Source organism: Azolla caroliniana, unplaced genomic scaffold, assembly GCF_043228905.1.
Source record: "Azolla caroliniana isolate FFs.n. ecotype wild unplaced genomic scaffold, voAzoCaro1.0.p SCAF_2, whole genome shotgun sequence".
Lineage (NCBI taxonomy): Eukaryota > Viridiplantae > Streptophyta > Polypodiopsida > Salviniales > Salviniaceae > Azolla > Azolla caroliniana.
Window position 1 is genome coordinate 1,857,202 of NW_028230437.1, and position 207,065 is coordinate 2,064,266.

At 39.5% G+C, this 207,065-nt stretch overlaps 15 protein-coding genes, 1 long non-coding RNA gene and 2 pseudogenes across 25 annotated transcripts; 10 read left to right on the forward strand and 8 right to left on the reverse strand.

The window, feature by feature from the left end:
- Nucleotides 1–347: 347 nt before the first annotated feature.
- On the reverse strand, nt 348–101,655 carry LOC147867030 (uncharacterized). 2 transcript variants are annotated; one of them, XM_087314721.1, is made up of 5 exons: nt 101,627–101,655; nt 2,803–2,892; nt 2,624–2,707; nt 1,278–1,400; nt 348–685 (listed from the first exon to the last, which is right to left on the reverse strand). In XM_087314721.1, exons 2-5 carry the CDS (start codon nt 2,866–2,868, stop codon nt 548–550), a joined length of 411 nt encoding a protein of 136 aa, XP_087170847.1. In that variant the 5' UTR covers nt 2,869–2,892; nt 101,627–101,655; the 3' UTR covers nt 348–547. The 2 variants fall into 2 exon arrangements, with proteins under 2 accessions (XP_087170847.1, XP_087170846.1); XM_087314720.1 differs by lacking the exon at nt 101,627–101,655 and having other exon boundaries at nt 2,803–2,948.
- Nucleotides 6,611–13,295, reverse strand: LOC147867031 (inorganic pyrophosphatase TTM1-like). The gene is made up of 12 exons (XM_087339849.1): nt 12,635–13,295; nt 12,279–12,393; nt 11,081–11,276; nt 10,757–10,870; nt 10,081–10,254; nt 9,384–9,578; nt 9,119–9,241; nt 8,799–8,920; nt 8,680–8,712; nt 8,441–8,555; nt 7,854–8,108; nt 6,611–7,245 (listed from the first exon to the last, which is right to left on the reverse strand). The coding sequence occupies exons 1-12, from the start codon at nt 13,002–13,004 to the stop codon at nt 6,997–6,999; spliced, it is 2,061 nt and encodes a 686-aa protein (XP_087195975.1). The 5' UTR covers nt 13,005–13,295; the 3' UTR covers nt 6,611–6,996.
- On the forward strand, nt 26,126–27,236 carry LOC147867032 (uncharacterized). Its single transcript, XR_015529413.1, has 3 exons — nt 26,126–26,493; nt 26,524–26,781; nt 26,877–27,236. It is a non-coding gene; the product is annotated as an uncharacterized LOC147867032 (long non-coding RNA).
- LOC147867033 (calreticulin-3-like) lies at nt 31,896–36,782 on the reverse strand. Its single transcript, XM_087339852.1, has 14 exons — nt 36,599–36,782; nt 36,138–36,245; nt 34,842–35,034; nt 34,237–34,495; nt 34,101–34,157; nt 33,935–33,982; nt 33,756–33,842; nt 33,598–33,655; nt 33,423–33,490; nt 33,232–33,327; nt 33,068–33,124; nt 32,866–32,988; nt 32,697–32,732; nt 31,896–32,202 (listed from the first exon to the last, which is right to left on the reverse strand). The coding sequence occupies exons 1-14, from the start codon at nt 36,708–36,710 to the stop codon at nt 32,191–32,193; spliced, it is 1,314 nt and encodes a 437-aa protein (XP_087195978.1). The 5' UTR covers nt 36,711–36,782; the 3' UTR covers nt 31,896–32,190.
- On the forward strand, nt 42,651–45,412 carry LOC147867034 (triacylglycerol lipase OBL1-like). Its single transcript, XM_087339850.1, has 5 exons — nt 42,651–43,152; nt 43,279–43,508; nt 43,672–43,705; nt 43,937–44,655; nt 44,780–45,412. Exons 1-5 carry the CDS (start codon nt 42,687–42,689, stop codon nt 45,038–45,040), a joined length of 1,710 nt encoding a protein of 569 aa, XP_087195976.1. The 5' UTR covers nt 42,651–42,686; the 3' UTR covers nt 45,041–45,412.
- LOC147867035 (subtilisin-like protease SBT1.7) lies at nt 49,065–79,017 on the forward strand (annotated as a pseudogene).
- LOC147867036 (B3 domain-containing protein REM16-like) lies at nt 79,522–80,555 on the reverse strand. Its single transcript, XM_087339628.1, has 2 exons — nt 80,037–80,555; nt 79,522–79,881 (listed from the first exon to the last, which is right to left on the reverse strand). Exons 1-2 carry the CDS (start codon nt 80,553–80,555, stop codon nt 79,522–79,524), a joined length of 879 nt encoding a protein of 292 aa, XP_087195754.1.
- On the forward strand, nt 82,999–88,516 carry LOC147867037 (seven transmembrane domain protein). The gene is made up of 7 exons (XM_087339853.1): nt 82,999–83,143; nt 85,096–85,165; nt 85,249–85,308; nt 86,105–86,219; nt 86,310–86,425; nt 86,512–86,636; nt 88,239–88,516. The coding sequence occupies exons 1-7, from the start codon at nt 83,067–83,069 to the stop codon at nt 88,363–88,365; spliced, it is 690 nt and encodes a 229-aa protein (XP_087195979.1). The 5' UTR covers nt 82,999–83,066; the 3' UTR covers nt 88,366–88,516.
- On the reverse strand, nt 90,364–91,875 carry LOC147867038 (non-specific lipid transfer protein GPI-anchored 14-like). The gene is made up of 3 exons (XM_087339854.1): nt 91,501–91,875; nt 91,275–91,334; nt 90,364–90,642 (listed from the first exon to the last, which is right to left on the reverse strand). The coding sequence occupies exons 1-3, from the start codon at nt 91,814–91,816 to the stop codon at nt 90,476–90,478; spliced, it is 543 nt and encodes a 180-aa protein (XP_087195980.1). The 5' UTR covers nt 91,817–91,875; the 3' UTR covers nt 90,364–90,475.
- LOC147867039 (MLO-like protein 10) lies at nt 93,538–101,611 on the reverse strand. Of its 3 annotated transcripts, none has more exons than XM_087314718.1 (16): nt 101,367–101,611; nt 100,301–100,358; nt 99,897–100,084; nt 99,674–99,790; nt 99,544–99,595; nt 98,087–98,172; nt 97,921–97,995; nt 97,127–97,212; nt 95,728–95,777; nt 95,608–95,648; nt 95,356–95,529; nt 95,231–95,266; nt 95,027–95,094; nt 94,892–94,952; nt 94,207–94,374; nt 93,538–94,066 (listed from the first exon to the last, which is right to left on the reverse strand). In XM_087314718.1, exons 1-16 carry the CDS (start codon nt 101,481–101,483, stop codon nt 93,854–93,856), a joined length of 1,590 nt encoding a protein of 529 aa, XP_087170844.1. In that variant the 5' UTR covers nt 101,484–101,611; the 3' UTR covers nt 93,538–93,853. The 3 variants fall into 3 exon arrangements, with proteins under 3 accessions (XP_087170844.1, XP_087170843.1, XP_087170845.1); XM_087314717.1 differs by having other exon boundaries at nt 93,538–94,075; nt 101,367–101,608; XM_087314719.1 differs by having other exon boundaries at nt 93,872–94,034.
- A 4,837-nt stretch (nt 101,656–106,492) lies between the features above and the next one.
- Nucleotides 106,493–110,807, forward strand: LOC147867040 (pentatricopeptide repeat-containing protein At1g07590, mitochondrial-like). Of its 2 annotated transcripts, XM_087314723.1 has the most exons (3): nt 106,493–106,868; nt 106,986–107,194; nt 109,457–110,807. In XM_087314723.1, exons 1-3 carry the CDS (start codon nt 106,709–106,711, stop codon nt 110,696–110,698), a joined length of 1,611 nt encoding a protein of 536 aa, XP_087170849.1. In that variant the 5' UTR covers nt 106,493–106,708; the 3' UTR covers nt 110,699–110,807. The 2 variants fall into 2 exon arrangements, with proteins under 2 accessions (XP_087170849.1, XP_087170848.1); XM_087314722.1 differs by having other exon boundaries at nt 106,495–107,194.
- A 1,658-nt stretch (nt 110,808–112,465) lies between these two features.
- Nucleotides 112,466–126,894, forward strand: LOC147867041 (uncharacterized). Of its 4 annotated transcripts, XM_087314725.1 has the most exons (19): nt 112,466–112,692; nt 113,089–113,153; nt 113,547–113,634; nt 113,740–113,822; nt 114,652–114,790; nt 116,793–116,887; nt 117,757–117,859; nt 117,973–118,035; nt 118,376–118,483; nt 118,604–118,662; nt 120,121–120,184; nt 121,549–121,690; nt 121,896–122,148; nt 122,252–122,321; nt 123,348–123,566; nt 123,639–123,884; nt 124,057–124,221; nt 124,353–124,396; nt 126,505–126,894. In XM_087314725.1, exons 1-18 carry the CDS (start codon nt 112,534–112,536, stop codon nt 124,383–124,385), a joined length of 2,154 nt encoding a protein of 717 aa, XP_087170851.1. In that variant the 5' UTR covers nt 112,466–112,533; the 3' UTR covers nt 124,386–124,396; nt 126,505–126,894. The 4 variants fall into 4 exon arrangements, with proteins under 4 accessions (XP_087170851.1, XP_087170850.1, XP_087170853.1 ...); XM_087314724.1 differs by lacking the exon at nt 126,505–126,894 and having other exon boundaries at nt 124,353–124,594; XM_087314728.1 differs by lacking the exon at nt 126,505–126,894 and having other exon boundaries at nt 112,553–112,692; nt 113,539–113,634; nt 124,353–124,594.
- Nucleotides 126,895–129,068: 2,174 nt separating this feature from the next.
- Nucleotides 129,069–130,623, forward strand: LOC147867042 (citrate synthase, mitochondrial-like). Its single transcript, XM_087314729.1, has one exon. The coding sequence runs from the start codon at nt 129,083–129,085 to the stop codon at nt 130,592–130,594; it is 1,512 nt and encodes a 503-aa protein (XP_087170855.1). The 5' UTR covers nt 129,069–129,082; the 3' UTR covers nt 130,595–130,623.
- Nucleotides 130,624–134,733: 4,110 nt separating this feature from the next.
- LOC147867043 (RNA exonuclease 4-like) lies at nt 134,734–138,433 on the forward strand. The gene is made up of 7 exons (XM_087314730.1): nt 134,734–134,882; nt 135,041–135,186; nt 135,998–136,137; nt 136,295–136,521; nt 136,709–136,906; nt 137,015–137,095; nt 137,544–138,433. Exons 1-7 carry the CDS (start codon nt 134,800–134,802, stop codon nt 137,776–137,778), a joined length of 1,110 nt encoding a protein of 369 aa, XP_087170856.1. The 5' UTR covers nt 134,734–134,799; the 3' UTR covers nt 137,779–138,433.
- Nucleotides 138,434–139,157: 724 nt separating this feature from the next.
- On the reverse strand, nt 139,158–146,991 carry LOC147867044 (uncharacterized). The gene is made up of 8 exons (XM_087314731.1): nt 146,507–146,991; nt 144,654–146,127; nt 142,973–144,476; nt 142,303–142,582; nt 142,109–142,216; nt 141,616–141,894; nt 140,203–140,346; nt 139,158–139,669 (listed from the first exon to the last, which is right to left on the reverse strand). Exons 2-8 carry the CDS (start codon nt 145,936–145,938, stop codon nt 139,481–139,483), a joined length of 3,789 nt encoding a protein of 1,262 aa, XP_087170857.1. The 5' UTR covers nt 145,939–146,127; nt 146,507–146,991; the 3' UTR covers nt 139,158–139,480.
- Nucleotides 146,992–187,993: 41,002 nt separating this feature from the next.
- LOC147867045 (uncharacterized) lies at nt 187,994–198,224 on the forward strand. The gene is made up of 8 exons (XM_087314732.1): nt 187,994–188,594; nt 189,682–189,758; nt 196,201–196,366; nt 196,448–196,536; nt 196,787–196,951; nt 197,035–197,112; nt 197,312–197,415; nt 197,504–198,224. Exons 1-8 carry the CDS (start codon nt 188,063–188,065, stop codon nt 197,607–197,609), a joined length of 1,317 nt encoding a protein of 438 aa, XP_087170858.1. The 5' UTR covers nt 187,994–188,062; the 3' UTR covers nt 197,610–198,224.
- A 1,193-nt stretch (nt 198,225–199,417) lies between these two features.
- On the forward strand, nt 199,418–201,166 carry LOC147867046 (BTB/POZ domain-containing protein POB1-like; annotated as a pseudogene). Its single transcript, XR_015529414.1, has 2 exons — nt 199,418–200,110; nt 200,377–201,166. The product of XR_015529414.1 is annotated as a BTB/POZ domain-containing protein POB1-like (transcript).
- Nucleotides 201,167–204,101: 2,935 nt separating this feature from the next.
- Nucleotides 204,102–206,221, reverse strand: LOC147867047 (agamous-like MADS-box protein AGL8 homolog). Of its 2 annotated transcripts, none has more exons than XM_087315993.1 (6): nt 206,140–206,221; nt 205,743–205,804; nt 205,510–205,612; nt 205,385–205,426; nt 204,529–204,570; nt 204,102–204,445 (listed from the first exon to the last, which is right to left on the reverse strand). In XM_087315993.1, the coding sequence occupies exons 1-6, from the start codon at nt 206,212–206,214 to the stop codon at nt 204,344–204,346; spliced, it is 426 nt and encodes a 141-aa protein (XP_087172119.1). In that variant the 5' UTR covers nt 206,215–206,221; the 3' UTR covers nt 204,102–204,343. The 2 variants fall into 2 exon arrangements, with proteins under 2 accessions (XP_087172119.1, XP_087172118.1); XM_087315992.1 differs by having other exon boundaries at nt 204,102–204,451.
- Nucleotides 206,222–207,065: the final 844 nt, after the last annotated feature.

The window sequence follows — 207,065 nt, forward strand, 5'->3', positions numbered from 1 at the left end:
TACTAATGTGAAAAAATCACTGAAATTCCACCATACTGCGTGTAGGGGGGGGCGTAGGATTCATTGGGTTCGATTCAAGTAAAGAGAGATTTTGAGCACATTAAGATAAGGAGCTTCACTACCCGCTGTATAATTTCTTAGAATAACATGTAATGATTAAAAACGCAAAGAGATTTAGAGTGAAGGTGGGAACACAGACTAAATTGAATTTACATGATGGCAATTCTAAATTCTAAGTTTAGAATCAGACAGCTAATTATAGTTTTAAAAAACAATATAGAATGAACTCAGGAGTACCAAAACCCAATTGGGCTTAATAGGCTGTTTCTTGCTTATGTGGAAAAATCAGACAGCTAATAATAGTTTTAAAAAACAATATTAAATGAACTCAGGAGAACCAAAACCCAATTGGGCTTAATAGGCTGTTTCTTGCTTATAATTATGATATAAATTGAATCAGGAAGACCAAATGACGATCTAACCCGCCTTTATCGCCTATTTCTTATTTCGATCTATTCAATATTTCTTGCTTTTGGATTTTAGATCTTCAGGCAGCCTTCTTTTCTATATCGGATTTTGCTCTCTCTATAAGGTTGCAAGCATCCTGAACAGTGACAATGGATTCTGCACCACTCTCATCAACACTAATCTTGAACTCCTCTTCTAAGGCCATCACAATCTCCACCTGTTAAAATATATGCTCTCTTATTATGTTTTCTTTGACAAATTTTCTTTGACAAACCAGTGAACATATCTGATCCACGAGTACATGTCAAAAACAAATTATCAAGTTTTCATAAAGCCAAAGAAATGAATGTTAAACATAAAGCAATTCTTTGTTCTCAGGCTGATAAAATTTATAAGTCTGTATACAGAGAAAGTGATCATAGCTGAGCGTGAATCTTTTTAATTCTTTGTTCTCAGGCTCATAAAATTTATAAGTCTGTATACAGAGAACGTGATCATAGCTAGTGTAAATCTTTTTATGTTTTACAATGCAAAATGCAAAGCTTTTCATAAAGAAAGAGAAATTATGTTGCAAATCAATCCAATGAAAATTGTGATGAGTGTGAATCTTTTTATGTTTTACAAGGCAAAATGCAGTGCTTTTCAATGTTGCAAATCAATCCAAGGAAAATTGCGAAATTTTCATCTTTTGAAGATGAAACTAATATTTTTTGTAGTTTGACGCATTGAGGCAAAATCCATTGCAAAGCAACAGAATTCACTCGTTAAAAAAAAGCGAAATTTTTCATGTTCTAATAAATATTGTTTACCTGATCCAATGAATCTGCTCCCAGATCCTGGAATTTTGAATGTGGATGAACAGAGCCTTTCTCTGATGCCAGTTGTCTGGTTACAATATCAATCACTTTATCAACAGTTTCCTGTTTAGCTACCTGAATCAGTGTAAGCAAAAAAACAATAAGGTTCAGAAATAAAGATAACTGGAAAAAAGTCTGTACAAGAGTGAAAAAAAATTGTTTCTGCTACACTCGTAGATAATGAGCAAGAATACATTAAATAACTTAGTGCATTATCTAATTAAGGTAGATGATAGATCTACATTAATTTAAAGGGCATAAAGTTTTGTTCGGTGAACATTAATGTAGAGTGCTTTTATGGTTACCATTACGTCAGATCTACACTCACGTAGAGTGCATTTGTCTTATGTAAACTTGTACTATGCCAACCCCTGTACACTAAATTTATCTTAGGCAGATTATCATCAATATTCCATTAAATGCATACTTGAATTTGCTTTGCTGTATATGAATAACACAATTCCATCAAATCAGCATCAGAATATTCATATAATTATTTTTATTTTCACATAATATAGGTGATGTACAAAGATCTTATTAAAGTGGTCTACTAAAAAGACAAAACTGTTAAAGATAATATGCATCCAAAATCCATAGTAATAACGGACAGCAATTCACTTACCTTATCTAAATCGAAGCACTCAATAAGATACAGATGAAATTTTTATGACCTTTTGACACATAAATTGCCTCAGGTTTATATATGTGCTCTATGAGAATATATAAATAAACCTATGGTAAGCATAGTAGTAACATCCGAAAATATTGAAGGATAATCCTCTGTGACTTACTAGATACAGTAGAAAATATCAGACAGAATAATGAGCAAAATTACTTCAAAACCTGTGCTCTTATCAAAGTGTGTTACAAGAACACACTGATGAAACTGCAAACATAGCTGTAACATCCGACAATATTGAAGAATAGTGCTCATTTTTCTCTGACTTTTTATCAAATGTGACTTTACTAGATACAGTAGAAAAACATATTTCATAAAATCAGAAACAATTTCAAGAAAAAGTTACTTATTTACCGGTTCTATCAAGTACATTGCTATATACGATATGAAACTGCTAGTAATTAAACATAATGGATTAATATAAGTCAAAATTCCGATCAAATTGTTCATTAAGCTGACCTCTATCACGGTATGTTACTAAAGAAAAACTGTTTTACTATATCCAAACAGAAATCATCGTTATCTGAGAAATACCAAAGAAAATATCTGCTAAATATGTGGTTTATTAAGTGTTACCAAATATACATTAAATTAGACTACTAATAAAACTAAATCTTACACTGCACGAAACCCTCAGACGTCTGGTTGGAAATTTTCCTGATCTGAAGCTCACATTAAAACCCGCAAATCTACTAGAAGCAATCTGCAATAAAAAGAAAGAACGAAAGAAGAAGAGAAATTCAAATAAACTGCTGGAAAAACGGAAAAAGATTTAAAGGGAACAATAGATTTGTTTACCTTCGAAGAAGAAGAAGGCGAAGGGAACAAGGAAACCGAAGAATGCATGGAAGTGGAAGAGGCCATGGCTAACTCTGTCTGTGTGTGTGTGTGTGTGTGTGTGTGTGTGTGTGTGTGTGTGTGTGTGTGTGTGAGAGAGAGAGAGAGAGAGAGAGGTTGTACTGTGTCTCATTCTATTCTGTAATATATACGAGAACTATTCACATTATGTATGCGTCCACACTTGCATTGCATTATGGCCCCCACATTTTGTGTTGCAACTTGCATGCGTTATTTACTACCTAGTACCACCCACCACACACACACAAACACTTTTGGATTGGAAGCCCAAAACCGTTATATATATACATATATGTATGTATGTATGTATGTATTCTCGGTGTGCTCTCTCATTCGGCGAGCTGAAAACATCGCGTCAAAAATGGGTCGAACCGAAAACAATACAGTCTCGGTCGGCCTTCCACCACACCCCCCTGTGTGTGAGCCTTGGCGCTTGGAGAGCCTTAACACTTTCCAAACTCGCAAACTCGCTCACACAAGTTACGTGTTTAGGTAGCATCATGGTACCATCAATTTTGAAGATACCATATGCAAGGCCATGCATGGAAACCTAGTAGAGAGTGAATATTGCTTACTTCTTGCATGCTCGACATATATGGTATTTCACGAGATGCATCATAGTTGTTACAAAACACATGTTTTATGTTTAGAATACTTTTTCTTTTGTTCCTAAACACATTTTTTAATACTTTGGAAAGTATTATTCACACATAAGGATAATACAACAAGCTTAATGGTTGTTATTCATATGATCCCATTAATAAATATATGTCTTAATTTGACCATCCTGATGAATGTTAATGTGTGGCAAAACAATGTCAATGTATAGCTATCCTCTCTCTCAAGTACAAACATGCATCAAATATGTAACCCCTAAACTTTTAAACTCCATCCCACAATAATGCATGTCACTTCTAGTCTCAATAATGGTTCACATGCATATAATCTCATCTTCCATGGGATGATATCCCCTTGCACCAAACTTGCATAATGCCCTTGGCGTCACTGTATCGATAATAATGTTTTTGCATGGTCACCCATAAATCAATCTACAAACATCTTAGTACGACACCTATGTTGGTTTATTTCATTTATTCACGTTAATATTATGTATGATGCATGAACAATAATTTTCCACATGAAATGTATATTTTTAACAAGGTACTCTTCCAAAGCATTATTGATTTCTCGAACAAAACATAAACATGGTTTTTCCATTGAGAGATAGCATTAGCATCCATCCCATTTATATTTTTTGTTGTATCAACTTATGGAAAATGAATTTGTAAAGCTACTTTGCTTTGGAGGTAAAACCATTGAAGCAACCTTAACTTCTACCCTATTTACATTTGCAAGGGTTAAAATTATAGCAAATGCAGAGTGAAAATGCAAATTATAGAAATGTCTAAGATGAACAACACAAAAAAGAACTTTCTCTAAAGCTTTACTCCAACACACTATGGGGTCACTCATTATAAGGTTGCATGTTTGTCCTAGGCACAATATTCTTGCTCCTCCTAATATTGTCCAACAAAAACTTTATTATGGTGATGGATTGTGTATAGGTGTTTTCTATTAATCTTTCCTCTCTAAACTATTGTAGCTAGCACTTGTGCTAATAGGTCATCCTCACTAGGAAGTTTTGTTTCCAGGGCATGAAGCTTGATGCTTTGTATTCCACTGGTGTCAAGTAGTTACCTTTGTAGATGGGGAACCTACAGGCTCAAGACACTCTAATGTATCGAATGCTTTGATTGTTGAACGATGTCTTTGATCCCAATTCCAATGATTGTGTTTTGCTTCAATCATATTGGGGATGCTAATTATTTTCTCTTGGTCGACTCTACTAATCTATTGGCATAATACAATGTAGATTGCTCTTTTGTGGATGATTATATGTTCTTAGCAATGTGGTTAGCGAATAAAAAAAAAGTGTGTCTTGATTATTAACCTCTATCAAAGAGCCCAACCCATTCATAATTAGTTTATAGAGGAACATAGCTACTTAGGTTCAATATTGCCTTCATACGTGCATTTGTCTTCCACCCATTTGGTGCAATGACACTAAGGGGTTGGTTGAGTATGTAATGTTATTCATTGGAATCTCCAACCTTTGCCAAATGTTACATGTTGGCTTTCTGGATAAGCAACTTCAACCGAAGAGATAATTCTATGTCACATTTTCTTCCTACAGTTAAATATTTCGTGTGTTGTCACGATCACAATCTTGAATTCGAGGATCCACATGAGTATCTCAAAACCAATGAACCAACGTTACCATATGTATGTACATTACCAATACTATTGATCTATGATTTGTCCAAAATGACATTATGAGAACAAGGTGAAACCCAACTTCTTATGGAACAAAAAATATAATAGAGAAAAGAGAAATGGTTAATGATGATAAAAAAAAGTATAATTGAGGCATTATTAGCCAAACCCAATCCTTTTCCTTGGCCAAATGCCATATACAAGGGCATTTTTTTGGTGCAAGTTTCCATGACCACATAATGCACCAACATTTTGATATGTCCATAGGTGAATGGCTTGTTGAAACAATGATGAATGAAAACACCATCAATGCAAGCCCAACTTCTTATGGGATAATAAATATAATAGGAATGTCTATAGAATCATAGAAACATCTCAACCACCCTAACAAGGCTGTTCAATAGCCACATACATAGTGGTGGGAAGACAGGCATCAACAAAGAAAACATCCAATCAATCAAGGAGGGAAGGGGAATAAATAGGCAATAACATTAGGGAGCAAGAGTGTAAAGTGAAGAAGAAAAAGAAAAAGAAAAAGATAGTGGTAAAAAATAGAACAAGATGGAGAAAAGCAATATAAGAGTGGTTAACCGAACACAATTATTTTTCTTGGCCAAATACCATAAGCAAAGGCATCATTTTAGTAAGTTTCCACCACCACATATATGTGCCAACATTTCACTTGTGAGAAGAATAGCTTGTTGAAACGATGATGAATGAAAACATCATAAATGGTCCTTATACATGGATCATCAACTAAAAGAGAGAATACAATTGCAATTGTGTAAAAGATGAAGTAATGTGAAACAAATTAGAGTTTTCAGATTCACACTCCACTAGCCCAAACGAGAAGGTCTTCATGTTCCCAATGGTATTAATAGACAACTTCTACAATAGAGTACCAATAAGATTCCGTCTTGACCCTAGTATGCTACATTAATGCTCATGCAGCACCAAGTTTTGTTAACACACCATTAGCTAAATGTTCACAACACTACCCTAATACATCATCATTTTAGCTTATGCCCCAATTATCCAATCATCAATGTTTCCAAGCTATGCACTATACATTAATGAGCATGCATTGTTGGAAGATAGATCCAAGGGCCAAGCGATAAACCACACGATACATTTGTTTTATCACCTTTGGATATTACAAAAATAGGTTAATTCATTAGCAACATATATACAGAAATGTAAACTAGCAAAACTTAATTAAGGTGCATACATCCTCATGAATCTATCATAGGTGGGAGAGGAACTTCCTCTATTTGTAAGGTTCAAACTGAGTCTAGAATTGCTAGTTTTGATGGTAATAGAAATTAAATCCACTAATCAATTTTTTTGCATGATGTAAAACGCTTAAGAAGTCACAAAGAGAGCATTAACCACTAATTTATATTGTACGATGCTAATAGTAATTTACAGCTGTTAATATATTTTAAATTGTGACGTGCCTTATTTGACTAGAATTAAATTAAAAATAAAAGTACTTAAAAAAAGTTACAATATACCTTTTAATGAATGAATGATTTTAGATATTTTCATTACAAACCTGGGGCCGAAAATTGGGTTGAGCATCAAAGCTCTATAAGTATTGCATCCTCAAATCCTATATATATAGGTCCCGATTCTCACTTCTGAGACATTTGAAGCCAAAACATTCCGAAATCACAATTCAAATAAATAAATGCACCGCACTCGATTAGATTCGAGTGAGAAAGCGATGCAAATTTGGTAAAAATAATAATAATTGATCTCCCTAAAGAAGACATTCAACAGGTATGTATATATATAAACTCAGTGGAAAACTCTCGATCAACACATTCCCTAGGATGGAAAACTAAAATTAAACTAACTTCAAGCAGAACCTGAAGATGATCTCATTTTCATGATGCCACAAACACTTCCGAGGCCCAAGATTGTGATGCAAACAACAGTGATCAACCCTAGATCCGTCGTCTTGTTCTCTCTCATGAATGTATCCAACCATCCTCTCCGTTCATTGCCCAAATGCCTCCTCCCCTGAGAATTGCTTTGCCGCAAAATGTTACTTAAGAGATCGAGTTGCGTGGTAAGATGACGTTGACCCCGCGCCAAAGACCGCAACTATGATAATGTATAATATGGCATTTTTTTATTTTTTGACAAAGAATGTCTACTTGTTAAGTTTTAAGTATTATTCAGCATAAAGAGAATATCTAATCTTTCAGGTTTATTCTTCTGGCTCTAGAGCTCTGCTCAATTTTCTATAAATTTGGATTCTCATTTATATTTAAATAAGGATATTACAAGAAGAGAATTCAACTAATAAAAAGTCAATGATTTATCCATCTTTCTCCAGGCGGAATTTTAAGAAATCAAGAAACTCCTCGCTTCTCTGTCTCCGGATTTTAGGAAATCAAGAAATTATTCTGCCTTCTACATTGAGATTTTAAGAGCTATTTAACCTAATTAAAATTTTCTTTTCCTTTTTCTAAGATTTGTCTCCTATCTTCTGTTCAATCAAATCTCTTCTTGTGTATCCTAATTTTTTTGCAGTATTGGAAGACCAGACTTTTTCCAACAGATTTAGTAATTCATCGTACTAGGTCCTTATTAATGCATTTCATGATTTAAACTCTTTAAATAAATTCAATTTGATTATTTGCTCTCTTTCGAGTCTGATTTTAGGACCTGTGAAAATATATCATTTAACACATGTTAAAAACATTTACCTCTTCAATGACAGGAATGTCAACAGTGGAAGAAGAAAATGAGATCTGTCCAGGAGGTGAATAACCATTCCCTCCACACATGCCGATGTTACCATTCCCAAAAGAGCCCACCACCTCCACAACTGAACCTTGTGGCTTGCTTTGCACAATGCCAAGACAACTCGATATCTTTGTTTCCACCTCTCCTAGGCGTGAAAGTAGCTCATCTATCCTTTCATTTAGACCCGTCATCTGTTCTGATATGTGAGCATATCCCTACCAGACCATTTTTTGGACATTATATGTGTTATTGGATAAGTTTTATATATGTGCCTCTGTGCTGTTTACTAAACATGCAAGAATGTGACAATGTTGTTTACTAAAATATGCAAGAACATTAGCTAATAAATAATTAGATACATAGTTTACAAAACATACAAGAATTTGACATATCATTTATTAAAACATATGAAAACAACAATGTTGTTAAAACAAGCTGACAACACACACACAAGAATTCAATGGTCTTTCTACGAATTGAAAATTTTCGAATGTATATCATTACAAAATAAAAAAACAGAAGCATTTTGATAGGGATTCTCTCTTACCTCCCTCTGCAGTGATGATGGCGAATCAAGGCATACATCGTCAGCTTTCTTATCATTTTGTTGCCATCTTGATTGCTGCTTTCTCATCTTCATAGGAATATGATCAGCTGTCAAGCTGAATAAAAAACAACAATTGCCCAGGTAAGTAAAAAGTAAGCCTAGAAGTTAATGAATCAAGAAAGAAAATAAAAACGACACTGGCCTCTGTTTTTAATTAAATTGACAATTGGAACTCTTACCCTAAACCATTATTGTCGTTCGTTTTCGTCCAACTGAAACACAACAAAACAGATGGATTCGTTATTGACATCTCTAAATTTGTCTGTTGTGTGAATCGGTAGTATGCAAAGTTGTGCACCTTTGGCTATAGAGATTTCTTACTCCAGGCTTAGCTTCAGCTATCCAAGAAAAAGATCGCATTGGGCTTTGAGACGGTGTCTCACTGATGCTTAACTTGGTCTTTAAATCCTCAGGGATGGCCTACAGAAAAAACTGTGATCAAATTTCAACTCAAGAAGATTACAAATATTCATTCGTGAGCGATATAAATCATTCAAATCAAATATTTTTACTGTTATTCAATGAATGATTGGTAATATGCCAAATACATCAACTTGACTTCATTCATTGTAGCAATAAAGAAGGTTTTACATGATAAAGAAGATTTGAATCACACACCATGACTTCAGATGTAAGCTTCTCTAATTGGATCTGCTCGATATACGGATGGGGCATATACGAACCATCCAAACCTAGCTTCCTCGCTGCCTCTCCAACCAGTAATCTATCCTTACCTTGTACCTGCAATGTATAAATTTGATAAAGCAAGATCCTTCAATCAAACATTATGTAGTAATCAGTTCCCGCTTAGTGAAAAAAGATATGTTATATGAAGATTGATCAGGGATGTAAAAGCATGAATAGAACTGAGATTTATATTAACCTGGATGAATTTCTGTTGTAGCAGTTCGAGCTTGTCAATCTTGATGCAGAGAACATCATCTGAGAACACTTTGCTAACTCGTTTCAGAATTGTCGCTATTGTATAGCCAAGAGCCATTAGGCCTCCAAGAAGCCGCACACTTACTTCGAAGGTAATACGAGGTGAAATGATAAATGGGTGATCAATCAAACACTCCTACACAAAGAAGTAGCTTGTCAATATATATGCATCATCGTAATAGAAACACACATTCATACAACAACCATATATACACACATGCATACACACTCATTCTTACTCGATCCTATACAAACATACCTTCATACAAATATGTATACATTCATATAATCACACACATACACTTATTCGATTATACATTCAATAATTTTTACACATTCATACATACATTTACCCAATTGAACCCACACATACATTCAAACATTTATATACATTCATACACACTTGTTCAATCCTACACATACACATAAAAATTCTAACTTGTATATATTCAGACAATCTTATGCACTGCATGCAGTTATTCCATCATACAGACATTCATATGAATTCATAAACAATAAATAGAAAAACTGCATTTTAATCGCAGAAGAATAGTCACATAAGTTATCTAACCTCTCACACAGTTAATACAAATGGCATGCATATGTTAAAATAAAATATGCAACAAAATAAATTATACCTCAAACATGAGACTGTATTTTCCATCTCGGTTTCGCATTCTTAGATAAGATTGGCATGTGTCCGGATCTTCACCAGGTGGAAGAAGATAGATGTCATACGTGTCTTCTGTCACTTCAGTGCAGTTTGGAGAAAGGACGCTTCTGATTTGGTCTTCTTCCACAATAAGTGCAGACTGCCAGAGAAGTACTCATCAATGATACATTATAAAAGCAATGCAACTATGACAACTTCACATATGTTTAGCAAATGATTGGCTTATGATGTGCAAGAAACTGCACGGCACACAATGCTTGGAATATGATGTGGGATATTACACTACAATATGGCATGGTTAAACTGTGCCTAGTTATGTGGCCAATCATTGCCTAGAGACATGGTGCATATCAAAGTCAACCAACAACCATTGCCTAGTGATGTGACACCTAGCATTGCCGCCCACTCACCTTGCATAAAAGTACACACCAATCATCGCCTTGCATTAATTTGGCCTATTATGCTAAGACAGGAATTATGCCAGAGAAGATGTCCATGATGAGTAATGTAGTTTAATAAACATCAGCGCCTTAGGAATAAAGGCTGAACTTTACAGCCCATATGAAAGACTCAACTTGTTCACTATTGCAATGTGTGCAAGATTGACAATAAGCCTGATTACAAATTAATCATATAGTTACCTTAAGAATATAAGCCGGACTTTGTAGCCCAGAAAATGGGTTGAATTTGTTCACTATCTTTATGTGTGCAGTCTCTAAATCTGGCTCAATGAACACTTTGTACATTGGATAAACCTGCAGAATAATCACACAAGAACTAAAACATCACAATAGAGTCAACCCTAAGTAATTAATCAAATAAATGTAAATTGAGTTGCCAGGTTGTCCTAGCTGTTCCATGACTTTGCTTTATAAAGCATGGCTCAAGAGCTCAAAAAACATTAAGACATGTGATTCCCACCATCAAAACAGAATAAATAGAAGTAACGAGAGTACAAAACTCACAGTCTCAGAAACTTGTTGGATGATATCTTCAGGAGCTTGACCCGACCGGTTGATATCACGAAGCACCCTTTTCACGAGATCAAAATGAACGCCCCCAGTCACCGAGACACGTAGGTCGAGAAATGGCCGAATCTTCTCACTCAAAGCATAGATACCCTCGAGGATCACGATCCGGGAGGAAGGAACCTCAACCTTCCTGTCAATGATGATAAACAAACACAAACTATTAAACCTACTGGGTTTATATATATAACTCCTGTCACCATCACATCCACATTCACAACCCCATATGCACTCAAGTTGATAAAAAGCCAAGAAAGTGTGTAATCTTCTGACAACCATTTTTCTGTCTAGTGGGCTTATATATATAGCTCCTGTCAGCATCACATCCACATTCACAACCCCATATTCCCTCAAGTTGACAGAAAGCCAAGAAAGTGTGTAATCTTCTGACATACATTTTTCCATTTTAAGAAAACCTACTCACTCAATTTTACTATATATATAACCAAGGAAACCACCAAATTTTGTGGCTTACATTTCTCCTCTTTCAACACATGCATATATAATACCATAGACATTCAATTTCTGAAAGCTATAACAAATCCAAAAGGATATCAACTTCAACACACCCATTCCTTTGTACACATCACCTGATGATATAACCCAAAAACTATCAAAATTTACTATTTATATTTCTCCATTTTCAGTACACCCATGCCTCCATACACTAAACTTTGAGTGAGTATAAACAAACCTAAAAGACTATAAATTATTCCAAGACTTCTATACTCGTGCAACCAAACAATATCAGGCCAAAAAGCTATAATAACTTACCACTTCCTCTTCCATCACAATTCACTCATACACACTCAAATGAAGAATGCAAAAGAGAACTACATTTCTACTCATGATTCACCCATATCATGAGACAATTACATTTCTACTCTTTCAACATACGCATATGCCCACCCCCATACAAACTTAAATCAACAACTAGAATCCAAGTCAATAATGAAGCTTGTGACTTATATTTCACCTCTTTCAGCGCCGTATACACCCAGATAGGCTATATAGTGGCAACTCGAAAACTTTCAAATCATGTGATTAAAATTGCACACACAAAATGAAGGATGGGAGGGAGATGGGAAGTTGGCAGATAGATACACCATTCTGAGATTAAGGTTGCAAGACCAACCTGTAACCAGTCCGGCAACTCAGCTTAAAATCATAGATAGGCACATCAACAGCCTTTCCAGCTTTAAGGTCACTAATGTTTTGAAGAAGTAGGTCATAATCTGTGAGCCTTGGATCTGCACAAATGTACATATATTAAAATACATTGCTTAGATATGAACATAACCCATATCAAGTGCTCCATTTCTTCAAATCAAAAGAGAAAAATATATCTCAAAACATAAATGTATAGCTCCTAACATAAACCATGTAAACTGTTCTGTTCGTTTAATTTAAACGATAATAAAATGTAAATCTGAATGCATCCCATATGTGATCTATTTCTTATATTCAATAACAAGAGAGGTATCCTTGTACCATCATAGTTATCATCGACGACACGGCTACCATCATTGTAATTATCCATGGAAATTACAGTAATCCCAGGCTTGAATTTGCTCACTTTCTCCGAGAAGACAGTCTTCCCAGCACCAGAGGGGCCTGCAAGCCCAACCAGGATGACTCCAGGGATACTCTGTGAGAGCAGCTGGCAGGCCCTCATGAAAAGGAAGATGCCTTTCTCAAATGAGAGAGCATCAGGGACACGTTCGATCTCATAGCTGCCGCCTCTCCGTTTCACCAACCGTAGCTGGTCTTTCAGAAGCCCCTGCCTTTTTTGGTGCTGAGTAGACCATGAGGATGAGGACGATGACCTCACCTGCGTTGCAGGGCGAGCATCCATGGTCATTCCCACCCCTCACGTCTGATCAAAACCCTAAACTACTAATCTCTCTTCACCTCAAACCGCAATTTCTCCTCCCTCAAAATCCTAAACCATAAACTCCCTTTTCTCAAAACCCTAATTTATCTCTATCTCCCCTCCTCTAAACCCTAATCCCCCGCGATCCCTAACCCTTGATCTCTTTCAAAATCTCATCTTTCTCAGAAAAATTACAAAGCAAAGGGTGATGACGACGATGGATATGGCTTCATATACCGTATCATATAACTATTTTTCATATACCTACATAGATATGTGTAGGGAGAGAGAGAGAGAGAATCAGAGGGTTGAACGATGAGGATTCGAACTCGGGTTCTTCGAAGGAATCAGAGGGTAGGCATGAGAGAGAGAGAGAGAGAATCAGGACGATGAATCCGAGAAACGAACAACGACGATGTATATGATTCTCTCTCTCTCTCTCTCTCTCTCTCTCTCTGTTTGCTTGAGTTCTCTTTTTTTGCTCTGCCCCAAAACATGACTTATATGCTATTCTCGTTCTACATTTGCTTTTTATATTTCTTTTTATTTTATCTATTTTTTTTATTTTTTATTTCTGTTTTATATATTTGTATCTATTTATATATGGGGTTTTATTTTTGGGAAAAGGGGGGGGGGGGGTATGAAATACATCCCATCTCCAAAAAAACAATAGAACTCTCGCATTATTGCCCTTCTTCTTTTTTCTGGCCCTGGCCCTGTTATTACTCTATTGTTGGTCCTGGGATCACTCTTTCTCCTGCATGCTCACCCTAGAGTCCAATCAATCGCAACGAGGAGGCATGCATGAACAATGCAACTACCAACTCGATTCATGTGACCCGAGTGGCATCGTCACCATTTCCTAGTCATCCATGATCGGGTCATGGCAAGCATCTCCTAAGATGTGAGTCGTATATGCTTGGCATACCTTGATTCATCACCTATATTATCACATGAGTCCTTTCGAGCTACAAACTTACAAGGATGTGCATGCATGGACTCGCTATCAATGATCTCATCTGTGAGCTTTTTCCAACCACAGGCTTGTATAACATATATGCATGTGTCGATTCAAATTAGTTTACTTTTATTATGATTTCTTTCATTCATAAGGAGGCCCTCGGTGTAAGTAAGGCACACCAAAAAGAAATGTTGGTTGGGCTAGGCTTGTGTAAACCATCCAAGCTCCAATTGTAAGTATGGGAAACTCGAGGCTCAAGAGGGTGGGAAGTCTCCACCTTTGGTTTACATCAAAGAGTTAGCTCAAGGGTATATGCACATCCTATGGGAGATGGAGTTTTGGAGTTCCTTTTTTTTTACCATAAAACATATGCTCCATTGGTATTAATAAAAAGCCCGGAGGCAGTATACAAATAGTACATAATATTGTTTCATCTCCACCAGTATATCTGAACTGATTCTAGCATTTGTAAAAATTGTTGAGTTTTGGAGTTCCTACATCAATTTGGGCAAATGTAGATGGAACATATGCATGAAATGTGTAGGGCTAGAAGCATTTTGTAAAATTTCAGTCGAACGTTGGCCCTTGGTGGGAAACAAATGTACGTAGGACACACAAGTGAAGAAGGCCAACATGGTCAACCGAGAGTGAACACTCCATGATTCAAGTATGAGTATAAAAGGCTTAGGTCTTTTGTTTTATCATCATTGTTTTTGTTTATTATGTAGTTGTTGTATAAGATGTTTAGCTCTCGAGGAATTAGGTAAACTTATGAGTTACTCTATATCCAACAAGTATTAGGTTTATATGCATAGATTGACATATTCACAATAGTTGTGAGTGGGTGACGATGATATATCTACAATCCTTGATCCACGTTTTATCACCTTACCGTTAGTTTGTTCTTTCCACTCATAGGGTTGTCAAGTTGTATTTCATTAGAGCTAGAGGCACTAAGCTTAAATAGTAAAAAATGTTGAGGTTGTGATGGACATGAAATGTATTATGAAATGAGAAGAATTGCCAAAGAGTATGAATTTCATTTTCTTCAACGTTATGTTTAGAGTCCAGACCCATCCAAACTTAGTAGTTAAATTTGGAAGCTTCTTTCACATTCACATCCAAAAGCATTGTGATAGGCATTATAATGATATATTGTCTCTTGTGTGGCAAGTGTTCCCAAAACGGGGACCAATTGTATGCAATCCTGAAATTTCCTCGATGAAAAAAAGACATTAGTGGCAAACTCTTTCCGAAAACTAAGTTCAATCGTATGTCATATGCTAATTTAGCCAATGAAAAAGATACATTTCAATTGGAACGCCTTGTTGGTTTTTCAGTAAAATCTTGACCAAGATTACACTTTTATTTTATTATGAAGGCAAAAAAAAAACAGTCCAAGTATTGCTTGCGCCTTATAGTAACTCAAGTTTGATTGTAAATGTGATAGTGGTGTCGTAACAATTGTGCTTCATATTTTGAAGTTTATGTGTCTAAGTCTATGGGATCAAGTTTATTGGTATGTTCAATGCAAAGATTCTATGCATTATTTGTTTGAGAACATGCACATGAACTGTTTGCCCCTAAAAGCATGGCTTTGAGAATCACTTTCCTCAAGAAAGGTTAAAAAAATATTATTGCCTTAAAAGCAAAGCAATGATAACCATTCAAGCTGAAAATGCATTTAGTAACTCTGAACATTGTGTGGAGAATTCCAACAATGTCCAAATATGTTGTCTTTATTCAAAGTGTCATATGATATCATTGATATAATCACCCTCATGACACATTCATAGCTATAAGCAATTTTTCAAATGTCCTCTAATCATTTATCGGTCATTTTGTCAACTTTATATATTATGGCTGAGTATGCATAACATCCTTGGATTTATTAACATGTACAATCATTGATCAACAGTTGTAACTTGTTTTGTTTCTGTCTTCAAGTAAAACTGAAATCGATGTTAAGGAATATAGTGGTTATAATGACTTCCACCATTGCTATCTATTGTTATTAATATACATATAGGGTGTGAAAGCAAGAGATTCTATTCAAACCACATACCTCCTCACATGTATCAATGTTCGTGCCTTGTATACAAGAAGTTTCTCATATTTATAGAAATTAATTCATTTTAGGGATCCCTTGAGTCTATAACTTGAAGTTTGAACTTCACTCTTGATTAAATAGAATCACCTGTTTTTTAGCTAAAAAATCATTATATATTGGTCATTTATTGAACAATTTTAAGAGAAAGTCCAAGAGCTTTAATGGTTTAAAGACATATTTTAATATGAACAATTCATGTCTCTCAACTCTATGCTAAATGGATATGCATTAATTTTGTTTGCTCTGCCTCCAACTAACTTGAGCAACATTCTTAAGTCTATAATTGTGCTTCAATAAATAAGCAACTTGAGTGGAAACTTGCTTCTTTGGCACTACCACCAAGACAACATTTTGCTCTTGTAACTTGTTATTGACTTAGAGAAACAATAAAAAGGTTTTTACTTGACTAATTATACATATTCCAATCCTACGTCTCCTTAATTATACATGTTCCAATCCTACATCTCTTTAATATATCCAATTCAAAGATCACTGCCCATTGAATCGTAGTCACATCCATAAATACAATGTACGTCATTTTATCTATAAGAGCTGACTTCATTTCAGTTGGATTATATGCCTTGTCATGCAAGCAAATCAACTATAATGTGATTAAGCCGTATTGTACACAAAACCGTCCATTGAGTCCTATCAATGAATTTTTATTTCGATAGCCATGTTCTTTTCAATGGGGGCATATAATTTGTCTCAGTCAATTCTTTTGTTGAGCAAGTGGAAAGTGAATTTCTTAATTGGGAATCAACTGTTTTCCGTAAGATTTTGAAAGCATGTTGCACTTATCTGGTACCCATGGATGGCCCATTTAAAGATTCAAAGTCAACCTTTTAACAACAATATACATAAACACTTTATACTTAATAAGTCAACATTTGAAATGTAGTACCAAAATCATGTATGGTCCCGAGTCAATCTTCATATTAACTAACTCGTCTAGGTTACATGATATAAACCATCATACTTAACAATTGACATTTGAAATACAATGGTAAGGCATATCACGACTTTCAAGCAAATCTTCATGTCATTTGAACTTATTAGAATTACACGTACACTTGCTATATTAATACTAACCACAATATGAATTATCATAGAAATATGGTTAATCATTTTAATTATGGTGCACACCACTACCCGCATCATTACACATTTCTTTCCTTTCGTTTGATTAGGTTATCTTGTAATTGACTTGAAATAATTAAATACTTATTAATAAGTCCACGATTAAATTTGCACTTCCCTAATTACATTGCTCCTAATGATTGACATATTTCTATTTCTATAAGAAACACTATATTAACTTTGTTTTCTTTAACAATAATAAAAAATCAATTAATCCAAAGCTTATTTTTTACAATTGACTCAACAAAGAAAGAAACTAACATTGCCCCTAATTTTTGTTATTTCCCCAAATACCCTTAGTTTAGTAAATTGTGCACATTAGATTTGGTAAAACCTACAAAACACTTCGCAAGCCCTACCTTTAGTTAATCATCAAAACAGAACAAAAGGGTATCGTAGAGCAAATCATTGTTAAAATGTTGGAGACGTGGATAACTAAGGGCATTTGTGGAAATAACAAAAAACTTAGGGACAATGTGAGTTTTTTCTTCATTGAGTTGATCGTCAAAAATAAGTTTTGAAATTTGGATGCATTGAGTTTTTTGTCACTATTCAAAAAAAGAAATTGATTTGAACCCCGCAAACACTAAGTTGTGAAACATTTATTTTTTCTAATAATTAAACTAAAGGGATGAATACAGTTTGCCTCAATTATGGTTGTGTCATGGATGTGGGATCTCTCATGCATGCACCATGGTTTTGAAAGCTTGCAAACTTGGGATAAACTCACATCTTGAATTAAGAATTTCACCTTGCCACTTGCGCAACATATGAATCCACCCGACCAACGGAAGTTTCTTTCATTACAAAAAAGCATTTCATAATTTTAATTAGCAAAAGGATACCATCACGTTACTAGATTTTACATTTTAGAATTTCAAAAAGGTAGCGTACCTACCGAATCTGTAATTTTTGAGGATGTCCAAAGTCACCACCTACATGATGTATAATGGGAATGCTTCCAATTATTCAATTATTTCTATGACTTCTCTTTTGGCACTTTATTGTTTGTCAATTATTGTGCATAAAAGTGTGCTAAGATTGAATCCAATGAGAGACTTTGATATCTATTTCAAAAGTCATGTTGCTTTATTCCTAGCCTTACAAAATGTTATGACGTTCTTCCTAAAAGTAATTGTCAAATTGGCACTCTATTGGAGTTTCCATCACAAAGGGAAGAGATTTCATGTATGTGTTGTAGAGGCCGTGAACTTTTCGTAGAGGTGAATTTCAAGGGTACTTGGGAAACCATGAATCACGATTACTAAAATTGAACTTAAAGATTTCATAAGAGAAAGGTTCGTGTAAAGAATTGGAACTCTAAAATGGGTATGAAATGTGACTAAACATTATTGTATTACATGGAATGGTATAAGTGCCACATTTATATAGTGATTCTATAAAAACTTCGCCATGAACCTCATACAACACAAGATATGCAAACATAACTCTTCATACGAAGAGTTGTCTCTTTGTAAAATGTCCTTGTCTATTTTAGGTAAATTAAGAGTCACATATTTTCTTATTTAATCAGTTAGACATTCACACTTAATAATGTTCAAAAGCTATCTCATATGATGATAATTGTGGGTTAACTCGATGACTCCATGTGCCTTTTTCTTCGTCTCTTCAAATTAAGGTCATATCCTACATACATACATATGTACATACGTACGTACATACATACATAATACACGTTTGTGTGCTTATGTATGTTGGTGAGACCTATTGCTTTCAATTTATTCTAACGAATAAGTCTACCACTAAGGTAAGATTTGGAAAGGTGGGACACCATCTTTAAAAGTCCTATTGAACACATCCTACCTTGATCTACTCGTTCTCCATAGCACATATACTTTATGTTTCCAAATTTAATTTTTTTTCATGAAATTGCCCCTCAACCATTATGTACATCCTTAACTTATATTATATAGAAGGGTATGAAATATTTTATTGATAAAATATGTTTAGTTTGAACATATATTGTGATATACATAAGACGGAAGTGGGACATCTTCTCCCTTTTTGGTGGCTAGACGCGCCACTTATATAGAGTCCCAAATGGGCTACATGCATGGCGCCTCACATGGGAGTGGTTGAGACTGAACTTGGCCGGCCCCACTCCACAATATGGATGTTGTGATCAACGCCTGATTTAGAATCTTGTTAATCATTAGGCTATTTGACTATATTGTTTGAATGTTATGATCAATATAAAGTTTTTTTGTTATCATTCTTGGATTATTGCTCGCGATTGTATGTGTTGGATTATTAAAATATTCTCATTGTACTTGAGTTGTGGCTCATTATTATACTTGGATCATCATATGCTATTATTTCAAATTCAAAGTCTATAAGGTTTCTTGCTCTACAATCTTTACTCTTTAATTGTAGTCGGAATATTGCATATACTATTTGAAGTCATTGGACTTCGTGATTTCTTGACCTATCATATTTCAAACCCATAAGGTTTCTTGCTCTATAATCTTTGCTCATTATTATACTTGTACAACAAGATATATTAATTTAATTTGGTTGAACTTTGTGGTTTCTTGACCAATAACTTATTGGTTTATATTATATTGACAAAGAATCTTTATAACTTAGAAACGTTCTTCTTACAACAAGAGGTTGGTTTATGTGTAGCCTAATACTAAAATCATTGTAAAATCATATCATGTTTTCGTATTCCGATGTGATGGAAAATAGGTGTGTGATTAATATATTCCTCTCAATCTTGTACACTAGAATCCTAAAAATGCACCTATCCTAAACCTAATGATGCTTAAATAAGTTGTAACTAAAGAAAGTATCATGAGATCTCTAAATAATGTCATCCAAACTACTTGTGTTCATTCTATTACCATTAAATCACCTAGAAATAATTTAGAATGGACATGATGAAAAAACCATTGTAAGACTCATGGAGATATAGTAATATCAAATGGAATGGGGGTTGACGAGGCAATAGAAAAGGGAGGCAAGTGCAATTGAATCACTTGCTTACCGACCACTTAATCGAGTCACCTCCTCATTTGTGTGTGAATTAAGGAGTGACTCAATCGAGTCAGAAGTGTTTGGACTGAGTAAGGAGTTAATTAAGTACGAGTGACTTAATCAAGTCAAACTTGACTCACTTGAGCTAGTTACATAGTACATACACTCACCTTGAGACAAATCGTACTTCATAAACCTTAGTATGGAATATGACTTCCATCGCTTGTAAATATTGGTCCCGTTTCCTCCTCCCCAAGAGCACACCAACAAGAAATATGGTAACCCAACCTATAACATCTACGCTAAACCTATCAAACTCCAAGACACAAATGTTAGTAAGGTGCACAAAAATAGAAAAGGCTTGACTCGTGTCATGAGTCCAAGGTTGGTCCCCACATGACCTCATCTAAATGTAAAAATCCTTAGTAGGTGATTGTGAGGACCATGATTTAGAGCTTAGAGCAATTGAATGAAAATTATGTTAGTGTTCTAATGGTAGTAATGTGCACAAAAATAGGCAAGACTCGACTCATTGTCATGAGTCCAAGGTTGGTCCCTACACGACCTCTTCTAAATGTAAAAATCCTCGAAGGTGATTGTGAGGACCTTGATTTAGAGCTTAGAGCAATTGAATGAGAAATGTGTCAGTGTCCTAGAAATCACTAGAGAAGGTGCACTAGCCGAAAAAAGAGTAGGAGGGCAAAACATGAATGATGGATAGGTTAAATCTTATTTCATGGAATGTACGGGGCTTAGGAGGTAGACATTGTTGTAAGGTAAGGAGTGTTTTCCGTTGTCAGCTAAGAAAATCTTTGATCGGTAGGATTGATGTTTTGCTTATTCAAGAGCATCATTTAAATGAACAAAGAATTCAAAAATATGGAAAATTGTTGCCAGGCCAGTGGAAACAATTCTGGGTGCTTGCGACTGGGGATAATAGTTTGAAAGCAGGTCTTTTTATAGCAATAAGCGATATTTGGTGGTTTGCTTTCACGCATTATGGAATTTTGGATTGTGGTAGAGGAAAATATATAATTCTTCCAATCGGTTCAAAGAAGTGGGGTTTGTTGAATATTTATGTACCGAATCATGCAAGAGATAGGATGGCATTATGGAAGAGCATAATGCCACAATTACCAGCTGTTGAACATTGGGCAATTGCGGGTGACTTTAATATGTTAGAGGATGCGTGTGATAGATTAGGAGGCACATTTCAACCATTATTTGGTTTAGAATTATATGAATGGGAACGATTGATCTTTTCTTTAGGTTTAATGGACTTGTGGCATGTGTCTTCCTTTGAACGCATGCAAGATTCCTTAGCTTATTCACGTTCGGATAGAAAACAATCAAATACCAATTTGTCTAGGTTACCAATTGGAATTTTACCTTCATTTTCCTTTTCTGATCATGCACCACTTCGGTTAGTTATAGTCTTGCAGGAGCAACATAGAAATTCTAGGTTTAAAATTCCGAATCATGTGTTTCTTAGACAAGATTGTGCTCCTAGTGTGCATAATATTTGGAACAAATACGACTATTCATATGATTATGCATTATCTAGTGTTCAAAACGCTATTAGCGAAACACAACAATTTTTCCATTGTAAAGCTAAACAAGTATTTTATGAGTCTTGTACTAAAATAGGAAGACTTCATAGGGGGTTGAAATCTTTGCAACATCTACAAGAGAGAAGACCATATTCGAGGTATATAAATTCTCGTGTGATACAAGTAGGGAACCAGATATTGGAATTACAAAAGATTTCAGCGGATTTTAATTATCATAATATATCGTCTTCATGGGCAAAATCTGGAGATAAAGTAAATAAACTGTTTTTTGCAGTCCATAATCATCATAAGACATTTGTTAGGATTTCGAGGTTAAAATGTCAGGACGGTTCTTATACCACGGATTCTAGTCAGATGAGGCAAATAGCCTCAGATTATTATGAGACTTTGTTGAAAGCTAGGTCATTTTCGGAGAATGATTTGATTAAAAGGACATCATATGGTCAAAGATTCAGAATAGGGTATCTGTAAAACTGATAGATTGTCTTTTACAATCATTAAATTCTCTTGAGGTTTTTAAGGCTACTAAAGCCCTGGCTAAAGATGTTTGTCCTAGCTTGGATGGGTTGGGAGTCCAGTGGTATATCCAATATTGGGATTTGATAGGTGATGGATTGACCAAAGCCTACCAAAAGATATTAGAGTCGGGAAATATGCCACAAGAATGGAAGGAGGGTTTAATTTATATGATACCTAAATCAAGTGGACAATTAGAAGAACTTCAACATTGGAGACCAATTACCTTGTTGAATGTTATTTATAAAATATTAGCAAAAACATTAGCTAGAAGGCGACAACCTTATCTGTCGGAGCTGATCCATGATTCTCAAACTGGTTTCATACAAGAGAGAAGTATTTTTTATAACATTATTCTCTTTTGGGAAATGATTGCCTTTGCGGAATTGCGTAAGCAAGACTTAGTAGTATTATTTCTTGACTTTGAAAAGGCTTCTGACAGAGTGGACTGGGATTTTATGGAGGGAACATTGGTTAGGATGGGTTTCCCAAACACATGGATAAGAGGAGTATCAACATTATATCGTGATGCGTATAACTCTCTTTTATTTGTAGGGGATGTTGGTAGGAGATTCCCGATCTCAAGATCAGTAAGACAAGGATGTCCACTTGCTCCTTTCCTGTTTTTATTAGTATCTGAAGCATTTTTTGTACATCTTAATTCTCAAGATGTAAATATCAAAGGGTTAGCATTACCAATGTCGTATGCTGCTGTGGATAGTGAGTTTGCTGATGACACAACTTTATATGTTTAGGCTTCACGATTAAATTTAGCATAGGTGCAAAAGGGTGTGGATGTTTTTTCAGATGCAATGGGTGCATTGATAAATTGGAATAAGTCATCAGGCTTTTGGGTTGCTCCGGGAGAGCCGCCAGTTAATGTGCCTTCCTCAGGATTCACATGGATACCTAAAGGTCAATCCATTAGGTATTTAGGCTGTAGAGTGGGCTTGGAATTAAAGGCAGAGGATATGGTTGCACCCTTGTTATTAAGATTAAGGAATAAGTTAATTTACTGGAATAAGGAAAAGTTATCTTTAGTAGGTCGGATAGTTGTAGCTAATTCGGTCCTTTTGTCCTTGATTTGGTATATAGCATCTACATGGCTATTTTCGAGGAAAATAATGCTTAAAGTTCAACGCCTAATACATACTTTTATTTGGGGGAACAATGCGTCTAACAATTCGGTAGCAAAGGTAGCTTGGACAGTTCTTATACAACCTAAGCGGAAAGGAGGTTTAGGTTTGATTGATCCTTTTATGCAAAGTAAAGCCTTACTTTCTAAACATGTTGTTAGGAGTTTATTGGCAGGAGAGGAGTTATGGAAAAAGCTATGGATTCGGCATTTACATAACGTTAAGCCATCAACATGTGGTCAATGGAAAGATAGTCTTAGATGGTTTTTTAATGCATATTTTCCATTGCCGAAGTCTAATGTTGGATCCTTACGTTTTTTAATGGAATATTTTGAGCATGGGAAAGTATTCGCCAAGCACTCGTTTTCTTGCCTCCGAAAACTTATACTCAATTCATGCATCAACCTTTGATATGGAACCCTTTATTTACGAATGAAGCCGCATGTGTGTTGGGTCTAAGGCCTAGGTTATCTTGGGTTGCAATGGATAATGGTTCAACCCGTACAATTGCGGATTGGATAAACTTCTTGCAAACAACAGCTCAGGACCGAAAGAATAGGTTGTATAGGTTAATAGGGGCAAATATAATGGTAGATCAATTGTCCATGGTGTATCAGGTCACAATACCAACTTTGCAACTCGATCAATTTCAAAGGTGGTACAGTATGTTTTCGACACTTAATATACTTATAGGTGCTTGTTTATATCATCAAAATGGTAGTATTTACTTCTATGAAGTATTGGATAATGGTAGGTTGGTATTAGTAGATGTCGAGTCTCCAATCATGTCTGCTGTGAAGCAATTACCAGTGTGAGTAATTGCTAGATTGAATAAAAAATTGGTTATTGACCCTAGTCCCTTAATTGCTAACTATGCATCTCATATTTGGGTTGTACATGCTAGACCACTTGTGGATCTGCAGTGGAATCTTGCAGATTATGGTTGGAAATTGTCCATGCCTAATAATTCCACTAAGGTCCTACCATTCTTCACATATTCGGTGGTGTTTGGGAGAAACTTTATGTTGAGTCAGACTGAGTCAATACTTGCGGGAAAAAAGTATTGGGACGAAGGTAATGTATCATCTTCTCAGATGATGATGTTTTGGAAACACTTTTGGTCAATTAAATGTATGACCAAGATATTACACTTTCGTTGGTTGATGATTCATTATGCGTTGCCAGTAGGTGATTTGATGAGGGGATCTGTAACGGATCGGTCATGTGTTATGTGTGGTTATGCAAGTGAGTCATTGCATCATGTATTTTGGGAATGTGTTGTCGCAAAAAAGTTTTGGTTTAGAATTCTTAGGCTACTAGGTCGTAAGTATAGGTCAAGGATTTTTACGTGGGGTGCAGTCTTATGGGGAAGGTTAGATCATCAAATGACTTTCTATCATCATCATTATTCTTCTTTGTCATTACGTGTCACAAGTTTGCAAGTAGACTATACTTCAACCTCATTGCAAGGAATCAAGTTTTTCTCCCAGAGTCACGTCTGGCAAATTGTCTCCTCTTTGGCTTTATGGATTCTTTGGAAAGCTAGGTACTCCAAGCTATACAATGATGAAAACACTCACATCGTGGATCAGGTTAAGTCCTTTTGGAACTTATTGGTACATACAGTTAAAGGTGAATATGATAGTTATAAGGGTTCTGGACACACAACTAATAAGAAAAGAATGAGAATTCGTAAAGTTTGGTCGTCTATACCTATTATGTTGAATGAAGCCGTAGATGTCAAGTGGAACTATGTACCGCCTCGGTGGTTATTCCCACCACCGGCACCATCTTTAGTAGAAATAACATGATATAATATAGATGACCGTTGATCTTTTTGTCAGGATAATTGATGTTGGTGAAAATCAAGGACATGGCAAGCCAAAATTGGGTGCCGATTAGCGATAAGGCAAGATGGTTGTTGTGGATGATGCTTGATGGAAGGAAATCAAGGACATGGCAAACCAAAATTTGGTGCCGATTAGCGAGAAGGCGAGATGGTTGTTGTGGATGTAAGAAGCAATTTCTTCTGAGCGATAAGGATGAGTGTAGATGGTGTGGGGGTTGAAGAAACAATTATCATGAGTTGGTGAGGGAATTTTTGTATATTAATTTGTTTGCGGTTTATATGGCAGGATGCTTGATGGAATTTGGTGTCATGGGATGGAGTGAAGAAGATTTTAGGTTTCATCTTAGGGAGTGCAACAAACAAGATAGTCTTCTAGTTGTTGTCATGTAGTTATTGTCTTTATAGAGCTTATTAATGACGAGCGGATGAGTGAAGAGGGTGTGGGGGTTGAAGCAAATATATGAGCGGTTGAGGAAACATTTTATAATCTTTTTGTTATTATACAAGAATTTGGCGGTAATCGGCGAGATGGTTGATGTGGACGTAAGAAGAATTTTTTGAGGGATAAGGATGAGCGAAGACAGTGTGGGGGGTGAAGCAGAATATTATGAGTAGGTATAGGAAATTGTTGAAAACGAGTAGTGATTGCCAAGATGGATGTTGTGGAAAAGGAAGCTGTTTATTTTTTGAAAGGATGAGCGAGAATGTTGTCAAGGTCATGAGTGGATTGGGACAACTAATTTTTTTCTTGGTTGTCTATGTAGGAATTTCAAGGAAAATGGAGAGATGGCTGATGTGGAAATATTTGAAGCACATTTTTCGTTTATAGTTTATATAACGATGAGCGAAGATGGTGGTGGAGGCAGAAACAAAGTTTAGTGAGGGTCTGAGGAGAGTGGATTTTAGTAGAGAACTAGTATTTTCATATGCTTGAGGAAATTAAGATTCTTGCTCACATGAATCATGAGAATGTTCTTGCAGTGAGAGAATTTATACCAATTGCTCCGAGGATTAAAATACATTCATTTGGCAAATGTACTTCACCGAGATTTGAAGCCAGACAATTTGTTAGTGAATGAAGACTGTGATTTAAAGATTGCTGATTTCGGCTTAATTCGAATATGTGGTAATAAGATGTTACAGATAATCAGAATTGCTTCTGAATGCGAGAGCTTACAGTGCAACTGTGGACATTTGGTTGACTGCATCCCCTTTTTCTTGCCAAAGATTGTGTACATCAGTTCAGCTCAATCACAGAGTTGATGGGTACTCCAACAGATGTTGAATTATCATAGTTTTTCTGCAGGCATTTTGAAAGCTTGTGGGTGCATTAGATCCACAAACAAGGGCGAGGAGATACATTTCAATTCTAAGAGGAAAGAGCTTTTCTGAAAAAGCCAACTTGTTGGAAATGCACTAGTAGATATGATGTGAAATGTGGCATGAGCTAAAGGCAGTGCTTGACATGGAATACATTGTTTACAGGTTATGTGCACTAGGAGCTTGAAGAGCAGACTCTTAATGCTTTTGAGTGGATACAAAAGAAGAGAATCTCTCTCCTAATTTTGTCACATTTGCAGGGTATGGCCAGATGAGAAGAAATGGAGTTTTAGCAAATCCGGTTGGAAATGCTTGTAGTCATACAACCATGGTAGGTAAAGGTCAAATATATTGTGAAGCCATGGTGATGAACGTTTATTTGTATGCTGATTAGCATGCGAGAATGGAAGAAGATGGAGGAACATTGGGTCTTAGCCAATGATCACATGAGATGGGAAGAAGAGTCATGTATGTGTGTCCACCGTTCTTTGTAGTCTTCTACTTTGAGTCTTTGAGTTTTTTATTGGCCTATCATGGCCACAGCTTTTACGATGTTGTCAGACTAATCATTTTCTCATGTATGAAGAATTTATACTAATGAAGAATATTGTTTTGGAAAAAAAAAATCATTACGTTGAAAACAAACTTGTAAGAAATTTGTAATGCGCTCACAAAGAAAACTATAGAGCAAATGACATTCCTAGTCACATTCGATGCCATAGAGATACTACTCACAATAACGAGAGAGTGTAAGTCTTAGGAGTCTAGATACTAGAAGGGAAACCTCATATCTTAGTGTTAGCATATTGGGCTCCTTGAACACACCCCCATTCAAGTTAGAAGATGAAGATACCTCATGGCGATAAACACACAAAGTTCGAAATTGAAGTCCTTCCATTGCATCGCAACCAACTTTTTGTAGGTCCAAATTTTAGATGAAAAGGATTCCAAAGAAAAAAAACATGGGCATTTGAAAGTTAATTGACATGGTAAGAGTTAACCACCTAAAAGATAAGGTCAAGGGTTTGATCTCTACTAAGTAAGGGCAATGAATGGAAAAAGTGATCTATAACTCAAAAGTGACGACGATGAAGTGGATGCAGAACATTTTGGTTTTCTCCAAGTGCCCTAGCTAAGATATGATGCATACATACTAAAAGAAAACGCAGTAAGACACATTAAAAGAGGCACCACTCATTTAATTCGGGAGAGGAGCTCCAAACTGCCATAAAATGAGCAAAGAGCTCGTTGTTGGAGATTGACAATTTGAAAAGGAATTTTGGGCTTTGTTGAGAGATGATCTAGAATGGGATAACAAATAAGAAGGGCACATAAGAGGCCTATCTTACGATGCGACGACTATTGTAGAAAAACAACTTGCATCTCAATTTCAGGTTATCTGCAGTTAATGTGATCTCTTTGAAGATATTGCAATTCATGATCAAACAAGGATCACTAAAGAATTTTCGGCTTAATAATCTTAATAGCGAGCAAAATATTACACACAATATTATCTTAATCTTGTGAGGGTTTTAGACTCCTCACATTGAGGTATTTGACATGCAAATGCCTGGAGAATTCTGTAAGGTTCACGAATAAATTTCAAGCCAACAATGGAAGTTCTTGAGAAGAAGTCACGAGCAAAAGAAAAGTTGTGAATGACGGGAGTCAAACCCACGACACCAAGTTTCGTCATCCAACCAACTAGGCATCATTTGCACGTGCATGAAGTTGAGAGGACCTGAACACACAAATCACATGAAGGGGGGCTAAAGAAGTGGAAGAACACGCACTCATGTGAAATGTAAACACACGATTTTTTGTTTTTACTTTTTGTCTTGATTTATGTTAGTAGATCACAATTACTAAACCATAGGGTTCAAATTTGTTAACCATTAATATTTTTTCTTGTCAATTATTCATAAGTTGTTCCTAATCATTTTCATAGCCCCTTTTTTTGTTATTAAGTCTATCTAGAACTATAGACAACCACACAAACTCATCGTTCACTCTTCTTATGTTAAACCATTATGGTGACCTTGGTTCATAATTGCTCACTAGTTTTCGTAGTGTGGACAATTGTTTTTGTTGCGTAGTCAACTAATGCAAATGTGTAGATGATCACAACAATTAACAAGAACCATCACAACCTTTTCTCATAACCACACATTTGCTTTAAGTTGTAGACAAATGCAACCATAATGTGGAGTCTTTAAACAAGGCCAATCATGAGTAAAACCAACAATAATGATCAATGTGAGGTGCACATTTCACCAACAACTATAATATTGAGGGTTGAAAGCCTCACTAAAAACCATTAGGTGGAGCTACATCATGGGGAGCCTTTAACAACTCCCTTTATATGCACAACCAAAAAAATCCCACAACATGGATCTCATAAAATAAAAACAACCATCATGTCAAGGGTTTAAAATTTTAACATTAACTATTGTGTAGAGCTCATTCGCAACTATCATGTTGACTTGGGAAAACTCAAACTTAAACTATCATGTAAAGGTCACCTTCAACCATTGCATTAAGGGAATCTCAATATTACGAACACCAAACATAGGTAAGGGTATGGCTATTGATATTAGAAAGGGACTAATATGATTGGATAAAGGGAATTATAGTTGCATGCACTATCATGATCTTGATAACCAATGGATGGGAGTCTTTTAAAAAGGTACACCTATTCAAGGGGCTTGAGAAGATGTACAAATATGAGGCCTAGCTACCCTCATATACAAGTACATCAAAAGGCTGAAGTCGTGAGCCACCAATGGTATGGGCTAGGCTTATGGCATGCCAATCTTGTGACCTCCTCAAAGGTATCAGTCATTCTACCATCCATCACTATGGGACATCTGCGATATGTTGGTTATGTCTCTAATCATGCCGACTCCCTCTCCTTTCTTCTACCTGTCTTCGATTTGGGTGCGCTCAAATCGAGCGTGGTGTTCCTCTTCGCCTACCTCTACCTGCCGATGATCGACCATTCCGCACTCCTTGTTCCAACTGTAAGGTCCATAACCCTACAATAGCTATTTCTTCTATGGAGGCCCATGTATCGGGGATAGGCACCCACATCGAGCGAGCATCGTCGTCGACCACCGAGCCCTCGATCGTGATGAGTGCCCCTCCCTGTCATCCCTCGCATACAACCCTCTTTTGTAACACACGAGACTACATATTGTAGCCGTGAAATCTTTACTTAAGCTTTAATATTTTGTTTTTCGATAGGACATGCTCAGGACTACTTTTTTTAGTAGCTAGCATTTTTGTACTTTTCAAAACTCTACCTCTACTCCCCCCCCCCCCCATTTTCCTAAACTACCCTCCCCCTCATTTCCCCCTAATTACCACCGTACCCCTCTCTCTACTTTTCAAAATTAGTACCCTACCCTTCCCCTCACTTTTCCCTAATGACTACCCTACCATTCCCTTGACTTTTCAAAATTACCACCGTACCCCTCTCTCTACTTTTCAAAATTACTAGCCTACCCTTCCCCTCACTTTTCCCTAATCACCACCCTACCCTTCCCTCGACTTTTCAAAATTACCACCGTACCCCTCTCTACTTTTCAAAATTACTACCTTACCCTTCCCCTCACTTTTCCCTAATCACCACCCTACCCTTCCCTCGACTTTTCAAAATTACCACCCTACCCTTCCCCTAAAATTTCCCTAATTTCCACCTTACCCCTCCCATTACCCTTTAGTTTAATACCCTCCTACCCACCCTACCCCTACCCTCACTTTTGAAAATACCCTCCCCTACTTTTTATATTTTCACCTTTAGCCCTCCCCTCATCTAAACCCATACTTTATCCCTATCCCTACCCCTCATCTCTCTTAAAACTCTACCTTCCCCTTCTCTCTTCCTTTTTAACCCATACCTTCCCCTCTCTCTTACTTTTTAACCCCACACGTGTGCCCACATCACCATTCCCTTTTCCCTAGCTTATAACAACTTTACCCCTCCTTCACATGCACATCCCTTCCCCCTCTCTCTCACTTCTCCCTACACTCTTTCCCATACCCTCTCACTCCTTCCCTCTTACCATTCCCTTTTCCCTATCCTTAAAAAACCTTAAAACCTACATCCCACTATCTTTTTCTCCCTTAAATGTGCACATATGCACATAGCACACCCCTGCCCCCCACTCCCAACTTTGATCCCACACCCTCACTGATGAGCCCGTGATGGCCGAAACTAGTTTGCCATAAGACCATACCTCAAACCCCATGTAATTTTTCATTTATAATGTTAATTACATGTTTTTAATTATGTTTCTCTACCTCGCCCTCTCTTTTAATCGTGTTTTAATTATGAATCAATAAGAGGAATCCAACTCCTATTATCCTTCCAATAGACAAAAGATTAAGAGCAAAGAAGTTTTGGAAAGAACCAACAATGAAATGTGATGAAATGAAATGTAATCCAAAGTCTTGTAGAAGTCCAAATATTGAGACCTAGTAGAAACAATAAACTAATCAAAAGATAGAAAAAATGTCATTTGCACCAAAAATGGAGAGTTTAACCCATGAAATTGCGCAACCCTCAGTCATCATGCACCACATATTGCTTTCTACCCAAGCTACCATGATATCTTCAGCACACAAGTATAACAAATATTAGGACCCAAGATGTAACATGTTAACACTGTCTAACAGTATTAAGCTCCAATCTCCAACCCCCATCAAAGAGAAGACTTGAAAACAGTATGTAAAAGCTTGATACAAATGCTAGGGGATTTAAGGCTTAATTCAAAGATTTGGTTAGACACGTAATTAAGCCATGCTTGAGCTTTAGTCACACTAAGGTAGGGCCATGGAATGGAAAAGGTAGATTGTTGAAGTTCTTATATTTCCTGTCAGAGATTTAATGTCAAGAAATGTTTCAACATTAATGTAGTCGAATGAACTTTCTTGAAGTTGAAATATGTATTTACCCCACAACAATGATGTATCTTGCTCTAGCTAGTTGCATATACCAACGTTGAACAACCATATTTACCTATCCAAACTATGCTAGGAGGTCACAATTTCCTTTCTTAAGTAATGATAAGAAGAAAATACTCTGATAATCTAAAGCTGCAGGTAATGATAAGAAGGAAATACTTTGATAATCTAAGGCTCCAGGTCTGTGACCTTGGAAATTTCTATTTATTATGTAAATCATAGGTACAGAATTGGCCTCTAGAGTCATTACCTATGAAACCCTTTCTACTGCAAACTCAACAAAGCATTTCAAAGAACCATGTCAACTTTGCATACCTCACAGACAAATGTTATCCATTTCAATCACCATTAAGAAAAACAAATAGGATTGACATGTTCCATCTCAGGTCAAATGCACTTGGGTAACTTGGGACAATGCTGAACATTCCAAAATCAGTGTGAGGAACGCCTTATCTAAATTCTCTGCCACTTCTGGAGTTCCAAAGAGGACTGAATATTAATTGCATTTCTATCAACGTATTGCTATATGGGTTATGAATCACCATCACCATCGTCATGATGCATAATCGCAACACATCCAAGCGCTTTCAACTAGAATATCACCGCCAGCTATAGCTCATCCTGCATGGAAATGGGCACAATTCTCTCTCTCTCTCTCTCTCTCTCTCACACACACACACACACACACACACACACACACAGTCCTTTGACATAGCTATCAATTCTAGGTGCTGGGTTTAAATTCTGACTTCCACCTCTCTGTACACCATATATCACTTTTCCCAAGACCGCATGCCACATCAATGTATCAAACTCATGACCTCATATTCTCCAAACAGTTGACACAGCTATCTCAACTATGGCCAGACTGGCTCTCTCTCAATTATGACTTTTCAGTAGTGAAATTTTTGAACATTGAGAGTCACTTTGTCTAAATCTTTCATTTTGGTTCCATATATCATATTTACCTTGGAACGATAATATAATCCATCTATGCAACATATTGTTAGATAGTACGTTGAATCTCAAGTTCATATCATAATCCTCCTTCAAGGATAATAAATCATCAATGGGTCAACAATTAACAATTTTTTTCTTGCAATTTTTCTACTTACATGATAATCATCGTCATCGTCATCAATGGGTCGTCTCTGCAGTAGCATTATTATTATGGTTAGTAATCTAGAGTTTAGAGAGCATTTTAGAAAGTAACGAAAGCATATTTAGACTGTATATTTGAAAATGAAGTTCTTTATTTTCTAATCATTAGAAGATTGAAATAACCTTGGACCGGTATTTATTTCTCATCTTTTCACGCATTCTGTCCCTATCACGAGAACGCCTATCGTACTCCCTATCTCTTTCCTTCCTCCTTTTCTCTCCTTCTCTTCTTGCCCGCTCAGCCTCCTGACATTTTTTTTTTACTGTGACAAGTGAACATTTTAAAATTTAAAGAACCAAACTTTAGAGAGAAATAAAAGATTACCGCCTCTTCTTGTTTGAGTCTTCTTTTCTCAGCCTCATCAAAGGATTCTTTTTCAGCCTGCTCATATTTCATACAAATTTACCCATACAAAAAAAAGTGTTTCCGCAATGAGCTTACCTTGTAGGTTCTTGGAATCTCAGTTAAACAACACTCATCCATATTACCTCTTTGTTGTTAGCAAACCACTCCCTTACTACTTGCTTAGCATATTCAGGATCATCACAAACCAAGATATTGTCAAAAACTGAACCCCCCTTAACCTGAACAAAGGCAAAGAATTATGTTGTCAGATGACCCTTAACTGCATAAAACCACATTAAAAGATCATTAAGCAGAAATGAGAAATGAGGATTACCTGCCAAACCTCGATGCCAATATACTTCAAAGGTTTGAAAACATAGATGTCTGGATCATCTTCAAACTCTATAGTGTTGCAACGCAAAGAGATACAGTAAAGTGGATATTAGAAAATACGAAAACGCTTATAGGCATTGTTTCAGACGATGTAAGATTTCTATGTGTCTTCCTACCTGGGTTATCAATCCATGGAACCTTCCATTTCCCCTTATAGTTAGGATTCTTGATTTTCTGCTTGTTAAAACATGGATCTTGCTAAGTTTAATGGACAATACAAAAGGGCTTGCAGGTCTCATTATTGAGCTTTTAGAAAACAACATTTAATCTATACCTGGCCTTTCCAAGGACCTCTGTAATCTGGGTTGGGAATGAGAGGAGGGGACCACTCTCCACTTTTTTCATCATCCCAATCCTCAGGCTATAGCCAAAAGAAAAGCACCACTGCTTAGAAATAAAACAAAAGAGCATGTACAAAGTTCATAGCTCATGATGACAAAGAGACAAACAGACCTTTTCTTCAGAAAGGTCCGGAATTTCACGAGGAATCAAATCATACCCCTATAGAGTAAACAATCACAGGTAAGTTTGAAACTACATATGCATATGTAATTCAAGTACACAAAAGACCATTGCTGATTAGTCACAGGTGTTTAACAAAGAGATTTAGATTTGAAACCTCAGGTTTTCCTGCATCAGGATCAAATATATATTCCTTGTCGTCCCAATCATCAGGCTGCAAGTGTGCAAATTCAGTCAGCCATTTTAATTTTGGGGCCATTTATGTTCATTAAAAGGATATCATCACGAATAACCTTCTTAGCATTTGGTTGCTTGATTTTACGTGGAGGAAGAATATCCCAATCAGTGTATAAGCTTCCTGATTCTCTTTCCCGATTGTCCACAAGAATGCTGTATGATGCATCAGGACGAATTATAAAAGTGTAAAAGTGTGTGAGTTGATCAGTCTCACACTCCAACTCCTTCCTGATGGGATAATTCTGGCCTTTGTAAGCAATAATTGCATGAATCTTCTTTGTGTTTGTACCACATATGTCAGGTCCAAACATAATGCTACGAAAACCACATCACCAAATGCATCATTAATACCATGCATTTTTATTAACATCCATTTTATGTAAAGCTTAATTTCATTCTCATTTACATATTACATACAACAAAATTTTGCATTTTGCTAGATCTTTTCTAATCCCCGAAATTGTCCTTCATACAAGAGATTTCTTATTTATAATAACTGAACAATTTTCTATTCACCTCTTCTTGATCTCTCAAATAGATCATTCATACAACCCATTTCTACTTAATCATTTCATGTCAAATGAAGCCTTAACATAAGTTTATAGGTGGAACCATTTCATCAATGGTTCTATTTAAGCACGTAAAACAATTTGGTACATACCTGTAAGGTGTGTCTCTGCTAAACTTCTTCTGGTTGACAAAACCACTTAAAAGCTTTATGTATGCACCTCCACATTCAATTTTTTGCTCAATTTTGACAGAGTACTGGATCACCAAGTTCGTTCCTTTGTTACTGAATTCAGGAAGCATGGCAGAAATGCCATAAAAACGAGAGTCTGGATATGTCTGGATGCCTATCGAAACAAGGTGGACACGGTTTCAGTCTCATTAAAAAAACCTATTAGAGCTTATTGAACATCTGCTCTTCCACAAGACCTCGTCAGAAGAACAAGCATTCTTACTTCTAAAAATGGGCTATCAAAGATAAGCCTATTGCACATAAGCACATGTTCTAGTTCTCAAATCCACTTATCTAAGATAAACATTTTCCACTTAGACTTATTGAAAGAAGTAAAACCTTTTGGTAATAGCCCTAGAAAGCGCTTCTAAAACCCCCCTGAAACAGGATAGAGTTTTTCAATATAAGCTCATTGAAAGTACAGTCATTTTCAACTTTAAAAGGCACTTACCTAAGATTAACCTTTGTCTACATAAGCTCAATGACAATACAGAAATGTGGTTTTAACTTCTCAGTGAAATGAGTAGTACAAGAATTTGTTTGCAGTTCTAAAAGCAACTCAGCTAAGATTAACCTTTGTCATAAGCTCAAAGAAAACTACATGAATTTGGGTTTGGCATCTCATCTAAGAAAAATATTTTCCAGAAAATATCGTTGAAATGAGAATTAGTCCAATCAGCAGTTGCTTTTAGCACTAGAGACACCTTAAACCTGATAAACCTTTTCCACATACCCTATCCTGTAGACCAAAGAATAAATACAATTATCACTGCTTATCTAAATTAAAAATATTCCATATAACCTTTTAATCCAAAGTAGAAGTAGAATGACCTGGTATCAGCTCTAAAAATATTGCTAATCTAAGATAACATATTGTGTAACATAAGCTAAAAATTGGGCGAGAATAATGACTAGCACTTGGTTTTAGCTCTAAAACTCCCTATCTGACAGTATTTTTCTTTTTGAGAGTAAAGCTCTTATCCAAAAAAGACGTTGATTTACTTGGTATCAGCTCTAAAAAATATCAATAAACTAATATATTGTGCAACATAAGCTAATTATTGGATGGGAAGAATGAATAGCACTTGATTTTAGCTCTAAAAATTGCTTATCCAAAAGACTTGATTTTCTTGACAATAAAACTGTTATCAAGCATTTCTCTTCCAACGAGCTTACAATGAAATGGAAGGAGAAAAAGAGTAGAAGAAAACAAATCACCTTTATCATCTGGATCAGCATACCATTTCCCTGCTGTGTGAAGCCAATTCCCTACAAGACCTTCACTTTTCTTGTACTCTGATTTGATCCATCTTCTCTCCCATCCATCTAACTCCAAAGAAAATGCTCAGTTTTAGCAAGAGATCCGAAGCTTGGAAAACGCATCTAAAAATGAACTAATGTACGAAGAAAGAAAAGTAACAGAATTTTAGCTGGATCTCAAGCTTGAAAAGCATGAGAAAGCATGAGAAAGCATGAGAAAGCTACATAGAAAAGACTATTGAAGAAAGCAAGAAATGCTGAGAGCTATCAGTATTTGAAGAATGAGTACCATGAAAAAAGTTAAGAAATATATTGAAGAAAGAAAGAAATGCCCAGATTTAGCAATCTCTGAAGCTTGAAAAGCATTTAAAAATTATAAACTTGATCGACGAAAGAAAGAAGAAGGCGAACGAGTTTACCTTCAAAACGCTCCTCGAAGACGATCTCTGCTTTGGCATAGATCGCACAGAAAAACGAAAAGATGCAAAGAATAGAGAGGAGAAGAAGAAGAAGAAGAATAGAATGGAACATGGTCAAACCCTGACAGTGAGGAAGAAGACGGAAAAGGCCATAGCTTATCTAAGATTTAAGAAGAAGGGCGAAGGACTTCTAGAACTTTCTATGGGGATGGTCCTTTTTGGGCAAGACTCTTCCATTGACTTCAAAGAGGACTTTTATTGACTTGACTGAGTTCTTCTTCTCTCACTAGTGTTCCCAAGGAGATCGGATCCTCTCTATGCTAAGTCTTACGACTCGCCTATCACATTGTAGTATTGGAATGAATTTCATTGACTTGACCAAGTTCTTCTTCTCTCACTGGCGTTCCCATGGAAATATGATCCTCTCTATGCTAACTCTTATGACTCCATTGTGACATTATATAACATTTGAATGACTTCATTGACTTGACCAAGTTTTTCTCTTAACTAGTGTTCCCAAGGAAATCAAATCCTCTATATCCTGAGTTTTATGACTCAATTGTGACATTATATAGCATTTGAATGACTTCATTATCTTGACCAAGTTCTTCTCTCACTAATGTTCCCAAGGAAATCAAATCCTCTCTATGCTAAGTCTTATGACTCAATTGTGACATTATAAATTTATATGTATAGCATTTGAATGACTTCATTATCTTATCCAAGTTCTTCTCTCACTAGTGTTCCCAAGGAAATCAAATCCTCTCTATGCTGAGTTTGATGACTCAATTGTGACATTATATAGCATTTGAATGACTTTATTATCTTGACCAAGTTCTTCTCTCACTAGTGTTCCCAAGGAAATCAAATCCTCTCTATGCTAAGTCCTATGACTCAATTGTGACATTACATTTGAATGACTTCATTATCTTATCCAAGTTCTTCTCTTGGGAACAATCCCGAGGTAATCAGATCCTCTTTGGGCTAATTCCTATTGGCTAGATTGAAACATTGTAGTATTCAAATGACTTCCATTGAGTTTACCAAGTTCTTGTTCTCCCGTAGTGTTCCCAAGGGAATTAGGTCCTCTTTATGCTAACTCTTATGACTCAAGCGTAACGTTGTTGCATTCAGACAACGTTCATTATAATATTAGAACAATCGTTGTAACATGTGCTTGGATGTCACCACACCCTCTTGTCGGTTAGGATAAATTTGGGCTATGAATATTGGCCCCTCTTTTGATGTTATTCAAGTTACAATACTCTAACAAACATTAACGCTTTGTAGGATTGCATTCTCATTGATCGCATTGAAAAACAATAGTTTGGTATGTGAACATTGGGAAAATTAATTTCACAAATATTACATAATAGCATGGAATTTGTTGTTATGAACTCTGAAGCACATTGGTAGAGCCCCATTTCTCTCCCTAGAACATAACAACCCATGAATGATTGCATATATTCCTAATGGCTAAGTTTTGAAGAGTTGATAACAACAATTGCAACATGTTGGCAAACTCAAAATGGTAGGAAGGCATCGATTTTGATTCATAATCCCAACAAGAATAGGGCACTAGCCAAAAACAAGTAATTTTTTATGTTTATGGTCCAATTATCACCTTCATTGCATCTATTTGCTTACATTCTATATGTCCTTGCATTTGTGATCAATCTAGAATTATGATGGGAGAGTCAATGAGATATTTGAAATATCCACTTAATTCACATACAAAGGTACTACCGTGCATATAACGCAAGAAAGGTATCTTTGAGCTTGATATCTCAACATGACCCTTCAAACTCAACTACGTCGTACACCCTCATGGGTTGATTAGTGTGGATGTCCTGGTATTATCAAGTGCATACAAGTTGAATGCCGTTGAAATTGACACAATCTTGTTCTAACTTGAGCATCTTGGTTTCGTGAATATATTCGTTAGTGTCGTGATGGAAAGTCAAGATGGTGTCTAAGGTTCCATTATTATAGATAGCTAGCGTCTCCTCGTGTCAAGGCTTTGATGGGATGTAGGAAGGAGTGTCTTTTCTTTGCGGTAGAGGGAACCTTGGCCATGTTGGATACAATAAGGAACCATTTGCACCAAAACTTTCCCACCATCCATGCATAAACAATGTACCAACTTTGGATCAAGCACAACAAATTTGTTCCATGAGGGGCCTCAAGAAAGTGTGTTGGTAAGAGACATATGCAGTAGAACTTCATTTGCTTTGAGCCCCAATCAAGAACCCAAGATCCAACAAGAAAAAGAATGTTTTTTATCTAGAGATGAGGAGAGAAATATTGAACAAGCCTATAATGAGTGGGTCATTGGATAGGATGGTTTCGTGTCCAATTCGGAACAAGAAGCCATTGATCACATGTAAGCTGCTCAAACAATTGCTCCCATTTCACATGCTACCGACCAATTGAGTAATGCCAAGTTCTTGCACTGCATCATCATGTCATGACTTCTCAAGCTGCACTCTCAAGAGGTCAACGCAATTTTGACCTTCCAATGTCTATATGCATCAATGTAAGACATCACCCCACAAGCATGCCATAGTGTTGGTTGTCCAACGAGTCCGAGGAAAGCCATAATTATAAATTAGTAAGAAAACAATAAACATTTAATTAGTCTTTATATGACTACAATTAGTTTGGAATGGGCCTCTAATTACACAATCCAACAATATTAATCATTAGACCTAAATAGTGGATAAAGACCCATCATGTAAACCAAATTAAGATGTTGATAGTGCAGTTGCGATAATCAGACTTCTGATAGAAGAATCATTGTGTATACTAATCTAAAATTGCTCCTATTTTCTATTGATTCTCCGTTTATCAATTGTTGATGTTAATCTATATTCATTTATGATGCCAATTGCACTATTATTGCCTTCTTTCTCACTCTCTTGTAATCGTTGGTCTTTGCAGAGCATGTACGAGAAAGTTCGTAGGTAAGGATGTAGCGTAGAAGTATTTGAGGTGAAACAATGCTTGAAGTGCCTTGCCCTTCTCCTAGGAAAGACGTTACTAGTAGGAAATGATTGTAGGGATGCCTTTGAGTACTATGAGGTAATGCACTCTAACATGTCATGCCTTCAAGTGTGTTTGTGCAAATTATGGAGTTTGAATAGTCACAAATGTGCATATCAACATAAACAACGGAAAACCTCGACGATACATAAAAAGATGTTCCCAAACAAATGGAAATATGTTAACAACAATAAAGTCATTGATTGAATAGAATAAGTGTTAGAATAAATTTTAAGCTTCGGCGACTTGTTACTACATCAATATCCTACATGTGAACAAAGTATGTCTCAAGGGTGCTAAATCATGCCCTAGTTTCTTGCATGGATTGATCAACACGAAGGCCTTCTAATCGAGAGTTTCATAGATGGAAATTGTTCTCAAAATAATCCATCAGAATCGTAGTTTGTCTAGAGATATCAATAGTTTTCTAAGGCAAATGTCCCTAGAATTCGTATATTATTAAATTATGGATATGTTGTTGTAAATCATCAATATTGACATTGTTACTTCATAAGAACTACAAACAATTTTAACACTTGTGGGAGTGAAGGTAAATGTCCCTTGATTGGAAAATTAACATTTCAATGTTTTGTGTTAAACAAACTATGTTAGACTTTGATATAATGTCAAATAATAAGGGTAAAAATGTGTGTCTGTAGTGCAATGTGCATAAGTCGTCAAGATTATTGCCTCCCAAAATATGGAAGTTGTTTTTCAACTCTGTTACATTACCAATATATTTGGACTTTTTTTTTAATTACTACTAATACTACTTAAAAACAAACCATTGTGTTTATTTCTCCAATGTTTCGAGAAACCAAATAGTTACTACTAGTAGTGTATATTTATTAGTGAAACATATTTGGCAATCCAATGCATTCTTTGATTCTCTTTTTAATCCAAAAATGCACTCTCTAATTCTTGGATGAAAATTATTTTATATATGTCAATCATTATTCGTATATTCCCATTAATTTATAAATTATCACTATGATCCCATGTCTACTTGAAGATTTGTATATTCATGCATGTATATGAGCAAGTGGAAGTATAGTATTAACAAAAGGAAACATCTATCATTTATATACTGCCAAAGTATTTGTTGATAATGAACTTGGGGTATCCTGAAGTTTCAATTATTTGGAAGAGTTAGAGTATGACCAAAACATGGCCTTATGGTGGGTGTCATTAACCCTCTCTATTTCAAAAGACATTTTTCAATCCAACCTATCTTAACAATTCATTATTTAAATGTATTATATATGGATTTCTTGTTAATAAAATTGTCAATGAATATACAACCAACTATCCCATGCATAGATAGAGATCAAATGACATAAAAATAAACCAACCATCATTATTATTATTTTCAAAAAAATCAACAAACCATTATTAAGCCAAACTAATATGTTGTAGAATTGATATGATTTTATAGGTTTGAGCTAATATGTATACAAGACGTTTGAATGTCCAAAAGTAAATAGAACATCATGCCCATACGAGGATGGATTTTGATCATTTTCAAAAAGGAAGAGTGCGTAGTCTTTACAAAGTTAATAAAAGGTCTTCTAAGTGACTATATAAATTGGTTAGGTGTGCAAGTAAGATAAAGTTTGTATATGAAGCAAATGGTCATCTTTTTTTATTTTAATTCTTAGATAATGAACCAGGACATGTGTGAACATGTGACGTAAACCTGTGAGCATAGATTGACACATGCGTGATATTCTCCATGCGTGACATTCTCAATATTCGAGAATACAAAATGGCCCTAAGAATATTTAAAAACCATTCGTTTTGTAAAATAAATATAAAATTAATTAATTTAAAAATAAATAAATTTAATTCACTAAAAAAAAGAACAATTATTCATTAATAAATTATAAAAATATGATTAGTATAAACTCTCCTTTCTAGTGTTAAATAAAAAAAGAGGAGAGTCTATGAACCTTTATTTTATTTAAATAATTGATTTTTTTATTTAAAAAAAACGAATATTTTTATATTTACTATGAAAACATGATTAATGTGAAGTCTCAATATTAATGTCAGGTAAAAATATCCATAAATTTTGGGAAAAGAAAAGGTGAAGAATTAATGAACCTTTATTTTATTTTATTTATTTATTAAAAATAAAACGAAAATTTATTTAATTTAATTTATTTATTTAGTAAAGAATCAAGATCTCCAATGAAAATTTATTACTGTCAAGTCTCTCTCAACTCTCTATTTTATTATCCCCTTTTTATTGTCAAGTCCCCCTTTTTTTCCTAAGAAACTAAAAGGAGGGAGTTCATCTCCTTTTTTTTTTTTAAACGAATACTTGACCACACGAATGTATGCGTATTCGTTTGCATTCGAATGGAAAATCCCACGAATGCGAATATGTCAATCTATGCCTGCGAGCATCAAACGACAACGACCCACAATTATATATATATATATATATATATATCTATATAGAGGGAGAGACCTTAGGGTCCATTAAATTTGTATGCATTAAACACACAATAGAAATGAAGCATATTTTTCATTCATTATATTTTGCAATTCATTGACAGCTAAGTTGTGATTGTGCCAAACCGAATTGAGGTGGTCGTGGGTGTATGAACAACAATTTAATGTTATGGTCAAGTTACTAGATTCAATCATAGTTCTCAATTATGAGAGATCAAGCCTTGCTCACAAAAGACATGTTCTCTATTGGAGAAAGGGCGAGGGGAAAAAATAATCTAAAACCCTTTCTTGCATGTTGTTGGTGTGCAAATTTCAATTATAATCACTCTTGCCATGATTTCTTTGAGTTGGGGGCTTGCTATGAAATCGACTTTTGTCATAACATTTTTACTCTTGGAGGCAGGGGGAAACCATTCCAAATGTAAACTTTTTGAGGAGGAAATTAATATGAAAAATGATATACAAACGTGGGAAGATATTGATGATCACGTCAACTTCATGACACTTAGGCAGAAGTTGATAAACCATATATAGCTTACCAATTTATATACAATTCATGATATCTTGATCTCTTCTTCTGCTTGTATCCATGGATCATCTTGAAAGTATGGCTTACTCTTCTTCTTCTTTGGCTACTTGTACTAATGACCAAGAAACTCCTAATAGTGTTCAAGCCAATGACCATCCACTAGAAAATAACTTAATGCCTCCATATCTCAACATCTTACCAAAGAAAATGCCTGCTCTATGGGCAGGACTAAATAACATATTGTCTACCACTGTGTGGCATGGCCAGAGACAACCTTTACATGACTGGATTAAGTGTCATAATCTCAACTATGAATATGGATATAATCATGGGTCAACCAATGATCATACCAAGAGGAAAGTTAAGATCAGATCATGGCAATTCACAATCTCCCTCATTATCATACAGTTTCTGGAGGCATTCCGAGGGCCTCTTGGCACCATGGGCCGGTTCATCGAATGGTTTCTTAATTTCATGGCATTCAATGGTGGCCGCCTCGTCCTTGACATATTGCTTCTACGATTTGGTAACATAAGCTTTATATAACATTTTCGAACTAGATGTAATGCCTCTCATACCACTTAGATTGATAGAGTTTCAACACAAAAATGTTTTTTACAATGTCAATGAATGTTGGAGTTGTGATTTGTAGATAGAATCATATGGTCTCCCTCTAAGGACTCTCCTAGATATTACTCCTTCATTGGTTGGTTGGACCCACGGCAGGAGCTTCTGGATGATCTGGCTGGCCACCAATCAACCACATTTGCGGACCAATATCACACGAATACCCGAAGCTTTGTGGACCTTGCCGTGATGGCCTCGAAGCTTGCATATGAGTCCGAACACGTCCAGAAAGATGTGGTGAACAATGTGTGGAAGGTAGCTCTTCATTCAAGTTCCAACACCTTTAATATGTATATGGACAAATCCTATCCATTAGTTTAACATTTTAATTACTCGTACTCAATATTCATCATGGTAAACTAATAATCATGAAGGGTTTAAGCATCTATCTGATGTGTTGTATTGAATTTTGATTCAGATGAATTTCAATAAGTTCTACACCTTCTGGAATGGTAAGTATGGGTCATGAATAGTTGTAAGAAATTACAACTAAGTTTCCATGTACTTTGTTGTACATACCTTATTTTATGTCGCCTTGGGCCAATGATTATTCATGATCGTTGTGATACTCATATATAGCACCATTGGCCCCCAGGTGATCGTTATTTAGTATTGTTATTTTGTTTATCGGACAAGCTCCTCGCTATAACCCATTGGTTATTGAATTGTTTTTGACTTAATAGATCGTGTCCATGAGAATACCACCCATGCATTTGCTTTCACCGACAAAATTACCGACGCTAATATCATATTTCTCGCCTTCCGTGGAACCGAGCCCTTCAATGCCGTTAATTGGGCAATCAACTTCGATTTCTCTTTTGTACAACTCGATGCAGGGCATGTCCACGTCGGCTTTCTCGAGGCCCTCAGTTTAGTTAATCGAGAACATCCTGACACGTTTGCATGCTTCAAGCAAAATTGTGAGGACATGAACTCTAATGCTAGTTGGGGTTCATCCGAAGAGCCCAATGGCACATGCATTACCGGCTTAAGGAAAACAGATGCAAATGAGACCAAGGAATTGGCATTTGACGTTCTTACCAAGGAGCTATGGGGATTATTACATGAGAACCCGAATGCAAAGCTTTTCGTGTCAGGTCATAGTCTAGGAGGTGCATTGGCACTTCTATTTGTGGGTATATTGATGTACAAACAACGAAACGAGAAAGAGAAAGAGATCTTGAAGAGGTTAGCTTCAGTACACACATTTGGGCAACCACGAATTTGTGATGGTTTGTTCTCTGATTTCATGGCAAAAAACTTTGAGAAATGGAATATAGACTTTTACAGGATTGTCTATAACAATGATATCGTGAGTCGAGTTCCCTTCGATGACCATATTTTTAATTTTAAGCATGTTGGGCATTCGTGCTACTACTACAACAGTTGTTTCCGTGAGAAGGTATCTATGATTACAATCAGGATTAGAATGAAATGACAATATGTTCTAGACTTGAAGAGCCAACATTAATTTAATATTTGACGTTCTAATTTTGGTATTTAAATGCATTGTGCTTTATTGCTAGAATCTCGCCTCCGAGCCGAACAAGAACTTCTTTTCGTGGTGGTATGTGGTGCCAATGTGGCTAAATGCGATATGGGAGTTACTTCAAGGCTTGTTTCTAGGAAAGTGGTTGTATGGGAAAGAATATACACAAGGGATCCTTACAATCATAATACGAGTGGTAGGATTGATGTTGCCCGGGGTTTCATCACATCTTCCAGTAAATTATGTGGATGCTATTCGTTTAGGTCCTGCCATCTTAGTGAAGAATAATTTGGATTAACATATAATAAATGAACCCAAGTTATAAATGTTGGATTCCTAATATAAGTCACAAACTTACAAAACTACAACTTAGACCATCGCAGGCATGGTTTACATCAACCTAGGTACAATTGGTAGTTATGAACACTTATCATGGATTTAAATGTATTATACCAAGAGCATGAATGAGATGCCAAAATGCATTGTAGGTGTTGCTAAAACCCATTTACATATTACTATTACTTAATATGTAACTATCCCCATTGACTATTTATATGAGGATTGCTAATAATGGTTGTTCAAATTGGTGGTATTGAACAACACAAGCATAACATATGTTGTAAATATGACATCTCTACTTGAACATCAATAGACTAATAAAATTCTTGTACTTGTAATTGGGTAACAACCAAGAAGATGGTACAAAAGGAGTGTTTGTTACCATTTTGCTTGTTTACCGAAATGTTATTGAATTTGTCATGTAAACAATGCTTGATTTGTCTTTGAAAGGTTTATTTATATGAATACCTATAACTTATGCGCTTGGTGGAATATTCCCAACAAACAAGAGGTTCGAGGAGAGTTATTCTAGTGATATATTGTATTTCAAACTCAATGGCTTTCTAAAACTATAAAACATACCTAACATGGTACCTTCCAAATGAGTAGTTCATTGCACCTATAGCATGCATTACACACCATAATCATAATGGTTTGTCAATTTATATTTCTTAATATAATCATTGGAATTTTGAATATACTAACGACATTCAAAGTGGTCATGTACTTGAAACCTACTTTCTTTAAATAAAATAAAATTAGAGAAGGGGATAATGAAAACAATGATGGTGAAAATGACATTGAGTTTGGATCCTTGAGGCCGTGAGATTTTGAGCACATTCGTCATACTTTCCCAATTAGTGTTAGCATGAACCTTTGAGGAACCTTAATGTTTGCACATCCTCAGCTAGTGTTATCGTGGACCTTCAAAACCTTTAAAAACATTTTCCAAATATTTGAGGTAGGCTTGCCCCCTCAAGTGTTTGTGACGCTCCTCACTAACCTCCCTAAGTGACCGTAATTCTAATCCTAATTGTCAATGTGGATTACTTTATTATACAATGTACGAATTTAATTATCCCATTGGTAGGTCATCATCTCCTCCAAGTTCTCATGTGCACACAAACTTTGCGTCAAGGCCCCTAGAGTATAAAATGCCAACCATTTCAAAGAAGTTCATTAGGATCCATTTATTAAAATATCAATTGCAACATACATTTTGGTAGTTGTTTATTAAATACCTTGTTTCAAAGGTCCTCATTATCTCAAATTTGAGTTTTACAAAGGACTCTCTATGCCAATCACTTCCAATTACAATCTAGTTTATTATGCCTTTCTAATCCAAGGTTATATTCCTTTACCATATTATACGTGTCCATATTGAGTTTCACAAGATAGAAGAAATCCATTGAATGAAAGTCATGATCATACTATTTTTCAATTATTGAGCAAACTAGAATAAAATTTTAAGTTGACATTTCACTTCGTATACTATGTACACGTTGGTGGCATGTATGACAAGGATGCCATATGTGTATGAATCTCGGTATTATTATTAAAAACAATGGAAACATGGACGTAGGTGTGTTGAAACTATGCTTATTTTGGAAAATTATTGATTCAATAATAGAAGAAAGCTTTGTTATATCAATATTATTTCCATTGCATTTTGAGTGAAGTACATATTTAATCCTTTCCCCCCCAAAAAAACTCCTTCCATTAGTTATAAAATTTTATAGATGAGAATGTTATATTCAAATCCTAGTACGGGTGTGATAGTTCCATCTTATGTGGAGGTCCACTAACTCAAGAAAGGAAGAGGACGACCAATGTTGGATGAAGGCTAATCATTGTTTTTCGACTCCATCGGATCTACCCGCAAGGCCATCGTATTGGCTCTTTAGAGTGGCTACATTTTCATTCCATATGTCCCGCAATAACATTGCGTGATCCACGGTTTGATTGGAAAAGACCCGTCTACACCATGTTGAGAATCTAAAGTGTTATTGGGTTGACTAATTCCAACACAACTTGAGCTAAATGACATTAATAGGAATTGAGTGGAATCTATTGTCGGTGTTGGAAAACAAGATCTCTTGTGCCTTTATCACCAACGTCATCCCCTCTCCCTAATGTTCATACTTGTCAATTGGGCCTGCCATGATAACCAACATACATTCCCCCACTTGATTGTGCCTCAAAATTTAACCTATAGGCATCAATATAAATCACATCATAATTTATCGTGTTAGAGTAGGGATGCAAGAAATGCATTGTCAAAGCAATGTAAGCTATTGTTTAGTAGGCATTTAAGTCATTTAAGTGCTTTCCATATGCATTATATCGTGCAATATTAACTTGATGATGATATTTGCATCTCATTTTCTTCACATAAAAGTAGTGTATACATATATAAAAACAATGTAACCATACAAAAAACCCCTTGGTGCCCATGTTACATCATCATGAATGATAATCTTATGGCAATGTAAATCATATAAGGGATTCCAATATTATTAGATATATAATGGCAACTCTTTTGAAGACAAGGTGGTGTCCACAAAGTTTAGTGTGAAATTGATCAAATCAATTTTACTTTCAACTTATGTACCTATTGGGGTATTTCATGGAGACCATCAAACATCTCACATGCCGAGTGTACGATAGACACCAATACTTAAGTTAGCCAAACACTACACCATATGATGGGGAGGGGGTTGGGGTAAAGCTTTGGCTCATTGAGCAAAAACCTATTGAAGGGTGACGAAATATTTCCAACTAACAAGGCCCAAAGTTCCAAATGGCTTTTGCAATTGGGTATATAAAGAGTGTGTGCTTGGAAGATGAAATTGTGATCATGAATCATTCAACACTTTAGGCCACTGTCAAGTACATCACATAATATGTAATGTCAGTGATGCATTCAATACTAAACAAGCTCTATCTTCAATTAACTTATGAATAATGCCATAGTTGTGCATGAGTACCTTTGCTTCTCACTTTTTTTTTTGAAAGAAAGATACACCTTAGTATATTACTTGAGAAATGTACATATAGAAAACAGAAGGAGACATTTCATCTCACCTCTATTGTAATACAAAGGCTAATACCAACATATGATCAAACAGATGATATTATATAAGAAACAAGTGGAGCACAAACTACAAGCTATGCAATAAAAAAGAGGGTATGGCATAATTCCACCTCATACCAAAAATTGTATATGAAAATAAGTGAAGTCATCGCCACCGTTTCTTAAAGTCCACTTGATGTTGCCTTAGAGCATCAACTGAACCCTACAGATCATCATATTGCCCATGTAGGGCATGGACAAATAACATCCCACCTTTGCCTCTCACTTAGTCACTCACATTTTGATTTTTCTCTAAGATAAACTTTAACCACCTCTTATGCATGACCAACAACCACCGTATGCAATAGTGTGGTTCTACATTCATTTGAATATGACAAGCTTGTTGCATTATCGGTTAACTAGTTCACGACATTAATAGGATGACCTTTGAGTCGAACAAATTAGGTTTCTAATTTTTCAACATGGACGAAATTGTGGAGTGCCAAATAGTGTGCATAATGACATATTATGAAAATGCATCTAAATGCCAATTAAATATTAATACATCATAAACTATGTGTGGTTACATGTGAAACTTGAGAAGAAAGCAAAGACATTAAAAGAACCTTGTGATGATCATACAAACATCATTCCTATATGGTCAACATTTGTTATGGGATGGCACTATTGCATGCTTCTGAACAAGGGGTCCATGCCTTTATTGAGTGGCATTAAAGAGAAGCTTAGGAGAAGATGAGAAATGTAATCAAGGCTATTCTTTATATTTGTTTATATTTTGATAGTAATTACATATGAGTAATGGAAAGCTATTATGGTATAACATTAATAAAACCCAATCAAAACCAGAGAGATGAACCGCTCCATCGCACCTGCCTCTGCGTCAGCGCCCATGACCAAGGATGTCGCCGCTCTTGCGGCTGCCTCTGCAGGCATACACGTAGGTCTGCCTCACGCCTCAGCTCTTCAAGCTGCCTCTCATCATGCTTCCTTACCTTCCTCTTCTCACGCTCCCGTACTTTCCTCACCCCACAAATCCTTACCTTCATCTGTTGCGGCTACTGGAACAGCCGCCACATGTATGGCTGATCTGACAACATGCGGACAAGGGAATAAGACAATGGTGTTGCCTGCATATTCGGCTATTACTCTAGCACCAAGTGGACATGCAATTCCAGCCGCTAAGGTTGTTGCATCAAGGTCGCTGGAGGGATCATCTACTGAAGGAAAGTCTAGGATTGGAAGAGACAACAAACAATCAGAAGTGGCAAAAACTTTTCTTAATAGGGCTGTAGGTGTTGGTTCGATGAACATTGATGCAGGTTCAAGACAGGAACAATCACCACAAGGTTGCGATCAGCTTTATCGGGACTCCTGTGTAGCTAACCCAGATGCAACTCCTATTTCGTACAATGTGGTTGACCTCCTGTTATTAGAACAAGATAGGATTCATATCTTGCGAGAGATTGAAGTGTGCTGATCCGCGTGTATTGCTGCAAGCTACTTTAAAACAGGATGTTGACAATATTGTGGATGTGCAAATGTTAGGAAGGAACTACTATCAACTCGAGTTTGAATCAGATCGAATGGTGCCATTTATGTTAGAAAGGAAAGCTATTGCACTCAAGGGAGGATGAGTTTCTTTTCACAAATGGATCCACAATTTCTCGGCAAACCAAGTACACCATGAACTTGATTCTCTTTATACATGTATGGTGGTTCTCCCGAACTTGCGTAAAGAATGGATAAATTCTATCACTTTAATTGGTGCTATGATTGGTATGATATTAGAGGTATATGACAAGCCACGAAAAGGAGACAAAATGTTAGGTGTGATGCCGGCTAAGATTATGGTTTCTATGGCTAAGGTATTTCTGTCTCACATTTTGTTGCCCAATTTTTTGGACTCAACGCAGTCTCTGTATTCTTTGAAAATCATGTATCGAGGTCTACCCAATCAATGTTTTCGGTGTTTCGGGTTTGGCCACTTGGCCAAACATTGTCCTAAGTTTCATAATGTCTCTCATATAGTGGAGTCCTCTATGGAAATTATTATACAAGGCCTCATTTGACGGATGGACTATAGTAGGGAATAGGAAAACATCTCGACCAAGTAAAACTCAACAAGTACAAGTACAACCTAATAACCTTCAAGAATTTCCTCCCCTTCAAAATAAATATATAACACTTTAGGTAGATGATGAGGATCGTCAAGTGCCACTTGCTACAGGTTCATTGATCTCGTCGGAGACTGATACATGTCCCCCAATGACAATGCCTTCTAAGTCATCTCCTCGGTTGATAGAGGGTCAACCACCTATCAAAATTTTAAAGGGATCTCAGTTGAGATTTCCTATTAAAACAATCTCACCAGATAAATTGAAACAGAAGGAAGATGACATGGAGATTGAAATAGCTCAGCGAGGAAAGCTAGAGCTACAAGTGCACGAGAAGATGGTGGTTGTCACTATCCAACGATTGGAGGAAGCTGCACCTATACCAACAATTGATAATAACAAAGAAAAAACTCTTCATGAGAAAAAGGAAACAATGGAAGTAGAATTTTTATTGACAAAGAAAGAGGCAAATGGTTTCAAGTTTGGATCCTCGAAGGATATGGCAACAGGCCAGGTGTTGGATAAGGCTGTCAAAGAGCATAGGCTTCATAAGTATGTAGGGAAGGTTCTAGAGGGTTCTAGAATATTCTCCCAAATATTCTAATGCATGTACTTCGACTCACAGTATAAATACTTGTAACTTCCTTGGTCCCTTTCCAGGGATTCAACACTAGTCATTGACATATCAATGTAGTATTCTTGTTTCATGTCATATTGTCTCCTTCTTTATCTATGTCTTCATGCTCTCCATAGCTTCCTAAGTTCATGTTCTCATCATGCACAACTTCTAGAGTTCTTAACCTTATCACTTCCTATTCCACATTCGTAACCTTATCGATTATAGCCTTGTCATCCGTGCTCTGTGGTAGTCCGCGGTTGGTGTGTCTGTGACAATTTGAATCCCTTCGTTTTCTATCTTCCTCGTCATCTCTATCTCCTAGTTTCTTCTCATCATCATCTCTATCTCTACGCTTCTTATCATCTTTCGCATCCCTATCTTTGCATTTTTTGTCATTGTCATCCTTCTCGTTGTGTTTCCTACTGTTTCATCTCTATCTATGTGTTTCTTATTATCCACATCACCTTCATCCATGTCTTTGTGTTTCTTCAGAACCTCAATGTTTTGATCTCTATGTTTCTTATCCTCTTCATCTCTTTCTCCACTTCCATCATTACCATAGTCAAAGTCGTTGCTTCCAAAGTCGCTTCGTCAACATCATTACCCTCATTGCTTCATCTTCAACATCATCATCTTCAACCCTCTTCTTGTCGTCATCAATACTACTTTGCCTAGCCTTCATCATCGTCAAGTGTTCTAGATTTGGTGAGGACTGTGTGTTGGGAATATGTCCCTCCAGTGGGAGGATGATCCAATTGTTTGGAAAGCCAATAGTCGAAGAGTCGGAAAATAGGAGCTGAGTTGGTGAGGAACTTGGTCGAGATTGATAGGGCGAGGCCGAAACCGGAATCGTGTAAATAGCCAACTTAGGAGACTATACTTGTAAATACTCTAAGTGTGCGCCCCATGAGGGCTACGTATGTAAATAACCAGAAAGTTGCGTAAGTATATATGCAACTAGGGCTAACTTTTGTGTAAGAACTGAGAATGTACAGAAGTTGTAAAACGTGAGAGAGCGTGAGAGAGAGAGAGTAGCGTGAGCCACGCCATAACTGTGTGAGTAACAACAGACGCGAAGAGCCCTGTGTGGCTGATACACTCGACAAAATGTTGTAATCATCTCTGGTGTATATCCACTATTTGTATAGTGAAGTTTTGTTCCCATGGTTTTCCCCGTTTTAGGGTTTCCACGTAAATCTCTGTGTACATTTGTTTATCTTGTCTTTCTGGTGTATTCTTGTGATTCGTATTTCAGCGTGTAGTTCGTTTATTGTGATTTAAATTCCGCAACGATTTCTCAACACTGTGCAGGGTCGCTCACATCTGTTGGTGTTCGTGTCTTCGATGAGGACCGTACATGGTCGCTCACGCCCGTTGGTGTTCGCGTCTCCGGTGAGGACTGTACATGGTCTCTCACGCCCGTTGGTGTTCCAGTTCCCGGTGAGGACCGTACATGGTCGCTCACACCCGTTGGTGTTCCAGTTCCCGGTGAGGACCGCACATGGTCGCTCACGTCCGTTGGTGTTCCAATCTCCGGTGAGGACCAGACATTGTCACTCACGTAGGTGTTCCGATCTCCGGTGAGGATCGTACATGGTTGATCATGCTTGTTGGTGTTCCAGTTCCCGTTGAGGACCAAACATGGTCACTCACGCCTCACGTTTGTGTTCAAGTCTCCGGTGAGGATCGAACATGGTTGCTCACACTCACGTTGGTGTTCTAGTCTTCGGTGAGGACTGTACATGGTCGCTCACGCCCATTGGTGTTCCAGTCTCCGGTGAGGACCACACATGGTCACTTCGTTCACCCGTGCTCCTATTTCTAGTGAAGACTTCTCATGGTCACTCACTCCTCAATTTCTTCAGCAACCCATACAGCGGCTCCGCGACGTGGGCATAATGCGGGATCCAGATATGGTAGAACGCGCATGCTCCCAAGAATCTCTGAACCTCCGTAACCGAATTGCAGTCATGCTTCATCGCGGAGATGGCTTCCACCTTGGCCGGAGACGGTTTCCGACCGTATGCTCCGCATAGGTGCCCGACGACCATGATCTCTGATTCCCCGAAGGCCGATTTTTCCCCAGAGAAGGTGAGCCTCGTGCCTTCTAGTCTTTGCAACACCTTCTCGCAGTCATCGATGTGAGTCGCCACAAAATTCCGACATCCGTCCGGTCCGATTGTCTCGTCCCTTCCCTCCACCGGGCATCCCCTGATCGGGATGTCGTCTAAGAATGGCATGGTGATGTCCGGGATACAATCCCTGAGCACTTTGTTCATTGCGTTCACCATGTGAGCCACTGAGTTCGACCCTCCTTGTGGTAGGGTACACATCCGCACTAGGCCAAGAGGAGTCCACATCGTCGTAATGTCTCTGCTCTACACGACTAGTTGGAACTGGTCGTACCCCGAGTACAAGTCACCGACCGAATAGATCGACCTTCCAGCAAAGGCCTCCGCGAACTCGTCTATGGTCGGTCCAATTCCTGCATTACGGATGGTCACCCTGTTGACCAGTTGCAGGTCCTGAATGAAGCGTAGCGTGCCGTTCTTCTTTGGCACCGTAAACCACTGATTCGAATACGGGGCACTCGATGGTTCGAGGATGCCCATCTCCACCTTTTGCTTCAGAAGCTCCATCAACTTCGGGATGTGAGCTCTCGGCACCAGAATCGGTTTGAGATTCCACGGTACATGCGGTACCGTGAAGATCACCATCGGTTCAACGATTGTCGGGTCCACACACCCGATCTCCCCCGACGAGAACGCGAAAGCTTTCCCATGCCTTCCGAGCATTCTCCGAAACCTGTTCTCCTCCGCCGGCAATAGAAAGCCACCCCCACTGACCTTGAGCTCCCGTAGCGTTATGTCGGTGAACTGGTGCCCTATGCCAGCCGGATCTCGCAAACTCGGGTCCGACGCACCCCCCTTTACTCGTAACTCGCTGCCCTCCGGCAAGGGTGCCGCTACTAGCCTCACCTTCCGGTCCAGAGTCTTGTACTTTGTGTCTACCCGGGCCGTTTGATCCGACTCGAGCCCGTTACAGAAGTCAACGATGACTTCGTACATCCCTTCCGAACATACCGGAATCGTCCGGTCCTCTTTAAGGCCGCATCCGACCACCTCTCGTAATTGTCCCAAGGTCTCATCGAAAGAGACCGCCTCCACGGCTCCGTTGATTTCCTCTCCAAGGCTGAGGACTCCGCATGCCCAAAGTCGCTCCTCCGCCCTCTTCTTCTCCCGGCCAACGACGTCGACAATCGTACAACCCCCGCTATCAGAGAACCAAAGTTTTCTACCTACGGTATAGGTCTTCTTCCCTACTGTACATTTGTGAGGTTTTTCCCGGGTGTTCGGACTATTGCGGCCCCACGCCTTGATAGCCCTCTCTAAAAAGCCCCTCTAGTTTCGCCACCAAGGGTCTCGCGGTTACGCTCATGGTTTGGTCGCATCGTTAGGAACTGGACCGAGTGACGCCCATCCTGGCTCTTGACTCTTGCATAGGCCGAACCGTTGTCCAACACCTTGGTCTCCATCCGTGCCGCCGTGATGTATGGTTCTCCTAGTATAACCGGATGTGAGGACGTCTCCTGCACGAAGAAGTGCTGGTCGATCTCGACATCGCCGATTTTCACCCGTATGTTCGGGCCCACGCCTTGATAGCCCTCTCGTCCGACATTCAGGTCCAGGGCCCTTTGGGTCTCGCTAGCGTGCACCCGACCATTCCATAGGTACACCACTTTGGCTCTCATTGCCTCGGTGAAGTCCCCGCAGTCCTTCCAGATGTGGCCGACTACATCGCACCACAAACACCGGTTTCCAGCCAGAGACCTTCGGTCATGGGCCTGTTCGCCGCCGTCCCTCCGTGCTTGTGCAATCTGGAGGTCCTTTACCATCCTAGTCAGCTCCTCTAGAGCTGCTCCTCCGGACGAGCCTTGGACCATGCCGGTCGAAGTCGATCCGGTCTCGAGCCAGTCTCGGGTCTCTTCCCTTCGCACTGGCGAGGTTGGCTCGAGTTTCCTTGCTGCTACAGAGCCCACCCCTGTTGATCCTTTATTGACCCACTCTCGCCGTTTGTCGAAATGGCCATAGATTCTCTTCACCACGGCCAAGTCGGCCGTCAGCCCGTCATCAGTCTCCAACAGGAGACCCACTTGCTCCCGGTCCCTCGCATCCACCGACTTAACGAACAGCAGGACGCAACTTGTGTCTAGTACGGTCCGGTCGAGTGCCGAAAGACGCGCGAAGCGTTCTTCAAACTCCCGAAGGAGCACCGACGCGTTTCTCCCCTTTTCGGGGGTCTCTACCCATTCCCAGGTCCGGCTCTCAGCCCGTACCTCGAGCACCTCCGCATGGATGCCTGGCATCGGCACCCGAGGGAATCCGGTTAGTCGCCTTTCGTCCGGAATGTCTCTCATTACCATCTCGGCCCGGTAGGCCTCCAAATAGCTCGTGGCGTCCTTCCCACTAAACCGGGGTATCGTGCCAACAACCGCTTCAATAGACCTATCGAGGGCGCCTGCACCTTCGTGCGCACTCACTATCCGATCCACAGCCGAAGCCATGGCTTCCGCGAGATCCGACCCCCTCATCTTTCTATTCCTCTACCGCCCGTTTCACGTCGGGTTCACCAAATATGTCGCGTTGTTACGCGCGTGCGTGGAGAACGAGGCGGGATCACCGGGACCAGGGTCTTGGACCGAGAAATAGCTGAGAAGGAGGAGAACGGAAAGGCAACAGACGCACTTGCACACACACAAGCACGGGAGCACACAGGAATCACAGTCCAACAACACAGCAAAACGAGACGACTAGAAGTCCGAGTATATGAACACGTTGTCACGTTATTACGCGCGTGCGTGGAGAAAGGCGGGACCACGGGGGTCTTGGACTAGGGAGTGATGGAGCGTGGGAGGTCGTGCTTCACCATTTTCGGGGCATCCCAGAAGCACCCTTGAAGCAACCGAAGGGAGAGAGAGAGAGAGAGAGAGAGAGAGAGAGAGAGAGAGCTTAACACCGACTCACGCACACACACACACACACACATGCCGACCCGACTCACGCCCTCATGTACAGGAAACGCAGGAAAGGGGGAGCACCCGACACCAACGGAGACGCGAATATACACAGACAGGCGCAACGCATATATATATATATATATGTTAAGAATACATTCCCGGCTTCGAGCCGTACCAAGGTAGGTTACAGTAGTCGTCAGCTGCCAAGCTGCCGTCAGGGAGCTCACGGGCTCGTCGCGCCGAGCTGGGTCTTGCGCAGGAGATGAGCTGAAGCAAACCCTAAGCGAACACGAAGGAGAAGACGAAGAAGAAGAAGAAGAACTAACTCTAAACCTAACGGTATACCCTCTAATGCAAAATGGGCAACCCTTTCACAAAGGGCGTTCCCTTCCTTTTATAGAACAAGGACAGGGATGCGTTACAATGTGGGATAAACCCCGACTTACATGGGATTGTTTGTCCCGACTTGACTACTCTTCGGCGCCATAAAGGCGCCCTCGATATTCACACTAAATGTACATGGGTGCGTACACACGCTGCACACCGCCGATGTAGCCAGTGTTTCCCGGTTTCCGCCTCTGGCCGAAATTCTTCACGACAACGTATGTATATAAATATAAATATATATCGAGACAGTTACAACTAACACGCCGGCAAGGCGAACACCGACGCCTGTTCGCTCGCACACAGAAGAGCGAGATGGAGACTCTGTCGGAAGCACACGGGTGTTCCACGGAGCAAAGTCAGCCTCTTGAAAACCTGCACAAATGTGGCTATGTAGAGTGGCAGAGGAGAAGGGCTCGGTCCCAGTCCGGCAGCACTTCGTCCTCTCTAACGCGCGATACCTTTTTCATTCCTCTCCCTCTCTTTTATAGCCCAAGGAGGGAGGCCGTTATCATCCGTTACATCACATTAATTCTCTGTCCTTTCGGACAGAGATACACCTCGATTCTCTCCCTATTGGATGCGTGCTACTTAGGATTTCACCTCAGCTGACTTGTACCTACCTACTTACCATACAACGAAAGGTGTGCTCGCGTGTAAGGGCCGGTTTACACACGCTAAACTCGGTTTCCGCCTAGGGTTGGTTTTCTTCACGACAACGTATCATGTGAAATGTAATATTTTTGGTCTCATAGGTCATATTTGACCTCCGAAGACAATAATATAATCTATCTATCTATCTATCTCTTCTTTTGTTTCGTAAATAATGGCTTTCATTACAAAAGAAAAAACATACCACCATGACTAACTTACAACAAAGTATAGAACCCTACTATGACTACAAACTCAATCCCACCCTACACACCGATTCAAATGTTGAATATGATGATATATGACCTTGCAAAGTTCTCTCTCTTCATGATTAAGATTTCATGACGTCTCTAACACCCCAACGTGTGAAGTAAAATGAAGGCATTCCTCATATTCCAATTGAACCATAGCCCCAAATACCAGAAGAACTCAAAAATAATTTCAATTCACTCTTCTTCATATGTGCCATGAAGGAAAATAGTCTTACTCCAATTAAAGATATTCACACTAAATTGATACACCTCCAATCATTCTAACCATCGAGCATGAAAGAAATTGATTCTTACCATGTTCCAATTCCACCGAACAAAAGAAACACATTCCTCAAGCAATGTTTCTATTGTTTAATGCATCCCCCAACAATGAAGCTCCAACCATAACTCTCCAAATGAATATCTTAGCTTGCAACATCAATTGAGAACAACAACCTAGCTTGATTACATAAAACCACGAAGTAATAGGCTTATGAAAACCGCATATCTTTATACCCTTTCTTCTATCCACTTATGTCAATCAACTCGTGATAAACATCGTTTGTGGATATCATAGTTAATCTCCTATTTCCAATAAATATCCAATCCAGTCTTGAGATCCCCCCATCTAAAGTAGGAATTGACTCATACAATGATAATAATCCTTGCAACTTATCCCAAATTAAAGTATAACCTCTTGGAAAGGCCATTAATCTTCTTTGTGACACTAACATAGCATCCTTGGCTGTTACCAAACCCAATCTAGCCATCCGATTAAATTCAACATTAACCTTCCCATGTCAACAACCTTGATGTTGCGAAAACCTCCATTTGTAATAATTTGGCACATCCCCTTTCTTGTGGAGTATGCCTTGCATAAAATCCAACATACATTGCCAAGATTTCAACAAATGATTAACTATCAAAGACCTTACACATTTGACATCCCTTTCAGAATTAATGACATTCAACCAATTAGCTTGAACTGTCATGCTTTTAAGTTGAATTCATGCCTTATTTATAAAGGATGCCACCATTTGCGTTCAAGGTTGTACACTCTCAAACATAAATCGAAGGAAAGTAAATTGACGAGCCACCATATGCTCATATAAATTCAATATGGATGCCCCACCAAGACGCTTGGAAGTACAACATGATCCCATGCCAACCACGACATGACACTTTCCCTTTTCTCTTCCATAACAACATCCACATTGAGTGTGTCACCATTTCAAGAGCATTCTTCCACCACTGTAGCAAAGGAAGATAATAAGATACCATAGAGACCATAATGAATTGGATCATCTTAAGTTGTACATGAGAATGCCAAAATTCAAACCTCCAATACATAAACTTATCCTCCAATCTTTTGGATACCCACTTGATAAGTTTCACATGAGAAACCTCCACCCCAATTGGATATCCACAATGACAACAAATCATACCACGATTTACTATCCTTCTTGACCACCCCAACCCTAACACATCTTGTTTTTTACATGAAATGAGGGAAATTTTATGCATATTAATTCACAACCTTGAGGCATTTGAAAAACATTCCCACGCATATCTTGTCTTATTAATATTTTCGCGATTAGGTGCTCAAAACATGATGTGGTCATCTGCAAGAGCTTGAACAATGCATGGCTTCCCTTATGGCACTTGTAGTCAAGCAATTCTTCCTCCATAGTCATATTGTGTAATTTAACAAGAATAAGATATATCACAATAGTAATTATATATACATATACATATGGTAAATAATGTCTTTCATTACAAAAGAAATCTAGGGATCTAAATACCACTAATTCATGATATTCCTCATTTCTCTGGTTTTCACTTGACTCCCTTTGCTAGTACGAAAGGATTATACCCGGTCTACATAATGAAGAATGAACACTTCATTTTGATTGGAAACCCTACAATCATTAAAATTATCTCTAATGTTTGCAAATTACAAGGTAGCTCCCATATTCTCTCCCCTCGCTTTCTCATAACTTATATTATTCAATGAGGACGCTATTGTGAGTTGATTAAAATGGCAAATGAGTCAAATTAGGCTACCATTGATGTCAACGTGACATTGTAAAAGGCATGAGATTAATGGTCCATGGATGATTGAAGAACATAAGAAAGACTAACTTATTGAGGATGAACATGAGGTGATGAATGGTGAGAAAGGAGGTACATAAAGAAAAAGAGAAGGGATGTTGACACAATGGCTTCTAAATATGTATCTAATTTATCACACTTTCTCTTTAAAAATTGAGAATGGGGCCAAAAGAGGAAAAATCAAGGTTCCCATGTAACTAAATTGATAGCTAAATATGTTTAGGAATCATCTAATGTGGCATGACTAGATGAAGAATTCCCTTATGAATAAGATTCCAGGTACAATTTGTGAAAAAACTTAGCAATTAAGCTATTGTTCCTACTCAATTTTCATTTAATATCCTTGAAGCTTGACATCTTGTAAAATTGTTTCCTTTGAATCAAATGGTAGGAGATCAATTGATATTATTAGCATGAAACATGATCAACTATTGATAATTTTCTTGATTTCCTTGTGTGTTGACTCTTGGCATCTTGGCTTGTGCCAACCAAGTAACCAAGTAGTGAGATGTTCCTCAACTCTATGTGACATGTTAGAGGGTTACCATGGGATGGCATTTATAAGAGAGGTCCAAAGGAGTGTCCATCGTCAAGATTGGAGGTACACTTTTTTTGTGGGGAAGGATGTGCTTGGAGTTTTTAAATTATTCAAATATAACATAATGTTTAGTTGCCATCAACATCATCCCTTGATGAGAATTTTCTCTCCCATATGTAAGGTATGGCTAAAGACCGAGATTTTATTAGAATGATGTTTAGATGTTGTACAAAAGTCATACACTCCTTCTATAACTAACTACAATGTAAATGAATCTTTAGATGATTTTACTAAGTTATAAATGCAAGGGACTGATAACTCATGAGGTATTAAAAAATATACTATGTGCCAAAGCACGATGTGCAAGCATTGCCTTCTATAAATTACTTTCAAGTTTATAGGTTCGCTTAACCATCTTATTGCACATTCTAAAAACTTGAAAATTAAACATGATGATGTGGTATGTAAATCATGTGCTTGTGATTATGGACTTGACGACTCTCACATTATGTGTTTGATGTTGCAGTGGCTATAAAAACAAAACATTTCATAATTTTAGATTGAGAGAAATTCATGATCGAATAGTTTCACCAAACATATAATGTTGGTAGAGGTCATAGAATATGCCATGTCACGATAAAAAAGAAACACATGCCAAGGATGTTTGGTTGGAGTCATATAAAAGGGGCAATGTGGAGGATCTCTTTGAATGGTACAAGAAAGAAAATACTTGGCCTATTTGACCTGTTTGGTTAAATAAAAACAAAGGTTACCTTTTTGTGGATGCGCCATGATGGATCGCTCTATTGGTACCGGTTTGTGAAGAGGGTACACCAAAGTAGTTGAAACTCAAATAAAAGACCAAATTAAAACAAACTGTTGACTTGACAAGACAACTTGGGCACCTAGCAATGAACTACTTGTGAACACAAAGCTCACATCAAGGATGAGTATTTTTTTTACCCATAAAAATATCCTCCATTGGTATTAACACAAAGTAACCAAAGGCAATATACAAAACGGTGTCGCGTTGTTACGTGCATACGTGCAGAAAGGGGCGGGACCACGGGGGTCTTGGACCGAGGAGTGAGAGAGAGAGAGAGACAGAGAGAGAGATTCACCGACACGTAGAAGCGAGAAAAAGAGATTTAGAACGTAACGCTTAATTATAATGACAGAGATTACAAACTCCGACAGTTACAACCGACAAAGCGGCGACGGACCCGACACAGGGTCCCTACTCACGCACACCAACGACAGTCACACGACACAGAGAAACAAAAGGGGGAAAGGGAGCGACTCTGCTGGAAGCCCATGGGCTGTCCACGAAGCAGAGGCAGCGACCTCCCGACACCCGCAAAGAGCGACGATTCGCGTCCAAGAGAGAGAGCTCCGCCTTCCGTTCTGCAGCAACGCTCCTGCTCCTCCTTGCGTGCGATACCTGTTTCCCCTTGTCCTCTTCCCTCTTATTCCCTGTCCCCTCTGCCCGAGATACGCACAATCCCCCTTTAATAAATACGTGCGGCTTTGTATTCACATCCACCGGTTCGTGTACGAAATATCAAGTCACGCGTCCATCCGTGTAAGGGCCGGTTTACGCGCTTTCTCTCCGATTCCGCCTGTGGCCGGTTTTCTTCACGACATCCACCCCCACCAAACCGCGCATCCACCGGTATGCGCCAGAGACGGGTAGATATCGAAGAAACCCGGCCTCACTCGTTGCCCTCCGATTCTCCGCCGGACCCGAACTGACCGTCGTTGTCGCTCCCGCTCGCAGGCTCCGGCTCGTCTTCGTACCGCTTTTTGAAAGCTTTGATCCGCTTTCCGGCAACCGGCACCGCTAACCGTGTCCCGTCGAGTTCCGCGAGGTGATACGTGTCGTTGCCGTTCGCGCTTGTCACCATGTAGGGCCCGAACCATCTCCTAGCAAACTTTCGCACCGCCTTGTGGTAATTGTCGAGGCTGCTGTCGTATACCAAGACCCAGTCGCCTTCCTCGATCTTCTTTGGTCGCCACCGGTGCGTCCGGTTGAACCGGGTCTTGTTCCGCTCCCTTGCCGCTCGCAGCTTTTCCTTCGCATGTATCACGTCCTCCAGCCTCCGCTCGAGTTGCCAAATCCGCGCCGCCAGCAACTCCTCCCGGCTCATTTCGTCCTTCCAATCTACCGCCACCCATGAAGAAACCGTCTGTTCCACCGGCATGATTGGCTTTTGTCCGTACATTAGCTCCGCCGACATAAATCCTGTTGAAGACAAAGTCGTCTGGGCGGAAGATCAAGAAGCATTCGATTGTGTTCTGAATACCTGCGTATGACAGTTTGGAGGTCGTTGCACAGAGAGAGAGAGAGAGAGAGAGAGAGAGAGAGAGAGAGGCACAAAAATACTTCTTATTCCATATAGCAATAATACAACACCCAACCTTACAAAAAGGTTACAAGGTCACTATATATAGTGACCGACTTAGGGCAACTACCCTTTATGCTAATTACATAAATGGCCAAAACGGGATAGTGTGAATACGTCCATTATACACATGTATTCGACACTCCCCCGTAATGGGCGTATACATGGGTTATCTAAGATTACAGGTATAGACTTAGGTTCTCGGACATATCAGCTTTGTTCGAGTCGGCAGGGTCCGAAGGCAGAAGACCGAACTGGTCGGGTCGGAACAGTTGAAGCCGATCATTAAGGAACTGATGTCGGTTGTCGGAAACCATCCTGCGCTGTGTCCGGCTCTAACCGGACTGGTTTGTCGTTACGCCCATCTGATGCCGAAGAGACCGAAAGCGGTCTGCCGAGAGACACTTGGTCATTCCATCTGCGACATTGTCGGTTGTGGATATTTTCTCTAGACCGATTTTCCCTGAGATGACGCAGTCCCGAACGAAGTGATATCGAACGTCGATATGTTTGGAGGCGTTGTGGTGAACCGGATTTTTTGACAAGGCAACAGCACCTTGACTGTCGCTGTAGACAACTGGGGCCGAGTCATGGTCGACTTGTCGAAACGTGTGCGCCAGCCGACCGAGCCACAAAGCTTCTTTTGCTGCGTCGGACGCAGCTACATATTCTGCTTCGGTCGTTGAGGTCGCTGTGCACTCCTGAAGTTTCGACTTCCACGAGATTGCTCCATTGCCGAATTTGAAGCAGTATCCGGTTGTTGATTTCCGACTGTCTATACAGCCGGCGAAATCCGAGTCGGTGTAACCGACTACGCCTGAGGTTCGGTTCGGACCGAAAAGAATGCCGTGGTCTTTTGTGCCAGCCAGATATCTGAACACATGCTTGACTGCGTTCCAATGCGATCGGCCAGGATTGTGCATATATCTGCTAACGACTCCTACGGCATGAGAGATATCAGGCCGTGTCGCGACCATCAGGTACATAAGGGAGCCGACTGCCGGTGCATACGGTACCGACTTCATATCTTCCCCCTCCGGACCGGATGTCGGGCAGTCTCGCTGAGAGAGCCGAAGATTCATGGGGAGCGGGGTTGAAGCAGATTTGGCTGATTGCATGTTGAAGCGTTCCAAGACACGTCCGATATAGTCGGTCTGAGACAAAAAAAGATGTCGTTTATCGCGATGCCGACTAATCTTCATGCCAAGGATGTGTCGTGCCGGACCGAGGTCCTTCATGGCAAACTTCAACCGCAGTTGCCGAATGAGATCGGCAAGTTCGCCCGCGTGGCGTCCAGAAATTAGCATGTCGTCCACGTAAATGATGAGGAAGATGGGTGATCCATCTTGAGCTGTGTTGGTAAAGAGACAATGGTCCTCATCGCTTTTTGAGAAGCCGATCGATTGGATGAAGTCGTCGAACTTCTTGTACCATTGTCGCGGTGCCTGTTTGAGGCCGTATAGACTCTTCCTGAGGCGGCAGACTAGATGTTCTTGGCCAGTTGCCACGAAGCCTTTTGGCTGCTCCATATAAATTTCCTCCTCGAGATCACCATGGAGGAAGGCTGTTTTGACATCTAGCTGAATCAGCTCCAAGTTGTCGGCTGCCACTACGCCGAGTAGAAAACGAAGGGTTGTCATTTTCACCACTGGTGAAAAAATCTCGTCGAAGTCGACGCCATATTCTTGTCGGAAGCCCTTCGCAACTAATCTGGCCTTGTACTTTGGGGTGGTCGAATCAGACGTCTCTTTTAGTCGATAAACCCACTTGCAAGGAAGAGCACGTCGGTTCCTAGGTAATTCGACCAGATCCCAAGTCTTGTTTGCCCGAATGGAGTGCATTTCCGACTCCATCGCCAGATGCCAGGTGGCGGAATCGACAGATGTCGATGCTTCTTCGTAAGACGTCGGTTCGCCGGCGTCGGTGAAGAAAATTCCAAGAGAATACCTCTCCGGAGGTTGCGACAGTCTCTCGGATCGGCGAGGTAAGATTGGACTGGTCGCATCGGGTATCAAGGCCGGATGGTCCGAAAGCGGATTGTTCTGCTGTGCCGAGTCGGGGTTGTCCGAGTCGGTAGTGTAAGGTTCAGCTACCCGTGAAGTTGACCGTGTGTTGAGAGCAGGGCCTTCTTGAAGGGTCGGCACATCGGAAAATGTTACCCTTCGGACTTCGATCGGTTTTTCGACTGATGGATTCATAGCCGACTCGTTGAACACAACGTCCGAACTTCGAACGATTTGTCTGCGTTCGGGGTCCCAGAGTCGGTATCCCATTTCGCCGTCGGATCCATATCCGAGGAAAATGCATTTCCTGGACCGAGGTGCAAGTTTTCGGCGATCATCTTTCGGAATGAGGGCGTACGCCTCGCATCCGAAGATCCTCAGCTTGTCGTAATTCGGCTTACTGCCGATCCATAGTTCCTGAGGAATTTGAAGTCCTAGAGGTCTACTTGGCGACATATTGATTATGTGTACTGCCGTGAGTAGAGCCTCTGCCCAGAAGCCATCCGACAGTCCGGAGTGTTGGAGCATGGAAACTGTCCGTTCTTGGATTGTCCGATTCATTCGTTCTGCAATCCCGTTTTGCTCCGGACTGTGTGGTGCCGTAAGTTCACGTCGGATGCCGCGTTGTCGGCAGAATTTGACGAATTCTTCGGATTTAAACTCTCCCCCATTGTCTGTCCGAAAGCATTTCAGCTTTCGGTCGGTTTGATTTTCCACCATAGCGAGCCAATCGGTGAAGATCGAGAAGACACGATCTTTAGTGCGAATTGGATAAGCCCACACCTTTCGAGTCGAATCGTCAATAAAACTGACGAAGTAAGAGGCACCGCCAAGAGACTGATGCGGCATTGGGCCACAGACGTCCGAGTGGACCAAATCGAGAGGTCTCCTTTCTCTTGGTGCTGATGTCGGGTGTGATGCGGCTGCTTGTTTGCCATACTGACAATGCTCGCAGAATTGATGGTCGAAGAAGGAGAGTTTAGGGATGTATCCGGCTCTAGATAGGTGCGTGATGCCGGCCTTGCTGAGGTGTCCTAATCTTCTGTGCCATAGTGATGACACAGGAATATCCACCAAAAACAGGTTACCCTCTCTGAGCGTAACATGTAACGAATACAATGAGTGTATCTTGGGTCCTCTAGCAAGCAGGAGGTTCCCCCTGTGGAGTGTCCACCCTCCCGAAGAAAAACCGGCACGAATGCCGTCTTCATCTAGTTGTCCGACTGAGATCAATGGCCTTGAGAGCTCGGGTACATGTCGGACATTGTGAAGTACAAGTGTAGAGCCACCTGCAAGGTTGAGCTCGACTGTGCCGATTCCAATGATGTCACAGTGTTGCGAGTTGCCGACCCGAACTGAGTCGGAGTGACGGATCGTATATTGCCGAAATTGGGATCGATGAGGAGTCACGTGAAATGACACGCCCGAATCTAAGAGCCATGTGCTCGATTCTTCAGTCGTGAGCAGAACTTCTGATCCGACTGGATTTTCGATTGATAGTATATTCGGGTCGTCTGGTAGCACATCAGCTGAGAAGCTGACGTAATTGATCTCCTCATGCCGGCCACTCTTCTTGTTGTTCTTGTTCTTGAGTGCGCGGCAGTCGGCTTTGATGTGTCCGGGTTTCTTGCAATAGTTGCAGATTCGGTTATCCCGTGACTGGCTCCGTCTTCGCTGATTGTTCGGCGGCCGTGAGGAATCTCTTCCTCGTATGTTCGATCGGTCTGTCGAACCTTGTACTACATAAGCGTCGTCTGTTGAGTCTTTGGCGAAAGACTTTCTCCGAGCTGCTTCGGTCAGGATTGCGCTCGTGACTTCGGAGTATTTAACAGCCGTGGTTGACGCGTTGCACACGGTTGTGACGAAAGTTTCCCATGATGAGGGAAGGCTGCTCATGAGTATCATTGCTCTGAGTTCATCCTCGATTGCCGTCCCCTGTGACGAGATTTGGGAGCTTATGCTTTCGTACTCATTGAGGTGTGCTTAAACCGAATCGGATTCTTTCATCCGCAAGTTGTAGAGGCGCCGGATCAGAAACATCTTCGTTGCGGCGACCTTCTTTTCGTAAGTGTCCGACAGTGTTTTCCACAGTTCGAATGCTGTCGTACACGATTGCACCGTAAAGTATACCGATTCCGATAGGTGCATCCGAATCGTGGCGCGGACAATTCTGTCCAGCTTCTGCCACTCAATTGGTTTGTATCCTTCTGGAGGTTCTTCATTTTCGATGGGATCGATTTGCCCCTTGACTATGAGATAGTCCTGCATTTGCTCCTTCCAGAAGTTGAAGTTCGATCCATCGAACTTTCGTAGACTCATTTCTGACGAGCCGGATGTTGATGCCATCAAATTCGGTTTCGGTTGACGAAGCTCGGTTCGGAGTTGACTACGAACCTTGTTGGAGTGCAGCCAGTTGGCTCACCCGATATCGTTCTAGTCGGATTTGAACCCGAGTCGGTTCGGCTTCGGAACTTGCTCGAATTGACTCCGGTAACTTGAGGGACAGAACCGACTGGTCTTCCCGAATGTTGCCGAGTCGGAGTGAGCCCGGTTCGCTTCGGATATATATGCCGAATACCGATTATTGAAACCGATTATCTGGACCGATTCTGCTTCGGGTGGCTGCAGCGACGAGAGAGACAGATCCAACTGATCCTCCCGAATGTCGATCAGCCGGATGAAGCGCGAATTGGGGTTGTTGTCTTGAGACCGATCTGCACCGAGTGGTTACAACGAGCGGCGTTTGTTGACCTCTTCGGATGCCGTTTAACCGAGTGGAGCACGATCGTGTCAATGTTGCACAAGGGGATTTCACCTCGAGCGTTGCGATCACAGGGAACGGAGTACAACCGGCTGGCTTACCCCAAGCGAAGAGGATCTAACGCGAAGAGATGCAAGCCTCGTTTTTCTTCTTCTTCTCTCTTCTTCGAATGACGCAGGAAACCGAATGCTGAGACGACGGCCGACAGCGGATTGAAGGACCGACTACTGTGCAGGCTCTGATACCAGATGTTGAAGACAAAGTCGTCTGGGCGGAAGATCAAGAAGCATTCGATTGTGTTCTGAATACCTGCGTATGACAGTTTGGAGGTCGTTGCACAGAGAGAGAGAGAGAGAGAGAGAGAGAGAGGCACAAAAATACTTCTTATTCCATATAGCAATAATACAACACCCAACCTTACAAAAAGGTTACAAGGTCACTATATATAGTGACCGACTTAGGGCAACTACCCTTTATGCTAATTACATAAATGGCCAAAACGGGATAGTGTGAATACGTCCATTATACACATGTATTCGACAAATCCTGTCACCGAACTGTGCGTAGTTCGGTCCGCCCATAGCGCGTAAGGAAGGAGTCACAGCCAATTCCCGACCTGCCCGCCGCATGCACGCACCATCGCCTTTACAATCGGTCCGTGCCCACGTTCCACCTTTCCGTTCGCCTCCGGATTGTACGCCGTGGTGAGGGAGAGTTTGACGCCTAGTCGGTCGAACAGCTCCTCGGCCTCCTGCGCATCCAGCTCTCCCCGGTCGGCCACGATCCTCCCGACGCACCTGTACCGACACACTACTTCCATCAGGAACCGGCATACCGTCGCGGTTGTCTTGCTTTGCAGTGCATGGCCTTCCACCTGGTTCGTTAAGTCTTCCCGTGCAAGCACCAGGTATCGCATCTGTCTTACCCCCATCGGCATCGTCACCAAGTCCACCATCCACTTGAAATGGACCGTAGGCGGGTAGGTCGGGTGTAGCTCGTCCCGGTGTCGGACTATGGAGTGCACCTGACAGCTTTCGCAAGTCGTTACGAACCGATGCACGTCCTAGTATAGCCCCGGCCACCAGTACTTCTCCTTCAGCTTCTCGAACGTGGCCCACGTTCCGCGGTGTTCGGCCCATGGGCTCTCGTGGAATGCCGCCAGTAGTTTCCCCTGCTCTTCTTTCTTTGCCACTACTCGGAGTGGGATGCCGCTTCTCTTCTTTGGGTGTTTCCATATGCACCCGTCCCGCAGGAAGAATCGATACGCCTTCCTCCGTATCCGGCTCGCCTCCTCTCTCGCCCATGTTGCGTCCGGCGTCATCGTTCGTAGGAACCTCCCGATTTGGAGCCACTCCCCGTCGTACCTGCTTTCGTCAAATTCGTTAAGCGCCGGAGTGTTCCCTTTCCTTCTTGTCGTTACGTTAGCCAACCCGAAGAAGTCCTCGTCGACTTCTTCGTCTTCCGAAACCATGCCATCTTCGTCGTTGAACCTTGCCCTCGAAAGCATGTCGGCCATGGCGTTGTGCTTTCCGGAGATGTGCCGTATCTCTGGGTTCAGGGACTTAATGTACGCTATCCACCGGAGCATTGCTAGGTCCGGCGTCGCGCATCCGAAAACCATGCCGAGTATCGGCAGGCAGTCCGTCTCGATAATCACCTCTGTCCCGATCAGATAATCCTTGTCGCCCTTGACCGCCAAAACGACACCCCAAAGTTCGCGCTTAACTTGGGCGTACCCTCGCTTCCACTCGCTCAATACCTTCGCCCCGAACCGGATCGGGAATCGTACGCCGCCCTTGTCCTCCTGACTGATTACCCACCCGATCCCGGTCAGGCTGGTGTCCACCGTTACGCAGATGGGAACATTCTTGCCGTAAACCTCTTTACGGAGAGTTGGCGCTGCCGTAAGCGCCTCCTTTAGTCTCCGGACCAACTCCGTGTGCTTCGTCCTCCACTCAAAGCTACGCCCCTTTTTCAATAGTCCGTAGAGGGGTTCCGCGACATGTGCGTAGTGCGGGATCCAAATGTGGTAGAACGCGCATGCCCCCAAGAATCTGCAAACCTTCGTGACCGACCCGCAAACGTTCCTCATCGCGGAGATGGCCTCTACCTTTGCCGGAGATGGTTTTCTACCGTAAGGCCCGCACAGGTGTCCGACCACCAAGATCTCCGACTGTCTGAAGACCGACTTTTCCCCGGAGAAGGTGAGCCTCGCGCGCTCTAGTCTCTACAGCACCTTCTCGCAGTCATCGATGTGGGACGCCACGAAATTCCGACATCCGTCCGGCCCGATTGCCTCGTCCCTTTTCTCCACCGGGCATCCCTTGATCGGGATGTCGTCTAAGAACGGCATGGTGATGTCCGGGATACAATCCCTGAGCACTTTGTTCATCGCGTTCACCATGTGAGCCACTGAGTTCATCCCTCCTTGTGGCAGGGTACACATCCGCACTAGGCCGAGAGGAGTCTGCATCGTCGTAATGTCTCTGCTCTCCACGGCTAGTTGGAACTGATCGTAACCCGAGTACAAATCACCGACAGAATAGATCGACCTTCCAGCGAAGGCCTCCGCGAACTCGTCTATGGTCGGTCCGATCCCTGCATTACGGATAGTCACCTTGTTGACCGATTGTAGGTCCTGGATGAAGCGCAGCGTGCCGTTCTTCTTCGGCACCGTAAACCACCGATTCGAATATGGGGCACTCGATGGTTCGAGGATGCCCATCTCCACCTTTTGCTTTAGGAGCTCCATCAACTTCGGGATGTGAGCTCTTGGCACCGGAATCGGCTTGAGATTCCACGGTACATGTGGTACCGTGAAGATCACCATCGGTTCGACAACTTTCGGGTCTACGCACCCGATCTCCTCCGGTGAGAATGCTAAAGCCTTCCCATGCCTCCCGAGCATTCTCCGAAACCGGTCCTCCTCCGCCGGCAGTAGGAAGCCGCCCCCACTGACCTTGAGCTCCCGTAGTGTTATGTCGGTGAACCGGTGCCCTATGCCAACCGGATTTCGTAAACTCGGGTCTGACGCGACCCCTTTTATCCGCTCCTCGCTGCCCTCCGACAAGGGTGCCGCAATTGGCCTCACCTTCCGGTCCACAGTCTTGTAATTTGTATCCATGTGGGCCGTCCGATCCGACCCGATCCTTTCCCCGAAGTCTGTGATGACTTCGTACATTCCCATCGACCCTACCGGAACGGTCTAGTCTTCCCTAAGGTCTTCACCGATCACCTTTCGTTGTTCGCCCAAGGTGTCGTCAAAAGAGACCGCCTCCACGGCGCCGCTGATGTCCTCATCGGGGAAGAGGACTCCGCATCCCCTGAGCCGCTCCTCCGCTCGCTTCCTCTCCCTGCCGCTAACGTTGGTTATAGTACAACCTCCGCTGTCGGAGAACCAAATTTTCCTACCTATGGTACAGGTCTTCTTCTGTACTGTACATTTCTGGAGTTCTTCCTGGGTGTCCGGAATATCACGGCCCCACGCCTTGGCAGCCCTCTCTAAAAATCCCCTCGGGTTTCGCTGCCGAGGGCCTCGCGGTTACGCTTGTGGTTCGGTCTCACCGTTAGGAACTGGACCGAGTGACACCCGTCCTGGCTCTTGACTCTTGCATAGGCTGAACCGTTGTCCAGCACCTTGGTCTCCATCCGTGCCGCCGTGATATATGGCTCTCCTAGTATAACCGGATGCGAGGACGTCTCCTGCACGAAGAAGTGTTGGTCGATCTCGACATCGTCGATTTTCACCCGTATGTTCGGACAAGCCCCATGTAGTTCTTCCGTGGCGCACGTCGCTGCCCGTATCTTCCAACCATGCTTGGTGTTGATCGGCCATTTACCCTTCTTGTAGAAATCCATGGACATCAGGTTGATTTCGGATCCATGGTCCACCAACGCCACCACTGGTTCCAGAACGTTGCCGATCCGTACAGGGGTTTCCGTAGTCGCCCTGGCCCAATGCGGCTTCGTGTAGTGGCTTCCCGCTAGCTCATCTTCCAAGGCTCCGTCTTCCAGGTGCGTGGTCCGCACTTCCACCGGCTTCTCCGGTTCCGGCTCCGTCGAGAGCCTCTTACGCTTCACCAAGTCTACGATAGAGTCGTGGAACTCCCTCTTGGCAAATCCCAGCACCTCCCGCAATGACAGCTCCACTTTGCTGTCGAGGATACGTTCCTCCAGGACCTTTCGTAGGTCTATGGTCCTTTCGATCTCGGTGCTCAACCGAAACCCCGCCTGCTTCTTTCCGTCCGGTGTGCCCGGGTTGCCGGCACCAGTCGATTTTGGTCCGAACCGGGTCTCATACCTCGGGGCCCCGACCCCTCCGGCCTTTCTTGCCCGTTTGTCCTCCACCAGAACCTCGTAGTTCTGGCAAGTGGCTTCTACGAAGCCCGTTTTCTCTTCCACCGGATCGTCCCAACTGGTGACCCCTTGGACCCGTTGTTCCGCGCAGTCCGCCTCTTCCTTCCTCAGCCGAACTCCAGAGAGGCCTTCTAGCACTAGCGGCCAGAATCCGGAGTCCTTCGCCTTCCGGGTCTCATCACCCCCGACCCGAATTCCCGCCGACACAGAGTAGTTAACAACTTCGACGTGTCGTGCCGCGGCCTCTTCCATCAACCTCTACATTCCGTCGCGCCCCGTATTCAGTTCCAGGGCTCTCCGGGTCTCGCTCGCGTGCACCGGCCCATTCCAGAGGTACACCACGTTGGTCCTGAGCGCGTCGGCGAAATCCGGCAATCCTTCCGAATGTGACCGATCGCGTCACACCACATGCACCGCTGCCCAGCCGACGGCCTCTGGTCGCGAGGTTGTTCACCGCTGTCTCTTCGGGCCTGCGCGATCTGCAGGTCGCGCACCATCTGTGTTAGCTCCTCCAGAGCCGCTCCTCCGGATGGGCCTCTGACCACGTCGTTCGATGCCGACCCCGACTCCGGCCAGATTCGGGTCTCTTCCTTCCTCCTAGCCGGCACCGAAACCGGCTCCTCGAGCCTCCTCCCCGGGACCAGCCCCGACCCCGACGTGCTTCCGTCGCTCCAATCTCGTCGTTTGTCGAAACGGCTGCAGACCCGTTTTACCACGGCCCAGTCCGTCGTGAGCCCTTCGTCCGTTTCCAATAGGGGTCCCACCTTTTCCCTGTCGAGCGCATCCACCGACTTGACAAACATCAGTACTCAACTTATTTCGAGCACCGTCCGGTCCAGCGTCGACAGTCGCGTGAACCGTGTTTCGAATTCCTGGAGGAGCACCGTCGTGTTCCCCCTTTTCCGGGGCTTTCCACCCACGCCATGAAGTCCCGCCTCGACAACCGGAGCGAGTCGTCAAACCCGTACTTCTCGAGGAGTTGCAGCTCAAACTCCTCCCAAGTCTGGCATCCGGCCAGCACCTCGAGCACCTCCGCATGGATGCCCGGCGTCACCACCCGAGGGAATCCGGATAGCCGCCTGTCCACCGGGATATCCCTCATGATCATTTCGGCCTGGTATGCCTCCAAATAACTTGTGGCGTCTTTCCCTCCGAAACGGCCTATAGAGCCGACGATCGATTCAATGGCTCTGTCGAGGGTACCCGTTCCCTCAGGAACGCTCACCAGCCGGTCAACGGCCACCGCCATTGCCTCTACTAGCTCTGATCCCCTCATCTTTCGACTCCTTTGCCGCCCTTTCACGTCGGGTTCACCAAAGATGTCGCGTTGTTACGCGCGTACGTGTAGAAAGGGGCGGGACCACGGGGGTCTTGGACCAAGGAGCGAGAGAGAGAGAGAGAGATAGAGAGAGAGATTCACTGACACGTAGAAGCGAGAAAGAGAGATTTAGAACGTAACGCTTAATTATAATGACAGAGATTACAAACTCCAACAGTTACAACCGACAAAGCGGCAACGGACCCGACACGGGGTCCCTACTCACACACACCGACGACAGTCACATGACACAGAGAAACAAAAGGGGGAAAGGGAGCGACTCTGCTGGAAGCCCACGGGCTGTCCACGAAGCAGAGGCAACGAACTCCCGACACCCGCAGAGAGCGACGATTCGCGTCCAAGAGAGAGAGGTCCGCCTTCCGTTCTGCAGCAACGCTCCTGCTCCTCCTCGCGCGCGATACCTGTTTTCCCTTGTCCTCTTCCCTCTTATTCCCTGTCCCCTCTGCCCGGGATACACACAATCCCCCTTTAATAAATACGTGCGGCTTTGTATTCACATCCACCGGTTCGTGTACGAAATATCAAGTCACGCGTCCATCCGTGTAAGGGCCGGTTTACGCGCTTTCTCTCCGATTCCGCCTGTGGCCAGTTTTCTTCACGACAACGGTCCACTATTACAAAGAATATTGCAACATATTTAACTAGAACACTATTACAAAGGATGAGTGTTCGTAAAAAAGATAAAAGTTAAGCAATGTATGGTTTAGCTCGCCAAAAATACGAAAAGTGACTAAGTTTTAAAGCTTTACCAAAGCTCAAAACCATTTCACCAATAAGCAAATGAATGAATGTTGTTAATATGTTTCAAAATATTGGGAAGAAAATAAAGTGGAGATATGCCCCACCAAAATGGCTTTTTCTGCCCCCTGTCTTGGAAGGACCCTACATGAGGGCTTTTGTTACTCAACATGTTGGTTGATGTGGGAATAAGGGTTATATTTTAATGTATAAGTTCTTTTTCTTTTCTAGAAAAAAACTCCTTCCATTAGTTATAAAATTTTACAAATGAGACGATTATATACAAATCCCTGTAGGGACGGGATAGTTCCATCTTATGTGGATGCCCACTAACTCAAGAAAGGGAGAGGATGACCATTGTTGGATGAAGGCTATTCGTTGTCTTTCAAATCCATCGGAGCCGCCCTTGAGGCCATCATATTGGCTCTTTAGAATGGCTACAATTTCACTCCATATCTCTTGCAATAACCTTGTTGGATGCGCGCTTTGGTTGGAGAAGACTCGTCTACACTATGGTTCCCATACAATCCAAAGAGTTATTGGGCTGACCAATTCCAACACAGCTTGAGATTTGTCATTAAGAGGAGTTGAGTGGACGTTGCTGCTGGTGGAGAAAAAAACCTCTTGTGCTTTTATCACCAAAGTCATCCCCTCCTCCTGATGCTCGTATCTGTCAACTAGGGTCTGCCATGATAGCCAACATATATTTCCCCACTTAATGGAGCCTTGCACCTGGCATAATTGCAACAAGTGGCCAACCCCCCACCATATTCGATGGGACGTTGGGCAGTCCCACAGAGCGTGTCGTATTGATTCTACTACATTTGGGCACTCTGCACAATTAGGAGAGATAAGGTTCCCACTTTGCCATGCTCCCACCGGTAGGGACTTATGTATTAATAGCCATTGGAACGTGGTAATTCGTCTCGCATGTTGTTGTTTCCATATTTTCTGCCAAAACTTGGTGATAATTGTGGGAGGAACTTGAGATGTGTGCCAGACCTTCGCAACAGCTGGCTCTCGGGCGGTTTGAGCAGCTAGAATGTGGCGACCCAATCTCGTTGTGAATTGGAAGAAAGGGATGGGTTTGCTTCCTTGCCCCGCATAAGGATCCCGCCATGTCCATTACAAAGGGTCCCAACTGACCTTACGTAGCCATGTGTTTTCATGAGTACATATGTGCCAATCGGGTTGTACTTTTAGCGGATCGGGATCTACAATCCATTTATGACCAGTATATGTGAGTACTCGAATTGCGTTATTTTGTGTTGGAGTCTCAGTGTCTCGCAATTCAAAGCCTTCGATCCTGTCTAGTGTTCCCCTACCTCTTGGGATCAGAGATCCCTCCTCCTCGTGTCCTATCCCTTTCTCCATTGTCGTCCTTTGAGTAGCAGTTCCCCTAATCAGTAGTGCGTTAATGATTTCCGATCTCATAGTCCATCTGCCCCTGATTCCATGGAGTATGTTGGCTTGATCTTGTAGTGGCAGTGACATAAACCGTCGCCAACATTCTATACTTTTTCATGGACCTTCTGCAATGTATCCCCATGACAACCCCTTACATGATCCCAATAGTTGATTAGATTCATCCTTGATACATGGGTTCCATAGGATACGTTGACTGAGCCAGGCAAGTTCAGAACTCGGTTGATCGCACTTGAGCCCTTGTCTAATGTCACACCATGCCTTCCACATGGATGCACTGAATCTATCCTCCAATTGGCGGGAGAAACTAGGTTTGAGATCCATGTTTAGAATCCATCTCGTTTGGGGGGCCCAATTGACCCCTTTTCTTGGCCTAAAGTAAGCGAGATGTAACCGCAATAGCATTTTCCAACAGTCATTTCCAGGTTGGAGTCCTCGCACCACAAATTTGGCAAGTAAGGCTTTTGATTGTGAAAGGGGATCAATAAGACCCAATCCCCCTCTCGACTTAGGCATTGTGAGTATAGGCCACGCCACCTTGGCGCGAGTTACATGGTCTTCCTTACCAGACCAAATGTAGTTGCAGACCAGTCGTTGAATCTAATGTATACTTTCCTTGGAGATTTTCCAGCAAGATAGACTGTACCATGTTGTTGCGAGTAGTACCTGGTTTGCCACTATGATGTGACTCGCTAACGACAGTTTTTTCGAACTCCAATGTATCAGCTTTTGCCGAATGGAATGGATAACGGGTGCAATCATAGTCTCTGGCGGTATGTTGAAACCAATTTGGAAGCCCAAATATTTGGTTATTGCTCCTTGATTGATCCATTTGGAAGCGAGATGTGGGTGCCACGCCGAATGTGTTTCATGAGAAAGCCATATTGCGCAGGATTTGTGCCAATTAATCATGGCATTGGATCTCTTGCAAAATACGACTAACCCACTTTCTAGCTTTTGGAGGTTTTCCAAGTCCCCTTGCAGGTAGACCGTTGTGTCATCTGCAAATTCTATATCCAGGATGCTTTGGTGAGAATGAGGTACGGTTAACGTATGAGTTCTTTGTGGCTTGTGGACATCTTTCCATTAATGCCAAGGTGAATCTTTATTTTTATTTTAAAAAAACAAAAACATGTTTCAAAATCATGGCCCATGTTTAGAACCAAGGAACATATACCCGTATCAAGAAGTGACATTGACATGTTTCCAAGGCTCGACCCATGTTAAGAACCAATTAACATTCACCTGGATCAAGGACCAAGTTATGGTGACATGTTAGGAGTTGTTGAATGTGTTCCTAGATGTTTCATGATGAAATGTGCTCTCTTTTCTCATAGAAACCTTTCATGTAGTGTGGGTTCTGTCTCTCAATTACACTCACATCTCTAACATTACCATCAACATGCAAGTTGACGTTATGGGCCACACCGATTTCCTCTATACATTCTCTCTAGTGTTCATATCAATCCAAACATATACTACCATAGCTAGCGCTTCACAATCATCTACCTATATTGTTAACACGGCTGCCCATTCTAGCTTGTTTTCTCCTATTTACGCCATAGCATTGGCCAAAGGTGTCCACCCCAATGAGCCAGACATTGACCAAAATGGACCACTGTATTCTTACTCTATTGTTCTCAATGGCTTCGTAGCTAAGCTCACCCAACAAGAAGCTCAAGCAATGACGAGAATTGAGGGTGTTCTAAACGTAGTAGAAGACATGGTTGTGGCCAATCTTCACACGACCCACACCCCCGAGTTCTTGGACCTTAATCCTTCCTTGGGCATATGGCCGGTTTCACACTTCGGGAAGGACGTGATCATTGGTGTCATAGATTCCGGCATATGGCCCGAAAGCAAGAGCTTTGATTTTGATGATCCTTTCCTTGGCCCCATCCTGCGCCGATGGCATGGGATTTGTGAGTCTACCCCCGACTTCTCCTTGTCTCTCCATTGTAACAAGAAGATAATCGGGACAGGAGCCGTCTACCGAGGGTACGAGGCAGCACGAGGTGCAATCGACGAGACATTGGAGTATAAGTCCCCTAGGGACGATCAGGGCTACGGGACACATACCGCATCTACAGCAGCCGGAGGGTATGTTCCTATTGCCAGTCTTTTCAGGTTGGCCAGCAGAGCCGCCCGTGGAATGGCCACGCGTGCCCGATTGGCCATCTATAAGGTGTTGGTCGTGTGGGTGCTTCAACTCCGATCTTCTTGCCGCCTTCGATCAAGCTGTCTCAGACGGAGTAGATATCATCTCACTTTCGGGTGGGGCAGGAGTGGGAGTAGATGTTCCCCCGTACTATCTAGATCCCATTGCAATCGGCAGCCTTGCGGCCATGGAGAATGGTATTCTTGTGTCGGCATCAGCCGGCAATTCGGGCCCAGTCCCTGGGTCAGTTGCGAATGTCGCCCCTTGGCTCCTTACCGTCGGTGCGAGCACTTTCGACCGTGATTTCCCCGCCTTCATGACACTCACCAATGACGAGTCTTATCGAGGAATCTCTCTCCACATTGGCAATGAACTCAGTGTCCAGGTATGGGGTGTACCATTAGATTCATGTGGGTGGGGTCATATAACCATATACTTAAATCTAGAGCATTCAAAACGTTAATCTCTAACGATGAGCCCATTAGTAGCATTACTCTCATCTGTTTGTGTGTCTAGAGGAACGTGTACCAAAACACTGTATGTTTTTGTAGATGCCACTAATCTACGGGGGCGATGCGGGCTTACCGGGTTATGGTGCGAATGCGAGTCTATGTATGCAGAGCACATCAGATCCACAACAAGTGAAGGGAAAGTTCGTAGTATGCGACCGAGGTGTGAACGCATGCGTGGCAAAAGGAATGGTGGTACTAACTGCAGGCGGGATCGGGATGATCCTTGCCAATGCTGAGATAAATGGCGAGGACCTCATAGGAGATGGCCATGTCTTGCCAGCAGTCCTTGTTGGTTTCCAAGCCGGGGCCGGCATTAAAAGCTACATCCTACGGTCCGAGGATCCAATGGCCACCATTTACTTTGCGTGTACAGTCATTGGCACAAAACTGGCCCCTATGATGGGGGCATTCTCGTCCCGCGGTCCCAACCCGACCAATCCTGAGATCCTTAAGCCAGACATTAGCGCACCAGGGGTAAACATTTTGGCGGCATGGACAAGTAAAGTAGGTCCCACCGAGCTTCCTCAAGATCTGCACATTGTAGATTTCAACATAATGTCTGGCAGTTCTATGGCATGCCCACACGTCGCCGGCATTGCAGCTCTTATAAGAGAAGTGCACCCTAATTGGAGCCCCACTGCAATAAAGCTGGCCCTAATGGCAACCGCCTATACTAGAGATAACCTTGGGAATGCCCTATTAGATGGGTTTGACACCACCACCATGTCCACCCCTTTCGTCCATGGTGCTGGACATGTCCAGCCAATGAATGCGATCGACCCGGTCTCGTTTACGACCTTAGTGCCCAAGATTATGTAGACTTCTTGTGTGGTGGTAACTACTCGGAGACCATGTTGAGTAGCTTTACAAAAGGGAAGTATAACTGCTCTTCTTCCATACTTCCTCCTGGCAACCTCAACCATCCTTCACTTACCTTCATTTACAACCAAGGTGCAAATGCAAATTCCTTATCAAATTATAGCTACACCCTCACTAGGGTCTTGACCAATGTGGGTCCTTCTCCGGAAGGGGTGTATACTCTTAGGGATGAGGCTCCTCAGGGAGTGATAATGATGGTTGAGCCCACTTTGCTTGCATTTAGTAGACTTTATGAAAGAAAGAGCTATCTAGTAACTTGTCAAGCAAGCTATCAAGAGGCACTTCGACCCAGAGAAAGCTCCTCTACATTTGGCAGCATCACTTGGCAGGATACAATGCATGATGTTTTTAGCCATGTTTCCTTTACTTGGCAAAACTAGACTGACATACCACATCCAAGCTTTCTACAGTATTCATACATGGGGCTTTGTTCCTTTTTTTTACCAACATTCTCCCTCATATAAATTAATATTTTAAAATAAATAATATGTTTCACTTTACGTACAGAATAGAGGTATTTTGTATTTTGATTTATGATGACAATATACAAGTTTTAGGCCCTACAGACATTATTGATCCATAGGAATTACATCAATATCAATTGAAAGCATTTCACGGATTATATCTAATGTCTCTTTTTTCCCATCACAGTCACTATTTTATATCTCCATCATGCGAGATTTCAAGTTACTTATCTTGTATGTCACAGGTGCGTTGTTCATACGAGACACCAAAGTTCCAATGTAATTTACAAGTACAATGTTATCATATATTTACATAAGATGTTGGGTTCCAATGTTTCAGAGTTACTCCGATCTAAAACGAGTTTTTGATATGAAGATTGTAAAGCATAGAACAAAAAACATGACCAACCAAATGATTTGGATGACCCATAAAGATAAAAATCATTCCTTTGAGCCACATAACATATGTGATGGAAATTTCGGCTAATTCATTGTGAAATTGCGCATGATGCTCCCTCATCACCACACATGATTAAATGATTTGCAATATCACGTTGGGTGCTAAGCATCATGTGTGGTTTCATTGTGAATTTTTTAATAAGCAACAAATCATCACACATTCACTATACATCTTGTTCAATCTCTAACTCATTGGACACCTTACCTGAGTCTCTTTCTAAAACCTTTGAAAACTTCGTTGGGATGGTGTCTCGAATTGCCACCACATCGGAAGGAGAAACTTTGAATATATGAATTCTAAATACGATTATATTCTCCTCCATTGGAAGTAGCTCAAATATGCATATGTCACCGCATCTAAGGTTCTGATCAATAACAAAGTACTTCCATCCACCACTTAGTGAGCATTCTGAACTTTCACTACCCAACCACGTAATTGTCCATGCTTTGTTGTCCTTGTCCAAAAGGGTGACTTCTTCTGCATATTTGCTTAGATATTGCGATGCAAATCGCCTTGGGAAACCCTACTCGCAAAACAAAACGATGCATGGATTTAGTAATATTCTCTACAAAAACAAATCGTTCATTGATGAATTAATACTACAATGAGTACAATGAGAAGAGATGCATAATTTTAAACACGAGGAGATTTGAAACTCGAAGAGAGAGTGACTATTACCAATTTGAATCCATGACAAACATTTGAATGGCACATCAATATGATGGTGAAGGGATTGGTGCTAATGAAAGCTATTGCATCTTTGAACGCCTTTTGAGTTTCAGTATGGAAATGTATCCATACTTTCCAAAAATCATCCAAGGTAAGTAAGCTCTTATTGAATTTGAATTCATTATGAATACTTGGAATTATAGGTAAATTTTGGTCCATTCTATCACCATTAATGTCTCCCTTTAGTTTCTTTGCGGGATGACAATTATTGGTAATGCTAGATGATGCACTTAATCCATCATCGAAAGCATTTAATTTAGGCATCTGTGTTGAGTTTATGCATGATCCATTCAATCTAGCATCTTTATATGGATCTATTTCCTTCTCATTTGATGTGCCCTTAATTGCCGACATGCTTTTGGAGTAAATATCTTTCTCGCATGAATCCTCCCCTTCATAGATGTAGACTTTGAAGTGGCATTTTGAAACTAAGTCGAAAATGATGAGGTCTCCACTCCGAATCTCCATGTAGTAAGCAAACTCCTTCCATCCAGTGGTGATTGTTAGTGATGATTCGTGGTCAGAATATCCAATTTTACATTGTTTGGCCTCGAGACACGCATTCCAAATACGACCACATGGTGATTCGAGCTTAATATTGTTGGTACTCAAATATGCTTTGAATCTCTTGACAAAGGTCTTGGGGATGGTCTGTAATACATTCATAAGGAATGAGAGAGACTCTTACACGTGTATGTATATACAAAATGTGGACAACAATATTACAATATATACATATACAAGTTTGTTACACATCATATTACTAGTGAGAAGTGAGCATTCAAATATATGCGTGAATACACACATCTACATAACCACATGCATGCATGCATGCACGCACATAAAATACTCACACATTGAGAGAGAGAGAGAGAGAGAGAGAGATACATACTCACGTGTCCATACATAAATACATACACACACATACACACATATTGATAGAGTAATATGCATATGTGTATATATACACACATGAAAGAGATACGTGTGGATGAATACATCCCTATATACACACACACATATATAAACATATTATACACATGAAAGAGATATTTGTGGATATGACATCCATACATACAAACACACACACATATATATATATGTATACGAGAGAGAGATACATACATACATACACATGAGGTATGTGTGGATACATGCATACATATGTATATATGTATTACGAGAGAGAGAGAGAGAGGACTTACCAATGATGGCTCCTCGTTTGTGAAGTCCATGGATGGGTCAGCCACCTCAAAGAAGCTCGCATAGCATGGCACCTCATGAATATGTTTATAAGCTTCATGATTATCATCACCACAATTACGAATTCTCGTAACTATTGGAGGAGGAGGAGGAGGAGGAGTGGAGGTGTTGATCTTGCTAGTGCGCCTGCAATGTCCCATCCTCATGCGTGCATGCTTATTTTAGCTCTTCTTTGCTCATACACACACATGTATTGTAAAGTTAAAACTAAATCTTAATATATATATATATATATATATATATATATATTATAGTGACAAGTTCCTCTCTCTCTCTCTCTCTCTCTCTCTCTCTGTCTCTCTCTCTTACCATTCACTCACCTATTAGGTCTTTTGTGTTTTTGCCTCCCTCTTAGGAAACAAACATGGCCAATATTCACGATACATAATCTTTGTACCCCAAGGTTCTCCAGAACCGTCCATGTAGTTGAATCATAAAGGAAATGTGTAAGCTTTCAAATTTACAAAAGTAGCCAATATTACCTAAAACATGAATGAATGGCACATTAAAAAACACATATCCTCGAAAGAGCCTAAGTCACACAGTTTTGGAAATGTCCATTTGTAAGAAGACACGAGTGTAGCTACTTATACAAAAGTCTTAATGGGATTTGAATCCCTCCTAGTCATTAGTCCTAGCTCCTCACTAAGTCTGTAAGGGGATATGCTTTTCCTCGTTAAAAAGTATGCGACCATGGTCCTTTGCCAATCTTGCATCCAATATGTATCATCCATTTTCTAATATAATATCTTGTTCTCCATGCTCATACGTACACAAACATATAATGAGCATATACACAAATATATAATGCTATTATTGACCAGGACAAACATATATAAACCTTTGGTTGTTGCATTTGATATACTCTTTGTTGGGTGTTACACAAGATGTATAGAGAAAACTCTTGGCAATAGATATAAACAACAATTAGTATGTGTGTAGGGCAAACATCCAATGTAGAACCATGAAATTGTAGTATTCACAAAATGAAAAAAAAGGTTGCTCTATAGGCCATCCCTGACATAATCTCAATGTCCTCATAATCAATCATGACTGGGGAACTAGGATGCACCACACTTTCTCTTGTACTCCATTGCCCATTGGTCAAGTGTAATGTGAAATGAGGACTAGCAATAAAAGGGATAGATCAACATGTGATGTAGTGTGTATATGTAGCTACCTCGTCAATCATCTTTTTGTATGAATACTTAGTAAACGGATTCTATGGATTGTTTAGAGTGGTCTTAACTACGGGTCTTCAAAGGCTCAAATCCACCACCACTTCTTTGCTCAAAATTTGGTTTGGAGGGGGTTAAGTACTTATGGCGAATTGTGTCCAAATCCTAGTGTTCAATGCAAGGGTCATTTGGTTCGGTGAACACCTATGTTCTTTTGACTTATGAGGAGGACATACATACATATACACACGCATATACATTGAAGGCAAGTTTGGGATATATACATATATATATATATGTATGTATGTATGTATGTATGTATGTATATGTATGTATATGTATATACTGTATATTACAATTTACATATATATGTATGTATATCGTATATGTATGTCTACATATATACATAATAATATACATTATATAATATTACTGTATGTATATATATGCATACAATTCTTTCTCTCTCTGAAGTCTAATCGGAGCAGCAGCAGAAGAAGAAGAAGAAGAAGAAGAAGCAACAGTGGTTTCCATTACCATGACTCTCTTCCATTTCTTCAACTGCGCAGCTCTCACCTTCGGTCCTCACGTCGTCTACTACACTGCTACTCCCCTGTAAGTCTGCGATTCTTTCGATTTGAGACAGATGTGTGTGTGTGTGAGAGAGAGAGAAAGAGGTTCTATGCGTTTATCTACATACACCGTTTGCTGCTATAACTCATCTGTTTAGTATTAGATTTGGAATGTGTACCAAGTCTCAAGCAAAAAAAGCAGCAGATGTAACAAGCATGGCTGCGTACATATCATCTTGGATTTGTTCAAATTTCACATAATCTCTCCAGTTCTAGATTTGGATTTTGCACCAAGTCAAAAGGCAAATTGCAGCAGATTTGACATTCTTTTGAACTTGTCATTTCAAGATTTAACGTCAGTGTAGCTGTATCAAGAATGTTTTATGTGCATCACAATATTTGTCTTTGATTTTTGGCTGCCAATCCTTGAGAGAAAATGCAGCAATGGAGAAAAAAACCTCGGATTTGTTCAAGTTTTAGCATGATCTTTTGACATTTAGATTCAGCTTCCTACCAAGTTCACATTTTTCTAAACTTATCTTCTACCTACCCACCTGGAGAATTCAAAATTTAATGTCATATGTTTAGCTGAAGGATTTCCCATTTGACAGTAATTCTCAAGAAAAAGAATGCAGCATATCATTTTGGATACCTGATTTTGGTTGTATATATCGATGTAATAAACGAAAAATGCAGTAGACTTAACTTCATTAATGTGTAGATCTGATACCAGGAATTTTCACACAATTGTTCTATATAGAGTTTAATAGCAAATTAGTATTTTTTATCATTTACCCTGCCTGTCTCAAGGGAAAATGTGCCAAATGTCTCAAGTAAAAACCACAGCAGATTTTATGTTATTTTGTATCTATCATATCTGATTTATTTCAAGATTTAACATGATTCTGTTCAATCACGGTTTTCTGATTCTGTATCTAGTATTTAGAAAAGATTCCAAAGTATGAAGATCTAAAGAAAGTGCATTATTCTATGTTTCTCTCTTTCCCACATGCCATGTTTATGAATCAGGAGCTTAATTTTTCACAGAAAAAATGAAGATAACTAATAATCCATGCATAGTAGGATGCCAGCTTTGTATTATTTCGGCAGCGACTTCCACCTTTCCTTGATAATTGTAGAATATTCTTGTCTTTTAATAACTTGATGAGTGATGAGATAAAGGAGGTCAATCTAAAAGTAAAGTAGTCATCCATTTAGGTTGTGATCTAACTACCTCTAATTTTGGTAGGTTCTATGCACCTTTGCTTATTCCTCATTGAATTGTGAAGTGTCTTCTAATTATAGCTTGGAGTGATGAAAGATTTGAGGCCAAGCTAAAAACATTTGAGAAATAATTTTCTTTTTGATACTTTGGTCAGAATAGACCGATGTTAACCCACATCATCAATTTATTTTTAGACTCGGATTTTATACCAATTCTAAAGGAAAAATGCAGCTCATTTACGTGTTAACTTTCAGCTTGAATTTCTTACCAGGAACATGAGATCCAATCGAAGTGCCATGAAATTTTGATTAGTCTATATTATCTTTTCTCCACACCCCAGGTTTTAATCTTTTGTGTATGCTTTAATGGGAGCTAGTGATTTAGGTTCTTGATCACAATGCTAGCTGCCTCTCCTTCCAGTTTGGCTGATGCATATTTTCCAATCATACAATTTTTGAGCATATTCTTCTATAACTTGGCGAGTGATGAGAGAAAAGCGAGAAAATGTTGTAAAATCATTAGTGAATCTTATGTATTAACCTACTCCTGAATGGTTTGTTATGAATCTCCACCTATAACTAGGTGAAAGTGGTTGAAAAGGGAGGTCAAGATAAAGTTGGTCAAATTACTGCAAAATTAGATGAAGTTCTTGTCACATTCTGATTGTGACTCTTACATCTACATTAGGCTATCGGATTAAGTGCATATTGATTGCAAGAGCCTTCTGAATTAACACATTAAATTTTAACATTTGTCGAAATCAAATACAGGTCTGAGTATGACACATTAAGGACCTGTTGGAAAGCAGCCCTAGTGTATTTAGGGACTATGCTCGTAAAGGTTGGTTCTACTCTTTCTTGCGTAATGAGAATTTTTTCTAATTTTTAGCAGGCTAACGTGCCTTTTTATTCTTTTTATCTCAGCTTGTTTGCCTAGCCACATTCCTTCAGGTTTCAGAGAATGACAGCTTTGATGTCTCTCAGGTGCAATTAAATCTCTACGAGTTGTTTGAAATCAAATATTCAACTTGGTTGTTTAGGTCATTATCTGGACATGGGGGCTTTAAGATTGTTCAATAAATAAATAGCTTGAGGTTGTTTCTGTTGCCTTTATTATGCTGCGGCAGTTTCCTTAGCGGGTGGATGCTGATATGAAGTGATAATTTTCTATCTTGCTGACGATAGATATGCTAGTGAATTAAGTTGAGTGAGGATGTATAGCTCCGTTGTCACCAAGTCAATTAGTTGTGTGAGGATGTATATTTCTGTTGCCACCAAGTCAATTAGTTGTGTGAGGATGTATATCTCTATTGTCACCAAGTCAATTAGTTGTGAGTACTCTGGTTCCTGGTTCTGTATCATGTATGTGCACTATGGACACGGTGTATGCAGTTTATCATATCTAATGTACTAGGGTAGGGTGTAAGCCTATCTGCATTGCTATCTTACCATGTGAGTACAATTGTTTTGAATTGTGGTGTTCTTGCTACAATTGTGATGAGATTTGTGATACTGTTGGGGTATCCAAGTAGGAAGCATGATGCAATGCCTATGCTGTCAAGACCTTGTTTAAGTCATTTAAACTGTTAGGAAATAATTTGGCTTCCAGAGTAATAGAGCCATTCTAATTGTTTATAGAACTACATGCGTACAGCTGATGTTTATGTAGTACATTAGTGTCCCTTATCCACACGCTCTGTTGTATTTTTGAATAATCTATGGAACTTGTTAGCATACTGCATCTTAGTTTTCTATGGTAACATGTGATGCATTTTATCAGGAATCTCTCAAGGCTTTAATTGGGTTTTTGGACGTCATTGGGCTATACATTGCCCTCACACAATTGACATACCGCAACATTTCGCAGAATCATAAGTTTCAAGCTGTTGGACTTTGTAAGATTTTTAAGCTACATGAAGTATCTTTATATAACTATAAAGCACTGTAATGACCTTATCTGGTTTAATATATGAGATTGTGTTCAGGTTGGGCATTTGCAGACTCCCTTCTTCATAGTTTAGCCCCATTATGGGTGGGGGCTAGAGGTTTAGAGTTCACATGGGACTATCTTCTACAGGGTGTTGAAGCTAATGCTAACCTGGTACTGTGATCAGAACTTAATTTCAAATTTGTTCTAGAAGACTTGTAAAATATCCTTCGCTCATTGAAGCTCTTGATTTGCTTCAGGTCTTAACAATCTCACTTGCGGCCATAGGATCATTGTTGTGGCTTAGAAAAAACAAGCCTAAGGTTATTGTACCACTTATATACTTCACGGCGGGTGTGCTGGCTACAATGCCTTCTATAATCAGGTTAGTCCTGGCTACAATGCCTTCTATAATCTGGTTAGTCCAATGATTCTAATTTCTGATTGTTAGGTAGGATGCAAGAATATGTATATATACATATAAAGCAGTTAAGAAAGTCTCTATAATAATGGTTAATGTTATGCTTGATTTTAATCTTTCAGTAACTATGGGCTGGTTCGGAAACCAAACTGAACCGAACTGAACCATTTATAGAAAACAAAAACCAAACCAAACTGTTTATGAATTCCAGAGCCACTTAAACCAAACCATTTAAGAAAAAGGTAAACCAAACTGCTTAAGGAAATGTTGAAAACAAACCAAACCATTTAATCACAAATTTAAGCTAACCATTTGAGTCAAATTAATTAAAAAATTAAATAAATAAAAATACGTTAAATTAAATTAGTAGTTAAGTTTAATTAATCAAATCAATAATAAAAAACATCAACTAAACCATTAAGGGAAAAAAAAAGTTAACGAAAACCAATAAACCAAACCACTTAAACTTATAAACTGATAAACCCGAATTTTAGAACCAAACTGAACTAAAACCAAACCGTTTTATTATATTGGAACTGATAAACCGATAAACCATAGCTTATTAGTTTGGTTCGGTTTGAGTCGAAACTGGGCCTACAGCTACCTTTACGCCTTTTTAAGCGCTAGGAAATTCTATTTGTGCTATGTAATGGTGAAAGTGTTGCTTTCTTTTTCACAAAGAAGGTTTGCATTCATAAAAATCCTTGCAAATGTCTCCCTCAAAAATTTATGTTTATGGATGTCACCTTTAATCTCCCATTGTCCCCATGTAGACCACACAAAGAAGAAATAATATTACTATTTCTCTAGGAACAAAACCTCATGTCTCCGAGCTAGATGTATCTTCACCCACCAACTCACTTTGCCAATGCTTTTTGCCCAATCACCATGATAGCTTTCTATTGTTTGCACTCTTTACATTATCCTTTAAATCAGTAATCAGCTCAAGATAGCTAGCTGAAAACTGAAAAATCTAAAATTTAGGAATATCCCATCCTGGAAATATGTTTCATTAAAAACATCATGTCCTGAAATTATGCTTAACTTAGAGCTCTATAATTTAAGAACGTGCCTTCCTGAAAATATCTTATCTCTCCCTTTTCCCAGAAGAATAAGTCCAAGGTTAGATTTATCTTCACCCACCAACTCACTTCGCCAATGCTTTTTGCCCAATCACCGTGATACCTTTCTATTGTTTGCACTCATTACATTATCCTTTATATCAGTAATCAGCTCAAAATAGCTAGCTGAAAACCTAAAAATCTAAAATTTAAGAACATCCCAAAACATCCTGTCCTGAAATTATGCCAAACTTAGAGCTCTATAATTTAAGAACTTGCTTTCCTGAAAATATCTTATCTCTCCCTTTTCCCAGAAGAATAAGTCCAGGGGCCCTCAGGCTTCAGCCCTAACCAAGAGTTAGTCTAAGTACATTGTATGGCTAATGCGATTTATATACAGATTTATTATTGTAACAGCGATTGTGTGAGAGAGATTAAGATGATGATAATGATTTTTAATGTCCTCAAGAGACTACAAACTAACAACAGTTCCTTTTAAATGCAGCTATCTTCGTCAAGGATTAGGATGGGATTTTTCTAAAGTAGTTGCTTTCAAGGTGTTAGCTTCGACGGGTCTCGGTCTGCTTACATGGCAACTCTTTAATGCCTGTCAAAGACCAGTTGTGCAATGAATAGAGTTAATCTATTTCACGTATGCATTCGTTTTTTTTATTCAATCAAAATTGTGGTATTAATTACCTCTGTAGTCTGAAACTAGTGCACATTTCAATGTTGTGCAAGAAAATCTGAAATCCAAAAGTATTTAGCCAAATTTGTAGTTAATTATTTGTCTATTGTCATCATCGATTTCAGAATTGTGAAGAACATATTTTATGGAGAGTTGTAATTGGGTTTGCGATGCAATGAATATACTAGTTAATCCCTTGATCAATTTCAGTGTATTTAAATAGTACGAATTGGGTAAACAATTGTTATTACCTTGATTATTTGATATCAGTTTTGTTGATGGTTTGATTTAGCATTTTTGCTTTGGCTTAGGTTTGGAACGTTCACATGTTTTTTTTATCTTATCTATTAATATTGGAGAAAAGAGATAAGTTTATAGGGGGATGAAGATGTCAAGAACATACATGGACCAAAATTATTAAATGTGATAAGTTTATTCCAATTTTCCAGAGCTTTTTGGGGATTTGTAAGATATCATGTGAAAGGTTGATCAAAATATCAAGTTTCTTCTTATATATGTAGTTATAGATAAAATGATACGAGCATGCATGGATTCATTTAACCCAAAACTTGCCTTCCAGAAATAGATGACTTTGAACAGCTTAGGGCCTTTCTGGACACTCACATCACTCTTTGAAAATTATTAAACACCGCCCAGTATGCTAATCATCATCATTATCCCACTGTTATCATTGTTAGAACTGGGTGAATAGTTTATGTAACTTGGTTATAATGCATATTCTATTTGTTTTTCTTGAATGGAGCTGTGAATCAATATATTCTTGTATGTCCTATGCATATGGAAGATGAAATTTCAGAATATATATATATAATATGGTTCTTGCAAATACATTTAGAAGATGCACAAAAGCTTATATGTCTTGGATAGTTTTCCATGCATTGTGGGTGGTGTCATTAGCTCTAAAGAAAAGGTTAGACTTGCTCAGTCTCTCAATCAGATAAAACATGCATTGTGCACAATATTATTGTGCTTGAAAAAGGTAAAACGCTTGAAAAATGTTTGCTTGCACTTCCCTCCATAGTATGCACTTTGACACTTGAACTTAATTTTCAAAAGACCATGTAGTGTTGAGCTGCAATACACAAATGTACATTATCCCTCTCATTACCTATATAAAGGGGAGAGGTGACTCCTCATCAATTAGTGAATTAATTCCTTACATTGTTTGTTTGACATGCTTTCTCTCCCTTTCTATCTTCCCACACTTTGCATTTTACTCCCACACCCACCCGATTAGTCTCAAACTTCACTTCCAAAAGACCACATCCTCCTAATAGTTGACTTTGACCATTTTGAATCATCCATGTTCATCTCTTTGAATAATTATAGGCTTTGGCCTATCCATCACTATAAAATTATGTCCTTTACGTCCAACATAGCATAAAAAAGAAGACCTTGACTAAGCATGCCCATTATGTCTTATTGGTCATAGAAAAATAATTCTCCATATATCATACATATTAGGACACCAAACTCCATTACATTCAAAGTAACCATCTTCATTACTCACTAGTCAGGCCTCTTGTTGGTTAGAACACATTCCTACTGTGTACGTATGTTTACTATATTCCCATTGCAGACACTATGTCCAATTTATTTATTATTGAAAAGTTTAGTTCTCCACATCATACATTTTAGATGGATAATTAACTTCATGTATATTCTAAGCAACAATATTAATTACTCATTCGTTAGGCCTCTTGTTTGCTTGAACACATTCCCATCGTGTAAGTAACATATCATAGATTTTATTGACAATAAACTCTCCTTACATTCGAAACAACAATCTTCATTACTAACTAGTTAGGCTTATTGTTAGCTTGTGCATGTTATCATTGTGTAAGCATAATCAAGGAATTGATAAAATTTAAACTTCACAGTTAAAAACAGGTAACTATAAAAGAAGGCTGATATATATATATATATATCGTCAAATGAACATTGTCATGCAAAGCCAATTTCTCTACAATTGTTGGATATGGTGACATTGATCATAATGGGTAGTTAAAGTCCTCTGTGGTCATGCATTGTCATTAATGTGACACAAGGAGGACTAAGGGCAAGACAAAGAGGAGATATAAGGATGGACCAATTGTCAAGCAACTATTGTTGTCAATTGGAGTTGAGCTACTTATTGTACTCAATGTAGTGGAGCTTGGTGTCGAGCTAATTATGGGAAAAGTGTTGCTTGTCGAAGTTGCTGCATTCAATCACATCACCTTTTATCAGTCACAGAAGAGTAATGTTACTTTAGAAAAGACCTAATGTTACTTAAGAAGGGACCTGGTTAATGTATTGTCTATTAAGGAAACTAAGATACTATTACACATGTCTATTAAACAATTGAAGCATGTGCTCCAATATTTGGCCTTAATGGAAATTCTTTGCGAAATTCATACTCAAACAATCCCAAGTAGACTTAAAGGTGATTAAAATTTTCCTACTCTAAGCTTAGAACTTATATCCTTAGCTTTACAATTGCTTGTTGGTGTCTAATTCTATTATCTTCACGCATTAGACAAATGTGTCACATGCCTCTAAACAAAATTAATATATGTGCATGCCCATCATTTGAACATACATCATAATTTATGGTTTCCTCTCATTAGAATAATTGGAAGTTGAGATACCTAACACGAAAGTTACAAGATTGATTGTTGATCTTACTTTTGACAATTAAGATTTCATGCCAAGAAACTAGTTGCTTAGATTAGCACAAGCTTACGAATTATCATATGAAAACGAAGTAAATCTTTTATGAATGCAAATGTACATCATGCATATATAATGCATTTAGCTATTGATTAGAAAGGCCTTATATAATGAAAATACCATTCTTAGAAGCCTCAAATTCTTTGGCTTTGGAAGAGGATGTAGGTATGCCAAGTAAACCTGCCAAAAATACACATAAGAAAAGCAAGAACACTTATTCAAAAAACGTTAATATTTGAAAATATATACAAGGGACTATTATCACAAACATTAGCAAGCATATCAATGCTCCTTAAAAGTAATAATTGCAAAAAATAAACAGAATATTGTGAATCATTTTATATACCTGGGCATTGTGATGGATCAGCTGGGACACCACAAGCGGAGGGCAAAGTAAGGGCAAGGGATGGGTTGAAGGGGGGGAGGCCAGTGATACCACCATCAAAGCTCACAGCAATGAGCTCACAAAGGCATTTCTTTTGGGTTTGGAAGACTTTATTCACATTAGTACAACAACTAGTTGACGGGAGTAGATCCTTGCCTTGGGCATAAGCCAAGCAATCTAATAATGAATCAATGGGCTTTACACATGTTTCTTGTTCTGCACGAATTACTTCAACCATCACTATGATCATGAGCACCACCCTTACAAGCCATTCCATCTCTCTTTGTATCTCCCTCACAGATGTAGATAACTAATCCTTTCACTATGTACAGGCATACACACACAAACACAAACACATATGCATATATATATATATATATATATATATATATATATATATATATATATACATATGTTACTTCTCATGCTCATTCAATTCAGAGTTTCAACTTTTTCATTATCTTTGAATTAGAATTACACACTCCTTTTCAAAATTTACCAACGCATCTAAACCATAAAGTTTGAATGCATTAAGAGGGCTAGCTTTTAAGGCATACTTGTATCCCACTATCCATACATAAAACGTTTGCCTCTTGAATCCATATTTTCTTTTCCTTACACCTTACTATACTCTTATTCCTCGCTTATACTTTGCTATCACTCTCTTCTAACACCAAAACTAAGCCTATGCCATCCAAGTTATACTGAAATAAATCAACCTTGAATGTCATGGTTTGTTAAATGGCTTGAGTACATACTTCAAACGAAATCATTAAATGTTGATTGTCTAACCACATGGTTAAAACTCCAACATTTTACTTAAAATTGTTGAGTTACAATTGTTTCTTAACTGAGGCTTGCCGAGATACATGTACGATTATATTTATTTGCTCTAAATAAAATGGTCTTTCTCCAACATATAATGGGGGCAATTCTCACATCGTATCTTTGTACATTGAATATAATATAGATCTACCTAGGATCTATAATGTAACATTGTCAATATTATATTTACAATTGAGTAACATTATGAAAAGGTTCCATGATAGTGATTGATAATATTTCTCAACACACATAGATTCGAGTTTGCAGCTTCAAGATTGATTGATGTTATTTCATAGTTACATAATTTTGTTAACTATTATTGTTTTCCATTGAGACAAAATGTGGACATTTCCATTGACCATCCTAAATTATTTATAAACGACCATAGAGGACCTCTTGGATGTGAAGGTTCCGAAGAAGTACAACCACATGAATTGTGACAATCAGACATCACATTACAGCCATAAATGCTAGACTTCTGTCTAGTTTGGAAATGTCTTGTCTCTATGTTTAACTTCATTTTATAATTGAAAAACAAATGAAATGAAATAAATGCTCCCTTTGCAAAATCATTACCTTTTACATTATGTCACATTTTCCCGTCATGGACATAGGACATAGCTAGTTCCAATCTAAGCTCAAGTTGTGTGATCTACTTAGGTGTCATTATGTTTTATCCTTAGGTGTTGTTATCTCTTGTTTGGTCTTATAGGCCATTTTGGCCTCTTAAAAGACGTTAATATATCTTTCTTACTTACTTTTAATTGTAAAACTACTGTGACAGTTTTTAGAACATAGAAAAACTTCAAAGGAATTTGGACCAGAATTCTTTTATTTTGGTTTAGGAAAAAGACTTTTCAAGTAGGCCTCTTATATAGCACGTATAAGAAAAAGGTGATTAAATGTGAAAGCTGCATTACACGTACACATTCTCCACGTAAATGCTAGTGAATGTTTCTATATATTGTAGGTTGAATGTGTCTTTAAATAGAAACATCTACCCTCAACTACCCTATAAGTTCAAAGTAGAGTATATCATATTTAATAACATTTAATATATGTATGTACTAAAGCTTACATACATAGATTCAAAGTTTTTACAAGAGTCTGTCAAATATTTCATAGGTGTTGTTGCAAAGGACCTCAAACATGTTTTCTCAGCATTCTGAACAGTTTAAAAAACAAACGGGTAGGTATCAAATTAAAGAAGTTACAATGTCTGGATCTTAATCAATCGGGTGTCCGTTCACAGTTAAGCATTGTTCATTTTCTGGAATGGAAAAGCAATTGATTTAGATCCTAGTGTCACACAAATTGACCATGTCATAAACATGGACAATGGAACATGGAAAGGACAAACTACAATGTGCATTGGCCACATATGTATATATGTACATGGTGGTTCGATGTATATATGTATATTACACAAATATACACCAAACCACCATACAATAAAAACGACATATATTCCCATATTCTTTCTCGCTCATCATAAACTGTAATAATCACCTCCATGCACACCTTTTCCCAGTCTGAAACTCATCTTTTTGTGAAGGTGTGTGTCATATCTATGTTCTTCGCCATCTTCTATGGCAGCAGCCAAATCCACCGCATCAACCAAAACATCATCATTTGAACATGGTTCACATTCTGCATTGAGAGATTGTACCCTGTTTTGGGGATATTTTTCATCGCTAGTCAACTGAATTTCCTTTCATGCATAAAGTAGTAAATACAATATAATGAGGAAATTCTCTTTAATATTATTCTTAACTGGAAAATTTAAGAATTTGATGACGTTGAAGTGTATTAGGGAAACGTTTTATCAAACATTCATTGCACCTGATGTTGGCCGAACTCTTCTGACATTGCTATCAAAGAAATAGGTGCACTTTCTTCATTCGATGATATCACTAATCCACTCGGAGAACAGATATTGTCTCCAGAATTTGTCCCGTTTTGCATCATAATACTATCGTTGACAACCTTACGCCTCATTTCTGAGCCCATCTGCAAGTCAAGCTTCAATTCAGTAAAAGATAATATGCCCCTTCCAATTCCTTCAACATTAAAAAGACCACTAAAACCCTGAACATAACTAGATTCACAGTTTGATTCTGATGATTAAAACCACTAAAAACTCATCAATTACTATACAAAATCCCAAATTCTAAAGCCTATACCCTGAACATAACTAGAGTCACAGTTTGATTGTGATGATTTCTATAGCTCATCACATAGACTACATTTACTGGATCGAATATAACAGGGTCATGGTTTGATTTATTTCTATAGCTCATCACCCAACTACAATATCCTCTCTGTGCAAGTATATAGTTTAGATTTTAAATCATCGACAAGGAGAAATTTAATAGGGGAAATTTAGAGACACATGCACAATAACGAAAAGAAAAGAAATGCTTGGCATATATAACGAATAATTCATTGATTGACGAAAGGAAAAGCTTGGCATTTTCTCCTCAGACAGGAAATATTCTAATTGGAGTTCTGAAACAAGATGTCTAACCTGAGAAACAATGGCATAAATTGGTAGCATCACATAACCCAATGTTACTTGTGCAAGAATCCTGCAAAAGAGGAAATCTTGAATATTTTCAATATCTGGAGTGACTAAAACAACAATAAGCTTAAATGGACTTACCCAAGAAAAAGGCGTAGTAAAAGTACATAGGGGTGCCGAGAGAGACAATTATCACCAGTAAAAGTAAACTGTGAATACACATATATATTACCAAAAGGAAACGAAATGAAGAGTGTGCTGTAAATAAATGAAAACATCATATATGAAGTTCTAAGGAACAAATAGATTTTCGTTTGTAGCAATGAAGAAGACAAGTCTCCTCACCGTGCTCCACAGATGAAGTGAAACTTGGTATGCATCCTGCAATTACAAGAACCACATCATTAGTTTTTATTCATTGTTTGAAAGAGCCACATTCAATTAAAACTCAACCATAATCCAATGGCAACCTGAAACAGTATAAAATGGACGAGGTAGAGGATAATGTGTGGCCGTCCAAACCAGAAAAGTTCATCAGTTGGTTTGACATTGGCTATACCTTCTACCACAGCATGTTTCTCATAATATTGGACTGCCATCTTAGTAATGATGTATCGTAATTTCATACCAACTACAAGAACCATCTGCTTCACCAAAATAGCGCTATGCTATATATGAAAGCAAACACACCAAAAATAACGATGGGCAATCAATTAACTTACAGCCAGAGGCAGTATGGGAGCAATTAAGTTGACCTTCCATCCTGTAACAGTGAATATAGTGTTAATGCTGAACAATAAAGTTGGCCATCCATTCTATATAATAACAAATGCCATGCTTACCATCGACATTTAAGAGTATCAAGAGAATTGTACATCCCCAAAGGTAAGGACTGCAATATGAATACAAAATCGTAATATGCACAAAAAATGTAAACCACACCTTAGGTTTGTACTTAAAATGTTAATGCAGCAGGTAGATTAAGATTGCTCTGGTAGGTAGATTAAGATTGCTCTGGTAACAATAGATCAAGTGGGGTTCACAGTAGCCTTGTTTCAAAAGTAAGTGTGTGCACCCCAATGTCACCAAAAAAAACATTTCATTATTTTGGAGTTCCATTTTGTTTAAGTTTCTTAAATAGTGTGAACACATAATGCACTGAATTCATTTCCATAATAGTTGCAGCAGTGAACAACTAAAGATAATTATTTTGTAAATTTAATTCAGTAACCAATTTCAGAAATTAGTATATGAGATGTCAGATATTGATGTTTAATTTTTTCAGAAAACAATTTCTGCGATTTCAGAGATCAAAGAAGGAAGAGATGATGAATTGATCTTGATCTTGTAGCCAATTTCAGAAATCCATTGTGACGTGCCAATCAATCATGTATGGATGTGATTGATTCATGTGAAATTGATCAAATTGGATTGTGGGGAGGTCTGCCCAAGTGACAGTAACTTGTGTGATGCAAAAGCATGGAAGAATACGAATGCTGGAGTATAAATATAACATTAGTCTTATTAAAAGAAAAAATGAGTTATATTTCACATTTTTATTAAGATTTAAAATGCTCACCAAGCAATTGATCATGTTATTGTGACTTTCCATACTTTAACCAATTGAAGGTGTTTCTCAACATATCAAGATTAGAAATGGTGGATTCACGTGGGCATGAGGCATTAAGATGGGTAAGGTGAGCTGTCTAGGGGTAAACTCAAGGGAGAGTAACTTGCATGATGCAAAGACATGGAAGAATGGTAAAGCTGGATCAAAAAGTAACGTTGGTTTTATCAAAGAAAACATTTTTTTACAAACACAGGTTTTGTTTAAAACATTTTGAATTTCATTGGAACTAGTTTCAGTTTACTGGAAACGTGGTGTTTTTTTAGTTACTCCTTCAAACTCCACTAGTTCTTATCTATGTTATTCATATTAGAACTTTTTTATTTAAAATCCTCTCCAATGGCATAATTCAAACTATACAAGTTCTTTCCTGTATTATTCATATTAGAACTTACTTGAACTATGTACACTTGTTTTATATTTATTTAAAACCCTTTCCAATGGCATTGGGTTATCATGCTGCATTAAGTTGATTTATTCATCGAGACTGTATGTCCTACATAATTGAGCTTCAGAGTGCGTGTGCACAAAGACTGGAGAACACATAATAAATTTTCCACATTCACATAAATTTAAGGCACTAAGTTTTAGCTAGGAAATGGCATTGTACTAACCTTACACCCACCACATCCTTGAAGTCTTCCTCTAGTGACCGTAAAATATACGTGTGGAAATTATAATTGCTTCCTAGATTATGTTTCTGCAGTCACAAGTTCGACTTAGAACATAATACCTCAAAAAGAAGTGGATTAAGAATGGATATTCAATTTATTCACTACTCATAAGAGCTGAATACAAGTTGTATTATTTCACACAGTTGGCTTTCTTTCCTAAATCATGTTTCTGCAGTCACAAATTCGACTTTCACCATAATATCTCAAAAAAGCGGATTAAAAATGTATATTTAATTTGTTTGTTAGTCACAACTGCTGATTATATGTTCTACTATTTCATACAGTTGGCTTTCTTGCCACAATGCTTTATCCTATGGCGCGGTTCTCATAAACAAAGCCTGAAGAATCCTCATTGTCCATTTTTTAATGTAGAGCTATGAGAGTGGGACTCGGGAGTATGATGGAGAATATAATCTATTACTAGCTCAATTAGTATCCTGGATACAAGAACTTTTCTAGAGCAAGTTTTACGAGCAGAAAGTTCACGAAAATGAAAAAAGGAAGCACAGAACCGTGTAGTTTTGTTTTATTTCTTCATTTATAATTATTTCAGTTCGTCCTCCATGATGAGACAACATTTCAAATGAAATCTCTCATAAGTCATTTTGGCCCCATAAGTTAATATACAAATACAGAATTGAGTGGGCAGCCAATGGTTTATTGATAACCACTTAAACCAGTCAAATAATGTTTTTAAATTTGATAACAAAATAAGGTGCAAATGAGATGCCTACCACAATGAATCCATGCCGAAGTGTAAGATAGTCTGTTTCACTGACTGACATAAAAAATTGTTGAAAGAAGGCAGCCTATAGATCATCCATGTGTCAAAAATAAGGAGCTAAAAATCAACAAAATAATATAAAATAATGTTTACTGAATAGTGGCATCCAAACCTACAAGATAAGCCAAAAAATTATTTTTGCTCCATCGGTTTGCTGCATGCCTTCTGATAAACGTGACATCTCTTGTTAAGCGTACCTCCCCTTTCACAAAAAGAAAAATAATATATTTAAGTCACTTAGCATATTTGTGCAGCTTGAAAAGAGACCCAAATTTTATATAAGAGTTACTCTGGTTTGAGAAATGACTCAAGTTATCAAAAGTGTAAGACCATATCATCATCCTAAGTTTTATAAGGTGATGTCTTGTAACCAGAACCTGACATTGAAGTTGTTTTCCTTGAGAAAATATGCACCAAAGACAATGCATGCATCTCTCTCCTCAACCGCAGCAAAAAAATGTTGGCATCAACACAAACAATGCCCAATTCATGATGGCAAGGCTCACAGATCTCAATCACATGTCAAATGGGTCTCTCACTCACATTATTACCGAAATGGTCATAACTTTCACAAATTTAAATTGCACAATATGTTAGCATACAATAGGATGCAAACCCTAATAAAATCAAATATGCAGTTACTTTTCATAGTTTTGCACTCACATACTAAGTTTCCAGTATCCTTCTCGTTGGTTTTCATGTGTTATAAAATTTCACAGTTAAATAATAAAAAGCAATTTCTTGCTGTGGGTATGAATGCATCTTAGGCATAGGCTAGGCAAGTTCATGCATTTTTATCCTTTTTATGATGGCATCTGCCCAAAACATAATCTGATGTCTATGCCATCAATCATCAAATTTAATATTGCAAGTTGTGTTCAAATCTAGGAATTGGCAATGGTTCAGTTTGAGCTGAACTAACTGAACTATGAAAATTCAGTTTGTTTTGGCTCAGTTCAGATTCAAATATTTGTAAATGGTTCAGTTTGGTTTCAATTTGGCTTGGAGGTGGAAGGGTTCGGGTTGGTTGGGTTCAAGCCTCCATTGGCTTAACGGTTTGCAGTTTATCCACCTTCACACTCCGGTTTAAACAGCTTAATGGTTATGGGGACATATTTGATATATTTACTAAATAAATGAAGTAGCATTATAAATTATGTAATATGTATTATGAAATTTTAACTTTGAACCCTAATAATTCTTTGAAATTTCAGTTTTGTTTTGATTTTTCAAAAACTAACCCTTTGAACAATTCAATTCCAGCCAAAACAAAACCACAGAACTGCAGTTTAATAGCTTAACAATTTGTAGGTCTCTTGAACCATTTGGTTTGAGTTTAAAAACCCTTCGAACAGTTTCGGTTTGCAATTCAATTCAGATCAGTTTAAGTTTCGAAATTTTGAAACTATATGAGTTTGATATTCCCAAAAGAATTGAACCCTTGCAATTACTATTCAAACCCTAGAATCCTGACCTCCAAATTCAATGCACATTAAAATAAAACAACTCATGATTTTTCAATTTTCATCATTCATTGCAAAAGGAAAAAAGAGAAAGGGTATGCCATGTGCACCTAAAGACTCTGCCATGCAAGACCTTTCTTCCCAAGCCTTCCATTGAGAAACCTGCACAATTACATCACATAAGTCCATGTAAAAAAGTAGTGTAAAGATAAAAGAGCAAGAAATGATATTCATGCTTACTTTCCACATTCCAAGAGCCATTATCATGACACTATATATCACATGGACAATCACCAAAACAAACAAGAGAATATGGAGTTGATGCATGCCCTCAAGTTGCATAAAAGGTATGTTGCCCTGTATACAAAAATGCAACAACAAATACATACGTTCACTCATATATCGATCACATACATATTCAAGTTTTAATGCGGAATAAGAAAGATATCAGAATATATATTACCTCGCTACAATATGATTGTGTTTCCTCTTCCCCCAAAACCCGACTGAAAGCTTCCCGTTTAATTTCTTCCGCTTCATCTTTCTTGCATTGCAACATATGTGTGGACCACTTAGATGGAATACACAACTTAACAATGCCATCCTGTCCAACTGTCAGTGCGAGTGAAATGAAGCCCACAAGCATAAGCTCTGCAATTATATATCCACATCAAATCATATTTACCATGCTTCCTTTTTGTAGTTACTTGAACTCATAAACGTATTCAAACTTCAGTTATTACACAAGACTGAGGTCGATGTTCTCTCAATGAAAAAACTCATCTCTTTTGAACATGTGAGGCATCTGATAGTGCTTAATTTAAAGCGATATGTATCCCTATAGTGATAAAACCCATCTTCTCTAACCTTCTTTGATTTTCTCCAAAGCCTGGAGAAGAGCCTTTTGATTCTTTTTCCTGAAGACCTGGAGGGCATGAATTGATAAAAAGAATGAGAAAAAGAAGGTAGCATGCTTTCAGGGAAACATGTTTTAAGAGATGGCAATGTACCTGGAAGGCATGAATTGATAAAAAGAATGAGAAAAAGAGGAGAGCACACTTTCAGAGAAACATGTTTTAAGAGATGGCAATGTACAAGAACGTATTAACACATCGTATACATTAGTAATCAATATCCAAATTCGTTGGTACAATTGTAATATCTGTGCAAATTAAACAGATAGCACGATCCCCACAAATGTCTCTAGTGTCTTTCTTCCAAAAACATATCAGCAGATTGAATCTAAGCCATTTCTTACATCTCTTAACATCCAACCCATACATGACAGACAGTGTATTGCAGTTTTAGGATTTCGTTTTACAATGCATGTGTATCTCTAAAATATGAAATTTTCTTCCAAGTAAAAAACTTCATAAATTTGTCAGATATTTCCACTTTACATTTTGAAATTGAATAGTGATACCTCTAAACCATGATATGTTAAGACAAAAATATTAAAATTAAAGCATGTGTTTATGAGGTGTTTAAGACTGAAAAACTTCAATTAATAAGTATGGAACATTTTAGGAGTACAAAAATCGAAATAGTAGATATTTCATCTTCAAATTGCAGAATTTAGTGTATATATATGGTTCTAAATTGGATTACAGGGTTTTCTCGTAGCAAAAACTCTCAAACCTCTGAGAAGTGAATGTTCTAAAAGCATGGGATGCTTTAGAGTGAGAAAACCTTCAAATACTGCACACGATATGCTCAGTCACCAATATTTTGAGCAATGCTAGAGGATGGTTTATTATCTTTTAGCAAAGGTTAGTCTTTTCAGCAATTTAATTTCAGAGTGACCAGTATAAAGAGACAAACAAACATGCATACATATACATTTGCATACACACCCATACTACATACACAAACAAATATGGTTTGATGTGATTGATTCTTGCAATGAAGATGACAAGAGGTGAAAAGATTTTACATGGCCGATGAGGAAGATGACGCGTTCCACGAAGAGACAGGAGACCACAAACACTGCGCATACTGTAGCAACAGTCCAAGTCGGCATGTAGAGCAACTCTGAAGTGGAAGCATCCATGGCTTCTTCCCCAGTCACTGCCACAGTTCAACAATTGGAAGAATAAATGCAAAAGAACTATGCAGAGCTGAAGAACAAGAGGGAGAAGACGTATTGCCAAAGCTCAAGAACAAAGTAGTCTGCAGAAGCGGAAGAAGGAGAAGAAACACTGTGTGTGTGTGTGTGTGTGTGTGTGTGTTATGGTATAACCAGTAGAATGTGCCTTTAGAGGAAGAAGAAAACTATGAAAGCTTCCTTCTTTCTTCTTCTCCTTCTTGCGCGCCGTTTATCACATTTGAAGGAACGCCATGAAAGCTTCGACCATTTTGTATAAATCTTTCTATTTGTATTTTTTACTTTTTCTTTTTTCTTTTTTCCTTTTTCTTTTTTCTTTTTTCTTTTTTCTTTTTCTTTTTTCTTTTTCTTTTTCTTTTTTCTTTTTTCTTTTTTCTTTTTTTTTTTTTCTTTTTTCTTTTTTCTTTTTTCTTTTTTCTTTTTGCTTTTTGCTTTTTGCTTTTTGCTTTTCCTTTTTCTTTTTCCTTTTTCTTTTTCTTTTTCTTTTTTCTTTTCTTTTTCTTTTTCTTTTTCCTTTTTCTTTTTCGTTTGCTTTTTCCTTCTCCTTTTCCTTTTCCTTTTCTTTTTCTTTTTCTTTTTCTTTTTCTTTTTCTTTTTTTTTCTTTTTTTCTTTTTCTTTTTTTTCTTTTTCTTTTCTTTTTACTTTTACTTATCATGTATGTAATTCAAACATTAAAGCAAAATGAGAATAATTCACGAAAGAAGTGTGAGGATGAATAGTCCGGAGTTTATTTGTCAAGCATTATCGCCAATGATAGGTGTAATTATGACCGACGCGAAGAGACAAAACTGTGTTGATCAAGTTTGTAGTAAGACTTAGTGAACAACCATGGGACCATTTGATACGTAGACCAAGTTAATTGCAAGACCTCGAGCCCTATAAACAAATGTCAAATTTTAGGAATAAAGCAACAATTGGACTAGATTTGAGATGTATGGCCAATGCTCCGTTGAATTTTTGTGTAAAAAATGTATAGAGACTTTAGTGAAGAGGATGTTGTTGAGGTGGCACTAAATATGAAGGGTGTCATGGTTTTTACAAGTAAAATATCATCACAATATTAGATTAAACTATGGTTGCATGAAATCTTGCAAGATGCTTGTTTTCAAGATTGTAAGTTTGCTTTTGACAAATCATCGAAGTTGATTCGCTAAAATGTTTTTGTTTTAGAAGGTTTATGAAGTTGGCTTCATTGTTTTTCTTAAGGTTTGCCTAAGTTTACTTTTGATGCATCGTCTCTAAGTTGACTCGTCAAAGTGTTTTTTTAGTAATGTTTGTTTAATTCTACTTTCAATGAATTTTCAAGGTCTTTAAGTTTAGATGAAAATTGTTTAGGTTTTCTAAGTTTACTTATGACGAATCATCGAAGTTTGTGGAGACTTGCATGATAGTATTTCAAAAAAACTAGAATTATTCATGATAGAGTTTGCAAGACAATGTCAGAGTGTACTTCAAAATATAAAAGAAGACTCGAGGTATGCAATGTCATGTACATGCATACACGCATGTCAAATTAGAAGACATTTGGAAATACGTGTCCTCTATGCATGATAATCAATTGATTAGCAAATTGTGTTGAACCAAACATATGTTATAGTTAGAAGTGTTATTGAAGGATCTACTCCTACTTGCATCACTTCCATTTGTAAGATTTATGCTTGGCAACAACAAATAAGTGTTGGAAGCATAGGATCCTTGAGATATTTGCCTCAAGTCTAAAGTAGGTATTCAAACCTACCTTCAACTTATCTACCTTGAACCATTCATCGTTGGTTCCTCATGAAGACGAGATAAGGTTAGTCACAAATCCATGAACTCTCATTCATAACCCACATAATCCATGGACGTTTGACAGGCATAGAGAAAAGAGCTTTTCCCTCACATTTGTAGCATTTTGCACCAATTGTTGATTGACTATTAATGAAACATACTACTCCATAACCCTAGAACATTGTAACTTGCTAGTAGTGAGAGCTTTCTACATGATGATGCACCCAATTGAGACTATGTGATGCTCAAATGCCACCAACAATGCCCCTCCAACTTGAACTTTATCCCCTAAAAGTTCATTGCTAATATGTGACTTCTCACCGCTCATGTATAATGTTAGGATGAGTCAACCCTCCTAGAGCAGAAAAAAATCAAAGGATTCAAATGGCAAGATAGAACTCTTCAATCTTGGGCAAAAAGCATGATCTAGAACAATATGATTCAAGACATCTTGTGCGATTTCATTTGCAACAGGATCACAGTGAATGGAACCAATATTAGTTGAAATATGTGGGCACCTTTAATACAATCGTTTCCATTAACAACAAATGATGATAACTCAAGTGAACTTTATTTGGATGGTAAAAGGAGGTTCCCATGGGTGGAGTGTTATATAAGGACATCGATGTCGAGATAGAGCATATGTGTATCATTGTTATCTTGAGTGATATATGATTACAAAATTGAAATGTGTAAGAAATTGTACCCAATGAGCTCCTCATGAACTAATGACTCAAGATTTCTAGAAAAATGTCAAGTTCTTATGAACATTGTTGACATATATCTAGTTATGGACCAAAGAACCTTACAGGATGTAGCAACAAATATTGCTTATAAAAATCCACGAAGGCCAAGAGCTCCTTTTCATGAATTTTGTACATAAATGATGCTCACCATTTTTAATTCTCGATAATGAAAAGTGACAAGATTCGCTACTCATTGTCTTTGTTTTGTGACAAGACACTTCAAATTGCAAAATCTGATGCATCAAGTTCCAATATAAAGGGTTTGGATTGGTTCGCATGGGTCTGAAATGGGGCATATGTATAAAATGCACGCTCTAAGATTTCAAATGACTTGGATATGCTTGAAGGCCATGAAAATTGTAAATCGTGTGAGGGCATAAACATCTTTGAGTAAATCCTAATGCATTTGTAGTAAAAAAAATCACAAAACCCATGAAACATTTGAAGATCATGCATGGATTGTGTTGTTTGCTAGTTTATAAATTTTCGCACATTTGTCGATTCCATAGAATTATTATGCATCCTAGAAATTCCACTTGATTGGGACCAACTTTACAATGCTTCTCACGTATAGTGTGGAGACCATAATCTCATAATCGTTGTAAAACTTTGATGAACATGCACATCAAGTTACTCCCAAGTATTAGAAACTTTAGGATGTCATCGAGATAAACAATGGTATATCCAAGAAGTCCTAAAAAATATAATTGGTCATATGTTGAAAATTTGTTCTTCTATTTGTGAAACCAAATGGCTTAACTATATACCTAGTGCAAAATGTGTTCTTCCACTCATCACCTAGTATTGTGCAAACATGCGTGTGTATGCAACTTGAGCGGGATTGTGGGGGTCTTGGACAAGGGAGTATGCTAAGGTTAGGAGGACTTGAAAGGATGGGGCTGAAAACGTCTAAAAGTCGAAAGACTTAATATCAAAAATGTGTCGAAGAAAGGTGTAAGTCGAAGACATGACTAGTTGAAGAAACTGGCTAATCAAAGAAAGCCCTTTTTGCGACGAAAACCTCTATTCGAAGAAATGAATCCAAGTTGGGTAAGTGGAAGGTTAGACGAATGAAAAGAAGCAAATGTATGCGGAACACGAAATCACGGGGTTTGGCCGATGCAACTACATCCTCTTGGGTGCTTACACAAGATAGATTATTCACGTGATTAAGGTGATGAGTACGAGTTTATGACTAAATGGCCTTGTATCAAGAAGTAGACGCTAGATTAAATCAAGATGGCCCTTTATAAAATAGGGTTTACAAAATACAAAGGGGAAGGCGTTACAATGGTGGCAACCTCGAGTTAACCACAAGCTCGAGCAACAATTAGAAAATGGGGGGAGCAAACCTTCCAATGTAGAATCGCAATTTTGGAATGTTATTATACACATTAACCCAACATGGTGGCAAACTTGCAAACAAACGATAAGACACACATAACCTTGTGTTTCCAACCTCATGCCACAGACAACTTGAATCACAATTGGTCATTGCAATCATGATCTCTCATTCCATGTATGGTGGCGTGCTTTTAAACAACAACAAATCATATATATGGCCTTCCAAGAAAGTTAAAATATCATTCTCTCTCGCATGTGTTTTAAAAATATTTATTTAACATGTGTCACGATGACTCACATGATCTAGATTCTCTGAATCGTTGATATCTACGTGTGATTAGTAAATTAGTTAATTAATCAGTAATCGCTTGATCTAATTCAAGAAAATTGTTACATGCATAACTTTACAAACCAATTTGAGTGATAAATTTTGTGGGTTAAGGGCTGGATAGTTCGGTAGGATAGTTGGGGACAAGCCCATAAGAACGTATGACACGTGGGCACACTATGGTTTAGGAGCCTTTGGTGTTGGGCTATATAAAGAGGACTAGTTTACCCCATTAATCATGGCATATTGAGACACTGATAAGTATCCTATCGGTGAGGTTAAGAACTCTTCTTTGGGTCCACTATTTAACAACCAAGGTTACACATGTAATATTTAGTGATATGGGACATTGGTAGTCTTTTGCGTTTGTCTCATGTCCTTTGCTTGGGGTTGATTGATGTGGTCAATCATCCCTAATACATTATTAATCTTACTATCTTATTATTTCTTCCTTTTTCTCATCTTTAGTTCGACATGTAATATAACTCTATCTATTTCATTCATCCACACTTATGTGTACTCTAATTGTTTAGGTTGACATGATTATAATTGATAGTAGAGCATTAACCAAACATTCAATAACAGATAATCATTTCGTGAGTTAATCGATTCTTAGGGGTTAATTGTGCATTTACAAGAAAACCTGTCGATGGCGATGGATAGGTTCAGATATATGTACATATTATGAATCGAATAGCGAGAATTCTAGGGTTTGCCGGAAGGGTAGTTTTAGCACCACGAAAGATCAATCTGCAGGGTGTAGGGTTTTTACTGTAATAAATTTCCATGGGTTTTAAGCAGAAGAAAAGGCATCCCTGTCAGTCTTTCTTCGATTCGAGCCAGATTAGTTCTTGATTCTATGAGAAAAGACAGAGCGACGTATATCCGAGGCAGGGCAGGTTTAGGGTAGGCGAGGAGCATCAAGGAGAAGAAAAGTCAGTCTGCGCTCTTAATCTGTCTCTTCTTTCCTCATATTCTTGATATGCTGTGGAAATGGGTAACTCTAACCCTGATTATCAGAAGAAGCTTGAAAACCATGCCTACGTTCTACAGAGAAAACAGGGTGAAGGAGGATTACATCCACCATTTCCACTTCACACGTCTCTCATCCTACACAATATGGAAGCAGAATTACACGTCAGGTAAGCTTCTAGAAGATGATGCGAGAGATGGAAAAGAAGGAGAAGGAGAAGAAGAAGGTGACGATGGAACAGATCAAGAAGGGATTTCTTGTAGTAATGAAGGAAGATTTGCTATAGGTCAGAGATCAGTATGCGAGGACGAGAAGAAATGCAACGAAATGAAAGCGGGTGTTTTGAGTAAGCATTTGATGAAGCTTCCTCGAGACGCATCTGCGGTTCCTTATTTGGAACAGTGGTTTGCAGAGAAGAATGGCTTTCCGAAGAATGTAATTATTGTGGCTCTCACCAACCTCAAGCGGGACCGAAGGTACAAACAGGCCTTGGAGGTAAGGGGTGGGAAATGTCTTGACCCATTAAGGTTCTGTTGATGAAATGACATTATTGATATTGCTGGAAACAACACACGGCTACAATATGAAGGAATGATGATATTTATAGACGTAAATGACGGCGAAATATGAGAGAAAGATGAAATTGGGATGAAAAGAATGAGTCCACATAATGAGATAGTGATATTAATAGATGAAAAGTGATGTAATGTGGCTAGGCTATTGGAGAATGATGATATTTAGATGAAAAAGATGATATGAATCTACACTATGAGAGGATAGTGATATTGCCATGAAAATGATGGAATGAGGATTTATTAAAGGGGATGAAAATATTTTAAATAGAAGAGATGTAATGAGGCTGCATCATAAGAGAATAGATGTAATGTTGTAAATGTGTATGATATTTAGGTTAGAAATATTGTGAATAGACTAGATAGGCATATAAAGTTACATCACAGAGATGTATATGTGAAAACAAACTTTCTATTACATATGAGAGTAGCTCACAATGGTAGTCCTCGCATGCATTCACACCTTAGAGCTTAGATGGGACATGGATTAGTCAAGCACAAAGTTAGCGGCAACAGAAATAGTCACAATCACTATGTAAGAGAAAGAGAGTGGATATTTATATTCTCTGTTTGATCTCAATGTCACATTAAATGTACAAGTAAGTTATGTGCAAGTTAGTTGATAGTAGTGGGGATATATTCCTTTGTTAATTGACTTGTCATTTAATATGACCCAGCTCCCTAGATACAAGCTAGTGCTAGATAGTACTTAACTTAAAGTCAATGGCATATACTTCAAGACCAAGTACATCTTAACTTGCCTACAGAGAATATTCTTCTAGTTGACTTGTCTAGTCGATCCTGTTACCCTACTTCCCTCTTTGCTAAATACATTCTGTCCTACTCATCTACAATTTCCTACATTGACACCTCACAACAAGAAACCCTAAAAGGAAGCGAGAAAGAAAAATCAACTGCAGCAATTCGTTATAACTAATCTTGGAAATATTCGTAACTGCTCATGGGTAATATATCACATGGAAGGAAATATATATCCACATGTGTGAATGATGGAATGCATAAGATTCAAACATATCTTTGTTCAATCAAAGAAATTTTGGTGTCCAAATTTATGACTCAACACTATTTTTGAGTATTTTAATTTTGTAATCTGAATGCTCAGATTATTTTGTTCAATTTTAGATATTCACTGCACTTTCATAGTCCCATAAAATGGGGGATGTAACTGGTCCTCTAGGATAAGGAATAAGTGCTGCAAGATATATAGTCCCAAAGCCCTTAAAAACATGTAAAAATCTGAGAAAAATGGGTTCTTTAGGTTCATCTGGATCGGTTCACTTAAAGTACAAAATCCATTGAGATTTACTAGAACAAGGTGAGTCTCATAATCTTCCATTGCTTGCATATCCATTTAATGATCAGCTTGTTTAATTGAAGTTACAACCCACCTTTTTTGGGCGTTAAGCATTTTGATGAACTACTTTAGATCTCTGTTACTAGTGGTTAATCTGTACCAAATTTACCAATTTGTCAGCTGGTTCTTTAACACTCGGAAACATAGATTGCGAATGAGATGAAGCATGGAAGTTTACTACCTACCTTTCAGACAACCTACCCCACCCTTTAATAGGCCTCTTTGGCTAATTACGTGATTACTACCTCCCATTATTGGGTTGGACATGGTTGAAAAAGTTGTATTTTTGTTTTCGTGGATTCAACTGAATCCAGCAAGTGATGAAACATAACAAATAGCCCATCTTAAGTCCTGTGTTTATTCATGTGTAGGGGAGGCTAGCGCTGAAGCAAGGGAAATTAGTTGTGGGAGAACTTGTAGATTTCGTGTGGTTTTGGTTTCTTGCAGACGTGTTTAGATGGCTTCTGATTATGATTTAGTGGTTTGATTTGAGTGTTTTTAAAAAATATTTATAAGTATGTCTTGCCTGAAGATAAAACTGACCCATGAATAATTCTGTGTTTTTTGCCAAGTGCGTTGTTTAATTTTGCTTTTCTTTCTGTGTACGGCTTTAATTAGCGAGATATTTCTTTTTATAATCATGTTTGCTGATAACACTACTAAAAATCTACCGTCTTAGATGGATCATGATGTGTAAATAATAATTTGTTCTTCTGAAAGTGTTTTGAGGTTTAGTCGCCAATTAATTCATTCTTTCATGTCCCCACATTTTCTTCTTATTGCTAACGAGTTTTACTATCTTTTATGCAGGTTACAGACTTTATTCGGAAGAAAAGTCTGTTTGAGATGGAGGATGTGGATTACATGTATAGACTTTACCTGGTAGGTCAAGTGGGATCAATACAAGATGTTGAGGAATGTTTTGAAGCTATTCCAACTGAATGCTTGACAGAGAGAGTTTATAACCAACTAATAGCATTTTACATCGGAAAGGGTATGCTTAAATATGCTGAAAATGCCCTTGAAAAGCTAAAGAACTCAGGTCATATGGTTTCAATTCGACCTTACAATCAATTCATGTCAATGTACAGACATCAAGGTGACACTAAGAAAGCTCTTGCGTTCATAAAAATGATGACCGCATCATCTATCTCTCCTGATACCCGGACATACAATCTTCTTTTAAGTTTGATAAGTAAACAAGGTGATCCTGATGGGGTTCTGAAGAATTACAAAGCCATGAAAGATGAGGATGTGGCTCCGAACATCGTTACTTACTCTCTAGTAGCAAAAGCATACATTGCAGTGGGGAGGCTAGAGGAAGCATTGTCTCTAGCAATGAAGATGAAGAGGCTGAAAGGCAGAAATACCCACTTGGCACATGACCTTCTCCTCACGGTTTATGCTGAACAAGGGAAAGGTGAAGAGCTTAGAAAGACATGGAAGGAAATTGAGAGAAGTAACAATCTCTCGGCACGCTCCTATGGTATTATGATCGAGTCCTTAGGAAAGCTTGGGTTCATAAAAGAAGCCGAGAATTTGGCTGCCAAAGCTGAGATGAAGAAGATGAAGCTTTCAGGGAGGGTATACAATGCAATGATGGATGTGTATGGAAGGCATGGGATGATAGAATCGGCTGAAATTTTGATGGCTCGAATTCGTAATGCCAATAGTGTGACGTACAAGCATCTCATTTCTGGCTATTTGAAACGAGATCAACTAGATAAGGCTATGGAGTATTTGAGAGCTTCAAGGAATAGCTTGACTTACGGAAATTCAAAACCATGGTTCGACTCATTCATGCTTATCATGCAAAATCTTGCTGACAGAGGAGAATGTGAGATTGCTGAGCATGCGTTCCAATACTTCACTTCGCCAGGGTCATATAGGAATACAATAGTTTATAATGTGTTGATCAAGGCATATATAAAAGCTAGGAAGACTACATCTTCATCAAGCTTTCGTCAAAGAATGTTTGCCGATGGTATAGAACCGAATGCAAAGACTATGGCTTTTCTTGCAGAGTTGGAATCACTACATGAAATGATCTAGAGTCCATTGTTGTCTCAAATGTTTTGAGAGTTGATGAAGCAAAATTTAGTATAGCTGTATATAATGTCACTTCTAGAACCAATGCTTATGTCTTTTTTTATATGTTCTTTTTCTCCTTCTCCTCTCTCTCTCTCTCTCTCTCTCTCTCTCTCTCTCCCCCCCCTTCTCTTTGTCACTCTCTTGGTTGTATTGGTTAATTATAGTAGAGGAAATTACAATGACCAATGAGCATTGCATGTACAACTAATATAAGGGCATATTATTATGAATGTGTATTAATGATGAACAATTAATTATAAGGATTAAAGAAAGAATGGATAAGTCTACTCAACCACACTAACCAGCTTTCAGCAAAAAATAAGATACAAATACAAAACCTTGTTGGTCTCCTATACGTTGAATATGATCTATTATATCTCAAGAGTTGAGCAATCTATGGATCTAAAATTTGAGAGGTTTACCTCACTAATAGTCTTGACAAAGTCTTTGAGAGGAGCCTAAAGGGTCAACTAGTTCCTTTATGTAGCAAAACTCCTTAGGCTCCACCATGTGTTCCCTCATGTTGTCTTGAGTGCTAAGATAATTGGCTTCTCGCTTATTCTACACTTAACTCTAGTAAAATAGGCCTTTACTTGGGTTCTTAAGGTTATGCTTAAAGCACATCTAGAAATCAAACAATATTTTAAAGTTTGGACACAATGTCCAATATATGTCAAATACAAATTATTATCCTCACTCTAATGATATCCTACATTTGAGATCTTTTATACAACAACAAATTATGTTTCAATTATTATTTGTTTTATGATTAGGGTTCTTGTAACAAATGTATCATGTTAGAAAAGCACAACCATCTAACTTAATCATATGGTTGAATCCTTCATGCTTGATGTATTAAGCACTTCATGTTCCCAATGGAATCATGAATCTTGTTGAACACTAAAAAAGAAGGAATTGTTACATATGTGATGTGCTTATGACTAATTGGTTGGAACTTGGCATGGATGAATTGTCTTTGATATCCTTCAAATTGGGCAGTGGAAAGTGAGTTATGGAACAAAATCGAACTCTTAAAGCCATGTATATGATACAGTGGATGCTTCCACAATATGGTTAACCAATTATTTCTAAATAAAACTTTGCATGGTAGATTCGCCTTTCAATAGTTTTGCTCAAATATATGGTTATCTCAGTCTTTGACAAACGTGAAGAGGTCTTGCATTAGCCTATCACATTGAGTGGATGGGATGGATGTGTATCTAGAACGGTATATTCATCTTGTGATGTGTGTTAAAAGAGGGCCTTATAGTGGGGCAACTTGTTACCAAGTGCCATTGTGGGCATGATCCACGTTCTTTCACTATCCAATTGAATGATACCGATTTAAATCGCCTGATTGGTGGAGAGATATATTGGAATGAGGCCAATGCATTTCTCATTATGGCATGTGATTGGAGCCATTATTGTGCAACACATTGTATAGCAAAAGCTCGGTGATCTCCACGATCATCTAACTATTCCGATGGAATATCCGTGAATCTTGAGTAACTTTGCTCGGGGAGCTCCACAATCCAATTGGACACAAGCCGCCACGATTAAATCGCGGCGAGCAATCATAAAGACTAAAAGGTCTAACTAATCTATTGGATTTCAGTTAGGGCCGAGGGTTTGTTATTTTCTTGTGCAGAATTTAGTAGTAGTAACAAGTTACAACAAACAAAAATCAGTTGGAGCGTGTTTTCTTCCTTCTCGTTGGAAGACAGAAGAAGAAGAAGGAGGAGGTGAAGGTGAAGGTGTCTCGACAGCGACAGCGAGAGACACGGCCACCGGTCGCGATGGTGCAGCTGTGTTTGCTCACCTCTGGAGATGAAGAAAGAATCTCAGAAAACAGCAACGCGCAGAGAGCAGAGATATCTCATCAGCATGATGATCATGACCCTCCTCCTTCTGACTGTAAAATACTACCTTACACGGTTGCCTACTTCTCTGGCCAGGTACATTTTCTCTTCATGTCAAAAGAAACATGAATCCGCAGCACATTGTGAAAAAACAGTGAGTAACACTTTGAAAAGACACTGGAAAACATAAAAAATGACATCCGATAACATCAAAATTACATTGGATAGTATCAAATGTCAGATAGCATTGGATTAAGACACAGTGATATAACATCAAAATAACATCGGATGATATAAATAAGACATCAAAGCATCAAAATAACACTGGATAAACATCAAATAGATGAAATAAAATAAAACATCAGAATTCTAGAAGAATACATTTAATAACATCGAATAATACATTGAGTGACATGAATGAGCTTTCATTGCGTTGATTTATTTTCTTTAATTTTTCTATTAAATGTTACTTGCAATGATATTTGTGTATAGGATGAAGATTTTCCTGCTACTGAGCTTAACAAAGGTATCCTAGGACGTGGATGGCAGAGCCCCAGGTTTAACGATAAATTTGATTGATATGCGCATAAATTTAATTATATATTTATAAAACTTAATGACATATGCAAAGTTTTAATTATAGATTAATAACTGTATTGCTGGTCATAGGTATTAATTATATATGCATAGAATTTAATATGTATAATGTAAGTATAAAATTTGCTGATGTGTGCACAAAATTCAACATACACATTTAACAATGTAAGGATAGCCTATAGGAACAAATGTTTAAGGATCTGTGTATAAAGTTGTCTGTATTCATAAATTTTGAACGATACATGCATAAAATCTGATGGTATATAAACAAAATTTGGTCACGTTGCATAATTTGATGTGCATGACCTTTAATGATATATGCATCAAATGTATCAGTAATGGTAGGTTTGCAGGTTTTGTTCTTACCCTCAAGAGATAGTAGTGGAACTGGAAAGGCCATCAAATATCGTAAGCTTACAAATCTTGTGCCATGAATACAAGGTAGGGGAGTTGCAGGGCTTTGGGAGTACCTATTTGCTCATTAAATTAGAATTTACGTTCCGTTCCTTGAATTGAGTCAGGCATTTCTGTAATTATTTTTTGTAGATTGCATCTAAAGTGGAAGTATTTGTAAGTTTGGAGTCCCATTGGATGCACAAGGAGGGCATCAATCAAATGAAACAATTAGGGTAGGTTTCTCTCTTTCCATTTCGGGTTTTGATGAAATGTCAACAAATATTAGGCATGAAAATTACGGACATGAAAATATGCATTGTTCCCAATACATATGATTGACATGGAAATTAGAGATCACTCACATTAAAACCTAATTATAGTGCATGGACGTATCTTCCCCTGTAATCCCATTTAACCAAAAAACATACACTATTTTACATTTTCTATGGTAATAACATCTCCCAATCTCCCAACAAAATCAGATTGAGTGAACAGGAAACTGAAACTCATCATACATTGAATGAAGGTCTTGCTCACAGTAGTCTGCTTTAAATAAGTGTATACATCACTCAAGAATACCCCTAGCACCAAGAGGTAGGTATTTCAGATAGTTTTGGAATAAGGGAAATCATCCTCTCTTGACGTGAGTAATGTAATAAGTATGCATGGCTGTGTCAATTTAGAAAGGAAAGATGTTTCCAGATTACGTTTGTAATGCTTATGTACAGACCATGAGTCATTTTAGATTATGGGTACCCCAACACACTCAAATGTAAATAGACCATCTTAGATACTTAATCCCCATAAATTGAATGTAGCAATGGTTTTATTGAAAAAAGAAAAAGAAGTTGCTCTAAAATGGGTCCTCACTAACCTGTGCACTTTTCCTATTCTTTGTTTTCACTTCTTCTATTTTTCGTCTCTCTGTGGGCATAGATACATAGGTGGATTAATTGGATTCTTTTAATATAGTAAGCCATCTTAGATCCAAATCACTGTATGAAGTGCAGTTTTATTGTTGCAATTATTCACTTCTATTTCATTGTGAAATACTGCATGCAGCTTTGTTTCTTTGGATGCCAATGATAAGACAAAGTATCAAGCCCGAGAGTTAAAGCATATAAGTATCAATTGCCATGCCAAAGTTGTTCGCTTGCTACTACATTCTTGCTTTTTGAATAAGATGAATACATATAATCAGGTGATGTATGACACTCCAAGAATATGAATTATTTTAGCTTTTAAAAAGTTTATGCCCTACACGTTAAAATAGGGTTGCACTAGGTTGTATGAATATGGAGTTTCCACAATTGCTTGCAAGTTCTTATACACCTTGGATATTCCTCAAAAAAATGATATATTGCAAAAAATTATATTAGAAAATGAATCTTTAATAGCTTAAAACAGTTATTGTTGCACGTAATAAAGACTATGATTATGATCATATTCTTTATTAAATGTCCTCATTCAATGCTGCTTGTCCTCTACCCTAGCTGATCCTTGTCCTTCTCACTGCTGCTGCCCCTCTGCTCTATCTTCATAACAGTGACAGAAGCAAGAGGATATAGTAGCTCTGAAAATTAGATGGGCGTATGAGTAAATTTATCATAGATTTTCACAATGTATAATGTGAAATGATGGCGGATGTCATGTTAATGATGGTGATGTGAGGCTCTGGGTGTCACTCAATCTTTCATTTCTTATTTTAATCCACCAGCTTAATAGTATCTTGCATTTACACATGGCTGCGTCCAGGAGCAGAGAATGATATGATGATAGGAAAATTTTACCATAAATTCCTATCGAGAGAGAGAGGTCTGCTTTACTGTGACACATTGTTCTACTCTAGATTGAAGCAAGTGCTGAATTTGATTCTACAAGGGACAGTACTGGTTGCACGGAGGGCAATACACAATACTCTTGATCCATACATCCTATAACTTACATAATGCCCTTTTGTGTGGGGATTTTGTATAATTAAAGGTTACCAAACAATTTACTCCGACATTTGGTCTCTGAACGCATTGAGATATTTGGCTGTGATGGTCAAGGTGTTTATTCCATATCCAACCAATAGTTTCGGCCAACAGGAAATCTGTGAATGAAAAATTAAAATTCCACCCTCAAAATGACTAAAACCCATTTCCAGTGGGTCAAATTTCATGCAAGAATAAGTGAATGATATGTAAGTTAACAAAAAACCTGAATAGAAGATGTTTGGGACTTTGTTTGACCATTCTAAGTACACAATTACATTTTCTGGGCTTACAATGTGTATGTAGTTCTTTAGCATGTAGCTAATGGTGTTACTTGAGAGATTTCTTGTACTTTTGTTATCTTCTATTTGGATTATAAATGATGTATAAATTAATAAAAAACCTGAATAGAAGATGATGTTTGGGACTCTGTTTGGCCATTCTTAGTACATAATTACATTTTCTGGGTTTACAATGCGCATGCAGTTATTTATCATGTAGCTAATAATGTTTCTTGAGGGTTTCCATCTACTTTTGTTTCATCATCTATTCTGATGATATTATTTCCACTCCAAACCTCTCCCAGGAGTTTTCCTGTGGCCTAAAATTTTTTGATTGAGAATATGTCTTCAAGCTGCAATTAACATACCCATATAATTATACATGCATTCTTGAAAATGATCAGTATGAAAACGTGCATTTAAAGTATATTTATCAACAGAAATATTGTTTCATGAATGTGTGAGAAATTTGTTTCCTAAGTGTCTGTTACAATGATTTACAACATGCCAACTACGCACTATCTTTATCATGACTGTTTGCAATTGTATAGGGGTCACACCTGCCACCTTATGCCTGTATGAGCATCACAGCTAAATGCGATAAGTTAAAAAGAAGCTGATCATTCACCTATGATGGAATCCATGTTGTCAACATAGAGATTTGGCAACTCATGCTGTAGAATATAAGCCATGAGCTATGGGTATTTGTGAATGTTAACTACAAGTGTTTGAGCATGTCAACTATGTGTGCAAGTTACAGCTTTTTACTAACTTATTTGAAGGGTAAAAATTTTCGAAGGGAAGAACCTCATGACTATCTGAGTACCATAATTTAAAAGCAGTTAGAATGCAAGGAGCTAATCATGGAACAAAATTAAAATTATCATCGAAAAGTTATATCTCAATTAGCATAACATGTCTACGTTTTTCAAGCATGTTTTTATAGGTTGGGATTGTTGCCCTGATTGTTACTGGTGAACCATGTGTTGATAAACAAACAAGGATGCTTGCGTCAGAAATTCCAGGTGTCAAAAATCCATGGTATTATTCTAGGCACTATCTTTTTGTCATTTTCATTATAAACTAATTTCTTAGTGGATTGTTCAATAGTGTTAGTACTACCAATTCAAGGATCCACATAGTAGGGACAATGCCGTTTCCTGTTGAGGCTTTTTAAGTCCAACAATGTTTCTTTCATGCAGCCCTTGGTGCTCTTGAAAGACAATGTGCACATTTGGAGTTTCAGGAGCCGCGATCTAAATTACGTCTATTATATACACTTGTGACACCAACTCTGCTCCACGGAATAGAAATATGGGGACTGAATCTTAACAAAGCAAATATCTGGTAAGATTTAGAGAGACTTTTAGTCTCCATGATTTCCTGCATGATAAGGAACAAAGCGTTGGTGTCCCATGATATAATCTGGGTAGAGATGGGAGGAGCCCTTATAATCATCGATGCAGTATTCCGATCAGTGATCTGTATCCCACGTCTTTGAGAGCTCCCTAAAGGAAGGTACTCAAGGTTGGCACTTGTTTCATCAGAACAACTTGGTGAACAAGGAGACATTCATTGTTGGTATGCTGAAATGCAACAATTGTTCGAGTCACATGCATAAGTGTAAATGTACTACCCCCATTCCAATATACCTTAGATTGTCCCCATCTAAACATGACAGAGTGGAAATGAATAGAGTGATCCAAACGGATATTATTAAGTCCATAAGCTCTTTATCCTCAATGAGGTTATTGTAGTAAATGTAGATATAGCTACTAAAAAGACATTTGATATATGGCACCTTTGTTATTATTGTAACATTTCATAGGTTCCCTTCAGAAACTTTAATTTCTGATTCAGGACTAAATTTGTATTGAGAGCATGAATGTCCTTTGGTTTTTTGTCTACAGGGTGCATATACCCAGTTTTGGTGTAATGAAAGATAGAATTAACAGCGAGGTTAATAATGCTTTAAGCGATCTGGATCCGCTAACTATACAAGAGATTGCTTCAGTATATTCTTAATCATCCCAAGACTCATTCAGATTCTGTTATGTTTCTCAAATTGCTTAATATAAACTAGAACATATAATATCGTGCCTAATTTCATATTGTGGTGAATGCAGCTGCAAAAAGAGAAGTCAAGAGCTGTAGAAAATGAGCAGTACGATGAGGCAAAGAGATTGAAGGTAAATCAGTAAAACAGTAGCATGTTTTTTAGGAAGACACCTCAGGTCTTGCTAGCATTTTCATGCAACTACTCATTGTAAAGCTGAAGGACAGAAACCAGATGTTTTGTTTCACAATATCAACATAACAGAAGCAAATATAATTATATGATCCCCATTCCCTTTGAGACTGAGGTTTCAGTATGTGCTTTTCTCTTTAGAAGTACTCACATGAATAAGACATTGTTTATCATAATATCCTTTGCAAGTCTTTCGCGAACTATTACAAGTCACAAATTAAGGTCTCAAACTAACAACTTCTTTGAAGATTAATTTGTTGAAATTTATCCTGACATTGCAGCATTTGATTGAGCGAAGAATAGCTGCATGTGGAAGAATAAAAGAATTAGAACGCAAGAAACAAGCTGCAGTACTTGAAGAAGATTATGACTGTGCAAAATCATGTAAGGTACAATGTCCTAACATGCTCAAATCCATTTGTAGAAACATTGGGAAAGAGATTCAATATTTATTTTCATGGGAAGTTAAAGACTGAGCACAGTAATGGTGATTCCATTTTTTGTATCAGTTGGAAATCCAAAAGATTCGGGAGTCTGGTGATGAACTGGAAAACATCAAATCTGACAGGTACAATATTTTTCCATGGTGTCTCCATGCTCTTAAATCTGTTTGAGGTTAAGGTATCTTGTGCATAGGCAAGGCACATTGCAAGTGATTGATCATGTAAGGCATTGCGTATTATAAGGATGGGTCTTTTCTTTTACTGCACTGCATCTGATACCATTCATGTGTTCCATGACATATAAAGGGTTCAGATCTTCCTGTCAAAAAAGGCAGGGACTATACCATGTTCTACCACTCTAGTCTGATCTAGGTTGGCCTCTTTCATGGATGATTAGTAAAAATCATGTCGTGTGGTTTGTGGTCTGAGATTATACAATAGTTATGAACATAGACGAATAGTTTTTGATACCATGTTATAGAGATCTCTCTACAATGCGCCACCTACACATCTCTATCAAAACAGTCTCTGCTTGTAATGTGCATAAAATAGCAATAAACATTTCTACAAACCTATGGATGACTCTGTTATATACCTACCTTCATATATGCAAGATATAGTATTGCCTTGTATTCCTATTTCTAATAATACCTCGCCTCTTTCATTTGTTATGCTTTTGAACCTCTTGGGTATTGTGTATCATCATCTCATTTGGCTCCAAGATTTCTCCTTCATAACATTTTCGACTCTACTTAACCTCCTTTTCTATAATCCAGTCAATCTTGTTCAGAGTAGTAGTCACTCTAATTATGTTCAGAGTCCGTGATATTCTTAGTTACTGTTCTCCAGACCAATCCATAGGCGTCACATATATTGAGCAACTGGCAAATGACCAGTTGCTCACAGGCTAAGTCTGTTTTGCCGGTATGCGGGTAGTAGTAGTAACTATATCATCCAGTCAATCTTGTTCAGAGTAGTAGTAACTCTATTTATGTTCAGAGTCTATGATTAGTTGTTGTTCTCCACACAAATTCATAGTAAGTAAGTATTGTTCTCAACTCTAATTATTCTTAGGTGTTGCATATATTGAGCAATGGTCAGTTGCGCACAGGCTAAGTCTGCGTTGACCTGGGCCATTAGTTTGATGTTGGCCAAAGGTCAAATCCATCATCAATCAATGGTAGAGGCCCTTTTCTTGCTTTATAGACAACTCTATTATGGATGAGCTTATCGTGGTGTACTGTGCAAGACATTAATTTCAGTTCCATTGATAGAAATTTGTCCTAACACATATTTCTAACATTATACATGATAGAAATTTCTTATAGTCTACTTCAGTTAGTTCATGCTTTCATACTCTGAAGTTTGTGCCAACATAATGCAATTTAATCACTGTAAACATCCATGTGAACAGGGCAGTTCTACTTGCTTCCAAAACAGGAAGTATTTTTGAGAAATGGAAACATCTCTTCAAGAGAAGTTAGCTTATTGATGTAGATGCATTCAATTTATCTTAATTGTTTTCTTGCTATTAAAGGCTTTAGGGGAAGCCTTAACGACTATATTTGATTGAAACTATACAGGAACACGCAAACTAACATTGACCTTGACAAAGGAGAGGGATATGCTTGTGGCCTTCCTATGGAGGTGAGAAAAGAAATCATTTGGTAAGGCCTGGTAATTTCTGAACTTTGATTGTGTCTCTGTAAACCCACACTTTTCTTTTCCAGTATTGCATGGAAAAAATATAATCTCCTGAATATCCCTGGATGTGGATTATGAGCTATTTAGTTATGCAATAGCTTCATAACAAGAAAGGTTACCATGTTTATGAAAATTAGATATCCTTTTAAATGTGTTAATCAGTAGCTGCAGGGGCATAGAAGAGACCCTGATGCATTGTATTTGGAACTTTGTTTTACAGAATATTTGATTTAGATCTCTTACATTGGTCTACTTAGCTATTTCAGAACACACTAAGGAGCCATAGCATGAATCAGATCTATATAGTTTCCTCTCTTGTGGATATAAGGATATATAAGTCATCAACTACATTACTGATTTGAACCCCAGTATATGGGCTAATAGAAACATGTCTTACCACTGCTGGAGGGTTGACTTTCTGAACCTACCACTACTTCATTATAACATTTATTACATAGTTCTCTCTCTCTCTCTCTGTACCATAACTCATTGTGTTCCTTGATCCCCTTTCACAAATGCATCTGTTACAAACCCCACTCTCATTTTTGCATTTAACGGTTTCAGCCTCGCTAAGAAATATATTCTTATTTACTTTATTTTCTGCTGGCGCTATCATCTTTGGTACCTTATGACTCTTCATAACAGCTCTCTCTAGGGTAAAGGATATATGGGATTGCCCAAAGTTAAGCAGTGCATCATAGACACTGTTGTGGCATGGCAATTCAAACAGATGTTTAAGGATTATGAATTTCAGACAAGGAAATGTACAAAAGTTCATATGATATGGACAAACATTAATTATAGTCTCTTGCACAAATGGGAGAATTATTTCATCACCTTTTTGTGATTATACCGAAATTTGAAAGTTCTCTTCCTTGTTTATTTTGTGGTAGATAAGGTGTATGATCCTTGCTAACTTCGGAAAGTTTGATGCCAGATTACATGTTGAATTTGATCTTGGATTATATTATTGAAAATTATGGAAATTTAGGAAACTATACCCTTGGCTCAGAAATACGTATATTCTGTCCAATCAAGGATTGCTTGTTCTCATTATTGAGATATGTAGGCTACAAAATAGAACAAGGACCATCAGTCTTCATTCACAAAATAGCTATACCTAGTATCATGAGCCATAAATTTTCTGGTATGCCCTGAATGTACTTTGTAAATAATATATGCTTCTAACGTTCTGCGTATGAGGATATCAGTTCTGAAAAGCATAATAAATGTCTGTAGAATCGATTATTGCGGTTATCAGGTTAGGGCAAGTATAATCTGATTTACCTGTCGTCTTCAACTTGTAGAGAACTGCTAAGACTAGCTACAAGGAATGGAAAGATGTATGGACACAAACTCAAGAATGTGGTTTACCAGAGGAGATGACCCATATAAGCATTGAAATTGATGAACCTGAGTGTTTGGATGATATCTCAAATCATGATCCAGGTAAATTCTTTCAACTTTGAATCATAGCAAAAATAATTCATGATACCAATGTTGTCCCCTCCAGGTTATTTTGGTTATTAGTATATGGTGTAGAATATCGTGGGGGTGGATTATGTCTCTAGCTTCATTCAGATAATTAGACTAACTAACTGAAGGTTCATTACATTACTGGAGTATCTAATGGAATGTCCATTTTAATCACCAGAAGAAAATGATACAACAAAGCAGGAACCAGACGAGGTAACATTCGGTGGTATTGAAACTTCTCCTGAGGACCTAGTTCCAGATCCTTTGTCCCAGGGGGTCCTCAAAGAGTTAGAGGCAATATTAGTAATCATAGATCAGTATCATCTGAGTTGTATTTACAGTCGACATTGGCAGTTACGTGACAAGGGTCTATTGGATTTGGACAAGCGTTTGAATACACATGGAGTAATTGAGTCCATTTCGACTATCAGGTAAGAAAGGTTATTTGTTTTCTTAATCTCTTTTGTAACTTGAGAAGTGTGGACTTTCATTTCATTAATTTTCTTTATTGTCTGGAGTATTATCCCTCTTTAGGGCTACAGTGAAGGTGTTGACTCGTGCTCTTAATGATAAAGTTTCAAATGTATATCAGACTGCTCTTCAGGTATTTTTCATCAAAATGCAGCATTTTATCCCGTTGACATAGGTACACATTATTATTTTTGTTATCCTCAGATGTCCTCTTGTATGAATGACTCATGCTTTATTTCCAATTATTAATGAAAAACTGTTGGAAAATTCTCACTTGTTGTAGGGATGCATCCCCCTATCAATTTGAGATCACATTACCTGTACTTTTCTGGATACTGGGAACTAGACCAGTGGTCACTGAAGCCACTTTCCCAAATGGTCAGTTGTAGAGAATGCAGGAATTCCTCCAACCAGGTGACCCACGACTAGATATTTACTCATCAAAGCAGCCACCTACTGTTGGTATGAGCAAAAGCTTTCATGACTTGGAAATTGATTCTGTTTCCTTCATCAATACAATTACTTGGTGGTGGTATGCTTGGGACTATTCTTGCTAGAACTCAAAAGATGTAGAAGTTGTTGGACAACAATACAATCACAACTCAACGAAGAACCATCACAAGTTTCTATAGTTCCATCACTTCTTCTCATGCTACAAGTCAATCAAGGGCTACACATCCAGGGTCTGGTCCAGGGGTTATAATACGTTGGGAAATAGTTATTTATCATGCATGTTGGCCATGTCAATTTGGATCAGAACCTCCTCACCCTTGTCATCAATGGATAAAGGCCATTATCAGCCAACATCGAAGGTGCTTCTCCACCAATGTTGGAGAACATTCAAAGGCAGAACTTTCAGTCTATCTAAGTTCAGAATGTTGAGTGCTTAGTTAACAAGATTTTTTTTGTATCTTAGGAAGTTCTACTAATTTAGTTATATTTATTCTGGTTTGTTGTTATGCAAGTCAAACCGATATTTTAAGATGCAGTCTCTCATTTGGTCTGAGCATATATCTTTCTTTATCTTATGAATCATGTACTCGAGTACACTCTTTGATCCATAAATTTCCTATAAGTAATTGGGATGCATGTGTGACATTCATATTCTGGATGTATTTTTCCATGGAAATCGAAACTTATCTTTTCCTTCTTGTTCTAGGTGTTGCGCTCATTTGTTCAAAGATATCATACTGATTTACCGAGCAAAGAGTTGCATAGCTGTGTAAATGGTATTGTCATTGTACTGCTGGATAAATTAGGACACTCAAATGTTCGGATAAGAGAAGCGACCTCCGAAACACTCCTCTTTCTTGCGATGAACAAGGAAATTGGATTGAATTGTATAGCTCCCCATCTACTCAAGCCTCCGAAATCCCAGGTTGGAATCAATAATATAGTTTGTTATCTTGCCATTTGACCTTAATGCTGTCTAAAACCTTTTCTTCTCTAGGCAACATGGAAGCCGATTCTTGGGCGTCTACAACTACTTTTTGTTGCAATTCCAATGTTTGGGATCCAGTCTCAATGTCCATTTGGGTTCTCTTTGGAATGTCTTATGGCCTTCATCATCCATAGCTTTGGGAGCCCGAATGGTGATGTTCGAAATGCTGCTGTGAAAGCAACGGTTGAAGTGTATAGGTTGATGGGTCCTCCGTTAGAGAAGTTCTTGAAGAGTGTAAAACCTGCCATACATGAGGTATAGAAATTATTTAAGGGTTTTTTTCTTTATCTTGTCCTTTATATTGGTGATCAGATATGTCAAAATTATAAAAAGAGAACAACAAATCAGTTTGTGTTGTGTCCAACAAAGTATGTGAATGAAATTAAGTCCTTTGAGTATAAAATGACAAGCACTTGTGTTAGAACAGGTTTTAATAGAGAAATTTGAGAAGGTATCCAATAGCATTCAGAAACTGAGTCCCAGGAAGAGCAACTCTCGAGAAGATGAAGAAAAGCCTTCAGAAGAGTTAACGAAGATGAGTAACCGTAAAACAGCCAAAGAACAAAAAGAACAGACGTTTAAAGAAAATCAGGTATTGGTCTAATGATTTTGCATGTATTATATCCCATCGAAATAGAAGTAAATTTTTTTACCATAAGATAATTGTAACAACTGATCATTTACAAGTTGTCTCAGTGTACATGTGTTTTTTTTGTTTATCAGCCTGCTATACCTGTAAGAGCAAAGAAATCATGAAGAAAGCAATGGTGAGAATTTTCATTACTTTGCTATGATATCAAACTCCTTAACTTACCATAACTCATGTAAGCAAGAACTTAAATCTGCATTTCCCATTACTGATCTTTGATCCATGACCTACTTCTTAGGCATAGAGGTAAAAGGAAATAAAAGCCTAGGCATAATATCACAATCACAATCACAATATATAGATGCACTGCAAGCCCATCTCTACTCCACTCCCCAATACATGCAAGTTATCTAGTGAAGATAGTCCCAAATTATCCAAAGAAAGAAAGAAATATATATATATTAATGTCTTTAAAGAAGTGAAAAATGACCTATGAGACCAAACAACAGATTACATCTTAAGTGTTGTCTTGTCTTTGAGAACAAGAAATCAAAATAAAATAAAAGAAGAATTACAAATTAGAGACATTCTATATAAACAAATAATTGGCTCCGTTAGGTACCTAATTAGTTTCACTAGACCATACCTATGTTTTAGTGTTGGCCTACTTCCAAGATTCATGACTAATCATGGCCCCAAATAGTGGCAAGCCCTAAAGTCCGTAGATACCTCAAACACACTAAAAACATGTGTAACTTACAAAGTCATACAATTTGAATCGGCCAACTGAATGTTGAGTGGCTGGACAAATGCCTCATTTATCCTCCATGGTTGGACCCATTCCGATTGAGGGGACATGTAGATGATCACAAATCTGCAAGTGATTATATATATATTTTTGTTGAAGGATCAATGATGTGAAAATCAAAGAAACGGGCAATAGTTGCACAATCATCAATAGAAGCTGAGTATGTTGTTCCTACTCTAGTCGTCAAAGGAGGAATCTGGCTTAAAGCTATACTTGAAATCAACCTCTTTGAAATACGATTGGAGATAAATTGCGACAACCAATCTTGCATAAAGCTTGTAAGTAATCCAAGGATGATTGACAACATAAGACACATATCCTTCAAAGTAGCATTTCCTAAGGGATTTAATTGAATACAAGAAGATCAATTTAAAGTTTATGCCATCAACCTCCATGTAGGAAATGATGCTTTGAAGGATATGTGACTTATGTTGTCACTCATCCTTGGATTACTTGCAAGTTTTATGCATGACTGGTTGTCACAATTTATCTCTAATGGTTATACTTCAAAGAGATTGATTTCTTAAAGTATAACTTTGAGCCAAATTTCTTCTTTGGTGGCTAGAATAACGACAACATACTTAGCTTTTGTTGAGATAGTGCAACTGTTGCTTGTTTCTTTGATCTCCATGTCATTTCTCCTTCAACAAAGATATATATAAGCACTTGTAGATTTGTGATAATCCATATCTCCCCCCCAATCGGAATGGGTCCAACCATGAAGGATACATGAGGGATTTGTCCTTCTAGTCAACATTGGGTTGGTCGATTTAAATTGTATGCATTTGTAAGTTAAACATAAGTTTTTAGTGTGTTTGAGGTATGCCATTGTTTGGGGCCATGTTTTGTCATGAATCGTGGAAGTAGGCCAACACTAAAGCATAGGTGTGGTCCAGTGTAACTAATTAGGTACCTAATGGAATGTCTCTCATTTCTAATTCTTCTTTGGATGATTTGGGCCTATCTTCATTGGACAACTTGCATGAACTGGAGAGTGGAGTAGAGATGGGTTTGCAGTGCATCATATCAAAGTGTTTTAAGATGCCATCTACATATTATGATTGTGATATTGGGCATTGGCATTTATTTCTTTTACCTCTATGCCTAAGAAGTAGGTCATGGATCCAAGGTCGGTAATGGGAAATGTTGATTTAAATTCTTGTTCACATGAGTGATGGTAAGTTAAAGGTGCTTTTTTCAAGAAGACATTTGCTATGATATCATAAATATGATGTCTTGTATTAGACTCTTATGTTCCAAATTGTAATTCAGAAGGGAATCTATCATGTAATGGTGCTGAAGGTTTCAGTATCTTATCAAAGGCTTATTTTTTATGAAAAAAGGCATTTGCGTACATCTGCTCCTTTGAGATTTTTTTAGAATATCCCTAGTGTTCTTTTAGATTTTCAAAAGTACCCTTCAGTCACTGCACTAGGTTTTTTGCCTTCTCATTTGTATCCTATTAAATGGTTACCTAGGCTTATATGCAGAACAACTTATTTCAATTATACTCATATGGGCACAACATGTGTGGCCATGTTTTGAACAAGAGAGATAAATAGTACCAATCTCAAGACTCTGGGCAATGTCTGGTGGCTATACACACCTTGGCCTAATTCATTACACATTACTGATATTCTATGACCATTTTATCAGGAAAAGGGTTACAATGCTATAGCGCGTGGTTGGCTATACATGCCTTGGCTTAATATGTTATACATGACCGATATTCCATGTATAAACTAAAATAGAAAAACCATTGGGTGATATAAGGATATGGTGATCCCAGCACCATAAGTGGGTCACTTACACACATGAATTAGAAGAGTGGAGTGCTTTTAGGGGAACCTTGCATGTCTCTGTTGCTAGTTTATGCCTATGGTGAACCATATATATCATGGATGTTCAGATTATGCATCTAGCATTCTAAACTTCAATATGGTGTTTGAACTTCATGTTTAACTTTTTATGATTTCCATCATTTGTATTTGCATTGATATATATATCGTATAATATAGATGACAAATGTTTCCATTATTTTGTATATAGATAGCATTGTTTCAATGCATTAATAATGCACATCATGGAAGGAGAAAAGTATGCGATTAGTTCTTTAATGATGCTTCGTCCAGATTAAAGGTGGATGTGGAAGAAAAGTAGATCCCAATTGTCCAAATGTGGGCAATGTAATGCCATTCATTTTGATAGTGTTGTACACATCTCTATGTCTACATGTCTTAAATTTCAGTGAATTAAAAGTTGGTTTTGCATATTCTGTCTAGAAGAATGTGAGCTTACAGACATGCTTGAGGTGGTATTATAGAAGCCTTTGACGAAGTAGTATTTTAGTGCCACATGCGTATATCATGAGTTCTTGGAAATCACCTAACCATTGGTTACATTATTCTAAAAGATTGTTTCCATAATCAACAATTAAGGTAAAAATGAAAAGCTTGAAAAACATCTGAGATTGACTTTAATGATAGTCCGCTGACCCATGAAATGTGGATTCTCCTGTTTTCATTGTAATTCCTTTAATGGGTGTACACGTTAAATATAGTTTCCAAACATAAGTAGTTAAATATAGTTTCCAAACATAAGTAATTAAATTAGCAACGTATGCTACTATTGGTAAGTATTAAATGATCAGTGCACCTCAATGCTTCAAGAGTACATTAAATGTATGATCATTGCAGTATAATTGAACGTGTACTAGTTTTGTATCTTTGATCTTTGTAAATGATAAGTATAATGTAAAACCAAAGACTTAGGAATGATAATATGGAGATGATTAAAGCATTAGTGACACTTGTATTGCTATTGGTGATAGGTATAATTTGTTGATGTAATGTATTGCCTTGCTATTGGTAAGTGGACTATCTTCACAGCATATTATGCCATTTTACAAACTGATTGGTAATACGTTACGTGAACAAATTGTGACATCAAAAGGTCATGCTATTGTTCCATGTGTTATGATTAATCAAATCCATCATGTTGATCTATTAAACTAGTGATGATCACATGGTCATTGAAAGCATGGTAGCCAAACAAAAAATAAATGCATGGTAGTCAATAAATGCCATGCTTTCACTCCAAAATAAATGCACAAAAAATTAGGCATTTGATTGTGATGCGAACAAAATGTTTCGCTTGATAGTGGCCAAACCATTTTTCTATCAAAGGAACATGGGAGCTATACATTTCCAACTCTATGTGCCCATCGGTCGTAATGTTAAAAGGTGACAAAGCTTGTTTACATGGTAAGGTTAAGATGGGAAATCATGCAACACCACACTAGAAAGTAGTAGATAAATTGTTGATGCTAAAACACTTGCTAAAGGGCATTGCTATTGGAGTGTGGAAAGTAAATGATGTATGCATTCATATGATAATAATTTAGGAAGTTAACTATTGGTATAACCAAATAGTAGTTTAATACACATAAAGCTCAATATCTTCATGAGTTTATAAATAGAGAACCATCGATACAAATTTGATGAATACAATGCATGTGTATCTAGCTTGAAACAATTGATTTAGAATGGTAAATTCAAGAAAGTGGTAGGTTGGTTGAGTGTGTGATTATGCATGTTCAAACATAAGTTCGTATGAACATTGAACACAAGCCCATGTTAATATGTGCAAAATCATTCGTATGAGAAGAGCTTTTTGTTCAGCTCATTGTCATTGGACAAAAGAATCATGAAGAAACAAGATATGAGTGATGGGGAGCCTTGATGAGGTTGTAGATACAGATGTAAACGCAAGAATTGTCCATAGCAAGATCGACAAGCAAGGAAGCCAAGTGGCATTGATGAAACTCTATATGCTTGGATTGGATATATAAACCCAAAAGAAGTGTTAGAGGCGGGGGTGAGGGAGGGCTTGTGAGGTTTTCGAGCTTAACACTCGATGAACCCATACTTTGAACAATTTATCTCAATAAAGAGTGTCATGAGTGTGACCATTGTTACATACAATTTTTAAGGGTCATTTAACTAAGGCTTCCCCCATATAACAAGGTCCTTTCCTGTTTGTGTCTCTCAAGCTCCTATGGAGGCTGAAAGAGAAACCTCGTTGCATGCCACCATAGCTAACCTAATCCCTCACTTCAAAGCTCGTCTAGATCAGATCAAGAGGCACCATAGCCACGTAAAGCTCCATCCACACACAGTTCAAAATATCATATCCGGATCTAGAAGCATCAAAAGCATTCTTTGGGACATCTCCATGCTTGATGCAGAAAAGGGTATTCTCTATAGAGGTGTTTCCATTCATGACTGTTTCTCTTCTATGGGGGCAAAAGCTTCTCCTGAAGGGATATTATGGCTCTTCCTAACTACTCAAATGCCCTCGTCTGCCCAAATTATGGATTTGTCGGCCCATCTACGCGCTCGTGGCCGGACATTACCGCAATTTGTGTTCCGATGCATTGATTCATTGCCGGAGGAATCTCATCCATTGGCGCAATTGGTGTGCGGGATCATGGCCCTCCAATCGCAGAGTAAATTCGCAGAAGCTTATTCATCCGGTAGCCTTCCAGTGAGTGGCTTATGGGAGCCAGCGTTAGAGGATTGTTTAGATCTCATTGCTCGGTTGCCAATCCTGGCAGCTTATATCTATGGGAGGGTCAAAAAAAATATGCTTAACTCCAAGCCTACTCTTGAACTAGAGGCCAGTTTGGGAGGTGGAGAAGATGGAAAAGGAAAGCTTGAACCTGAACTTAGCCTTGACCTCGACACCAAATCTGGAGGAACTGAGCCTAGCCGCAATATTGAGCACAATTCCGAACTTGGAAAAGCTGGCTTCAAAGGACCCAAACCTAACCTTGACCAGGAGTATGACCTTGCCAGCACGTTTTGCCATATGCTAGGGTTTGATGACCCCAAAATGTTCGACATGATGAGGATGTACATGGTCATCCATAGTGACCATGAAGGTGGGGCTGCAAGCTCTCATGCTGTCCGCTTGGTGGGTAGTACCTTATCCGATCCTTACCTCGCATTTGCATCCGGGATGAATGCTTGTGCTGGTCCTCTTCATGGCCTAGTTATTCAAGAGTCTTTCAAATGGATCAAAAAAGTTTCGGAACAAGTTGACGGCGGGACGAATGCGACTAAGGAGAGTCTAGAAGCATACGTCAGAAGAACCCTTGAGGCTGGTCATATCATTCCGGGATTTGGACATGCCCTGATGAAGGGGACGGATCCGAGGTATGAATGTTTATACAAGTTTTGCGAGACAAACTTTCCCGAAGATCCCTATTTTCGGTTGCTTTCGAAGTTAGGGGAGGTTGTGCCCCATGTGATGAAAATGCAAGGAAAAGTGAGAAATCCTTGGCCTAATGTGGATGCCATCATTGGAGTAGTTTTTAATCATTTCGGCTTGAATGATGAGAGGTTTTTCCCTGTCATTCTAGGTGTAACTAGGTCTATCGGAGCTCTTGCACAGTTGGTATGGGATAGAGCTCTTTGCCTTCCCATTGAGAGGCCTAGTAGTGTGACATTGGATTGGATTGAGAGATATTGTGAAGACAACTCTGAAAAGGAAAGATGTGAAAGTTAAGGAAATTTGAACTTTCTCTTTTTTCTAAAGTGTGTTGTTTCTCCATTGCTTGACTTAGCATGAGAGCTAACTTTTCCTTCGATCACTTTTAGTGCTTTATTTATCGTCACATAACATAGATAACAATGGTTCCAATGGTCCCCTATGTCAAGTAATTATCAACTGGGATTATCGACAACTAGTCCTATGTGAGTCATTCCAATCGTCTCCTCCGTCAAGAAAATTTCAACTGGTCTTATCGACAAGTAATCCTATGTGATATTGTGTAAAAAGGGTCAAATTCTTGCCACAAATGATACTATGGTCATGATACAGAAAAATCCCCAATGAGAGTCGAATATTTGTATACTGTGCGTATTTAATCCGGTTTTTCCTATGTAATGCAGTGACTATATTGTTAAAGATGTTATTGTTTCAAAGGGCGTGAGATGCTTATTCCATGCCTCTTCTCAAACCTTCATAGCTAAATTCTTTTAGATATATTTTATTCTTATTCCAAACCATTTTCGGTTTACTACATTGAATGTTGATGCATATAATATTCACAATGTTGGAAGCCATGATATGTGCCTTGCAAGCCATGATATATACTAGTTTTCCTTTGATCATCACCAACCTGTAAACCTAAAAGCTAAAAGCATTTAGAGCTTAGGTTCGGTACTACACATGTTATCTTTTCTTGTCTTCACTACAAGGCAGATTTTGCATTGCATGTGCGTATAAATTTAGGAAATCAAGAGTTCTTGCCATGCTATGTTTGCTTGTCTTCATTACAAGGTAGATTTTGCATTGCATGTACATATAAATTTAGAAAATCAAGAGTTCATGCCGCACAAAAACAAACAAGATTACTGCATAACATGGATGATTATATGGACTTTAATCTTAGGTACCAATGTAAAATACAAAGATGTTGCCTTCTTATGTTTATTGAAGATCATCAATATTTGTTCGTCAAATTGCCAAGTTGAATTAGCTTTTGTCACGTTTACTTTTCTTGTTCATGTAGGAGTATAGTATGTCCATTTGTTCAAAAAGGTTTTAATGGTTGGATTTAGATAAGAAGGATGGGCGCTATTATTTGCTTGTGTGTCGTCAAAAAGCCTTGGGATGAAACCAACGAGTGGGTTGAGATTGGAAAATTCCCATCATTGAAGAACTGGATGCCTAGTAAATTAGCAAATATAGGATTTGATTGTAGGATGGAGGGCAACAATATGCAAAAGAAACAATGCTCCAATTTCCTACCATCCTTTTGTGAGTGCAAGTTCCATAACCCAAACTAATGTAAACTAAGTAGTCACGTAAGTAAGCCTTGTCGATTGATAGTTGATTGTCAAGCGTAAGGATATGAATAGAACATGTGAGGGTGATCAAATCTAGGCTCAACATGGACAACAATGAGTCTCAATCAAGAGTGAGTTGCCAATGTAAAACTAGAGGATCGTTGTTGTCTAGCCCACAAATAGTTGGTGGGACAAATGCTGCATGGCCAGGATATACGGCCAAGCAAAAAATGAAAGAAGAAGAGTCTTTGGGCGCTCAAGGGCATTCCAATGTAATTTTGAGCAATTATTTATATATACACACATGCACATGCACGCTCGTGTCTAACTACCACCAAATAATAAAGAGGGTTGATGAGGGAATCATGGCCATGAACGGTGCAAGGCGTTGGGTTGAGGGCGTGTGTGATTTGCACCGTCCAATGTGGATAATAATAAAAAGCGCACCAATGAAAAAGTTGTCACCAGACACTCGGCCTGTCAGTATTCTAGACACCCTGCTCATAATTCTCATACACCTTGCTCTATATTCAAACACCCTACTAATAATTGTCAAACACCCTACTTTATTTTCAGACACCCTGCTCTATTTTCAAATACCTTGCTGATAATTTTCATACACCTTGCTCAAATCAAACAACCTACTCAAGTCAAACACCCGATAGACATGAACCATTGAACAAATTCTAAGTGTAAAAAATTTGACATCAAAATGTCATAACATAACTCCACTAAAAAACATCACTCTTCCAATTACACCAAACTTAATAATTAATTCTTCAAATTACAAAATATATAATCACAAAACGTTCAATATCTAACTTTACTTCATGTTCGCAATCGAAGTCCAAAACCGTAAGGATGAAAATTGAGTCCAACGTAAGACACGATTCTAGCTCATGTGGGGATGGTTACAAAATCCTACCACAAATTTTTGCAGCAATCAACATTTGAGTCCCTTTAGGTCAAGGTCAAGCCATCGCAATGCAACCATCGAACCTTCTCAGTCTCAGATATTAGGAACTGCTTCTTAGCTTGACTTGCACCTCTTTGTAGTTTTTGATGTTGGATTTGGAAGTGTCCGGGGAGTTGCCAATAAGTTATTGCAAGATGTTGGTAGTATTTCCTCTTTTCGCACTCCGACTTATGGATCTTACTCCTTTGCGGTTAGTTGTATTTGGTGCACCAAAACCATACATCTTTTGTCACAGATCTGCCATTTGTTGCAGACAAACCTCAATTGTTGTCCATTCGAGGAATTCTAACCCTTGCTCGAGCCATTTCATATCTTCCTAGGTTGATTGTATTTGAGACTTCCATGATTCCATGTCTCTTGATTCGACCTCTACCTCCGCATCGGTTTCTTCCTCTTCCATATCGAAGTGTTTGGACTTCGAAACCATCTTTGACAAGCAATATATAACCAAGAGATGTAATCCGTAAACCCATTTTAACAAGCCATATTAACATTATTAAGAAACTATATATCATGAAAACATAAAACCCTGAGACATACAAATCTTTTTTGTTTTTCCTAGAAAAGATACTTTCATTAGTTATAAACAATTATTACAAGAAAGTTTACATACTGTCAAGCTACCATTGATATGTTGCATTCTTCCTTAGGTCCCCTCCCTCAAGGACATATACAAATCTTTACATGATCTTGATTCATTTTAACTTTGTCATCCCATTTTTCGATTCCAAAAACCCTAAACCCATTTTAATAATCCATTTCAAGATTGAAACTGGTTTAATAAAGTTATACTGTCCATTTTAATATCGAACCCTAACCCATTTCACGATTCCAAAAACACAAAACCCTAATTCAGAAAACGCACTTTTACAAATAGAAAAAACCAACAGGCCGCAATAAAATACACACCTGAATGATTTGTCAGTGTTGTCTTTGATTGTAATGCAGGTGGCGAAGCTGAATGTAATGTTGAAAAATCTCTGATTTGAAAATCCCTACAAATAACTCAATCTTTGATTTGAAAAATGACGAAAAATCGACAGTGCTTGCTTTTATACCCTAAACCCGTCTATGTTGGGTGTTTGATAATTACGAGCAGGGCGTCTGACAATTATGAGCTGGGTGTCTGACAATTAGGAGTTGGGTGACTAACCATTATGAGCAAGGTTTCTGACAATTATGAGCAGGGTGTCTGAAAACTGACGTGACGGGTCGAATGTCGGGTGACAATTGTCTTACTGGCGCGCTTATTTTTCTTTATCCATATCAAATGGTACAAATTGCACACACCCTCAACCCAACACCCTGGACTATCACTGGCCGAGATTCCCTTGCCAACCCTCGTTATTATTTGGTAGTAGTTAGACACATCACATGCATGCGCACACACGCACACACACACACACACATGTATGTATGTATGTATGTATGTATGTATGTATGTATGTATGTATGTATATACATATGTATGTATATACTAGGTATATATATACATATGTATGTACTATGTATATATATATAATATATACATATGTATAGATATGTGTGTGTGTAAATTATTTTTGGGCCATTTTTTGCTCCTCTTGGGGATCAATTTTTGTTTTGTTTTGTTTTCATGCAAGAGAGAGAGAGAGAGAGAGAGAGAGAGAGAGAGAGAGAATTTTGGCGGGAAAAGGAGCTCTTGGATGCCTGTCTCAAGACTCAAATTCGCTGTTTTTGTGGCGGGAAGAAGAGGAAAGGGAACAGATGATTCTGAGTTTTGCAGGAGATCTGCTGAAAAAGCAGTGCCTGCCTGCCCCCCCTAATTCTCTTCGCAGCCTCTTCTTTCCTCTCTGTTTTTTTCTGAGCGAAATGCGGAGCTTGTTTGTTTGTTAAAGCAGCAGCAGTTCCCAGGATCTTTGTCTTCATCATCCTTCCGCCATAGATCTGATCGTCTCGCAGACATGAATGAAACCGATCAGATGCCGCCGCTGCAGCCCACAGATCCCACCAATCGCTCAAACGAAGCTCTCAGCCCTCTTTTACGGTATAATCCATCTACATACTCTAGTCTCCTTCTTCTGTTTTCTTTTCTGGAACTGTTGTAATTCGCACCGCCATTACTACTTATATTATGACCTTCGTCGTTAATTCTCGGGAATACATATATAAAGCGTCTCTGATTACTTCTGCATTTCCTGACAGATGCGTAGCTTGTTATAAACAGTTCAAAGAAAGGGATACGCTTGTTCAACACATCCAGAAAGCTGGGCATTCTTACCATGAGCCGAAATGTGGCGTTTGCAAGAAACATTGCAAGTGCCTAGATGCGTTGCGAGAACATCTCATAGGTATTAACGAGAACTGAGCTTAACAACCATGGATTTCTCATTCTTCTGCTTCATGCTTTATTAACTGTGTCTCTCCTCAACCTTTTCTTTTTGACTGGCTATAAACCATGTCCATATGAGATCAGTCTCATGTTGACCCTTCCAATGGCCTACCATGGTTACATTTTAACACATAAGTTGGAGTAGTAGAAGACTACAGTTAACGAAAGTGTTCCTTCCAATTAGACAGTGAGGGTCCAATAGTCAGGTTTCATTCTATAGATGACGAAGAAGACTGACTGAATAGTAAAGCCATGTGTACATAATATTTGCCCTTCTATCAGAAAACATGTTACTTTGGTGGCAAATGATTATAAGGACATTCGTATGTAGCAGATGATTTTTTTCATTCACAGAAATTTTCCAATAATTCGAGCGTTTTAAAACCTGAAACGTCTTTCATTTCTTGTCAGCCATGTGTCACATTCTGTATACGGTAAAAATAGGATAAAGAAATCTCAGAGGACTTCTATTCTAATCATTCAAATTAATAAACCAAAATTTTTGCCTCCCCTTAAACTATGACAAAGTAACAAAGTTTCCTTATTCCCTATGGAATGGAACCTGGCTTGTATTTGCTCAGTCAAATTTGAGTTCCATGAAAATTAAGATTAAATGCGTAATTATGAAGAATAAAAATCAGTATCCGTTAGTCAGCATCATAATTGTAATTAAGGTTGATATTAGCTTTTCTACCTAGTACTAATAATTTAGACCAAAATCCACATGGCAAAGACAAAAAAATTAAGCCTCTAATTTTGTTAACATTCAGGACCTCGGGCAAAAAAGGAGTGTTCACTTGAATTTCTCAAACGAGGTTGTTCTTTATGTCTAGAAACCTTTGAGAATGAGAATGTTCTTATCCAACATCAAGCTTCCTGCAGACTTACGGCTTCATACAACCGTATATCTGTAAGTGTGTCCATAATTCTTTTATTTTTGTTGTAGTAGTTTATATCACAAATGTTCGTCTAATTTGGATTATTGTGGTTTCGTCAATTCCCGTGTTTTGTTGTATTAGTTTAAACTCCTTTATAGATTCACCTAATTTGCATTATTTTCTTTCCAGGGAGTGATATCTTGCGCCGTTAATGCTCCCAAGAGAGTTCATGGGCTTAAAGAATTCTCCCCTGATAAACCTTCTAGGAGATCTGTAGTGGCTATGGATTGTGAAATGGTTGGAGGTGGCTTGGATGGCTCCGTAGATCTTTGTGCACGAGTCTGCATTATTGATGAAGATGAAAATGTGCTGCTGAATACACATGTGAAGCCAGAGATTCCTGTCACAGATTACAGGTACACATAACTACGTCATTTAATGGGTTTGATGCAAAGGATTTCTTGATTTTTTCCATCGTTCTGCTGTAACTGTGTTATCCTCAGAACCTAGTAATGTTATAGTTCCTATGACATTTGATAAAAACTGACTTTCTATTCTGTTTCCTATCTTTCTCAACTTATTTTCACGGTATTTGTTTTATAGGTCTGAGTTTTCTGGTGTTCATCCGGAGGACTTGGTTGATGCCATGCCAATCAAGTTGGCAAGAAAAGCAGTTGAAGAGATACTATACAATGGTGTGAAAACTTGTGGTAGTAAACAACATCCCAATCTTCTCGTCGGTCACTCTCTACATCATGATTTAACCTGCTTGGGAATTCGCTATCCTTTGAATCTATGGAGGTAAAGGCAGTTCCAGTTATAAATAATCACTGAGAACTATTTTATTCAACTGTATTGTAGGTGTATGTGAATTGGGTTTAAATACTCATGTAGTTCCTTACAATGCAGGGATACAGCATATTATCCCCCTCTTCTTAGAACAAGCAATGTTTGCAACAAGCTGCAATACCTCACAAACACATATCTGGGGTAAAATTTTAATGGGCTTCAGTGATTATTTTTTAAATCAAAGAAGTGATATTGAAGTCTGTGTTAAAGTTTAAAGGACGGTTCATATTAACGATGTGTATCTAGAGAGGTTATCATTTAAGTGTGGGTAAAGTTCTAAGTGTCATAAGACAAATTCTAATGGGTTTCAAGATTGATTTTACAAGAATATCATTAAACATGGGTTAGTGCTCTAGTGGGCGTCAATAACGTTTTCACAATAATATGGCGTGTAAGGATGTGTCAGGTAAAGTTGCAATGTGGTTCCATAATTATTCAATGAAATGCTTAAATAATGATTTCAAAACAGCAAGTTTGAAGCTCTAAAAATAATGATTTGCACGTACGGATATTATTAAACTCTGGAATGAAGTTCGCTTGACCTTTGAATAATCATTAGAAGCACTAAATTCAAAGTTGGCAACTGCAGGTATATGATTCAGGAAGGAGCTTCACATGACCCCTATGAGGATGCAGTTGCAGCAATGCGTTTATATAAGAGGATGAGGACGGTATCTCATCTTCCCACACAAAGCAGGGAGGATGGCACTCACTATCACTCTCACTCTCCCACAGGTATAATGAAGGTTAACAAAGAGCTTGAACCTATGGAGCTGCTTCAGCTCTCAAAGTGCCGCTTCCATTGCTGGTGCTTGGATGCATGAACAGTGAAAGGGTTTCACATTTTAATCTATTGTTGCTTCAAATCAGTCCTCCGGTTGTGAAATGAGGTCTTGCATGAACCACGTTTGCTCTCCTATTGCGCTTGAAAATAAGAAGTTTGATCCATCGGCTGAATTGTTGAACTTCTGCAAAGGAGATTGTTGTCATTTTACACACTATTCAGATAAGGAGAGAATATCTGCATGGGGCACGATTTGAGGAACATATATGTAATCTTATAGGACCTCTTATTGGTCCTGGATGTAGCCAAATCCTTAATGGACGCGCAAAACGCTTAATTTCCATCACCAAGTTTACTGCAATGTACATGTTTTCAGCTTGCACTGAGCCATAAAATATTTGAGTCTAGCTATATTATTAAAATAACAGGTTGATTGGTTGTATGAAGTTAATGGCTGTTGGTACTGTTTACATACCAGATGAGTAGCAGACCATTTGACTTGTGACTATTAGCTACGTATGTGGTTACACAAGGAATGAATCACACCGTCCATATATTTTGAGACATTCCATTTCTTCACATTTTAAGAGCTAACATCATAATCGATGGAATTACTCCTTCATGTAGCTATTGTGAAGAATCACTTTATATTTTTGTATGGGTTAATGATCTGGCCAAACCCCTCTTTTTCATAATCATCGTTAAGTAAGAGCCCCCGTTTTCACATGTAAGTGGATACAATGAAAGATATTGAAAACAATAAAGATAAATGGACAGCATCATCAAAGAGTAAGTGGAGCAAGTACAATTCTTCATCTGGCAAAACAGAGAGCTATATAAGAATAGGTGGTATTGAATCTTTATATGAACGGTAATATTTCCTGTTTTGTCATGTATTCTTTATTTAACTCGGCATATTGTGAAAGTTAATATTTAGGACAACATTTCAATACACGGAGAACTTTCAGAGTGCAATCAGTATCAAGATGTATAGTGCTAGTTCCACTTTCAGCAGCGTTCTAGTGCCACAACCACCCGTTTTGTAGCACCATTCTTACATTTAAATGGGATTTTTTCAAAGTTCTGTTTCAAATGTACTAATTATAATTCCTCAATCAAAATGCACTAAATGCATTGGTACCTGACGAGTAGACAAGGCAAGGGAAACCATACAGCCAAGTGATTGCATACTGAAATCAGGGTAATGTAATGATTTTACACATTTCATAATTATGAAAATAAAGAGCGGCATTTTTACAATATCTCAAATACGTATGATAATTACCAATATTTCATCAATATGAGATTTGTCACGGATTTATAAGTATACAACTGCAAACAGTGTGGTTAATACCTCCTAATAGCCAAAATTATGGATCAAAAAATGAATTCAGAATTGGGCACAATAAACAACCCACAGGAAGAACAGTTAGTCGTATTTGTAAGATTCCCCAAGCCTAGATGATATTCTGGGGAAAGTAAATTACATTTCAAGCAAAATCATTGTGAAGTTGCAGTCTTGTACAAATGCATACATGAATGCAGTGTCAGATTAGTGTTAACATCAATCAATCAATCAATATACAACAGATGAGTCGTCAGAGAGGTCGCCGAGTTGCAACTGAATGAAATTGGAAGGCAATTGCTTCCAAAGATACGGTTGTGTTTGCCGAATATTTGCTTGACTTGGATTTTGACCATAAGACCAGAAGAACATATTAAAAATGAGCCAATTATATATATCATGACGACATTGGCTCATATGGAAAGGAAAGCCACGGATGACACAATGCTTCTGTTGCTGTGGGACGTTTCGCTGGATCGCTTTGGAGAAGATATCTAACAAACTCAACAAAACCTTCATCGCCCATTGGTATCCGATGTCTCAGTGAGGTTTTCTTTGGAAGCAAATACTCCAATCGACCTGTTTCCTGTTCATGTTAGTCAACATAAGTTGTGAGCACAGCAGTATCTACATCGTCTGTACAAAAATATGTATAAAGGATAGTGCATTGCAGAACTCAGAACTAATGAAATATTCATTCCATAATAGACAATCTATAATCAAAATGGGTTATTACCCATATGTTTTGTTCATGCATTGATTATATGTTCATCCATATGTTTGAGTCAGACGTTTGGATGATGCAGCCAAGCATGCAAAAAACACTTAAGTATCAATATGCATATCATGACAAGAGTTAGTTTATCTATGCTTAATTCTATTTACTCTTTGTCTTTGCTTAAAAAGTATCAATATAATCAAAATGGGTTATTGCCCATAGGTTTTGTTCATGCATTGATTATATGTTCATCCATATGTTTGAGTCAGAGGTTTGGATGATGAAGCCAAGTATGCAAAAAACACTCAAGAAGTATCAATATGCATATCATGACAAGAGTAGGTTTATCTGAGCTTAATGTTATTTACTCTTTGTCTTTGCTTTTGATGTCTTTAGAGTACCTGATTTCGTTCGTAGAGCATATGATTCCTTGTGAAATACTTGTATGTATCACGCCCCTTGGCAAGTACATGAGGATCAATAGGTCCAAGGATGCCCACAACTCTTGCAAGCAAAGTTGTGAGTGAGTCGTTTTGAAACAAAACCTACACAATTCATCATCAAAATACACAATAGTTAAGACTATCATGCTTTCAAATGGCAAAAAAGATACATCTTGATAGGCTTAAACTATAGAATCTAGCCGACACAAAGAGTGTCACATGTTCATGTGTTTTAAATGACAAGGTGCAGAGAGTAAGTACAAACAATGTTTCTGTGCATGCCAATTCAGTTTTAACAAAACATGAACTCATGTGCTAATACCAACCTGCATGTCTTGAACAATTCTATACAAGCAGGAATGGTGAATTTCACAGTTAAGGCTTTAAGAAGACAAAAGACAACAGGAATAACTAACTATGTATGAGGGCATTTATTGAGAAATCGTCCAGCACCCTGGGTTAGAAACTACTGCAACGACAACTTATAGTGTTCTACTGGAAAGTTTATATCTCCAAGGTCCAACAAATACGATGTTGCAACAATGAAAATATTTCCTCCTATAAGGAGACAGCATACATGGAGAGTTCTGGCAGGCCCTTCTACATTTATACCTCTCACTTTCAAGCTCCAGTCAATGCATAATCTGCCATTTGAGCACATTTGGGAAGCAGCAAGAGCACATTTGGGAAGCAGCAATATTCAACATCAAGCTATTGAACTGTTCTTGAATTTCTAAATTTCTACACCTTAAAGGCAATCAATTATACATTTTGGAATTGTCGATCAGTTCCAGTAAGATTTCTGTCGCTCTGAGGTCTACTGGTTATTCCATACTGTAATTGTGCAAAAGCATTTCAACCAACATCGAGTTATTGAATCTTGAGAACTGTATCACCTCTTGAAATTTCTGAATTTCTGAACGGGCATTAAATTAGAAGTGTAAATCTGATCCAATAAGACACGCATTTATAATGTATTTCGATTACAAACAGGCCATAACATGTGCAAAAATTGTACATATAACCTTAAACACATTATGCATACAAATTAAGAATTACGGATTTCCATGCATAAGCAATAAAATGGTTTCTCACAATAAGTACTTCTTGATAAATTCAAAATTGAAGCTATACAGATTCTAACAAAGCTGAGAATGACACTTGAAACACTATCAATGCAATTTATGATGCCGGATTTGAGACATACAGATACTATGAAGTTAATATATTTAACATGCATTCCTTAAAAAAGGGACATCAGAGAAAAACCGCAACCAAAAACATATTTAACATGCATTCCTCAAAAAAAGGGCATCAGAGAAAAACTGCAACCAAGATAAGTATTTTGAAAATAAGTAGACGTGAACTTACATTTCCAGAACTAAGCTCAGCCAAAATGCAGCCCATAGACCATATGTCTATTTTCTGGTCATATGGAAGCCCAAGAATGACTTCTGGTGCACGGTATGAGCGTGACTGCACATATGAACACAAATGATCTGTTTGAAAGCAACTGCTCCCTAGATCAATGACCTTTATCTCACATCGACTATAACTCTTCACTAGAATATTCTCTGGCTTCAAATCGCAATGGATGATCCCTAAACCATGAAGGAACTCCAAGGCTTCAAGACATTGACGAGTTATAGACTGCAAAACATAAAGAAATACAAGTTTAATGACAGTGAGGCATACTTACCAATCACTTTCACTCTTCATGATTTGTCTATGTCTCATAACAATCAATAACATGTTTTTAAATGTGCTTTTACTTAGAAGAACAGAGGTTTCTACAAAGTGGCAAAATCGCCTCACTTTTATGGTTATATTAAGTACCACAGCTGCAGTATCTCGAATATTATACCTGAATTCGTGGCATAGTGAAGTAGACTTCTCCCCCAGACTCTCGATTGAACTTATGGAACTCATACAAGTTTGCACGTAAAAGTTCACAAACAATGAAAAGATGTTCCTACACAAAGAAAATGGTAGCCATTAGCCTCTTACCTAGAAAATATATAAGACAAGTCTATCATCTCTAAAGTGTATACAATATACCCGATGATAAAAGTAGTCATAGAGTCGCAAAACATGATACTTGTCTGCCGGGTCGTGCTTGTTGATAAACTTGAGCAACTTGATCTCGTCAAGACTTTGATCAAAGAAATCCTTGTTGTTTTTTATAATCTTCATACAAACATCGATTCCAGTGTGTAAATCATGTGCTTGTATGGCCTTGCTAAATGCAGCAGACCCCAAATACTCTGTTACGTGATAGCGTCCAGCAATTATTGAATTTAACATAACCGGAAATTCTTTTGCCTCTTCGAACCCAGTCCTACGCAAACATACAAGTTATTTTGCTCTCAGAAGTCTCAAAACAAAAGAAGCTCAAATGAAATAAGCCCACATTCATTTATTCTTATTTCCTTTGTTTTTTCTTCCAGGGATGATAACAGAATAAAGAAATGTGACTATGCGCCAATTAAGGTCCCCAATGAAGTCAAGAAAATAAAAAAACAAACTACACACATGTTACGCTAGCAAGCTGTGCTAAAATATCATGTAAAGTCTATAATTGCATCATCAAGGACAATGCACACTTTAGATCAGAAGATTTCAAATAAAATTGTATCATCAGGAAGTCTACTAAAAAAAACTAGTGTTGATGCCACTCGGCAAGGATACTTCTCTTCTCACAATATATTGTGCTAAGCATGTCACTAACCTGTTCTTTCTGTGTATGATTCGGAGATCAAAGATCTCATACTGATCTTCATCAATGACCATGGATCTGAACTCCTCTTGAGCACCTATGGTGTCATCTTCCTCTTGAGCAGATGGTTTGAACTCTGTTGGCAATTCAATTCCTACATCCAACTCTTCATTTCCATCCTCTCTTGCCTCCAAGCTTGCATATTCATCCGTAGAATGAATTGATTCGGACCACTGATGTGTTACATTTGGATTTTGAACACCTTCTTCTCTAGAAGAGATGACTGGTGATGAGCGATCATTCTTCTTCTTCCAAGCAGCTAGTGTATTATCAGGTCCTACCATGCCATCATTACCGTGCACATCAATCTCTTCCTCTGGCACTGGACTATCTCTATTTGACCATAGAGACTTTCCAGATCCAGCTGCCGAAGCTGCAAGTTCACCAGTGCTTGAAGGAGAAGGAAATGAAAAACCCTCAAACACATTATTGTTTGGTGTTATTTTATCATTGTGACTGGCTAAATTCTTGTTCTTGAACAGATGCTTCAATGTGTCCCCCAATTCAACATTAGTTGTCTTGAATGCACTGCTTCTCTTTGAATAACCCCATGCTTCGTCATAATACTGCAAAATCATGTTTTGTTCATCTTCATCTCTGCCTTCTTCCAAATTCTTAAGAGGTGTAATATTTTCCTGTGCACGTGTGCCTCTTTCGCTTGTAAGAAAATCCTCAGGATCAAATTTCCCAAGTGTTGACCCATATAGATCTAGAACTTGTTCTCTTAAACTCTCTAAGTCGCCCTCACTATTTCCACCAGACAAGCTCTCTTCCTTTAGTTCACTGCCAATGTCCACTGCATCACTACTTCCTAGAATCTCTCCAGACCTAGCAGATCCTCGATTACCATCTTCAAAACAATCTACATCAGCACCTCTCGACCTATAACCACCAATAATTACATCTTCATGTCTAACTTCATTTGGTTGCCCCATGAAGCCTTTCCAAGATGGCAGAGATCCAACAAAGCTAAGCTCTTCTGTTTCATCAATCTTCGAATGATCATTATCCTTTGATGGTATGTCATTATTAAATAGCTTAGAAGTTACTTGAGCTTGGTCCAACTCAGTCTGCCGTGATATGTAAAGTTCTTCCTTAGCTGCTTGTAATTTATAGTACTCCTCACCTGAAAAGTATGACTCCTCTTCTATAAATGAGTGTCCATCCTCATCAATCTTCTTTGATTGTTTGGAAACAGGAAGAGTGCTTTTGTCCACGACCTGTCTTGCTCTCTCATTATCACTTGGGTAATCAATTTCATACGTTAGAAACCATTCTTCATCCTCTATTGGTTGCCTACAGTAGCCCGGATCATCCTCATCATCATATGTATCAGAATTGCAATATTCATCCCCATACCATCTTTCACCAGGAATTGCAAAACCAGATAGTTCATCAGTCATAGACACCATGATACCTTCACTCACAGATGGGCGTACAACCGATCGCTTCATTCCTGTAACTTAGCAAGAAATATAAAACTGAGGCAAATCTAAGAAAGAGGCATCATCAACAATGTCCATGAACATATGAACCTTCATTCTCTAAGGAAAATCTAAAATCCACCCCCTTACTGGGAAAAGTATTGTAACAATTCATATTAAATATAAGAGCTATTACTCAGCTACATTACCTGAAACTAGAGATTCTTGGTCTAGTTGATCATCTGCTAAAGTAACAAATCCACAGGTGCTCTCCAGTGGGTCACATTGTAATCTCTTCTGCAGATCTTCATATTGCCCATCAGTATTTAGGTTTCTTTCCATGGAGTGGAGTTTGACAGGAGGCAATCTAGGCAACCTCTCTGCCTGGATATAGTTCGGCATTGATTCCATCATTTCTGAGGAATGTGAATGATCTATTACTCCACTTCGAACCTTTTCCATTCCTATGCCGAACTCTTGATTTCTTAAATCAGCACTATCTGGCATTAACATTCTCATACATTCCTCTTGTTGAGAATGTTTCAAGAACAAAGGTGGCAAACGTGTTTTTAAAGCAGCACATCCTGTGCTTGTTGAACTAGTTATAAAATTGTTTGTCAACTCTAAACCCTCTGCCCATTGTCGATCGCTTCTTTCTAATGGACATTCTGGCCATCCTTCAGCTGAAGGTAGAATTGGTTTCCCTTTATTTTTGGTAGAAGACAAAGAAACATTTTCATTCTTGCTAATTGCAGCCTCCTCCTTTGCACTGTTTGAACGGATAAAAGGTTCAGGGGATTTCACAACCTCTGTTCCAAATCCATTACACTTTGTTCCATCCCAAGGAAGTTCATGTTGATGAGATGGACTCTGCAAACCTGGTAAACGCTGAAAGGATGTGGAATCCTTGGATAGCTCTTGGAAATGCAATCCTTCATTATTATGCTCTATTGGATATTGCTCGAATCGTTTACCATTCACCTTCGATGTTTGATTACGATCTGTAATTGATCTCTCAGAAGAGCTTGCGCTCTGACTAATTGCCAATGATCTACTCACTTGCTGAATCAATATTTCCCCTCTATTATCATCCTTATAAATAGGACCTGAAACATGATCTCCAGGATATGCCATTGTATCACCATATTCTTGTGATTTGATTGCAATTTCAGGTGGATCTTGTAGGGATTCTGCTTTTCTAGGTTCATATTCCACATATAACTGTTTTTCTGGAGGAGAAGATATCCCTCCAGGAAGAGTTTCCACAGATAGCTTCTTTTCTGATGCTTTGGCATGCCTATATTCATGCAGAGAATCCACAGAATCATTGACATCATTCAGAGATGCAAGAGTACGTAGTTGCGAATCCCAATTCAAGGCATTTTCACAAGAGAGAATAGGTCTATCTTTTAACTCTGCCATGAAAGCTGCCTCTGCTTTCACAAATTGATGCTTACGCAAGAATTCGAGAATGATATCTGTAGGTTCTGCCATTTGAGAGATGTTGAAGTTTAATCCTCAGTTTCTACCGTTATCAATGAGTTTCTTGAGGACGTAGATGATTCTTGTTTTCTGAGTAGTTCTGGATACAATTTCCCTGACAAGAAGAAGATTGCAATGGAATAGTGACTGTCAGGCCTATCTTATATTCCATAGTTCTGCAACCGCATCTCCTCCATGGAACTGATCAGACAAAATTTCAAGAATAAAATATACAGTTCCAAGAGGAAAGCTTCTACCGTTCACACAATGAAGAACTTAACGAAAAGAAAACTAAATTCATTTTTTTGAGAAGGCGAAAATCCTCTTCTGTTGTGAACGTCAGAATTTTCTTGAAAGAACAAAATTCACATAATAACTGCAAGTATACTCTGATGAAAAATCAACCAAGTTCTTCGTTTCTGTAATTATAAATAGCTACAAATGACTTTCTTGAGGAGGAGAAAGATGCCTTCGGTTGCTCACTACAGAATTTCCTTTCAAGGAATGAAAAAACGAACCATGTCTGCCATTCACATTAGAATTTCCCCTTGAAATAAAACATAAACAATGTGATATCTACCTTATATTCCTTCATACTCGGTACATGTCGTCCATGGCACTGTGAAGCTCTTCATAATTCGCGGTGCAAGAAAGGGTCTTCAACACAGAATGCCAGGAGAAGGAGGACGTAAATTTTATAGACCTTGCTTTGCATTATTTACTCCTGCAGTAATATCTACTCCATGACGCTACCAAACTGCGCAGAAAGCAAGTGGTCATGGAGAAAGGGGAATTTCATCCCAGAAAGCTGATGAAGAATAAGAAGAAGGTGAAAGGTCCGAGCCAGGATTCACACAATTCTTACTGCTCCCCCTGTGCAAAACAGGAAAAAAATCAGCCCTAGTTTGAGGAGAAGGAGGAAATGGGAGTGCGGTACAGAGATTCATCGGGACTTTTTGCCATGCGTTCCGGTACAGAAGGAGCCATGGCTGCAGATGCAAAGAAGGTTACACAGATCCGCCAGTGCATAGCAAGACGAAGAAGATGGTGGTGGTGGCGGTGGTCATGGCCATGGCCATGCTTATGCTCATGCTCATGCTCATGCTCATGACGATGATGAAGAAGATGAAGATGGTGATCGAAGGAGGAGAGGAGAGAAGTAGAAGGGAAGGATTTGAAACTGCAAATGGCGCAATTAAAGGGGAGAGAGAGAGAGAGAGAGATGACGACGGAGATGGAGATGGAGATGGAAAGAGAGAGAGAGATGAGCAGGAAAAGCAGGCGGAAGAAAATAAAGAGAAGTGAATGTGATGAGCATACCATACCATATGCATACGCATACGTATACCATACTATACGCATACCATAGCATATGATGATGATGATGATGATGATGATGATGAACGGATGGATGGATGTATGGAAAGGAGGCGGAAGAAAACAAATAGAAGTGAATGTGATGAGCCTACCATACCATATGCATACGCATGCGCATAACTAATACTATACTATCCGTATACGCATACGCATACCATACCGTATGATGATGATGATGATGAATGGATGGATGGATGTATGGATGGAGGGATGCTTTTGCTTGGGGAGCGAGGGAGGAAGTTTTTAAGGGCACATTCACACCAAACCCCCCGCCGCAAAAAACAAATGAAGGAAGATGAATAGGAATGTGTTTGTTTGTGTTTTGTTTGTGATTACACACATATTGGAGCCCCTAGGGTTAGGCCCTTCTTGCCTATGCACTCATTAATCTCTAACCAACCCTAAACCCTAGCACTCCCAAACTGGTTAGAACCTTGGAAGTGTGGACCTCTCTAACCCCCCCCCCCCCCCAATAACGCCTTCCAACTCGTAAAAACATGCTTGCATGTTCGTCACTCGGCTCATTGATTCGCTCTCCCCATTACTTTTTTGTCTTCAATAAGGGGGTTCGATGTGATCAACGCCCCCAAGAGAAACACATACATATATGTGGAACTTGCTTCATCCCTCCCCATAATGCATCGCATTTCAAAGGCCATAAAACTACAGTAAGAGAGCTAACATTCTCCGTCCATGTGTGTGTGTTGACTTTTCACTTGATTGGAGAGACAAATCATCGAGTGTGCTAATTCACTCCATCGATACACTCGCAATCCTTTGATACCCTCTCTCACCCATCCACTGACAATAGGGTGTTACCACATCTTAGTCTCGACACAAAAAATTGACAATTAATCTCCCCATGTAGCTTAACTAATCAATCTCACATTAGACTTAACAAAGTAAAATTATCTGTATATACCAATGTAGCACTTTTTAATTGTGATTAATATAGTTAGGTTTAGAGAGAGATGTAGGTTCTTATTATTGCCCTCTTGTGTCAAATATGATCGATAAAACATTGCAATTAAAAGTGTGCATTGAGATTGTGAGAGGAATGTGTGAAGGCAAGGGATCATATTAACAACGTGTCGAAAGGAGACTTGAATGTGATCAAATGGAATGTGGATTATATCAAAGAGTCATCATCATACGCCACTATAATCAAAGACATAATATCACCACCTCAAAAATACTTGTTTTCCATTTGATATTAAGAAAGCATTACTACATATACCAACTCATCACGAAGCACCGTGTCTATACAAGGCCCTCTCTTGCACATTCCCTCCAACATTGTATGTACATTTTGGCACTCATGTTGTTTCCTTTATCATACGACCATTTCACACAATTTACATTTTATTGTAGGAATAACTTTGTTTCAATAAACGGTTAAATCATGCCATTTGCTCCTTTTTCACTCAACTACTTTGTTAACACTTAGCAAGATGTTGAATTGGTTGTTTTTCTAGAATTAATCCTCCCCCTCCCAATTATGTTGTCGATAGCAGTTCTAATTCGAATGGCTTGAACACTATACATGCAATTTATCATTTTCTTCTATCAATCCCTCGTACTACTCAATTTCAACGAATCATGTTTTTCAATTCCTAGATTGACTTTGTACCATGAGAAGTAGAGCAAATAATAGTGTGCTATGGGACCAGGCCACATTTTCAAACAAAATGAATTAGGTCATATATATAAATATACATGAAATCGCATTCGGTTACCTCGTATATGATCAAAATGATGACAACAAGTTTGAAACCCCCTCAACCATCCTATAAAATTTCAATCCTTTATATGCGAGTTTTTAATGAATGCCCACCAATTTTCTCTAACTTAGAACAAACGTGTGAATGAACAGAGATTGGAAGAGAGAAACATAATGATCGAACAATATGTTTTTCACTCAAATTAAAATTAACTTTCAATTAAAAAAATTTGAGTGCCTATAATTTTTGAGAAATGCCTACATGAGACATCTAGCCTTGCTTGAACATAGTAATGGTTTTATACACAAGCAATCATGACATAACACGAGAATTCCATAGGTATTAAGTACCAACCTTATCAATGTATGTGAATTTATGATCAACCTAAAGTTCTTCCTTTCCAAGTCTAGCGATAGCACATGTATATCTAATACACCGTCTATAGATGGAACAAACAATGCCACCTGAGTTTAGTAACTTCCTTTTAAAGAGCCTCGTGTATGCATGGGCCTCTCTCCATTGATAAGTCATTCTCTTCTAGAATTCATCTACATGATGTAATGCTACAAAATTATAGGATTTCACCATTGCCTTGGAATTTAGCTAAGCAAGCCACGTTCTTGCCAAATGCTAGTTCACCCACATGTATATTTGGGTCCATTTTAGAGGCATTATTCCCCGTAGAAATGAAAAAGATTGGACCATCTCTAGAGGGTCTTTCCTCAATAAATGCACGAAGTTCGAACTATATGTCATTGCATCTTGCCATTGTTGGAGGAGGTGCATGTGTCAAAAAACTCTGAAAAGTATAATAATCCCCCAAATCGATACAAATAGTTGATTGTCCCAATTATCTCCTCCATGAAAACTATGCTCAAATGATTTTTTTGTTCATACGTTAAGTAAAAACAAAACTTACATTTCCCTTTCTGCGACTTCATTAGGCCACATTAGTAGTGGATGCATGATAAAAAAGAAAACTTTACGTCACAAAAACAACATCGGTTGCATGAAAAGTGAAGTTTGTAATAAGTGTTCACAATAATTGCCCATATGATTAGAGAAGTCTACATGAGGCAAAATAATGTTTTTTGGAAGAAAAGTGGAGTAAATTGGGTTCCTTCTACATGACATGTTTTTAAAGCACCAAAACACACTAAAAACATAGTTTGTTGATTTCAAAACAAAGTGGCAACAATGTTTTAAAGAAACCACTATAGCATCCATGTTCATGGCTTCTTTTTACCCTTTAATCAAAACGTGTACTTTGATTCGATCCTTAATCAACCATTGTTCTTTCAAAACAACATTGGTTGCCTAATTAGAAGCGTTCCTTTACTAAGGTTACCCAAACCAAATAAGAAATGTACGAAGCAAAAACATTTAATTGGAAGAATAGATATACCACAATCACACTTTGTCGAATTCAAGCCCAAAGTGCGCCCAACAATTTGTTACAACATTTCAAACAAACTACATGTGTGTGTGCTCATAATCTCTTCTCTGTACTTATCACCAAAGTGCATTTCGATTCAGTCCTTGATAAACCACCTAGAGCTCCTCCTTTCCTTTCAAGGTGCAGAATAGGCCTTCTCATAGTGGCTCTTATGGTGGCAGTTAGAGACATGATATCCGCATGGGATTGAATTATATTTACACTCCCAATTGAGGGTATGAATTATCGTGGTTCTAATAAATTTAACACGAACTCATCATAATGGTAAAGGTAACATTCATCTTTCTTAAGTCTTGACCCACTTATAATTTGCAATAAAAACAAAACCATGGCACAACTAGCTTTTTAACATCAATTTCGTTGAAACATGTATCTCATTGAAAAGAACATGAAATGAGGATGCAACTTGCGTTCACCACATTCATAACAATTAATGACATTTGTTAACACGATTATGTAATGAATCAACCATGAGACACTTTACTTCAATGTACTTGGTAGTTTTTGAGGAAGTATACGCAAGAAACAACTTCTTCCCAACTTAACGGGTTCATGCATATTTTTCCACGCCACATTTGGACTTTGGGACTCTTCCTTCAAGTAAGCTTGCACATTTTTTGTTAGTTACCTTTCACACATTTTCAGGTCTTTTCTTTATTTCACTTTTTGCCTCATTGTTAAACGTTTGTGTTGAGCTTTTTACACATTCTTGACTCTCTTTTTTACATTCTCAATGATTGTTCATTTATTTTTTCACGAATTATATTATTAGTGTGCATGATCTCAAACTAAATTTATGATGAGTTTTTATAACGAGCCCAACAACAAAACCCAATTGCTCAATACCAAATTGAAGTCACAATCTTAATGTTCCCAAAAATAAGATTCACCACTACAATGGCATACTCATCCATTTAAGAACCTATAACAAGTATTTTACAAGGACAATGCTTTTGTATTGTGCTTTATCACATAATTCTTTTGTTTTATATCTTACATCTCCCTTGACAAAAACACATGGATTTCATATGCTCATACCTGAGTGGGTTGAGTTAGTTTATATGTTCTTGCACCATCGCAAATACAAAGGCATGAGCACTAAGGTGACACATTGTTTTTCTCCATTAGGGATCCATATATTCTGAGCCAACCCCTTATATTCTCTGTCCATAAAGATACATATTATTGTGTAATGATTCCCATTTAATTTCTTACATTACATGTTCGTACTTACAATAGACAAAGTAGGGATAAAAGAGTACTAGGGCAAAAGGTTCATGGCTCCTAATGTTAGCCTTGACCTTAAGTATGTATTCTTTGGAAAATTTGCATTAACATACCTTTAAGGAGAATCTAGGGTATTCTTATTTCAAAAGAAGATAAAAACTTTTGTGTTTTGTGAAAAGTGAGAAGTCAAATTTCAATATAGTTTTGTGGGAATCTAATGAATGATATTTATATACATACAAATTTAGAAATATTAGAAGGAAGTTAGAAATGTAGCAACTCTACAATTTTAAAACAATTGAGTTGAGAAATATTTATAGTTGGGTTCATGTCCATTGAACAATATGATGATTCACAAATAAGTTTCCGGGAATGCTAAATTCTTTATATGTTTTGGGATGTCCATAGCATAGTATAATATTTCTCGTTCCCCATCTTTTCATGCCTTGAAATCCATGTTATTTTCCCATGGTTTGAATATTTTCTGTAGACTTATATTTCTACCTACATGATTAGAGGTCATTATCGAGGATGATGACCATGCAAGCACATGGAGAAGTAGCCTTCTTGCTTGTTTTGGCATTTCGAACTATAACCGACTACCTTCTTCTTTATTTCCTTCTCAACTTGATGCACACTTCTTCCTCCAATTCTCTTTTCTCACGGAGGCATGTCTACTTGTGAGATGGAAGCAGAACAGAGCCAATCACGAAGACTGGTGGCAACAAAATGGATGAGGCTATGTGAATCCTCATAAATTGTCTCATGAGTGCATAAGCTATGGTAAGGGAATAGAAATCTGCTTGAGTGGATTTGACATTATCAAAACAAGATTAATGGGCTAGGGAGTGAGTGATAACGGTTGATTATGTGTTAAAATTTAACTACTTCATACATGACAACAATTTGTGCGTGCCTAAGGGTTTCCAAATCAGCCTCGTGGGCACATGTATATGCATGGTGAGATGTTATTAGATCAACAACCTTCCAAATATACGAGTATCATTTCATGATTACATTGGGACAATCTTTGTATTGAGTTTAAATGATACAATGTAGAATAGGAATGTGTATTCGATGAGCTTATGGCACAAGTAATCAGAGTTTTGTGTAACATGACAATGAAACTATTTGATACTCTCATCATTTCATCCCTAGATATGTAATAACAAGGTGAATGACATGACAATCAATAATATGAAGCGAATGTGACAAAATGCATGGCAAGCTTGTAATCATATTCGCATGAAAAACAAGTTAGCAATTATTGAATATGACAGCCACATGTAAGCAATACAATTCATAAGGAGTGACATAACAATGCAATAGAATCTACTAAAAGTGAGTATGTTATTTCAATAAATTAGGGACTTGACAAAATTTTCAAGCTTGAACTAAACATGAAAGGTAAAATGGAATTAACTAATGCTTTGAGCCAAAGACAATTGGAAAGTATGAATTGTAATGCTTTCAACGAGTTACTAAATTAGAAGCACATAATCAAAGCCCAAATTCAATCTAGGTTCTAACTTTCAACTTCTAAGGTATACCTCAATACAAAGTTCTGTCACTTACAACCTACCTTTAAAGCAAGAAAGTATTATGAAAAGGAAAATAAAACCAATCACAATGGCAATTATATGCCACATGAAATCCCCATGCATTGGCACAATATGTGTGGGTCATGTTTATGAGATTAATTAGAAGCAACAAACACAACATTTTAGTGGAGTAGTGCACAAAGGGAACTCGATCAATTATATGTAGTTTATCTAATACTCGTTGAAGCAAGAACTAGAGCATGATAATTGGTTGTGTTACATCTCCTTCTAGGGCGACATTTGTTGCACACAAACAATCAAAGTTAAAATGTTGTAGAATAAGACGTTCTCCAAACACAATACAAAGTCTTTGCTCTCTCTCATTGCACGCGATTCAACATAACTAATTATTTATTCATTGATTGCCAAAACATATTTAACCTATCATGTGCATCAAGATTTGCTATTGCACCCTTTCTCGTTTTTAGGTGATGCAAACATTGTTTGGGGCATTGGTGTGGTATTCTAGACCCGGTATGAGTCAAACATATTCGTGGGATAGGAGGACCCAGAAAGGGCGGGCGTCCGAGTCGAGGATATTAGGGAATGAATCTACCTGTGTGTCCACGACATACAACCCCAACTAAAGCGAAAAGCATATGGCGGGAAAAAAGGGGGCGGACCCCCACCCCGAAGTGAAGAGATTCAATGAGACCACTCAAGTACATAGACAACGTGCCATTTCATGAATGACTAGGAAAAGCAGAGAAAGGTATAAGAAGAGGAAACTAATCAGTCTATTCATAGCACAAGGTGCTTTGAGATTTATCCCATTTCTATGTTCTTTAGTCCAAAAAAGACACGAATTGTAGATGTTGTTGAAAGTTCAAATTTATCCTTATAATGTAGTCATGTATGCCCCATGTATGTCAATCAAGTTATTTTTGTAAAAATCTAAACATATTGCATAAAGAGCACTTGAACACTTCTTTTAGTTGATTATTTCATGAATATAGAGAGTGCACACCGAGGACCCTATTGATTATTTCTTAACATCTTCTAAGAACATTATGTGGAGGATTTTGTTATGAGGAGTCAATAAGAACATGGGAGATCAAATTAAGCTAGAAGGACCACTCCACTTTATACTAAACTAGCAATCTTGACAATATATTAAACACAACTTACCCTTTCATATACACAACAATGAATATAAGTTATCGAATGGATGTCACCTCATTCCATGCTTTGAACATTGAACATTGACCATCTCCCATCATACACGTGAATCGTAAAGCGACAGTACTCGTCTGCATATAAAAATGCACATATGACCATGAATATGACATTTATAAAGATCAAAAGGCAACAAAACAAAAGTTGTTTAGCATATTTCTTCTTTGAGAGTTATGAATATAACAAAACAATATGGGCAAAAACAATCTCCTCCAAGGTCATCGAGGATTCAAACTATCTTCATTTTCATGTTCTAATAATAAATGATGGATACCAAACACTATGATAGGAATCAAAACCACATATTATTGCAGATACAAGAATTTGAATATCTTTTGAAAATCATTTTGACAGATGAAAACAATTTATGCTCTACGTCATTCAAATGTCTCAAAATGAGGACATCTCTCCAAACTCAATTATGATGGTGTTATAGTCATGGTTTGGGATGACAAATCTATGTACAACCTCATCATTCAAATATCTCAAAATGACGATATCTCTCCAATATCATTTACGACAATGCTATAACCATTATATGGGAGGGCAAATCCATATAGACCCTTAGCCTAACCAATATGTGAACATTGAATGTGCATGGATATTTTATTCCAACCATTAGATGAATTGACACTCAGCAGTACACAAACAATCACGCGAACCTCATTCATGAAAGTCCTCCCTAAACTCATTTATGGTTAATTCATGCCTTGGTTGTAAGAAATAAAGTGTCACTCCCTAGCTAGGGGTGACAATGTATACAACTTTCGAGGATGCCTAAGTTTGAAGCCTCGAGTCGAGGAATAAGAAAGCCATAAAAATAAATATTGGATCATCTTTGTGATATTAAACAACCAAAAACCTCGAGCAAAGAAGCATGAAGTGGGTTATTAAGCATCCTTAGACATGTATGAAACCAATATTGATATAAAAGTACCCAAAATACCATCCAATGTTGTTGAGTGGTTGTGTGTTGGAGTCCTCCTCGTTGTTGTCCAATGTCCATAAGGACTATGGTGAATTGATTGCCCTCATAAGGTAGACCAATCAAATGTGAAAACAATTAATACCAAGGAGATCCAACAAAGGAGCATAAACGACGGATAAAGCATGAATTAATGATACAAGATTTAACATGTAGGGCTTGTGAACCAATGTGACACCCATGCTTTGTGGTCTTGGAGAACAATCAAGATCAAAGTGTTAATTAGGGATAGATGCAATTCAATGATTAATGGTTTTATAATGGTGCTCATGGTGACCAAATTGTGAAACTTAGACCATATGTTATCATGACACAATCTTTTTCCCATCACTAGGGTGCTCACTATTCTCTTCCTTGAATATTGTCTTGCAATGATGAAGCTCTCTTCTTGTTATCGGTTAGGAACACGGTCCACACCCAGTCCTTCGGGGTGGATTTCAAGGTGATCGTGGTGCAAGGGGAATAGGGATGCGTACTGCGTGATTAGTAAGGCGTAAGGGAGACGACTACAACCGAACCTCCGATGGCGCGTAGTTACACAACGCGTACTTACCTTATGCTTACTGCTATGTAATCTTGTACAGAGAATGAGGAATGAGAACAAGAGACCAGTAGACAGAATACCAAGATTAGAGAAGATAGAACTATATTAAAACGACACTCCCAAAATACGCTAGCTCTTTACAGTGGTCTTTCGCCCCTTATATACACAGGGCTTCTAATCGGGTACGCTCCTTGTGTAAACTATTACATGCGTTATTTTAACGCTTCTAATATAATACTCTATTTTCCATGCGTTATGTCTGGTGGTTACAATTCCGATGGACAACACTTCGTTTCAAGTGATGCTATGCATTACATAATGATTGAGGAAAGGTTGGTGGAATCGTTAAGGATGAAGTGGGAAGATGTTAAGAGGACAAAGCTAGAATACTACATTGCAAATGTCAATCATGAATGTTGGTCTCAATATAAAGCAAGAATGCCTATTGATCGTATCCAACCTTATCTGATTACCAATATGAGTAGTAATGCTCGTAGTGCCCTTACACTACTTCGCACTCGATCTCACAAGTTAGGTATCGAAGTTGCATCATGGTATCAAAATGTAATGAATTTGAAGACATGTAAAGTATGCAATGAAGGCATGGTAGAGGATGAATGTCACTTGCTCTTCATATGCGCGACATATAGTGCAATTTGTTCAAGATATGCTAACATACTAAGAGGTAGTGATAACTTCTTGTGTCATACTTAACTCACCACCTAGAAGGTTAAGCTTTATTCACGCATAGAGACTTCGTGGTTCAATGTATGGATACCCCTTCTTAGGAAGGAGACACATATCATGAACGCATGTATACTCTGGTCCCATAGGTCAAAATTGGCCTCTTTATGGACGATAAAAATTTCTAATCCTAGCCTATGTGTACATGAATCATTTGAGGTGTGCGATGCAACATAATAATTCAATATGTCAAACAATGCTTGCTAAGTTGCAATGAGGTTGTAGTTATGTTTCTTCCTCCTATAGCTTAGTGGTAGAGCATTCGACTGCAGTATGATAGGTCATCGGTTCAATCTCAGTTGTGCCATTGTCCGAGAAGATGACGTTTCTCCTAAATAGACTCTAGTCTATTTTTACATGAATCGATTGAGGTCTCTTTGTACATGAATTGATTGAGATGTGTGATGTGACATAATAATTCGATATGTGAAACATTGTTTACTAACTTGCTTTGAGGTCCCTAGGAGCTCCTATTGGACCTTTTTTATGTGTAGGTGTATAGCTCAATGGTCGAGCAACGAACTATAGTCTTCCACTGGTTCAACCTAGATTGCACTTTGATCCAAGAAGATGAGGTTTCCCCCCAAAAAGAGTCTAGCCTCTTTGTACATGAATCGATTCGGTGTACGTTGAGGTCCCTATGTCGAATACAAATCTGTAATGGATGTATTCACATTGTCCCATTGGACACACTAGGCTTAGGTTATTTTCGTAAATAGTGGAAAGGCAGTTGCCCGAAGTCACTAATTATTTAAACTGACTTTTGTAACCTAGTGTTAAGGTTGTTCATTATGTACATTGTGCCATTGTAACCCCTTTAAGAATAATACAATTACATCTTGCTTGTGATTACCTTGTTGTTTCTCTTTTCCTTGATCTTGTCTTAAGTTTCAGTTGTCTTGTGCTCTTAATATGTTCTTTCGCATAATCTGAAGATCTTCAACTGAAGAGTGCATAATTGTTCCGCACTTGACGGCCGCTTCCAACATCTGATATCAGAGCCTGCGTTTTTTATTTTGGTGTCGCCGTCTACTTTGTCTTCATTAGAAAATTTTCTTTTGTCCCTTTTGAAGATCGTTTATGGTATAATAGATTCCAAGTTTTTAGTTCTACTGAAATCCCTCGTTTGGAAAATCCTTACAATATCATTTTCAATGAAGAGAAACATGTGAAAAGTCTGAATCACTGTTAAAGTAAGCCAACTGGCTGTACTTTGTTTTTTGTGATTGTAGCCGCTCGGAGTGAGACTTCTTCATTGGACAAGCCATACTTGTGCTTCATTCGGTTAGGCAACAATCGAATAGGTCATCCGATGTTGTTCACTCGCTCGCTATAACTATTTCGAGCAAAGTCTGCCCTAGGAACAACCCCCTTTCGTGCTTCATTCGACTAGACAACATATGACTAGGCAACAGTCGGATCTGTCCCTCTCGTTGTTGTAGTCGGCTTGGAAAATGACATAAAGGCACATAATTTGTGATCGGCCCATGAAATCGGCAATCGAATTTAGATCGGAAGTTAATTGTGCTCATCTCGTCCAGGCAACAATCAGGAAGACCAGTCCGGTCGGCTTTGTACCTCCAATTGTCGTAGCCACTTCGAGCAAGTTTAATACTCAACATTCATCCGAAATCCAATCAGCTAACCAATAGGCGCATTCATGTTCAATTCGGTTAAGTCACTCCCTTGTAGCCACTTCGGACAGAATCCGCCAATAGTCGAAGTCGAAGTCGATTCGTGCCCAAATCCGACTAGAACGATATTGGGCGAGCTAGTCAGCTGGACCCCACCACTGTTTGTAGTTGACTCCAGACAGAGTCTAGTAAACCGACTTAGATGAAAGATTCAACATCCGGCTCATCAGAGATGAGTCTAAGGAAGTTTGATGGATCAAACTTCAACTTCTGGAAGGAGCAGATGCAGGACTATCTAATAGTCAAGGGTCAGATTGACCCAATCGAGACAGAAAACGCTCTAGAAGAATTCAAGCCAAATGAGTGGATGAAACTTGATAGAATTGTCCGAACCACCATTTGGATGCACTTGTCAGAGTCAGTGTACTTCACAGTGCAATCGTGTTTGACTGCCTTCCAACTATGGAAGACACTCTCGAACACTTATGAAAAGAAGGTTGCCGCCATAAAGATATACTTGATTCGGTGCCTTTACAACCTTTGGATAAAAAAATCTGACTCGGTCCATGCACCCCTCAACGAATATGAAAGCCTAAATTCCCAAATCTCGGCTCAAGGGACGACTATTGGAGACAAATGTCAAAGCAATGCTACTCATGAGTAGTCTCCCCCCTTCATGGGAAACTGTTAAGAGTCTATTACTAATCAATAGACCAAAGTAAAGTAAAAGAAGGAAAATAGATTGGATAGAAGAACCCGTTCCACCCGACCACCCCCGAGCTATGATCTAGACATAACCAACCTACCACCGACGTCCCATACTGCCGGATATTAGGATGACTAATACCTTGGAAGAGATAAACACGATCGTCGAGATGAAAGCCTAGTCTGCACCACCGGTGTCTAAGACAACAACCTTCCAACGTAATCTCCTTATGAGGGTAGCTAAGCCTCATATTTATACCTTTTCCTAGGCCCCTTGAATAGATGTGCCTTTCTAAAAGGCTCTCCATTCATTGGTTGTCCAAATCATGATAGTGCATGCACCTATCATTCCTTCTATCCAATCATTAGTCCCCTTTTTAACATTATTGAACATACCCTTCACTAATGTAAATATTAGTGACCTACCCTCACCAACGTTATGTGTACATAACATACTCCCCTACTTCAAAATATTGCACTCTTGCAATATAAAGTGAGGAAATTGTGCCTTAAGAGTATGCTCACGTTCCCATGTGGCATCATCAATAGGTTTATCCATCCATTTGATCTTGAATAACCGAATCTCTTTAGAACGTAAACGTTTAGTACGAGAATCAAGAATTTGTTCAGGAACATGAGGTTTGTAAGAAAAATCCTCTAACATTACAAGATCTTGGATTGTGATGGTGTTATCACCAGAGCCTAAAAATGGTTTTAGACGACCAACGTGAAAAATAGGATGAATACGAACATTACGGGGTAAGGCAAGGTGATAAGCAGATGACCCAACCTACTTAAGGATTTCAAATGGGCCACAATATTGTGGGGCTAACTTAGCGCACTTGCCCATAAATACTTTATACACAAAAAGGAAGGGGAAAAGGAGAGTTAATTGTGTGCGAGTAAACAATAATTACGAGATAATCATATAAGTGAAATGACAATTTGTGGAATTAGAAATTAATTAGAATAATAAGTAATTAGGTGTATGGAACATTAAGCATGCCTTAAGGTTTGAAACCCTAGAGTAGTCAACATGCACCTCCTCAAGACCACCACATCTCCCTAGTATCAACCAAGTGATGGCTCAATAGAGAGTAGAGTGGCATAGGTAGACGACATACACCTTGTCATAGCCATAACATCCCATAGACTCGGCCAAGTGATGGCTCAATAGAGGGAAGAGTAGCATACTCAACATCATATGCAAAAGGGCCATGAGGTGAGCGTGTGCGATTAGGGCAAACACGCTCGACCCAATGCACAACAATAATTAATATTGTAAGAGAAGGCTCAAGAGAGGGGAGCATAGGAGATGCATCGCAATATACAAAAGGGCCATGAGTTGAGCGTGTGCGATTAGTGCAAACACGCTCGGCCCGATGCACAATAATAATTAAAATCGTATCGTGGTAGAAAGAAGAACGAAAAGAAAAGAAAACGTAATACAAATTTGATCCGACCAACAAGAACGCATCATAGAAAGAAGAGAGATCGAGAAAGAAGAATATCGGGTTTAGAGTGTTGTTTTGATCCTGAGAAGAGCATCACGAGCCTTGTTAGATCCCCATTGCTCACACGCAAAAAATATCAAAACAACAAAAAAAAATGTTAGTAAAAGCTCTGATACCACTGTTAAGAGTCTATTACTAATCAATAGACCAAAGGAAAGTAAAAGAAGGAAAATAGATATGATAGAAGAACCCGTTCCACCCGACCACCCCCGAGCTATGATCTAGACGTAGCCAACCTACCACCGACGTCCTATACCGCCGGATATTAGGATGACTAATACCTTGGAAGAGATAAACCCGATCGTCGAGACGAAAGCCTAGCCCGTACCACCGGTGTCTAAGACAACAACCTTCTGACATAATCTCCTTATGAGGGTAGCTAAGCCTCATGTTTATACCTTTTCCTAGGCCCCTTGAATAGATGTGCCTTTCAAAAAGGTTCTCCATTCATTGGTTGTCCAAATCACGATAGTGCATGCACCCATCATTCCCATCATTCCTTCTATCCAATCATTAGTCCCCTTTTTAACATTAGTGAACAAACCCTTCACTAATGTAAATATTAGTGACCTACCCTCACCAACATTATGTGTACATAACAGAAACCTTCAACACAATTGTGTTGAATGCATCGGCTCCCACTGTGAAGTACTCCGAAGTCACGAGCTCAATCTTGACTGACGCTGCTCGGAGAAAATCGTTTGCAAACGATTCGACTCTCAATGAATATGAAAGCCTAAATTCCCAAATCTTGACTCAAGGGACGACTATTGAAGAAAAATTGAAAGCAATGTTGCTCATGAGTAGTCTCCCCCCTTCATGAGAAACCTTCAACACAATTATGTGCAATGCATCGACTGCCGTCATGAAGTACTCCGAAGTCATGAGCTCAATCCTGACGGAAGCTGCTCGGAGAAAATCGTTTGCAAACGATTCGGCTAGTGATGCTTATGTAGTACAAAGTTCGGGTGTTTGACCGAACAACAGAGGAAGAAGTTCTTCTCGACTGCTGACAAATCAGCGAAGCCAAAGCAAGTCCCGAGACAATCAAACTTGCAATTATTGCAAGAAACCAGGACATATCAAAGTCAACTACCGTGCCCTTAAAGCTAGAAACGGAAAGGCTTAGAGAGTTGATCACAAGGGTGGCCGACAAGGGGAGGTCAACTACATCGCCTTAGCCGAAGTATTGTCAAACGACCCCAATATACTATCAATTGAAAACTCAGTCGAATAAGAAGTTATGCTTATGACTGAAGAATCGAGCACATGACTCTTGGATTTGGGTGTGTCCTATCATGTGTCCCCTATAGATCCCAATTTCGGCAATATTCGGCCCGGAATTCCGACTCGGTCCAAGTTGGAAACTCGTAGCACTATGCCATAATCGGAATCAGCATAGTAGAGCTTAACCTTCCAGGTGGCTCTACATTAGTACTACATAATGTCTGACACGTACCTGAGCTCTCAAGTTCGCTGATCTCGGTCAAACAACTTGATGAAGACGACATCCGTGTTGTCTTCTCATTAGGAGGGTGATCACTCCATAGGGGGAACCTCCTGCTTGCTTGAGGTCCGAAAGTACATTCCTTGTACCCGCTCTATGTCACACTCAAAGAGGGTGACTTGTTTCTGGTGTCGTGACTTGTGGGTAGAAGATAGAGTGAGAGCGAAAGAGAGAGGGTGTGTGTGTGTGTGCATGAGAGAGAGAGAGAGAGAGAGAGAGAGAGTGAGAGAGAGTGAGAGAGATATAACTTGAAATAGAAATGAGATTATATTATGATGAAACAAGATTACAATGAGTAGGCTAAGGGCTAAAGACTGGTGTTGAACCGAATGAGTTGAAACGAATGTATAGATAGTTATTTATAGGTCTTTATGGAGTAATCTAGAATGTTCTAGAATATTTTAGATTTTATGATAAGAAATGTAATCATGAAATATTAAAGGATGTTCTAGAATAATCTAGAATGTTCTAGAATATTCTAATATCTTGTAATAACTAGAAACATAATTATTATAATCACACAACATATATGTTATTACAATGGTTAAGGGTTCAACACATAGACCAAGAAGTCGTGGGTTCGATTCTTGATAACCAAAATGTTGTCTTCATGACATTACCCCCCCCTTTCGATGATGAGTTCCACGAGTCGGAAGACAAGAGTTCGGACTTGGTTTATGGGGATATTTGTCGTGAAATGCAAGAACCATGTCGGAGGCATTAGCAAGATGCTCGGCAGGCTCCCATGTTCGATCATTAGGTGTATAACCTAACCAATCAACCAAATAATATAGTTTGTTGCAGATGATCTTGGAGTCGAGAATAGCAGCAACCTCATATTCAGAGCCATTGGAAACTTCGATTGGTGGTGGGGGAGGTGTAAGACGACCCGGAATAGAGCTTGTTGTGTAGGGCTCCAAAAGTGAAACATGGAAGACCGGGTGAAGACACATATGAGGAGGGAGATCAAGACGAAATGTCACATCATTGATCTTACTAGAGATCACATATGGACCGAAACATTGATAATCCAATTTGTAGCAAGGTCGAGTGGTTTTAATGCTACCTTGTAAGAGCCATACATGATCTCCTACATGAAACGTAGTCGATGAATCACGCTGATGACGATCAACAATCTTCTTTTGAGTGTTTTGGGCATCACATAAATGATGCAAAAGTATATCTTGAATTTCTTGGAGTCGAGTGAGCCGATCTTCAGCAACCGGGTTTTTCGGGAGTTCCGGATGTTCAAGTATCGTCCAATGAGGATGGTACCCAATGTTAGCAAAAAATGGGGAATAGCCAGTTGAAGAATGTTCGGAGTTGTTGTAAGCAAATTCCGCCAAATGTAATAAATCCACCCAATCATCTTGTTGATAGTTGACAAAACAACGTAGATATTGTTCGACTGTTTGGTTGGTGCGCTCACTCTGCCCATTAGTCTCTGGATGGTAGCCGAAAGAGAGTTTACAAGAAGTATGTAAGAGTTTGAACATGTGCCGCCAAAATTTCGAGATGAATTGGGGACCCCGATCACTGATAATATCATCCGGAAGACCATGATGGCGAAACACCTCCCGCATGAGTAAATCGGTTGTCTCTTGACTAGTAATGGTCTTCGTGCATGGAAGGAAATGTGCCATCTTCGTAAAATGATCGACTATCGTGAGAATAGAATCAAATCCCTTGGAAGGTGGAAGATCCGTAATAAAGTCCAAGGAAATAGATTTCCATGGGCTCTCCGGAATAGGCATTGGCTGTAATAGGCCATGTGGATGATGTCGAGGCTTTTTTGATTGGCAACATGTATCACAACTACGAACATAATCCATAACAAAATGGTGAAGCCGTGGCCACCAATATCGGCGAGAAATCAACTCAAAAGTCTTGTGGATGCCAAAATGTCCAGCCATTGGTGTGTCATGACATTGTTGCACGACTTTGAGTCGAGAAGGACCGTCAGGCACATACAAGAGAGTTTGTCGAAAAAGCAAACCATCATGGCCTAAAAGGATTTGCTTTTGACTTTCAAATGTGGCCTCTCCTAGTTGAAGTTCCATATACGAACGTCGAGATAAAGCATCTGCTTTTCCTTGTTGCATCCCAAGGCGATATAGAATTACAAAATCAAAACGAGTTAAGAATTGCGCCCAACGAGCTTGTCGACGATTCAAGACTCGAGCACTTTGGAAATATGTTAGATTTTTGTGATCATTGAAAACAATAATCTGTTGAGAAGAACCCTCCAAAAAATGACGCCATTGTTGAAAAGAATCCACAATGGCAAGAAGCTCTTTGTCATGAATCTCATAGTTGATTTCTGCGGCTTCAAATTTCCGTGAGTGAAAAGCCACAGGGTGCAGTTCGCCGTCTTCACCAATCTGGGATAGTACGCTTCTGAGTGCGAAATCAGATGCATCAGCTTCAAGTATAAAGCGCCTCATTGGATCGACATGCATTAAAATTTGTGCAGATGTAAACACTTGCTTTAAACCCTCAAATGCAGAGTTCGCATCTATACCGCATACAAATGGTTGATTCTTGCGCATTAGTTGAGTGAGGGGCAATACAATATTTGAATAATCTTTGATGAAGTTGCGATAAAAGTTTGCGAACCCCCAAAAACATTGTACATCTCGCACAGACTGTGGTGTTTGCCAATCCAAAATTGTTTGGACTTTTGATGGATCCATAGAGATGCCATTTGAAGAGACTATGTACCCCAAAAATTCCACTTGACACTGGTCGAAACTACAATCTTCTCCAATTTTGCATAGAGACCATACTCTTGTAACCGCTGCAAAACTTGGCGAACATGTATCTCATGCTCCTCTTGAGTTTTTGAGTAGATCAAAATATCATCCAAGTAAACTATGATGAAGATATCGAGGAAGTCTCGAAAAATGTCATTCGCCATATGTTGGAAAACTGATGGTGCATTCGTGAGACCAAATGGCATCACTATATATTCAAAATGACCATAGCGAGTGCGGAATGCAGTCTTCCATTCATCCCCAGGACGAATTCGAACAAGGTTGTAGGCACCTCGAAGATCTAACTTCGTGAAATACTTTGCTCCATTGAGGCGTTCTAGAAGGCTTGAGATCAATGGTAGAGCATATCGGTTTCTAATAGTCACTTTATTCAAGCCCCGATAATCCACGACCATACGAAGTGTACCATCTTTCTTCTTAACGAAAAAGATGGGTGCAGCAGCAGGAGATCTTGAATGTTGGATAAAACCATTTGCCAGGTTCTCATCTATATATTCTCGAAGAACCTCTAACTCCGTGGGCGAAAGGTTATAAATTGGTCCCCATGGAGGCTCTTTTCCTGGCTGCAAATCAATTGGGCAATCATAGGGTCGATGCTCTGGTAATCTATTAGCCTTCACCTTATCGAACACATCGGAGAATTCTATGTACTTCTTTGGTAATTGGACCCCCAATTCTTGTGAGCTAGATGAGGGAGTTGCTAAAACCGCAAACACCATCATGTCTTCCTTGCTTCCATCCTCTCGTAATTGATGTATAGAGATTGTTGAAATCATGTGGGATCCTAGATCCTTTGTTGGAGTTGTTGTACTATGACCTCTTCAATAGTTCTTTTTCTCCAATCAATAGTTGGGTTATGTAACTCAAACCAAGGAAGACCAAGAACTAGAGAGTGCTCTGGACTACTAATGATGTTGAATGAGATGATACTAGCCAAATTACCTAGGACTACACGAATTGATTCATACTCTTCGACTATATCACCTGATGCTCTAGGGTGACCATCAATATGTTGGGATTACGGTCCCTCCGGATGGGATGGTCGGATGTCCGGGAATCGGGAATGAAGACCCCGGCTACGGAGCCGGATGATGAAGACCCCGGTTACGGAGCCGGATGATGAAGACCCCGGCTACGGAGCCGGATGATGAAGACCCCGGCTAAGGAGCCGGATGATGAAGACCCTGGTTACGGAGCCGGATGATGAAGACCCCGGCTACGGAGCCGGATGACGAATGTACCCGGAGAGAGATCCGGATGCGGGGACATATTTGTGAATATGTTTGCCAAGGGCCCTTGAGGCTATATTTGTAAATAGCCCGAAAGTCATATGTGTATAGATATGACTTAGGGCAAACAATTTTATGTTGTTGCTCCTTTTTATGTTTTCACTTAGAGGGAGTGAAGAGAGCAGCCGAGAGAGAGAGAGAGAGAGAGAGAGAGAGATGAAGAGGTCGCTGCCTCTGTGTATTACCGCCGCCTGTGGCGATGATAGTGAGCTCAAGGTTGTTGCCTTGTAGCTTCACCATTGTACATCTCTGTTTGTAGTGCTAGTTGGAGTTTGAGGACTCCTGTGGTTTTTCCCATTTAGGGTTTTCCACGTAAAACATCCAGTGTACCCTTCTCTCTATTGTCTTCGTGCATTTTGTATTTCCTGTTTTCTGTGAGTTAATCCTATTCAACGGTTGTGGCCGAGCACTGTGTTCAACAAAGTGGTATCAGAGCGACGGTAACACAGAAAATGGAAGGCGGCAGCAGCGGGCAGCCGGGGATGATGGTGTTGAATGCGCAGAACTACGCCGACTGGAAGATAAAGATGGAGGATCTGCTCATTGTTCGGGACCTGTATGAACCGATCGACAGGTCGGAAATACCCAAGGGGGTACTTGAGACGGAATGGAGGCTTCTGAACCGGAAAGCCGTTGCAACCATTCGGCAATACGTCGACGTGAGCGTTTTACAACACGTGGCGAACGACACCAACGCATATGAGATGTGGCAGAAGCTGTCGGGCCTCTACGAGAGGAAGAATGCGCTGAACCGGACCTCCCTGATGAGGAAGATAGTGAACCTCAAGTACCGGGACGGCGAGAGTATGGTGGAACACGTAAGCACGTTCATGGGATTCGTGAACCAGCTTGCGGCGATCAAGTTCCCGTTGGAGGATGCAATGCAAGCCATCATCCTGATGTGTACATTGCCGGAAAGCTGGGAGAACTTGGTGGTGACTCTCAGCACCTCCTGCACCGAAGATAACTTGTCCCTACAAACGGTAAAGACAAGTATTTTGAACGAAGAAGCGCGTCGGAGAGATAAAGAACCGGCCTCCGACTCGAAGGCGCTGCTTACCGAATCGGAACGGGGAAGACAACGGAACCGGAGTCCGCAAAGACGGGAGAAGTCGGGGACCCGGTCGCAGTCAAGAGGAAGGCCCACATGCTTCCACTGTGGGAAGCCGGGGCACTTCCGGAAGAATTGTCGGCATTACCGAAAAGACAACGGAGCCGACGACACCGATTCGAAGAAGTCACCGGAGCGAAACGGTGCATACCGGGGAGCCACGGACCGGAGAGGTCTGGATCGGCGAGGGCAGGACCGGAAAGGAACGACGGCACTCGTGGCAAGTGAAGAAGAGATAATGCTCATTACCGAAGAGAGGGAGCTGAACCTTGCCGGTGAAGAGATGACCTGGGTGGTCGATTCCGGAGCGTCGTTCCACCTGACCCCGGAGAAGAAATACTTCTCATCCTACACAGCCGGTGAGCACGGCTGTGTCCGGATGGGAAATGAAGGTACATGCCGGATTGCCGGCATAGGAGACGTGTGGCTGATGACATCAACCGGATGCAAGATGCTGCTGAAGGATGTTCGACACGTTCTGGAGGTTCGATTGAACCTGATTTCGGCCGGGAGGCTAGACGATGAAGGCTACACAGGTAGCATCCGGAACGGTGTCATGAAGTTCAGCAAAGGGAGCCTGATAGTGGCTCGGGCCCGGAAGGTCAACACACTGTACCTGATGAATTCCCGGCTATGTCCGGAGGATCTGAACGTGGCAGCTGACACTGCCGGTGAGCTGTGGCACAAGAGACTGTGCCACATGAGTGAGAAGGGGATGAAGAGGCTTGCAGAAGACAACCTTATTCCAGTGAAGCATGTGCACCTGGAGAAGTGCACCGATTGCCTAACCGGTAAGCAGAACCGAACCTCCTTCCACTCAAGGCCACCGACGAGACGTAGCGCACCATTGGAGTTGGTGCACACTGACGTGTGTCAAGTAGAAACAAAGTCACATGGCGGAGCCCAGTACTTCGTGACATTCATTGATGACCACAGCCGGAAGCTGTGGACGGCACCGTTGAAGACAAAGGACCAAGTGTTGTGCGTCTTCAAAGAACTCCACGCGAGAGTGGAAAGGGAATCCGGCAAGAAGCTGAAAGCGATACGAGCGGATAACGGAGGGGAATACCGGGGGCAGTTCAAGGAGTACTGTCGCTCGAAGGGAATCCGGCTCGAGTTTACTGTGCCGAAGACGCCGGAACTGAACGGGCTGGCCGAGAGGATGAACCGGACCATAATGGAGAGGGTCCGGAGTATGCTGGCGCATGCGAAATTACCCAAGGGGTTTTGGGCTGAGGCAATGTCGACGGCGACATACGTGATAAACAGATCACCCTCAGTACCTTTGGACGGAGACACGCCGCAGAGAGTGTGGACCGGTAGGGAAGTATCCTACCGGCATCTGAAGGTGTTCGGGTGTCTCGCATATGTGCATGTGGCAAAGGACCGGAGAGGAAAGCTAGATCCAAAGACCCGGCCATGCATATTCCTCGGTTACGGCGACGACGAGTTCGGCTACCGAGTATGGGACCCGGTCGACAAGAAGATATTCAGGAGTCGTGATATCATCTTCATGGAGGACAAGACACTCGCCGACTGGGAGTCGGAGAAGAAGATGAAGAGCTCCAAGTCGACCGGTGAGGATCAACTCTACGAGGAGCAGTCCCGACCGGCAAGGGACCGGTTAGCACTCGAGGATCCGGCCGAAGACGGTGAAGAAACAGAACCGGCCGAGGAAGATGAAACTGATACCGGAACCGGCCCCGATCCCGAAATGGATTCGGATGAAGAGGAAACGGAAGAGCCGGTTACCGAAGCTCCGGAACGGAGATATCCTCTGAGAGAGAGAAGGGCCCCCCGGAGATTTCCGGAACCAGAGCACGTGCTGCTAACCGACGAGGGGGAGCCGGAGAGTTTTGAAGAAGCAAAGCTTGACACCCATAGCCGCAGGTGGTTAAGTGCCATGCAGGAGGAGATGGATTCCCTGCATGAGAACCACACATACGAACTTGTGGAGTTGCCGAAAGGAAAGCGGGCACTTCGGAACAAGTGGGTGTTCAAGCTGAAACCGGGAGATGCCGGAAACCCCCCGAGATACAAAGCCAGGATCGTGGTGAAGGGGTTCCAGCAGAAGAAGGGCGTCGACTTCGACGAGATATTTGCCCCGGTAGTGAAGATGACCTCCATTCGGACGGTGTTGAGCATAGCGGCAAGCATGGACCTCGAGGTAGAACAGATGGACGTGAAGACGGCATTCCTTCACGGTGACCTCGAAGAAGAGATCTACATGCAGCAACCGGAAGGATTCGAGAAGAAAGGGAAGGAGCACCTGGTATGCCGGTTGAAGAAGAGCCTTTACGGACTGAAGCAGGCTCCCCGGCAATGGTACCGGAAGTTCGACTCTTTCATGACCGACGAAGGGTACCACAAAACGCAGTCCGATCACTGCGTGTTTGTGAAGAAGTTCGAAGGAGGAGACTTTCTAATACTCCTCCTGTACGTAGACGACATGTTGATCGTCGGACGGGACCAGGTCAAGATACGGATGCTGAAGAAAGCGCTTCACCGAACCTTCTCAATGAAGGACCTGGGTCCGGCGAGGCAAATACTAGGGATGCACATCATCCGGGACCGGAAGGAGAAGCAGTTGTGGCTGTCACAGGAGAAGTACGTGACAAAGGTGCTTCACCGGTTCAACATGTCGGAAGCAAGACCGGTCGGGTCAACCCTCCCGGCAAACTGCAAGTTGTCCAGCAAGCAAAGCCCCAAGACAAAGGCTGAGAAGGAGGACATGATGAAAGTACCATATGCCTCTGCCGTCGGAAGCTTGATGTACGCAATGGTGTGTACAAGACCGGACATAGGATATGCAGTCGGAGTGGTGAGCCGGTACATGAGCAATCCCGGCAAAGAGCACTGGAACGCGGCCAAGTGGATACTCCGATACCTGAAGGGCACGACAAACGTGTGCCTCCGATTCGGTTCCGGTAAGCCCGAACTCGACGGCTTTACCAATTCGGATATGTCGGCTGATGCAGATACCAGCCGGTCCACATCAGGGTATGTGATGACGTATGCAGGGGGAGCTGTTTCGTGGCAGTCGAGGCTGCAGAAGACGGTTGCGTTGTCAACCACGGAGGCGGAGTACATGGCGGCTGTTGAAGCCGGCAAGGAAATAATATGGATGAAGGACTTCATTAGAGAGCTCGGTATCCGGCAAGAGGAGTACCGACTCCACTGCGACAGTCAGAGTGCCATCCACCTTGCGAAGAACGCGGCCTATCACTCCCGGACGAAGCACATCCAACGAAGATATCACTGGATCCGGGAAAGGATAGAAGACCAGGAGTTCGTGTTGACGAAGATCCACACGGAAGAGAACGGGTCAGATATGCTGACCAAAGTGCTCACACCCGACAAGCTGGAAGCTTGCCGGAAGAGGGTCGGACTGGAAAGACATCCCATGCCGAAGTGAAGGGGGAGTTTGTTGGGATTACGGTCCCTCCGGATGGGATGGTCGGATGTCCGGGAATCGGGAATGAAGACCCCGGCTACGGAGCCGGATGATGAAGACCCAGGTTACGGAGCCGGATGATGAAGACCCCGGCTACGGAGCCGGATGATGAAGACCCCGGCTACGGAGCCGGATGATGAAGACCCCGGCTACGGAACCGGATGATGAAGACCTCGGCTACGGAGCCGGATGATGAAGACCCCGGTTACGAAGCCGGATGATGAAGACCCCGGCTACGGAGCCGGATGACGAATGTACCCGGAGAGAGATCCGGATGCGGGGACATATTTGTGAATATGTTTGCCAAGGGCCCTTGAGGCTATATTTGTAAATAGCCCGAAAGTCATATGTGTATAGATATGACTTAGGGCAAACAGTTTTATGTTGTTGCTCCTTTTTATGTTTTCACTTAGAGGGAGTGAAGAGAGCAGCCGAGAGAGAGAGAGAGAGAGAGAGAGAGACGAAGAGGTCGCTGCCTTTGTGTATTACCGCCGCCTGTGGCGATGATAGTGAGCTCAAGGTTGTTGCCTTGTAGCTTCACCATTGTACATCTCTGTTTGTAGTGCTAGTTGGAGTTTGAGGACTCCCGTGGTTTTTCCCATTTAGGGTTTTCCACGTAAAACATCCAGTGTACCCTTCTCTCTATTGTCTTCATGCATTTTGTATTTCCTGTTTTCTGTGAGTTAATCCTATTCAACGGTTGTGGCCGAGCACCGTGTTCAACACAATATGCACACACACACACCCTCTCTCTTTCGCTCTCGCTCTCACTCTCACTCTATCTTCTACCCACGAGTCACGACAGTTTGAACCGAATGAGTTGAAACGAATGTATAGATAGTTATTTATAGGTCTTTATGGAGTAATCTAGAATGTTCTAGAATATTTTAGATTTTATGATAAGAAATGTAATCATGAAATATTAAAGGATGTTCTAGAATAATCTAGAATGTTCTAGAATATTCTAATATCTTGTAATAACTAGAAACATAATTATTATAATCACACAACATATATGTTATTACAATGGTTAAGGGTTCAACACATAGACCAAGAAGTCGTGGGTTCGATTCTTGATAACCAAAATGTTGTCTTCATGACATCTGGTCGATATTCTTGTGTCATCCTTATGGCATGGACGACCCATACACCTCAGTAAGGCCGACATAACGCACTTATCCAGAGCCGGATATATTCTCCTTCTTCGACCATCCGTTTTGTGAGCATTGCCAGTATGGCAAGCAAGCCACGGCCTAACACTCAACGACAACACCAAGAGAATCAAGCCCGCTCGATCTGGTCCTGTAAAGAATGAGATTCGTGGGTGGTGCAACGGAAGTGACTGTGTATGTGTGAGTGCAGTAAGACGAGAGAGAGAGAGAGAGAGAGAGAGAGAGAGAGAGAGAGAGAGAGAGCTCTAAACAAGAAAAGTGTATATTACATCCAACAGTTACTCAGTTACAAAAGTTTGGTTTAAATACCAACTAGTTTGGGGCAACTACCCTTTCAACTAATTACAAATCTATCCTAGTAAGTTGTCTACTGATTAGTGTGAACAGTGTCCCTATGGGAAGTTGAGAAGGTTGTTTGATTTATGAGCCCCTGGAAAGCATTCATGTGCTCTGCCATGCTGGATCCGTCTTGGTATCGTAGTCTCACTAACTTTTGGCATACCGAAACCTGATTTACGATTTTCTCCTAGAGCTCATTTTCCTTGTTCTCTTCATTGAATTTATTGTACAAGCTCATGTCGATGAAGGATCTTATGTATGTCGTCGTCTTCATATGCATCACCTCCCAGGTCGCGGCATCGATCTTGTCCGGCTTCTTGTCTCCAAACTGTACTGACAACCAGAGATCTTTAACCACTAGCATGTCCCTCATCTTCGACTTCCACTGGGTAGTTGGAGCCGGTGTGCTTGAACATGCTACCAAATGATTCTTCCATTTTTCTTTCTTTGTTTGAGTTTACAACTTCGCTCTGATACCAGTTTGAGAGGAATATAGTTCGACTATAACTGATTCTTAAACACTTAATGGAAGAGAAACAGAACAGAAATAAGACAGACACAAGGTGTTAACGTGGAAAACCCTAAATGGGAAAAATCATGGGAGCCCACAGACTCCAGCCATCACTATGAGAGGAAGGATACAATGCGAGACTCAGAGGCAACGACCTCGAGCTCTATGACTTTGCCAACCGACGGTTACAACAGAAGATACTTTATGTTTCTCTCTCGCTCTCTCGCTCTCTCTATCTCATTGTACAACATAATGATAACAACCAACTTCTACACAAAGTGATTGCCCTAAGTCATATTTATACTTATATGACTTGAGGACTATTTACAAATATGGCCATGACAGGCACACTAGAAACATATTTACAAATATGTCCCTGGATCCGGTTCACACCGAATCCATCCGAATACCTTCCGGATCCGTCGCATCCAGATCCCATCCGAAGGGGCCGAATTTCTAACACTCTTGTGGTCCACTAATCCTTGTCGTAATCAGACTTTCTTTGAACATGTGTCCAAGTTGAAATTCGTCTTCTATCTCTCGTTTAGCCGATTCCGGGTCGACTGGAGTCGAAATCGGAATCGTCTCTGGGTCATACCAGGATGCCGACTCGTCGATGACGTCTCGACTTACTCAAACTTTTCGGGTAGATGGGTTGTAGCATTTCCAACACTCTCGTGGTCCACTAATCCTTGTCATAATCGAACTTTCTTCGAACATGTGTCCAAGTCGAAATTCGTCTTCTATCTCTCATTTAACCGATTCCGGGTCGATTGGAGTCGAAATTGGAATCGTCTCTGGGTCGTACCAAGATGTCGACTCGTCGAAAATGACGTCTCGACTTACTCAAACTTTTCGGGTAGATGGTTTGTAGCATTTCTACCCCTTCTGTTCGAGCGAGTACCCTATGAGGATACATTTCTCTAACTTTGGGTCGAGCTTTTGTCGCGTCTCGTCGGGAATATGCACGTAGGCGATTGATCCGAAAATCCGGACCTGTGATAATTCGACTTCTTTCCAAAAAAACTCTCATGAGGGGTTACATCGTGTACCCTAGAGGTTGTACACCTGTTCTTGAGATATACAACCATGTTCACCACTTCCGCCCAATACGATTTCGGTGGGTTCTTCTCATTCATCATTGCCCGTGCAACCTCTACTATGTGCCGATTCTTCTGTTCGGCTACACCATTTTGCTGAGGTGTATGTCGACACGAGAATTCTCGTCGAATTCCTTCCTTTCGGAGATACGACGTAAATTCGTCTAAGAAATACTCATTGCCTCCATCTGATCGAAGGCATCATACGTGCCGACCCGTCGCTTTTTTGACTTCATTTTTAAACTTTTGGAAGTGTCTGAACACTTCCCTCTTCTGTCGGGTAGATCCAGGTGTGCGTGGAGAAGTCGTCGATGAACATGACATAGTAGCGGCAACCTCCGAATGTTGTCGTTTCGGCTTGTCCCCACACATCTAAATGTACTACATCAAGGATCCCTTTACTCACATTTCGTTCTTTTGGGAATGGATGTCGGTGTTTTTTTCCGAATTGGCACGCCTCGCATATGCCCATAATCTCTTTATCGGTAAATGTCGGGAGTCTGATTATGACTCCTTTTGGCTGCATGTTCTAGAGCTTTTGGAGATTGATGTGGTCGATTCTCTTGTGCCACAGTTTCAAGTCTGTTTCGACTTTGAGGCCTTTTGCAAACATAGCCGATTTCACCTCCTCTAATTTGAGGATGAAAATTCGGCCTTCTCGGCGACCGTGAGCTATGAGTCAAGCATCTCTTTTGATGAAGCACCCTTCGTTGTTGAATCGTACTTGCATACCTTATTCGTCAATCTGGCCTACCGAGACCAGGTTTTTCGTGATGGTTGGAACATGCAAGACGTTCTTGAGGTAGGTTTGTTTGCCATCATTTCCGACATGCCGAATTGGGCGAGTCGTATCATCTCCGGTTTCGACATAGTTGGGTCGATCAGGCTTTCGTAATTCACGGAACCAATCTTCATGGGACGTCATGTGATTGGATGCTCTTGAGTCAACAAACCATACGTTGTCTGAAGAAGAGGTGTTAGTCGGGGCCTGTGTCGACATCGAATGTGCTTCACGGCTATTTACGAACATCCCGCCACGATCATTGTAGTCAGAATTCAAAGGTTAGTTCATGAGTTGTTGGTTGGTTGAGGCCAACTCTCACTTCTTCTTTCGGCACACCTCTTCGTTGTTGGCCAGAGTGAGGAGGACAAGTGGGGGACGAGTCGAGAACGGATATTAGTATTAGTTGTTAATGAGCTATAATTATAATAAGAACAAACGGAAAAAAAAAAAAAAACTGAGACTATTCGAGATTTTGAACGGCCACAATGAAAAGGTGTGACGTCAACCCATTTAAAGTGCACCACATAGAGTCATAATGCTATTATTGTACAAGACATGCATGTGCAGGAATATAAAAGAGGCGGCGGCGAAAGATGGGGGCACAAAACTTCCGGACGAACGAAGGAGTCTCATTTCACGAACACAAGATCTTTAGAATGCAACATAGCACACAGGCTTCCGGACGAGCACATGCGATCAACCAAGCCCAAGCCCACAACCACAGTAGAGAAGTCGAAGACGAAGATACAGGACCAATGGCACTCTCAATCGTGACCAGAGACTGGCTTAGCAAGCACGGCTTGGAAGGATTCCTCGGGGTAGCGGATGCATCATCACACGAAGAACCGGACAAGGTCACATCAACAATCGACCTCGAAGAAATTTCCAAATGCACGATGCAAGCTCTCGTCTGATTGCTTGCCAGAGCCCCGGTCGCATCAACAACAATTGTACCGAACACAGGGCGGCGAGTATCCCATGTTCAGGGAGGTGGGTCGCATTTTATTGGAATATGGATTCATGCATCCCCGATCACCAACCATGCCAAAAAACAGGGCCGAATCCGGTGATTGTGGCCGACTCTTTACGGACAGGCATCACATCCGTAGTGGATGGGAAGAAAGCTTCGTGCGGGTTAGCACAGTGCCTAACATTATTAGTACCCCCAACACGTGCCATCAAGCCGAAGAAGCGAGCCCAACCGGAAATCACACCGAATAAATCATCCAAATGGCAACAACTGTTATCAAAGCACACCCCCAGATGGACGACATGGGACTCGTCTCAACAGGAAGAAGTACAAACGACTTGGAGAGAGGAGCAGATGGAGCCAGTACTAGAGAAAACGGCCAAACCAATTAAAATCAAGTTGTACCGGCATGATAGGGACACAAATGACCTGATTCGGAGGGTTAACTAGGAAACCACGAAGGAAGAGGCTGAAGAAGAACCAACCAAAACCCTCCAGCGTCGCCCAAGGAAGTGCGACAATGAGCAGCAAGGGGAAGGATCGGGTCCAGGGCCAGACAGTACCCCGAAGACCCGCTCAATGGTGGTGGAACCCAGGATGGAGGAAGAGTCATTAAGAAGACTAGAAGCGGTGACAATGGTTCAACAAGAACCGGTTACAGAATGACTCACCTCACTGGGTCTTCAAGCGTAGCAACACGAGGAACACCGTCCAGAGCGGACACCGGAAGAAGAACCATTGACCCAATGGCTCAGGGAGGAGCACGATCGGAGACCGAAGCTAGTGCAACAATTTGCTGCCCTAACACAACGTGGAACCTACCGCAAGTGGTTAAAGTGGCTCAGAGAGCAAGTATCCGGTGTGGTTGACCGGATGGATGACAAACAATAACAAACTTGAGATCTAGCGGAACGGTTGCTAGCCACAACCGAAGAACTAGAGAAGGCCCGGGCACAGATCTGGAGCCTGGAAGAAGAACTGAAGAGGGCTAAAGAATTTATGACCATCATGGTTAGTATGGGCCAGAGCACAAGTGAAGCAACGGAGCCGATGCCACCTGCTAACCTACAAAAGGAAGCTCCGAAAACGGATGCACAACCGGAGGCCAGCAAATCCCCAGAGAAAGACGCGGAGCGGGAACGGGAAATGCTAACACTAAGGGAGGAACTAGCCGCTCAAGAAGCATTAAGAGAAAGAGAAAGGGAACCGAAGAAAACAACCGACGAAGAAAGACGGAGAATGGAAGAAAGTGTCCAGAAGAGTCATTTGAACAACGACCGACTGAAGGAGGAAAGAGAAAATATGATGCAGGAAAAAGACAAGCTCCTTGATGAAGCAGAAATGCAAAGAACAACCAAACACCCTCTGATGTCGGGCTTCAAAGCAACTCGACGTGGAGTAGAAACAATTAAGAAGATAAGGGAACGTGAGCTACGCCACCTAGCAACTATGGTTGCAGTATCTTTTACATTGGGACCACGGGCCACCTCCACATCAAAACCCTTTGACCTCTCGCTTCTTTTCAAGAGACTTGGATGGATATGAAACTAGGCCTAGTATAAAGTCATTTCCTTATGGAACATGTTTTTTATTTTTTGCTAGAACTCTTTAGCTTAAGTTCTATTTATTTTTATTTTTACTTTCGATGAATGGGTAAATACCCCATTTGTATTGTAAACCAATTGTCTCATGGGCCAATTTTGGTCTTAGAAGATGTTAATATATCTTTCTTTCTTTCTCTTGTCCCAACCGTGTTTGAGCTTGTTACAAAAACCCCATGTTTTAGGTTTCCAACACCCAATGCAATTGGCAATGAAATGACCTCATCTTCTATGTTTGTTTGTTTAGTTGCATAGGTCTCTTTTAATTGTTGTATTCCATAACATACTGTCAGGAATAGTACTAAAGCAGAGATGGAATTAGTACTAAGAAGAGCAGTACTATTAGTACTAAGAGGACGGGACTGCGTAAGATTCCCGAGAGAGAGGAAGTGAGAAGATGAGAGAGAGAGAGATAGGATGATGATAGCAGCTCTTATATTATATGAAAGATAAGTACAAATCGGCTAAGAGGCTTAAGACTGATGTTTAACCAATTTGGTTCAAAACAATGCCTTGTGCCTCCTTTTATAGTGTTTTTAGGAATAATCCTAAAGCTTCTAGAATGTTCCAGAGAGATCTGGAATATACATCAATTTTCTATGATAAAGCATAAATGAAAATAATATCCTACAAATTACAATTCATAGTCTAATGGTAAGAGTTCGACCCATGTAGCATAAGGTCATGGGTTCGAGTCTTGCCATATCATGACACTATCTCCCCCTTAAAGACGACGAGTGGAACGAGTCGGCGCTAATTGCGAACCGGGTTTGTCCGGATACTTTCGGTGGAAATCAGCAAGAAGATCTTGTGCATTGGCAACATGCTCGACGGGTTCCCAAGTACGTTCGCTCGGACTATAACCGAGCCAATCGACCAAGTAATAAAGTTTGTTGCGAACAAGTTTGGAATCGAGGATGGCAGCAACTTCATACTCTGGGCCGGCGTCCAACTCCAGCGGGGGCGGCGGTGGTGTCACACGATCGGGAATGGTGTTTGCTTTATAAGGTTCAAGAAGAGAACAATGGAAAACCGGATGTATCTGAAGCTACGGAGGGAGATCAAGGCGGAAGGTGACATCATTAATCTTACCCGTAATACGAAAGGGACCGAGTCGTCGATAATCCAACTTGTCGCACGGTCGAGTAGTCTTGATGTGACGACGTAAGAGCCATACTCGATCTCCGATGGCAAAAGAGGAGGGAATCCGATGACGATCCGCATAAGTCTTCTATGTGTGTTGAGCATGACGAAGGTGAGTAGAGAGATCCATCTGGATCTTGCGTAGCCTCTCCAAATGATCCTCGGCACAAGGGTTGGTAGGTAGCTCCGGAGTGTCGATCACCGACCATCGAGGATGGAAACCGGTATAAGCGAAAAATGGGGAGACCCGATTCGAGGAGTGAATAGCATTATTATACGCAAACTCTGCAAAGTGGAGAATCTCGGCCCAATCGTCCTGTTGATAACTCAAGAAACACCGGAGATATTGCTCCAGTGTTTGGTTTGTTTGTTCCGCCTGCCCGTCGGTCTGAGGATGGTAGCCGGAGGAGAGGTTGCAGGAGACCTTGAGCATCTTGAAGAGATGCTGCCAAAATTTGGAGACAAATTGCGGGCCTCGGTCACTGATAATACTGTCTCGGAGGCCATGATTCCGAAATACCTCACACATAACAAGAGCGGCGGTTTCCTCGCTAGTGATGGCTTTAGTACACGGCACAAAATGTGCCATCTTCGTGTATCGATCGACGACGGTTAGGATAGCATCGAACCCCTTCGAGACCGGCAGATCTGTGATAAAATCAAGACAAATAGACTGCCACGGCTTACTTGGAATCGGTAAGGGTTCCAACAAGCCATATGGATGGTGTCGTGGCATCTTTGCTTGGCAGCAAGCATCACAGGTCCGAACGTAGTCGTTGACAAAACGGCGCATGTGGGGCCACCAAAAAGATCGTTGCACTAGCTCCAACGTCTTAGTACTACCGAAATGTCCCGCTGTATGGGTGTCGTGACAATGTTGGATGATTTGAAGGCGACAGGAGCAATCGGGGACATATACGCGCTTTTTAAAGAATAACAAACCATCATGATATTCGAATTGTCGGTAGTCAATACCTGGTTGTTGAGACCGAGAACAAGATGCCTGAGAAGTATCAATGTGCGCCAGGATGTCTTGAGCAAAACTATCCGTCTTCAAGGTTGCACGTATGTCATCGGTAATCCGTGAATCCATCGGGGTGTGAAAAATCCGCGTCGTGTGCAATCGTGTTGGTCCCAAGATTACTTGCTTTTGATTATCAAATGTTGCGTCACCAGGACGAGGTGCAAGATATGAACGCCGTGATAGTGCATCTGCTTTTCCTTGCTTCTTCCCCGGTCGATATGTGATTTTGAAGTTGAAACGCATCGTCGCGTTACTACGCGCGTGCGTGGAGAAACGAGGCGGGACCATCGGGGTCTTGAACCAAAGAGCAGGTGATAGAAGGGGAAAGAGAAAGAGAGAGACGCTCGGTTACGTATGAGCGAAGAAACACAGGGACACGGCCCTATCGACGCAGAAGACACGAATGGACACAGAGACAGAGAGACACGAGTGTTTGTATATTAATGAATGACAAATAAACAACAGAGCACGCGAGCGGTTACAACCGAACAAGCCGGCGAACAGATGCCGATGCCTGCTCGTCTGCGCACGAAAGGGGATAGGATGGAGGTGCTGCCGGAAGCACACGGGCGTTCATCGAAGCAGCGCGAGCCTCCCGAAAACCTGCAGAGAAGAGCGATGGAGAACGAACAGAGGAGAAGCGTTCGCTTTCGGTCCGACAACACTTCGTCTTCCTCAATGCGCGATCCCCTTCTCCCCCGCGTCTCCCTCTCTCTTATCGCTTCAAGAAGGGAGCCGTTTCCCTCATTAACTTCCTACCTGCCGAATCTAACTACCTAGGATATACCTTTGTACCTAGTTCTCTATTATATACATTAAAGGGAGCGCACGCGTGAAGAGCCGGTTCACGCGCGCTTTGCACCGATTGCGCTAAGGGACGGTTTTCTTCACGACATCCGCCCCCACCTAACCGCGCATCCACCGGTATGCGCCAAAATTGGGTTCTGGTTGGAGAAAACCGGTCCGGGTTCCGGTTCCTCGTCCATCGGTTCGTCCTCCGTTTCGGACTGTTCGTCGTCGCTGTCCGGGCCTCTTAGATCCGGTTCGCCGTTGTGACGCTTCTTGAATGCTTTGATCTGCTTCCCTGCTACCGGTATCGCCATCCTCGTACCGTCGAGTTCCGCCAAGTGATACGTCTCGTTGTCGTTGGCGCTTGTTACCACGTAAGGCCCGAACCACCGCTTTGCAAACTTCCGTGTTGCTCGGTGCTGGTTGTCGAGGCTGTTGTCGTAGACTAGCAACCAGTCGCCTTCCTCAATTTTCTTTGGTCTGAGCCGGTGCGTTCGGTCGAACCGGGCTTTGTTCCTTATCCTCGCCGTCCGAAGTCTCTCCGCCGCTCGTTCCACGTCCTCTGGCCTCCGCTCGAGCTGCCGTATACGCGCCACTAGCAGTTCTTCCCGGCTCATCTCGTCTCTCCAGTCCACTGTCGCCCAAGAGGAGATCGTCCATTCCATCGGCATGATCGGCTTCTGTCCGAACATGAGCTCTGACGGCATGAACTCGGTTACCGAACTATGCGTTGTCCGGTCCGCCCACAAGGCATAAGGTAATAGTCGCGGCCAGTTCCCGACCTGGCCTCCGCACGCCCGGACTAGCGCTTTGACGATCGGTCCGTGTCCGCGCTCCACCTTCCCGTTCGCCTCTGGATTGTACGTTGTGGTGAGCGAGAGCTTGACCCCTAACTGTTCGAACAGCTCCTCGGCCTCTTCGGCGTCCAACTCCCCGCGGTCAGCCACGATCTTCCCGACACACCCGTACCGGCATATCACGTCCTCGATCTGGAACCGACACACGGCCGCAGTCGTTTTGTTTTGTAGGGCTCGGCCTTCCACCTGGTTCGTCAGGTTCTCCCGGGCCAGCACCAGATATCGCAGCTGCCCTACGCCCATCGGCATCGTCACCAAATCTACCATCCATTTGAAGTGGATGGCTGGAGGGTACGTAGGGTGAAGCTCGTCCCGATGTCGGACTATGGAGTGTATCTGATAGCTCTCACAAGTTGTCGCGAACCGATGCACGTCCCGATACAGTCCCAGCCACCAGTACTTCCCCTTTAGATTCTCAAACGTGGCCCACGTCCCACGGTGTCCAGCCTAGGGGCTGTCGTGGTAGACCTTCAGTAACTCCTCTTGTTCCTCCTCCATCGCCACTACTCGGAGCGGGATGTCGTTTCTCTTCTTCGGGTGCTTCCACAAGTATGCGTCCCGGAGAAAGAATCGGTACGCTTTCTTCCGGATCCGGCTGGCCTCGTCCTTTGTCCATGACGCGTCCGGCGTCATCGTCCTTAAGAATCCCCCAATCAGCAGCCACTCCCCGTCGTACTTGCTCTCGTTGAAATCGTTAAGCGTCGGAGTGCTCCCCCCCTTGGTTGTTACGTAAGCCGCCTCAAAGAAGTCCACGCCGACTTCCTCGTCCTCCGAAACCATGCCGCCCTCGTCGTCGAATCGCGCCCTCGAAAGCATGTCGGCCATGGCATTGTCTTTCTCGGAAATGTGTCGTATTTCCGGATCCAGGGACTTGATGTACGCTATCCACATGAGCATTTCCAGGTCCGAGGTTGCGCATCCGGAAACCATGCCAAGAATCGGCAGGCAGTACGTCTCGATAATCACCTCTGTCCCGATCAGATAGTCTTTATCGGCCTTCACCGCCGAAACGATACCCCAGAGTTCGCGTTTAACTTGGGCGTATCCTCGATGTCGCCCGCTGAGGACCTTCGCGCCGAACCGGATTGGGAACCGAATGTCGTCCTCATCTTCTCGGTTGACGACCCATCCAATCCCGGTCGGACTTGTATCTACCGTTATGTAGATGGGAGTGCCTTTCTCGTAGACAGCCTTCCGGAGTGCCGGAGCTGCAGCAAGAGCCTCCTTCATCTTTCGGACCGACTCCGTATGCTCGTCTCGCCACTCGAATTTTCGCCCCTTTTTCAGCAACCCGTATAGCGGCTCGGCAACATGGGCGTAATGCGGGATCCATATGTGGTAGAACGCGCATGCTCCCAAGAACCTCCGTACCTACGTGACCGAGTTATAGTCGGGCTTCATTGCGGAGATGGCTTCCACCTTAGCCGGAGACGGTTTCCGGCCATATAGTCCGCATAGATGTCTGACGACCATAATCTCTGATTGCCCGAAGGCCGATTTCTCCCAGGAGAAGGTGAGCCTCGCGTCCTCTAGCCTCTGCAGCACCCTCTCGCAGTCGTCAATGTGTGTCGCCACGAATTTCCAGCATCCGTCCGGTCCGATCGTTTCGTCCTTTTCCTCCACCGGACATCCCTTGATCGGGATGTCGTCCAAGAACGGCATGGTGATGTCCCGGATACAATCCCTCAACACCTTGTTCATCGCATTCACCATGTGGGCCGCCGAGTTCGTCCCTCCTTGTGGCAGGGTACACATCCGCACTATGCCGAGAGGACTCCGCATCGTCGTAATGTCTTTGCTCTCTACGGCCAGTTGGAACTGATCGTACCTCGAGTACAGATCACCGACCGAGTAGATCGACCTTCCGGCGAAGGCCTCCGTGAACTCGTCTATCGTTGGTCCGATTCTTGCGTTCCGAATGGTCACTCTGTTGACCGGTTGCAGGTCTTGAATGAAGCGCAACGTCCCGTTCTTCTTCGGTACAGTAAACCACCGGTTCGAGTACGGGGCACTCGACGGTTCGAGGATGCCCATATCGACTTTTTGCCTCAACAGCTCCATCAGCTCCGGGATGTGAGCTCTCGATACCAGAATTGGTTTGAGATTCCATGGCACATGCGGTACCGTGAATATCACCATCGGCTTCACGACTGTCGGGTCTACGCACCCGATCTCTTCCGGTGAGAATGCGAAGGCTTTCCCGTGCCTTCCGAGCATTCTCCGAAACCAGTCTTCTTCCGCCAGCAGTAGGAACCCGCCCCCACCGATTTTGAGCTCCCGTAGCGTTCTGTCGGTGAAGGTGTGTCCTATGTAGGCCGAATCTCGTAAACTGGGGTCTGATGCGACCCCCTCGATTCGCATCTTGCTACCCTTCGGTAAGGGTGCCGCGACTGGCCTTACCTTCCGGTCCACAGTCTTGTACTTCGTGTTAACCCGGGCCGTCCGATCCGACTCGAGCCCCCGACTGAAGTCCGCGATGACTTCGTACATCTCTTCTGAACAAACCGGTATTGTCTGGTCCTCTTTAAGGCCCTCTCCGACCACCTCTCGCAGTATTCCCAAGGTATCGTCGAAGGAGACCGCCTCCACGGCTCCGTTGATTTCCTCGCTGGGCCTGAGAACTCCCCACGCCTGAAGTCGCTCTTCCGCCCTTGTCTTTTCTCGGCCAATGACGTCGACTATCGTACACCCTCCGTTGTCGGAGAAACAAAACCTCCTACTTATGGTACAAGGTTTCTTCGATTTCGCCTCTATTGTACATTTGTGGGGTTTTCCCGGAGTGTCCGTACTATCGCGGCCCCACGCCTTGACAATCCTCTCTAAAAATCCTCTCGGTTCTCGCCACCGAGGGACTCGCGGTTTCGCTTGTGGTTCGGTCGCACCGTCAGGAACTGGACCGAATGACGCCCGTCCTGACTCTTGACCCTCGCGTAAGCCGACCCGTTGTCCAGCACCTTGGTCTCCATCCGCGCTACCGTAATGTACGGTTCTCCCAGTATGACCGGGTGCGAGGACGTCTCCTGCACAAAGAAGTGTTGGTCTATCTCGACGTCGCCGATCTTGACTCGCACGTTTGGGCAAGCCCCGTGTAGTTCCTCGGTGGCGCGCGTCGCCGCCCGTATCTTCCACCCGTGCTTGGTGTTGATCGGCCATTTCCCCTTCTTGTAGAAGTCCATGGACATGAGGTTTATTTCCGAACCGTGGTCCACCAGCGCCACCACCGGTTCCTGAACACCTCCGATCTTCACCGGGGTTTCCGTGGTCGCTCGGGCCCAGTGTGGCCTCGAATAGTGGCTCTCCGCCCACTCGTCTTCCAACGCCATGTCCTCTATGTGCGTCGTCCACACTTCCACCGGCCTTTCCGGTTCTGTCTCCATCGACAACCTCTTCCTCTTCACCAAGTCTACGATGGAGTCGTGGAACTCCTTCTTGGCGATCCCGAGCACCTCCCGCAACGACAGTTCCACCTTGTTGTCGAGGATTCGTTCTTCCAGGACCTTTCGTAGGTCCGTGGTCCTTTCAATCTCCGTGCCCAACCGGTATCCGCCCTTCTTGTGGTTATCCCGGGACTGGTCTCACCAGCCTCGCTCCGTTTCGGCCCGAATCGGGTTTCGTATCTCTGTGAGGGTCCGGCCCCTCCGGCTTTACCTACCCATTTGTCTTCAACCAGAGCCTCGTAGTTCTGGCAAGCTGCTTCGACAGAACTCGTCTTTTCTTCGACCGGGTCACTCCACCCGGTTACCTCCTGGACCTGCTTCTCCGCGCGGTCCGCCTTGTCTTTCCTTAGTCGGGCACCGGCGAGGCCTTCCAGCATTGTCGGCCAGAACCCGACTTTGCTCTCCTTCCGGGCCTCGCTGCCTCCGACCCGAATATCGGCTGATGCCGAGTAGTGGACGGTCTCCGCGTGCCAGGCCGCCGCCTCTTCAATCAGCCTTTTCATTCCTCCTCGCCCGTCGTTTCGGTTCAGGGCCCTCCGGGTATCGTTGGCGTGCACCCGACCCTCCCACAGGTACACTACCCGGCTTCTCAAAGCCTCCGCAAAGTCCCCGCAGTCTTTCCGGATGTGGCCGACCTCGTCGCACCACATGCACCTATTTCCTGCCGGAGGCCGTCGGTCACGAGCCTGTTTGCCACCTTCCCTCCGAGCCTGGGCAATCTGGAGATCCTTTACCGCCCGTGTCAACTCCTCCAAAGTTGTTCCCCCGCAATTGCCACGTACCAAAGAATTTTTCCCAATAAAGAAGAAAATAATATGTCACTTATGAAACATAGAAAAAACCTTATGTCCCTACATGGCATCTCCACCTCTATAATATCATCGACTTCTACATTTCTCATTATATCTATATTGTTAGGTAAAATATCATGTGGTGCTTGGTTTGCAATTGCATGAATTACTTTCCAATATTGATCTTTCATCTCCTCCTTCTCTCCTTTCGCCATAATATGCGTGCATGATGGTTTCCATACCATATCTATATCCTCCCCTTACATATTATTAAGATCAATCTTTTGCTTCCTCATATGTTATTTTCATCTCCTTCTCTTAGTTTGTGTCTTCTTTATCCATTCATCCATCCCTTCCATGAACTATGCCCCAATTATAAGGATAGGAAAGAAAAAGAAAGAAAATTAATGTGTAACATTCGCATTGAAAAGATAGCACCTGTGTGTTATGAAGTCGAAAAAAGATTGGTTGCAAAATCTTTTAGAAGTTGAATTACACTCTCCCAAATGAATTGATATAGCTTTTGATTCTTGTATTCTAATTAGCTTACCGTAGTGGTAAGTTATTAGAATGCCTAGATATTGGGTTTGAGACCTAACTTTCATAGAACTTCTCCATTACTTAATATAAATTTTCTTAATTTGCTAGAGGCCAACATGGAATGTAGGGGTTGCACACATGACCTTCTAGTTTCTCCTAGGTGAAGTTTTCTTGTTCTTTTATTGGGTGAAAACACACAATTATATAAATAAAGGGGTGTGAAAAAAACTACACACAATGGGTATCACAATGGACTATGGTCACCACTACAAGGGCGGTGGAACATAATGAATTATTAATAGGCAAGATGAACACTCCACCGAAGAAATAATTTCTACTTGCTCCAATAAAGAAAATCGCCACATTTGTCCTCCCTTCAACTTTCGTAGATATGTTTTGACTTCATGCCTACCATCAAATATAAAAACAATGTACATATCCTAGTTATGACCCAATCCATAATATCTCAGAAATAGGAAAATAATCTTTATCTCTGATTTTGGGTCGACATGTGTGAATTGTGCAAACATCCATTGTCTAGGTGTCAAACAACAACATGACAAAACTTTCCAAATTTAAGAAATGTAACTCCAAACATGACAATCGATCGGACTTGTATGAAACAATGAGCACTATCTTCCACTTGAACAATGCAAAAGAAGCAATTGCCCATTGCTAGTCCATGTCACTTTAGAGCTAATCCTAAACGCAAACCCCTTATCAAAGCTCTCCAAATGAAGACCTTCACAACAAATGACAATTTAGAATACCAACTACTTTTTAAAGATTTGCTACCACCCATAATCATAGTTATGTACTTCCCATTATTGTTTAGTCGTAGATAATAACAATCAAAGAGACTTGATGGAGTAATGTTACAAGAGATTACTAGTCACGAAAACGCCAAATACAATGACACATCTCCCCTCAACAAAGGGCCTCTTTCTTCGACTAGTTGAACATTCATGCTTAAGTTTGGGATTGATTCAAGCTTGCCCATGCATCTCCCCCCAACCAGGACGTCTTACTTTGACTAGTCCCTTGACGAGGCACCCAACTACTTTTTTAAGATCTGCTACCACCCATAATCATAGTTATGTACTTCCCATTACTGTTTAGTCGTAGATAATAACAATCAAAGAGACTTGATGGAGTAATGTTACAAGAGATTACTAGTTATTTGTAGAAATGGTGTTTGACCTCGTAAACACAAATCACCCACTACTGCTTATGTTTGTAGAGGTAAAGGACCTTGCATCAATTGTGATATTTTGTACGAGTTGTTGCCAAATAACCCCATAATTGGGTGAGGTGCGTAGTAATTTTTGTGCTTCAACAAACTCCAAATTTCTTTGAGATCGAGTATCAACTATATCTCCCACTTCGATGATCCCAAAACGAAACAATCAATTAAATTGAAAGTAGAATCTCCCATTTCCAATCTAGCCAAAGATAGCCGAAAAACTCTTTTCGCAAAGAATTCAATGCTCTCTATTAGATGATGATATCCATACAAATAATAAGAGTGAGCGCTTCATGCAATGAGACATGGGTCTCTCTCTCTTTCTCTCTCGCTAATTTGCTTAGCATATATTGTATGTATTGGGTTCGAAATCCAATTATCTCACCTCTTTATTACTACTCCACACACACATATCTCTTACTTAATTCATTACATGCCACTATGGAAAGCAGGGGTTGAACCCATGACCCCTCGTCTCTATTTCACTAATCTACTTACCATAGGAACCCAATCTTTGAACCTCTCTATTCCTCTCTTACTTAATTCACTAGAATACATCGTGGAATGCACGGGTCGAACCCATGATCCCCCTATCTTTCTTTTTTTCACTAATCTGCTTACCATAGTATGTCTTTGGCTAGGAACCCAATCTATTCCTCTCTTAATAATCTTAATTCACTAGAATATACCACTGTGGAATGTAGGGGTTGAACCCATGATCCCCCATCTCCATTGGGCAACCTTATCAACTAAGCTACATCTATCTTGGTGCTCTCTCTCTCTCTCTCTCTCTCTCTCTCTCTCTCTTTATGTGTGTTTCTTCTTAGAGATTATAAAAGTCGTACATTTTTATTATTGTTTTTATTTGTTTAATTATGTAATCTATTTATCTTCCGTTTTTTCAAAAGGGTATACGTTCATAAATAATTGAAATTCCTTCTTCTTCTTCTTCTTCTTTGCGATTCTCTCTCTCTCTCTCTCTCTCTCTCTGTGCGCGTTCTTTTTCTGCGGCTTCCATGGATCCTTCTGCAGACGTTCCCCACAGAAGGCGGCCCTACTCGCTCCTTTTCCCTTCCAATCTTATCCATAATGGAGTCATGGAGATTTTTCGCCTCTTCAGACAACCTTCTAACAACAGCGAAGCCATTTTGATCGATCGGATTAGGCCCTCTAGCACAGCAGAAGATGGAGAGCTTTCTATACGCATCATCAGATCGGAGGACATGGAACTTGCCAGAATACCTGATGATAACAGCGTTAGTTCCTCAACGAATCTGTCTGCTTCTGCTTCTGCTTCTGCTGCTTCTTCTTCATCGTCTGTTTCTATTCCTCCTCCTTCTTCTTCGTCTTCCCCTGCTGTTGTCTCATTGCTTCCAGTCACTGTCTCTGAAGCGAGTAGAAATGATTCTTCGTCACAAGCTGAAACGGCAGAACCTGAACCTGTTATGAACCAGAGATACGACTTACAGTTGATCGGAAGATGGATGGAGCAAATTCTTCCTTTTTGCTTGTTTCTTTTGACAGTCTTCATCAGGCAACATCTGCAAGGTTAGCACAGTGTTCTTTTTTTGTCCCTTATTGGTTCCTCTGCTGCCTTAAGTTTATGCCACACAGTAATTAGAAAGCAATTGACGATATTTTTTCCTTACCTTCTATGATTTTGCCATCATAGGTCTGGTACAAATATAAGTTTTTGATATTTTGATTGCACAATTTATTCTTTTTTCTTAATTTCCATGGTCTTATTTCATGAAAACTGCCAAAATTAAATATATCTCTATAATAGGACCGCCGTCATATTTGTTTCCTTACCTTGGACGAATTTTGCAAGAATATTTTTTCACGAGCAGATTTTGCATATTATAATTTTTTGAGAAAGAGAGTTTTCTGATATTTTGTTGCCACAAATTCGGTGTTTTTGCTTGCTTTTTACAACTGTGTTCATCTGCGACATCTACAAAGTAATTCATCAAGCTCCTTAGCAAATGATTAGATTCATATGATAGGATCATTATCAAAATCAGCATCATTTTGTTTACTTGTATGATAGGATACTTTTTGCATGAACAGAGATTTGCAAGCATAGCTCTGGTAAAAAGAAGTTTTGATATTTTTACTCAAGTCAAGGGATGCAAGATACAGTGACATGTGGTCATGCTACAAATAAGATGCCAAAACAGTATTTGGATCACAAATTTGCCAATTCTTCTGTTCAAGTCCATGGAATTTTTATTCTGAATTGACCAACAACTTTTACCAGCGAGATAATAATATTCTTATGTATATTGTACTGTCAAAATATATAGAAGTATAATTTTTATAGTAAAAAAATAAATATAGAAGTGAGGTGAGATATCTCATTGCAATTTAATTTGGGAACTATGGTAATATGTATTATTTGTTCATCTCATGATTGAAACTTTAATGGGGATGACAAAGGTCTTTTCCAGTTTGTGCATGATATGTTTATGCTAATCTTGAGTTTGCAGTTAAATGATATTTGGATGAGTTGTCCTTTTGTAGATATCATTATCTCTTTTCGTTTCATTTACATTTGATCACATTTTATTATATGGAATTTGCTAATGTTATTTAAGGCTTTTAATCCTTAATTATTTTATTTCATGGTTTGCAGGCTTTCTTTTAACTCTGTGGCTATCCTATGCAATGATGAAATCAAATGAATTTCTGAAGAAGCAGACAGCTCTAAAGGTATGCTTCTCTACAGTTACCGAGGATGAGTAATTGATCCCGCACATCACAATTTATTGTTCATAAAATTACATCACATCATTTACACCTAAAAGAGCCGTCTCTACGTATACTGAAACAAACATCAAATGCATCCTATATTAGCTTTTATAATTCATAAACTCATATATTTCTAAGGTTTGATGAATTTTTAAAACTTAAAATAGCATCTTGTAAGGGCTCCTCTGTTAGATATAATCAATGATCAGCTCGAAGTTGTAAATCTATCCCCATATGTGCTCTTTGAGTGCAAATTTTGTGATAGCGCCCCAAATGAGGAGCGACTAGTGTGCAACTCGACCATATGGGTCGATAAGGTGTTAATCTAGGGAACCGTAGATGCGTAGGACACAATGTATTTAGGAAAGAGCGAAATAGTAATAGGATTGGCTAATCAAGTCAACTAGAATATTTTGTGGGCAAGTTACGATGTACTTAGTCTTGAAGTATGTGCCATTGACTTCAAGATAAGTATTATCTAGCTCTAGCCTATATCTAGGGAGTTGGGTCATATTAAATGACAAGTTAGTTGACAGAAAAGGAATATCTCCACTACTATCAACTGACTTGCACATTTAATGTTATACTCAGACCAAATGTAGAATATAATCCACTTTCTTACACAGTGGTTGGATTGATCATCAGTCCCCACTAATTTTGTAGTGAGCTGGTCCAGATCCCATCTAAGCTCTAAAGTGTGAGTGCATGGGTGAACTACCATTGTGAGTTACTTTCATATGTAATAGAAGTTTTGTTTTCATATATCCATCTTTGTGGTTGTAACTCTATATACCTATCTAATCGATTCTCAATATTTCTAACATGGTATCAAAGTTGAGAGGTTGATCTAGATTAAGTATATACAGGTAGTTGTTGTCTAGCAGCACAGAGAGAGAGAGAGAGAGTATCAATGGCCTTGTCCATGAATGTTGCAGTTGCTCCACTGCACATTCGGCCACCTCCATTGGCTGATGGAAAGCTAGATGGAACCAACTACACTCTATGGAAGTTCAAAATGTCTGCCATTTTGGACTCCTACGAGTTGTTGGAGACAATCATGGGACCCATAGGAGGAGACCCTGAGCCCATGCTGACCTTTGACCCTGCACACCCTACCCCATCAATCCCTCCAAATGTTGATCTACTTCGAACCTGGAAGAGAAGGAATGCTGATGCGCTGTGTACCATAGTCACTGGTGTATGTGACTCTGTACTAACATTAGTGCAACATACAACCAGGGCACATGAAGCTTGGAGCATATTGGCCAGCCAGTATGAAACCAGAAACTATACAAGGATACAAAACCTCGAAAATCAGCTTGCTGCAGAGAATCTCGCTGATGGAGAGAAAGTAGAATCCTTTGTAAAAAGGATTAAGGATCTTCAAGATCAGCTGGCAGTTGTTGGAGTAGTTGTCTCTCCAGAGGATATGGCTCGTTGGTGCATTCGAGTACTTCCTTCCAAGTATGATGGCATTGTGACAACATTGAACACTCAGGTTCGACCCACTCCTTTAAAATTTGATGAACTAAGTGCAATGGTGCTTGAAGAGGAGCTTCAGCTGAAGACAAGAGAAGGAAGGGAAGATTTGGCATTTGTCTCTAGGACTAAGGGTAAAGGGGCATCCAATTCAAACAATGCGAATAGGATTCCAAAGAAGAAGAAGTTCAATGGATCATGTTTCTACTGTGACAAGATGGGTCACACAATCAAGGATTTTCGGAAGAAGATGGCGGATGAGAAGAATGGTTCTAGTAAGACTTCTTGGATAGAGCCCGAGTCCACCATCAACGTCGTACATGAGCTTGATTTATGGGTTGCAACTGAAGAAGTGTGTTCTTCAGTTGACACTCAAGTTGTCGATGACTCTTGGATTCTCGATAGTGGAGCGTCCCGACATATGGCCAGTAATCGTGACTGGTACAACTCTTGGACACCTCAACAAGAGCCCATCAATGTTGTGGTCGGGAACAATGCTCGATGTCCAGCCAAAGGAACCGGAATGGTCTCCCTCAAAAGCAACGACCGGCGGGACTTGGACACCTCTACAAGAGCCCATCAATGTTGTGGTCGGAAAAAATGCTCGATGTCCAGCCAAAGGAACCAGAACGGTCTCTCTCAAAGCAACGACCGGTGGGACAAAGCATCTCCCTCAAGTGTTGTACGTGCCCGATCTCAAGAAGAATCTATTGTCTATTTCTACACTGACTGACAAGGGTCTTGATGTTCGATTCAAGAAGTCGGGTGCAGAAATCACAGATTTTGTTGACAAGGTTGTAGGAATAGGGGTAAGGCGCAACAATCTCTATGAGCTGAGCGCGTTTACGATTTCTACTGACCACAACACAAGTACTAACACAAAGCAATGGCATGAGAGATTTGGGCATCTCAATGTTGCTATGTTGAAGGAGATGAAGAAGTCAAATATGGTAGTTGGGTTGCCAACCCTATCTGACTTGAGTCATGTTTGTGATGCTTGTATGATGGGCAAGCATCAAAGATCAGCCATTCCAAAAGAGAGTCAAAATCGGACAAAGACTCCTCTACAGCTAATACACATTGACCTCTCTGGGAAAATGGTGACTCATGCAATGGGTGGATCTCTCTACTATATGCTACTAGTCGATGACTGCAGTAGAAAGATGTGGGTTTACTTCCTTCGGGAGAAAGCTGAAGCTTTTAAAATCTTCAAAAGATGGCATAAGTTTGTCGAGTGAGAGTCTGGAAAGTTAGTGAAGGAGTTACGCTCTGATCGAGGTGGAGAATTCTTATCAATAGAATTTTATGAGTACATATTGCAAAGAGCATGGAATTAAGCGCCAACTTAAAACTGCCTACTCCCCACAACAAAATGGTGTTGTTGAATGTTGAAACCGAACAATTGTCGAGATGGCTAGGTCTATGTTGAAGGCACAAGCGCTGCTTGACCCATTCTGAGCTGAAGCAGTGAATACAGCAGCTTACATCCTCAATCGGAGCTACACGAAAGCACTTCAAGGGAAAACACCCCAAGAAGCTTATTCAAGCAAGAAACCTTCAGTGCTACACTTCAGAACCTTTGGGTGTACGTGCTATGCACATGTTCCAGATGTGAGTAGAAAGAAGTTGGATGCTAAAAGCAAGAAATGTATCTTTCTCGGATATAGTGAAGAGTCAAAGGCCTATCGGCTCTACGATCCAGAGGCAAGAAAGATATTGACAAGCCGTGATGTGGTGTTCGACGAGGAACAACCACAGCTAGCTGAGAACAGCGATTCTCAAGTTACACATGTCCAGAAAAGGAAGCTGAAGTATTCCACCCAATCCTGACCCACTGTCCAGAAAAGGAAGCTGAACCATCTGACGGTAATGGCTCGCTAGTTCAGCCTATGCCAGTCCCACATGTAAAGAAAATACCTAAGTGGGCTCTACAACTCTTCAATGACCATACCCCTAAAGTTGAGTTTCCTGAAACTTCAACTAATGGATTACAAAGATCAAGAAGAATACAGGAGCAAGGGAGAACCTCTGACCACATTCTCAACATGGCTCTGATGGTGGACATCATAGGCTTAGTGAGTGAGCCGATCTCGGTGGAAGAAGCCATGGCCGACCCGAAGTGGAAAGAGGCGATGATATCAGAATACGATAGCATCATGAAAAATGACACATGGGAGTTGGTAGAGAGGCCAACAAAGAAGAAGGTGATAGGCACCAAGTGGGTGTGGAAAGTAAAGTATAAAGCTGATGGTTCTTTGGAGAAGTTCAAGGCCAAGCTAGTGGCACAAGGATACTCCCAAATTGAAGGGTTCGATGTACAAGAAACATTTGCCCCAACAACTCGCATGTCAATAATTCGAATGGTCATAGCGTTGGCTGCTTCAAGAGGATGGCCAATTTATTAAATGGATGTCAAATCGGCATTTCTGAATGGGCATCCATTTAGGTGCCCATTCAGAAATGTGCTTCGGATCAATCGGATCAACCACCAGGGTTTGAGGTGCCTAATTCAGAAAACAAAGTCTGCAAGCTGAAGAAGGTGTTGTATGGTCTAAAGCAAGCACCAAGAGCTTGAAACAAAACGATAGACAACTTCTTACGATCAATCGACTTTAAGCAATGTGCTTTGGATGCAAGTATGTATGTCAAAATGAAGGACGGGAAACAAGTCATCATCATCATTTACGTGGATGATCTAGTACTTATTGGTGACCATGAAGAGTGTATTGGCCAAACACAAGAGTGTTTGAAAACTGAGTTTGAAATGACAAACTTGGGGATTCTACACTATTTCCTTGGAATTGAGATTTGGCAAACCTCGGTTGGCATCTTTATGTCACAAAGAAAGTATGCAACAGAGATCTTGAAGACCTTTGGAATGATGGACAGCAAGTCAAAGTCGACTCCAATGGAGTCAAATTGCAAGCTATCCCAAGAAGACCCGTCACCAATGTTTGACATAAGGAAGTATAGACAACTAGTAGGAAGTCTAATTTTCCTATGCAACACTAGGCCAGATATCTGTTTTGCAGTCAATGTGGTGAGTCGATTCAGCAACAAGCCAAAGGAGGCTCATTGGAAAACTGCATTACGTGTATTAAAGTACATTGTGGGTACTTTAAATTACGAATCTTCTACAAGCCAACAATTGACGAACTTAGTGGGTATTCTGACTCATACTGGGCTGGAGATAGTGATTCCAGAAAATCAGTTTCTGGATATTGTTTTTCAATAGGCGCTGGAGCTGTTTCATGGAGTAGTAAAAAACAACCAAGAATGGCACTATCTTCAACAAAGGTAGAATACAAAGCAGCATGCATAGCGGCATGAGAGGTAGTTTGGCTAAGAAGAATCCTTATGGATGTGGCGGTTCCAATAAGGACGACAACGGTATTGAGGTGTGACAATCAGAGTTGCATGGCCATTGCCAAGAACCCCGTATTTCATGCATGTACTAAACACAGAGATTCAGTATCACTACTATTAACTGACAAGTCAGTTCGCAGAAAATGAATATCTCCACTACTATCAACTGACTTGCACATTTAATGTTATACTCAGACCAAACATAGAATATAATCCACTTTCTTACACAGTGGTTGGATTGATCATCAATCCCCACTAATTTTGTAGTGAGCTGGTTCAGATCCCATCTAAGCTCTAAAGTGTGAGTGCATGGGTGAACTATCATTGTGAGCTACTCTCATATGTAATAGAAGTTTTGTTTTCATATATCCATCTCTGTGGTTGTAACTCTATATACCTATCTAATCGATTCTCAATATTTCTAACTTCCTCAAATAGTAAGGTTTCGTATGTTGGAGATCGGGGCTTATCGGTGTGGTTCAGGGACTCACACAAGGGGGCTTGACAAAGGCAATTTTATTCCATGGTGCAACATGCAACAACGTACATGTCTATCTATGGTTTATTAATTGTAGCTTGTGGGTAATCCAAAAACTGGTTGTCTTATATATTGTAGACTATAGTTATATCATTTTTGTGCATCTTCTCTTAAAATTTAAAATTTATTATATTTTATCTTCAATTCTATGAGAGGGAGAGGCAGTGGTAGGGAGGGATAGAGATTAGAGTGACATTTTAAACTGAGTCAAACTTGCCAACTAGACAATTAAAAGAAGACAACGTGATTCAATATGCATCCTATCATACACAGTGAAAAAAATCTGATTGCTGAATTCCAAATTTGTATATTCTAAATGTTTTATCTTTTTAAGGATCCATCAATATGAGACACCTTAAATAACATGTCTATCTTAGGTATCTAAATGTGATGGGCTTCATTCACGTCTCTTTCTTTTTTTTCTTGTTGCTAGAAGCAAGCTTGCTTTCCACAGCCACTGCACTTTTCTCCCTAGTTTCTCATATGCCATATTCTAAATGTTTGAATTCTTCCACCCTGCATCGGTATCTTGTTAAGAGAACTTGGCTCAATTATGGTTGTAGAGATACAACAGGCATTGTATTCAAAGTAGGATTTGAAAATTGATATATTTCAAGTATTTTATCTTTTTGAGAATGCAATGTATGTGAATCACCATAAATAACATGTCTGTGTTAGTTGTCTCTGAAATGATGGGCTTCATTCATATGCATTTCTTTTTTCTCTTGTTTCTCATATGCCATATTCTAAATGCTATTGGAGACACCTTGCATGTCCGACATTTCTCCTCTCAATATTTCAGATATTATTAAATATGGACTTATGTCCTCCCAATTATTTAGCTATATCAATACAAAATTATGTCACTCTTAAATCGGTCATATTTGTAGTTCCATTGCTATATAGTCTATAAGTCTCTAATCCATATTCCGATACTCATTCAAAAAGTAAAACAAGAAAATGAGGCAAAACTATAAATATATTTTAAATATATAATCTTCATCCCGTGTGCTTTTGCAGGGTGAGAGGAAAAGTGTTTTTATTGGCATTGGCGGAGGACTATTACTGATGCAGATCATAGCTGTATACTGGTGGTGTACAAAAGATTTACTGAGGTCTCTAATAATGCTGCCACCCAAGGAGGTTCCAGAGTTTTGGCATGCAGTTTTCATTATTTTGATGAACGGTAAAGGATTTATTAGTGAATTACGAATGAATCTGGCACTTTCCGTAGTGATTATAATGACAATCTTTTCTTCCCCGACAGATATACTGGTTAGACAAGGAGCCATGGTCTTGAAATCGTGGCTTCTTATCTACTACAAAAACAGAAGGGGTCGTAATTATCGTCTACAGGTCTAAATATCTGGCACAGATTTTTTGGATACTATACTTCAATGTTTATAAACTTTCAACGTGGCTTTTTTTTTGTTCTATTATATCCCCCTCAATCAGGTTCCCAAAACGTTTAGAATCTATTTTATCACCTAGAATTGATTTCTGGAATCTGTTTTGTATTATATGTATATTTTTCTCATATCAGCATTTGAATTTATTAAAGAGACAGGGAGATTTGTAAATCTTGGTTGATATTTGCAACATCCAGGGTCAGCTTCTTACTCTAATTGAGTATTTCATATTGCTCTATCGAGCTTTGTTACCGACACCTGTATGGTATCGCTTCTTTTTGAACAAAGACTATGGAAGTTTCTTCTCATCCTTAACAACGGGGTTGTACCTTACTTTCAAGCTCACGTACTTACTGGAGAAGGTGGCTATACATTACAGCTCACAATACTGGAATATATTTGCCTTGATGTGCCTGGATGTGAACACACTTCTGCACTCTTTCAGGTTAATCTTTTTATTGCTGCTGTAAAAGCACTGTCACGGAAAGAAATGCAATATGGCTCATATGCAACAGCAGAAGAGGTATTTGTGCATCATCCCGATGAATGAATGCATGTGAAAAGAACTTCATATTTTCTTAAGAAGCTTTTGTGCGTTATAATGTTATTTCAAATTTTATGAAAATGATTGAATACAGAAAATAGATAATGGGATAATATTCTGAATTCATTTCTTTCTCTCAATTGAGCAGACCCTAACTAATCAGTTGTGTTATTGGTAGGTAACTGCTGCAGGTGACATATGTGCAATATGCCAAGAAAAAATGCATGCACCAATCTTGCTCAGCTGCAAACATATGTTCTGTGAAGATTGTGTCTCTGAATGGTATGCTAAATTTGTATTGAATGAAGGGGTTTGATGGTGATGTTCTGTTCTAAAGTTATGCCAACACTTGAATTCTTTTTCTAATCAGGCTTGAAAGGGAGAGGACATGTCCACTCTGTCGTGCATTTGTGAAGCCAGCAGATTTAAAGTCATTTGGGGATGGCTCAACTAGTCTCTTTTATCAAATGTTCTGACAAAACAAAAGCGTTTTACTCACATAGATACCCAGAAATGTATTTATAAGTCTTGGAAGGGGTTTGATAAAGTTGCATGGGTTGTTCGATCATCCTATCAATGCGCTGAGCCTGTCAACGTGCTCTTCTGTTTAAAGCAGCTCTATGTACTGTACACATCAAATTACTAAAGGTCATAACCAGGAAAGACAGAATGTGAAACCTCTTCACAGCAAACAATCAGAGATGGAAAGGAATGCTTCCCAGCAGTGTGACATTTAACCAGAATGGGTCTTCGGCAGTATATGGGGGTATAATATTCTCAATTTTACACTTCCAGATTACCAGATTATGCTATGTTGCAAAAACAAAGACCTACAATCTTAAGAGAGATTGGATAACACCAGCTATTTTTGTGCTGGAATAGTATCAACTCATTCTATGGGCCATACCTGGTTTATTGTAACCTTCTGTGTATAGATCCAGGATGATAAATTAAGTGATGAAGGTCTTAAAGAAGTTCAGAATAATATTCCTTACCCACAAAACATAAGATATTTACCTCGTAAATCCTCGTTTTCATATTGTAAAAATCCTGTAAACCAAGGTATAAAAGTGGGAGTTATTGTCAGTTAATTGACAAAATTGCAAAATATTCTGTAGATCCAACAAATATTGCTAAATACTTTGTAGAAGAGCTATATATGTGGACCTCATGCTGTAGACAAGACCAAAAGAGAGGGGTGTGGAAATAGTCAAATAATATACATTACCTGTATAATGCTCATTTTTGCATTATAGATGTAGCTAGAAGATAAAGCTTGCACCATGGGCTCTTTCTGTTCACATGTGATTTTGTAAACAAGAAGTTTGCAGTGTGCTGTTTCCCTTCACATGATTTTTGTGAACAAGATGTGGGCAAGAATTTGTACTTAGATACACTAGTTCGTTAAACTGTGAACCAAGCATATCAGATCATTGATGTTTGACAGTGAACCTCACTAAACGACATGGTAATACATGATCACATGAATGAATTGCTTATAAGTTATATATTTGCAAACATACCTTAATAAATGAGGTATTACCATGTGGTTGGCTGAGTCATTTGTTGATCAAAACAATATACTTAACCATTCTGCAAGTAGACCTTGTATGTTCAATTGGCCTCACTTTTGTAGAAATAATTCCTTGTTGTGTGTTGCTTTTTTTTACAGCAATTCAGTGAATACCTTATTAGACAATGATGTACGGCAATTAGTTCTACTAGACATTTATACATGTTAAGAGTCTCAACATAATGAAAGCTATGAGACTGGATGAAGATCTGGTGCATATTAGCATGTGGTTGGGGTTGAGTCATAATCAAGACTTGAATTGGCCGATCATTTGTCTAAAAGACACAATATAGTTAAAATTTTGAACTACATCTCAAGTTTATTGTGCCCTCTGTTTACACTTGATATGTGATGGCAAAAAGCATCAAAATTTATGTGAACCTTTGTACACAGTCATTATCTAGTCGTGAATTTATCTTCATCGAATTTGTTGTGGATCTTATGAAACTTAGCATCAACATAATCTGGTGAATTGAGGCTACACGCTGTAATCTCCTGCACTAAGACTACAATTTAACCTTAGAAAGAGTAATTGTGTGTATCCAGAAAACTGAAAATACTACCATTTTGTGTGTTTGTTTATTCTGTGAGGATTACCTTTCTGCACGACTGTCTTGACCATTTTAATGTGTTCCTGTTTCACTGCCACTGGTGTAATTCTCTGAGTGTTTCTAATCTAATCAGGCAAGCGTTGATGTCTGGCACACCCAACCGACTCGTTGCCTCGCATTTCACTTTATTCTTTTGTTGTGTGGTGCTCAAGTTGTGATCCTTCCATATCTTAATCATGTGAATTGAAGTTAGACTCTACAGTTTTGTGGGTCTGCATGTCAACTCTGCCTCCTTGCAGTCTAAAGCCCCTTCTTCTGTAAAGTAAAAGTTAAAACGTTTTATCAAATGTGAGCTTTGTTTTTAGGCACTTACATAACAGAACTGGAAACTTATCTAATTCCACAATCTGCATTTACAGAGCTTCTCTGATGAAATGAGAGAATCAGATAAAAAAGTTGTGACATTCCGTACAACAGCTTCTGATAGAGCTACTTTTAAATTCTTTTAACATGCCATTATTCGGGATTTCTTTTGGATTAATTAACTTTTTTTCTCTTATGTCTTGTTTATATGCAGGAGGGTTTTAATGGATGTATTAGAGTTCATATATACAGGGAGGTTGCAAGCAAGCACAATATGGCCATTGCTCATCATTCTTAGGGTTGCTGATAAGTATGAAGTTACTGCTTGTTTGAGGCAATGTAGTAGGCTTCTACAAAGTCTCCCCATGAAACCTGAATTGGCTCTTCTATTTCTGGAATTGCCTTTAAACTTCTTACATAGAAACATGATGTAGCCACTAATTGGTGCTGCTATAAAATTCCTTGTGTTGTCATACCAGGATGTGACACGGTTAGTTAGCCATGCACTTATTTTTAATGTAGCAAGGTGTTAAGATTTTATCATCAAAGTTTTGGTAGACACCCTGAATCTAAAAAAAGAATCTAAAATGTGCTTGACAAAAAGTTTAAAAACTAGCCCAAATTTTCTATAAACGTAGGGTTTCATAGATATAAATTCATCCACTCATGGTTCAGCCATAGTTATAGTTAGTGTGTACATCAGGTTCCTTCCGCTACTTTTTAACTAATACATTATGACTTGGTTGATTTTGGCAGATGCCAAGAAGAAGTCATGAACCTGCCATTGGCAGGCCTAGAAGTGATGTTCTCGAGTGACGACTGGCAGGTTGCATTGGAAGATAATGTTTATGATTTTTTTCTCAAGTGGGCGAGAATACATAATCCTCAGTTGGAAGAGAGGAAGGAGGTCACCTTATCCGATTTTCGATGATGTCACTTGGGAGGCTTCGAAAAATGCTGATATCTCCTGAGTTAGATCATGACGTTGTATATGAATTGGTCTTTGAAGAATTGTTTTTATAAAGGTGAAATGCCTCATCGGAGGAGACAGTTAGCTATGAGGGATGCTATGTATGGAAAATTCACTGAAAGGTCCTATAGATATCGTCCAATTAACCTGCCATGGTTGAATTTTAGATCCCACATCAACAATGCATTGTGTATCTGGATTTGAAGAAAGAGGAATGGATTTCCTTGTTTCCGCAAGGAAAGATGTATTCTCAAGCATTCATTTGGGTGGCCGAGGATTCTTCCTTTTAGCTAATTGTAATTAAATGCATTCCATTGTTTCGGGTTCTTTCTAGGCATCACGAGACAGGGTCAGTGAGCATTTCTGTGGATTATGAATTTTCTGCTAGGAAAAAGCTCCAAAAAGACTTTGTTCTCTAGTAGAAGGGTATTAAAAACTCATCATGCCTTGATTAAGCCTTGATGAGTTTCTAGCAATAATCCGAAAATTGCAATAAGAGAGGTATGTAAATATGATGGAACAGAAAAATAAGGATCTAATTATTATTACTAAAGATATCAACAACAAACACTCATCTATGTACTCGCAATGGAGCTGGTAAGATAAATATACATATGAATGGTGTATAATTTCTAAACTCTCTTCACAATATCGCAATCATGTGAATGGCTCAAGGTTGAATTATACAAAGAACGTGTTTGGGTTGTATTGTATGTCAGAGATTGAGGTGTAAACCTGGATATGACCGTTTGGAATTCAGAAGGCTAACATATTTATATGGATGATGTTATGCGCCAAGTTGCAAGGGAGGGAGCAAGGGATGTGAAACTCGATATAGTACCGTTACTTGCATATATGTCTCAAGCTAACAATACACCATATGCGTTTTTCTGTTTATAAGCTTTTCATTTTGGTGCATGTTTTTAGACATGAAGCTCAGAGAGGCATACATAGCTAAGTTACAGTACTAGCATCATATAATTGTGTTTTCAGCGCATTGAAATAAATCCAGTGTATAGCAGATAAATCAACGTTCTAAATTCAAAGACAAGTTACTAGAATTGAATCACAGATGGATTAGTTTGATAGGTGAAACATTGGGATAAACCTCCATCTTTTTTGCTCCATAAATGAAACGTTCAACCTCCATTTTTTATACAAGGGATTGTTTAAATTTATGTGTTGATAAGCTTGTACGCCTATTAACAGACTATATGTTCTCTCTGTATTAGGATTCATCATATATCTAATGCTTTATTAAACATTATAATATCAACAAAATGGTTTGAAGCTATCCAAATAAGTTATTCTGCATACTTGCTTTGTGAAAAATGGAATTTATATACAAAATCTCTTCTTTTTTGAAAACCCCAAGGTTTTTCAGTTGGTTTACCATTGGATTAAATGCCATGTTGGCTCTAACGGAAGAGTTAACTTTTATACATTTATTTGTTAAAAGATTAGATCGCCCGATGAAAATTGTTTTATTTTGGACATTGGAATCTTTTCTGATGTTGAGACACATTTCCATTTATTGTTTCTCATGACTAGTGAATAGTAACTAAGTGTGTGTGTCACCTCATCGTTGAAAAATGTAGTCTTAACCATTAAGTTTTTTAGTCAAAATATCATCAAAGTATCACCAAATTTGGCAATGATCCTTTGTATTGATGAGGCTACCAATCATCCTCATGTTCCCATGCTCATGGAATTGAAATGGGACCAGTATTCATTCTGAAGAGGGAAATTCCACAATTCGTAACTGTTTTATAACAACATTACCATTATATTAATCAACTCAAATTTACGGTCAATAAGTAGCTTATTAGTGTTACGTGCTATGCTTTGCTTGCTTCGTAATATGTTTATCAAGATAATCTGCATATAGTGAGAACCTGTTGAATGATGATTTATGTTTCCACCCCCTAGCTTCTCTTTGCCAATACATGTAAGGGGAAGTGCTCTTTTAAACATCCTTATCTTCATATCGAATGATCAAACTAAGATTGGTGTAGGAACAAGAACCATTTGAAGAAGGTTCAGGTTTTTCAACATATAACGATTTGGAACTTTGGCAAGTCTACTCTGGCTAAAACCTTTGTTAAGAATGTCTAAACAAATCATACCTCTCTGAAGGATGCAACTTCTGATTTTAAATTGAGGCAGATAAATACCTATCCTATGATAATGAAGCTGAAACCTCCGAATTTAAAATGGGAAGCACTGAAACCTGTCCTAGGATACTGAGAGGCTCGACGATGCTCAACAAGACTATGTGTGCATCCTAAACATTAAGAGAAACACACTCCATGTCTCTGCATTGATCTCCAAAGCAAAACAACATAAGTCCAAGGCTCGAGATAGCTCTTTCAATTAAACCACGATGGCTTTCCATCATGCATGGAAGTTATATCTCACCAGCTTTATATTTTGAGAACATAACATCCTTTCCAGACGTTGATTCTCTCTGTGTCTGTGTCCAATTCTTACTCGATAAGACTTCAAATATTTGTTTCAATTTCCAGAAAGTATAGTGTGTTAAAACGGTTCAGAGGCAATTAAGTGCTCAATGCAATCATATCAAATGGTGATTTGCAAAGACATTGCCTTTGCATGCAGCTAGCTTGGCATCAGAAATGTTAGATAGAATAATCCCAAAGTGAAAATAACTACATGAAAACAACTGTAGCTGGATGGATAGGATACAACAACTGTAGACTCCTACTGGGTAATTGCACGGGATAATCAATCCCATGTGGAAAGATCCACATCAAATAATTGTATAGGATGCAATTGCCGATCAACCCATTTGTAGTATATATCTACTTGTTGCAGCATTGACATTGTCACACCGACTATCTACAACTGTGAGAAAGATGAACTGCTAATCTAACCAACGTTTGAGAAACAACAGATGATTGATTGGGCATGAAAGTTATCAGAACATCACACCAATGAAGCATGGTGCCATCTACGCTTGAAGCATGACAAATGAAGTTATCAAAAACTTGGGAAAGTTGAGTTTAACAATGACCCTTACTAGTAGTGCCAAAGAGTGGAAGATGTGGGCGACAAATTTCGATTACGAAATGTTGCTGAAGAAGCTGATTAGAGAGAGGATTGGTCCTAGAGAGAAAGTTCATGTAGATCTTTCTCATTACACTGAAATTCTGAATCAAAGTGAGAGGTATCTTTCTACCATTTAATCTATAAATATCAGAATGAAAAGTAACAAAATGATTATAATGTGGTTACAGTTCCAAGTGAGATGACTGAAGCTGTGATTTCAATTCCTAGATGTTCCATTCTGATGTTATATAATATGGGAACCAAATTTGTGATACCTACTGTGATTTTACACCTAAACATCATGGTCAAAAGATATAGCATCACATCATGATCTTTTTTAACCAGCTTAAATATAAGGTGAAAAAACCTTCTCCTGCAAGGTATGGATCCCATTGATCTTTTCAGTAATTAGCCTTACACTATCAAGATCAATATGCTGATCAAATATACGCCAAAAGATATTTTGAATAGAAAAATATCTACGATTCCAAAACAGAGCATTAGAGCAACAATCAAATGCACATTATGCTTGTCTGTATGTATGGAATGTTATATCCTACTTTGAATCCTGCCATCTGTACTTCCTCCTAGAGAAGTAGGAAATGCAACTGAGTCAAATTGTTATATTCAAAAATCACATTCATGTACTGCTAACGGTTGCGTTAGAAGGCTGACAGAAATCTGCTATTGTTGTCCAAGCTTCAAGTTAGTGTCAATCAAATCTACAGTTGATGAGCTATTGCTAAGACAGTTTATCATACTCTCGTTATTCATCACAGTTATTTCCTGCATCTATGGTAAAACATATTTGATCAGCTTCATGCAATTTATTTATCATGATGCAAATTAATACTCCACATAGAACATACCTTTTCCTTCAGCATTTGGTTTTCTTTCATAAGCGTATTCTCCTTTAAAAAGAAACACAAACATTAGAATTTATCTGAACAGTTTTTCTTGAAGTATAGCTAATCTTATGACAAAAAAGTCTTGAAATACGCAGTTCAAACACCATGAATACAAGACGTATGCTCGTTATTAGAAGACCTGATTGTATTATTGCTACCTTTGATAATGCAAGTGAAAACTTCGTAAGCCAAGCCAATGGAAGTGAAATCTCATGTATTGTATGCCTGAAGTAGTTAAAGAACATACTGGATAACTTTGCTATGGCACCGGAAGAAACTCACGGTCAACATTAATATGATTCTGCAATCTTCATCTGAGTTAAGGGTCTGGTTATTAAAGTATGTATAGAGAACCAACAAGGTGAAGTGATCCTCATATATGGACCATGGTCCTTGAAATAATCAAGGAACATATACTACTAACTTCACGATCAGTCTACTCGAATTGGTGAGTACTTTGAAAATTTCATGTTCTAATAACCATGACTGATGAGTACGGTTTTAGATATATATTGAGTTGCAGATATGGCAGTTAAACATTCTAGCTTTCAATCTTTCTTGGATTATTTGTCCTCAAAAGTATTGAATAATACTGTTGTGGTAATAGGGTTTCGAAAAATTTCACAGTAATCAACATAAAAACATTGATATTTTTATATTTCATTTATGTATATAGTTTCAATATATTATACTCTATGAAACATTGTTATACACAAGATCAACTTCACATATATAATTTCTATATATTATACCCTATGACACTGTTAGTTTAGACGTTCTTTGGCATGCAACTATAAAAAACATTGACTTGTCTTACCTTATTTGCAAGGACTTGAATTTGTTGCTCCATTAATTCACTCTGGAATATATGTAAATTCTAGTGATTTAAAACGAGGAAACAAAATAAATATGTTCATAAGTTATACCAAAATAAATACATACCTTTCTTGCTCTTATTTTGTTAACAGACGTGTGAAGAATGGATTCAATCTCTTCCATTGCATTGAACGAGAGAGGCATGTCATGACCCTCTCCCATTATGTAGCTAAGAAAAATAATAAAAAAACAATTGTAAGACTATATTCTCAGTAATTTCACCAAATTTCTTATGCAGAGAAAGGAATACTCTCAAATCCCCTTTGTATATACAGGATTGATGGAGTATATATACATACCATTGTAATTTTCTTAAGTAGTTAACTTGGTTCTTCAAGACAACACTTTCATGCCTCCAATGCTTTATTTGTGAAACATATCAAAGGCAAGCAACACGATTATAACATCAGAATTTTTAACAATGAATGTCATGTAACAACACAAAATTAAACATAGCATGGAGCTATAAAAACTTGACATATGATTAAACAGAGCATGGAGCTATAAGATTAATTAATTGACTGCAGTTTGCTGCCAGCTGCGTTAAGGAGAATACATAACCAGTTAATGAGTTAAAAAAATAAAGGTGATGCACCAGTGTATTAAAGCAGTTTTAATAATCTATAGATGGCTGCAATATTATTGATGAGTGTGTGTATATTTATATTGATTGATTCTTTTATTTAAATGTACTACCTCTGCCTTCTGTTCAAGAGCTTTGTTTAATGAAGCTGCTGGTTGAGAATGGAAGGTCTCATACCGTTTAATCATCTCGGGCATGCTGCATTTCATAACACCACCGTGATTAAGTAACTGCCTATATAATAATGATGCAGGAACGTAATAGTGATGCAGAATCTTATGAGAAGAAGAAAATAGTAGCTGGATTTTAGCAGAAATGATCTGATGAACAGCTAATGCCAATTTTTCAGTGAACGACTATTATCAGTTATTAAGCTAACTAACTAATTAAACATGCTATTGGATTACAGATGAAATGTGGACGTGGTATTGGATTAGATCTGCGCTAATTAAACATGAATACGTATATTTTAACGCATATTAATCAAGAGGGAGAGTATTCGTTTTGGTGACATAATTCGTTTACAATTAGTCTTTCATTACACGGACAAGTTATTGATGGACATTGGTTTTGTTTCTCCTTCCATTCCAATCACTCTCTGCATTTTTCGTAAGTCAGACAGTATGGGGCGTAATCCATGAATATCATGAGCATAAATGTCATTACAATAGATATATATATATATATATATATATCGTAATGACATTTATGCACATGAATCTTGAGAAAACCTAGCTGTGATATATATATATATAAATATATACTCCCGCAGAAGTTATAGGGATGTTAAGGGAAAGTTTGGGATTGATTGATGAATGACCAAGAGAGGATAAAGATTTCAAGTCTTACATATGCATATAAAAAAGCCATAAACCCTAAACCCTATATATATATTATATTATATACACACACACACATACGAGAAGGCCTAGCTAGGTGTGGAAACTTGATTGCATTTCGGTTTGTCTCTGTGTTAAGATGTATGCTGCACTGTTAACAGCAGAAATTTAATATAATGTTATGTCTCCTGAATTTGTTA

Excerpts from the sequence above, each read along its gene's own strand:
- LOC147867038 (XM_087339854.1), bottom strand. The coding sequence starts at position 91,816 with ATGGAATGGCTTGTAAGGGTGGTGCTCATGATCATAGTGATGGTTGAA. Across the intron at positions 91,335-91,500 it reads TGATCCATCACAATGCCCAG|GTTTACTTGGCATACCTACA; the intron begins GTATATAAAATG and ends TATTTTTGGCAG. Across the intron at positions 90,643-91,274 it reads ATTTGAGGCTTCTAAGAATG|CAACTTCGACAAGCAACACT; the intron begins GTATTTTCATTA and ends GATTGAATGCAG.
- LOC147867033 (XM_087339852.1), bottom strand. The coding sequence starts at position 36,710 with ATGTTCCATTCTATTCTTCTTCTTCTTCTTCTCCTCTCTATTCTTTGC. Across the intron at positions 34,496-34,841 it reads AGCAGAGACACACCTTACAG|CATTATGTTTGGACCTGACA; the intron begins GTATGTACCAAA and ends TGGTTTTCGTAG. Across the intron at positions 33,843-33,934 it reads CGGACCTTTCTGAAGAAAAG|CCTGAGGATTGGGATGATGA; the intron begins GTCTGTTTGTCT and ends TTTTGGCTATAG.
- LOC147867041 (XM_087314725.1), top strand. The coding sequence starts at position 112,534 with ATGGTGCAGCTGTGTTTGCTCACCTCTGGAGATGAAGAAAGAATCTCA. Across the intron at positions 113,823-114,651 it reads AATCAAATGAAACAATTAGG|CTTTGTTTCTTTGGATGCCA; the intron begins GTAGGTTTCTCT and ends TACTGCATGCAG. Across the intron at positions 124,222-124,352 it reads AGACGTTTAAAGAAAATCAG|CCTGCTATACCTGTAAGAGC; the intron begins GTATTGGTCTAA and ends TTTGTTTATCAG.
- LOC147867034 (XM_087339850.1), top strand. The coding sequence starts at position 42,687 with ATGGATCATCTTGAAAGTATGGCTTACTCTTCTTCTTCTTTGGCTACT. Across the intron at positions 43,153-43,278 it reads CATATTGCTTCTACGATTTG|ATAGAATCATATGGTCTCCC; the intron begins GTAACATAAGCT and ends TGTGATTTGTAG. Across the intron at positions 44,656-44,779 it reads ACAGTTGTTTCCGTGAGAAG|AATCTCGCCTCCGAGCCGAA; the intron begins GTATCTATGATT and ends CTTTATTGCTAG.
- LOC147867037 (XM_087339853.1), top strand. The coding sequence starts at position 83,067 with ATGACTCTCTTCCATTTCTTCAACTGCGCAGCTCTCACCTTCGGTCCT. Across the intron at positions 86,220-86,309 it reads GTTTCAAGCTGTTGGACTTT|GTTGGGCATTTGCAGACTCC; the intron begins GTAAGATTTTTA and ends GATTGTGTTCAG. Across the intron at positions 86,426-86,511 it reads TTGAAGCTAATGCTAACCTG|GTCTTAACAATCTCACTTGC; the intron begins GTACTGTGATCA and ends GATTTGCTTCAG.
- LOC147867040 (XM_087314722.1), top strand. The coding sequence starts at position 106,709 with ATGCTGTGGAAATGGGTAACTCTAACCCTGATTATCAGAAGAAGCTTG. Across the intron at positions 107,195-109,456 it reads GGTACAAACAGGCCTTGGAG|GTTACAGACTTTATTCGGAA; the intron begins GTAAGGGGTGGG and ends TCTTTTATGCAG.
- LOC147867031 (XM_087339849.1), bottom strand. The coding sequence starts at position 13,004 with ATGACCATGGATGCTCGCCCTGCAACGCAGGTGAGGTCATCGTCCTCA. Across the intron at positions 12,394-12,634 it reads CGTCGATGATAACTATGATG|ATCCAAGGCTCACAGATTAT; the intron begins GTACAAGGATAC and ends ACATTTGTGCAG. Across the intron at positions 10,871-11,080 it reads TCCAACAAGTTTCTGAGACT|GTTTATCCAATGTACAAAGT; the intron begins GTGAGTTTTGTA and ends ATTATTCTGCAG.
- LOC147867030 (XM_087314721.1), bottom strand. The coding sequence starts at position 2,868 with ATGGCCTCTTCCACTTCCATGCATTCTTCGGTTTCCTTGTTCCCTTCG. Across the intron at positions 2,708-2,802 it reads CGCCTTCTTCTTCTTCGAAG|ATTGCTTCTAGTAGATTTGC; the intron begins GTAAACAAATCT and ends TTTTTATTGCAG. Across the intron at positions 686-1,277 it reads GAGCAGATTCATTGGATCAG|GTGGAGATTGTGATGGCCTT; the intron begins GTAAACAATATT and ends ATATTTTAACAG.
- LOC147867036 (XM_087339628.1), bottom strand. The coding sequence starts at position 80,555 with ATGGAGATTCGGAGTGGAGACCTCATCATTTTCGACTTAGTTTCAAAA. Across the intron at positions 79,882-80,036 it reads TTTGTCATGGATTCAAATTG|GGTTTCCCAAGGCGATTTGC; the intron begins GTAATAGTCACT and ends TTTTGCGAGTAG.
- LOC147867043 (XM_087314730.1), top strand. The coding sequence starts at position 134,800 with ATGAATGAAACCGATCAGATGCCGCCGCTGCAGCCCACAGATCCCACC. Across the intron at positions 136,138-136,294 it reads CTTCATACAACCGTATATCT|GGAGTGATATCTTGCGCCGT; the intron begins GTAAGTGTGTCC and ends TTTTCTTTCCAG. Across the intron at positions 137,096-137,543 it reads CTCACAAACACATATCTGGG|GTATATGATTCAGGAAGGAG; the intron begins GTAAAATTTTAA and ends TGGCAACTGCAG.
- LOC147867045 (XM_087314732.1), top strand. The coding sequence starts at position 188,063 with ATGGATCCTTCTGCAGACGTTCCCCACAGAAGGCGGCCCTACTCGCTC. Across the intron at positions 189,759-196,200 it reads AGAAGCAGACAGCTCTAAAG|GGTGAGAGGAAAAGTGTTTT; the intron begins GTATGCTTCTCT and ends GTGCTTTTGCAG. Across the intron at positions 197,113-197,311 it reads CATATGCAACAGCAGAAGAG|GTAACTGCTGCAGGTGACAT; the intron begins GTATTTGTGCAT and ends TGTTATTGGTAG.
- LOC147867042 (XM_087314729.1), top strand. The coding sequence starts at position 129,083 with ATGGAGGCTGAAAGAGAAACCTCGTTGCATGCCACCATAGCTAACCTA.
- LOC147867039 (XM_087314717.1), bottom strand. The coding sequence starts at position 101,483 with ATGGATGCTTCCACTTCAGAGTTGCTCTACATGCCGACTTGGACTGTT. Across the intron at positions 100,085-100,300 it reads TTTGGAGAAAATCAAAGAAG|AGCTTATGCTTGTGGGCTTC; the intron begins GTTAGAGAAGAT and ends ATATAATTGCAG. Across the intron at positions 95,649-95,727 it reads GATACTCTTAAATGTCGATG|GATGGAAGGTCAACTTAATT; the intron begins GTAAGCATGGCA and ends TCACTGTTACAG.
- LOC147867047 (XM_087315992.1), bottom strand. The coding sequence starts at position 206,214 with ATGATTAAACGGTATGAGACCTTCCATTCTCAACCAGCAGCTTCATTA. Across the intron at positions 205,613-205,742 it reads TACTTAAGAAAATTACAATG|CTACATAATGGGAGAGGGTC; the intron begins GTATGTATATAT and ends TATTTTTCTTAG. Across the intron at positions 205,427-205,509 it reads ACAAAATAAGAGCAAGAAAG|AGTGAATTAATGGAGCAACA; the intron begins GTATGTATTTAT and ends CATATATTCCAG.
- LOC147867044 (XM_087314731.1), bottom strand. The coding sequence starts at position 145,938 with ATGGCAGAACCTACAGATATCATTCTCGAATTCTTGCGTAAGCATCAA. Across the intron at positions 144,477-144,653 it reads CCAAGAATCTCTAGTTTCAG|GAATGAAGCGATCGGTTGTA; the intron begins GTAATGTAGCTG and ends GCTAAGTTACAG. Across the intron at positions 142,583-142,972 it reads ATCATACACAGAAAGAACAG|GACTGGGTTCGAAGAGGCAA; the intron begins GTTAGTGACATG and ends ATGTTTGCGTAG.